General features: G+C 39.5%; 5 protein-coding genes and 1 non-coding gene across 8 annotated transcripts; 3 read left to right on the top strand and 3 right to left on the bottom strand.

Moving 5' to 3' along the window:
* The first annotated feature begins 38,063 nt into the window (after nucleotides 1–38,063).
* Nucleotides 38,064–82,207, top strand: APPL2 (adaptor protein, phosphotyrosine interacting with PH domain and leucine zipper 2). Its single transcript, XM_065653587.1, has 21 exons — nucleotides 38,064–38,182; nucleotides 43,022–43,120; nucleotides 55,585–55,644; nucleotides 56,135–56,206; nucleotides 58,873–58,960; nucleotides 61,079–61,120; nucleotides 61,240–61,298; nucleotides 62,267–62,413; nucleotides 65,107–65,189; nucleotides 70,859–71,017; nucleotides 72,286–72,474; nucleotides 72,786–72,828; nucleotides 72,906–72,962; nucleotides 73,077–73,165; nucleotides 76,501–76,653; nucleotides 76,778–76,830; nucleotides 77,692–77,866; nucleotides 78,539–78,575; nucleotides 78,705–78,845; nucleotides 79,541–79,588; nucleotides 80,596–82,207. The coding sequence occupies exons 1-21, from the start codon at nucleotides 38,129–38,131 to the stop codon at nucleotides 80,722–80,724; spliced, it is 1,977 nt and encodes a 658-aa protein (XP_065509659.1). The 5' UTR covers nucleotides 38,064–38,128; the 3' UTR covers nucleotides 80,725–82,207.
* On the bottom strand, nucleotides 58,616–58,697 carry TRNAL-AAG (transfer RNA leucine (anticodon AAG)). Its single transcript has one exon. It is a non-coding gene; the product is annotated as a tRNA-Leu (tRNA).
* WASHC4 (WASH complex subunit 4) lies at nucleotides 82,147–125,151 on the bottom strand. 3 transcript variants are annotated; one of them, XM_065653466.1, is made up of 34 exons: nucleotides 125,037–125,151; nucleotides 120,924–121,063; nucleotides 119,819–119,872; nucleotides 119,643–119,708; nucleotides 119,431–119,476; nucleotides 117,028–117,089; nucleotides 113,243–113,325; nucleotides 112,131–112,173; nucleotides 111,565–111,668; nucleotides 110,818–110,938; nucleotides 109,210–109,333; nucleotides 108,983–109,110; nucleotides 107,890–108,050; nucleotides 105,955–106,081; nucleotides 104,495–104,620; nucleotides 103,197–103,304; nucleotides 101,185–101,331; nucleotides 101,007–101,086; nucleotides 100,007–100,112; nucleotides 99,059–99,175; nucleotides 97,901–98,069; nucleotides 97,609–97,763; nucleotides 96,035–96,109; nucleotides 95,147–95,251; nucleotides 93,493–93,627; nucleotides 92,674–92,782; nucleotides 91,898–91,964; nucleotides 91,098–91,184; nucleotides 90,417–90,564; nucleotides 89,098–89,194; nucleotides 88,483–88,679; nucleotides 87,334–87,433; nucleotides 85,368–85,443; nucleotides 82,147–84,623 (listed from the first exon to the last, which is right to left on the bottom strand). In XM_065653466.1, exons 1-33 carry the CDS (start codon nucleotides 125,095–125,097, stop codon nucleotides 85,376–85,378), a joined length of 3,516 nt encoding a protein of 1,171 aa, XP_065509538.1. In that variant the 5' UTR covers nucleotides 125,098–125,151; the 3' UTR covers nucleotides 82,147–84,623; nucleotides 85,368–85,375. The 3 variants fall into 3 exon arrangements, with proteins under 3 accessions (XP_065509538.1, XP_065509468.1, XP_065509396.1); XM_065653396.1 differs by having other exon boundaries at nucleotides 117,028–117,095; XM_065653324.1 differs by having other exon boundaries at nucleotides 117,028–117,137.
* A 9,209-nt stretch (nucleotides 125,152–134,360) lies between these two features.
* ALDH1L2 (aldehyde dehydrogenase 1 family member L2) lies at nucleotides 134,361–170,297 on the top strand. Its single transcript, XM_065629250.1, is given in 24 exon segments — nucleotides 134,361–134,459; nucleotides 134,462–134,545; nucleotides 140,391–140,532; nucleotides 142,662–142,896; nucleotides 146,475–146,640; nucleotides 147,484–147,585; nucleotides 149,242–149,331; nucleotides 150,368–150,502; nucleotides 150,902–151,027; nucleotides 153,143–153,234; nucleotides 154,108–154,255; nucleotides 155,006–155,125; nucleotides 156,566–156,693; nucleotides 160,508–160,658; nucleotides 161,373–161,443; nucleotides 161,541–161,646; nucleotides 162,026–162,113; nucleotides 162,880–162,973; nucleotides 163,224–163,320; nucleotides 164,820–164,918; nucleotides 165,664–165,829; nucleotides 167,090–167,195; nucleotides 168,362–168,561; nucleotides 169,574–170,297. Coding segments are annotated over 24 exon segments (2,901 nt in total). The 3' UTR covers nucleotides 169,630–170,297.
* A 1,168-nt stretch (nucleotides 170,298–171,465) lies between these two features.
* On the bottom strand, nucleotides 171,466–177,881 carry NOPCHAP1 (NOP protein chaperone 1). The gene is made up of 4 exons (XM_065651806.1): nucleotides 177,752–177,881; nucleotides 176,066–176,152; nucleotides 174,289–174,425; nucleotides 171,466–172,127 (listed from the first exon to the last, which is right to left on the bottom strand). The coding sequence occupies exons 1-4, from the start codon at nucleotides 177,819–177,821 to the stop codon at nucleotides 171,945–171,947; spliced, it is 477 nt and encodes a 158-aa protein (XP_065507878.1). The 5' UTR covers nucleotides 177,822–177,881; the 3' UTR covers nucleotides 171,466–171,944.
* Nucleotides 177,882–180,396: 2,515 nt separating this feature from the next.
* On the top strand, nucleotides 180,397–237,645 carry SLC41A2 (solute carrier family 41 member 2). Its single transcript, XM_065637416.1, has 11 exons — nucleotides 180,397–180,495; nucleotides 188,340–189,080; nucleotides 191,318–191,425; nucleotides 197,565–197,636; nucleotides 198,499–198,643; nucleotides 200,505–200,651; nucleotides 209,864–210,011; nucleotides 210,807–210,886; nucleotides 224,561–224,692; nucleotides 225,473–225,621; nucleotides 235,656–237,645. Exons 2-11 carry the CDS (start codon nucleotides 188,529–188,531, stop codon nucleotides 235,839–235,841), a joined length of 1,719 nt encoding a protein of 572 aa, XP_065493488.1. The 5' UTR covers nucleotides 180,397–180,495; nucleotides 188,340–188,528; the 3' UTR covers nucleotides 235,842–237,645.
* The last annotated feature ends 6,009 nt before the right edge of the window (nucleotides 237,646–243,654 follow it).

Genomic DNA, 243,654 nt, shown 5'->3' on the forward strand with positions numbered 1-243,654 from the left:
ATTGTAAAGCCTGAATCCACTGTCTTTGCTAAACAATTTTCACTGGCTCCTCAGTTCTGGCTGGAGAAAAAGTGACAACTGCAAGGGAAATGGTATCACAGCCCCAACATTCAAATATTTCTTCTTTAAAAATGGTAATTCAAGCTGTTTTGACAAAACGAAAGTATATTCCTTAATAATAACTCTGCCATTCAATGGCTCCTTGTGTTCGGTTCTCAGTTCTCACATTGAACCATCATTTGAGTGCCTAAACATCCTCCAAGAATGCCATTAAATGCACAGCTGGCAGCTGGCATATAGGGTTTCTTTTGTGTTCCTCCTCCTAAAAGAAATATCCATAGATTGTAAGTTTTGAAAGAGCAGATATACTCATTTCTCCATGAAATATAATGTGCTTTTATTAACAAAGGCTTAAGAAGTGCTACTCACCATAGAGGAATTTTGATGAGCAGAAAAATCAGTTCCCTAGGTGGAATTTGGCCAAGAGTATGCTGTCTTGTCACACAGTTTCTAGACCTGTGGGTCCTTGGGAAAACAACAGACAGGAGTCTGCAAATCTAAGACAAGGGCATGGCCTTAGCTCTTTGGTTTGATGGGTACAGGCCCACACGGCATAAATGAACGTTTATCTATTGCAGCGGCTCCAGTCCATAATACCAAAACATTTCTCAGTTGTTCAGTAAGCTTTTGAGATGAAAAGATGCAGAGGAACAAAAATATTAAGAAACCACCATACCTCCCACACATTCAGAGGATGAATCATTAAGAGGCCAATTCTGCAAAGTGCTCCACACTTCTCTGCAGCTCTGTACAGGAACAATTAAGTAATGACATAAAACAAGAAAAAGTACCCTTTGCAACTGTCCCACCACCAACTGCTAGTACCTATTCGTTACAGATCACCTCTTTCTTTCCTCAGCCCACACACGGGTGTTCTAACTGCATGAAGAAAACCCATTTTCAGTCAAACCAGCACAAGATGTCAGTAGCAGAACAAACGATATTCAAATTTAGCACTATTTACCTTTTTGATGATTCTTCCCAGCAACTGAAGGATAGAAGTGGACAAGTAACTGGCATCTGCCATTGGCTTTTTGAGCACTAGCTGAACTAGAATGTATCCCAGGACGACTGGTGGGTTTTTTTGCTTCAGGAAACGCAATCGTGATCAGGTCAGACATGGGCCTACTTGCTTTGTGCTAAATAAACTCATGCTGTGCAAACCATTTAGACCATTTATGGAACATGTGATGTGGAAACTCTACTCTTACGCTATGGTAAGCGGGTGGGAAGCAAGCCTGCATGTTTATTACCCAGTGCTATTTGAGTTCTCATCAGCTTGCCTTTCAAGAACAAGACTCTGCAGATGTGATCTACAGACATTCATTCACACCGAGATTTTTTAACACCACCTCTTCATCTTCAAGCTTATTTCATTTCGATTCAAGGTTGAAGGGGTCAAGAATGGGATGCATATTTGTCTTCAGGAGCTGGGAGCCTGAAATTGTTGATAACTCAAGTAGCAGATTTCTAGAGGACAGCAGTAGATAAAGTCACATTATACTTTAAAGGGGACAAACAATGAATATTTTTAAATACTTATTTTTACAGGCCTCACACCAAACAAACTACCACTTATTTTAAAGCCAGAGCTGCAAGTTACTGGAAATCATAGTCCATGGTTGTCCATTGGTCTTGATACCAGTGAAATAGGCAGTAATTTCATGGTTCACAGCATTTCACTTCATGTCCAAATTTTCTGTTCTGCTTTTTTCTTTTAATTTTAAAAGTGGTCATTAATCTACGGTAATACATTAATGTGGTGTGGGTTGGGTTCTTTTGTTTATTTGTTTGTTTAAAGTGTACAGTATATCATGTCCTATTAAAAAAGTTTGACTTAAGAACTATGCAAAAGGCTTTAATAATTTAAATACTTGTTCAGCCATATGGAAACGTACGATCTGTTTTATGCTTTGTGGGAAACCTACAGTTGCTATAAACTTAATGAATTTTAAAACCTCCCATCCATTATTTAATACAACAATTTGCTAAAGTATAACAACTTGCATTCTGTTGCAATTTGCCATACTGGAGATGCTCAGAGATGCATCAGGGATACAAAACTCTAATAGTGATCAAAAATCCTCTACAGTTCAAGAGGATGTAGCACTGAAGTTTAGTCCTGCTAGCTCTGAAAATACTGTAACTTCATCCTTATGCAAGGAAATGTCATTATAATATTACACAGAATGGAAGACATCACATAATAGTTTGGTTCATTAGTATTTTTTCCATGTAATGCTTTATAAAAGAGATAAAGCTGAAGAAAATAAAAACAGACACATAAATATTACTATGAAGTACATTGTTCTTATTCAAATAAATTTCCTTGAGCAATATCTTCTTAAAAGGTCAAAATTAAACACTGATATTTGTCTCACTATATAAAAGTAACAGAATTAATTATAAAGAACCCGATGGTCTTATGATTATTTCATCCCGTTCTTTAGTTTTCACAGCAAAAATATTAAAATTTGCAACATTACCAAAAAGATGAAAACCTGTCAAATATATTACTCTGAAGTAAATTAACAATTAATTTACAGGAACCTACCACAGGAACTATTAAGTGGAGAGTAGTAATGTTTTCCTATACAAAAAATCTATCAAAAATTGTTGGAGAAAATATACGAAGCGTAGCTGATAGCTGATGAAATCTGCTGTATGGCCACAGAGAAATAAGTTGCAGATCATCAAAGTTAGCTCTTGTGCAGAAACATCCACCTTTGAGTTCATTAGTTTTATTTTCACTGGAGAACGGCAGGAGGTTTCCATAATCTAACCATCATAGGAAACTGATTCAACGCTGTACTTTAAGCTTTACCCGTAGTTGGAACTTGCAACAGTTTAGATTTTTTGGTGCTCTGATCTCTCTTGCTCTCCGGAAGGCTACGTAAATATAAAAATCTTCAGCACAAAGACGGCTCTTCTCTAAAGCACTGACAACTGGTCTTAGTAGAAGACTGTTCAAAAAAAGAAAGGAACAAACAGATTTAGCTGGATTGGTAAAGCAATATTGGTAAAGCAATACTCTAAACTAACAAATTAAGTTGACATTAGAAGCTGAGAGATTTGTAGCCTCTGTCGTCCAGACACACATGTCCATAAACTCGTGGAGCTGGACCCTTTGAGGATTTTAAAGGTGCCCATCTGTATAAATCTCTTTCAGCCTGAGACAGCAGCCAAGCTTTGGTTTTGCAACAGTGAAGACAAAGTTCATTTTCAACTATTCTGAACAGCAAAAAACCCACCCCAAAACATTAAGTGATTGATTTGACCCAACCAAATTTAACTAAAGAACTTAGACAAAGACCTAATTAACTCAGGCTCTGTTCACCAACAACAGATGGAAAACTGCAACCTCAAAAAGGTGCTTCAGTCTTGCCGTGGTCAAGGGTGACCATGTTCCCAGCTTAGACATCTCAGCCAGGTTACTGAAATCAGGTGTGATGACCAGTCGAAGGTCTCCCTGTATAGAAGTGCTCTTAGCAAAGTCTGTGGAGCTTTAGCCATTCACATGATTAAAGATAATCAGTATACATGTGTTCTGCTTCACTTGGCCTGCGTCAAGCACCAGGATCACAGGATCAGCCAAGACTGTTTCTGGCTCTTCACCTTAATTAGGAAAGCATTCTGCTTCCTATGGAAAATACTGGCAACTTTATGATTTCCCCCGCCCCACTGGCTAGACACCACAATAGTTCCCTTTCAAAATTTGTCAACTTTTATTTAGTTCAAATTAAGTTTCCATTCAAAATTCGTTTTATTTTTCCTTCAGACATGAACTCATAAAGGACTTTTTTTTTAGTTAGTTAGCTGAAATTCTTAAGTCAGGAATAGAGCCTACAAGTTTTCACTGTCCTATTCTGGCCAATGGAGAGCAAAGCCCCAGAGACTCTTCCATAGCAAGAGAAAAGCTCTAGTGAGTTACTTAGTGGGTGCCTCACTTTGGCCCTCAAGGCCCTTCCCAAAACAGAGAAAATGTTTTCTAACCACAAACTACTCATTCCTGGGAAAAGCTTTGTCTCTACAGATACTGTTCTACACACCGCTGATGCACCTCAACTCGCATGGGAGGTCCTAGCACTGCTCCAGGATTAGCTGTGGCGTGCTTGAAAGTGTACAAAAGGACACTTGATTTTTATTCATTCCCAAACAGCGTAATATGGAATTTCCTTGCTTTTCAACAAGAAGGTGACTTTACCTACTTTTTAATTTACATCTGCACCACTCAGAACTGGTCCCTGGTTCAGCCTTTAGAAGAGTTATGCTGCAGCTGGAGAATTAACTGGGCGATTCCCAGATCATTCACAAGCCCCACAGAGAGCACTGCCATCGTGTTGCTGTTCAACGAATGCATGCCAAGCACGTAACATTAATTAAGATATACTGTACCTCCAGCTGCTTGGAACTTGATGTGTTTATTTCCTTCTAATCTAAATTAGAAAACAAAAGGTAAACATGGTTAAAACATTGTAACATATCGCTAATTTAGAACACCGTTTAAAAGAAACATGCAAAAGGTACTACTCTTCCAAAAGCAGCTATTATTATTGCGGTTAATATTTTCCTTCATTTTTTTGTTTCGCGGCAAATTCTGGAAGCACTAGTCAGTGACTCAACTCTGTGGTGTACGTATGTGACAGCAGCATTTTCTTGTATTAAATCTAAACAATTATTACATGATTTCATAAATAGATGTTTATGACTTGCCTATTAAGTACCTATAAACCTAATGCTTTTTCCCACTGCTGGAAAACATCACATGGAAAACAAACAGTTTGCACTGGGTTTCATATAAGAACAGAAATAAACCTGAAAGCAAGCACTAACTGTTATTACTGGAATTCACCACAATGCAAGTAAACACCTTCAAAACTAAAAATAGCGGTGAGGCTCTGCAAGTGCATCTATCACAGCCTCTTAGTCCTAACAGGGTTTTGTTTTCTTTGAATTCACAGAGCACTCAGAGCATGGAAAAGCTGTTCAGAAGACAATGTACCACATTGTCAGGATCTGCTCTAGGATCTTTCTGCAAAAGTAAGTGTGTTAAAATTCAAATAAATGGGAGCGATCACTTTAACGATTATAAATAGCGCCACTGCCTTAAAAGGCTCCAAGGCTAGCCAGTCTGTCTGAAATAATAATTGATTTTTAAAGGAAATACATCCTACTAGATGAAATTAAACTGAGAAAGCAGGAGAAATACAATATGCAACCTTCTGATACCTTTCGGTGCAGCTTTCGTCTGACTGGAAACCATGGCAGTCGCGTCTGACGGCAGGCCAATGTACACGCCGCCATAGTTCCTGATTTAAAGAAACGATTAAGGAGACAGAGTTTAATTGAAACACTTCTCCCTATAACATTGACATCACACAGCAGCATTACAGAGACCATGGATGACCACAGAGGAGGGCACCTCTGCACAAGCATCCACAGAGGAGCCCTCCTTTCCCACGGCTATGAGAAAAGCGCAAATTAAGTGCCATGTACTTGTTAATGTGGTGCCAAGCAAAAAAACCAACCAAACAAACAAAATCCCAGCTGTGTTGTGACAATAAACCGCACCTGCCCATCTTCCTCTAGACACTGAATTGATCCAACTGAGGACAGAGCCAATCTGACAGCAATGTTCAACACTGGGACCACCAAAGCACCTTACTTCAAACAATGCACACCAATTAAGCAGCATTTTGACCTCTCCTTGTTATTAAATAGGACCTGCATCACCCTGCTTAGGGCCGCACTTGAAGAAAACTGCTAGCAGGAAGGAGCACGAGAGTGTTAGGTACTTTCATAGTGAAACCCTCTCCCCTTTATGGCCTTGTACAGTGTATTCTCTGGCTCCAAGGCCCATATGAAAATCAGGGGGGTGATGCAAAGAGGTGGAAAAAGCTGGGTCCTTCAAAGCTTCTGCCATGCCTAGAGCTACTTGCAGAGACTCCCACTACACTGCTCTGCCCCATCAGGTGCCAAATAAATCCCACTTCCTCCAGCACCCAAAGCTCTGAGTTGATTTCTGATTTTTTTGATGATAGGGTCACACTTCCTCCCATTTCCAGCTCAGCAGAGCTGTCCCAGAAGCACTAACACCACCTTCTGTGGTGGGGCTGGTGTGAAGGCAGAGGTCACTGGCCCTTATTGAGCACATCACCTACAGCTGTGAGATAACGTGCTCTTCTTGCCCCTGAGTTCACCCCTCCCCAGCTCACTAACAGGGTGTGGGACCTCATCAATACTGGGCTCTGTGAGAGATTTCTGACTCTCTTTTGTTGGTTTGGTTTTTTGGTTTTTGGGTTTTTTTTTGGGGGGGGGTTGTTTGTTGTTTGTTTGGTTTGTTTTGTTGTTTTGGGGGGGAGGTTGGTTGGCTGGTTGGGGGGGGTGTTTGGGTTTTTTTCTGGTTTTTGTTTTTTGTTGTTGTGTTTTGGGGGGTTTTTTGTCTGCTTTGGTGGTGGGAGTTAAGAGGAGGAAAGGAAGGACGTACAGCTGGTGGAAGAACTCACTGCAGCCTATTGCAAATAAAGCCAGTCCTAGTAGAGCACCTACCTCCTTTTGTCATCATCCGATACAGATTCTTCTGCTCTGTAACATCAAAAGGTATAAAGCACATTAGCAGATTGTTTCTTTCAGATACTCTATCACCATCTGGGTAGATTCAGGAGCAAGGGAAGAAGGGGGTTATTACTGATCCCAGTTTAATTCTGGTCAACCACAATTCAATAAAGTATTCACTCAGGTGCAAAAAGAGTGACAATTCTCCAATCTAGTGTACAGAAGAAATAAAAGGATTGAGAATAGCTGCAGCTTAGTTTTCATGACCCTCACCAGTGATGCCCAAAAGTAGGTTTGGAAGCTGGAACAGGTAAATTAACACTTATCCTGAGTGATGCCCCACACTGCTTCACACATAACAGGAACGTAAAAGTTCTGCATGTAAAAGAAATGAGTCTGGGCTGCTATTCCACCAAAAAAGGACTGGAAGGGACTGCGTGTCCATGCTAGCATGGGAATGAGGATGAAGAAAACTAGACTTTCACAGCAGCTGTGCCAAAAGATGTTTCAGAGCCTCTCTGTAAAAGTAAGTACTGCAATTCCTAAAGTCAGAGTTATTTGCAAACCAAATAACTGTTACTAATCCTTTACAAACGGGCAATTGCTTCTCTTTTACCTTCAGGGTAAAATCATAGGTCAGTCTGTAGGTTGATAGTGAGTCACTGAGGTTTGACTGAAATACTGTCCAGTGTAGCAGCGAGGTAATCGTCATCAACGTGAAGGCAAATGTAGTACGGAAGAGATAAAAAAATTATTAATATCTCTGAGGATATAGTGCCTGTGCTGCAGCTTCAGTCTGTCCCCCAGCATCAGTCTTCACACAAATCACTCACCCACCTTTGATTAAATTTTTGGACTTTGAGCTCTGCTTGCATGACTGGGTATGGATCGAGGCAGCAGCTGCACTTTAGCTTGGTCTGCAACCTACCAACCTAGCAACAAAAATAGAGGCAAGATAGCTTGAGTGCTGTTAAATCCAGACATCCTTCCCTCCTTCCCTGGGGGGGAACTGTGACAAGTACCTGCGAAGGGATCCGGCGCCGTAGCTGCTGAGTGACCATGAGATACAGCCACAGCTGTGCCCAGGGAAGGCTGCAAACAGCAAAGGGGGCTTCACGACACAAGGAGGGCTCCACTGTGGAAATGTCCGTGCACAGGCTGTTCACCCAGATATCCTCACCTGAACATTCCCATTGAAGGACCGATTGCCTGGCTTATGGGGGCAGTGCAAGGATACTCCCCATGATGAGCTGATCCATGAATTTCTGATCTGCTCCCTAGGCGATGAAACTGAGAGCTGGCCTTTACCCAGTGTCAGGGCTAAATCCATTCTGTAGCCTTGAAAGGCATTTCTGAACTATGATATTTAGCAATAATATATGACATTTCTCATTGTAATTTATTTATGCTAAGAGGTAGATGCGCCTACTGTTTAATCATCAAGGCTGTGTGCTGTTATTGACCCCTGAAGTCAATGGCATTTTGGCCAAAAGTGCAGAGATCTTGTAGCAAGATGCAGCCTTAAATGCAAAAGAACGCCCCTTAAACCTAAGTCAACACTCTCCTGGGAGGGTAGAAAATGCCTTAAAAATATTGCTACAAGGTAGAAATTGCCTTATACATATCTTCTTTCTAAGTGGCAGAACATTACAAGCTGTCCTTTCTGCATCACCACGGTGAGTAAGGGTACACAGGTCCTTTTAATGGTAGAGGTTTGGGGTAAATTTAAGCATGCTGCAGTTTACCTAAATTATACCCACACGGAGCACAGCACTGAGTGGGGTGAGACTCCTCATCTCCTGCCTACATCTTACCACTCCTTCCTGGAGGAGCTGGAGCCATTTCAGAAGGCATCTCCCATTTCTTCTGACCCCGTGCAGCCTAAGCCACCTTGCAGCCCTCAGAAAAACGCAGAGACAGCTTTTCTTGAGAACTGTGAAGCTGCTCTGCCCTAGGCCAATTCCAGCTGAAGAAGGTGGAAAGCCTGTGTATATCAATGAGTAGAAACGAGCCCTGTATTTCTATGAAAAAAAAAAAAAAAAGACAATACTTTAAGAAAGAGACTTTGGGTGCCAAAAGATCGCACACAATCATTTCTGTTGAACCAACTGAATGTGTCACAGGATTGATTTTCTCAAACAACAGAAAACATTTTCTATAATCCAGATTAACTATTATCCAGAGAAAAGAATCCTTTAAAAGCACTGGCAACTTCATGAGCAGCTCAAAGCCTCTAAAATGGAGTTGTAAGAATAATAATCATTATTGTCCAACAGGAAATTAATGTCTTTTTTTTTTTTAAAGCCTTTACTAGGCAACAGGGTTATTTTATTCTGTTCTAGAGATGTTTTGTAACAGGGCATCACTGGACCATTACTGTCATTCTCTCACCAAAACAAATTATCCAGCTCTATGATTAAGCAGTCTAGTTCTTAAACATTTTGCTTTCTTCCTTTCCTCTCAATAGCTACAAATCAAAGTCTAATTTTGCAATACCTTTTCCCTTAAATGCACAACAGCAAATATAATCTGGGACTGCACAGGCCACAGCACTTGGGCTGAATGATGACTGGGTGCAATCTGTTGTAGTCCTGCTAGGAAAGAGGAGGCGAGCAGAGACAGGAGGAACGTGGAAGCATGAGAGGGAAAGAAAATGAAAAAAAAAAAAAAGGAGGAAAAAAAAAGTCTGGTGACAGCACTGAAGAGGCCATTTTCCACCCCTTTCTGGGGACTCCTTTCTAAGCAGCATGGGAAGAAGTGCTGCTCCGGTTTGTGCATTTTGCACATTCACGCACCTCTTGCCTTCACGCACTGTAACTCAAGGCCCCATTTTGAAAGGTGCCCACTAATTTCACATGTTCAAACTTCCAGCTGAGCCGCGGCGGCAGCTGCGGCTCCTGCGCCCAGGCTGGGTGAACACGGGTGGCTGTGGAGAGCAGGGCTGCGACGGCAACACGTGACCACGTTGAAGCGAGAACGGTTAAAACTTCCTTTGGTTTTGGCAATGCTCCCATGGCCACATCTCCCAGACTCACAGAGGGGGTGTGGGCATACAGGAGTCCAGCACATCATTTCTCTCTCCCTCTCTACCGCCAATGCGCCTTTGGCTTCTTCTTGTGTCACGAATAAAGGAAGAACCTAGCATAAAAAACATCTCCCCTCAGAGGTTGTTGACATTTACTGCAGAGGAACCGAGAGCACATTTTTCAACAGGTAGCATAAATGGAATCCTGTAGCCACTAGGTGGATTTAACAGCAAATCCACATAACAGCATTCTATTTCCAGCTAGAATAAATGTTTCTTTTGGTAAGGATTTGTCTGTCCCAAGAGAATTCCTGTCACCCTTCTAAGCCTGAAAAATATACTTGGATCGGTTTTTACAACCATCAGTCCTATGTCCACCTGATGGTAAAAGCAGCTGCCATTTTTCACGTAATATTTTAAATCTGAAATGACAGGCATTCACATTAATTCATTCCATCTACATTTTTCTTACCTCAACTTTTATGACTCTGTGCTGAGCATTATAGAGACTCCTTCTACCTGTGCTCAGTAGTCCCACCAGAAATTATTTACTAAACTTTGCACAAGTGACAGGCTACTTCTCAGTTTCTCAGCTTTTCTTGGGAACAAGGGTCCGTCATTTGTATTTGACGGATTTCTTCCCAATATTTTGAAACAGGCTTGAACTGCTGTGCCCTTTCCTCTTTACTGTTATTAATCTTCCTCTGAATGCAGCCACATTCTGAATATCACAGGCATTGCATTATTTTCTAGCATATACTTTACTCCTCCTATATCTAAGCTTTTCCAGTTAGCATGGATGTACTTCTCTCTATTAACAGGGCAAGAGCATTGGTTGAAGGTGGCTGACAGATTCATCGTTGACTTGAGGGCTGGAGTACACAGGGAGAGATCCCATTCCCAAACCATACGTCCTCATCACCATGCAGTCCTCAGTCCCACAGCACTTTGCATAGGAAGATCATACCATCATCCTTATCTTACTGGTGGAGCAACTCAAGGCCCAGAGGGCAAAGCAGCTTCTCCACGGTCACTCAGGAGGGCTCAGAGCAGGACCCAGCCCTCCCTCCCTCTGGCTGCTCACTCCAGGAAATGCTGGTGCCTTGGCAATGAATCGCAGTCAAGAAATGAGAAATCTCTTGTGTTAACCAGATTCTGTATCAAAAAGTATGCTGTGAGTAAGGGTACACTTAAATGTTTTCTGGACCAGAATCAATATGACTGAAATTTGACAGAAAAAAAAGTGCAGTTTTTTAACGAGAATTTTTTAATCTTCAGCTGAAAAAAGTGGAAAAGTGTAAAATGAAAGCTTGTGTGCATCTACAATGTTAGTTAATATAAATCTACTTTGTTCATTTCTATGAAACTGAAATAGTTTTTCTGGTATTTAATTTTCTTTGTAAAAATCTACTGTTAAATATTAGGATAATTGATTTAGGAGTTTGAGTCACCACTCCCATTCCTCATTAACAAATTTGTATTTCTAATGTCTGATGAGAAGGCTCAGCTACGCAATTACTCACACAGGTTGTTCAGCTGGCTCCACTACACTTACCTGAATACGTAATGGTTCCAGGATTGACTCTTTCACTTCATTGAAGTCTGTACTAGTAATTAGCTTTCCTAAGCTATCCTGATACTTTGAAACATGACAGATGATCTAACACTAGGAAGTCGGCTGTTCTCAGTTTAACTCCTAAAGCCTTGCCCTAAAAATACTTACAGACACATAAAAGCAGTTCTACATACACCCATACCTTTAAGCACAGAGACATGCTTACTAAATTCAGAATTTAACAGTGCTTGCAATTTTGAAATTTAAAACTACTGAAGAGCAAAGAGAGAGATGCAGTACCAAGCCGGCCACTTAAGTTATCTAAATCAAACGAAGGCCCTAATATAAATTTAAAACAGTGTGTTTGTATATATAGAAGTGCTGAGGGCATGGGTCCTTCCTACAGGCTCTATCAAGAAGAGGTTCCTCATAAGCTTGCCTTCTGTAATTTATTTATTGTCTGACGCAACCGACCCAGAAAACAGACTGCACAGGTAACACAGATCTCAAGAGTATCTGTGACAACAGTGTTCATCTGCCAAGTGAGACCTGTCGTTAGTTCTCAGCCGTGCTCTGTAAGAGCAAGGACAAGCCTGTTGTTAAGGTCTTCTCTCCACTTGTTTATCTGACTTGACAGCCCTCATTTCTACACCAGGATTCCTCTGTCTAATTAGAGTAGTTATTCTAAATGAAGTAAATAAAACTGAAGAATAGTCCTATTGCATAACACGAAAATCTTTCCCAAGCCCCTCAGTCTCAAACTCTAGTGGCAAATACCAATTATATGAAATAGAAGGCAAGACCTCAGGAGGACTTCTTTAATATCTCCTCTGGTAGGAAAATAAATTTATAGCTGAATAAAGCTATTCCTGCACAATTCTGCATCAGCAAATGAAAAATGGGCTGAGAAAGGCTCATCTTTTGCTGCTGCTTTTCTGAAAACCAGAAGTTGGCAAGAGGCAACAGGACAGAGGTTCAGACCTTCCACATTTAGAGAAAAACAGGATGGGCAGGGCTGCCCTCTGCTACTCAGTATCAAAGATAAGGGAGAGAAAGAGGAGCCGACAGATACTATCTTCAATAGGAGAACATCTAGAGAAGGTGGGTACTTCAAAAAGGAAGTCTGGATGGGTTACCAGGTCTCCTGCAAAGTAGGGAAATTGGCCTCAGTGTCTCTTTAAATCTCTCACAGGGCTTGGTGGAAATTTATGTGGTTGCTTCATACAATGACATGGCTCTTGGAAAAAGGTGCACTGGTACGTGGCAGGGAAGAGTAGTCTGAAGTAACATCACCACCTGTGGGAGACAATTCTCTCCACAGAAGCAGAGAAAAGACATTTCTGATAGAGAAATAACAAGGGATGGAATCTGTAGAGAAGTAAACAAGACATGAAGTTATTTTGTGGAGATGGAAGCTGTCACCAAAGACAATAAACATCTGGTGGTGTTGATTATATGTTAGGAGCCAGATGAATCACGTATGACTAAATCTACTATAAGGCTAGTAGGACTGAAGGTAAGTCCAGAATTACATATTTGAAAGAGTAGAGTAAGTACTTACACATCTTTAGTAGTCCCTGTGGTACCTAGAATGAAAAAAAAAAAAAGGTGCATATTTACAAGATAATGGCATAATCCTCTAAACCAGCTGATAGTACAGTAAGCATTTTTCTGCCTTTCTGTCCTAAACAGCACAGAAATAGCAACAGGAATTTTCTATTGTTAGAGAACAGGTTTCTCACAATTGTCTAGTTTATCCTTAATAATTATCTATATTATCCCTTAAGTCTATCATGCTTAGATCTGGGCCAGATTCTCAGCAGGGGAAAATGATGCTGCTGTGGACCAGTGTTCAGGTGCAGTCACTCAGGATGAGAGCAACAGAAGATATAATTCGTCTTTCTAATTGTATATGCCTCACTTTGCCCAGTCTTCTGGTGGTTTTGTTTGCTACAAAGTCACCACAAATAACCAAGCAGTTACTCCTGAATGCCTGTTTATTTTAATGTTTGACTCAACTGTAGACTTGGCACTACACGTGTAAAATGTTGCTCCATTCTTCCTGCCAGATAAACAAAGTTTTATAAAATAACCAGACAGAACTAATATAAACATTGGGACTCAATTCATCCAAAACTCCAGACATCTGAAGAGATCAACCACCCCTTCATTCATCTTGCTATTTAACAAAAACAGCAAAAAGACAAAATCTACCACCTGGCTGCCTGATCTTCCTGATTGATTTTTTTTTTTTTTTTTTTTTTTGGTGACTCAGATGCTTCTTGCTGTGAGAGGCACATTCACTCAAATACAAACTCTTTCCTGTTCCTCTCAAGTTATTAATGCCATGTTGCTATTGCTGGTGTATCATTCAGCTGAGTAACTAGCAAATTATCCCTTCTATTAATTACACAAGCTAGGGTAGACATTAAAAAACCTTTTACTTCTCCTTTTCCTCTCAGTACTTAGCTGGTAAAGGCTATCCAAGCTCACTCTGAAGAAGCTATAGCTGTCAATCCAAAAGGTTTTATGGGTTTGGAGGTAGGTTGGGCTTTCAGCCATGGCACTTCATTTCTTGAAAAAACTTTTTTTTTCTGTAAAAAATATCCATAAACAGAAAATGTCTTTTGTCTCACTCCAATGTTTAAGAATATGCCTTCTGCATCCTTATTTTAAAGGCAGAGAGGAAGAAACAGTCCTGCGAGGCTTTCCAGCACTGTCTGCCTGAATGGATGGCTGGAAACATCTCCCTTTAGAGCTAACTCTTCAACATAATATCACTCACGATTCCTATGACTTGACTATCTCTCCTTTTCTCAGCAACAACGTAGACTAGACTTGTATAACACCGTACACATTTATTTTGCTAGTATTGCTTCCAGAGTCAGCAAAATCTCAGTACAGCTACATGTATCAGAAGAAACTCTTAATTAAGCTGGAGGGAGTACCTCTATGCACAAGAAGCTGAGGTCCTCACTTTAAAACCTCATTCTACTAAGCAGCCTTCTGAGACTTTTTGGCTCTATAGACATGTGTACATAGTACTACATATAAACCCTCCAAATTAATTGTGTTCAGGTGGAAGGTTGGCATTGCAGCCCTGCACGCAAGCTTAATCTCAGCTGATGTAGAGGGACATCTTCTGCTACCGAGGCTAGTCCATCCAGAGTCAGCTCAGCGATGTACCTTCAGGCACCACCAGCACATCTGGACACAGCCTAGACATCAGCAACACCTCAGACAACCTAGGTTTTGAAAAGCCGAGCTCCATTGTGGTAGCTAGTAATTTTTTTATTCCCCTCCGCCCCAAAGAAACTATTCCTGTGCTGTGCCTGTTTGGCATCAGAACTACAACTTTCTCATTTTTTCAGCCTAAGCTCACTGCAAACAAACTCAGTTTCTCCAAAAAGGTTCACAGTCCTTTGTGAAGCCGTTGCCAGCCCTCAGTGCTTTGGATCCTCATTTGAAAAACTAATGCCTTCCTTGTGGGAAGTATACTAAAAGTGAAAACTGTTTAACACACAAACTGAAACCTTAGCTGAGTGAAAAGAACTGTGTGCTTACAGTACCACTACATTTCTGTCATGATTTAACCCGAGCCAGCAATATAACCAGGATAGCTGCTCGCTCACTTACACCCCCTTCCCCCTCGCCCTGCCCCGAATAGGGGACAGAATCAAAAGGGAAGGGAGAAACCTGTGGATTGAGATAAACAATTTAACAAAATAACACTAATATACTACTACTATTTATATATATATATAAAGACAATGGAAATAGAATATAAAATAAAAAGATAGCCAGTGCAGTTCCTCAAACTCTGTCTGCACCGAGCATCCAGTCCCAGGAAGCTGCACCTGGTCCCAACAGCCAATCCCAGGGAAAGAAAAGAAAAAAAGGCAGAAAGGCCCAGAGGCCTCTGCAAAACAGCAGGATGGCAAAAGGCCGAACTAAAGAAAGTCCTGAACAGAACTCCCTTGAACAGGTCTCTGTCTCGGCTCCGAGAGAACTAGTCAGAAGATCTCGGCTCTCCTTAAATCTGAACCATGACGCTAATGGGATGGAATACTCTTATTGATCAGTCTGAATGTCAGTCAAGCTCTGCTCCCTCTCTGCCCCCCTTCCTCGATGCCTCATACCTGTAGACAGAACTCAGAGACCTTGGCTCTCAGACCAGAGCAATTAAAAACTTTAGCTCTGTGCTGGGGTGTTACCTTCTTGTTCTCAAGCTGAATCCAAACAACAGCCATGCTAGCTACGAAAAAGAAAGGTTTCTAACTGCATGAAGAAAATTAACTCATTTTCAGTCAAACCAGCACAGTTTCTCAGTGGAGATACTCAAGTTGCAGTCAATCACCAGGCACACTTCAATGCCACATTCATGTTCAATGCCACACCTGTCTTCAATGCATTATGGTACACATACATTAGCACTCTGGGGACAGGAGCTGTCCTTCAGGCCCATCAGCTTGGGCTTTGTGTAGAGCTATACAGCTATGAACCTGTGTTTGAGAATGGAGATGTGCCACCAGCATTCACACCTGGCAGCACTTGTTTCCTTTGACTATTAGAGAGGGTACCACTGCCGAAAAAAAAAAAAAATTAAAATTAAAAAAAAAAAAAATCACTGCAGCATTTTGAAATGCACCTCAAAGAAAAAAAATTGAGAACTAAGTATGATAAAAACAAATTCCCTAAGAGATCATGTTTACTATTTGTAATAAATACATATAATAAACAAACAGTTTGTTTTCTGTTATTTTTACACACACAAAGAACCAGGTTATCCTCACTTCTATGGACAGGATTCAATTGATTTCAGTGGTGTTATTTCTCATTTTCACTAGCAAAGTGAAACAAAAGCTTGGTCCAAATTCACCTGAGTACCACTAGAGTGCCTGAATAGAGATCTGAAAGTATTTCCAGTTCACAAAGCTGATTTCTTCCTGGAAGAGTCCTGAGCTTACAAATGAACATCACTTAGTTAGATGGCCCATAACTATGTAAAAACTCATAAGGTCGTCTTCATTAGGGAGCCTGAACACTCCTTATACATAGATTTTATTTCACAAGGAAACAAATAACATCTCAGTTTGCACAGACATGTTTGTTTCCAAAGTCCAATCTGTTCACCCTCACCCGTTACTTCACTGACATATTTATCTAACTCTTCCATGTTCAGTGAACGACACATTATTTCATAGCTACTCCAGTTTCTTCTGCCAGAAGTTCAGCCAAAGAATCTTGTTTACTACTGATTAACAAACAGTGCATAGCTGTTCCACAGCAGCAACGCTTAGTGCTCTTGCATGATGATGTTTTAGATATATGACTTGAGAAAAGCCTCACATATTTGAAAGCTTGTCCATTTTTTCCCCACTATATCAGCTCGGCCTAAAAAAAGGCAGCACTTTACACTACAAAGCTTGTCTTTATAGGCTCATGTTGGTTTGGTTTTCCAAAACCTGCCCAAACTCAGCAACAGACTGAGAGGTAGCCAGGAAGATGCATCCACAAAAAACAGGCACTACTGAGCTGTCCTGAATGGCCTCTCTGCTCACACCATCCACACAGTAGCACCATGAGTGCATTTTGACATTTTGGAGCTGCAGGAGGAAGAAGGACAAGTACAGCCTGCAGAATAAATGAGGCCCATTCAGCCAACATCGCTCTGAGCCTAGTGATTACAGAAGAAAAACATTTTGTCTAGAGTAGTGGAGCTCTGGGAAAAAAAAAATAAAAATAAAAAAACAAAACAAACAAAAAACCACCATAGCGTTTAAACAGTCACAAATAAAGGACAAAAATGTATCCCAAAGCATCTTCCTTTCAGTGAGAGGGGGCTTCGCACTTTCAAAACAGCAGCAGCTTGTTACTGGCAACCCTGCAGGATTTCAGTAATTGCAGGACGAATGCAAGAGATGGTTGAAAGATGTTCATAACAGAGGCTACTCCTCTGTGCTGAAAAATGCATCATGATGGAAGACAAAAACTGCAAAAAAAAACCATAAAAAGTGTGAGAGGCAACCACTTACATGAATAAAAACAGGGATACAAAAAATGCCACTATCAGACTTCAGAGCAGATTATGAAATGCTTTTCCATTAATTTTTAATGAACAGTTTCCTACAATATTTTCTTGCAAATACTTAAAATTGTTACCAAAAGCAAATTAAAAAATGAAAATTACACATACACGCATCCAACAGTTTAGATATGAATGAGTTTCCTATTGTAGGCTCCCTTCTGGTTTGCTCCACAAGACAGCAATATGGAACCAAATCCTAACATCAATGAGTTTATTCTATTTATAACTCAGTGTAACTGAGGACAGAATTATATCAATTTGCTTCAAATTGATTACTTCTTCAACTCATCAGGTGGCAGTTCTGTACATAGACTTGATCTGATCAAACATTAATTTTAAGAATTATTTGGATTTTAGATAGAATGGCAGAATGTTTTCCTGGCATTCCACCAAACTTGAATGTAATAAATCTGTTTAAACTTGGTGTGAAAGTTCTCCTGCATCATAATTTAGCTGTATTTGAAGCTCTCCACAGACTAACAGCTTCTCTGTGTATTTAAATCAAGGTTAGACTGCCAGCCTCCACTGAGTACCATAATTTAAGGTTCTGTCATTGCTACCACAATTGATGCGGAAAGGAGGAGGCAGTCAAAAATTGTTACTGAAGCAACATTAGAATTAAGGGAAATACCTTAACCCAGAAAAAAAGTAAATGATTGTTTAAGGGCATATTTTTAAAAGACAAAAAAAAGAAGGGCTATTTTAGAGCTTCTAAACCAAGGAAATAACATGAAAGAAGTTCATGTTATAAAGTTCATAAAGCAAGATAACAAAACATCAGGAAAATAGCAATTTGGTAATAAAACTTGATATGGATAATGGGAAATTTAAAAAAATAAATACAATCTATAGTTCACACATTAAATAGTTAGATGATTTAAGAAGGATGCATATACATCAGTTTACTCAGACAACAGAAGTTGCCATTTCTCAATTGAAGAGACTTCTGCCAGTGCCTGATGCTCTGGAAGGAAAATTTAAACTCTGTGAGTTACATTGGTGTTCTGGAGTACTGCACCAGAGACAGAAATGTTATTCTAGATCATGTCTATTAGTTTAGATCGCACAGACCATACGGCTGATAGCTCCTCTGATGTCATTCTAGCCGTGCAACGGAAGATAACATCATTAGCTGAACTACCATTATATATGCATCTGCTTAGGAAAAATCAAGTTATGCTAAAAAAGAAATTTTACCAGAGTAAGAAAACGGGGATTAACATAACACGTTTAATGTATTCTGAGAAGTATGCTACAATATTATCCTTAGTCATATAATATGACAGAGAGTGTTACAGGTTAATTATATGTTATGTACCTCCAGCTTTGACATTACTGACTGTAGAATAGTCATAACTTCAGCACTAAAGATGTTGTCATGCTGTGCAAGCCACAAAATTAATTTGTATTTACACGGTGTTCACATCTTTTGGTAAAATATTGAGCTGCACTTTCCTTAAAAGCTCTAGGATTCTGATTTAAAATGGTACATATTCTCCTTCCCCTACATAAAATCATTTTATTTTGGTTAAACACACTTTGTAAGGAACGCTAAATGGAAAAAAATAAATAGCAGACATCAGACTTCTTACTTTTATTACCAGTTGTTGTTTTTTATAACACCATAGACTGCATGGAATTATTCCTGACTGACAGTGGTGAAAGTGAGAAGAGAACTGGACCTTTCAGAACTGTATTTGCTTTGGAAAGGTCTATCAGGACAACAGTAATATTTCCATTATACTAATCATGTGTTTTACACAGCTTTGTTTTTTACCTGCACTAAGCCATTGGAGATCTCTAGACTATTTCTAAGAGTATGCAAAAGGCTGCCACAATATGCAAGCTCAAATGTGTTATGAATAACAGAACAGGTAAGTTAAACTACCAAAGGGGCCATACCTTCAGTAAAAATCACTTATGAATCTACAAGCCAAAACCTGTTGAAAATAGCTGCCTTTAATGCAACAGTGGACACATTTATTTAAACAAACAAACTTTTAGTTCAACATAGTTCACTGAATACCACTGCTGTCAGAGTTAGTCTATTTGACGTTTACCCATGTGTGTCCTGGTCCAAGTTCTGCAGGATGGCCAGATCAACACTAATCGAGAAGCTACCATGAAGGGACTAACAATCAACTCGGAATTTTCCTCTGAACTTCTCTGATACTCACTCTGGTGCTTTTACCCAGCAAACAGAAATGGGACGTGAACAAGCATCTCCCCAGCAGTACAAAGCTACATTTGTCATATACTGGAAAAACTTCCAGTCACAACAATGCAGGAATCAACTAATGGGACAGAATTAATGTGTGCAAACAGGACAGCTCTAATAAGAGTGCTGGAAGTTCAAGCAAATTCATACAGTGCATTCTTTATGGATGAGAGGGGCCTCTGATAGATACAGGATACCTAAAACCTAATTTATAATCATTTCACAGAAATCAAGTAAGCAACAATGGCAGAAAAGCCTCCCCTTCCCCTGTGAGTATGAAGCGTGGTGTTTAGTGGGCAAACCAGCAACACACCACACCAACAGACATACATACATACAACTTGGAGAAGGCATCACCATTGACACTCAAAGATGTGCTCAGTTCTTCAAACTGGGACTAGTACCGCCCGAGGCATCACTGAAGCTCTGGACAAAGTTAAGTCAAAATGGGAAGAGGTGGAGACACAGTAGTTCTAACTGGTTCAGTCAGTACTTTGCTGTGGATTTTCAAGAGGCTGTGAAGCTTACAAGCACATCTGAGAGACTTAATACAAGTGCTGAAACAGGTGGCAATGTTTACCAAGTGCAGTTACGACGAAAAATGATTAAGAAATGCTCATATTTGTAATTATACAGTGAAGGTCCACTTACCAATTTCCATATACTTTCCTTATTTGCAGGGGCTGGAGGGAGGAAGAGCACAACAGCACCATCCTCCCAGATCTTATCTCTTTTGAAAACAACAGTGAACAAATAAGGGAGCCGGCTGGACACACCAGCCAGCCGTACACATTAACATGCAAGAAACCTCAATCTTGGAATATCCTCCAACTTCTCCAACAAGCAGAGGAGAAGAAGTGGCACAAATTCATTTCAGAAGTGGCCTTATAGGGAAGCAAAGAGGATGGAGCTTATACCCCCAGAAGGATCCTTACGTCCAGCTCCTGCGCTCGCCGTGCCTAGGACAGCTACTGTTGGAGGCAGCGACCCTAACGCCAACCCGGACACCAGGGGGTGACCCCGGGGGCCACATCATCCTCTCTCCCCTGGGCAAGCCTCAAGAAAGGAAGATGCTCTTGCAGGAGCGCGGGCAGCGCTGCTCGAACGGGCATCCCCCAAACTGGGGGAGGGATGCAGCCCCACCGGGAGGGCAGGCGGGGTGGTGCCCGCTGCCGCAGACCCCCGGCAGGGCTGCCCGCGGGGATGCGGGCACCGCCGCGCACCCGGCCCCCCGCCGCCCGCCCGCGCAGCTCCGCCGCCGCCGCCGCCGCCCTACCTCGCCCTCCCGCGCCGCTGGCCGTGGAGTTCCCGCAGCCCATGGGCGCTGCCCTGCCCGGCGCTGCGCTGCGCCCGGCCGTGCGGAGCCGACCGATGCGGAGCGGCGACGGGAGGCAGGCGGCGGCGGGAGGAGCCGGGTGGGAGATAAAGCCGCGGGGCCCCCTCCTCCTCCTCTTCCTCCTCCTCCTCCTTCTCTCCACACCCATCGCCCGGGAAACCGCCGGCCCCGAGCGCCGCCGCCCGGCCCCTCGCTGCACCCCCCGCCCCGGCCCTCCCCGGGGAAACACACCCCCTGCCTTGCCGGGCTTCACCATAGTCCCCACGGCTGGAGCTGTTAAGCCGGAGATAAGGCTCAACACAGGCATAAGCCTGCAGGACCCCCAACGATCGTCACACGGCAGGGAGGACGCCCCTTGTCTCATGCGTTTCATGGCGGCTTTGGGACACCGCGGGGCAAACGTGTGTAACCTCAGGTCCGGGCTGCAAACCCTGCATCTGCTGTCAATAACATCCAGTTCGCTATTGTAAGCAAAAATTTATTGGTTGCTTTCACTATTTCTCTTCTTAAGAGAATCATAGAACCGTTTTGGTTGGAAGAGACCCTTAAGAGAAACATCAAGTTCACACTGAAGATCCACTGAGTTGATAAGAGCTACAGATTTGCTTTTTTATTTGTATCAACAGCACTGAGAATTGTGCAAGATGAGTTTACAAAGTCTGCAAGCAATCTTTTTTTTAATTCAAAATTTGTATCGTTCCCCAAACAGAATGTGACTTACTTTCTGCTAACCTGAACCTTTCTTCCACACAGACATGTAAAATACTTCCAAACCTTCATGGTTTACTCTTGCTCAGTCCTCTCAGATGACCAGGGAGCTGAAACCCAATGGATGCAACTGGATGCAACCTCAAATTCTCTAGCTAAATAGATATTACTGCTACAACAAGTCTGTTTCAGGGCTCAGAAAGACATTTTAGGGGTGTCATGTAAACACCAGTATGAGCATCATGTATGCATATGACTGATAACTGTTTTTACTACAAAAGGACCAGATATAAAATGATGCTGCCTGATCTTTCAATCTGTTCGGAGAAGGGAAAGACAGACATCACAGTTCTCCTACAGACATACACAAAAACCACATATTAAAAACCAGCAGCTCCATAAGCAGCAGAGTCAATAATGCCTGGTATCCTATGGATTTATGACCTGGGGAGGCACACCTGCATGGGCTCACGGATGTCTAACCAGCAGCGAGCACACCTCAGAGCAGGGTGGGCATTTGTAGGATCTCCCACTTCTGTCTGTCTGCCTATTTTCATGACATTTGTAGAAAGTCAATATTTTCAGGGTATTTGTCTATAACTTCCTGATAAATTGCCTGAACCTGAACAATCAGGTAAAAATTTAATAAGGCAGGGCTGACGGGCACACATGCATGCCCACACACCTCCTTCACCACCACCAGCCCCCCCACACACAGGCAGCGCGACTGCATGCATTTTGCTTCAGAAGAAAAGTCTCACGAAGGTTCACAGCCACATCTTTTTGATAGCAAAGTTTCTGAAAATCGCAGATAGAAAAATAAATCCTCAGGCTGAGCTTTCAAGTGCCAAGCATCAGCCCAAAGTGAATTTTTAACAGCAGAGTTAAGAAGGAAGAAAGGGTGCTAGGAAAGCAATGTGGAAATACAAGATGCTTAAGATCATATACGGTTTTCTAATACAAAACCAAATGAAAAATTCCAGCAACGCACACTGATCATAGACTTGCCACAGTGTGGAATAATCTATGAACATGGTTTTAATATATAATTTACCTGGGAGGAAGCAGTTGTGGTAAGCACAGAAACTGAGCCATCTCCTCACATATTAGAAGAGGCAGCTGGGAGGCAAAAAACCTCTGGAGATGCCTTCACATGGAGCCGTGACCCTGGCCACAAGGAGAAGAACTTGTTGAGGAACCTGCAGTAGCGGCACGGATAACAGAAGGATGCTGTCACTTCCTTCTAAGCACTGTCACTCATCTTACAAAGTTCAGTGTATCATACACGAGCTGAGCGCCCTGTGTGCACCAACTAAGGGCTGCACTGAGTTCCATAAGGCAAGAAATGTCCAGCACACCCATCCAAAGCTGCAGCTAGTAGCGGTTCCAGGGGACTTAGGACAAAGGAAATGTGATATATTCCACTATATACTGTCTGGGATTGTAGTGAGTCAGCCCCTCTGAACCTTCTAAAAGAAGGGCCCCAAGGCAAACTTTCTCTTTTGAAAGCTGTATTGCAGGTGCCTCCTATTTCAAATGAGAAGACCTGCTTTAGTTTCAACTTCACCTGTGTTCTACACAAACTGAGCATTTCACTTTATTACTGAACATCACTGACAGCAAAATTCAGTTTCATAAGCAAGTTAATTAAACAAATGCTTTGCATTAAAGGAATGGAGCCCTCAAAGCAGTATGTTCCCTTCATCAATGAGCTCTTGGTGTCTGCTGTCATGCACCCTGCGTACTCCATCTCCTCTAAGGAAGATTGAGAGATGTATGGATGTGAGATTCTGTAAGTATTTCAGAAGGTGTAGTGAGAGAGGACTTTGTTATTTTTTCGCTAAATCAACTACCTAAAATTCACCCAGCTGGGAAAACAGGTTAGTAAACTGGATTATCCAAATCTGGAATTCCAGTGATTTTCTTCTTTGGGGCATTTTTGCTAGTCTGAGTGTCTGAAATCCAAACAATCTGTCTGTCAAGCTCGTACGCAGGTCTATGGAGAAGTATATTTAAATCCCATAGTTATTTCTGAGTATTAGGAAACAGCCCTTACTTGTACAAGAATGTGTACTTTCCCAAATTCTTTTTACCTAAGCATCCATATAGAAACCTTATTCACACTTGATTTTTTCAAATCAAACAAAATGCTTGCTTCCAAAGGTTTGTATCTCACCTCATGCAAGCACAGAAAAAATACAGTGATAATTACCATCTTTCTTTTGAAGAATTCTTTCGGGTATGGATGTTCTCAAAACCACAAGTGTCCTGAAAATAAAATGTCAGTTCTTCATCAGTAGTTAGCATCCTGAGATTATTTTTTTCCTAATCAAATTTACAACACGATGCAATTTAGATGAAACTTTCCCACTGTAAGAGTTGCACTACAAATCAGTTATCAGACTTCAATAACACAACTACCTTGCTCATGGTACGTTCTCAATTCCAGTGTTAAAATTCCAGGCTTTGCAGGCTACCATGTATTATATTTTTCCCTGGATAGTTTCACAGTCTTGCTACAGTGCTGTGGTTTTATAGCTAGCAACCAGGGTTAGCAGTTTTCACTGACTTGTTGAAATATTACGGTACTGCGTAGATGGTGGTTGTGATAATTTAGCCACCAAAGGTCAGCCAGTTTCATCCCAGCTTCCCTGTAAGCCTGCAAGGATTATTCTGCTTGAAAAATTCAGTAATCCAAGCGCCAGTCTACCATGGACAAAAACATTCTTGGGTCAATTGGGGGTTGTTTACTTTTCCATGTCAGTAAACAAAGCCCAGTGTATCAAAATTTTAAATTCTTTTCCTGAAAATAAAGAGAGGGGGAAAAAACAGACCAAAAACTACCGTGATTCTACAACCACCTAAGGTGCCCACTACATGGCAGTGGGAAATGCTTCAGAATTTTACACACAAAGAAGATCTCTTCATTGATTTAAACATTTTCTGAAAAGCCATTGCATTCTTAACAAAAAGTGTTAACAAATTTGTTTTGGGGAACAGAAGCCAAATGACAATTCTAACGAAAGCCATAGGCCACCAAAAAGAAAACAAAACCAAAAAAACCCCACAAACAAACAAAACTACAATACTATAGTATTTCTTAGTAATGCTTGTATTATGACATCACTCGATGATCACACCAGTCTGGCCCCAACTGTGCAAAGTATCATCTGAACATGTAATGAATTTTCCATCTTTGCTGGCAGACAGAAAAACAAGAAATAGCTGATGGGTGAGATAACAGACAAGCCAATGTAGAAAGCAGTGGGACAGGATTACTATTAAAAAAAAAAAAAAAAAAAGAACCAAAAAACCCTGTATCAGGTCAAAGCAAAGACGCACCTTTCTCAGGATCCTGTCTGATAGAAGCTGAAAGAACAGAGGAAACCCATATGATATGTTCCCCCCCAAAGTCTCCCATCTTCCAGCATTTGCAGTTAAGAGTCTTCCTTTGACAGACACGGTTGCTCTGTATTTAGCAACCTTTAATGCATTTCTCTTCTGTGACCTATCCTACCCACCCTTGAACCCGCGTAAGCCCCTGGCATCCAAACCATCCTGTGTTCCACTTCTTAGCCACGTGTGATTTGAAGAACCCCCTTTTGTTTGCTTTGAGCCTGGCTCCTGCCTGCTTCAGCCATTCATGGTTTTTCCCTTGTACCAGGATAAACGCTGAAGAACCAATTCCCCACTCCACGCCATTCATGATTTTTGTTCTTCAGAGTAGAATAAACAGCAAGGAATCAATATGCCACATCCCCTATACTAATATTTAGTTAGCAGCAGTGATGGTAAGCTGTCGCTTTCTGGCAGCTGTATGAACAGGTAGTTAAAATACTTTCAAAGAGATTCTCTCTGAAAGGATTTTAAAAACCCATTCTACAGACCAAATTCTGTTGGTAATATCGAGCTTGTACAGGAAGCAGTGCAGGGACCCTGTGCACAGAGAGCAGCCAAACTGCTCTGCCCATCCCAAACTTGTTGTAACCCATGCAACGTGTCCCCCCACCCCGCACTCCTCATTAGCAAAGAGAAAATGTGGATAAAGAGCTTTCTACACAATCTCCACCTTTTCCTTTTTCTGCCAGCCTGGGAGCCCCTCGCTCGCTGTAGGAGCTTCTTGGCACCAACCCCACACTTGTCTGAACCCTGAGCTGCTGTTCTTGCCTCACCCTGAGCCCACCGCCGCAGCGAGCAGCCCACAGATGGGCCAGATACCAACTACCAGCCAGCCTTAAATTCTCCACGTGACATTATTTATCGCGGCAACACAGTGAAGAATAGAATCAAACTGCAAGAACTTAAGAGGAAAAACATTCTTTCTCCTTGCGGTGACAGTGGAAAATTTGACTTGAGTGTTTCTTTTAAATCAAAATGATGAGTCCTGCCATTTAAAAAAAAAAAGAGTAGAACATGTCGGTTCATAATGGTCCATGGAAGCTGACTTTAAAAAATATCATTTAAACTCGCTTTAAAGAAAAAAGCGTATTTGCCAAGACCAAGGTTTTTTTTCTTCCTAAGGCAAGAAGATTTTCATTCATCTATCTGTTCCCACACTCATGGAAGTCACAAATAAAATTCTCATTATTGGGCCAAATCAGACACGGATTGGGACAAAATCAGTGACAACCATGAAACGGCAGCATCCCCTAAAACACTTGGCAAGAAATGGACAAGGAACCCATTACTCAGCTAGGGAGAAACGCAAGCACGTCGCTAAGTAAAGGCCCAATAAGCACCAGTGAAATGCGAATATTCTGCTGGTGGATATGCCAGCTTTACAAAAAATCCCGCCCCCAAATCTCTGACAGAACAAATAGTAATTAATTTTGCAATAATTCTTTTTGAACGTAATTATTGTGCACAGTCATTAAATTCCCTTTGTTTTTAAAAGCTACCTGTCCAGGGCATATGATTCTTAGCTGATTCACAAGGTAGAAGTAGAGTTCAGGAGTAAAACTTTCAAAGGTAAGTTCACGGGGAAGAAATAAGTCATAATTCAACATTAGTATGTTCACATCAGTGTCATGTCTGTTCCTAAAAACATCTAGATTTTAGCACACAGACCTTCTGAAGAATTTGCTCTGGAGCTCAGCTAATTCTCCCTCCCCTGCAAGATTTTTCTTTCAGAACCATTAAGGATGGTTCAGTTTTGGGCCATGCAACCAGGCATTCTCTGAGCTCACGGGATGCTTATCTGAGTGAGGGTCACTGTATCAACCTCAAAGCTGATTTAGAGGGTAGATTTTATCAGTCTCCTTAAACAGATGCATTCATATCAGTGGCAGTGAAATATAGCTCCAACATCTGCAGCACGTTTAGGCCAAGGTGAGTGAATTAGCAGCTTTCAAGAAATGGTTACATCTGAGACATCGGAGTCCTCCCTGGGAAAGGCAGAGGAAAACAAGAAATCCCCCCTGGAGATCTTTACCTGAATGCAAATTCTAACCTTCCAAGCCTTATTTCTTCAGAATCAGGAAACTACCTCACTTTTTTCCATTTCCAGATACAAACATAGGATCCCAGAGACTTTTAATTAATAAAATTCTAAATTTGTGGGCACATTTTCTTTAATTCTCTTCCCTTCCATTTGAAAAAGATGCTTGTCTTAGTGTTTTGTGCATTTGCTGCTACAATCCAAGGTACGTGTCCTTGAAAGTAACAAATGGACAAATGCTTACATTGTATATTCAGAAACAGTTTGGAATCCTTTCTGTGCCCAAAAGGTTGATATATACACTGTATTATATCCTTTTATTAGAGGTCTTATAAAATAAATGATACGAAACAGTGCTTCCTACCTCTGAGGTCACTCATCCTTCATTTTACTGTTGCTGACAACAGTCTCCCAAAGCTCTATTCCAGAGGAGAAAAGCATCTTACTCTCTTCTTTTAATATGCTATGCAAACAGAGTAATGTCTTTCCCCTGTCTCTCACTACATAAATTAGTATGTAAGACACAGCTAAATCAGCTTTTACAAACAAAGAAGGGCTCACAAAAATGAAAATACAAAAAAGTGGCAAAACGTTAGAGAAACGACCTTTATACTGAGACGCCACTGAGATGCCGGTGCAGCCGTGCATCTCTTTGAAACAAAGCATGTGCTTGACTTCAGGCATATGCTTAATCCCCACTCATTTGTATTTAACACACACTTGCACCATCTGGTAAGCCTAAACTAGTACTCAAGCAGTGTAAGATAACCTTACCTACAGCCCTGAAAGAAAACCCTCCTTGCCTCAAAACTGCGTATGAGAAAAGGCAGGTGTCTCAGGAGATGGTCCTCTGCACCAGGTACTGGTCCGTCTTATGGAGCCCAACACTTTCATTTCAAGAGAGGCCATTCTGCACACAAGGCTCTTATTTGCTCAGTATCATGGGAAGATGGTGTCCCTGCTTTAATTTCTTTTAACTTTCATGCACTTTTTCAGATGTAAATTCTTCCTCTGTTGTTGATGGAGATTTCCATTACAGCTTCCCACACATAGTAATGCTTTTGCCTTATATTGGTAACAAAGCCAAACAGCAGTCGCTGCCTCATTTTTGTATGCAGTGTGCCTGCACATTGCAGAAATAGGAGATACATCCTCATGATGAAAAATGTCCTTATCAAATCTGCTTATTTATCTACCTCTGCTCAATTAACATCTTATCTTTTGAAAACCTAGGCTGACTAAAATTTGCCAGTACTTTTACAGTGGTAATATATAATTCACACTGGGTGAGACTTTCATAACTTGCACATACCATTTCACTGAAAAATTGGAATTCTGCTTCAGCAAATACTAGCCAGGTAAAAAAGGGAAAACTCTCTGCCCATCAAAACAGCACCTCTTTAAATATGCATTTTAAAACAGGATGCTAACCATTTTGATTAATTGAAACTTTTGTCATATTAGGCACCTGGTAAACAGAAGTTGTTCATACAATTAGCAACAGGGAAGCAGTGTGTGTTAGCTTATTCAAAAAAGACACCCACGTATGCCAATTATATTATTTTGCATTGACTGACAAAGAGCAAAAGTGTGTTTTTAACACTGAATTTTAATCAGAATGTGATCTTTGACAGATAAAATACTAGTAATTTTTAAGCACTTGGAGAAGGCTTTTGTATACATAATTTGAAAGATTTGTAAGAGCAGAGTATTTGTACACATGAAATAAAACAAACGGTAAGCAATCAGTATGTGTAGTTACACGATGTTCTCATAGGAGACATCCTTTTAGCACCTACATTAAGGTGACAATCTCCTCTCATATTAATAAAGATGAAGCAATTTGCCCTTGTTCTAACATGGAGTCAGCTTCTGGATCCACAAGAAGAGGCAAATGATAAAGACAAAGGATGGATGGAGCTCGGGAATCTCTGCATTAAACACTTTATGTAGTTTCATTCATTCCACGTTTGACAACATAATGGAGGCAATGCACCAAAAGCCAAGACCAGCTGTTCCTCAATACAAAACACTAGTATTTTGTTTACTAGTATTTGCATCTGCAAACATGTCCAAAAATCATGACTTGGGGCTCTTAAAATGCATGGGATTGCATAAAAATTATGAACTTAGCTTAAAATAACTGCTGTGAAGATTTACTACTTGGATTTCTGATTAGTGAGTGTTTAGGTTTTGAGGACTTGTACTTGCCCTTTCCTCCACGATGATAAGGACTAGTCCTTTTCCAGCAAACCCCAAATCTCTCTCATCTCGTAACAAGAAGTACATGTCACTCAGGGAAGTGCTGACGGGGAGATCACAGAACCAGTAGCCCCTCACAGCAAACTTGTGACATGATGAAACCAGGCATGCCAGCAGCACGGATCCAAATGTACAACAGTGTAAAAAAGAAGAGATCTGGACTCAGACGTAACAATACTAACAGTACTGAACATTGCTCCACTTGGCAACGCCAGGACGCAGCGTAATTCAAATGTAACAAGAGCTCTGAAGTACTGTACGCACAAGCAGTTCTGTTCAGGCAAGGGCTGAAAAACCCTGCAGACTTGTCATAGATTTCTTTCAAAGCAAATAAGTTAGTTTAAATGCTGACGAGAACATTTTCCATTTCATTATTACTCATGTTCTCCCAGCCACGGGTATGCATTGCTGCTCTGCTTGGGGCTTTTTTCTTTTTGCTATTTCACACAGGTTTGATTGGAGAGGGTGAAAAACTAATTAGGAACCACTGGTCTTGTCTAAGAAAAAACAATGTATATTATTAGGCTCTATCGACTCAGTCTGCTGTATATGTTGTCTGCATGCTTCACGGTTTTCACAAAGACAGATGCTTGCTGACTTAGGATCTTGTCAGCACTTATGTTTACAGAGTATTTAAAGATAACGGCTGTATGTGACCCTCGAACTAAATGTTCTGAATTTTAAAAGTGAAAGAAAAACAAAGATAAGCAATGTGTTACCATAAATGAACTTGAAAGAACTGGAAAACTATTTACTGATCCAGCCAACATTTATATGCCTGATTAATATCCAGGAATTTGACAGGCTAAACACAGGTTTCTATGTTTGCAGGACTGAAGTCGGGTAGTCAAGTGCACAGGTAACATACAGCATTGTCACTGGTGTCACAAAACACCTGCCTGCATCGCAAACCTCACAGTAGAAAGCAAAAGGGCAGGGCAGCTTCTCCACTGCAAGGCAAACTCTGGAGACATTGATGTGAGGTGCTCAAACACTCACATAAGGTGGGCAGTTTGTAGCCAGCCAGCTGCCTGCAGCCTGGTGAGATAATTCATCTGGCTTGTACCTTGCTCACAGTGGCCTTTAGCCTGGGAAAAAAAAAAAAACGAGAGAGGTTTGCCAACTGGAAGAATTATTTTGCTAGCTGCAGCAGCCTGGCCCTGCTGCCAGCTCTCCTGGGGCCACGCTCCGCAGCCTTCCCAGGGGCTGCGCTCTTACCCCTGCTGGAAAACCGGCACATCTCTGACAAGACAGTCTAAAAGCTACAATGCTACAAACCAAGATGTGGCTCGCAACCTCCACTACAATCATTTAGCTCTGCTCCCCTGCTACACCTGACCGGTCCCCACGAAAGCAAGACACCAGCACGCCAGGGTGACGATCCTGCCACCAGCAGCGGTGCTGGGTGGAGCGGCTCAGGGCACATGCTGCGCAATCCTGGCTTTCTGGCAAGCCCTGCATTCACAACAGTAGGTCCAGTCATATGACAGCAAAGAGTTTCCAGCATTTGGCTTTCTCCAGACAGAACTCCTAAGTGGCTGTCACAGGAAGAAAAACTGGAAACGGCTGATCTCACGAAGCTGGAAGCATCCGAGCACCGTGGAGGAACATACACAGAGCTTGGTGAGAGGGTTCCTGCTGAGGTAGACTGGGGGTGCCCAAACCCTCTGCCCAGGCAGCACTGCAGCAGCGTATTTTCCTGGTACGCCGACCCTTGTGTGTGTACACACGTACGTGAGGCTGCCGTGGCAGCCTGCCCGAAGGAGTCACTCCCCTTCAGGAAACACACAGATTGTGAGATCAGTGCCCACGCCGGCACTGCCTAGAGTTTCCTTATTGCTTTCTGCCTCATCCTCTGTTTTTTCTGCTGTTTCTCTAAAAACACAAAAGGACATTCTGTTGAACCAGCACGTCCTGCTCTGATTTTGCCTTGGGCAGCGCAAGTGGGCTCTGCTCAAGGGGGAATCAGCCAGGAGAGCTCTTCGAGGCCTCTGATGGTCTTCAGCAGCCTCAGTGATGGACCAGGACCAGGACCAGGACCCCCTCGTGCCACACAGAACAAAAAGAGCCTGTTTGGCAAGCAGGAAAGCCTAAAGGGACAGAATAACGCTAGCAGACTTTTGTAGACTTCTAATAGACCTTGGGATATGTTCTGCTATATATGTTATGACTTTATCATTCAGCTTTTTTAGCCTAAGCAACCACAGAAAGATGCCAAGGGAAGGTAAATCAAAGGGAGTTATCAGAGTTAAGACAACATGAACTTTTCAATTCTGTTCTTCAGAAGGAAACACAGAGTGCAGGGCCTGGCTCGTTCAGCTGATCTCACGATAAAAAAATTAAGCTAAAAGCTGGCTTTAGACACAGTGACAACACTAAGTGGATTTGCTTCTGATATTTGTATTAATGTTGTATTTTAAAGACTAAAAGAAGGGCTCTGAGTCAGCGTTTCCTCTGACACTGAATTGACAGTCCTACCTTGAGATCCAACTTGAATTTGCAACAGAGTGTTCTGACTTTTGGTAACCTTTATACCTAACAGGTTACTTATTAGCATTTCATAAAATAATTACCTGCCAGGTATTAAATGTCTCTTATTTTAATCTACAGAATCATACCACATGCACATTTATTTGACGAAGCACTTGTATTATTCTTTCTGTTACTTGCATTTCACAGCAAGGTTTTTCCCTATACCTCAGACACCATAGAATCATTTTATTTGGAAGAGACCCTCAGGATCATCGAGTTCAACCATAACCTAACTCTAGCACTAAACCATGTCCCTAAGAACCTCGTCTAAACAACTTTCAAACACCTCCAGGGATGGTGACTCCACCACTGCCCTGGGCAGCCTGTTCCAATGCCTGACAACCCTTTCTGTGAGGAATTTTTTTCCTAATATCCAACTTGAGGCCATTTCTTCTCATCCTGTCACTTGCTACTTGGGAGAAGAGACCAACCTCCTCCATGCTACAACCTCCTTTCAGGCAGTTGCAGACAGCGATAAGGTCTCCCCCCAGCCTCCTTTTCTCCAGGCTGAACAGCCCCAGTTCCCTGAGCTGCTCCTCATCAGACTTGTGCTACCCCTGAACTCCATTGGACCATCACCTGAAATAGGAGAAGTATCTGGCAGGTTAGGGAGCAACACATGTTACAAACTGCACAGCTGAAAGGAGAAAGGAGCCTGTTTCTGAGCATTTGCCCAAGCATTGCAGAAACTGTGGACAAAAGGTAATAATACTAGCTTAAAATATTTCAGTACTTCTCCCTACCAATGATTGTGTGCCTTGCCAAGCAAATGCAAACTGTTAAACCAGGTGCCCTTCATCGGGCAGGCTCCCAAACCCAGAATCGTGCCACCATCCCCCCCAGAGGCCACTCACCGCAGGGCAGAGGCAGGCACGGGGGACGCAGTGGCAATTGTCATCAGAGACGCCAGCTCTTGAAACCACGTTTTTATTCTGGATCTAGATGGAGGCTGCTGCTGTACTTGGTTACATGAGGGAACTTAATTGTCCTTAAATTACATGAAATTAAAGACAGCAGTTACACCCTTCACCTTCAAAGAGATTTTAATTCAATCCATCCCACTAGCAAGTACATCTGTACATATCCATTCTGGCAGATAACTAATGTGTTTAATGGAAATAAACAAAGCCATGTGTTTTACATTAAAACAAAAAGCATGAGATCTTGGTTACACGGCAATTAATAATTTCAATGGAATTTTAGTTCAGCCTGGTATTATCTTGTGGGTAACACACAAAATCACAAGATACTCCTTCTCTATGTGTTCGAGAGTTCTCCTGTACATTAGACACCTTATTATTAATTTAACCAGTAATTTATTCAGATACTATTAAAAAATTGTTGTAGGATGCTTCTGGTAGTGAGATCTTTTTCAAATCTTTCACTTGTAAAGAATTAATTTGAAGTGATTTCATTGCTACTATCATTTAATATACCCTCTTATTTTTACGCAGGACAGCTGCACAACTTGGGGTAAATTATTACACCTCTAAAAGTCATTTGTAGTTCAAAGATTTCTTTGTTACTGAGCACAAAGAAGAATAAGCATATTAGACAGTGTTAAACACATAAATAGACTCAGCTGACTTAGCAAACATGTGACCAGCACACTACTGCTCAGAAATTTCTTGTAAAGTATAAGTTATGAAGCCAAAAAGGAAGTATAACGCAATATGTTCTTTAAAGTTACAATGGAACATATGAGAAAGAAAACACAATGCAACATGACTTACTCTGTAACTAGTCTAACCAGAAAAAATAATTATAGACAGCTCTCCATTAATTCTGGGTGGATTATCAAATTTGGAAATAAATTATGCTGAGGATGCATGCACAGCAGCTGCCTTGTTTCCAAACAGGCCAATTAAAGCTGGCAATGCTTATTAACTCACACACAGCACCGTGCAGGTTCGGTGCTCCTGCCTCCAGATCTGAGCTGGAACTGGGCAGGGAGGTGGTGAAGCACTTGGGCAAATAAGCCCTCCTGGGGACGGCAAACCTGGAAACATGGTGCTGAGATGGTCCCGCAGAAGGCAGAGCCCCAGCTGCCATCTCATGCTGTGGTCCCTTCCGTCACACGAGCAGCGGCAGTCTGAGGAGGACCATACTTGACTGGCTGGTGACTGAGGGATATCCCCGACCAGCCTCAAACAGCAACAAGGCAATCACACGTAAAACCCCAAATTCAAGTTTGAAGATGCACTAATTTCTGCAAAACTGCAGTAGTACTGGAAGATTTTATATCACTTTGCCAAGAGATTTATATAGCAGAGAAATCTTGACCTTATAGATCAATCCAAACATTCTTCTTTCCTTTAATATTGTTCATTCTCTCAACTATGAGATTTTTAGGCTACGTTCAGGCTTTTGCTGGAAGGAAGTACCATCTTTTCTTAGAAGCAGTACAATTAGTTCATGTAATTAATTAGTTCATACTCAATGCTCAATTATTTATTGATTTTATTTGATATTATAAATTCTTATTAGTTTTATAAGCAATATGTATCAATTTCATTTTGGCCATTCCGGGGTTTTTACCTTTTCACCTTTGACTGCTTACTGGAAGTGTTCTCAGCTCAGTGCACACCACCGTGACAGGTTTTTTGAATATTCAGGTCATTGATTCTAGGGACTGCGTCTGCTGTTTACCTATTCTCTTTCCATACATACAATGTTCCCTTTAAAACTGACTTTGAAGAATAGCTACGAGCGCTTTTCACTAGCAACACTTCTTGTAGTAACTGAGTATTGCATTCAATACCCAGATTTAGACGAGAGGAGCTGCAGTGTTGTTTGTTCCCTGCTGGCACTGCCCAGTGCAGCGAGCAGCTCCTGGACCGCACGCCAAGATAAATGCCGTGCCGCTTCTCTTCCAGAGGGGCGTAAAATACGGTGTGATGCGAAGCTACCGAGATGGCTCTGGAGAAGCTCCCTCAGGTCCCAAACGCAGCACAGGTACCACAGGTAATCTTCAGGTGGAGCTGGACTTGCCAGGCTGCCCAGTGCTGGTGCCCTGCACAGAAACCAGTGACAACCCAGGGACAGCCTCTGCTCCTGTCAAAGGCTTAGATACCCCCTACCCAAAGGTCTGCCTATACACAAAGGTACCCAATTTTTTAAATAATATCACTACTGTCGTATAAGTAAACAGTTTAAATGTTTGGGAGTAGTACTATAGGTTACACAGCTGTAAGGAATGATGCAAAAAAGAATGACAGATAGTAAAAGTGTCACCCTTCAGTAGTTAACTGAAGTGCTCTTTGTTTTATTTAAACAAAACTAGTAGAACCTGTTCTGGAAACAGCTGACCTCAATTTTGGAATGACAACAGGCTTCTACACTTGAACCTTAGATTAAACAAAGCCATCAAGAACAAGATAAGACCTTAAAGGTTATAGCTCTTGGGAGGGAAGACAATGTGAAATAAAAATACAAAGCATGTTGATGTTTTCTTCGTGAAGAAAATACTTCAACCCAGTGGGGAAGAGCTGTTGCTGAACTATTTCAAGACTAGAGGGGAAAAGGAAAGGGCAGCGTTGTAACAGAATTATTTGGGAAATATTCAAAAATGCCCTGAAGCTACTTTAAGATGCACAAAATCTGATAAAGTATGCTCTTATCTTCCTCAGTGAATTTCTGGTAATGTTTTCAAAATCTCTGAAGAAAGAAAAATAAGACTTTAACATAGGCTGACAAAACTGGCTCAGAAGCAGTCATGGATTCTTAAGCCTAATAATGCCTAACTAGTGCCTTGCTTCATATTCTGTAGGCGAAAAAAAAAATCTCTGACCTCTTTCCACTGTTCTAAAATTATCTGAAACAACATTATTCTCACAAAGCCATATCTATTTTTGTTTTTTCATTATGTAAATGTATACTGTCATATTTGATATTTTTGGTATTAGCTAGTGGTTTTTATTATGGCTCAGTGTCTTTATTCAGGCAGCAAAATTGGACTGAACGTGAGAACTCTGTTCTTACTCAAGGGCCTGGAACAGGGTGTCCAGCTTCAGGACCGGTGGAGCAGAGTCACACCAAGGCAGGCTTGGCACTTGGGGTTAGAGGTCCTCTCACAAGCTTCAGAAGCAATACCAATCAATGTCAGACGCATAGAAATATCGTAGCCAAAATTACAAGGTTCAATGATCATTTCTCTTACATAATTAAAAGCAAACAATCATCCAGCTGATCTGCAAAGCTCTCCTAAGGCCACATGCTTCTGTACATTCTTTTAATCTGAAGAAAAAAAAAAATTATCAGTATTAGCAATCACGTTTCTTGCCATATAAAACATTCACTATTGTTTAAGAATGACAGAAGAGGAAAAATCCACTAGGTGCAAAGAGCAGGCACTTACCATAATTGCGAAACAGGCCAATGCTAACGTTTGGAGTTCTTTTACAACTCAAGCTGCATTTAAAAAAAACCTATGTTTTTCTTCTTTTAAAACAGGGCAACAACATGAGTTATTTGAAGACTGTGAAACTTCTGGGACGATAACATCTTACCATTTTACGAAAAATATTTTTGTTTGCATATTCTGTTTAATTGGCAGGATTCTTCCCAAACTCTTCGGAAATGTTTTTTTCTTAAATGGGCTTCTGGTTTTGTGTATCTCAATTTTTGCCTCAAGCTGCACTGGAACAAGAGCTACAGTTGACAAACATGGAGCAACTGATCTGCAGATCAATTACTGTGGACTTTTAGAGAAACTGAGGCATCTGAAAACAGTGGCAACCCTTCAAAAATGTTAACATAATACAGATTGAGCAAGACTCTGCGTACTTTGAAAACATTAGCTTTATTCAACTAAGCATCTGAATCAATGTCTAAAATGCTGAACTTCTCCAACACAATTAAGACATCAGTGAGCCAATAATAAAAACATGGGTTTGTAAATGGAGGACCAGTAACTTAAAATGCATCCCCTCTAACACCTCAAGTGTAGGGATGTGGCTGAGTGGGGATTGACCTGCCAGGAATACTCTGCAGTCCCATGGTTTGACTTGGAAAGTTGTCCATACACAAAAACGAATGCAGATCATAGAATCACAGAATAGTTTGGGTTGGAAGGGACCTTCAAAGCTCATCTAGTCCAACCCCCTGCCATGAGCAGGGACATCTTCAACTAGATCAGGTTGCTCAGAGCCCTGTCCAGCCTGGCCTGGAATGTCTCCAGGGATGGGGCATCGACCACCTCTCTGGGCAACCTGGGCCAGTGTTTCACCACCCTCACTGTAAAAAATTCCTTCCTCATGTCTGGCCTGAATCTCCCCTCTTTTAAACCATTACCCCTTGTACTGTCGCAACAGGCCCTACCAAAAAGTCTGTCCCCATCTTTCTTATAGGCACCTTTTAAGCACTGAAAGGCCACAATTGGTCTCCCTGGAGCCTCCTTGTCTCCAGGCTGAACAACCCCAGCTCTCTCAGCCTGTCCTCACAGCAGAGCTGTTCCAGCCCTCTGACCATTTCTGTGGCTCCTCTGGCCCCTCTCCAACAGGTCCATGTCTTTCCTGTGCTGAGGGCTCCAGAGCCGGATACAGGACTCCAGGTGGGGTCTCACCAGAGCGGAGATGCTGCAAATGAGGGCCACTCATAAGCAGGTCCATCTTCACCAGCAGCTGTGCCGGTCCTAGAAAGTGGCTGAGGCCCCGGGGCGCTTCTCTGAGCCACCCAGTAGCCCGGCTGACCCTGCCAGCAGCCCCCAGCCCCGCCATGCCTCCGAGGAGAGCTGGGGCACCCCGAGGGCTGTAGGAGAGGGCTCCCCCACAGCTGGAGGTCCTCCAGCCCCACAAGCTGAGGAGGAAGAATGCAACCTTCTCCTCATTTCCATCAAACACGCACCCTCACAGCCAGGGAGATCTCCCTCAGCTGAGGGGGAATCCCACTGCCCCTGCTGCATCCCCCTTCCCTGCCGTCCAGGGGACAGAGCCAAGAGCGGGGCTGCGGGAAGCCATCCCAGCCCCTAGCTTCCCGCAGACGGGGAGGAGATGAACAGGCGGACACCACCCGGAGCCCCCATCCTCACAGGGGAGGCAGCCCCTGCGCCGGCCAAGCCCGACGAGTTAATGGCGGCAGGAAGCCACCCCCCGCCCGCCGCGCTCCCTCCTGCCCTCCCCGTGACTCGCTTCCTCCGCTGGACGGGAACTGGGAGGAGTGAGCGGCCGCGGGCTGCCGCCCCCACCCCGCCAGCAGAGCCAGGCAGCCGCTGTGCCCCGCCGCCCGCCGACAGCCGCGGCCGCCCCCGCGGGGAGGAGGGACGCGGCCGAGCCCCGCCGCCGGGGCGTGTCCGCGGGCGTCGGCCGCCGCCGCGCACCCAGCTCCCCGCGCCCAGCCGCGCCGCAGCGCCAACATGCCCGCCGTCGACAAACTTCTCCTGGAAGAGGCTTTGCAGGACAGCCCGCAGGTAGCGGCCCGCTGCCAGGGGCGAAGCCGGGGTGACGCACCTGAGCCGGCGCTGCGGGGCGGGGGGGGTTGACACCTCCGGAGGGCCCGTCCCGCGGCGGGGAGAGCGGGGTCAGCGGGCGGGGCGGGGCGGCCGGGGAGCGGAGAAGTGGGTCAGGGTGACTTCTCCTGGTGGTACCCTCGGGGGAGCGGGGATGCTGTGAAGCAGGTAAAGGGCACCTGTGTGGTGTCGGGGGAAGGTTTTTGCCTCCTATGGGGCACCTGTCAGGGAAAAACTGGCGGTGTGTGCTCCTGGGGGCCCCTGGAGAAGAGGGCTGCACCCCGGCACAGGGGCAGGGTGTGAGGAAGCCGGGGCACGGAGCCCTTTCTCCTCACCTGCCTCACAGAAACCCCTCTGGCGTTTTCCTCACACTGTCCCATCTGGGTGTGCGCTGGCTGGGTGTAAGGGTTGCCCTGAAGAGGTGAGGTGTGTTGGGGAAGGATGGACGGGCATGGCGTGGCTTCCTCTGAGCTCCCTGAGGGACAGGGAGGCTTCTGCACCGTGAGTCACCTGGCTCCGGTGACAAAAGTGGGCCGAAGGAATGTCACTACCAGCACATCTGCTCCTCCCCGCTCAAGGATGCTGGTTCAGGTGCAGAGGCTTCCCGTGAAGGACAGCTGAGGTGAGGTGGATCCCACTGAAGATAACCTCCTTCCGAAGGAGTCTGAGAAACAAGGACAGGCGTTTACCCTTTCCATCCCAACCTCTGTAGGCAGGGGAGAGCTTTTCTCCCCTGTGCCCCAGTGCTGGGAGCCATGATGTGACACAGCTGCACAAGTGGCCTCTGAGGACCGTAGAAACCCCACGGTGAAGAACATGCCAGGTCGTGGTGCTTTCAGCGGGGAGAGAGGTGTGAGGCCTCGAGAGCTGGAGAAGGAGGATGGAAGGAGGGACATTCGGGTGGGAGGGAGAAGTAAGGGCAAGGGGAAAGAGTGGAAATTTCACAGAGGGCTGGGGAAGATGCACTCGAGGACAAAGTTTGGTACAGACAGATACAAAAGTAATCGGTGAAGCAGCAAAAGGGGAAGGGAGGGCAGGGTGGATCAGCATGGATCCTGTTGCCAGGTAGCCCTGCGTTGTAATCCTAACTCATCTGCTGATGGATCAGGGGAGGAATAAATAGATAAGCTGTGGAGCAGATTGCTGAAAGGTGTTACGGAGTCTGTCATGAGACATTTTGAAGGAAAGGTTGAACATGCACCTGTCAGGACTTAATGAGTCTTGAGGCTCATCTTGATCACCTCTTATCCTGTTTTTATGTGATTCCATGAAATCTCATCCTAGTAAGAATGATTTTCGTCATCTCTTCAGTATGGTGTATGTGGAATCTCCATCCTTGGAGATTTTTCAAAACTTGACTGGAAAAAGTGTTGAGTAACCTGATGTAATGTCAAAGTCGGCCCTGCTTTGAGCTGGGGTTTGGACAAGGTGACCTGCATTGTTCCTTGACAGCCTGAATTGTTCTGTGTGCCACACTTTACCGAAATGTGCTAGATTTATTAGGAGCAGTTATTAACATTTTTAGTGTTAATCTCCACAGTGCATTCTAGAGCTGAAGAACTTGACACGCAGGATAAGTGAACTCATTTACCTCTTCAGTCAACACTTCCTTCAATGATTAAAAATGTAGGACTGACTGAAAGCAGCTGAACAATGCACTGAGTTGGATTTGGAGGTCTTCATCTTTCTCCTGATCTGAAATAAGGGTTGTTAACATCTCCTTTGCAATTACTGGAAATACCAGGCTGTGCATAAATCTGAGTGTTTGCAGGATGTTTTGGCTAGATTTGGTCATTACTTTTGTTCAAGTCCTATAACTTTGAGAGGGAGGGGCATTGTTTAATTTTTTATAACAGCCCAGTGTTGCTAACATCTATTTTTTTCATGCAAGGAAACAGATTTTTTTTTCCAGTCTTTTATATTTTTTTAACTTTTTTCTTGGAGAGAGCTTCAGATTTACAGCACAACCGGGCAGCTCTGTGAGCTGAGTGCTACAAATAGAGCCAAAAGGCAGTCTCTGTTGCACAGAGCTTACAGCATGGCAGCTTATGTGGTCATTTACTTCTGTGTAAAGTGACCTGATTCTCCTCTGCCCTGTGCAGTCACTTACAGCAATGCAGAGAGATGGTAAAATGAGGATATAACCTCACTTCGTATAAACTGTATGAATTATGTAAATTACAGGCAAGACAGAAGAGAATTAGGCCAAAGTAATTTCTTCATCAGTTTTCTGAAACTTGATTTCTCTCTCTGCAACAATATAGTACTTTTGGCTTGATTTGTCTCCAAGCACTGGCTGAAAAAGGCTGTAAGAAGTGTCTTAATTTTGAAGCGTTTGGCCACCAAATGAGAGAAATTTACGCAAGCAGTCATGCTAGAACTGAGGGAAATACATGAAAATAGCATTTTTTCCCTGTGTTTCTAGAAGTCAGGATAATGGTGTTATAAATTGAGGCCTCTTAAATGTTAGCTTAATATTTGGATTACTGGTTTATTTCAGCAGCATTAGCTGCTATGCCAGAATTTGTCAAAAAAGCAACAACAAAGTTCTACACATTCTGGTATTTTGTTGCAGTGATTTTAAATGGTGTTCTTAAATATGAACTTTTCCAAGAATAACTTCCAAACCGCTTGAATCATTTATTGTTTTTATTATTTTTGAACAATGTGCTAATAACTGAGGCCAAGACTTTCAGAATTTATTTCCCAGAGCTGTTCTACCTCAACCCATATATAGACATCTGAAAAACTGAACCTGCAAAAATTCAGCAAGATTTAGGAATCTGGCTGACATTCCTGTGTTTAGAAACCTTTTCCAGGATGCAGAAACATGTGATTCGCAACCTACTTCGGACAATTTCTTTTTAATTTTTAGCTCTTGGCTTGAGATTTGTCTTGATAAACATTGTGTCAAGTTTTATGAGTTTTTACCTTCCCTAGATTTATTTTTTAACCATCTTCATACCCTGTGCATTTCATGTGCTGTTGTAACACAAAACAAACAAGACGAGCACTGTATAGATAGAAGGTAGTTTGTTGGCATTAGTTTTGCTTGTTTTAATGCATCATTGCAGATAATACATTTTAAACCAGATATTTTTGAAAAGCAATGTGCTTTCAATTACTGAAATAATAGCTTAGTGTGGAAAACTCTCAAACCATGCCACCATCCTTGTAGGAAAGTTCTGCACAAAGGTCCTTTATAAGTTAGGGTTCTTGGTATCCGTTTCATTGACTTGGCCTTTACTCCATTCTTTGGTTTTTATGTTCTTTCTGTTTGAAAACAGTACTTTGTATTATATATCTTCTTACATGCTAAACTGCTAACTCTCAAACGAGTTTCCCAAATGCATTGACTGCCAGTTTCTCTAAGGTAGGAAGTACTGTAGCAGCTTAGCATGTTAGAAGACTGAAATGTTGAGCTTTAGAGTTCCTTACGGTGTGGAAATGCTCCCCTGCAATGCCTAGAACAGAACCCAAGGACTGACCCAAGGACTGACTCCGAAGTCATGTGCTTTAACTGCTGAGCAACACCAATTTCTGGCTCAGATGCTTCTCAGCAGAGATGAAATGATAGTTAATCTTAGGCCAGGGCTCTTGAAGGGTGCTGATTTTGAGTTTTTCAGGACAACCATAGAGTCAGGGCAGAGAGCTTTGCAGAGGAGAATAAATGCCTGGGGGAAGTACATGTGCCTCCTGTTAAAATAGTGGAGCAGCTTAGAACTTTCTTAAGACTCTGAAATACATTTCTCAGATTCAAACCTGGATACTTCAGGTATATTAGAGATTCCTGTGCTGGGAGGACAGGTAAAGCACTTGCTCTGTTACAGGACTGACATGATTATTAAAGTGCTGGAGTTTATGCATGCCCCTCATGTAAGCAGATGAAACTAATTAATGTCACATAAATTAGCTGTACAGATGGAAAGACATTGCCAGTTAGCATCAAATAGATTGGATTTAGCAAAGTTAAGACTAAGCATGGATCATGACTTTGTTAAAGGGACAGCCTTCCCTCTTTCATTATTGTCTTGATCTAGCAAATTCTGGAGCTTGGCAGTATTCTGAGATATCTTTGTTTCACATCTCAGGAGCTGTGTCAGTAATGTAATTCTTTGTTCCTGATGTTTCCACCAAAACAAACCAAGGGAATTCATGTCTTTAAGATAACACAATTCATTTTTTTTCCCTGTTTGGTGGCAAGGATGAGCTAGCACATGGAGAAAGTATGGGGTGTCTCTGAGTGGGTGTATACTTCTGTGCCTGTTGTTGTAGATGAACACGCAGTTGTTTGGTCCAATTACGTCAGCTAGCTTTGGCAGTGGCCCTTTAAGAGTTGCTCAAGACAGATGAGAGTGAATAATACTCTGTAAATTATCTCATGGAAAGAGGTGCTTCTAACGCAGTCTGACATTAGAGAAGTAAAGTGAGCAACCAGTGGTGTTTGACCCAGAGTCCTTAACGTGGTTTGGATTACTGTATTCAGCAGGCAGACATTCAGGATTTTTTACATTCCTCATTATGTCATAAGGAATGTCTATTAGTTGGAGTGAGAGAGTAGGAGTCAGGATACAGCCATAGCATTTTATCACTTTGCTTCCTCAGTTTACCCATCCATAATAGGAGGACTAATTTCTACATATTTTGAAAATCTGAATAAACAGAATCATGCACAGTTGAAGGCTTATTATTTCTGATTGATCTGTATTTTTTACTACCATTTACTTAATAGTCACTTATGATTAGTTTTAACATTTTCACTTGGGACTAAAACAGTTTGCTTTTTTTCTTTTATCGAAGACTCGGTCTTTGCTCAGTGTGTTTGAAGAAGATGCAGGAACTCTTACTGAATATACAAACCAGTTGCTTCAGGCAATGCAACGAGTCTACGGTGCTCAGGTAATTTTCCATTTGTGTTGCTTTTGTTCCATATACAGTAGGAGATAAATTGGTATTGTGATGCTGTTATTTACATGAAAGTTGCCATGTACCTGCATCTCTTGTGGTTTAAAAGTTGTGGGTGTTTTCCATCTGATATCTCAGCCCCTTCACGCCTTGATGTTCAAAAGTCATATGCATGAAAAAATCTTATCTGCTTTGTCTGTCTCCAGACAATTAATAAAAGAAAAATTGTGGTATGTCCTTACCTTATGATATGTGGGAAGCCCAGCCTTGACAGAATTGCTTGCCTCAGTGTTGACACAGTACATGGATAGGTATTCGAATGGACTGTAGGCATCCAACTTGGATGCTGTGATTCACCATTTGGAGGGAACTATGTGCATTGATTACAGAGAGAATGTACACTTTAGGTCATACTCGAGTACCTAAAGTAGTCAGTGTGAAAAATATGGGAGCAGGAAAAAATAACACTTTCTAAGGCACTGACATGACCTAGATGACTAAATCCCTTTGAAAGTAAAATTTGTAAGGTAAATCAGATCCAGTGCTTTGGAAAATATTATACATCTGAGTGATTTTCAGTGAAGCTTGGACTCCCATGTATATAAAACTAGATATTTCAAAATCTGTGTCTTTAGAGACATGCACAGTATCTCATGGAACTTTTCCAAGTATTTATGTAGGTTAGATAGCTGAGTTCCTTAGAAACAACAGCATTTCTATTCTTAAACCAGTAAATCAAAGGACACGGATGGGGAGAACGGGGTGTTTTGAATTTACTGGAAGACAGAGTGTCTGATTCTTATGTTATCAGGAATCAGGTCAGCTGTAAAACTACTGCAAACGTATGTCCATTTGGTGGGATCGCTCTTTTGGGTGACTGATAGTATGGTTTGGATGAAAGAGTTGTCTGCCCGGGATCTAGCTACCTACACCTGGAAGATCCACCTTTGGAGAGCTTCCAAGTCTCTATGTCCTGGATCCTGTGCAAATGCAGAGCAACCAGAGGCTGACAGCACAGCTCAGATACTCAGAAAACAATACAGCTCATAGCCAGGGGCTGGAGAGGTGACATGAAATCAGCACTGAAAGTGAGTGATGGGCATTTTGGTAGAGTCACTGAGCTTTAAGAGTAGCAAGAGTGTGAGCACGTCGGATGGTAGATATCTGAGACTAAAGAGCAGGTAGGATTGAAATAGGTGGAAGAAGGAAATCAAAGGATAAATATGGCTTGGTAGTGTCCAACTTGTGGACTACACATCCCTTTGCCGGCCTGATGCCTTCTTAGGATGGCATTTTAGGAAGCAGTTACTCTGCCCTGTGATTAATAAAAAAATGCTTTGTCTGCTTTTATTTGTCTCTTCCTTTCCATCTTGGTTTTCACCCTTCTCCATTTCTGTTGCCCCACAGTTATGACATTTCCTCTTTCTTCTCACTGTCTCAGCGCATTTACCCATCTGTACTTCACAGTACTACTGAATCTTCTTCATTTTGCCAGCACTTCTTGGCCACTTTCTTCCTTCACACTTCCTGTTTGAGTTTGATATAACTATTCAGTCATTTCTGAATATTGGATGTTTAATGCCATTTGGAGGTGGGAGGTGCACAGCAGTTGTTCAAAGTCACGCTTTGTAAGGATGTGGAGGAGGGCACCCTACACTACCACTGACTTAGGAAAATTCAGGTTTAGTGGCCAGTATTAGGGACTTTACCACAGACATTGGCTCAACATTTAGTGCTCTTGGTGTTGCTGCTCTGCCATTTAATTCTTGAAGAATCGCTCTGTGTTGTGACTTCAGTTTGGGTTTGTGTTCTCAGGATCCTGTAGTGGCAAAAAAATGGCATTGCAGTAACAAGAAAGAATAAGTAGATCGAAGTCATTATGTAAGTGGAAAACGGAAACTATTTGTGTTTGGTTTTGTTTCGGTTTTGTGGTTTGTTGTTTGTTTGTTTTTTCTAGATACACTTTAAAAAGTCTTGATATTTTCGTATGAGACCTAAAAGAGTACGTTAAAATTGGGGCAAAATTCTGGTTTTTAAATAAAACTTAAAGGGAATATTAATTCAGCTATATATGGTGGTTAATTTCCAATAGATTGTTAGTGTTTTATAGGCTAACAGTGATTTCTGACTAATATATTGAGCTTTGCAAATATCAATATATCCTTTTAAGGAGCTGTTTCTGAATATTTCAAGGGAAAACTCCTGACTGAACTCACCCTCAATTTTTGAGAGTCACACACCTTATTACAAAACTTTACGATTGCAGTTGCCATAGAAAGAGAAGTGTAGTGCTGAAGTGCCCACTAAACATGAATGGACAGTTAAAAAATCATATGTGTATTATTTCTTTGCTGCCTAATAAAACTTGAGAGAAAATCAGCTTTTGCTGATATGTTGTTAGGAGACACATTAGGAAGTGCTACCAACCCTTTTCATTTTGAGCGGGATCAAGATTTAGTAGAGAGAGTGTAAAAGTTGAGAGTAGTGTGAAGCCATGTTCTGAATTTGCCTTTTTATTTTCCTGACTTTTTTGTCTTGGCAAAGTCATTGTCGTCCTCTGCTCTGATTTCCTTATCTGTAAAATAGAAATTGCAGTTACTGACTTACTTTGAAGCAATGACAAAAGTTCTGTTTGCACAGCCGTAAAAATGGCTGAAATCACCCTAGTCATGGCAGTCAGGCAAAACAGCAGCGGGTCGTGCCAGTCCACAGTATTGAAAAATCAGGATTTATGCCCCCTCAAAACATTTGTGATGGTTTAAAAAACATTAATCTTGTTTTCTTCCTAAGTACATTCTGAACTTTAAAATTTCGCAGGTCTTTTAACTGTATTTTCAAGATTTTCTGGAGTAGTTTATTAGAAGTTTGGTGTTTTATGTGATGAAGGCTCTATTTTTCATGTAATTCAAACCATCGTAGTATGTGATCAACTAACAATAGTTGATGGTTCTGAATGCGGTGCTAAGTCTCAGGGGAGTAGCAATTAGTACCAACTGCAATCTGTTAATTATCTGTGTGGATATATGCATATATTTTGTCCCAAAACACTGCTTTGTGTGCAGAGCAGCAGTAAGTTTGTAAATTGACAGCTCAAGCTGCTCTAAACACTTGGATCAGTGTCTTTGAAAGGAATGTGAGAAAGAGAAATATTTGCCCAGAACTTTTAAAAACACTTAGGAAAATAGGAATCTTTTCAAGCATTCCTTTTATTTTTTCCCCCTCTTTTTTAAGCTACAGATTTCTGCTAGGTGCTGGGGATCTAACTTTTCAGACTTAAATGTATTCAAACAAGACTTCATTTTGCATGCCTTTAACTTTTCTAACAACAGTAGGGCAGTTTTGGGATGGGTGCATTCATTGAGATGGGCTTCAGCAGACAGTGTAGACAGACCTTTGAAGTGACTTGAAGCTGGTTTTGTCCTAGGAGGGCGAGGAGGGATCTGCAGTGTCCTGTTACAGGGTGTAGCAGTGGAAACACTTCCTGGGCACCTGGAGCCACTTGGTGTAGAAGGGCCGACAGCGCTAGGCTGCAGCTGGGTGGTGTATCATCTAATGTCCTGAGTTGGAAGGGACCCACAAGGATCATCGAGTCCAACTCCTGTCCCTGCATGTGACAACCCCACAGTTCACACCCTGTGTGTGAGGGTATGTGTCCAGTCTCTTCTTGAACACTGTCAGGCTTGGGGCCGTGACACCTCCCTGGGGAGCCTGTTCCAGTTCTCCAGCACCCTCTGCGTGAAGAATCTTTTCCTAATGTCCAACCTTAACTTCCCCTGGTACATCTTCCTGCCATTTCCTTGGTATTGCTACCAGGTTGCTTTTGGGTGCAAGGCCCTCAGTGTGTGACAAGCCCCTGGTTGCTGTGCAGGATCAAGACAGTGCTTTCACCTCTTAGGGCACCCACACCTGGTGTGGTGGGATGGTGACTCTATTTTGCACATGGAGCTCTTTAGTGAAAAAGAGACTGCAAGGCAGATGCATCGTATGATACTGTGATTAAGAAGTCTCAGGAATCAAATCTATGAGTTGTGCCTGAGGCTGTTGTTATAAGGCTGTTGTTAGAGGATGTAGAGAGGTAGCTAGGAAAGCTAAGGCCTCCTTAGAGTTAAACCTGGCAAGAGGGGTCAAGGACAACAGGAAGAGCTTCTTCAAATACATGGCAGATAAAACTAACACCAGAGGCAATGTAGGCCCACTGATGAATGGGGTGGGTGCCCTGGTGACAGAAGATACAGAGAAGGCAGAATTACTGAATGCCTTCTTTGTCTCTGTCTACTCTGCCGGAGGCTATCCTGAGGAGCCCCGTACCCCTGAGGCCCCAGAGGAAGGCAGGGCAATGGAGGAGTTTGCCTCAGTTGGTGAGGACTGGGTTAGGGACCAGTTAAGCAATCTGGACATCCATAAATCCATGGGTCCAGATGGGATGCACCCGCGGGTGCTGAGGGAGCTGGCTGAAGTCATTGCTGGACCGCTCTCCATCATCTTTGCCAAGTCTTGGGAAACGGGAGAGGTGCCTGAGGACTGGAGGAAAGCAAATGTCACTCCGGTCTTCAAAAAGGGCAAGAAGGAGGACCCGGGCAACTATAGACCGGTCAGCCTCACCTCCATCCCTGGGAAAGTGATGGAACACCTTATCCTTGGTGCCATCTTAAGACATATCAAGGATAAGAGGGTCATCAGGGACAGTCAACATGGCTTCACCAAGGGGAAGTCATGTTTGACCAACCTCATAGCCTTTTATGAAGACGTAACAAGGTGGATTGACGATGGCAGAGCAGTGGATGTGGTCTACCTTGACTTCAGCAAAGCATTTGACACCATCTCCCACAGCATCCTCATGGCAAAACTGAGGAAGTGTGGACTGGATGATCGGGTAGTGAGGTGGACTGCAAACTGGCTGAAGGAGAGAAGCCAGAGAGTCGTGATCAATGGGGCAGAGTCTGGTTGGAGGCCTGTATCTAGTGGAGTGCCTCAAGGGTCAGTTCTGGGACCAATACTGTTCAATATATTCATCAACGACATGGATGAGGGAATTGAGTGTACTATCAGCAAGTTTGCTGATGACACCAAGCTGGGAGGAGTGGCTGACACGCCAGAGGGCTGTGCTGCCATCCAGCGAGATCTGAACAGGCTAGAGAGTTGGGCGGGGAAAAATTTAATGAAATATAACAAGGGAAAATGTAGAGTCTTGCATCTGGGCAGGAACAACCCCAGGTTCCAGTATAGGTTGGGGAATGACCTATTAGAGAGCAGTGTAGGGGAAAGGGACCTGGGGGTCCTGGTGGACAGCAGGATGACCATGAGCCAGCACTGTGCCCTTGTGGCCAAGAAGGCCAATGGCATCCTGGGGTGTATTAGAAGGGGGGTGGTTAGTAGGTTGAGAGAGGTTCTCCTTCCCCTCTACTCTGCCCTGGTGAGACCGCATCTGGAATATTGTGTCCAGTTCTGGGCCCCTCAGTTCAAGAAGGACAGGGAACTGCTGGAGAGAGTCCAGCGCAGGGCCACAAAGATGATTAAGGGAGTGGAGTGTCTCCCTTATGAGGAAAGGCTGAGGGAGCTGGGTCTCTTTAGCTTGGAGAAGAGGAGACTGAGGGGTGACCTAATCAATGTTTATAAATATATAAAGGGTGAGTGTCACGAGGATGGAGCCAGGCTCTTCTCGGTGACAACCAACAGTAAGACAAGGGGTAATGGGTTCAAGCTGGAATACAAGAGGTTCCACTTAAATTTGAGAAGAAACTTCTTCTCAGTGAGGGTGACGGAACACTGGAACAGGCTGCCCAGGGAGGTTGTGGATTCTCCTTCTCTGGAGACATTCAAAACCCGCCTGGACGCCTTCCTGTGTAACCTCACCTAGGTGTTCCTGCTCCGGCAGGGGGATTGGACTAGATGATCTTTCGAGGTCCCTTCCAATCCCTAACATTCTGTGATTCTGTGATTCTGTGTGATTCTGAGGAGTGAGGTTTGGTTAATCTGCCAAGCCCATGTGTGTAAATACAGTGAAGCATTTTTATATTTCTTCATCAAATAAACTACATCCGTGTGAGTACATATTGTATTTCCTGCTGTAGTTCTCCCATCTGTGCTGTAGTACCCTGGAGTAGTTACCACCTTAGTTGTCTTATAAAGGAACTCTCTCTTAATAGATCTTGTTCTTGTAGTTCTTCCTCCTTGTGAGCAAGCCCTGATGCTGCATCTGGCATTACTGCTCTCTGATTTCTGTGAATGTTGTGTTCATCATTCTGGACATGGTATTACCTGAGCAATAAGTAATGCAGCAAGCAGAGACTGTTAGAAAACTTCACTTATTGAAGTTGCATGCTGAGACTCTTGCAATGGTGTATGAGCAAAATGTGCCCAGTTCACATTCCTGACTTCCCACTGCCATAGCAAATTATTTTCAGGGCTTTACTGTCATCTCCAGCTCTTCATCCTGCTATTAGAAATGGCTCATCTGGGATCTTCACTTGAAACAAAATGCTATTTAGAAACTCAGGAGACTGTTGTGTCTCTACTGACCATTAGAAAGGATAAACAGTTAAGTAGGTTAGAGGAAAGTAAGATGCAGTATTTTGTCATTGGAAAGAGGTTTCATCTCATTGTTGCTGACAAATCTGTCTAGATACGAAGAGCAGTGATGGCAGAAGAGGAATAAAAATAAACCCATGTTGCCTTTATCGATATATCCAGAGAGAGAACAGCATGGGAATTGTGAAGTGTAATTCTGTTCAGCATCTGTGTCTCTGTGAGCATTTGTCTCGTGATTCCAGAGTCACACAGACAAAGCAGCAACAATCTCTGAGGCTCACTGCCTTTTTATGTCCAGACTCCTAAGGAAACTCTCGACAGCTATGGAATAGTCTTGGGTTAGATGCACAGCATTACATGGATATCAGGACAGCCTGGATCTGTCCAGGGCTATTTTAGGTAGTGCTTTATACCAGTGTTATTTCTCTTCCCAAATTCACAACACCTCACGTCTGCATTTTTCAGCAGTGCTGCTTGTTTCATCTTCCTATGTATTGACTTTACCAGACTGTAAATCAGTAGATAGGTGTCAGGCTCTCTAGGGCATGCATGGTTTTTCATATTTATTATGTTGCATAGCTAACCCCAGGTGTTCAGAATTCTTAAATTAGTTCTTGCCAAATTAACAAGTAAGCACCGATACAGATTTTCTTTTAATTGCTTTTTTTTCATGGCTGAGGGAACAATTGTATTGCCTTTTGAAATTATAAAACTTTTTTTTTTCCCCCAAACATTTTGAAACAATGAAGTTTAAGTTAGCATTTTGTAAACTTTCACTTCCACATGGAGAAGCTTCAATAGAGTATTAGATAGGACAAACACTTGCAAGAAATTACAGTTGTCAGTACTGAATGCTGTGAAATACCATGTATATTATTGTTCCATATTCATTGTAAGTTTGCACTTGCTGAGGCGTTTTCACCATGTGTTGCTAACAGAGGCAAGCAGAGCATCATCACATGAGAACTAATATATTTACAAAGCCATGGGAGTTGTTTTTAATACTGCCTATGAAGTTGGAGTTGTCACTGTGCCCAGAACCAGGTTCAGTACTACAAGAAGACATCAATGTATGGATGCCCTGCTGACAGTAATTGTTTTGCAAGAAACCGAAGAGATTCTTTCCCTACTGACCGAGCCATCCTATTTCAGCTGCTTTTGCTGTTTTACTGCAGAGTTTTGACTAGTGAATTCTATTTCTTGAAGCTGTGAGATGATTCTTTGCTGAAGTGCTCACGTTTGTGAGGACCGAATGCCATGCTGTGAATCAACAGCAGGACAAGCCGCATGTGAGCCTGATCTCGTGAAGTGCTGGGCGGCCTGAGCACCCTGGTGAGACTTAGCTTCTCTCACCCTTGGGTTCATGTTTCCAAACTATTTAATATGCAAACCTAAGCCTGTAGGACTGTCACATTTACTACGTTGCTGGAGAACTCTATTTTGCAAGAAGATGACATGCACACATAGACAGAGCTGCATAAAAGTGTTGTTTCAATACCCAGTTCTTTCTGTGCTGTGCCTGGTTTTGAAGGTAAATACGTCCCCTAGTTCTCAAAAGATGAGAACGCTGCAATTGCCTCATGGATCTCCTCCTTCAACCACCTACCTGTTTTTTTTTTTCTCTCATTTATGAGGCATTAAGCTTTCCCAAATGTAAGCCAAATTTTATTATGTGTCATTCTGCACATACAGGGTGTGTTAGTAAATACCTTTACCAGGATCTTGCTTGTTTACATGAAGAAGCCTTTGGCAGTTCTGTGTACTGGTTACTTGCAGAGTTTTAAAAATGCCAGCTTTAGCTGGAGTGGGAAAGTAGCTTTGCAGAAAGCTTCGTTATACTGGGCTTGGAATTGAACATGCCGGAATAGCTCTCTGTCTTTAGAAGTTAATTTATAGGTCAACTTAATCCTTTACATGCCCTCAAATCTGGAGTCTGTTAGACAACTGTCTGTAGAAGTGTCTTCTGATTTCAATGTATTAGCCCTCAGAGTTTATTTTGGAAAAATACATAAAGAGACCTAAAAAGGGATGAGGTCCCTTGCTGATAAATGGTTAACAGCATGGAAAATTTATTACAAACAGGTTACAGTAAAATCATATTCTGTTATGATATGAACAGGTTGGTGAACAAAGGTGATAATGAAGAAGATGGAATGAACCCAGAAAAATCACATGCCTTTACTCTGGCACTAGATCAGAAAATAACAGTTGGACATTTTCTTGCTGACGTATTTGAAGGCAGGGTGAGGCACTGAAATAACTCGAGAATTAAACAATGGTTTTTAATCTGTTGGGTTTTTTTATTTCTGGTAGACACCACTTCCATTTACCTTATCTGTGTGAACTGGTGTTAGTGAATTTATAAAAATCTATTCCTGAGGCTGTCATGCCCTAGCATGCCAGCTAAGGTTAAAAAGGAAGAAGTCAGGACATCTCTGATCATAACTGATTGCTTGATACCTATTTGCATACAGTCTTTTCTTCTTTCCTTCTAGTATACTTTACATTAATGCTGCAATGGTGTTTTCCCTGTTAAATAAAATCATCTGATGAAAATGAATGTATTAGTATTTGCGAGACCCAGCACTGGTTAATTCTGTTTTCAGTTAGAATACTTGGATTTCTGTTGAGGATTTTATTTGGTTTCTGCCTGATATATCATCTCATCAATAGTTCTCCCACTCTAGAAATACTTGGTGAATTCTGAAACATCCAAGTAATGTGGAAGAGATGTGGAACAGGCAGTCAGGATTGTATAGTAGTTTTTCTTTTGCTGTGGTATACTGAATTTCAGTCACTTTGAGATAAAAGAAGTGAATGTTTCTGTATTCCATGGGAAAATGTCTTGGAAATAGATTAAAAACTGTTAAAATAATTTCCCTGGATTTAGTGGATTTGTCAGTTGAAGCAATGCAAATAACTTGTAAGTCTTGAGACCGATTAGGATCAGGGGAGAAGGGGGAGAAGGCTGATTAGGAAGAAATGGGAGGAGGATTAAACCAAACTTTCTCAGGTTAGTGTGCTTAGCAATGCAGTATTACCACTAGGTCAGCAGAGCACTTTGCCTGCTTCCTATTATGCAATGTGACTGTGTTTCAATTTGTTAGCTTAATTTGATTTGTTTACATCTGGTCGTGGGGGGGGCGAGTGTGTTTGCTGGTTGGTTTTTTTATTCCTAGTGGTACAATGACTGATTTTGTACCTCTAAGGGGAATGAAGTCTGGCAGAGGTTGGGAGAGAGGATGAAGGACCCAGGATCAACTCTTCCACATGGGCAGAGATTGAGTAACAAGTTTGTTTGTGGTGTTCTGACACAAAGAACCAATCCTAGAGATGACAAATGTGACCCGCTGGCATCAGCGGGATATCAGTGATGTATGGAACTGTTGTCCCCAAATCAACCCAAAATCCCAAAGTAAATTTTATGTCAGGCCCTTTCATCCATTTGTTCTGTACCTGGAGGAGCGTGCCATGAATGTCTGCTTTGGCTCTATATGTGAGTGTTGCCACCTGATCATATACTTGATATGATGTTGTTAACTTACACCCCTTTGAGACCCTCAGGGTTGATGTATTCCCTGATTATTCTGTCACACACTGGAGACCGCTTCCGGGGAGTGGTGATCACTGGAAGATGTTTCTTCCATATGCCTCTTTGCATGGCCCATCCTCAAACTGTCCCACACAGATGAGTAATGACGCTCTTTGTCACTCTTTGGATATTGGGGTGGGGGAAAACTTGAGGATCTGCTAGTCTAAAAACCAAACTCCTAGAAGCTTTGAGGGTGGCTGACACAAAGGAATAGGATGCCTTTGGTCTCAGCCCATTATTCTGAAGTTTCTCTTAGTGTTAACAGGTTTAAGCCACGAGCATTTATTTTCCAAATTCAAAACAGACCATACAGTTGCAGACTTTGCAGGAATAAGTGGACTGGAACAAAAAGGGGGAAAAAAAGAGGCATATTTCTAACACGCAGTTTATTTCAAAAGATTTCTCTCACCCTGACCCAGCTGTACAACTGACAGATGGCGTCACACTTGCTGTGGGAGGACTTGATCTTCTTGCAGTTCTTACTTGTCTCTGTCTTTGAGGCTGCGTTTATGAAAAAGATCCCAGGCCTAAGAACCTCTGCTTCTTTTTTGTAATCTTAAATTAATCCTTGGGCTCCATTCACATGCGTACAAACAAACCCTTTTAATGTCATCAGTCCACATGCAAGGAGTCTCATCCTTCTTGTCCTCAAGTCATTGCTTGTCAGCTCCCACTTTGAAGGTGGCAAAGGCTCTCCAGTGTTCTTACAGCCTGGGGACAGATAGTTAAGCCTCATTCCTATCCTTCTGTGAGCACTTAACAAGGTTTGTTAATTTATTATGAGGTATGACATTCTTTTCTGTCCACTAGCTTGGGAAATACTTAAATGCTAAGTGTTTGTGTAAAGCTTTTTCATATTAAAAGCTACACAATCTGCATAACCAACCTGCAAGTCTTACATGAATCCTTGGCATTATTATAGTATGAAAGATTAATGCTCATTAGTAATCGGTCTGAGACAAGAAACAAGAGTAATCCATCACTGTGAGGTGAAAATAGTCGTGGGGTGCACATGATCCAAGTTTGTACCCAGATTAACTCAGTTCTCAGCCCTTGTTTGTACCTTGGAAGGCCTCTGAGATCACACCTCCAGCCACCTGCGAGTATTATCATCATAGTGTTTTCAGTTGGTCAGAATTAGCTCAGCCATCTTTTTCTGCCATATGTTTACATACAGCTGCTGTTGCCTGGGCCGTGGCTACGTCTCTTTGTTCTTTCTGAGCACTTGGGCACACTTAAGGCTCTGTCTAAATGTTTGGGCCGTGGTGTCCTGGCATGCCAGGGTGGTGCAGAAGCAGCAGGCTGTAACGCAGCGTGTCAGAAGTGGCATCAGGCCAAAGTAAAGGGTGTTTCAGAATCTCTGGCCCAGATAGTTAACTGTGCCGTGCTCAGGGTGACATGGCAGAACAAGAGAGCACGCAAACTGTCCCAGTTTTATTGGTTTTCTGTACCAGCCCCAGCATAAAGGGTGCTGTTAAAGCAGTTCAGAGGTTGCTCGGAACTCTCTATGGCCTTATATATTTATAGAGATGAATAGATTATGTTAAAGTTTAAAATGAAATTAAATGAAAAGTGATTAGTTTTCTGCATTACTCAGGAAGAGAAAGATCTAACGGGTTAATAGAGATCTCAGTCCTTGTTTTATTTCAGTTTTAAGTCATTGTTAACAAATCAGGGACAGAGGAGTTGATTTACTATTGTTGGGAATACATTGAGTAAAGATTGACATATCCAAATGCTTGTCTGTTTGGGTTTTTTTCCAGCTGTCAAGCAAAATTATACAACCTCCCTACAAGTCTTGCTTTGCATAAGCACGTCTTGAGGATGGGTGTACTTTCGTTGGCCAGTTTAGCCATGAGAATACAGAACTATGTGTTGTTTTGTACTCCTGTATCAACTTAAAGCACTGTAATTGCATCACTACGTTCTCTGAGAGCGAATGCATTATATGAAGTCACATCTGCTGGTTCTTTCTCTTACTGTAGGTTTTGGGGAAAGATGATTAACCAATATGAAACATTCTTATGCTGATACAACAGCTTACATGTTTGAGGTTGTTCTGATTTTGTTATTGGGCATAGGGGGTGGAACCCAACCCAAAAATAAACCCTAAATCCTACCCTTGATTCAAAGTAGTTAAACAAACTGTATGTTGATTAGGTCTGAAGTGTACCTGTTATTACTGCTTGTCTATGCAGGTATTTTGTACTGATTGTTCACATACAACTGAATGTTTGTGTAGGTAGTTGCAGATTCAGTCAAGAAGCTGGTAACAATGTAGTAACAGCAGAGCTAAAGACCTTTATTATTTCTATTAACGTGTCACTTTTGTTTGTAGAATGAAATGTGTCTTGCCACACAACAGCTTTCGAAGCAGCTCCTTGCCTATGAAAAGCAGGTATGTTCAACATATGCCTTTGATTTCTTTTCAGCCTCAGCACTTGCAAAGAAGTCTGTGTAAATAGTGTGGTTTCCAGAAGTGCTTAGGGCATTGGCTTTACTTGGTTTCATGTGAAGGCTGTTGTAAAATTCCCCAGATGTTCAAGGGAGTTAGGTAACTTCTGAGAATCTTTTTTTTTTAAAAAAAAAAAAAAAGTGCAAAATGTGAGTTAAAAAATTTCTTAAGATGCAAACCAGTTTGTTCCTATCATATGACCATGACTTTAAAATGAGTATAATAAGCATTAATTATATGTTTCCCAAAATCTATTCATTTAAAACAAGAGGAGCAGGGTAAAAGAGTATCTATTAGTGAGTTGCTGGTTTTCCATTTAGTTTTGTCATTTATTGCATTTTGTAGGAGCATTCATTACCTTTGTAGTAAAACACATTGTATTTTATATTCACCTGTATTGATATATGGAACAAATGTGTGTTTCTATTTTCAGCATTTCGCCTTAGGTAAAGGAGATGAAGAAGTGATATCCACCCTTCATTACTTTTCAAAAGTTGTGGATGAGGTAACTTGAATTTCCAATATTCTGTTTTTACAATATAGAATACTGGTGGTTTTTCTTTTGGTATTCATCCTTTTCATTCTGAGCCTTTCTATTGAAAGCTAGTTTGTGCCTGGGTTTTATAGAATCATTTAATTGGAGGAAAAGGAAGTATAATATCACCCTTTTGTAATGGTTAGAACTGTTTCTGTGGCTTTGCTCCACATGGTGTCCTCAGAGCAAAGCCGAAATTCCTAAATGGGGGAATTAGAAAAGAGACTGAAACAGGGCGTTTCATCTAGGCTGAGGCCATTTCTAATTCAATTCCATTTAATAATGATGTTTGCAGTTTTGAGCTTTAAACGCTAAATTTGAGCCAAAACCTGCCAGGGATGGATGCAGGGCAGCTGTGAATGAGTAAAGCTGCAGTTCAGTTGCCGTGAGATCGCGCGGAACCCAGGGGTGTCTGGGAGAGGCTGCAGAAACGCCTCCGGATGGCAGGTCGGGCACTACAGCTGCGGGCTCTGAATGCTTCGGCGCTCTGGAGGTTGCTGCTGAGTACCAGGAGTCTTTCTAAATGCTTTTGTTAGACCTGCCCATATAACATTTCAGTATAATCTTAGTATCTAGGACCTTATTGCTTAAGTATAATTTGTCGCATGACTGTGTTGTGAGCGGTGCTGTGCCATCAGAAAAGTGTTGTTCTTCTTGTTAGTCTACTTTCAGCTTTCGTTAAGAAGGCAGAAGGCTGTACAAAGGTCTGCTGTTTGGGAGAGGAGATAGGAGGGTTGTCTGGCAAAAAAGAATTTAAAAATTTTAGAACCCATGGGTAACTCCAACAATATAGTAAGAGGAATCCTAAAGGTTACCTTTTTCCTTAGACTTCTCGTGCTGCACGTGTGCTCTCAGGGGGTACTTGAAAGGGGAATTTGTTATCACAAGTCTTGTGCTTGTCTGTGTGAACTACGAATAAATCAAAGCAAGAACTTTCTCCTTCCCAGGCACAAGAGAACCATCTCATTTGGGAGCAGAAAGCCGAAAGCCTCTCTAGTCAGTTCTGTCAGTCATATTTTCCCTCACATGAACCTGCTCCGTTCCTCAGCCTCCTTTTCTGTGTGTTAGCCACCCCCTATACCCATTTCTCAGTTGTCTGTTCTACAGGCATTGGATTGTTCTGGCTTAGTTTTGTATCGTCTAGTGGGAAATAACTGACTTCATCCTCACCTGCAACACCCTGCCCAGAGGCCTCCAGTGGGCAGAATATCACGTCCTGGTCTAGCAGTGTGATTGACAGTTGTCCTACCTGAACCCATCTGACATTCTTAGCATGCCACTGCTGACATGATGGCCCTGCCTTCATCCTACACAGCGTCACACCGGTGCTTTAAAATATGTCTCTGTGCTGAATTTTCAAGAAGCACTTATAAAAACAGGAATGGGAAACTGCTCTGAAAGTAAAATATTTGAATGGGACCTTTCATTGTAGTTGTCCCTTGTGTTTGTGTACCGAGTAACGCTCATGAATGGAAAGGGATTCTAGTCTTGGTGGTGGGACTGTAACTCTGTGGTGTAGAGACTAACAAAAACTGGTTAATAAAGGCTGATTACAGATTCAATCCTGTTGGGTTAAGCATTAGAATTAATGATCCAGTGAAATGCCCTAATACAGTATGTGGGAACTGAGAACTTCTTGGATCCTTCTGTCTCACTTATACAAAAATCATCGAATGTCCTGAGTTGCAAGGGACCCACAAGGATCACCGAGTCCAGCTCCTGTCCCTGCACAGGACAACCCCACAGTTCACACCATGTGTCTGAGAGTGTTGTCCAGTCTCTTCTTGAACCCTGTCAGGCTTGTGGCTGTGACACCTCCCTGGGGAGCCTGTTCCAGTGCTCCAGCACCCTCTGGGGGAAGAACCTTTTCCTAATGTCCAACCTAAACCTCCCCGGCACATCCTCCTGACATTCCCTTGGTTTCTGTCATTGGTTGCCAGAGAGACGAGATCAGCGCCTGCCTCTCCTCCTCCCCTTGTGAGGAAGCTGTAGCCCCATGAGGTCTCCCCTCAGTCTCCTCTTCTCCAGGCTCAACAAACCAAGTGACTTTAGCTGCTCCTCATACGTCTTCCCCTCCAAACCTTTCACCAACACTGTAGCCCTCTTCTGGAGGCTCTCTAGTAGCCTAAATCTTTTTTATCCTGTGACGCCCAGCACTGCACACAGTGCTCCAGGTGAGGCCACACCAGTGCAGAGCAGAGCGGGACAATCACCAGCCTGGCCCAGCTGGCAATGCGTGCCAACATTGGTGCACCCTAGGCTGCCAGGGCACACTGTTGGCTCATGTTCAACTTGCCATTGGACCAGAACCCTCAGATCCCTCTCCACAGAGCTGCTTTCCAGCATCTGGAGTTAGTTTCTGCAGCTTAAAAACGTTTCTGGCAGCGGTGGGATTCGAACCCACGCCCCCGAAGAGACTGGAGCCTTAATCCAGCGCCTTAGACCGCTCGGCCACACTACCCTGCTGGAAAGAAAAAAAAAAAAAAAGTCTTGAGGAATGTGTTGTAAGCACTGAAGTACATTGAAGTACATTATACTTTTGTTTTGTCTGCTGGGCACAAACAGCAGGCTGCAGAGTGCTATTACCTTTTTTATTCATGCTGTGTCTTAGAGCATTCCTGTATTCTCTGTTTCAGCTGAATATTCTTCATTCCGAACTGGCAAAACAGCTTGCGGATACAATGGTTCTCCCAATAATACAATTTCGGGAAAAGGATCTCACAGGTAAATTTCTTTTAAAGCTTTAACTTTCTGCATGTGTTCCTTCTTGTTTATTTCATAATAAACTGAGATATAATGCCATGTAATAATTTGTTCTTTGATGATTCACGGAAAAGTTTTTTGTGGTGTTTTTTTTCTGCTACAGAATTGCATTGACAGGTGCATGCTTTTACTCAAACATAAGCAGTGCAAGCTCACCACGTAACATTTTATGCACCATATGGTGTGAATTTAAAAATACACAGCTTTGTTCTTTGCTGGGTCACTGTGCTTTTACACTACTGTAATTTCACTGAAGTCATTGATATTGTAATTGTCTAAAGAAAAATTTAGCAGTGAATCTGGCTTGCAGACAGTATTTATCCCAATTCAGAAGTTTGGGTTCATTTGAAAAGCACAAGCAAGAATGGCTTTTTAACTTCAGAGTACAGTATATTCCCTCCCTTTTAAGGAATCAGTCCTCTTTAAATCCTTGCCATCCAAGGGTAGTTCCAAGTAACCTGATTGCACAAACTTGGAAACTCCATACTTAAAACAGCAAAGCAATAATGCAAACAGTTGGTGCCATTTCAAAAAAAACCAAGTTGATATTCAAGGTCAAGGACACTCTGACCTACTCACGCAACAGAAACAGGAGTTTTTAATGCAGAGTTTTCTTTTTTAATTTATTATTTTTTAAAAAGCCCACTTCTCACTCATCTCAGTCCTGTTCATGTACTTATTGAAGACATCATTTTGATGGGAGTCAAAACTGCAGCAAAATAACGACTGGTTTAGGTTCCTTAGTGCATCTCATTTGAAACTGTGATGACATCAAGGTGTCTATATTAATAGACATCTTGTTTATAATGTAATGTCAAACATAAAGCAGTATTTTGATGGTAAGATCTTGGTCTTATAAACACTTTCCCACCTCTTTAATATCACTTCACTGATACTGCTCCCATCTTTATGAATTCTGCCCCCTGGCTCATAAAAGAAGACATAGAAAATGCAAGTGAAGCCTGCAGCCAAAGCCTCAGCTGCTTCGTGATAAAAAATGGAAGTTTCTTCAGCTTCCCTGGATGTAAAAATCTTTATTGTTCAGCCATCCATCACCACCTCCATTTTTCTCTAGAACAGCATTTTTAGCAGAGGCCTGGCCATAATGACATTTCATCATAGGATTAAACAAGGAAGCAAGGAAGATGAACTGTGTTCTTGTTTTTGCTTTTGATCTTTTTATGTCTATGTATTGAATACTGCAGAAACCTCTAGGTGCAAGTTAGTCACACCTGGGAAGAATTACTGTCTGTCTGCATCAGAGTCCTGAGAAAGTGTTCTGGGGAGAAAAAGGTGGCGTGAAGCTGATTACTGAGTAGGTTGTTACAAACAATCAGAGACCATGATGGCATCCTGCAATTTCTCCTTATTCTTTTCGCAGTTGCATAATGTCTGTTCTTGTGAATGTGCCTTCTCTGTAACTTTTTGAGAGGGGTTTTTCCAGTTGCAGCACACTTTGGTATGGACGCTGAGAGCAGGTTGTGCCCAACACTTGTGAAAGTTGAGTGACCTGTTTAGTTTCTCTTCCTTCTCTCTGCATCCGAAACTCATGGCCAGTGTTTGTTATGCGAGCATCATAGCCGGTGGTCAGATATGTTAGATACATATTGATTTGTGCAGCGAAACATAGCAAAAAATGTTCCACATTGGTGAAGATTCTCGTACACGAAAGGGGCTGAGTTCATATGTCTCTGGGACTTAGATTTCTCGGTATCACATAAGCATGATCAGGAAATTGTTCAGAACTGCCGATCTTTTATGGTAGTGGTGGGCCTTTTGTGATAACAAGCATACTGAGATGGTGCTGCTTTGGGTAAATTACACTGGCAGATAAGGAATCTTTTTCATAGTGATAACTTGCTCAATCAAGTAAACCTGTTGGACTCTTAACTTACTGTCTGCCTAATTCGTTTCTTTAGCAGCTGATCTGGTTTATCGTTTTTAAGACAGGCACAACTCATGTATCTCTGCTTTGAAATTATTGGAGTGACATAGGCATTAAATCTACTATAAATGGCCTCAATTGAACAAAGTGTTTACAGCTGTTTTCACTTTGAATCTTTGATTTCTCTTTTCCAGAAGTAAGCACATTAAAGGATCTTTTTGGCCTTGCTAGCAATGGTATGTTTCCCTGTTTTGTTTGTTTCTAATGGTGTGCACCTGTTATATCACAGAAGACATTTTTAATCTATACATACGTGCATCACTTTTCTAAAAAAAATAATATTCCTTGTCTACAGAACACGATGTGTCCATGGCAAATTATAGCAGGTTACCGAAAAGGAAAGAAAATGAAAAGGTAACGAATGTGAAAGGGAAAAGGAAAAGTTTTCATCAGCTGTTCTGTCTGTATCATTGTTCACTTACGAACTTTGGAGAGTTCATCAGTTAAATTTACAGTAGCTCAAGAGTACTTGTGATTTTGTTTCCAAGCAGACACAAAGCTTTTAAACATAAATTCAGCAAAGTTATACCTGTTTTCTCCAAGTTAGGCAAGTGATCAAGTATTGTGTTTAGCTAGAGCCCTTCAGATCCAGGGGAGCTCTTTAGGCAGAGGCAATCCAAATGGCTATAAATACATTTGTATAGGCCCACTGTTGTGCAGCTGATGTGGTGATGCTGTGTCACTAGGTACAATCCATTTTGAATTGTTCTGAAGCCTTGTGTCTGCTCTTTATAAAGCATTCTGTTTTTTCAGATCTACCTTCCTGCTAAATTTCTCTGTATGATTGTCATTCCACTTACAGTACACGTAATTCTGTTGGTGACATTGTTTCGCATTTCTTCTTCTTTGCCCACTGGACTACTATTCCAAAATATATCCCTGTATGCCAAAAAGTGTGTGATTGGCCCTGTCCTAAGAGCGCATCAATTCTACAGGGTGATCCTTTAAAGGAAATGCATTACGGAACAGATGTGGTGTAGCATACTGTGAATTATTCGGCTCTGAATTCTGCACTTGCAGGCTTGTGTTGTGATCTCAGCTGCAAATAGATTTCTTGCACTGAGATCAGATCCAGAACGTTAGTTGTGGTGGTTACTTAGTTTATAGTCATGGGAGCTCCCCAAATGCTTATGTATCTTGCCAGAGAAGGGCTTGAAGTACTTGCTTTGGGTTTTGGATTTGCTTTCTTAGTTTCTCGTCCTTCATTTTAATATGGAGAAGTTCTATAATGAAAGTTGTTTAAAGATAACTTGAAAATAATCAGTAAATATATCCATGTGCACAGTAACACTTTGTCAACCTTTTTATCAATTCCTATTCAGCTTAAGGCAGAAGTGGCAAAAGAAGTGGCAAATGCAAGGAGAAAGCAGCATCTTTCATCTCTGCAATATTACTGTGCCCTGAATGCTCTGCAGTACAGGAAGAGAGTGGCAATGATGGAACCTATGCTAGGATATACACGAGGGCAGGTATGAACAGTAAAGCAACTATATCACTTAGACATGTCTCTGGGAAAGGTAAAACATTGTAGCTCTGGATTTTTCTTTTTTTTTTTGAGAACTGACAAATGGTAATGGGGTCAGGGTGAAACAACTGATTTTGTTTGTAGCAGAAAGTTGAATGTTTAGATATTCAGGAAAGACACAAATGAAAAAATATCCAATACACTTATATGCAAAATCAGCCTGGGGTTAATTTTTTTCATGGCTGAGCTATGAGTGCAGCAGCATTTACTTCCACTGTTTACTATGTGTGCACAAACTCTCCTATATAGCAACTCCCTTCCTGGCACATAATGTTCAGCATACTGATGAGGAGTGTACATGACGGGGAACAGAGCATGTACTGGAGAACTGGAAAGGCAGAACAGTAGAGCAGATTGAGCATAAGGCTGGCAAATCCTCTTTCTAATCTTTATTCTGCCAGCAATTTGATGTAGTGGCTGAACACTCATTTCTCAAGTCTGTAAAATGTGGTAGTAATGCTGATAATCTAACTCTCTAGGATGTCAGGAGGATCAACAAACTAGTATTTTCACAGCACTTGGTTCTCATTACTACCCATTTTAAAGGACTGTTGTGCTTCGCTATTGACGAAAGCAAAGTGTGGGAAAATGAGAATTGGGCTGTGAGAACAGAAAAAATGGATGTAGCGCTATGTTTGAGATTGTAGTGTAGATCATCATTTCCATTGTCCTGTGTCTTTTGCAGATCATGTGTGCCGTATAAAATGGGTAATAAATGAGAATTCTGTCACTTTCCCCACCATGGGAGTTCACACTGATTTTTTGCTGTAATTATACTAAGTGAAAGAACTGCATTGGTTTATTGTACTGGAAGCCAAACAGAACTTTTTTTCCCCTGTATTTTGTCTGGTAAAACTGCCATATCTTAGTGCCTTATATAGGAAAGCCTTAGGTCGTTATGGGAATGACAGAGTAGCCCGAATCAAGTTGATATTGATGCTTCAATACTGTGAACTGCCCTTCAGCCCAAGTATATATTTTCTTTATAAATTACTCAAAACATGTGTCTTATATCTCACATTTCCAGTGAATGAGCAGGCCATAAGGCATTTTTGGAAGAACCAATGGCTAATACAGGGTTTATTTGACCGAAAACTGACATCAACAACTAAGCTAGGTGTGTCAGTCTCTCATTGTCATCAGTGGAATTCTTCCCTCCTGAAGTAGCCTTCTGAAATAGAACAGGTGAATCATTGTTCAAGAAAGCGTACTTTTTCTTCTTTGTGTGTAAAGGGTGTCTGTGGCCAATAACATGGTTGCAGAAATCTGAGTTATAGGTAAGAAGGACATTGAAGTACTAGAGAGAGTGCAGAGGAGGGTGATGAAGCTGGTGAGGGGTCTGGAGCACAAGTCTGATGAGGAGCAGCTGAGGGAACTGGGGCTGTTCAGCCTGGAGAAAAGGAGGCTGAGGGGAGACCTTATCGCACTCTGCAACCACCTGAAAGGAGGTTGTAGCATGGGGGTGTTGTCTCTTCTCTCAAGTAGGAAGTGATAGGACAAGAGGAAATGGACTCAAATTGCACCAGAGGAGGTTTAGATTGGATATTAGGAAAAAATTCTTCATGGAAAGGGTTGTGAGGCATTGGAACAGGCTGCCCAGGGAAGTGGTGGAGTCACTGTCCCTGAAGGTGTTTAAAAGGCGTTTAGACTAGGTTCTTAGGGACATGGTTTAGTGCTAGAGTTAGGTTACGGTTGGGCTTGATCATCCTGAAGGTCTCTTCCAACCAAAACGATTCTGTGATTCTAAGAGGAATCACTTGTCCCAAGGTTAAAGAAAAGGAGTAGAATCATAAGTAAAATTGGATGAAATAGCTAGTAACTTGCTTAACAGCCGAGAATTTGATTTTACATCTCTTTCTTGAGTAGTTCACTGGTATTACATTTGCACAGACGCTTTAGCCATGTCCATGTTTCACACAGTTGCCAATAGGTCCTAATGATGACTGTGTGCCTCACAAGAGGTAATCCAAGGTCAAGTCTACACTGAGTGCTTTGCTGCTGTTGCACATCTGAGCCATACCAGCAAGGTGAACTCATCTTCCGTCACAAAATGTGCACTTCGGCATTAGCAGCTTTATTTAGCTGCTTCCAGTAGAACAACATCTATGGTAAATCTGTAGTTGGCATAGCTGATTGCCCTGGAGGCTTCTGCTAGCACAGCTACACTTCGTCACTTTCCTGACTGACTTTGCTATAGCAGTTTAAAACATTTCCAGGTTGGAGCTGGTAGTCCAGGTTCGACTACTAAATCTAATGGATCATTTGTGCCTGTTCCTTTTGATATTGTGACATTGCATACAGTGGATCATAACACCGCTAGACTAAGTTCTGTACAGTGCTAGTATGGGAGGAGGCCACGTGTTCCCTTGTTTCAGTCCTTTCGCAAGTTCATTGGAAACATACCTGTCAGCACCCAGTAGCTTATGTGCCTGTCAAAGGGGGTGTGAAAGGGAGGAAAGCTGCAAAAGTGAGAAATACAAAGAAAGGCAACGCAGCTGTTTTGACCATGTGTTTGATCACCAGCCCGAAGTATCAGTCATAATGGAATAGCTGTTAACACAGTCCCCACAACCTCTTATTTGTATGCCACAACCAAGATAACTTCCAGTGTCTGTTTTTTTTTTTTCATTTTTTCAGATCAACTTTTTTAAGAAAGGAGCAGAGATGTTTTCCAAAAGAATGGACAGCTTTTTGTCGTCTGTTTCAGACATGGTTCAAAGGTAACACAAAACTCGTGGCTTGTTGGAATTCTGAGCGATAGCACTGTAACCTTCAGTACATAACAGAGACCGCCTCTGATTCTTTCTCAAGAGAGTCCTTCCATGCTTGCGTTGCATTGTTGGGCATATTTTCTTAAAGCAGCCTGTGGAAATGAGGTATGTTTGTACATGTAAAGGAAAATGCTGTCAGTGCACTGCAGAGAGTATTTTTACATTATAGCCAGGAAGTACATACTGCGAAGTGTTCACGTGCTTTCTTACATCCTTTTGTCTCTTCATGGACACAAAGCATGGAATCTGGGCTTGAAATGGGTTAACAGAATTAATATAATAGAGCTAAAGTGCATTCTGAATTAGAGGTATTTATACTTGCTGGGTCTTCTGTAACAATACTGTAACAATAACCCATTGACCTCTCAAATAAGAATTTAACGCCTATAGTGTCTGATGTCGTAGCTACACAAGGCAAACAAAACTCTTCACCTTAGAGAACATACTCTTTGCATCCAGTGTAGGCTGTATCAGTCCACTGAGTTCGACCTGCTTTGGCTAAGTCCATATTTCGACAAACTGCCTCTACTTTTCTACTTCTAATTTTGTGATTATTTTTTCTCCCCTGCCATCTCATAATGAAAATTGACATTTTCTTTATAATTAAGTCCCTGTAAATGTAAACTTTACATTTTAAATGTAATCATATTAGAGAGAGCATTAATTTATTTTAAATCAGCTGGAACACTAAACCGAGTCCTTCAGTTTATTGCTTCACACCTTTCATGTTGGACTGTATCCAAATCATTACTTATTCTGACTCTGATGGCATTTTAAATAACACATACTTGTTTACTTGAGAAGAGTGTTATAAGAAATCTCCCTGTATAGTAGATTCTTTCGCTAAATGATTCTTTACTCCCTGTACCTCTATACTTATTTATATATCTTTTCACACTCTTCTGAAATAAATCCCTTTGCAATCTACATAGCATTGGTACAGACTGGAAGAGATTTTAAACTCCCTTGAAATAGTGCCTGTTAGTTAGTAAGGCTAGAGCACCTTGCTTGTGTTGTACAGGTACCTTGACAGTCCTGCCATTGGATCCCCACCGTAGAATAAGCCCTTGTTTTCCAAAGTCCGATGGATTTGAATTCTGGACAGTACACAGTAGGAAATGGAAGCAAAGACAGGCTGCTCAGTTGTTCTGCTGAGTCTGGGTTTTTTTGTGTTTTAAGTCTGCCACACAAAAATTCTTGAAAGTACCGCTCAAATGTAAGTAGTACAGGAGTGTGACGTCTTTGGAAAAACCAAAAGAGAAGCTTGCAAAATTCTGAATGACAACGTGCAGCTTAGCAGTTACTGACACCTGACATGGTTTCATGACTTAAGATTACAGAGACACTGGAAACCATGCTGCCCACTGCTTGCTTTCTTTAGTGCGGGGGATCACAAGGCCTCAGTGAGTCAGATCTGCTTGCTCGTCAAGCTAAAAGCTTTTTATTTGCCAGATTTGTTTTCTTGGAACAACAAGCCAGTGAGACAGATTGTGCAGTTACAGAATTTCAGCAGTGATGTAGTCTTGCATCTGGTTAAGCTGATTGTGAAACTGAGTCTTTGTATTTAAAAGTGTCTTCATTGATACAGTGAATATTGCTAACAGTGTAAAACACATAGGAGAGGAGAGATAATTAAAATATTCTAAGTAACCGATGGGTGTAGTTGCCACAAGTGCATATAGTTTCAGAATTGTCAGCTTCTCTCTCCTTTCTACCTTGGAGAAAAGCGAAACATGCCTTGGGAAGAGGAATCCAGCCTTGGGAACCATGAAGATGCCAGGACAGTTTTGTCGGAAGCAATTTGTGGTGCAACAAAAGGACTGATTAAAAGATTCACTGAAGTAACACTTATGTAAAAACCGACAGCACTGTCCAATTTTGTTTCTAAATTGAATTTAAATAATTCTTATTCTGACATTTATTGATAATGTTGAAAGGCGCTAGCGTGCAAAATACAGTCTAATTTAATTCAGATCTGATGATATTACTCAGCCTTTATAACTCAGCCTCTCATGTGACTTGGCTAAGTGGTAAGATGCACACAGCTGGTCTCATTTTGAGGGTGATGTGGGAGCTCAGGAAGTCTCAAGCTTTCTAAAGACGTGAAAAAGCTGGAAATAAGCTCACATGAAACAGACTAACACCATGATGCAAGAATGACTCTTCATCTGGCCAGTCAGATACTGCTTAGCACTGACTTAAATGCAGCACTCTCTCTCTAGGTCACTCCAACAGCTACAGGTTATCACCAGCTTCTACAAAAGACTGGAGAGGAGAACAGGAGAAGAATCATATGTACTTGCCTTGTGCTTTTCCACAGGTGTTTGCCACTGTCAGAGAACAGAACAGTGGAGTACACGGATCTCTAGTCCTGCTGTGTGCACATTCTCCAAAAGGTTTAACCACTTGGGCAGGAAGTAGGGAGAAAGTTGTTTATTGCGTAGGTGCAGGTATTAATGACTTTCTATGCAATGACAAGTATTCTTATGTTCCCACCCTGCGAGTTTTCCTAGTAGCCTGGATACAGTTAATAACTCCTGAAGTTTGGAAAAGTTAATGTAGAAATCAAGTATTTGCTAGTATTGTTTCTCTGAAAGTCAAAGAACAGCTGCTGCAGTATGGACCTGGAGAGGTCATCTAGTCTGCTCTCCTGCTGACAGCAGGATCAGTTAAAGCATAGGGCTCAGCACTGTGGCCAGTTAAATTTTGAGAATCTCTGTCTCAGATGTGGCACACACAGTACCTTGTTACAGCTTGTGTCCATTGTCTCTCATCCTGCCACTGTGCACCTCCGAGAAGCGTCTAGCTCCATCTGCTGTGTACCTTCCCATCAAGTAGTTAAGGTAGCCGTACATTTCCCCCCTAGCTTTTGTTTCATGGGGCTGAAAAACAATTCTTGCAGCTTCTTCTCATGTCCTGTGTTCTGGCCTCCAAGCCATCTAGGTGGCTCTTCACATGACTTTGTTTCTGTCTTTCATGTGCTGGGTCACGAAAACTAGACACGGTGCTCCTGTTGGACTCTCCCAAGTGCTGAACAGATAGGAATAATTACTTCCTTTGACCCACTGGCTATACTCCTGCTCATGTAGCCCAGGATGTGACTGTCCTTTTTTTGCCACAAGGATGTGGAGCTGGCTCGCGTTCAGCTTGTCCCCTAGGACACCCAGGTCCTTTGCTGAAAGTTGCTTCCTATCCAGGTGTCTCTCGTCCTTTACAGTTGCATGGGGTTATTGCACCCCAGGCAGGACTTTGCCTTTGCTGAACTTCATGAGGTTCCTGTCTGCCCATTTCTGCAGCATGTCAATGTCCCTCTGAACAGCCCTCCACTCTACCACAGCTGTCAATCAGTCTTCCCAGTTTGGTGTCCTCCGCTCCTATGGGTTGTCCAGCTTATGTTAAAGACTCTAAACCTGTAAGCTTCAGTGTCAACCCAGTGTTGACCATGAGGAACATCACTCAGGTACCAATTGGGCTTTGTCTCACAGATTGCAACCCTTCGAGCTCAGTGGTCCAGCCAGGTTTTCTACCCTTCTTGTAATCAGCTTCTCCAGCTTGTATTTCACCAGTTTGGCTGTAAGGATACTATGGGAGACCATGCGAAGGGTCTTGCTGAAGCCAAGTGAAACAGCATCCACTGCTCTTCTCCCACCCACCGAGCTAGTCATCGCATCACAGAAGGCAATCAGGATGCTCAGGCAGGATTTTTCCTTGGTAAATCTGTGCTGGCTGTTCCCAGTTGCCTTCTTGTCCTCCATATGTTTGGAAATGGCTGGAGAATTTGCTCCTCAACTTTCCCAGGGACTGAGGTATAGCTGACTGGCTTGTAGTTCCGCAGGTTGTTTTTCTTGCCTGTCTCAAAGGCAGGTGTGACACTCGCCTTTTTTTCAGCCATTAGGAACCTTCCCTGACTGCAGTGAGCTTTTGAGGGTGATGGAGACCAGCCTGGCAGGGACATTGGCCACCTCCTCAGGACCTCAGTTCACAGACACGTAACCAGACCTCAAATTCGCAGAAGGGCACTGCAAACAGATGGTCTCAAACCAGCTACTTCCTTATCTGCAGATGCTCCAAATAGTGCTTGCAGCTGACATGGAGATCTAAGCCCTTTTATGTATAGTTTATCTAATAGTTATTTTTTAATTATTGTATTAATTATGTCACATTTTGAAAATGGCAGGCCCGTAGTTGCTTTCTGATTATGCCCATTGCATAGTTGTGGACTGATGAGAAGAGTCTGCAAGTGAAATACAGACTAAGGTTGATGGAAACAAGGCAGGTTTATTGGTGTGGTGGGACTGTCAAGTGGTCTCTGGGAACCTCTGAAAATCAAGTGGCTCCCAATGATTGCCTGACAGTAGATGTGGAAAAATTTAAAAAAAAAAAAAAAAAAATCAGGATATTTCACTGGCATATGATGATTCTGACCTCTGTTTGCTTGCTTGTTCCAGTAAAATGGCTGCTCTGCTTCCCCCTTAATGCCAAATATGTCTTTTAGTAATACTGTGAAAACATAAATGTTCAGCACTGCAGTATATATCCATATGATGCTTCTGCAATGAATTATCACTTAGTTTCTGAGTGAAATATTGCACTCAGATACCCTTTCACAGTTATCTCTTTCAGAAAACTGGATTTTTACAGATATGTTCAACAAGAGCTCAGTTTTGCCAGCCTGCACCAAGGATATTTTCTGGATCACACCGAAGTGCAAGACAGGATTATAAACAAAAATTACAGCTAAACTGAGGCTTCAACTACAGATTTTGTTGTTATATTGTTCCGAATTCAGGAAAAAGTTACTGTTGAAAACTTGTGGCCAGTTAATAGCTGGTCTTATGGCAGGAATTCCTGCATGTTACACAGTTGCAGGAATAAGACAAAGTAAAGAGATACTGTAGTGAAGCCTGTTTTGAACTGTACTGCTGTACTAGAGCAACATCCATATATGTTCAGCAATGTAAATTCATACAAACATGGATTTAAAAGCCATGTCTCTTGAAAAAATAGAACTTAACTCTTTACTCCCAACATTTAAATGTTTCTGATATCTGCTCGTTTCAGGTGTATAGAACAATCTCATAATTGTAATCATTATCTCTCTGTACTCCTTGAGGAAAGAAGATAACTACGTTTAGTACAAATTGCAAAAAAGAAAGCATAGCTAGTGTATGAGATGTATTGAGACTAACATCTTCAAGCTGGGCTTTCAAAATAAAGAGCAAGGGGAAATCCTGGCTGCGCTTTTGCTGCCAGCCTGCCTAAGATAGCCGTGTTTTCCTTAAACTATTGTCAGTACCTCCAGAGCATACACATCTTATCTCTTTAGGCTCAGATGAGATTATCTGGGAGCAGTTCCCCATTGTACGCCTCTTTCTTCCATCCTTTCCTAACTGCACTGATTTATTTAGTGCTTAGAGAAAGCCTTGGACATCTAGTCTTGCATTCTATTTCCTATAAAGTCTATTCTAAAAGTAAACTTTATCTTTGCACTACTCTCTGATATAATCTCAGGTGGTATTTGTGTTCACTTTGTATTACAGATGTTAGCTGTATCCTGGTATAAATTGACTAATGATGGATTTGGGCTTGTTGTTGTTTGTTTGTTTGTTTTTCCCCAGTATACAGGGAGAGTTGGATGCTGAAGCTGAAAAAATGAGGGTATCCCAGCAGGACTTAATTGCAGTTAATGAATCTGTTTACACTCCAGATTCTGACGTAACTTCACCTGCTATCAATAGAAATCTCATCCAGAAGGCTGGCTACCTTAATCTTAGAAAGTAAGACAGCTGTTGCTACCTGTTAGTTTGTTTAATTGTTGACTAGTTGCTACTTTTTTTGGGGGGAGGTGGGGAGATGGGATCCTAAAGACTTCTCAGGTAATTATGTTTGATGCTCCTGAATCACTGTGGTAGCTGTAGTTTTCAGCTCCTAAGTATCAATGTCATCTTTGAAAATGTGCTTTTGAAGCTCAAACCAAGTTAGAGGCACTGGAGACTCTTTTCCTGAAAACAGAATCACAGAATAGTTTGGGTTGGGAGGGACCTTCAAAGGTCATCTAGTCAAACCCCTCTGCAATGAGCAGGGACATCTTCAACTAGATGAGGTTGCTCAGAGCCCCGTCCAGCCCAGCCTTGAATGTCTCCAGGGATGGGGCATCGACCACCTCTCTGGGCAACCTGGGCCAGTGTTTCACCACCCTCAGTGTAAAAAACTTCTTCCTCATGTCTGGCCTGAAGTTTACTTCTCTTTGCATTCTCCTACAGGGATGATTTCCTGTACTCAAGTGGCTGATAGGGCTACGTTTAGATTTTTCCCAGTTCTTAGGACTAATGAAAACTTAGTGTTTACAAAAATAAACAGCTGTATTTTGTAGTTAATACACATTTTCATAAATTATCTCTGTTACATAAATAAAAGCTTTTTGGACAGTCTAACTGCATAATTTGAATGTATACCATACATAATTACCTTTGCAGATTTTCCAAAAATCTTCCATCAGCTTCCACAGGAGCTATGTATTATTGGTGGCATATAGTAACCCTGTTTATGTAATTGATTAAATATCAGTTTATTTCTGTTTGACTAGTAATTTTTATTAAGTTCTCATAGCATTGTAAGAGGTGGATTACAATATAATAGGACTTTATAGCTAGGGGGCAGATGGACTCTGAGATATCACTTGCAGAAGATACTTTTTTAATGAGGATTCTTTGTGCTGAAATTGCTGATGCTGCTCCTCAGCTTAATAGTATTTCATGTCAGTTATTCAACACCAATAATTCTTTTATTCCTTAACTAGCTGATACTGCGGAGAGTTTTTTTACTTGGGATGTTTGGAATTGGTTTAATTCTTCAGCTTTCATTAAAGATTAGTCTCTGCTAGGAATAGGTGCTGCTTTTACCTTGACAGAGACTTGCCACAAAAAAAAAATTCAAGGGATGAACACGAAGTTCAGATTAGCATCAGGAAATGTTTGCAGTTTCATATATGTTTGGAGTAATTTCTAAATAGTAACGAATCTTTATCACTGCATCTTCTCTTTAGTAAAACCGGTCTGGTGACTACAACTTGGGAAAGACTCTATTTCTTCACTCAAGGCGGTAACTTGATGTGTCAGCCAAGGGGAGCAGTAGCTGGAGGATTGATTCAGGACCTGGACAACTGCTCAGTTATGGCCGTGGACTGCGAAGACAGGAGATACTGCTTTCAGATCACTACTCCGACAGGCAAAGCGTATGAGACAGGTTTTATTTGAGGACAGCCAGTCACACCTACCCATTCAGATGCTATTTCATGTAAAACATGCTTGCTATAGTAGTAAGCATTTCTGGGTTTCCAGAAGGGTGTTTCCAAATTAAAAGCATGTTCCTTCCCATCCTCCCCCACAGCTGCCTGCACAGCACATCCTTCAGCTGCAGCTTATTCGTGAGATTTGTTCCTTTGATGGGTAATAGATACAAAGCTTGGTGATGTTATTGTAAGACCTGGAGTCAAACAGTCCTGGTGTCCACTGCTAGCACTGATACACTATGTTTATATTTTAGGGGTATAACCCTTCAAGCAGAAAGCAAGAAAGAATATGAGGAGGTAAAAATATTTTCTTAATATTGTTTTTCTTGTATACAAGTGAGCTTGTGGAGTTCAACTTCATTTTTCCCTTCCAGTGGATTTGTGCCATCAACAACATCTCCAGACAGATCTATCTCACTGACAATCCAGAGGTGGGAGCTTGTTTCCATCTTTCAGTCTGTTCCTTCTAACTTGCTTTTGCGTTGTTCTTTACATGGCAATGTAAAGTCTGCGTGTAAAAGAGCTGCTTGGTCTTGTTTTCTTAGGCAGCTGCAATCAAGTTAAACCAGACAGCCCTACAAGCAGTGACTCCCATTACCAGCTTTGGGAAAAAACATGAAGTTCACCACCCCAGGTAACATTCTCACTTGCACAGACCAGAGACTCTGTGCACAGTCGTGCTCTTTTTACAGGGCAGAAGTCACCTGGCAGAAAGCCCTGTCTAGGCCCTGGCTTTACAAAGCCTCTGTGTTCCATTAAACTTCTCTACTTGTGATGTTTCCTACTGAAAGCCGTAAGAGATGCCAAGTGTTATGGAATCGCAGACTGTTAGGCATTGGAAGGGACCTCGAAAGATCATCTAGTCCAATCTCCCTGCTGGAGCAGGAACACCTAGGTGAGGTTACACAGGAAGGCGTCCAGGCGGGTTTTGAATGTCTCCAGAGAAGAAGACTCCACAACCTCCCCGGGCAGCCTGTTCCAGTGTTCTGTCACCCTCACTGTGAAGAAGTTTCTTCTCAAATTTAAACAGAAACTCCTGTGTTCCATTTTGTACCCATTGCCCCTTGTCTTATCATTGGTTGTCACCGAGAAGAGCTTGGCTCCATCCTTGTGACACTCACCCTTTACATATTTATAAACATTAATGAGGTCACCCCTCAGTCTCCTCCAAGCTAAAGAGACCCAGCTCCCTCAGCCTTTCCTCATCAGGGAGATGCTCCACTCTCTTCACATCTTGGTGGCTCTGTGCTGGACTCTCTCCAGCAGTTCCCTGTCCTTCTTGAACTGAGGGGCCCAGAACTGGACACAATATTCCAGATGAGGTCTCACCAGGGCAGAGTAGAGGGGAAGGAGAACCTCTCTGGACCTACTAACCACAGCCCGTCTAATACACCCCAGGATGCCCAGCAGGGAAGGTGGCAGGGCAAGTGAGCAATGCCATGCAAAATGAAAGCTATCTTGATCCAGAATGTTAGAGTATAATTGAAAGCAGCTGCACTTTTAAATGGAATGCCCATCCTAGATCCCCAATGCAAGTAGTAGCTCCATTTGCAATAGAATAAAGCCTTAAAGCAGTTCCTATGTAAGAGTGCGATGTCAGCTCTCATGACAGACTTGGTGTTCTGCTGGCTTGTGAAGAAAGGTACCAGGGCCAGTGAGCAAGTGCCCAGCTAAGTCATATCCCAACATTTCTAAGAAAGTCCAGGACTCTAAAGCTCAACACTAACAGTAGCCAGAAAAAGCTGTCTGAAAATGTTCTGAATGAGTGAATGTTAAAAGTTAGCTCAGGACAGTGTCAGTGAGATAGAGGTGTAGACAAAACAAGTACCTTAAAAATTGAAGTTAAATGAAATAAAATTCCAAATCCAAGAAGAGGCTGCAGTAAAACACATACTCCCCTCCACTGTCACAAAGTGTCAGAAACCCATTCACTGAAAAAAACCCCTGTGTCCTCTAAAGCAAGGCAACATGCTGGACATGGCACACTGTGCCAGTGAAGACACTGCATCCATATGAAAGGTCCTTTCCTGGCTCTGAGTGGTATGTGGGTGGGCCCAGCGTCTGAATCCATTCCAGAGGCTGGTTTGGGGGGTGGGTTGGTTGGTTGTAGAGCCGGAGTGGTGGTGGTGCAGTCGTTGTTAGAGCAGGGATGAATTCTGGAGCTGTTTGGTTTGGTGGGAGTGGTCGCGTGTCTAGCTATGGTTCTAGCTCACCTGAGGGTTCTAGAGCGTGTTCTATATTAGGTTCTAGATCAGTTGGCAGGATAAACTTGTGTTCTAGAGCATGTTCTGGCTCAGGTTCTAGATTTGTGTTCTAGACTGTGTTCCAGATCAGTTTGCCGGTTCCAGAGTGTGTTCTGTAGTGCTTGCGTGGCCCAGATCAGATTTTAGCTCAATTGACAGTCCACTCTGATGGTTACTTGACAGTGTGTGTCCAGCTCACTTGATGGTTCTTGAGTGCGTCATGGCTCACTTTTGATTGTTCCAGATCAGGTTCTAGAGCTAAAGTGTTCTGGAGTGTGTTTCTAGACAAAAGGTCTAGATCACGTTCTAGGTGCTGGGTTCTAGATCACTTGCCAGTTCTGGATTGGGTTCCAGAGCCGACATATGTTTCTGAATAGGGATTGTGTACTGAGAGGGGGTGGTCCTAGAATCTAGTAATGGGCAAAAAAATGAGCTCCATTGATATCAATTGCCAGACTTCCACTGCCTGCTTAGTGGGGTTGATAGGATAAAAGTCATTCAAAGTATTAAATGAATCAACACCTTTTTCTGTAATGAACTGCCAAGGGAATGGAACTGACACTCAGTTGTATGAGGTGACAGATCTGTGGCAGGTGGAAATTTGTTGATTTTTTTTTTTCATGTTTTTCTGATGGATCTGGGACATTTTGAACTTTGTTTCATTGGAAACTATATGAAACAAATTGGCTGGATAACTGTCCTTCTAGACACTTCTCTCACTTCCCATTGGCTTCCTTTTAAAGGAGAGCCTTGACATCTTACATTTAGAACAGTGGGGTTTTATTCACTGGTAGGATTCTATACTTTGCACTAAAAAATTTTAGTTCCTTTATGTATACAGGACACATAAAATACAGAAGTGAAAAAAAGATACCTGGATTAGACATCTGAAGGCCCAAAGCACAGGGCTAAAAGATTAGTTAACTAAGATTTTTCCCCTGCAGTATCTCTTGCTGTTCCACAAAATTCTGCAGACAACTGTGTTTTCTTCATCAGGAAGAAATCACTGTTCTACCTAAGGAATAACTTACAGGTTTTGCCAACCGTTAACTCACCACGCTATCTGCTAGCAAGGACTTGAGAGCATCCTCAAGAACAGATGCCATGTGATGGAAGAGAACTCAGCAAATAGTGCAAAGCAAGCTAGTTTGGCAAGTTTAAGTGTTATCTGTGGAAGGAGGAGATGTGCAGAAACAGTGTGGGTCCAGGTTGGGCCAGTAGCCTGGGCTCAGAAAAACCCATCTGGGCTTCCTGTTTTGACCAAAGCAAAGTGATGCAACTTTCTAATGGAAGCTTTTGCAGCTTCCATAAATTCTTGCAAGTATAAAACTGAATTAACTTCATATTCCCCTTAAAAATAAGCCACAAAATATGTGAGATAGCTTCAAGTGTTGTGGGTAATGCTCAGGCCTCCGCTGTTTGAACTCTAAGTGTGGGCACTGGAGAGCAGGGAGGCAAACAGCAGCCTGTTGCTGAAGGTCTGCCCAGGCTGAGTGTTGATCTGCATTCAGGTTTCATGTACCAGCATTTACTTTTTTCCTAAATAATTTTAGGTACACAAAAATAAAATGGAGATTTTATTAAGACTCCTCAGTAACAGGTAAATAAGAAAATACTCGTTTATCTTTAGGTATACTGGTTCAGTCCCCCTCTGGACTCTTTAATAATCTTGTCTGGCTTCCAAAGCAAAGATTGATTGAAATTTTTTTTTCCATTTCCACTTCAGCCAGAATGTCAAGAATATGGAAAATGATAAAATAATTCCCAATGAATCAGCTGGCATTCAAGACTCCACACAGCTCATTGCTCCTGGAACACCAATTCAATTTGATATCGTACTGCCTGCCACAGAATTCCTGGACCAGAACAGAGGTGGCAGGTATGGCCAGAGACAGCAATCGATCACTTTAACAGAGTGATTTCAGGGGAGAAAATCAGGTATTACAGCATGTGCATGTGGTGACCCGAATCTGTATTTAAGAGTTTCTATTCTTCTTTCGTAGGCGTGCAAACCCATTTGGGGAATCTGAAGACAGCAGCAAAGATGAGGAGGAAGGTAAGTGTTTCATATTTTTCCAGATAAAATTAGTCATGATTTTAGGCCTAATTCAGCTGTCAGCTACCCAGTGTCTCTTAATGAAAGCACCTGACACCGTGGAGCGGCAGTAACAGACCCATAGCACAGTTAGAGGTCATCACCTTTCAGAAGCCAGTCTTCTAAACATCACCACCTGTGAAAACAAACACCTTTTTCCTTGACAATCCAAGCCAAATTCCAGATTAGGTTTATTTCAAATGCTTAAAGGCAAAAACGTTTGGGGTTGAGTTTTTTGGTCTTTCATTCCTTTTTTCCTTTTTTTTTTAAGTTGCTCTCGACTTGTTTAAAAATGGGACTGTAGTATGATTCTGCTCAAGTTTGAGGCTGCTTAGTAGCAGTTTCTCACCAATGTGTACTCTGCAATCCACAATCTATCTCACAGAGGCCCAGGATATGGAAACCAGCTGCATGGAAGGTTAGAAGGAAACAGAAGTAAGGAATGTACAAAGTTTAAAGACAAGAGTTAATTTTATGGAAGACAAGGCTTGTGCACAATCATAAATTTAGCACAGTTTATGTGCACCTGACAACAAGATAGGCAAGTAAATTTTACTGTGTAATCAAATAAGGCGTAAAGGACCAGTTACACTTTTAAAGCTTCCAAGCAACTGTGATTTTTTTTTTTTTTGGTTCCTACTTGCTGCCAGTTTGAGCACTGTTGAAAACTGGGTCAGAGCACTGCCTGGCTCATAGCAGGAAGTCACCACCCACAGCTTCACTGTTTCATTTCCAAAGTGAAAAAAACAACCTCATTGATACCTTCAGCTACTGGAAAACTGAAGTAGCACAGGGAAGGAAGTCACGCCTTTTATATTCCAGATTCACTCTTGCAGCAGATGTTCATCGTCCGGTTTTTGGGATCTATGGCTGTTCAGTCAGATGAGACAAGTGAGGTGATTTATGAAGCTATGAGACAAGTGTTGGCTGCTCGTGCCATTCACAACATATTCCGGATGACTGAATCCCATCTCATGGTCACCAGCAGGAACTTGAGGTACTGTCAGATCTTTAACCTGTCAACATTCTGTTCTCTTCATACGTGTGATTAGTAAAGTATTTTTGGTGCTGTTTTTCTAATAAATGCACCCTTTGAGGGAGCAAGATCCTGCGATTCACTTCACTGAGTAAAAATGTCTCTTTTCTTACTCTGTAGTATCTAGAAATCATCCACCTAAGTTATGAGAACATCCTACCAAAATTTAGAGGATGCAGTGGGGCTCTAAGGTCCCACAGAGGTACAGAAAAATATGCAAAAAAAACCCCCCCATTGGAAGATTCTCTTATGTTCCATGTAGGAACAGCAGGAAAGCCATCGCTGTTCTGTTGTCGTCACTGGAGAGTATGTTGAAACAAGACATTCACTTTAGCCAGGGTGCGTTTATGTCCATGTGTATTAGTGTATCAGCCCATATGCGCTGGGTGCTCCCCAAATTAGTGACTCAGAGATACCATGACCTGTACATGTTGGGCAGCTGAGAGTAGGGGTCTGGAGTTGGACCTTAGTATTGGATGACTTGAAATCACAGATAAAGCATTTGATTCTGTGTGTATGTTTCCTCATCTGTAAAACTGCTATAGTGATTGCCTTACTATTATAAAGCACCTTGACATGACTTAGAATCACTTTAAAATAATTTCTTTTTTTTTCCCCCACACATAATTGCAGGTTGATAGATCCTCAAACCCAAGTTACACGAACAAGTGTAAGTAACTTTTGTTTTGAATTTGGTTTTAAACCACATCATTGAATACTCGGTCACATGAACTTGAGCTCTTGACCAAGCTAACCATATGCTGGTTAAAAAAAAATATTCTTTTTTATACTTTTCCAGTTTGATCTCTCCACTGTGACACAGTTTGCTGCTCATCAGGATAACAGGCGCCTGATTGGCTTCGTGGTCCACCTCAGAGAGACTCCAGGAGAAGAATCCATGAGTGCGTATGTTTTTGAGAGCAACACAGAAGGGGAAAAGGTTTGTATAACCTTCAATAAAATATTTTATTTAGGAAACAGCTTTTAGGCTGGGAAATAGTGCTACAGAAGCAAGAGCAGCTCAATTCCTTGCAAGGAAACCTGCCTTAAGACACAAGCCTGTGATGGCTCATGTTTAAGGACAAAATTTATAGATAACGCGACAGCATGTACAACAAGGCGGAAAGGATGTGGTCACTAATACCAGCCTTAAGAGACAGAGGAAAGTGTGTGTGTCTAGCACCAGCACTAACAAACGTCAGTGATGTTGAGACACGTACATCTGTGAAGGTTTCAAAGATAAGACAGCTGGACTGTGCTTAAACCGCTGGGTGCTGGCTGTGTATGGTAGTAACAGACTATTAAAAATAAGAAACGTGCTGGAGAATTTTTGTCTTAAAAAACAGTAACTCTCTTACATGCACTGGAGAAGATCCCCCAGGTTTGGAATTAAAGCTTGGTGAACAAACCAACCAAGTTGAATACAAAGACTTAGCAGCCTAAGTGAGCTTTGGAGGAGAACCTAAGATAATTTTATTTTTAGGTAGTTAGCATGGTGAATTGGTGTTCTACCTCTGCTTTTTAGAGCTGTATTTAATACTAACTTTGCATTGACACTTCTGTGTTTTAATGGCAGTTAAAGAACAAAAAAACAAAGCAAAACAAAACGCAACTTTACATATATTTCTGTTTTAGATTTGCTATGCCATTAGCTTGGGAAAAGAGATCATTGAGGCACAGAAGGTAAGTTTGTTTCATTCCCCATGTCTGTGTTGTGATGCATCATATTCTGCTTTCATTTGCACCGTCCAGGTACCTCTGGTGCACGTGAGAAAAAGGAACAGCCAAAGTTCTGCAGACATTTAATGCAGCCCAGGGTAGTTCGTACAAAAATAAACCCAGTTTGTCTGTAGAGTAGCTTCATTTGAGATAAAATTTGTCACCCTAAATCAAATTCAGAACTGTACAAATCCAGTTGTTCATGTTTGAAAGGAAGCTGTGAGCAGGTCTGAAAAATAAACCGAACTCCTTTGGATGAAGTATAAATTGCACCCATTGCTGTTTCACTTTTAGAAACTCATATTCCTTCTTCCCCTAGGGGAGAAAAACACACAATGTTTTTCCACTTAAAGTGAGTGGCAAAGTTCCCTGGCTCATTGTAGATAAATTTATCCATATAAAGATGTGACACTAATGCATTAATATTTGTTGTATACTCTTGCTGCTACCATTTCAGCACAAGTTGGGAGAACGAGCTTTTAGTCACAGGCGGTAAGCATAATAAATTTATTTAGATAGTTATTTTTCTCCTTGTTTTTCAGTAATTGTACCAAGGCCAGATAAGAACAGCAAAATAACAGCTCAAAATGATTTTTTTTTCCTTATATACCCAAGGTGTGGTTTTACTGAGCCAAAAGGGATTAGTATTTGTTTCCAAACAAATGTTTGCATTCAAACCTTTAGACCAGGGGTGTTAAACTCATTTTCACAGGGGCCACGTCAGCCTCACGGTTGCCTTTAAACGGCCAAATGTCATTTTAGGACTGTATAAATGTAACTACTCCTACACTTACACAGTCCTGCAATGGAGGCTGACGTGGCCCCCATGAAAATAAGTTTAACACCCCTGCTGTAGACTAAAGGTCGTAATAAAAAAAAAAGTTGCAAAACCTTAATGAGAAGTACTGGGAGAACTGTGTGCTCCTCTGAAAGATTGCTGCAGCCCACTGAACTCTTTTGTTGTTCTTCAGGACCCAGAAGCATTAGCTCAGCTAATGAAGTCTGTGCCATTAACGAATGACGGCAAGTTCATGCTTCTGAATGACCAGTCAGAAGAGGACGGAGCCCTGCATGAAGAAGGGGAGGAATCAGAAGCATAAAAAACTCTTGGTTTCCTGCAGCCTGCATGGGAGCAGGAACAGCAGGGAGTCCTTCTGCAAGAATCTCCAGCTTTCAGTCACCTGTGCACACACAGGGCCAGCATCTGCCTTCCTGCTGGAGCCAGCGTGGCCTCTGGATTAACAGCAGAACACCAGCAAGACTTGGCCTTTGAGGTTTTTTGCCTTTGTGGACGTGCGGTCTGTAGGCATGGCTGGGAAGCTGATGGTCTTGGAGGAGGGTTCAGCGTTAGCCCCTTGCTGCTGGTAGCCGGGACAGCACAGCTGTCAGCCACAAAGGGCTAATGTCACTTCTTCAGATTTACATGGTGAGCAGCCTGTCAGTCTGCTGAAGTTAGCGCAACCTGTCAGCTCCTTTAACAAAGATCAGGCCTCAGATTTCCTACCATAGTCTGTTTTCATAGTTTGCATGATTATGTGCATCTGAATGAAGGTTAAAAATGCACTATTTACTTTAATTTCAGATGAAGTTATTTTTAGTCTAGTCTAAGTGTAAGACGATTTATCTTTTGTGCTAGCCTATTTACAAAAAAATTTGTTAAACACTAAATTTTTTTCCTATTAATATAATCTATTTTTATATTGTATCTAGAATAAGCTTACAAAGCAAATCTAAGTGCCTACTCTTACCTTCCTGGGGACCGCACTCACACATTCTGTAATTAAATAATGGACATAATGTACCTCCTTGATTTCTTATTTTAAATACCACTGACATGCAAACATTAGAAGTAGTCAGCAACTGTGGCGTGTTAGTTGTGTGCAGTTTTTCTATGGTTAGGTTTCTTAAAAGTTGCCAGAGATGATAATTGTAGGACAAGTGAGTACTTCCATAATAAGAATTCATTGTATTTTTAACATTATGGTGACATACAACAGCTGAGTCTACCAGCAATCTTTGGTTTTAAGAAACTGAGCAATAAAATGCTAGATTATAAGTCTACAATATATTGACTAGTCTCATAGTACCTTCCTGAAATTAGACACGAGATAGATTTGGCTAGTAAGTTTAGATTTTTTTTCCTTTCCCATTTAACCTGAAAAGTGTACTTTGCAAGAATAAACAAAAATAAACAATAATTATGGGGTGGGAGGCGTAATCTGTGGCATAGTTTATATTACTCAAGATAACTGGAACAAATGGCTCTTCTCAAGTACTTATTAGGAAACTAAATTTTCTGCGAGCAGAATCTGTGCTACAGCATCTGAAAGATCCCAGTTTGCAAGTGTTTGACACAGCATAAATTGAATTTAGCTGGTTGTTGATTGTTTAAAGGAACCAGGGAAGAGAACTGTTAGTAACTGACACAAAGACTTTTTCATAAATAAAAGTTGAAGCCGTCTTATTAAAAAAATTAAAACCTTCTGAGCTGATGCCACTGAAGACACTAAGAATGAGGTTCTCAAAATTACATTTATTAACACAGTTTTATGTACATAATGTTCTCTACTCACAAACCAAAGAGACTGACATAACAAAACACCCTTTTGTACAATGAGTTAGGAAACATTAAGTGTTATATTTGGTCCTTTGTACCTGAGAAGCTGAAAACAGCTGTTGTTGATGGACACCAGATGAAAACTTAAATGTACTTCTGATGACAGACCACATTAGGACCTCCAGAATCTACCCTGTGGCAGCAGCAGCAGCTCAACTTCCCAGTGAAGCCAACACCCGCTGGGTGCTGCTAGGGCCATCACTAATCGCTGGTCACTGACGCCAATAATCATGGGGCAGAAAGAGAGTTTGGAGTTTGCCTTGGGCCATGCTCTGCTCCTGAAGCTGTGGTGCTGCCAGGGGGAAGGGCCAGGCAGCACCAGGCACAGAACCACATCAGGAAGAGGCTGCGAGGCCTCTGAAGAGCGGCTGCTGTCACTGGCACATGTCACAGCCGAGGGCAGTGGTGGCACCGGTCTTCTCAGGGAGAGAGACCGCCCTTCAGCCTCTGCTGCCCCTGGCATGAAGGAAAATAAACCTGGAGATCCTGGTTCACAGCCCTGCAGCAAACTCATCATCCTCACTGGCCTTTTATCACCTCTGGGAATTCTGAGTGAGCAAGTTCAGTTTAGTGTGGGGGCTCTTTTTTTGTTTTAGCTCCATCATCTTATCTCCAGCCCACCAATTAAGGATTTATTTTGTTCCTATAATCAGGAGGGCAAAAGCAGTGAAAGTAGTAGTAGCACCACAGCAAGAATTTTGCACCCCTTTCAGATCCTTATGGGGGAAGAAAAGGATTTAATGTGACCCTCGCTGACATCCAAATCCAGGACCCACCTTGTATTTCAGATGAGAAAAGCTTTCTGCATATATATGCTGCTACATGACAAAAAACAAAAAAAAAACCAAACAAAAAAAGGAAATATAAACTACAATTCTGTGTTAGAAAGAATAGCTGTATTATCACTGTACATATTTCTGTTTATGTATATATTTTTGCCACCTATAGTATACATTCAGGTCTCCCAGATTAAACAGGGTTCTATAAAAATAGGCTTATGTCTTTCCTGTAGAACTTCCATCACCAGAACCACATGAATTTGGTAACCACCATACATTAAGAAAATGTGCAGTTCAATTCATGTTCAACTGCAAAGTATTACCTACCCAAGATAGTGTCTTTCTAAAATAAATGAGAGGAGGGAAGATACAAGTGCAGATTATATTAGAGCACGGGCAATGCCCTGACTGCACACAGCTACCTCGCAACTCCAGCCTGGGGGAAACAAACACCATCTGGACATGATTCTGCAGCTGCTGCGGAAGAAGGAAACGTAGCACTTGGCCACTCTAAGCCAAGAACTTACATGACGTGAGATGAGACAGGAATATGGAAATACATAGGCTGCAATTGCAACAGCATGGGAATTGGCAGCAGCAGCAAGGATGCTGATCTCAGCAGCGCTACCGAGTGGTCAGTGCGGGCACAATTTGGTCAAAAGAGAAAGTGTACACAAATTATGAATAAAATACCTGTATCAAAATTAAAAAAGCAAAAATATAAATCAAGCAATGCAGCATTTTTAGGGCAGTTTCTGCAGTTATGATGAATTAAAAATAAAAATCTTTAATGAGCCCAGCTGATTTAAACTGTCCATGAAGCTTCTGTGTCATGTTTTCAGAACTAACAAAAAGGACTTTCGTATTGGCCTGGTCTTTTCAGTAGGAAAAAACATATTTGTCTCAGTTTTCTGAATGTTGAAGTGACTGGCAGGAAAGGGCAACTCTCAGTCTGTCAGGAATTGTCTTAACCACTGACCCAAGGGTGGGTGGAACAATTAAAACTTTACCTTTTTTGTAATTAGAAGATATGAAAGAAGCTGGCAAGTATGGTCTAAAAATAGAGTTAAGAGTGGGGGAAAACAAACAAACAAACAAAAAAGGTAATTCTCAGTTGGGCTGAGTAGAGTAGTTTATTCTAGTTAGTAAGATCTAGAAGTGTTCTATGTTCTGGGAGATCAAAACACAACTATATCTTTCAATGAAAGTGGTATTTACTGTTAAGCTAAGTCTGGCTACTTAAGTTAGGAATCTGAGTAACTCTTGCACAATCTAGAAGCTCTACTTGCAGGCATTAACAGATGTTATATTGATACAGAGTTCTCACAGTGTTCAGCAGCTTCTGAAGCCTGCAGTGCAATTATTGTTAATAATTAGGCATGTAAGACTGTATGAATGACACAGACAGTACAACAGACCCGCAAAGGCTAGGAAATACAGAATTGAGGCTGAAACTTGCAATTAGGCACAACATATTAATGAAGTGTAAGATCACTTAATAGTTACAGACACCCATCACACAGTGCCTGGTCATAAAAGGAAGAGCTGATTGTGGTTCTGTCTTGGCTCTGGATTTCCTTACTTCTGTGGATGCGAATCAGACCTTCGGTATGAAATGAGAAGTAATTTATTACATTAACTTTCCTGGTTTTCCCATTCTCTGATAAGGGGGAAAAAACAGCAGGGGAAAATAAATGCCTGAAAGGATCCTAAGTTCCCACAGTGCAAGTACTATCTATAGTAATAATTAGGGTTTGTGGAATAAAACATTAATAAGGACTTCCATCTTCTGTAATAGCTTTAACATACATTCACAACATACACTGTCACACCTACAGTGTATTCTGTGACTGCATTAAATACAACAGGACTGCATAAAAACATGTCTGAATTATTTTTTGGACAAGCACAATATTTTTTGGATACGCGCAATATCTTGATTCAATTTTTTTTTGGTTGAAGAGATGCACCAGTTCAAATCTTAGACCAATGGTTGACGAGTCTTTTTTGAAATGCTATCTTAGAGATGCAATAATGCATCTAAAAAGTAGTAAGATTTTTTTCTAATCTGTACTTAAAAATAACCACCTCCAAGGTCAATATTTTATATCATTATTTTCAATCTAAGGAAGTGCTGTAAATAACGTAAACTCCTGAAAAATAGAAGTTTCTACAGGAAATATAGACAAACACAGACCTAGCCTCACTGGATGCTAGTATACTACTGTACATTTCATCTTGGATTTAACAGAGCAAGTAAAATCAAGTCTAGAGCTTTTATCCCTACAGGGTGTTACTGATAATGATAAGAACATGAATTATTCGAGTAAGTAATCATCACCCATACCAGCCACATCACTTCACAACAGGATCTGCAGGCGTAGAGTTGGGAAGATCTCCATTGCTTGTTTTAACAGATTCTTCTACAAAAATAAAAATTGAAGACATGGATCATGTTCAACATTTTATTCAAGGCAGTAAAACCAAAGTCTTACGATGTATATTATGGTGATGTCATAACACACTTGATACAGCAATACCATGGTCAGCATACGCAAACTGACCCTGCAGCATGAAGGGTCCTGGCCCTATGAAGAAATCTGTATTTGGGGTGAAAAGTTCGTTCAATCAGTAGAACTTGTGTGAAGATTACATAGACACACCTTTTTTCAGGGTCCAAGCCCGAATATTACAGCAAAGACCATGGTCAAAGATTTTCAGCCTTGTCTGCATTTCAAGCTTTTCTCACCACAAACCACACTTTTCAGAGAACTAAACATGAAGCACCACAGTCAATATTTCACCTGAGATATAACTAACTGCTGTTCTACAGAATGCTCTCCTAACTAAGCCAGTGTACTATGTCTGTTCTTACTCACAGTGCTTGTAGTTGCTGGTTTTTTTGAGTTAAGCAATTATTTGAGCAACTTCATTGAATATGATCAAATACAAATTCAGGCTTAAAGTCTTCTTTCTTTGCCAATTGTTTTCCTAGTGCAAGAGAAAACTGACCTTTGGCTCAGTGACTGTAATCTCACAGGTCACTTGTGCCTTTGTCAGACTTACAGTGGAAAATTATTTACCAATTACATTTTTCATATACTGTTACCAGAGTTTCTAAGTAACTTGGGACCGAACTACACTTCTATATCTTAATCCTTAGAAGCATTTTCATTTATTTGAAAATAATTTTCCCCTATTGAAGAGAATCTTCCAGAATCCATGAGGGAGACTATATAAGCATAATATCAAACACAAAATACCCATGTTACCTCATCAAGAGACAACACCACAAATTAAGATCTTATTCAATGGCAGACCAAAACATACCATAAACATCTGAAAGTCACATATAGTGTCTGTATCATCTGCCTTCACAAGCTGAAAACCAGCTGCCGAGCAACAGGTGAAAAACACCAGTTTACTTCACACCAGCTACGGTTGTGCAGAAAAGGTGCCACTGGGAAAACTGGTAATTGAGAGCGTAAGTGTCATGCTGAAGTAACTGAATTAAATATTACTGCCAGCAAGGAATTCTCCTGGTCCCAGAATTTTTTGGGTTGGTTGGGTTTTTTGCGGTATCAGAGTTTTGTTGGTTGATTGGTTGTTGTTGAGGGGTTTTTGTTTGGTTTTTTGTTTGGGCTTTTTGGTGGGTTTTTGTTGGGTTTTTGTGGTGGTGGTGGTGGTTTGGGGTTTTTTTTTGTAGTTGTTTCAGCTATTTTTTGTTGTTGTTGCTATTATTGTTTTGGGGGTTTTTTGGTGGTTGTTTTTTTGGTTGGTGGTTTTTTGTGTGTGGTTTTTGTTTTGGTTTGGGGTTTTTTTTGGTGTGTTTTTTGTGGGTTTTTTGTTTGTTTGGGTTGGGGTTGGTTTGGTTTGGTTTTCTGGTTTTTGTGGGGTTTTGTTGGTTTTGTTTGTTTGCAGTTTTGGGGAGAGAGTGGTTTTTGTCAGTCTGGGGTTGTTTTTTTGTTTGTTTTGCTTTATTTTGGTTTTCTTTGGGGGTTTTTGTGGTGGTGGGTTTGTTGGTTTTTGTTGTTGTTTGTGGGTGTGCGGGGGTTTTTTTGTCGTGTTTTGTTTTGTTTTGTTTTTTCCTCTTCCCAGAAGCCCAGCTTGAAATCCACCCATTCCAAAGAAGGCCTCTGTGAGTTGTTCTTGACTCCTCAATCACCCTCGACTCCATAAAACTCTTTCTGGAATACTGAATCAACCCACTAGCAAAAAAGCACTTACGGAAAAAAAAGAAAAAAGGCACTTTCCCTACTAAGGTACACTGTCTTCACATAAGCCAAAGTGTTCTACGCAGAGCATTCACTCACCTTCTTTTTCTTTCTTTTCCTGGTTTTCTTCTGCTGCAGTTTTATCTGCTCTGAAGAAAATTCTTGCACTACTCAGTGAGAAATAAAGGAGTTCAAATTCCTAAGGGAAAAGATACAGAAGACGAGTGTCAGTGTATCACAAGAATGAATTGTAGGCAGACATAAGCAGGATTCTTCAGAAACCTTTTTCTAAGGCAACTAGATTTCAATATATAAACCTCTTAAGTGCTTTTGAAAAACTCTTCCTCCATTCATGTTCACATGCATTTTACAAAGCAAATGTCAGCCACAAACTTTAAAGGGCAATTTAAGCAAAGAAGCATCAGTGCAATAAATCTGTCACTAATCCAGTGTGGCTGAAAATGAGGTTTGTAGCAGCAATGAGATTTTGGAGCAACTTGCCCATGGAAAATCATGCAAGCCAGTAATTTAAATGGCCACAAGCTTGATCAGTTTCTGAACAAGGTTCAGTGATGTGGGTTTTTTAACAGAGGACCAAACATAGCACAGACTCATGGGAGTCATGAGGACATAGAAGGCTTTATCTATTTCAACAACAGCCATGCTTTTACAGAATCTAATCACGGGCTTTTACAAACAGCCAAGTCCAGATCTGTCCCACAGCCTCCTCAAATCAAAAGGCCTAGGCAGGGGAGTGGTGGTAAGAGAAAACACCACGGGAGCAAGAGAGCACACATTTACACCACAGATGAAACCTGAACTGCTATGCTTCAAAACTCAAACGCATCCTTCCTCTCTTTGACAGCTGGTGCATCATTCAACTCAGCAACTCAGAATTAACACCCAAGCAACTCTGAGGTTCACGGTATCATGTAAAGTCTTTGTTATAAGAAATTTAGCCAAAAAGTTCTTCTATTTAAACATTTAGGTTTTAGTTGCATTTAATTTCAAACTCCATGGGACAAAGACTTCAATTAACCTGGTCAAGCTCCTGACTTACTCAAAAATTACAAACACAATACTCCCTTCAGATTATACACCTCACGTCTTTATACTCCTTTTGCATTGTTGCTGTAGACAATGCTCTGTGTTTTTTGCTCTTGATAAGCTCCAGCAGCAAACATACCTGAATTGTCATGGTTAAGTGCAGAACTCAACACAGAACAGGCAATCAGACCCACTCTATACCTGTAAACAAACTTCCAGTCGCTTGTGGGTAAGGTTCATAGTTTGTAGTAGTTTTTCATCTTGATTATTGGACTGCACATTCTGTTGCTTTGCTACTGCTCTTATTTCCTTCACATACTTCTCTCTAACAGACTGGAACCAGTGCAGAGAATCAAACTCCTGGTACTGATCCAAAAGCTTCAGAATGTAAGCCACACCTATAGTCATTAAAAAACTACATTACTGAAGTCAACATGTAATTCGTAAAGTGTTTTATGAAGGTCTTTAATGGATCTGCCTAAGTCAATAATTCCTACACAATTAAAATTTAAATTGCAATTAATTTACAATTAAATCTATCAGGAAAAATAATAATAAGAAAAAGCTTCAATTTTTTAAAGCCTCATAACTTACCCAAGGGCTTGTGTACCTTCGCATTTGCTGAGAGCCACTCTGTGCTTAGGAGATTCTGAACAAAAAAATAGCCCTCAAATCCATGGTACTGAAGCCAAGACCACCCGAATTTAAATTACAGAATTTTTAGTTATTGGAACACACAAAATATAAACAAAACTTTTACTGCAAATATCCATTATGTTGGTTTACCCAAAGGCCAGGCAGCATGCTGGAACTTACCCATGGCAAACCCATCATCTGTGAAAGCTGCTCCACTTTTGTTTTTCTTGTTCAGTTTCTCCTTGCAACTGATTGAATGCTCTACAAAATTGAGAGTCTGAAAGAGTGAAAAGTTGTCTTGGAATCATCAAGAGAGAGATCAACAAATTTTAAAAGGTATTCACATGCATGGTCTTAGCTACGAATACAATTCCATGCCCAAAACTACGCTAATTGTGTCTCCCATCATCAGGCATTTTTGTATGAAAACTTGTCCTTTTTCTAATCTCTGGGGAAGAAAGTAAGTTAAGCTTTGGAAAACATTTGCATGTGCATAAGGGAAAAAAAAAAAAAATCAAAAAGCACATCCTTCATCTTTGCAGTTCTTGTCAGACTATTACTTTGCATTCTCTTGGTGATTACTAGAGGCAAATATGTAAACAAGTAAAGTATAACTAAAATTGCCTAGGTTGCTGAGAAGCTTAAAAATATTAGTGTTTTAAAACTACAGACATGGAAATGTGTGTACATTTACAACTTCTTGAAAACCTATGACATACTTTCAAATTTAAGTGCACTGAAATGCCTTTTAAAAACTAAAATGGATGGTATATTCCCGAAACTCTATTTATCCGATAAAAAACTCCCCAAATGAGAAGGATAAAGAACAGAAGTATTTGTCAAAAGCCTTTACCCTCCCTCACTTCTGTCACCATGACATACCTGCCCTCTCACAGTCTTAAGTTTATGGCTCATTGGCACTTCAAAATTAATTTCTAAACTGAGTTACACATAAATCTGTTTAGATCACAGAGACCTTCAAACAGAACTGTTTCCAAATGCCCACAAAGCTGCACTCAAGTGCGCATCACCTCAGTGCAGTTGGACTCTTTCTGAACAAAACCCATTAGGAAAAGCAAGTCCAATTGGAACACAGAGGGCCCCAATTTTACTGCATTGGAACATGACATTAAAAGAGCCTAAAAATATCTAATGTGAAGCGGAAAAAACACACACATCAGAGAAGGGAAGAACATAGTTTTAAACTCCCTTCATCCTTGCTGTTCCAATTCCTCCCTTTTCATCTTGGCTCCTCCAAATTTGATTCAAATAGAAGTTTTGACATTTAGCTTTGACTGCTAGTACACAACTTATGTAAATAAAGACTAACATGGCTTTGGACAACTACCAACAAAGCCACATTCAAAACAATCCCACTCATAATCAGGAAAGAAAGTAGAATACTGTAGTCAACAGCCTAATACAAAATATTTAAACACAAACCTGATCTGATACATTTGGTTAAAGTAAGAGCTGGTGCACACAAGGCAAATACTAACCAGTGGGGGAACGATTATATAGAAGTTCCGCAAATGCATATTCTTTGGACTGCGGAATTCGGGAGCAAATACATCCACAAGCATTTTGAAGTACTCTGTTCCTTCTGCAAAGTTACGTGTGAGGTCACCGAGGACAGAGTCCAACTGCCTGCAAAGGATAAACAATGTGTTACCTGATTTCTGCTACAAGTTGCTTTGCTTACTCACCCTTTGGGGTAACAACCCTCTCTTCACCCCTTGGCTACATCTACAATCCAGTATTTGGACCAAAGATTATACTCTACCTCTACAGCCACCTTGAATCCTCTGTCTTGGTTTAGTTTTCTCAAAAAATGTCTACGAATATAATACTTGCATCTTTTATTCCTAAGGCCCGGATCATTCTAAAAGTAGATGTCGGACACGTAGCGAAGAAAACTTGTTAGCCCTTAAATCACAAGGATTTTACCGAGAAACCAGGTTCTAACAGTCTATTAGTATAAATGCCACTTCAAATTTTTGAAACAACTCCTCCTATTTTCTACGCTTTTAAGAAGAGCTAATATTTTTACATAAAGTCAGTTGAACTTTTAACACATACACACACATAAAACACCACTAACAGCTGCATTTGTAACTTTAAAATTACAATTTTCTCATCCCATCCCTGCCCCAGACCTCGAAAGCATGAAGTCAGGGTACCTTGCTGCTTTTTGTGTTTCTTCTGAGAGTCCTTCTTCTTTCACCAGCTCTTCAAAGTTAACGATATCTTCCAGATCAGGAACAAACCTGAAAACTTACTGTTCATTAGGATTATGCTCAACTGTCTACATACACTGAAGTTTCTACCATAATTTATAATTTAGTTAATCTAGTCTTCTGGGCGCAAACTACTTGAAGTTCTATCCTACCTGCCATGCCATTCTTATCCAAGCACTATCAAATTCACTTCTAAACACACACATTATTTGTACTTCTGCTTTTACCGGGCTACTATCTCCTTTCTCTAGCACTTGCTGCCCTTGATAAGTGTAAGCTCACTATTACTTGCAAGAAAACCAACTACTTCTTTGTATGTAAAAGTCACTGTGTTTTAATGATGTTATATAAATACAGATAATCATCTATACAGCAAGAAGCATCAAAGAAATGTTTTTTCCAAGTTCCTCAAGGCTTGTAGTATTTTTCCTCAACGCGCCCTCAAAGTGATTAACATCAGGAATTACTGACTTAATTAAGCACTAATGACTTACACGTACATTCTATTAACACTTTCACAGCATTTTTTCATAGAATTTGTTTGATTTTTAGTGGTTTATGACAATGATTGTACAGTTCTGAATTCCAGCACTGTTTTTGATAATTCCACTTCCCGGAAGGCATAAAAATGGACCTTTCAAAAATTTATGGGCGATGGGTAAGAACCTAGGGAATATCAGCATGAATAGGGAGCAAAAGAATGAGAAGGAGCAAACAGAAAAATGAAATATTTGTGGAAGTACCTAATTGCACTACTACAGCAGTGAAGTCCACCAGATCTTATCATTCGTACATAACCCATAGCGTTGCCTTTAAAAACAAGAAAACACAAGGAAGTAATTTATAATTACTTAAATACACACACTCTTCATAACTCCTATAAGCTCTGAAATGTAAATTAAAGTTGCCATATTTCTCTGGCAAAGAAACTCTTCTAAAAGCCAAGTTTAAAAAGTTATATTGAACACCAGTATAAGAAGTCTATGTAGAGAAATAAACTACAAATACATCAACTGGCAAGGTTGTGTTCACTTTCATGATAGCATAAGGGCCAAATAGTACAAACTCTTTCCACTGGGCACATTAAATGCAAGTTTAGATTCATCCTGCACACCTACAGCATCAACAGCTGAAAATACCACTGTAATGCCATGCGTCACTCAAAGTTACTTCAGCTGGATATATGGCCATTTTCTGAAATAAATGAACTTAAAAGTACTATTTTTTTACTGGGAAATATACATAGTCTGGATAAAAGTCAGTTCCATAGCATAAAGAACTTAAAAGGGAACAGACATTTATGCAAGCTGTAGCTATATTTTAAATTAAGACATGCAAGGGCCATTTCTGTGTAATTAGATGAGAGTATTTATTTCACATTGGGTGCAGGTGAAGTACTTTCCATCTGACTGGAGTTAAATCCAGTTTTAGCCTGACCTAAAAGTTCACAGTTATAAGACTATAAAGACCTTTTCCATTTAATAACATTTAGAATATTGTCTTAGATAGCATTTCATACCAATTTGACTTATGAGTTGTCTGAACTGGTCAAGATAGCTCTGGCCATCCGGGGTTATTCCAAGCTTTCTGATGCCACGGTTGAATTTATCTGCTCTTTCAAAGGGATACTAGAAAAATATTTTAGAATAATTTGTAAGAATAATTACCCACCCTTAATCTTTTTTCCCATCACGTCAACACAATTCTATTTGCAGTGTATTCCTATCTCACATCTGCAGCTTCATTTTTTTATAGATTGTACATCTGCCTGTCTATATTAGTTCACAAAAGTCATCTGGCTAAGTCACTTCTGCAAGCTGAGAAGTGAAATAGAATTGTTACTGTCAACCAAAAAGTATTCTTAAAAGAAATAAGCACTTGACATACAAAGAAGCTGGCAGTCTATCTTACTAAATATATTGTGTCTCACATTCTTGAGAAATCAATTTTCCAGCATGAAAAAAATCAGACCCTAGTCCCCAAATTACATGTTTACATCATTCTGGATTCAATTTGAATAATCTTATTATTCAAAACTGATAACAACTCTCAAGCATGATTTAGAACCTTCAACAGACTACGACTGAATCGAATCATCATTTTCAGGTCATTGACACAATTTTAGCCAACTCCGTATTTACAGAACAGCCAGAATAAAACAAAGGCATCCTGAAAACAGCCATTTGTCACACTGCATTTTGTTAGAACAGAAGCTGTCACTTCATCTGCAGAGACACATTTAAATAATAAGAATGCTGTGGTTTGGTGCACCTTCAGTCACATGGAAATAGTACTACTTTTAGACAAGTTACTCTCAATCTCTCAAAAATTACTCTACCTTGTGATCATTTTGATCCTTGACTTCCCTGAAGAATCTGATGTCTTTGATAAGTCTGGATTTGATATGTTCATCATACATGAATTGGCTAAAAATATAAAACTTTTTCCTCAAAAACTGGTAAGTGAAGTTTACCTAGAAAAATGTCAAATCAAGAGAGTTAAAGTAAAAAGCACATCTAGCAACCTGTATTCAGTAGATTCCTCAGTAACTTGTATTTATATGGAACTTTCTACTCAGTTTACTTCAATTTCTTATTCTCAGCTTATCTTTTTAATTTCATTGGTCTAAAAGAATAAAGAAAACCCTTCTCCTGGAAGGCCTACTCTCTTCCAGAAAGGAAACAGGGACCAAGGGACAAGTTAGCTATTTCAGTTGGATGACCTGCCCTACGCAGCCATTAGTTAATGTCTGGAACATCCTGTAACTGTCCTTTTGATGCAATACAACTATTTCAAGTTGAAAAGGGCAGACAAGCTCAACTTCCTCAGTCAAGGTGTGGAATCTGCATAACCTCCTCACATACTTTTTCACTTCCTCAAAGTTTTCTAAACCTCCCATGAGGCAGAAGCACACGTCCTGCACATCTCAATTACTTCTCATATCTGCAAAAACAGCTTTATTCACAATTAGAAGTGAAAAAAAAAATGTACATCACCAGGAAATAACATGAGTAACAACATTTTTTTGAGTGACTGAAGCTCCCATTCTCAGAAGAATAGTGCATGGGAAATTATTTCCAATAGTGCAAGAAATCATGAAAACCTTATTTTTCTAATAATTTCCACTTTTAAAGTAATGACTTGAGAGTGGGTTCATATTTCAGCAAGTTTGTGTGGGGTTTTTTGTGTTTTGTTTGTTTTGGTTTTGTTGTTGTTGTTGTTGACAGGGCCAGGAGAACAGGAAAAAGAAAGTAGCAAATAATTAGAAAAAAAACCTGAGCAGCAGATTGGAAAGCACCAACCCGAAAGTACCTTTGGCACCATATCCAAACCCAAGAACCACAATGACAAATTCCTGCTGCAGTAGGCAAACCACATGTAGTGCCCTTATTTACCTTGCAAAGAGATAAATGCATTTGACTGGTTAAAAGTGACCACCTATACTACAGACATTACTAGAAGTGTTGCAGTACTAAATCAGTCTTCCAATAAATTATCAGAGATCTGTAGCTTTTATTTTGCAAACTGAAAAGCTGATTCTTCTTAAGTTTAACAATTATAAGATCGACTTAAAACGTTTACACTGCATTACTTCAGGATTTGCTTTATTAGACAGATACTTTTGCTGCAGTTAAGTGCCAATAAGCAAAAACCTAGAGCATGTTAATTTATGCAGGCAACTTAAAAATTAAAATATTCTGCTGCACTACTTCGATAAGTATTATTTATCTTTATTGAAATTCAGAGTCGCAGCAGAACATCTGTATCTTGTTTGATGTGGGTTTAGATCTCTTAATTAACTTCTATGTAACAACTGGAAGTGGTATAAGTCCCAAGCGATTTTCTGATATGGATCTCTCTTAGAACAAAGAACATTATTATTGCATTATTAAAACTGCAAAACCAAATAAACCATTAGGAGATGGAAGAGTTTGGAGGCTCTGGTGCACTATTAAAAAAATACCCAACATCAGTGCAAAAAAAATACTCACTGTTGTGTTCATGATTCCTGTTCCATGAGTTCGAATCGAATTAGCAATGTGTCGGATATTGATGGTGTTCAAGTGCTTGTTATTACTTGTTCTTTCAATGAAGATCTGGGAGGCAGGGTGGGAGAAAAAAAGTTATTTACCCCAAACTGACTCCGTGATAAGTTATCAATCTAGGTAGCCCATACCCTATTTCTGAGAGCAGCTAATAACTGGTGGTTAGGGAAAGAATTAGGGAAATAGGGTCTGCATACAATAAACTTCATCTGTTAGGTTCTTCCAGTTTCCGCAAAACAGAGACTAAACAAATCCAAGGTGGATGTTGCACCAAAACACTCATATTTATTGAGGCTATATCCTACATTAATTGGACTAAACTCTTTCAGCACCTGTTTGTACTTTTGGCCCCACTACATACCATGGCAATGAGTTCCACCACTGAATTATGTGCTATGAGAAAAAGTACTTCCTATTCTTTAAGGAAGCTACTCATTTTCATAGTGGGCTCCTTGCTCCCACATTGTGAGAAACCACAAAGGGTTGCTCCCTGTGCATGTTCTCCATGTCATTCACTGCTCCATCTCTCTAATAACCCATTTTCAGATACCCTTTTTTCAAGTTGAAAAATCATGTACTCAGTACGTTCTTATATAACAGCCAATTATCCTTGCCGCCTTCTAGCTATGGTGGAATATTTGACATTGAGTGATCCTGCTGGCACACCGTACTCAAAATATGCTTAGAGAACGCTCTCCAAGACCTGTCTATAGCATCCCCAAAGACATTTTTCTAGAGTTCAGTGTGGGTTTTTCTTACACATAGACTACTCTGCACTTGTCAATCCCTTCAAATCAGAGCCAAATCCAGGAAAGAGCACAGAATATACCTTACCTGATTATTCAGATTGTAGAGGTAGCGGGATACAAACACATGAATATTTCTCATGATTTCCAAAACATCCAGACCCTGAAACAATATTATCTACTGAGAATTACAAATTAAAAAAAAAAAAATCTCGAAGAACTACTGGCATGCCTAACCACTAAGGTGCACAAATACTATTGCTGTAGATACTTGAAAGCATTTTGGAAAGCAATGTTTTCACTTTGCAAAATGAACAATTCTTGTTCAGTGTCTGTAAGATAACGCTCAGAGGAAAAAAAAGAAGCTCAGCTCACATTTTAAAACTTACACTTCTGCCTGTTTTTTTCCAACTTCCCCTGAAAGTAAGGAACCCTCCAGTCCCTTCCACAAGCCTGAATTAAAAATTTGTCTGTTCTCTGATTCTATAAAATGGAATCTTGCCTTAGAAATTTCTATAGACACACAGATTTCTACAGGGACACAAGCAACTAGTTGCTTTTTGCCCAACCTGACTGGAAGACTGAAGTTTTATACTTCTAAGTTTTACAATTGTTTTGCTTGAAGGGGTCCCTTTAGTATCATTGTGCATAGAGAGGATGCTATTTAAATATACACTCAGTTGTGCCAAGGAGTTCATCAGGGCTGGGGGAGAAGGGAGTGTGGAGTATCTTTGTTTTGAAGTAGAGCTAATACCAGAATGGATGTTATGAAACCAACATGGTTAAATGGTTTAATTCTTTATAACAATGTGATGGCCAAACACTGCAATACAAAGCCACGGCCAGAAACAGAAACTAATCCACAGCACTTCTGTACCAAGAAGCAGCTAGAGTTCTTAGCTCTATGCCCTCTTTCAACTCAGGAAGACAAAGCCACCATGAACAACAGAAAAAAAGAGGCTGTATTTCTAAGGGCTTTCACCAATGTGCTAACCTAAAAGAGGGAAGGAAGCTAACTGCCAAAAATATCCAAGATACTAAAACTCCTGAAATGAAGTCTTCAGAAACATGCAAGTTGCATTTCTTTTGCACCAACCATGCAACAGTGAATGCCTTCACCATTAACTTGATGAAACTACAGCTTTATGTGTAACTTTATGTTTAGTGCTTTCTAGGAGGCTCTCAGTCACTCTTCTATTAAGCTAAGTACAAATGTCCCAAAGTCCTCCATGTCCAGCCTGTGAAACTGTGATGATGACTAAGCAGATCCTACCGAGAAGCAAGCAATACACCAGAGAAGAGACCTACCATTCAAAGGTCGTTCCAGACTTGTGACAGTTGTATTCCAGATGTATTGCTTGCCAAATTGCTGACATTGGATTTCTGAGAAAGCATTCCCCGACTTTGTATCTCTGATTTTATTAATTCTTATGTTAAAAAAATGAATGATACCACACAAGTCCAACATGAAATTAACTGATATCAGTGTTATCTCCATAGGTAGGTAAATATCCTGTCTCAGAAGTCAACAAGAAGTTAAAGGCAACTTTTTCCAAACAGTTGCCTACTCTTGGGTACTTTCAACAACTCAGTCCTTTGAATAACTAGCTAATATGACAGTGTAATGGAACAAATTATATTTGTATCCTGCAGGCACTGTACCTGTTCCAGAGTCTGGCTGGGAAGATGTGCTTCAGTCATACTTAAACCATAGCGCTGAGTTGCTAGGTTTCTCATTTCACTGTAGGTGGCCCAGTCATGAAGAGCTACAGTCGTTAAGTTGTAGAAGGTCTTGTCCAAATAGTGGGTTACATAAGCTGTAAACACATAAAAGGATGAACTAAAGTGATGCTACCCATTTAGTTAGGGAAGCGCGGAAAAAAGTTAAGATTTACTAAGCCAAAATGTAACAGAGGTGCAAGAAATGGAATCAAGAAAACGTATAACTCCTCACCTTTTATGTCAATAAATCGATTGAAAAAACGTATTGGGTTCAGAAAGAAGAAGTGAGCTAGATCCTTCATACCAACTCTGAAGGGGTTTCTGTCATCCAGCTTTAGGTGTGTATGAACTGATAAGCGCAGGTCCTTTTCTATTTCTTTACATAATTTGTCCAGCAAGTGCTATCCAGGGAAGTTTTAAAAAAAAAAAAAAAAAGAGTCACGTTCAGTGTCCAGTTACAATGCTCTGTTAGTAGAACTAACATCTCTCTTCAGAGATACATGAAAGACTGATTAAACTAGTGAAGACAGGCTTATTTTGGCAGGGTCACACAAGTCAAAGCAAATCAATACTTGGGAACCAGAAGGATACTTAATGCCTGTGTTCTTGCTCTAGTACATGACAGCAAGAAAAAGCTCCACAGCTCAGAAAAGGTATAGGGGTTTAGCCACCTAATGCCATTCTGCACGATTAAAACTTCCACATGGGAGTTTAACACAATTTAAACTTAAACATTCTCACTTCTCATCTTAAGGGGAACCAGGCTTAGGGCTATCTACCTAGATAACAATAAAACCTAACTCAGTAAGGAAGAGTCTGGCAATAAGCAATTTGGCCTAATTTTCTGCAGAATACATAATGTTTGGTTTTGAACTAGTCAAACAAAGCATGCTTCAAAGGTTAAAATGTAGAACTTGGGAAATCTGAATTCACATTTTCTCTCTGTCAAGCATCCTTCATAATTCTAGATAATAATTCACTAAAGAGGCCACCTACATTTACGGAGCCTTCACTACTAAGCACTATGCATACATACTAAGAGCAGCAGTACTTATTTTAGGCATTCATACAAGCAGAAGCTAATCTGACAAAAAGCACTCCTCTGTCTGCATAGTCAAATCTGTAACTGAGGTGTTGCCAATTTAAGTAATTTGGAGTGCATTGTTTTCATGTTCCAAGCCAACACAGATACTATTAACAGGTCTCAAATGACCCAAATCCTCAGGGAACACTTTCTTATTTATTAAAATACTGCACACCAATCTCAAAGGTCTCTCTCTCTCTGTTATATAGGTCTCTTTTATAGATCATATCAGGTTTGGTACAATTGATACTGTCCTATAAGACATTCCATGCATAGCCTTGCCTCTAATTTCCATTCACAAACTACCTCATTGAGCACTTCCATGATTTCTTTGTCATAGCATTCCAGAAGCACCTCGTAAGACTCCAAGTGTCTTGCATGCATCATAGCAGGTACACAGTCCCGTAGTGCATTAAACATATACTGAAAGAAGAAACTATTATGCTTACCAAACAGATTGACAGACATGTCAACAGCATCTCAAAGAGTGTTCAAAGCTAACAAACAAATCAAAATCACTAGTCTTCCCACTTCTATTAAAAATAGACTTCATAAACCCTACTGAAGTTTCCTGTCCTTAACATGTTCATCTAAAGTATTTAGTTGCTACTAGTCAGTTTGCTGAAAGGTCATAATTATGAGCTATTTCATCTGAAATTATCTGCGCTATAATCATTTTAGTACTGTAATTGACTATGGCATGCACAATACTGGAACAGATGATTGACTTTTATGAGGATCAGCATGCCAAAGCATAATTCACTTCTGCAGCAAATAACTTGATACTTCAAAGAGGGGAGGAGAGATGAGGAGTAGAAAAAGCTACAGGACAACTATCCCACACGACATCACTGAACACAGTGATATGTGCTCTAGAAATACGTAACCACGATGTGGAATGAAACCTTTTAGTGTTCAAGTCTAGCTGAAGGTGTTCGTTTCAAATTAGAATGAATGGAGGAACAAAGACACAGACAAACACACAGAGATCCAGAGTCAACAACAGTAACATGAGATTTTTAGAGCAATCTAACAGATATACTTTAATTAGATTTAGAACACAGATTGCTTTTATATCCTCTAGACTGAGAAGAAATTTCTAACTCTGTAGTAATTCTTGCCTGGGTTCTACTTGCCCCTCCACACCCCCAGCCTTTTTCCTTAATAGTTTCAGTCTAAGCTTTACCATCTACCCTTCTGTATCCCTCCCACTACAGCAGCTTGTTAAACTAAGTTACTAACATTATTACTTACATGTAGTCTAGCAGAATCAACTGCGTTTTCATACACATCATCTAAATAGATTGGAAAGACTGCTCGATGCCAGTATAAGAAACAGCAGTCACATTGTGCTCGAACTCTAGAATACAAGGTTACTTATTAGACGCAGAATTGGAAGAAGCCATTCTTCTAACAGTGATAGTTAGTGTGTTTCAACTAAAACCAACTGCTTTTAAAGCTTAAGTTTTACATTTTTAATGTAATGTTCCAGGTGTATTCTCCTTCAAAAGAAAGTTCTTTAATAAAGAACATTATTTCTTGTATGTGTAAATAAAAGGTACGTTTTAGAAAAAAAGGTATACTCAATCTTGGTAAGAATTACACCGTAGATTACAGCAAAATCTTAAATATTTTCTAATTGCATGCAATTAGTAGCCTAGAGGACAAACATATACTCTAAATTTCTCCTATAAGTCAAAAAAAGAGAAACAGACCTTTCCTGATATAAACTGTGTACTTTTATCCCAAGAATTTATCTCATGAGTCATGCACTGAAGGTGTTTGTCTCTCTCCATAAAGTATGTGTGGAACCCAGATATGCACCCGGCTCTCAGGCGGCCAACATGATGTAACCTGAGCGTCCACTGAAAATCCAGCAGCAGTAAAGCATGGCGTCACGTGTGAACTAACAACCTCATCTCCCAAACAGACTGGTATTAACTCATAACTTTGGGGTTTGGGTTAAGAGGAAGACTTCAACTTAACACAAAGCCAAGTCATCCAAGAAATTGACAGAATTTCTAAACCAGTGAAATGGATTACCTAATTGGCAACAGCCAGGTAAAAATATGACTTGCCTGAAGACCTGCAAGCTTCAGGCTTAGCTCTGGAATTCTTTCTGTCCACCCCCAGTCTACAATACATGCAAAAACCACCACGAGCATGCAGCTACCAGATATTGCAATTTGCACAGTGAAGAATCCAGCTCTCCCAGTGACACACAGCCTTCTATATAACACGTGCCACTACTTACCGCTCTATAAGTTCACTGATCAAGTCCAGTTTTTTCAGAACTAACTGAAGGGGAATGAGTTCTTCGTCTTTAAAAGTTTTCTGTGCAAATGAAGAAAAAAAAAAAAGGAAAGAGATTGTATTTATTTATAAGATATTACACCAAACAAGTAAAGGTCTGGAACAATCATGACACTTACCATCTGTGTTCCCACGCTCAGTGCAAGGGAAACAATCAGTCGCCTCTGTTTTGTACTTGGCCCATTGAGGGTGTTCTCGGCCAACACCAAAGCAGAGAGGACATCCAGGCGTTGCTCACTGTACTTTTTATCAGAAATTACTCTTTTCTTGATGACAGAAAGACACAGAAATTCAGAGAAGTGTTACTTAAGTCCAAAAGCAACAGCTTACCTCTTCTTCCTAAAGCTTATGAACTTGCCATAAATTGAGTATTTCTGCAAACAAATTATGTTTTGTGAACAGCACTAACTGAATCCAGATTGGCTTTGTCAATTCAGTGGTATTAACCTATCTATGCACTTGGAATATGTGCAGTTCAGCATGAACATGGCTCAGAACACACAGTATACAAATACTGTGCAAGCTGCATATGACTGCATGCCAATTTTAGTTCTAAGGTACCCATAATTTATTTTTTTAATTATTTTTAATCAGTGACTCCCTGTTGTTGGTAACAAAATCCAGTTTACAGCTGAACAGCCAGCAGATGTATAAACATGGTAGACAATAACTTGCAATTTTCTATAAATTTGAATTTATCAGAAAGATTAAGTGCAAAAATATTTGCATGAACAAATGAAGGGAACCAAGTCTTCTGGCTTAGAAGCTGAATTCACAAATGTATTTGTAAGTAGCAGCATAGCTTGGAAGAGGTACAGTTTCCTGAAAGACTTGAAGAAAACCACTTCTGATTCTAAGAAAGTATGTTCCTTGTAAAGCTCCAAACCTTACATGCTAAAGCTGTGTTAGGTATATGCCTTAGACCTTACACCGCTTGGAAACAAAGTGGAGCAGATAAAAAAAGATTAGTACTAATGTATCTACCAGCATTTGTGTTTTATATGTTTTCTGAGCAGTAAAGCATCAAGAATTGTTCACAGATGTGTTCTTTTATATCCATTCATTACACAAGTCTCAGCAAATTTCTATGCATTTAGAAATAATTTGTAATGTAACTACACATATCATTTGAGAAAGTTATGAAAGTTATCTACATATACGTGAAGCATTTTTTTGAAGACTTCTTCAGTTCATGCTACTCCTGATACACACACACACACACATATATATGTATAGAGAGAGAGATTTATATGTATCAGGAGTGTATATCTATGTATCAGCTTTTTAGAAGTACGACTTTCTTTTCCTTATGCTGGAATATATGGAGATGTCAGATACACAATTTCAGATTACGGGCAAATATCAAATACATCAAACGGGCTTCCAAAATACAAAAGTTTACTGTTAAAATTGTAAGCCATTTATGTGAGTATGATCAAAACAAAAAAAATAATAGCTGCACTTGTATCAATAGCATACCTGCTTTGTAATTCTGCTACTGAATGTGATAAAAGAAAAAAACAAATCACTAATACATCAGAGCAGGTATACCAAAATCTCATTTTCCCATTTGCCCTGAATTCAGAAATTTAAGATTTGGTAAACAAAATGTTTAATAAACTGATCTTGTTTATAGAAAGACATAATACGTAGCTGTTACAGTGTCTTGCCATCAGAAGCCATTTTACCCTGCAGCAAAATAGTGAATTTATGCCCATATTAGATTCCCATAAGCCATCATGTATTAACCCCTGTTATTTTGCTAAGCAGATAAAGATTTTTTAAAGTTATAGCCTGTTTGCTTAGATCTATAACAGATTGCTTTAAGAATGTGCTTCAGAAAAGACATAAGGTCAGTTCAGGAAAATCACTAGAAATAAAATCTAAAAAGAACAAGAGAGGAATAGACAAGAGATGCAGTAGTTTAGAGGAAGAAAAGACCTGTCCTTGATCAAAAATAGACATCTATGCTGTACAGTTTCTAGGGCAAAGCTCTGACCTACTGGAAAGCTTATATATCTGTCGATTATGATAGAGCAACACTACAGATTTTGCAAAAGTAAGAAATATAAATTTTTTTTTTTAAAACACTTAGCTGGGAAGATTAATTACTAGAACTTGGATTACATACCTTGGCTATTGAAATAGAGTGAAGAGCTTGATATTGCAGATGTTGAGCGATGTGCGTCACAGAATCTGCCACAACCATACTTCTTCGGTAAAACATGTGTTCTATTGCCTGAAGTCAATGCCAAAACACAATAGTTCATGTAGTTACCAAAACTGTTGCCATTAGAATTTGGCTTTATGCTGGTGAACTCATTCACACTGCAAATACAGACTCTTTCCACTTTGTACTGTGCTGTTAGTAGCAGTTGCAATCAACCCTCAGAAACTGAGAAAAATCAAATCATTCAGGAGTCTATATATACTGGGAGCCATCCAGCTGGAAAGCAGCTTGGCAGAAAAGGACCTGAGGGTCCTGGTGGACACCAAGTTGGACATAAGTCAGCAGCTTGCTGCTTTAGACACAGTGTTGCCGGCAGGTCAACGGAAGTGACTCTTCCCCTCTACTCGGCACTGGTGAGGCCACACCTGGAGTATTAAGTCCAATTCTGGGCTCCTCAGTACAAGAGAGACATGAACATATTGAAGAGAGTCCAGACAAGGGCCACAAAGATGATAAAGGGACTGGAGCACCTCACACATGAGCAATGGCTGAGAGAACTGGGACTGTTCAGCCTGGAGAAGAGAAGGCCTGGTGAGGGGAAATCTTATCAATATATATAAAAATACCTGAAGGAAGGGTGCAAAAAAGACAGAGCCAGGCTCTTTTCAGAGGTACCCAGTGACAGGAGTAAAAGCCGTGGGCACAAAAGTGAAGCACAGGAGGTTCCCCCTGAACATCAGGAAACACTTTCTTACTATGAGGGTGACCAAGCAGTGGCACAGGCCGATTGCCCAGGGAGGTCATGGAGTCTCCATCCTTGAAGATTCAAAAGTCTTGTGGACACAGTCCTGGACAACTGGCTCTAGGTGGCCCTGTTTGAGCAGGGGGAAGTTGGACCAGATGACCTCCAGAGGCTCCTTCCAACCTCAATCATTCTGTGACAGCAACTAAGGAGTCAGTTAGAAGTTAAGTAAACCAGTTCTAGTCTCCTAAATCTCCTGCTCTCTAACCAAATCCAGTTGTGAACAACAAGCCATGCAAAAACATGCCCCCACTCAGTTGAGGTTTATGTTTGTTGTTTTATTTGGCTGGTTGGGTTTTTTTTGTGTTGTCCTTTTTTTGTTTTGGTTTTGTAGTGGTGGTGGTTTTTTGTTGTTGTTTGTTTTGGTTTGGGTTGTGTGTGTTTGTTTTTCCTTTCTTTGGGGTGGGGGGGAAGGGAGGTTAATATTGAAATTAAAAGTTTTCATTCAGTGACTTACCTTCAGAAGTTCTACAAGTCTGCACAGAGCTTTCACCGAGGTTTTGGTCATAGGTTTTTGCATTGACATGTAGAGATTCATCGTAGTTTTAATGATGGTGCTAAGACTATATGCATAAAGAAAACCCTAAAAATAAAATGAGTAAAGGGGAAAAAAAATATTCACAACATAGCAGTCAAATAAGTCCTCTGTTTTGTTTCATATATGACAGATCTAACTTTTGCCTCTTCACAGAGAACCTACCACTCCATCTAATAAGCTAGCCTAAAATCCCAAAGCTGAATGTGGCCCTTTTATTGGGCAGACATTATGAAACTGCCTCCGAGTCATTAGATCACCTAATCATTAACCTCTTCCAGAGCCATTCAAATTAAGCATAGGTCAGTGCATTAATCACACAGCCTCAAAGGTCTAATAATTTCAGACCTACAGTAAAACAACCCACTAAACAACTCACATCCCCCAAAACCAGCTTATCAGAAAAACAAACTAAAAATTCCAGATTCTGTGAAATAAATACACTGACAGTACTTACACAGTTCTACACTGTCTAAATAGACCTGTCCATCCCACAATAAAAAAGCAATCATTTCCAAATCAACATATGCTAAGTTTTAAAATACAATGTTGATTACATACAGCATCACAAAAATGTTATTCAACTTGTTTCAAAGGAAAAGTAGTAACAGTAAAAAAGAGACTAGGAAAAGACACCAAGCGGTCTAGGAAACTCTGTTTGTTCCAGAGCAAAATTTACTTAAATCCACTGCAAATAACTGCAATATAAAAACTACAGATCCTTGTACATGTATGTCTTTAATATGGAAGATTCAGGATCATGCTTCTAGCTCACACATATTCTCATCAGTTTTCTTTCAGCCAGATAGATACATATCAAAACTAGCAAAAAATAAATTCAGAAATAAGATGCATCTTACATTAAGGCTACGTGCTGCTAGTAGGCCAAAAGAAAATCAGCTGCCTCAGAACATAGCTAAGATTCTTGCAAAGTGCCATCACTAGGCAAAGCACAATGAAACAACACAAAACCTTCACTTGAATTATGTATTGTGCTAAATAAAACTAAATTAAGACACTGGTTCAGTCCAACTTATGTACCTCAGGACTGACTCAAAAGGAAAAAAAAAGAAAAAACAAAACCTTTTCTACAGGAAAATAAGCTTTCTTGATTTCCTAAGTCAAGAGAAAAATTCAACATTTTAGCCACTGAACAGTTAGGCAGATTTGCTTTCCCAACATGCCTTATAGAAGTACCTTTTACAGATTTACTTAAAAGAGTATCTGCTGGGTATTTGAAGTTTTAGAAGAAATCCCACATTGTAAAATAGCACACTGATGATCACAAAACCTCTGTGATTTGTTTTTATATTCAATAATTTGCATCAAAACATCAGTTTGCTGCATCATTTGCTGTATCACCACGTTAAAAGATTGCACACCTGGATGAAGACATTGCAGCGGTTTGAAAGATCTTCTGCAAACTTATCCGTGCGCTGCTCCTTTGACAAGAGAGATTCCATTTTTGTCATCCACGAGCTCACAAAAACGTAGTATGACTGCATGTCTCTGGAGAGGAAACAATGTTGCTCACTTCAAATAAGAACAGTATGAGGATTTTCTTTTCTCTTTCCAAAGCTTAAATTCTTCCAAGGGAAATATGTTAAACTTTCAGTCCCCAATGTAATAACTCTACATTCCCAAAAGTATCAGAGCCTCGTACTCACTTACATTTTAATTCTGTACTGGTAAGGATTAGTCTGCCAATTATATCTGTACAAACATACCCCAAAAAGTCAAAATGATCTATCTTTTCAGAGAACAAATGGCCCTCGTGGTATATATACTACACTTCTTTAAATTAAAGCAGTAAATAAAACTGCTAGAAAATGCCTTCAAACACTAACCAAAATGTCTGACACTTACATTAATTTTTTTCCTACAAGTTTGAATTTTTGAGTTTATATATACTTACATATATAAATATATATATAATGTATATATGTGTGTGTGTGTGTATACATGGATATAAGTGTATATATATACTTATATACAAAACTTGTCATTACATCAATGCCAAACTGGACTGCTCTTAAACAACATAATTCTCCAGAAGTTAATATGTTTGGATTACACTAGTTGTAGTTAAATGTTTCAAAAGAGTTCACTTTTAAGACTGCCATTCATTCCATGCTACAGAATTGTGACTCTGCAATACTACATATTGTAGCAATTATAGCAGGAATCCATGTGGGTCATTGATCACGACAAAAAAAATTACACTTTAAAGAGTACTCATATTTAAGGCCAATTATCAAAGGCAATACAAGAACTTGTAAAAAAGGAAGAAAAAGTTACTGGCAGAATTCAAATCAGCAGATGCAAAATCTGCATTCTATTACAATATCGTCAAAAATGTCCACGAATACCCAGATCTTTTTCAACCTTTTCTTAATCTTAAGACCCAGAAGACATGACTTGTACCACTGCCCAAAACCAAAAGCAAAGCAGCAGGGCAATGAGGATCCATCCAGGAATTAATGCCCAGGAAAGAACCGAGTCAGAGCTCTTGACTTCGTGGATGTAGGACATGACCAGCAAGAGATGGATTGAAATAAAATAGGGCAGCAGTGAAAATAATCTGCCAGAAGATCATGCAGACATGGAGCTGCTTTCACCCCCTCCCATCTCCTCTCCAACCTAGTTCTGCCAGTTTGCATACAGGACTGGAAGACAACCTGCAAAATGCAAGTTTTTACTTCTATTCCACAGACCTCATTTTCCACCTTCTGGTTTTGGTCTGCAACACAAACAGAAATCTCAGCCCTGTTATCTCCCTACACAGTGCAGCACACTTGTTCATAAGACCGACAACTAAAAAAGAATTCCAATTCATCTTTAAATATATTTTAGAAAGAACTTAGAGAAGAAAGTGACTTGCAAACTACATGCACAGCAGAAAAGAAGCCTTTTCAAATACAGATAATTTCAAAGATGATTAAATCAGCAATTAAAACAGTCATGAAGAAATAAATGCTTGCAAAGAATGTATCATCACCAAGCAGAGAAAAATTCCTCTATAACCCTGCTAGTGAATTACCTCCATAAACACAGCTGAAAGTATGGAAATAGAAGTAACTGAAACAATCAAATATTTAGAATGGCCAGGAACATTGTTATTTTGGTGACATAACATATTTTTCTGAAAGCTTAGTTTTGACTAACACTTTTTCAGCAACACTAAAACACGCATATTGCTGCGGTGAAATGGAAAAGTTGATTAACACCAGTACATGCCAGTACACTGAATGAAGAAACCCCTGTGTTTATAAACTATTTGGCAAACAGCTGCATGAAGCAATATTTAGGAAGCATACTTGGTAAGTGACTGTGCCTTCTGCTGTAGAAAGTTCTCCCTTTGCATTTTAATTGTATGAATACTTTTCTTGTCCAGAAGTTTGGCAGCAGCTGGTATCTTCTGAATCAGGAAGTTGTCAGCAAACCAGATAATGTTAGCAGTTAATGTGATGGCTGGTACCTGGGGGTGGGGAGAAAGGAAAAAAAAAAGGAAGGGAATACTACAAAGTACCAATAAATGTAAGTAATTACATCAAATACTATGCCACCATGCATGTTCCTTTTGCCTCTTTTGAAGCATAACATGCAACTCCATTTACTTCTGCATAACTAGTTTCTACAGATTTATTAGGTCCATGTTAAAAAAGGTTTCTCCCCTATAACCCATTATGGACACCACACACAAAGTTATTACCACTCTCAGTGATTCTAAATGGTATTAGAGAATTTGTAATTCCACCTGATATGAAAATGCCCCAATCACTTTTGTACTTACAGGTCTTTCAAAATAGGCATTTACAGCCAAGGTCGAAACACAAAGCATTTATTCAGTCCCACAATACTAATACTCTGTTTCCCTCAAAATAAGACATACCCCAAAAATAAGCCCTAGCATGATTTTTCGGGGCTTTTGAGGATGCTCGAAATATAAGCCCTGCTCCAAAAATAAGCCCTAGTTGCAGGTCATTAAAAAAGTCAATTTAAATAGTGTCCAGGCAGCTACACATGTAAAAAAGTAATAAGTTTTGTATCAAAAATTAATATAAGAACCTGTCTTATTTTCAGGGAAACAGGGTAGCTCAAAACATTTTTTGTCCTCACTGCTTCATTAATCTTGAGAGAAAACATTTTAATGGTGATTTCAAGTTATTTTACCTTGCTGCTAAGTAAGCGCACAGGTTTTAGACCATCTTTAAAAGAAAATGGGGCAGTAGGGGAGGAAGTTATAAAAAAGCAGAAAAATCTTAATTCTGCTTTCTGACTTGTTTTGGTACATTTTGCGTTCTTTCTTGTCCCAAGCCTGTGCTGTGCCATACAACTACGAAAATTACCTACTTCATTACTGAAGATTTTTTCCCCTCTTAATTATTGACAAAATACTAAAGCATTCACCTTTTTACAGACATCCAACAATGACTTGTAAAATTTCTTGTCTATGGTCCGAAAAATCTGAAAGTGCAGTACAAAGAGGCCACAGATGCCCACATATTTATCCCTCTGGTCGATTTCTGAAGGTTCACCTGCAGAAATACACCATTTTTGAAGTCTACTTCCACATAAACAATACAAACAATTTTAGAAATAGTGAAACTGGCAGGAGAAGCATGAGCTTGCATTACCAAGTTTGGCTTCAACATTTGCGAAAGCTGTGCGAAGTGTATGAGCAAATTCTTCAGCAAACGTGCTGTTCTTCGACACCGACACTCCACCATTTACTGAATCAAATTGTTGCTCTATAGCAGCCTAAGCAAAAAGGAAAAAAAAAAGCATAACGATAATGCCATGAATTTTGGACTTTAAAAGAATACTGATTTTGCAAGAGAAGAATACTCCAAGAGGGCATTGATTTAAGAATAACCTGAAGTTAGTCTTAGACTCCACAACATATAGATTTTTAACTATGTGTAAATGATCTACTATAATAACAGAAAACAAAAAAAAACCTCTTATACCCAACGTTCAAAAAAACCCACATTTTATTTACTTTATATTTCTCTTAAGGGGCATTTTTAAAGAAACCACTTGATGTGCTAGTGATACAAAACTAGATGCGTATTTGCATTATTACATTAGAATACATTACAAGCTATTCATTAACTAGACAAGATTATCACGCAGGCCACTTGCAAGATGTGATTCATGAACTTGTAGCACAAAATCCCACACCACTGGTGGTGGTTTAAAAAAAAAAAAAAAAACACCAAAGCCCACAAAACAGCCAAAAAAATAGAAACACATTTCAGATTTTCGAAAGATATTAGAAAAATCTTTAATGGAACTGTATTTAAGAATATCTTTAATGTATTTTGGTTAGGAAGGGGCATTTGCAGGACAGAGGGGAAACTTCCTGAATGAATATCAGACAAATCCTACTGATATCTCAAAGATATAATGAAGTCTTTGTACTAATGCAACGTTAGAGAAATACAAGATGAAAAATGGATAGCTGCTAGCCATGTCCTCTGAAAGAATAAGCCAAATTATGCTTAATTATTTATCTACAGTTTCCCTTTTAGAGGCTTTTACAGAACAAAACCTTCTTTCCTATGTCATTTAGGATGTAAAAATAAGAACTGAGCAATAGGACTGTTCAACCGACTCTGCTGTGACCAGATTCAGCAATGCTGTCCTCTGCCCACTATACCACAACATCCGATTTCAGTGTCTCAAATACACACTCTTCTAAAAAAGATAGCTTCTTGGATGAAGACATTTAAGCTGTTTTGAAAAAGTAATAACACTTCTCATCCACCTGTACACCTGCATGTTTCAGATATAACAAGAGGTCACACTTAACATATTTTAAAGACTACTGTGGCAGCTAAAATAAAGTGGATCTATGCTATGCAAGCCTGACCACTATTTAAATTTCTGGTGAAAGAGAGACTCCCTGCTAATAAAGTCCTAATGCCAAATTGTCTGTGTTTCTTTAATTCTGCAAAACAGTAAGCATCAACCGCTACCATTCAAAGCCTGGCACAGTTCTAGCATGTGAGAAACGCAAGGAAGGATCTTACAATAGAGCATGCGGGGTTTGCTTTGTTGTTGTTGTTGTGGTTTTGTTTGGTTTTTTGTTTTCCCCAATCCACAGATGAGAGCACTAAATCCACACATCACTGTATCCGGAACAAAACAAAATTAAAAAAACCCCAAACAAACAAACCATTCTAAAAGAGTGTCACTTTAATAGTTTCTCCTATCATACCAGGGAACATTAATTTTACTACCTGAAATATCATTCCATCGAGCAGCTGGCATTCCAGTTTTAACAGCAGCTTTTCAAATGGCTTCAGTTTATCTTCTTTAATCCCAAACTTAGAAGGGTTGTGATGGACAGATTTTAGCAGCCTGCAAGGAGTAGGTGTGGAACACATACATAGAACACAATTAAAACACCAAAGTTTTATCTTATCCTGTACTATTTTGATAACAGATTTTAATTGCCCACATCTGTGTCCAGCAGCAACTCCAAAGTTAAAAAAAAAAAAAAACCCACACACACTACATCTGTATAAGCCATTTGCATTTGAATAACTGCCATTTATTCAGGTTTTCAATGAAACAGGGTAGTTATTCCACTAATATAACTATCTTTATAATTGTTGACTCTTCAGCTTTTACTTAAGATAGTGTCCTTAAATCTGTATGCCCCTCCCCATGATTGATATGGACAGGGATAGTCTTAGATCAGTTCTGTGCAAAATTAGATTTCTTATTGAATATTATTTTATATATCTGTCTGTCAAGATGCTTATCACATACTGTAAATGTAGCATTCAGCACTTTAAAGACTTACTGGTGCTGTTAGAGTGACAAAGTGGGAGTTTAGCCCTGACCTTCACCAAAATCTCTGGAAAACTCTTGGCACTACCAAAAATCCATGTTCCCAGACTGCCTTTCTTGGAACCAAAAGACACACACATGCTTTTATCTTTTATGTTGTGGGAGTATCTTTCACACCTTAAGAGACACACCTCTTATACATGGTCCAGTGATCTTTTAGAGTGGCATGATTGTCAATTATTTCATCAAGAGTGATCAAGACTGTGAGCAACTCTCCCAGATGCTCGTACATTGCCTGTTTAGAACAGAAAGAAAAGGACTGTAGTTACTGAAAAGTTTATTACAGTCATGCCTGGCAAATAAAATTTCAGGTATCAGCCAACAAGACATCAGCTAGAGAGTTAAATTGGAGATTTCTTGATCTGATAGCTTAAAGATTTAGTATTCCTTATAGTGACACAAAAAACATTAGTTTGTGTGCAGGAACGGCCTAAAGTTCACTGATCTAATTTGACACTGAAGGTAGGATTTTCAAAATTGTCTACATGCAAAAGCACATATTGCATGCAATAAAGGAGCGTGCAAACACTTTTCAGCTAAGAACGCTACACTATGACAAACATGGAGATACCAGGCCTTTCCACATAAAGGCCAGAAAAAGTTGATTAACAAAATAAAATCTTTAGAGATTGAAAGCCGTACATGACATTTAATTTCTAACTGTTTTTCTCAGGATTAATGATCAAGACATTCTCACCTGAAAATGAACTCCAGACGTCTCTATAATTTTAGGTGCATTCCTGTAAACAAAATAAATATTTTAATGCCTTTTAAATCCTTAGAACAGAGCATATTTATCAATTCTGTATCACAGTGTGTTCTTTGTTTTTTTGTGTACATTCTTCTTGATTAACATAGTAACTTCAAAAAACAAATCCTCAAAATCTGATTTAAAATATATGCTATGTGAAATCTGTGTACTGTGATCAAATTTAATACTGCATTTTTAAATGTACAGCATGTGACTGCTTTAAACTACTGATTGCATTCAGTACACCTGTATATCGTTAATTCCCAATTCAGCTGTCCTAACAGCAAGCAGCCTTGATACATACGGCCTTGTGGCCCAAAAGTACAAAATCACTTCACGCATTTAATCAAGCCATGTCCAAGCTACATATCCAGCCTTACTCATTCAGCACCACACAGAAAGTCTACTTTGTGCTGCAGAAAGCAACAAACAAAACTGAAAAGAATTCTGCTACCCTATCTGGAATGGGGGGAAGAGGGAAGGAATCAAGAGACCTGTAGTTATATTCAGAGCTAAACCAAACAATTATATTCGGAGCTAAACTCTCTTCAGAGTTTTCACAGGAGCTAAACCAAACAGCTCTTACTAAGCTCAACATCAGCTGGTAACACCATGGTTGTTCTGTGAGGAATATAGACCAAGATTTACATATCTAAAACATTAGACTGTGAAAGTGATCTGATTTTTAAGCTTCTGAAGCTAACAGTATCCATTGTATCAGTCAATAGAAGGAACCTCTCTCTCTCCAACAGAGCAAGGCTGGAAGAATAATAATACAATATATTAATCATAAAGACTAAGTGCTTCTGAAGCATCAGTTCTATCAAAAATGGTAAAAAATAAAATTCTTGTATCTCATTATATAAAAGCACCGCTTTTAATGAAAACAAAACAAATCCAGTTTCATAATGGCTTCTGAAGTCCAAGCTTGCACAGCAAAGCACTCTCCATGTGCCTAGACAACGTTCCAAAAATATTCACGCCTTAGGTAGAACATTCATATTTTATTAATTTGTTTAACTACATAAAAACAATATAGCATTTCAGGGAATAATTACTTGTTGCTGGTATAAAGAACAGCCAACTGATGTACTACATTCACCACCACTTCATAACATCGGGTAACAAAGCAAGACAGCTCCTGAAATACAAGAAAATAAAATGCATATATATGTATAGACCCTCCTCATACACAAATTGTCGTTACTTTCAAAACATAAACCACCAAACTTGCAGCCCAAGCTCCAACCACATTCCTAATCTAAGTCAAGTGAACAAACCTGCAGCAGGATAGAAAACATCTTGTTAACTAACAGCTCCAAAAAAGGAACTGGGACCAAGCTGAGAATTTATTGAACACAAGCTCCCAGTACAAATTTTACTACTAAGGGACCAATATGCACCGTGGACACCAAGAAAAGCATAAGGGAAACAGAAATGGTTTCACATTTGCATATGGCTTTCACAGAATTGCTACACAGGGCCACATTTTAATGTGGATATTGATTCTTTAAAGAAGGTATAGAAAAAGAGTAACCACAGCAGGTGACAGACATATCTTGCTGTAAAAGTTTTCAAGAGTTCAATTTATTAAGGACAGTAAGAAGTGATTTGACAACTGCACCCAAGTACCTTCAGAGCGAATATTCCCAACAGCAAAGGCTGTGCACTTTCCCACTAGATTCAAGAGTCACACCCTGGAAGCCAGTGATAGCTGAATTCAAATTAGAAATTAACAGAGAAGCCTGTACCTACTGCAAGAGTGATTAGCTACAGAAAACTGCTTTGAAAAAAAAAACCAAAACCAAAGTCTTTGAGAAGTATGTTTGACTAAAGTAGAACTTAAGCTCAGTTATATAGTACAAAATGAGTAAGAACAGGTCAATTCCAATCACATTAAGGACTACCTTAATTTTTATAATGGATTTTAACAAGGCATTCCTTGAAGAATAGGATTAGTGGGTCTGAGTCTCCCTGAAGTGCAATTATATTTGCTCATTAATGCACTGTATAATCCCATCAGGGAAAAGTCAGCACGTGATGAGTCTAGTCAGTCAGCACACAGATGGCTTTATAGCAGTCAGCCCACACTGGCTAGTGAGCCAGCCTGCTGTTCCTGCCAGGAGACTGGCTAACAGCTGAATTGTCTTCCTCTCCATCAAAAATAGACCTTATTTGGGCTTCTGCCTCCTATTAGTCACCAGTTTTCACAAAACATAAAAGTATCATTACTCATACTTTTTGGACTCTATCAAATGCAGCTGAAACAAGCCAACAGATTCTAGAGGAAGATTAGTAGACAACCAAGATCATGTGTCCTGGGGAAGGGGGACCAGCTGCCACTTCAAAACATCCAGGAAACCGTCCAATTTAACAGTACATGCAAATTAGCAGCTACATAATATAGATGAGATTATCATTTTATCAGAGTTCTTCATATACACTGTCTTCTGCACGATCAAGAGTACCTAACTAGTGTTTCACAACACTATTTTGATAGGGTTTTTTTAAAATATTTTGACAGCAAATTTGAGGCTATTGCAACTAGTTAATCAAGAGATCCTGAACTCAGAAGAGCCAATAAACACTAATAAGCATTTCCCAGTCTACAAATATAGCCTACTACTGAGTGGATTTAGGGGAACACAATAGTTGAAAAAGAACAAACCCTATACGGAAAAAGGTTTCCTCATAGCTTTACCCAAAGCAATACACACCTGTTAGCATAGTAACCTTCTCTTTGGGGCAACTTCCTCCATCTGCTGTCTTTCCCAAGTTGCTCAACTTTCAGTAAGCCATTGTAGCACACATACAAAGTGGGCTCACAAGCAATACTGGTGTATTTTTGTGTAGTGTTTACCCTATAAATATACACATGAGCATATATTCCCTAAATAAACATAAACTTGATCTACAGACTGGGTTTGCAATGTACATAGATATCCAGACATCCAATCACCGTGCTCTCAACTTCTACCCAAACAGACCACCCTCATGGGGCAGGAGGTGGGCACAGAAAAGAAGTCTGGAAAACCACAAGTGTACAGTAGCCCTGTTTCAGAACCACTAAAAGGCCACAGAATCATTGAATCACTTTGGTTGGAAGAGACCCTCAAGATCATTGAATCCAACCTTAACCTAACTCTGGCACTAAACCACATCCCTAAGAACTTCACCTATATGTCTTTTAAACACCATTAAACATGTGTGACCATGCTTATGCACTCTCTCTTCAGCCATAGTTTCACCTTTCATAGCAATATTCATCTGAGAAGGCAAAATTTTCCAGACCACAGAACTGTGAGCCATCAAGTCTATATTTACCCGGAGTCCCAGAACTTAATGTACTATAAAACGCATCTAAATCCATTAACTATATACCTTGGCCTGAAGCACACCAGACGTAGGGACCACATTTGGGAGACAATTAACAAAGCTAATACTTTCACACTGAGTTTAAATTGTAATGAGTGGACATGTGGTTTATTTTTTGTTTGATGAAACAAACAAAAATAATAATAATGAAAATTTGTCATCTATAAATGCAGGATTGAAATAATAAACCAATTCAGATGAATGAATGAATTCTGCGCAGCTCCAGTGGGACTGCTCCAAACTGGTATCTGCACAAGGTTACAAAAGGTTGCCCTTGCAAGGAGAAGACTGGTTAGAAAAAGCTGCAAATGAAGGGCAAAAAGATTTGAGAGACTGGGAAAAATATACTGCATAGCCTTCCTCATTTAGAAATGAAACATTAAACAATCCCTCTAGAATAGTCTGTTGCTGTACCATGCAATGAAGACTCTGGCCTGCTGACTCTGCTCTAGGTCTCAAACACCTGCTCAGTAAGAGAGGATGAAAGAAAAAACTGACAAAGTTGATAGGACAAAAAGCTTGGAAAAAAATGGGGAAAACAAAAAAACAAACAACAAAAAACCAACACCAAGATATCCTTACAACTAACTGCACTTGGGCATGCTAAAAGAGGTTTTTAAAAGACTTCCTATAGCATTCAACCTGTTATGACTTAGTAAATTACTACTGCCATGCTAGTATACAGAAAGAGCAGGAACTTTAACTTTTGCTAAACCAGTATTTGTTTAAACATTCTGGAAGTTTCCTGTGTATTCTCTGCTTCAACACAGATATTTTATTACAAGCAATATTGCATAAAAATAGAAACACTTTTGGGAACAGGACAGTCACTTAAGTTATACTAAAGACAAAACCAATTCCACAGTAGACTGAAACCCAAAAGCACAGGAAATCCTCAGAAGAAACACAGATCCTGTTTTCATGCAAAGGACCCTGATAACAACCAAACTGCATAAGAAATGAGTGTTACTCCCTGAAAGTTTGAGTGAGAGACAAGCGATTTTTTTCAGCTACATGTATTAATTTTGCTTTCTTCTACTAGCTAAAATAAAATGTATAAACAATTAATCCATTTCCAGTGTTCAAAGAAAACTAAAACTTGCTAATCAAAACCATAAAAATAGATATCTTTAATTTTACCATCATATAAAACAACCTCAATTTATCTTCTCTTACTGAAATGTTCATAAGTAAATTCTAATTTCTTTGAACAATGATTACACACCCTGTAATATCTTCTTTCATTAGACTGCCAGAGTTTCAGACAAGTATTAAAAAACCCAAAACAATGTGAGAAGCATCAGCTGGTTTGTTTTGTTTTGTCTGTAGACAAAACATAGTAATGTATCAAATGATTGCAATGCCTTTCAGCAAGATGCAAGCAGGGTACTGCAGACCGTTAAATACACGTTGCAAGTAAAATTAAGATTATAATTGCTGTAAAAAAAAAAATCATAACGTACTCTACCTGCAAGAAAGAAACAAATCTTCCCATCTGTATTTGGCAATCTCCCTCCACCATGCTGGAATCTGTGGCTTGAAAAACAAACGTGTCACTTTCAAAAGCCTGGTTTAGACCTGTTGAATCAACACTGAAGTGTGCCCTCCAAGACATTGGTTCATCATACAAGTGAGCACATTATTATAAGCATACTGATGGAGCCTTAAAAACCTCTTAATTTTGTTTTCCTAAGCTAGACTTATTTTAGAAGGTTCTTCCTCATTAAAATTTACATTGTTAGACACAAAGCAAGAAAAAAAGGCTGCATCATCTGAAAGAAAATAAAGAATACAAAATGTAATTCGTTAAAGGCATACATATATTACAAGGAACATCCACTGGTAGTTATGTACTGAAAGAATATACTACATAATTAACCAGAAGAAAAAGCTGTGTGGCACACAATTGCCTCAAGAAATTGACTTGCTTTCTCCTACATATCCTGTACGAAAGAACCAGCTCATTGCCATAGCTTCAAAGTATTATCTGTATGAGAAAGGACATTACAAAATAAAGTCATTACATCACCAATGCCAAATAGTTTCAGTCAGCTGGAGCGATTTTAACTCTACCTGACAAAATACAGTCTTTTTAATGGGATAACAGATTCATGCTCTAGACTTCACATTTTTCTATTGGGCCACTCTGAGCAAAAAAGGCTTACAACTGCAAGTTTACCTGCGTAAAAAATGCAGGTCTTGTCGCTTCTTAAAATATGTTGTTTTACAACAGTCACCAGAGACTACTATAGTCTCCATACTTCTGTAAGATGGAGCTCTGGGACAAGATTCTAAATATTGTATGCTTCCCCTTTAAACATTTTGTGGAACCTTTACTCTGTTCAGTGCATGTCCCAAAAAAGCCCTATACAACTAATTAAAGACTCTTGTCCTTGGAGTGGCTGGGGCTAGTCAAGATGGGGAAAAAAAAAAAAAAGTTTCTTTATACAGAAGGAAAAGGCCAACACAGTATTTGTTTAAATTTCAACTATCCTTGAGCCAGTAACTTTGTCAGGTGTTCTAACTGAACAAGCTTTCTGTTATCAAAGCAGTTACTACAAGGAGGGATATGGAAGTGGAGAACATAATTTCTGCATCCCTACCTAACCCACAGAAGGCTGACCCCAGTTCATGCAATTTTCTCAAGCATCTCAAGCATTTCCTGCAGAGCATCTATCAAGAACAAACTGCTGATGTTAATCTGCAACAGTCTGACTTTTTTGTGCTAGAGATACGGAAGAAGTTTTGAGGGATCCTCTAATATCCATTTGGGCAGCATAGCACTTTATTTTAAGATATTTAAAACCATGTCTGATAGGAAGTGAGAATCTGCTAAGAAAAAAAAAAGGACAACAGAAAACACATTTTCATGTTCCTTAACTGAACCACAACAGTCATCTTATATAGCACTATCTCAAAGATTTCACAGTCCCCAATACTTCTGTCACAGGCAAGGCTCCTGAAAAGCTGTAAAAAAGCCCTTTTACAAGACTACTATGAGAGGGCCTTCCTTTTCTCTCAAATTTCTGAAGTAGAAAACAAAGTTAGGTGACATGTCTCTAAATCAACTCCTTAATATATTCAGTCCTCAGGAGCAAGATCTGTGTTTATTCCCAGACTATCATCTGTTAACACAGAAGCTTAAGAGCAACCCTTCGGAGGAGCTACTAGTTTAATTCCAAGACAAAAAGCAGCTTTCACCTAAAGCAGGGTCTCATGATTTGTCAACTGAATTGACTCACAAGCACTTGTGCCCCTGTGTTATAAACAGTAGTATGAGTATTACTACCTGCACTTGAAGGGCAGATGACATTAACACACTGCAGCTTCTCTTGGAACAACTATGATTGCATCACTGAACTAGGCAGGACTTGGTCCAAGTTATTTATTAATGGTTTCATTGTTTTCTTACAATCAAATTACAGATTCATTGTTTCACTACAACCCATGTAAAATCTAGTCCCAGTTGGAAATAAGTTGGTTTAGGGTGTGTTTATCTGTGAAAAACAAGTTTTCAGTGCTATACTTTGAAAAACAGCTGCTGCAATATAAGCTCAGGTTTTTAACATGTTATACATTAAACACAACTTCAGCAGCCCATACTCCCCACTTTTCATGTTAATAAGGCTGCAACAAAACTTCCTGTTGATGTAACAGATAAATCTTATTGTTATCTTAAGCTAACTCAAGACAGTTACAAGATGCTAACATATATCCCTATAACCTCAAAGTCCATTATTTGGTGTTTGTCAGTCAAAGATACAGAGAAAGCATGTACCCATATTACAAAATTACACTTACTGTAGCATTTAACATAACCTGAAGCAATAACGTAAAACTACGAACTTTTACAATAAAGAGAGCTACTTACCTCCTTCTCCATAAAACAAGAGGCCATTATAAAATTTAGTTTCCGCCTAACAACAAAAGCAGAAATTTGTTTTTTAATAAATAGGATATATGTAATCATGCTATAAAAATTTAGACATATCTTGTTTCTTTACTGCTAAAGAATAATTTATATATCAGCTTGACAATCTGCAAGCATTTTTATACACAGTAATAAAAGGCAGATTAATTTACCTCATATTTTAATTTCTTTATTTCACAGCAAAGGGCAGCATACACAGTTATTACTTTATTTAGAACCTAGACTCAAAGGAGAAAAAACAGACATTACAAAAAGATTCACGTTTAGAGAGCTTAGTTTTAGCTAGAATAACTTTTTTTTTTTTTTCTTTTAAGCATAAAGCATTTACCTTGTTTTCTGTTTTTATGAGCTCCAGTAGGGAGGACTGTTCATATGGCAAAAGCTAAAATTAAAAATAAACAAACAAAAACCACAAAAAGAATGAACAAACAACTTTAGAAAATACTGGTCAAAAATACATTTATTCAACTAGGTAAGTAATTTTTTTTCAGTTTAATCTCAAACAAGGTCAGTAATAAGAGAGCAATAATTGCACATTATTGGCAACCTACCCTGCAGGAAACCTTCGCTTTTCACTCTTACATGCAATTAACTTTCCTTTCACTCTATGCTGAAAGGCAAGTAACTAGCTATACTGTATAGCATTTACCAGAATTTACTTACAAAACTTGGAAAGCAAAAGCATGGTCATTCTGGTGTATGTCGAAAAAAAACGCTTGGGAAACCTAGAACATGGATTAAGAATCCCAAATGCAGGAAACAGGATGTGTAGTGTATATCTGTATGCAAGCACTGACATTTGGTACTGAAGTCAGCCATGATATTCACTAGTTCATACACATCCAGCACTGTGCAGGCCCTATACATAATTTATTCAAATTATTCAGACAGATGATTACTTGAGAGTGCATCCTCAGCACAGACGAGTTTGCAAATTCAGAGAAGAGAAAAAAAATTTAATGCTCCAGAGAGGATAGAGAACTTACGGCCAAAGCAATAACCACCTCAGGAAAAGATACTGTACGAAGGCCATTAAGTCAAAACACAACTGTAAGTACACACACAGTTTACTCTGCAGTTATACAACTATTAGCAAAATCCTCTGGAACCCCAACAGCCAGATAAAAAACATCAACACGCACAGGAAAGAAGTTTGCTGGAATTAGCCTCCCCAACACATGAAGAACTATAAATTCATTTAACTTTCACTAGTATCCAAAACACTAGAAAATAATAATATGAAAACATATTCTCTTATAATATACACCAATTTATTAATTATTTGATAATTAAATTAGTATGGGATAGGTTTCTCAAACACAGAAGTCAATATTTTAAGAGCACAAATGCAGCAAGCTTTTACTTCTCAGGTTTTGAAGGGAAGGAGGAAATAGGAAAATAACAGTTGCAATTCATATTAAATATATGAAGACCTTTAATGCAATGGGATCAAGACTGAAGTCCCAAACATCTCCAACAGAGTCATCCAAAGCATCTTCAATTCTCTTCAGCTGAGACGTATATTCCTCAAGAAATTTTCCATAATTCTTCAACTGCACTTCAGCATGAATTTCTGAGAATTGATAACATTTGTAGAGTTATATAGACTGTTTGGTAAACTGTAATATCAAAAATTTTATAAACAATATTTTATCTGTTGCTATTTAGCCTGTAGTACTGTAGATCTCATTTTGCTGCAGCATTTTTTGTTAGTACAACCACATCTTTAATACTCAGTCACTTTAAAAGAAATCCAAATGCTACTTGAAGAATATCAAACACCTAAGAAGTTTGCAGAAAATTCTATTTTAAAATGACATATATTTTCAAACTAACATCTTAACAAATCTAACAATCACATCAAGATGCTAAGCAAAGAAATGACTGTAGAAATCATAACATGGCAGATGATTCTACCCATCAGCTGAAACAGTACATTTGCAATTATATTAGAAATTTGAGGCAATGGGTCTAATAATTTCAGCCTGAGTTGCAGTTGTATTAATAGCTATCCTCCTTCTACTCTCTCCCTGCTACCTCTCAGTAAGTTATTTGGGAATTACACAGTAAGTTTATGGCTTTTAATCATTCCCCCCACTTATAAATTCACCATCTTCAAGCAGAACTTTTCTTCTGCTTAGCACCTGGACACTGAATTGCACAGCTGTCCTGTTACTGCTAGGTACGACTAGGTTATTATGTTCAAAAGTAACACTGAGCTGGTCAAATATCAAGAACAGTGGCACTCATTAGCAAAGTAAGCCTAAAGACAATTGGCCCACAAAAGTGTCATTCACTCTACCCTGATCTTTTTTTCTTCCCACATGGAGACACTTTCCCCGCTCCCTCAATTACATGCAATTACTGACTTAGTTGCATGATCTGAACTATGGAGTGTATGACTACAGCTCAAGGCTTCTATGCTCAGTAAGGAAGCAAAATTCTTCTTCATGGCAGACTAAAGTGTCTTCCCCATAATCAGATAACAAATCTAACAGCTTGTGATCTTCTGCTATTTGTTGAAAAGAGGATTATCTAAACAAGTTAGAGAATGTAAGCAGCTGAACGATTGAACTTTTCCTAAACAAGAAGGCAACCTTTATGTGTCTTTGTATGTGCTCTTTGCACATTTCAGCAAGTAGGCTGCTCTAGAAAGTTAAAACACATTTTTTTATTCTACATGTTTAACCTCTTACTCATGTTGCCAATAACTGAGCCAAATGGTAGTTGATGGCTACTTCAGTGGAAGAGCAGCGCTGAATCCATTAGCACTTACACATTTTTTGGAGAAAGAAAACATTTGACTGAGACACTGCACTAGGCATAAGGGGAGGAATAAATAAGAACAAATTAATAAGGAAAAGATGAGGAGGACTATGCACAGGGAAGTTGAGACTGAGATGGAGAAATGACAACAGTGAAGTCCTGAACTAATTCTAAGCTACTACTTTGAAGCCAGCAGCAATGCCAACCATAAGGGCATATGGAGTGCATAGCCTACCCAAGGAGCACGGCAAAACCTCCCATGGTAAGTTCTGCATTAGTGCCATTGGCTTCTACATGTACGTGCAGCCTACACAGTGCACAGGCACTGTCAAAATAAGGAGACCCAATTTTATGTAAATGGATAAGAAGCAAGGGAACAAAAAAAACCTCTCCATCAGCAGTATGCACTCCAGACATTGATGTGCCACCCTTGAGTTGTATCATCAGATTATTCTATTGCATCAAATTCATCTCATCTTTCAGGTTCCTTCCAGTGCATCTTTTGGAAACTCTGCTGCAGAAAACCAGTGAAATACTGATGGATGCAGAATGGAGTTGAACCAGCCATCGTGTCAGCTTCAGTACTTTGCTGCGAGAAAGTCTGGAGTATGAGACATTATTATAGAGGCATGCTGCGGTATTCCTCCAAGCCCGCCTTCTCCCTTGAACAAAAGACAAACTAAGAGCAGAGACACTGACAGAGATATTGAGGCTCTATAGGAAGAACAGAAAAAGCTTCCAAGTCATACAAGAGTAGGAAACTGGCACTGCTGTTCAAATCAATTCCCTATGAAATAGGCAGCATTTCTCAAACAAAATCTCACAACAGCGCTTTGACAGAGAGACACAAAGTGTCACTTTTCCAGCAGCCAAAAGATGGATTTGAACAATGCTGCAGCTTAACCTAATGGATATTAAATCTCTCCAAATACCTAAGTATTGATAGCTATCAATTTGCCACCTTGTACTGACGGTATATAAAATAAGATACATTTTAGAGAGACAAGAGAGTGAAAGCTATCAGCTAGCTTTCAGCTAGATACACAAGGCTGAACTGATAAAAAATGACATGGGGATGGGGTGAACTTTCTAAGATGCAGAAAACTTTTCCAGCATAAACTGGCTTACAAGGAGAAAAAGAAATCACAGAGAGCAGATTTCTTCTTCTTCTAAGCAGTAGATATACTTCATAAGGTATAATTTGTTTACAATAAAGTTTGATTTAGTTTCTCCTCAGATGATAAAATGAAAGCATTACAATTGGAACATTGCAACACATCTACTCAGCAGTATAGATCCTCTATCTTCATCTTATCCTCTTCCATAAAACCAGCAATATCAATATTCAGCAGACTTATTGCCACAGCAGGATTTGCAACTGCTATGTCTGTAAATATCTAAGATAGACATGAAACAAACTGGACTGACTTAGTATCTTGTCTCCTCAGTTGAGAACGTTATAAATGCTAAAGGCTAGCAACATAGGTATAAAGTGAAAGTAGACAACAACAACAACAAGAATTCTTCAAGTCACAGGATTTTTCTTTAGCATTCCCTAGAAGAACATTGCATGCTGTTCTCAAAGGAAGATCAGCCTCTTTGCTCACCATCAAGATGGTGGTAATAGAGCATATTATGTCACATAAAGTTCTCGTAGCTGCACTTGATGTCACGGTCAAACTAGTGGAGATGTGACATTTTGAGTAAAAGCTGCCTTTTCCATTCCACAGCTAGAGAACTAGTGAAAACCTCAGCTGAGGACAGCTTCAGTTTCCACTGAAATCTAGACTAAATCGATATGGCACAAACAGTATCATCCCTTGGGATAACATGATACGTAAAACAGTTGGTCCATGACTGACATATTTTCACAGCAACACCTGGTGTAATTAATTTGGCACAGTTCGATTTCCAGTGTTTATTACAGTGTGACAACCACGTATGTTCCCTGCTTAGAAAGTAGGTCACCTCCACAGGCTGAGGAAAAACGTGGATTTTGATAACCACGCAAAGCCACTATCAAAGACTTAAGCATCACAAGGTCCTTTTTTTTTTTTTTTTTTTTTAAAAGGTGAAACTGCAAGTGGCCGCCTAACTCCATGCCAGAAAGCCTTCACCAACGGAAGCTGCATACAACTAACTTACATCGATATGACTTCCCTGGCGAACCGACGAAGTAACTGCCAAAAAACTGTGAGCCACAAGAAACGATCGGGAAGGACAGAAACACCATCCCCGCGGCAGGCATCGCTTCCTGCTGCCCAGTCCGTGCGAGAACACAAAGTCCCGCAAGCCGGCCGGTGCCCTCCCTGCCACGCCGGGGCACTGGGGATGATTCCCTGAGGGGGAGTAAAGGCTGAAGGGCTGGAATAGCCACTGTCCCAACCCAGACAACCTCCGGTAACTACGGAGAAGGTGGTGGGAGGAAAAAAGGTCACCGCGACAGGCCGCCCCGCAGGCCTGACCGGCGAAGGGGCGCGGCGAGCGCCCGGCTCCCCTCACAGGGCAGGGGCTGTCAGGGAAGCTGGGGAGGGCGACCTGGCTCAGCTCCCACGACCGCTTCCTCCTCTCCACCTTCCTCCCTGCCGCTCCCAGCCGGGGTGCAGCGCCGAGCGGGGCCACGAAGGCTCCGGGTCCGGGAGGGGTCCGGGAGGGGTCCGGGAGGGGTCCGGGGTTCCCTCAGCCCGCGCCGCCCCCCACCCTGTGGCGGTTACCGCCGCGGCCCCGCTGGCCTCGCGCTGGCCCCTCCCGCCCCGCCCCGCCCTCCAGCGCGCGCTCACTCTGCGAGCCGTCGTCCAGGCGGCCGAACTCCCAGTCCGGGGAGAGGGTCTCCAGCGCCATGGCCCGCGCCCGGCAGCGCCGCCCCCGCCGCCCCTGACTCAGGCGCACGAGACTTCCTGCCCCGCTCCCCGCGCCGCACTCTGGGAAATGGAGGCGGCGGGGGGCGCTTGGACGCCGGGAGCGGGCGGGGCGGGGCGGGGCGGGGCGGGGCGGGGCGGGCGGCAGCGCCCCCGCGAGGACGGCGCTTGCACACCACTGCCCCCCTACACCTTCCCGCCGCAGGGGCCCCCGAGGCCATGCCGGACGCCCCGCCCCCTGCCCTGCGCGGGCCCCGGCCGTTGGCTCCCTCACGGCTTGGCGGGCCGGTGCTCGGGGGTCGGTGCCGCCGAGCGCCTGCCCCACGGCGAAGGCCACGGGGAGTGAAGCAGAGGGAGAGCGGGGGGCGAGGCAGGCAGTGTGCTTCGGCCCCAGGGTGCAGGAGGAGAGCCCGGCGGCACCGCCCGCTGCCGGGGTTAGAATCATAGAATAGTTTGAGTTGGAAGGGACCTTCAAAGCTCATCTAGTCCAACCCCCTGCAATGAGCAGGGACATCTTCAACCACATCAGGTTGCCCAGAGTCCCGTCCAGCCCAGCCTGGGATGTCTCCAGGGATGGGGCATCGACCACCTCTCTGGGCAACCTGGGCCAGTGTTTCACCACCCTCAGCATAAAAAATTTCTTCCCATGTCTAGCCTGAATCTCCCCTCCTTCAGTTTAAAATCATTACCCCTTGTCCTGTCACAAGATGTTGCTACTTCCAACTGCTACCTCCGGAATGTCAAAGGTTGCCTTTGGTCTTAGCTTAGCTAGCAAATATCTTTGCCCTTGCTGCATAAGAAGAGGTGTAGCATCCATCAAAGAATAATAGATACGAATTTCGTGTTTTGCTGTGAAATGGTGATGGATTAAGGCACTAGATATCAACTGAGATAACCAAGGCAGAAAAGAGATTGAGGTATCCTTGCGGTGTCAAGCTTATCTAAAACTTCAGCTGCTTTGTTTTCTGCCATGTCTGAGGCAGTTCCAGCTATTGCAGAGCAGGCAGCAGCATCTCAGAGGTGCGGTGAGGCAGGGGAGTCCTCTCTCCCCCCTTTTCTCTGCCTCCCCTGCATCTGTGAGCTGCCGGTCTGACCCCTGAGGTACAGGGGCTTTGGGAGCTTCTCTGCTTTTCCCCTGGTGTACAGGGCCCCAGCTGGAGTCTCTCTCACACCAATCCCACACCTCTGTCACATTGCTGAGAAGAGGGAAAACTCTGCTGGGTAAATTCAATAGTGTGATATTAATACGTCCCATCGTGTTTCCCTCCTCAGCTTTTCCCTTTGCTGATGCTGGAGGAAGGAAGCAGTGGAACTATTCCAGCTCTGAGGGAGGGTCTGGAGCTCAGAGGCAGCTGCACAGGGTGTGAGACGGATGTGTGACTGCTGCAATAGTGCCATCTAATCATCTCACTGTCACTTGTCACACAGAGCCATGAGGTGCTTACCTGCATGTTGTCAGTCACTTTTTTTTTTTCCAGGGCTCTGGTGGGTGTAATATCAGAGAATAAAAATAGAAGTACTTTGGATAGCATGAGAAATAACCGTTCAGGATCTTTAACAGTGACCACAGCAATTACATTACCTTAGCAGAATCCGTAGCATCAGCAGAAAAGGAAGTGGCTTCCAAAGCAGTGTCACCAGGATCATCAGCAATTTCAGTGGGGAAAGAGCAACAAAAATAGCAGCTCCAATGAGAGATGTATCAGTAAGTGCAGGATCATCCGTAAAAGCTAACTCTGTAACGCCACAGGTCTGAAAATAGCACCTACTATAATTGTTTTCTGATTAAAAGGAATCCATCCTTTGGAAGATACTGATTTTTAAAGTTCCTAGGGATGAAAGATATGGCTGGCAGGTTTATCATTGATGAGTTTTTACCTATTCAGAGAGCACTCAAAGAGGCTAACCTGGGTCTGGGAAAGAAGAGGTCAAATTTAGTTTTGTATTAAATTGCATAAACAATGTTTGGAATAACTTTTTTTTTTCTTCTTCCTTTTTTTTTTTTTTTTTTTTTTTTTAAGAGAGAGAACTCTGCTTTGGTAAATGTTAAAATAACCATAATGTAAATACACCATGCAGAATGTAAAAACACCACTCAGTGGTGTTGTGCTTTAGGCCCAGCCAGCAACTAATTATCACACAGCTGCTTGCTCACTCCTCTCTCTCCCCCCATGGTGGGTTGGGGAGGAGAATCAGCAAAAAAACCCAGTAAAACTCATGGGTTGGGATAAAACAGTTTAACAAGACAACAAAGGAAGAGATACACAATGCAATCACTTGCCACCTGAAAACCAGTGCCCAACATGCTCCCAAGCAGCAACACCACCCTCCTCCCAGCCAGCTCCTCCAGTTCATGTACTGAACATGACTGTCATATGGTATGGAATATCCCTTTGGTTGGTTTGGGTCAGCTGTACTGGCTATGTCCCCTCACAGCTTCCCGTGAAAATTAACTCTACCCCAGCTGAACCCAGGACAACAGGCTTGTTTGAAACTTAAGATGTTTATATTGGGGGGTTTAAGTCCCTGGAAGTTTAATTGTGCAGGAAGTTGAGAGCTGGTAGTGAGCAGAAGTATCTCTAGGGAGTGTATAAATATCACACAAAATGAAACCACAATTTGTGGTGGAATTTAAGGATCGCATTCTGTCTACAGCCATGCAGATGCAGCTTTCATTGAACTCAATAGAGTTGCTATACATATATTCAAAGCCAAGGTATGTCTTCCAGTTTTGAAAAACAAAACAATAGAAAACTTTTCTCTACAAACCACAAATGCTTTCTTTGAAATAAATATAGTTTCTTTCGGCTATGGAAAACTGCACATAAACAGAAGCTTTCAGATGGCTTAAAAAGTAGTCACTGGGCTTTTTGTTATCTGTCTCACAAACACGTGTCCTTGAATTCTGCAGGATAGTATAAAAGAGAAACTTGAAGAACTGGCACTCGGTAGGGCCCTTCCTTCCCCACATCTGAACTGAATTTGTAAAGAGTAAAATACTTTCAGGTTGGTATTGCAAGGTTCTGAGATCATCAAAACTGAGTGCAAGGTAACCCAACCAGTTGGTCTATGCAGTGGCCACACCAAAGAGTGCACTGTGATCCCCACACCATAAGCTGATGCAACCTTTATTTTGAATATGGAATAAGAAAAATATTTTTTTAAAATGTATTGAAATGGTGCGGGTTTTTTTTTTTTAAAAAAAAAAAAAAGGAGCAGGAGGCTCTGTAGCTGAAAAAATCACGATTAGGCAAGTAATTACAACAGTTACATTTTATGCTGCCGTTCATGGTTAAATTAAATGACTTACTACTGGGTTTTCCTTTGGCTCACTAGGTGGCAGTGCTTTGCTGCTTACACTCAAGTTATTTAGGTCAATTCTAGATGCTGCTAGAATTTGTTTCCCCTGAAACTCTGATTTAGACTTTTATCTTGAAGATGACTGTTTCAGTGACAGCAAGTCTAGCTCAGCTTTGATTGGTAAGTTCATTGTCAGTTAATGGCTTGATGATGTTTGCTCATATGAAATTATTGACATTTTATAAGCATAATTTCTGAAAGTCAGGTGACACTCATGTCTTCCATTTGTACCAGGAAGCTTTTATTTGGTACAAGCTCGTAGGAAGTTACTAAGACGGCTCAAATATCTGTTAGTATCTTCAGATAATACAGTAGTCAGAAAAGTCTTTAGACTTTGCTTAATGCAGCGATTTTTGGTAAACTGAGTATTACTCAACACAGGCATAGTTGAGAAAACAAGAATTTATTTTGACCAGACCAAAATGATAATCGAAGTAAAATTTCTTATTGGACTTCCACATGAACTGAACAAAATGTGAAATAAATATGTTCCAGCTGAAATGGCCTGTTACACTTGAGTACTAAAAAGGGTAGGTGAGAGAATGAAGTCCAAAATGCAGTAGAATTAATATGGTACTATGACTGCTTCATTTATGAAGTGGCTAGGTATCTATGGGTTCATAAATCAGCAGGGGTTTGATTCCATGAGTTATTAAAGATCTTTTTTCCTTTGAATTATCCCACTTGGAAATATCATTCAACATTGGACAATACAGTTACCTGCTATTTTTAAACAGTATTTGTATGATGTTTGAAATCTTAGTGAAAACTTTAACGTAACATTCAAACAGGAACTATTTTATAGAAAAAAATGGTGGATAGCATCTAGCGCAAAAATAGCATCTTGTGTACACAGGCAAAGCTCCACCAAGATTGAAAGAATTATAATTACTTATGGGAGAAAGAATTTGGCTTGCTGGATCTGCAGAAGGCCAACTGTGCTATAAATTCCTTGTCTGTGGAACATTTAATGCTCAGCTCTCTGAGTATTTTAAATAAAATAAAGTTCTTGTTCAAAGATTTTGTGGCAGGATTCCCAGAAAGGATTTACTATCTGAGATTTCCTCTTTGCAACTCTGTTCCACAAAGATAATGCCAACTTTTGCAGATGTAGTTTCTGTTCTATTGTATGGAATTTGAGAGACTTCCATTTATGCACATGAGTAAAGCATCTACATATGATAATTCTTTCTACTGGTCAAACTGGTAAAGTAATTCCCTTTCCTCGTCAAACATATGCCTCCTTTTGGTTCCTCTGGAAAAAAGAAATGTCAAACATAAGGTTTTAAATGGTTGTCTAGATGGCAGAAAATCCAGTTCAGTAGGTTGTGAAAGCCTTACTATCATGTGTGTATCTGGTCTGAAATGAAGAGTCAGCGAAAAAAAAATAAGAAAAGCAAGTCTGAAATATAAATGTTACAGAGAGAAAATGAGAAATAACTTTCCCATTAAATCTTACTTCATCAAGTGGAAAAACATTAAAAGTTTCTGTTGTATAAAATTTGAGTTGAAACTTGTCATGCAATTAGTATAGTTAGAGAATAACAAGTACAAAGACTTTTTTTTTTTTTTTTTAATTACTCAATCTTTAAAACTGGGTGAACTCTAAAGTACTCCTGGGGAATTTGAGCCTGAACTATGAACAAATCTTAATTCATCATGAAAAGCCCCATCAAGGCTGATTTTCGATGAAAAAATTTAGTTGATTAGTGAATCCCAGGGCATGATTTTCAAAAGAAAGCAAATCCTGGAAGATTCCGAGCAGTTTCCCAAGCACGTCAGTGTGTGCACGTACTCGGCATGCTGTGGAACACAGCCTTCCCTAATCATCTTACCAAGCCTGGGTGATATCTTCAAGACACCGTGTGACTTCTGCTTTACAGAAATCAACAAGGATTCATAATGTTAAACTAGATTAGATTTTACATTTGTTCTGGACATTTCTGCACATACAGACACATTTTGCTTTGTGAGCATGCTATCGAACAAGCATGTTTAGCTTCTGAGTGGTTTTTGTATTATATGCCTATGCCCCTATCTGTTTTTGCAACTTGCTGACATACATCTCTGGAAAATTAGGGAACAGAAAGGGGGAAGCCCATGCTGGAAAGCTTACTGTCGAGAGCTGCAGGGGTTTTTTTAAATCTAAACTTTGGCTTTAAGAAACAAGGAGCAGACCTGGAAATAAGAATCAAGAGAGAAAACTTAGTGTATAAAATGTGCTCCAAACTGGTTGCATAAATTTACACTGATACCACTGGAGAAAGGATTTCTCCCCAGATAACCAGGACACTGATAATTTGCAATGTATTTTTCTGACCAGGATGCAGAAATCAGTGGGGAATGCTTTGCGTCACTTTTTCCAAACAACATAAAGGCCAGGGGAGTGTATTGTAACCATTACAATATTTAACACTGATGTTGGAGTTTACTATCTCACATAAAACCCATTTGCTCATTGTCAGACAGGTCAACGTAATCATTTTCTGGATGACAGAAAACATATGGTTTGAATTGACTGTAAATGTTGACACTGATCCTTGAAATTCTAAATAGCCAATTTGTTAAGTGGTTCTTAAAACCCATGCATATGAGTTCATCACTCTGATCATAAGGAAGATGCTGACAGTATGCAGATACCATCCTTGCGTGTGATTTAGCACACGCTTGTCCTAGTTCATCTCACTACCCCTCTCATTACTATGAAACCTAAAGTAAAGCCCACATCTTACTCCCCAGCTCTTCTTTATACTGTGATTCTGTTGACAACAGACACCTTCTCTTGTGACTTTTCCCTTTTGTCACCTGACATTTTAGTAGTCTGTGAAGTAAATGGAGATATATTATTGTCTCAATAGGTTTGGATTTCTTTGGAAATGCCTTGGTGCTTTACACATGCATTGTTGTGTTGTCTGTCTTGTGTATGTATAATGAATAGAGCCAGAAATCATTACAAATTGCTTATCCAGGGAAAAAAGTACTTTGCCCTAAGCTTGTGTGCCAACGGTTAAATGCCAAGTATGTGGTGTTCTATTTGGAGAGCATTTTGGATCATGAATAAGGATTTGGTTTGATGAATTTCAGCAATGCTTGAATCTAGCTCCAAACTTTGCAGTATAGGACCATTTCGATGCCAGTTTTTACAGTAATAGTTGTTTGCACTCTATTGTATGGAATTTGCGCAACTTCCATCAAGTCATAGGAAGGCTACAAATAACACTAATTCATCCTGCTGCCTGAGGTAGTGAAATAGTTCCCTTAGTAAGGGCTAGGTCTCTATTTGAGCACGCAGTGGTTTTGATCGGTTGTGTGACTTGTGCATGTGTGTGTATAGTCCCTGTATTGCTACAACATGACCTATCGAACTGTGCAGTTATTAACCTTTCTTAAAGAAACTGCTAATTCAAGAAGATTAACGACAGGTATTTCAGACCAACAGTGCCTGTAGTAGTTAAACGATGCATTTTAGTCTAACAAGATTATGAGTTTGAATGTTTTTAATGTACAGTTTAAAGAGAGAGTATTTTAAAGAAACACTTCTAACAATGAAATTGTGTAGATTTTATGTGAGATAGTTAGAAGATACAAGGTGACATACCCATAGAAGTAGTCAGTAAAAAAGAATATATACTCTTTTAAAAATAAGTCTTTTAGCTTGGTTAGTGAAAATTTGGTATTACTGCACACCATTCTCTTTAGACCCGCAGTACCAGAGACAGTAGAGAAAGAACCACTTGTATAAACATGTTTTCCCTCCTTGTTAATGGGACTTTTTGATGAATTCTACTAGTTTAGTTTTTAATGTCTCAGAGCAAATAAATGCACTAATTCATTCAGTTGACTATTCCATAGTCTGTTAAACCAATACATACTCCAAACAAAGGCATCGTAAGAAGAATCTTCACTGAAGTGGGCCAAGTACTCCCCTAGGTTTTTCACCCCATAGAGAGGAAATTATAGGAACTGACTAGTGCTTTTCTTTTTTGAATTTTCATTGCAAAAGGGAAGTTCAGTGTTTTATTTTAGTTAAAAAGTTTTTATTATCATTTCTGTTAATTCTGCTTGGTGCCACCTACACTTATGGGACTGCCAAGAGCCTCAAATAAAAGACAGGATATAGTTTTGCTACACAGGAGTAAATCGATGAATTAATTATGTTACGAGAGTCATAATGCAAACCCTTGTGTACCTTTACTCTCTGGGGGGACTGTGTTGTGCCAGCCTGACTTATTATTATTTTGGGAATGGCACAACTTGGTCCTTGCAGTGCCTTTCCTTCCCCTGTCCCCTGAGCCCGGAGTAAGCAGCAGTTCTGCAGCAGTGCTCTTCTTTCAGGTACAGTTGAGCATTTGAAGTGCCTTGAAGAAGAGTGGGGGGGGGCCTTGAAATTAAACCCTGGGGATTACTGTTGGGCTTCTTTTGCAGGAAAGCATCCAAAAATCAGTGAGACATGGATGGTTGCAAGTGCAAGGAAAGAATTTGTCTATTTTCTACTGTAGTGAGATCCCTGCAGATCATAAATTTCACTTGTGTTGCTTCTGTCTTCTCTGATGTGGTTGATGATGACCAGCTTCTCCATTTTTTTCCTTCCTTGTTTTCTTGACAGGAACAGTGCATTTCAGCCTTGTACCCACCCTTGTTCTTTAAGACTGAGTATTGCTTTAAACATGACCCAGTTTGCAATGATGCTTACACTACTCCTATACTATCTGCATTTGTGTTCGCTATTCATACCCTTTTGGCATAATTTTCCTTCTGATTTTTTTAGCACTTTGAATTTGTATTTTCAAGATCCTTCTCCATGCCTCTGACAAGAAGATTTTGTTGTGACTTTAGAAAAATAGTGAAGTTGAAACTTTTATGTTTATAGGCAACCTCAAATGCTAGAAGAATTTTAAAAAAATATTATTAATAAGTAAAATGAGCTGCTTCAAAAATACCTGGTGATGTTGATGATATGGACTTCCAAAATGTCATTACACAGAATCACAGACTGTTAGGGATTGGAAGGGACCTCGAAAGATCATCTAGTCCAATCCCCCCACTGGAGCAGGAACACCTAGGTGAGGTTACACAGGAAGGCGTCCAGGTGGGTTTTGAATGTCTCCAGAGAAGAAGACTCCACAACCTCCCCGGGCAGCCTGTTCCAGTGTTCTGTCACCCTCACTGTGAAGAAGTTTCTTCTCAAATTTAAACAGAAACTCCTGTGTTCCATTTTGTACCCATTGCCCCTCGTCCTATCATCAGTTGTCACCGAGAAAAGCCTGGTTCCATCCTTGTGACACTCACCCTTTACATATTTATAAACATTAATGAGTTCACCCCTCAATCTCCTCTTCTCCAGGCTAAAGAGACCCAGCTCCTTCAGCCTTTCCTCATAAAGGAGATGTTCCACTCCCTCATTAGTGGTTTTTAACCTAACTATTGGCATTTTTGGTATGCAATAAACTAAAAATGAATGTCGATAGCATACGTGATCCTTTGATTGTCCCAGCAGATTGACATGACTGTGAGGCAGCCTGACGGAGGGAATAAAGCTGGCGGTGAGGGGCTCAGCTGCCTCCGAGGCGGTGGTGGACAGGGGGTGTCGTGGCCCCTGCTGGGAGATGTGCTGAGGGTCCCGCATGCGCCTCGCCCCGCAAAGTGCTGCCCGAGTGGCCGTGACTCGTGTCGCGGGGCCGGGAGCCCCTCACTCCACCGCGCCAGTCCCAGGCCCTGTGACCCCCGCCCTTCCCCCGGCGCCGGTCCCGCCGTGCAGCAGCCGAGGGGGCCGGGACGGGGGGAGGCGGCGGGAGCGGCAGGTGCGGGGTTTCGGCCCGCCCCCCACCCCGACCCGCCTGGCCGGTCCCCGCGGGCCCGTGCGGGGGCGCGCCGACGCGGCCGCGGATGCAGGCGCTGGAGCGGCGCCAGCACCATCGACGCGGGTTGCATCAGACGAGGCGCTCCGCCGCCGCCGCCGTGTCGGGTCGGTCTTTCGCCGGGCGGCCGAGGGAACCGTGGGCCCGGCGGCGCTCCGCAAGATGCTGCGGACAGGCCCCCGGCTGCTGCGGACCATCTGCACGACGGCCGCGGTGAGTGGTGCGGGCCGGGCAGCAGGGGACGTGAGCCCCCCCACCCCGTGCCGGGCTATGCCGTACCTTGCCCGGGAGAGAACGGCGGGGGCTGCTCCTCGGCGTGCCGGGCAACCAGGGGCCGAGCGAGGAGGAGTGGCGGGAAGGGTCATTTTTCAGGATTTGATGCGTGTTATCTGTGCCGGGGTTTTAGTAAAGCCCGTACAGGCACGGGAAGGTCAGCGGGGCTCCGGAGGGGGCTCGGTTTGTGTGCAGAAGCAGCATCTTGCCCGGCTGCTCTGCCAGCGGGATCGCAACCATCATCGGGGCGCTGCGTCTTGCAGGGATGCGGCTGGAAGCTGCAGGGAGCGGGCACCAGCGATGCCGCGATGCGCCCCGGTAACGGCGTGTCGAGAACAATGTGAGCGTGGCTGTTCGCTACCTCACGCTGGATTTGCCCTGTGAGAAGCTGAAGGGTGCCTCCTCAGTTAGGAAGGACCATGCCTGTTCCCAGTGCTGGAGAGGAGCCCCAGGCTTTGGCCTAGGAGGAGTGTTTATTTTGTGACCTTCTTATCAGCGGCGCCTAGCTCTGGGATGGTGGGTTGCTCGGAGTTGACGTTGACGGCCTAAATTCCTTTGCGACCCATGGTTTAGTTTTTTACAGCTCTGCGCATTTGTTCCAAGCTATTCTTTATGTCCTGTTAAATATATAGACTGCAGAACTCCTGCTCCCTGAGAGCTGTGCCCAGTCCAAATTATCCAGATGTGTAGGTCTGGCAAGCTGAATGGAGCTCAGAGATTTTTGCTTTCCTGAAGACTGTTCTTCGTTTCATGTTTGACTGCTTGTTTTAGAGTGAGGACAGCAGCCCTGCTAAGGTGTCTACGTGGAAGGGGTTAGAATAAAGAGAATTAACATAAGCGTTTTGGAAATGCAATCAGCACTGCCAAAAAATGTGAACGAATGGCTGATGAGAACACATTGCCTGTAGATGTGTAGATGGGAGGGGAGGCTCTACAACAGGTTTCTGTTTGGAGGCACTGGAATTTAGCACATGTAGGGGCATCCTCAATAGATATAAAGGTGCAGTACTGCTTTTCCAGAGAGATGTAATTTGACATTCATTTTTTAAAAAGTGTAACATATTAAAATACTAGCTTCACTAAATTCTTATACATAATAAATAAAATATTGTAATGTTTTGGATAGTAAGCTTTGTAACCAGAGTAGGAGTTACTAAATGTTAGCCTTCAAGAAATTTGATTAGAAAAATGATAATGAACTGAATGTTAGATACACATACAAAAGAAGCAGTAACAGAAAATTATTCAAAAGAAGCAGTAACAGAAAATTATTTTTATCTATGAAATATTCTCCTATGGATAGGTTTTGTAACGTTAGACTCTCCTGAGAAAATAAAATGTAGTTCTTGGACTTGTCTTCCATTTTTAGGAACTAGAACTTGACAGGATAGTTACCGGCATGTTAGGGTGCTTTTCTGTGCAGTGCTTAATTCTATTTATTAGTTTTATTTTTGGTTAGGTGTTTTGGAGGAAAAAAAGAATGGAAAGCAAGCATGGAAGCAAGCATTAAAATACTGTATATCTTTTTATGAACAATTGTAAAATAAATTCCAGTACTGTATCAACAGATGATATGGCCAGAATTTGTAAATAGGGAAGTTAAACTTAAATATATGTTTTCATATTGAGGCAGTGAAAAAATAATGGACTTTCAGATGAGTTAGGTATTTAAGATAAGATTGCTTGTACAAGTAGTTCTCAGGCATTACACTCATTACCTTTATCTTATTTTCTTCATCCAAATTGGGAGCACTTGAGTCAGGGAAAGAGAATTAATATTGATCTGTGTTACAATATGAGCAAAACAGATGTTTAAAGAAGAAATTAAAAATTCAGACAATGAAAACAACGGAATTACAGTAGAGTGAGCACCAGCTTCTAAATTCTTACCTTTTGGTACCACTGTCATAATAACTACATTGTCCTATGATTACTAAAGTAATAAAAGAAAGGCCAGATCTCTCTAAGCCACTGGAACTGCATTGTTTGCCATAACTCAGAAGCAAAAAATCTGCTCTGATACTGCAGGACCATTAACCTTACCATGTATCTGTTAATGGATGTTTCATGTCCATAGTCAGCCAGGCAACTGCAAAAGAAACCTAATATAGCCTCTTAAGAGAACTAATAAAAAGTCTAATGTTTGCATATGTTAGTGATAATGAGCCAGTATCCATCTGGCACATTAATCAACAGCAAGGTTGTTTTACTGTTCTTTAATGAGCTTCCTTTCTACAGCTTCTTGCTGAACTCTAGTGATGGTATGCTGGCCAAAGTGTGCCATTTCTGTAAGAAAGAGAACACCAAACTGCTTTTTCATTTCCTTGCAATCTTATAGAACTTTCTGTTTTAATTGTGTCTTAGGTCTATATTAAAGTCTTCTAAAAAGATTTCCCGTTTTCACAGGTCTAACTCATCTTATGTAACGATGCTTGAGGAGAATTTTCAAAATAAGATACAAGGTGGCTATAAGATCTCATGCAGTTGCTCAACTGTTATTTTTCTAATAAGACAAAAAATGAAGGATTGCATTTGTGGTCTGATGGTACAAGCCCTTCCACATATGGAATTTCTTTGTTGTGTTTTTACTCAGTAGAAATCCTGTGCATGGCTGATTTGTGGGTTTGGCGCCTGCTTTTACTGGTGACAGCGTATGTGTTAATGCACTACAAGCAAATTTCCACATCTAAGCCAGATGTTAATAGAAATCACGTAATGCACATGTGCCATTCATTGGAGAAGCGACTCAAGAACCACTGGTCATAGCACAATTAGCAGGTCCATCTTGCAATTGAAATCAGCCCACGTTTGAGTAGCTTTCTATAAGTGTGAGACAGCAGTGCTGATTTACTGCCAAGCTAATCTTTTGTGCATTGAAGAAATGGGACTTAGCCAGTCTGTAATATTCTCAATTTTGCCAGGTTTGGGGGGTTTTTTTTGGTTCCTTTGGGGACAGTTCTCTCTTTGCTTCTCACCATTTATTGACTCAGCTCCACGACTAGCACAAATTAAGCATGCGTAGCTTTACTGAAGCTCTGTTAATTTACAGCAAATCATTATTTGGAACTGGCATGCAGATACATGTAATATGAGAATATGATTTATTCACAGGGAAACATGAACTAAAAGTTAAGTTTAGGAACAAAGGATGCATATGTTATTAACACTTTGTGAATAAGTGGAGAAAAAGTAGCTCTTAAAGTGGTGAGAAATTTGAACTGAAAATTACAAGATTGGCCAAGTATCAGCAAAACAGAGTACAGCAGTATTTTTAAAGTATTTTTAAATGGAGGTTGGATACATTTATAAAAGCAATAGTATGACGTGATTGCTTGTGATCGCAGGGAAGTAGATTTGTTAGCTAAGGAGAACCTTTCCAGTCTTGTGTTTTTACTGAGAGATGTTAACAAAAGGACAAAAATAGAATAAGCAACTCTCATCTGGACTATCTTTAATGTTTCTTCCACATACTAGTTGGGCTGTCACTGTAAATTAGCACTGTATAGAAATCAATTGATTTCATTACATGCCAAACATGTTCAGTGATCCAGCACGTTAATTTTTCTCCAACTTGCCTGCTAGACTTAAATAATCAGGAAAACCTGGTGATTATTTTTTATAACGCAGCAGCATTTCTCCTGTAAAATCAAAAATCTCAGTCATAAAGCATTGGTCATGAGATCTACCTGCATCCATTGGGCCTCACAAGATAAGTATTGCAAGAGTAAGTTTTACTCTTTATAATTCAGAACACAGTCTTCTCTTTATTAAGGACAAAATAGTGGACATATTTTAGGCATCCCTGTCAGCAATGCAGCGTTTGTTAGGTATATTATTATCACCAGTCTCATAGACATTTTTTACCAGCCAACTATAACAATCCGATTTTGCAAGAGCCTGAGTTATGAGTGCCTTTGCATCTTACTACTTCTTATTAATACCACTGCAGTTGCAGAGGTGCTGACTAATGCTGTAATAGAGTTTTACTAAGCAGTTTCATTCTGAGGGAAAATATCCTCTCTGGACAAATAGTTACTACCTGTTTGTTTATATAGAAAATAAAATGCATGCTTCAATATTCCTATAATGGAACCTACCAATTCATAACTCCCTTTTCTAAGCCCAACTGCACAATTAAAATGTAACTTGAAACCAGCAAAATATATCCATAATATTTCAGCTGGAAAATGAATTGTCATGAAATGGACTGTGTTTTTGAGAAACCTGTTTTTCAGGACATTTCTTTTTGTCATAGAATTTGTCGTATGATCTGATGGACAGTCCAGACCATCTGATATCCAGTCAATAACCCACCTAGTCAAGGTATTGTCATGTCCTAGCCACTGAAAGAAAGGGAAAACAGGAGGGACGAGAAAAACATACAAGTGCCAACATACAGAACAAATGCCAGATATTCAAACAGTGCTTCGATTCCTCTTTATCATCCTGAGCTGTGGCATCTAATGGGTCATTCAGAAAAAATGGCAGTCAAAGTCCAGTTGGGAAAGGTGAAGTTAAGAATAAAGGTGGGGAGTATGTGGATTTATTTTCTACCTTTCATTCAGGCCTCTTAAGAGAAGGGATCTTTAATGGTTTGAGTCTAGGAATAGTTTGTACCAGATGCAGCTTTGGGGAAGGTAAGTTTGCTGTTTATTCTGTGTGGACATTTCCTTCATAACCAGGTCTGCAGGTCCATTTGTTTTTTGAAGGTTTCCGATTTTCAGATTCCAGAAGCTGCTGAAAAATGTAAAGACAGCTGCTGTTAGGGACAGTTTTACCCTTCTGCCAGCACCTGTGTGCTCATTCCTGCTCCCCTGCTAAACCTGCATTAGGACCTGTGGCAGTGCAATGAACCAGATTAGTGCATAGATCCAGTGAAGAATAAACTACATTTTATCAGGTCCATGCCTAACCCAGTTCTTGCAGCTACAGGAGCACCACTTCTGGCATGAAGGAGGTGTTAAAGGCAAGGGACTGGAGGTAGGGTGGGAGAGGAGCACAAGTGTCCCCTAAATCTAAAGAGACTCTGAAGGTATTAGTAGTTTTCTCAGGGTGCAAGCACTTGAATAACATAGCAATACGTGACATCCTGATATCATAGTAGTGTGGTGATTCTAACTATCCTAAAAATAAAGAGTTGGGGCAGCTAGTGGCACCTATTCAGTCTGAAGGAGCTTAAAAGCAAGCGCCCAGTGCATTGGGATGCAAAGGCAGAAGGCAGTGGAAGTCTAACAAAGGAACCTTGCAGTGTTGCCTTGTAGGAAGATCAAATGGGTGGTCATTACCTTTAACTTGCAGGAACAGCGCAAGTGCGTCTTGTTTAACCTATACATAGTAACCGAAAATAACATGCCAGCATTTAATTATAAGGATTTAGAGGGTGTGTTTCAGGCACCTAAGTTATGCTTAGAAAAACAGTTTTATATATCTGTTTTAAAAATATATTTTAGTGTCTTATCGTATTAATTCTGACTATGAATAAGGTCATGCAGCCTGTTATGCCTCTTTTAACAAGCAGTGGGTCTGTCTAATGGAAATACTGGGAAAGCAATATAAACATCGATGACAGTATCAGATGATACTTTTATGTTGCATTCTCTCTGAATTGTACATTTTTTGTCATTAATCTCAAAAAATAGATTCGTATTCCTTCAAAGGTGATTGGGGTAGAAAGATGTTCATCGAAATGAGCATGGATCAAGAAGGAGCAAGAGAAGAACATAAGCCACAACGGTTTTGTTTTGTTGCATCCTAGAACATGGCTTCTTTTAATTCTTTTCCCCAGGCTTACCAACATAAGCTAAAGCTAGCCCTTATAGGTCAAAGTATTTTTGGACAAGAAGTTTATAACAAGCTGAGAAAAGAGGGCCATAAAGTTGTGGGAGTATTCACAGTGCCTGACAAGAATGGACAAGCTGATCCTTTGGGTAAGTGTAACCTTAATCTAAATGTTAAAATTACAGGCATACATAACAAACTTACCTTTTCGTGAGAATGTGATATTTATATGGGAATGGGTTGCATATATTGCCTTTATTACACTGGATTCAGCACAAGAACTATGCTTTAACAAACAAAAGCCTAAGAACTGGTTTAACCTTGCTAGTTAGTCAGTATTAAAAGTTGTTTCTAACCATACAGGGCCATACATGATGAAATTAAAAAAAAAAAAAAATTACCTGATTACTTTATTTGAATGTACATCCTAGAGGTAATCATCCTGAACTAGATCTGTATCTTAAAGCAAATTGCTGCTGAGCCTGTGCTCAAGCACACACATCTGCCACCAGTTTCACTGTGCTGTCTGGGACAGTCCAGGCACAGAGCCAGGACTATTTATCCCTGGATTTCTGCCCTTTCTGACGAGCTTGCCTGCGGCTGTGTACCTGCAGAGCTTATTTCTCTTCCACCTGGACTATAAGAGACCCATTGAAAAGGGTAAAGGAGGCTTTGCTCTCCCTTTTACCATTGCCAAGATGCATTAGGATTTTCCAGACTTCCTAAAGAAAGAGTTGCTTGCTTGACAGATATTCAGAATTGTACTTACACAGCAGAACCCAGTGTGACAAAGAAGCTACTTTGGAATCATCTGAATTGTAACTGCTTTTTTTTTTCCGTGGCACAAAAATAGTGAGCTAATATGATTAGCAAATAGAAGTGCCAGAATGGTATATACCTTTAGTCCAGACATGTTTTTACAGGACTCTTGTGAGGGAATTAAAAAAAGTAAATTTTGCTCACCTGGGCTATGGCACTCCCAAACTAGCATATAGTTCTCTACTTTATTACATTCTGTAACTCCACCTCATTAAAAGATTTAATCACACTTTGGAAAAATCAGAGGACGCAACTATTAGTTTAGAAAAGGACAATTCAACCATCCAGCTCTGGAAGCAAACCATAATACTTGGTGACATTATATAAGGTATTGTTGTGCACTTATTACACTAGCAGATGTAAATAAGCAAATCTTCCACTGATTTCAATGATGTATTTATTTTAACTAAACCCTAGAATTAGTTTGTTGCTCTCCTAATCGGAAAATAACACTACTAAATACTTTGTTGCCTTTTACTTCCAGATGACTCACACACCTTAAGTCTCAAGTGAAATTTGCTAATGTTTCTATATCCTCAGACAGCGATGATTTTTATTTCTAAAAACAATTGCAGTACACAGTAATTTTCATGGAATAGTATTTAAGTAAGTATTTACTTAAAACCTAAGTTAATAGGCTAAAGATGCTTCAGGTCAAAGTCAAGAACCAATTTCAGAAGTAAAAAAGAAAAAGGAAAGTAATAAAATGTGTTTAGAAATATTAAATTAGATTAGTTTTCAAATATCTTATTTTCCCTTTTCTTCCTGTTATACATACAACTCAACAGATGTAGAGTTTGACTCCACTCTCCTGCTCCGTGATGAGTTATTAAGCAGTTGCGCAATGAAATTTATCAAATACCTGAAAAGTCTCTCTGTACAGGGTTTTTTTGTCACTTTTGAGCCTAATTTTAGGTGTAGCTGTGTGTCTCACAGATAAATGAAAGCATATCCAGAAGACGTCAGTAAACAGAATTTTGGAGAAATGCCTGAAGGCCTCTAGCATCTGTATTATTCGCATGACATGGCAAAATGACGCTGACATGAGTGAATCTTAGTTGTACATAGTCATATTCACATACAAATTGCTGAAGTGGACAATTAAGTTCTGCTAAACCAAAGCAGTCACAGACAAATGTGATGACCAGACAGGAAATGAAATGTCACTTTTAAGTGGTCAATAACATTCATCATTCTTTTCTGCTTTCCTTGGTATTTATTAGCCAAGTCATAAAAGTTAACTTAGAGACTGACATACGCTGTAGGAAGGAGAATCAAAGACAGAATCAATAAAATATATCCAAGCTCAAAGGTTTTTAAATAGCATACAAAACAGTACAAAGGGCACTCTGTAATCATACACTTGATCTGCTTGAGTTGTCATGCAATACCTCTCTGGTTTCAGTTTGAATTTTTAACATAAAATTTAAATCTAAAAAAAATTGCTCTTGCCCCTCAGCACTGGCAGCGGAGAAGGACGGCACTCCTGTTTTCAAGTTCCCCAGATGGAGAGCGAAGGGCAAGCCTATCAAGGAAGTAGTTGCAGCCTACAAATCAGTTGGAGCAGAGCTAAATGTCCTTCCATTCTGTACACAGTTCATCCCCATGGATGTTATTGACTGCCCAAAACATGGCTCAATTATTTACCATCCATCTATCCTACCACGCCACCGTGGAGCTTCTGCAATCAACTGGTGAGTTTTGTGCAACAAAACTCCACGTGTGTCACATTAGGATGTTGGTCTGTACCCATTACTCGTGTGAATGCTGGCACTGTCCTGTTGACTTGCAACTGCTCTGAAGGAACTTCGCTGAAGCAGCTGAGTATTTGGTTCATGAACTACCCTTCATACTTAAGATTCATTCTGATTTCCAACACAAGTGCAGCTGTTATTCTGGGAAGATCAGTGATGTGATTTGTACATTCATATATTTTATTGACATGGGTAAATTGACAATCTGGAGTTTTCATAGGCAGGACACTGCTGTTCTGGCTCATCCCCCACAAACACAAGGTAACTATCACAACAGGACTTGATGCAGAGCCCAAGATTTCACAGAAGAGAAGGGAGATGGGAGATGGGGGAAGAGAATCCACAAGAATAAAACCTTATCTTGCTGTCCTCCTGAGTAATGCACAAGAGTAGATTCAAAACATTACTGTGGAAGAACTACACTGCAATAATTATCTCAGTAGTCTCAGATCTAACATTCTTGTGACAACAGAAATGCCATTGTCACAGTGTTTAAAGTCAATAAGAAATTGTCTAAATATGAAGAAACAATTTTAATAGACTCTTATAGGCAGCATTATTATTATCTAATGACACAAATGTTGTAGATTCAAAGTAAAGACATATTTTGGTGTGGATTTTTTTGTTGTTGGTTTTGCTAAACTGAAGTACTTAAGGAGGAGTAACTTAAGGAGTAAAGGAGACTATTAGAGACATAAGAAAATCCTTCAGAAAGTGGCAGTTGTGTCCGAGTGAGTAAAATTAAAACGTGCATAAACTCCGGCAAATTAGGTGTAAAATGAGAGTAAGGCAGCCCAGAAAAGAAATAAAGAACCAGCTTTTAAAGGCATACAATTGAATAATAACAACTTTCTCAATGCATTCAAGGTGGGAGGTATGTAGGTTGATATACACGTTTCATATAAAAAAAGTTGCTTATCAAAGAGAACACCATAGTAGGAAATCTGTATTGGTATTCAGGATGGAGGAGCTTAAGATGCCACTACCATACAGCCCTTTTTTATGTAGAATAAGTCAGAACTATTCTATTGAGCTGAACTGTGAGTAGAAGAGATTTTAGATAAACTGATGAATGAATAAGAATCTCTTCTCAGGACCAGGGGACTTTCAAGCAAAGGTTCCACAGGTTTCTCTTCCTTCAGATTGTGTTGCTGCGGGAGACTGGAAAACAGCAAGAGCAACAGCAGTTTTAAACAGGCTCAGAGGAAAAGCCAGGAAACTATAGACTAGTCAATCTGTTTTCAATCTGCAATAAAAAATACCATTTCTACACAAATGGGTAAATGTGATAATGTGAAAGTCAGATCAAGAAAATGGGTGGTCAAATTTAAAGTTTAGAAATATGAACTAAGGTACATAAGGGGAGAAAAACTAACCATATGTAAGCGCAATTAAATTTAAGTTCATTGTTACTGCTCAGAAAAGGGACCATGGAAGGATCTTAAGTACTGTCTGCATCTCAGTTGGAGCATGAAGGAGTTACAGAAATGCTCCAGAAAAGGCTGAAAAAGATGGTCAATGCTATAGAACAGGTTCCACATGATGAGAGAGAAAACTAGGAGTCTTCAGACTGGAAAAGAGATCATTGGGAAGGAAATACGCTAGCAGTGTATTAAGACATGAAAGACATGGGAAGGTGAATAAGGAACAATTGCTCATTCTTAACCAAAAGTTAGAGCAGTCAGCTAAGAGATCAGGTTGTAGGATATGACTAAATGAGGAGGTACTTTTACTCCATACGGCCTGTTATTAAACTGTGGAACTGCACATCCAGAGAGCTCTAGAAGGATGTTTTCATGGAGGAAAAGTTCATCAAGATCTATTTCACAGGAAGATGTAGATGCAAACTCTCTTTCAGGAAGTTTCTGAGGTGAAGGTTTCCAGAAACAGGAATGTATCCCAATGGTGAAACAGGAATGTGTCCCAATGGTATATCACTGAGTCTTCCCCTGTTTTGCATATTCCTTCTGTAAGCACCTGCTCCCGCTCTTCTCAGGTAAAGGCTGTTGTCCTAAGACCTTTAAACCAAGCTAGATGTTGGCATTGATTTGGCCTTGGTTGACCATTCCTGTGTTTCACCCTCGCACCTTTCGCTCTCATCACAACTTCTTTCATGTGTTGTGGCTGCAGCCCTGGTGCTCATCAGACCCTTTCCCCCCGCAATACGACTGAGAAAGCCTGTGGGAATTAGGCATGACTAAAGGGGCACCAGGCACAAACAAGGGTCCTGGGCCTCTGAGGGTTTCTCGTTCCATCCTGTACAAGCCTCTTCCAGCTGCTGCCACTTTGTTATCAGCAGCTGTCTGTGGAGGGAGCTGGTGGCCAGAGGAGGGGGGCACACATTAGTTCTCATCCTGTCACCTATTCAGCATCAGGGACATATGCCCTTGGTACCTTCTTCTCCTCCAGCCATGCAGAGGACATGCACTTCTCACCAGGGTGCTCTTTTGGCATTTGTACATAATATAAAACAGAAGAGATGCTGCTTAAATGTGTGAAAGGTCTGATATGGGCTAGCCAAACTTCTGTAAGCTTCCATTTTTGTGAACCTGCAAACTTCTCCAGTTGTCTTTAGTTTGTCCCTCATTCTGCACAAATGTGTGCTCTACTCCTTTTAATAATTTAGTTTTCAGTGATTACAATTAATAGTGGTTTTTCATGTGTGTAAGGCAGATCTCAGATTATCCTATCACAACGTGGACTGCCAAGGGAATACTTACATTAGCTATGTCTTACAGAAAATGGCATTGGTCTTTGCATGCAGACAAATGGTTAAAAGTGTGTAGGAAAGATACATATCTCTCTGACTGCTCCCTTAAACACACTTCTGTTTGATTATATGTCATTCTGAGGCACATGCAGCTCCAAAGGAGAACTGGAAATTTTAAGTGGCTGAAGTTCCCTTCAGATTCAGAGGCAGATCCTGAGCTGATGCAAATTGGCATAGGTCTATTGTAAGCGGTGCTATGTTCCTTCACAGCAGCTGAGAATCTGGCTGGATATAAATTCCCTTAATAACTTTCCCTTAAACAGTTGCATATCCGTCATTTTCCACTCTGAGTTTAGCTCTTTTTCAGCTGTGGGACAATTGTACTTTCCTTGCTGACCTACAGACGAGTTGTGAGCATTAGCTAATTATATTAAACTATGAATTATTCAGATAATATGCTGTGTACATGCTTCCATCTTTCAAATTATGTCATAACTATTGCACACCTTTTGCTTTGTGTATCTTACCACTCATAACACTTTAAAAATAATTGTCACAATGAACTGTTGGATAGACTCCCTGAATTCAGTTGCAGCATTTCTTATGTCACTTTGTGGAAACTATGCATCAACAGTACCAAAACTGTGGGTTCTTGGCTATGAAATGGGCAATGAAACTAGTATTAAAGATAGTTAGGATTTTCTTTTCTATCTACACAACACAAATGAATGTGTAAAAGATGGGTTGATATCCCCGACTACTTTCATACTGTTTGTATTTACTATAAGGCTTTTTTTCTAATGTCCAGGACTTTAATTCAAGGAGATAAGAAAGCAGGATTTACTATTTTTTGGGCTGATGATGGCTTGGACACTGGACCAATACTTCTGCAGCGAGAATGTGATGTTGGACAAAATGACACTGTGGATGACCTGTACAACCGGTTCCTTTTCCCAGAAGGAGTAAAGGCGATGGTATGTCTAGCTGTACTAAATGTATCTACATTTTAGGAGGAAAAGAAAACCATCTGCTGGTGTTTGAAAATAAAGGAAATATAGACAAGATGCTTGTATTTGGAAAGACAGGGGCTGTGGTGCTCAGCTGACTCCTGGGCTTCAGTGGAGCTCTGCTGCTTCACAACAGCTGGGGAGGTGGCTTCAATTCGTTCCTGGCAGCAGTCAGAGCATATCCTGTTTCCACAGCAGGCAAGAAGTTGGATTTGTCTGGAATGTAGCTCTTTCCACAGATTTCTTGAACATTTTTACAAGATGAAGTTTTTTACCAGCTCAGAGAGAACAGAAAGTTTGGGATGAGGTTGAAAAAAAAAGGAGGAGATGGTGTTTTAAGTTCAGAGCCCTGGTGGATTTGCTTTGGATTTTGTATGCTTGTCCTTTCATTTCATTTTGTTTTGTTTTAAAATGAAGAAAAGAAATTGCGTAAAATACTCAGTGTGGATCATTAGAAGAATTTTTTCTCCATTTAAATGCAGAGAAATAACTTTTTGCAGAAGGAAAAAGGAAATAGTTGAATGCAAACATATAGAGCCTTGTTCTGCTCCTGCAGACTTCAGGCAGTTGCTATATGTTTGGTGACTAGCTACTCCCACCAAATTTATCAGACTATTTCTTTGTCAAATAAGTTTAAGCATATATGTATGTTAATCAGTGCAGCATTGGTCCCCTAAATTTTGGAAATTCTAGGCTTTAAAAATAAGCCAGTTCCCCTTGTGACAGAAAGTCTTTTTCTGTCATTTACAAGTATGACTGTGGAAAAAAGGCAGACCAAGCTAACATTATCTCTGTTACTTTTTCACTTAGGTGGAAGCTGTACATCTAATTGCTGATGGTAAGGCTCCTCGTATACCTCAGCCCAAAGAAGGGGCAACATATGAAGGGATCCAGAAAAAGGAAAACGCAGAGGTAGTGTTAAATAACACAGTGTTTTGCGCATATAATTAGAAAAGTTATTAACTAAGATAGTAGTGATATCAAGTTAACATGAATTGTAATTCAGCTGTTTCCCCAACTCTTATTCCTGGGATAACTCCAAGGATGTGTGTAATGGACCCCCAGGTTGGGCTCCTTTTGGTTCCCTTTGGGTTCTCTTTCAGCAGTTACATATATTTAGGAACTTGGTGTCCTACTTTGGATCATCTACACACAGCCAGATGGCAGCTGCACCTTCAGTGGATTCTTACTGTGCTACCATACTTTTAAATACAGCATTGAATGAAGATAGTTCGCTTTGTTTACCAACAGTCCATACTAAATTCTCTACCAGAAATAGGTTCGATGCTAGGAAAAGCAGGTGTTGGCATCTTTCCTGTTGGTACCAGGAAAAAAAAATGGGTCGTGTAAACAAACAACAGATTAAAAAATTATCTAAACACCCACGTAAGAATTGTGTTATATAAGCGCCCCCACTGCATTAGGTGGATCTCCTTGGTGGTTGGGAAGTCCACCATAAAATGATAGTGAATGCTGCCTGTAATACCTTCTTTTCCTCTTCTAGACCAGTGCAAGAGTTAAAAAAAAAAAAAAATTCCAACCATTTCAGTCTCTTGTCCATGTGAATGTAGTCCTTTCCACCTGAAAAATTGTAGGTGATGCTCTTATGATATTTCAATTTCTGATTTAACTTAGAAAAAAATAGCTTTGCATAAGGATACTTTTATTCATCCCTTTGATGTAATATATAAGGAGCTTCCTTAGAGTGAACTAGCTTGATCTCCCTGCTGTAAACCCGTTCTCATTGGCTTATAACTTGCTTCTTAATATTCTTTGTGCTTAAACTGGGAAGGATACTGAGTATTTGAGTTTTGTTATTTAACAGTTCTTCTGCTACTTTCTTTAATTCATTTTGTACTTTGGCTCACAGTACTGCAAAGAAAAAGGAATACATTTTCACTGGTGTTACATATGAAATACACATCACATTTTTAAAACATTATTTCCTTTTTCGTCCAAGAGTTGAAGGAATTGCAAGTTGTAGTAGGGATTCGATTTATGAAACAATTTATAAAGGATTAGTAAATGATTGGAAAGTATTTTGGTAAAAGTTTGTTGATTTATCGAAGAACTTAGCATCCAAGCAATTAATAGATAATTTTCAGCAGTTGATACTCCAGACACACACATTTCTATTTCTATTTCTATTTCTATTTCTATTTCTATTTCTATTTATATTTATATTTATATTTATATTTATATTTATATTTATATTTATATTTCTACTGTGCTTATTAAATCTGTTAATCATAATATTTATCAATGAATACCTAGTAGCAAGAGTATTTTTTCATTATATTAGTGTGAGAAGGAGAATCTATGAAAATATATAGACTGCACAGAACACAGAAGTGCTAAGAGCATCCTATTTGTTAGGTCTTTGATGATTCGCCATCTGGAGATCACTCATCTTCCTTTATTATTAATAGACTAGACCCTTTCTATGTTCTTAAATAAATGAATGGTTGAAAGAGAAGGAGGGAGAATTTGTAATTCTGTAGGGAAACATTACTAAGTTGATTTATACCTAAACAGAGAAGAATTTACTGGCATGTCTTGATTTCCTAGATCTCCTGGGACCAACCTGCAGTAGCTTTGCACAATTGGGTTCGAGGGCATGATAAAGTGCCTGGAGCATGGGCAACAATAGATGGCCAGGTATGCTCTGAAAACCAGAAGAATGTTCTTCTTTTATATACCCTCTTTTTGACCTTTTTTGTTAAAAAATTAAAAGTGTCTGCATATAGGTGAATACAAATGAGAGTTACACTGGAGCAGCTAGAACAGGCACCTAAAGAAACGTACAGAACACAGTAGTTAAGATTTTTTTTAATGACAGATCCATTTAATTCAAAGAAAGAGAAGAGCAATATCTGAAAAAAAATGGACATGGTACAAAGCAATAAGTAAGAAGGGTAGAACTGGACTGTGCCAGTCATTTTAGAAAGTAAGCTTGTATTACAGTATAATGCAACCCATTCTGTACAGTGGGCAACATCACAGTATAAACAGCAAAATTAAACACTATGAGCTACTGAAATAACAAGGAAGCTTTGATTTTAGGGAGATCTGAGTCTAGATCATTTGCAGAAATAAATATATCTCATTTAATCCAAAATCAACTGCTTTCTTCCAATGTATTGAAACTATTATACATTTGATTCACATAGTACTTACAGAAAATATTAAAAAAAACACATTATCTTTCCTAGCTGTGATGTTCAGGTTTTGTTACGTAACTATTAGCCACCTGCTGGTTGGCTGCTCCAAAAGTCTGATTCTGCCCTAGCGTCCAGAAACTGGTACTGATTTGAGAGCCCAGAGAGAACAGAGGAGCCCAAGAGGGAGGTAATGTTCAGCATTGCCAGCCTGGGAGCAGAGGACATCACTGGTCACATTTGGGCTTTGGCCAGTCTCTCACTTCGGGCGTGCACCGGCAGAGCTGCTTCCCTTTCCGCACTGATTCCAGCATGCTCGTTATTACAGCTAAGCAGCTTTGGAGGTTTAGGCAGCTTGCAAAGTTTTCCATGTCCTGGGTTGTAAAGACGTAGAAATAATTTTGTAACATGTTTTCTGTGTGTAGGTACTCATATTTTATTTGTATTATATCAAAGCTTCAAAACAGTATAATTTCAATATTAGAATTTTACAGCATGTTTAGAATCTGTGCACTTTTAATTACATTTGCTTGTAGATGGTTACTTTTTATGGGTCATCGTTACTTGATGCTTCAGTGCCTGCCGGACAAGAGCTGGAAATCAAAGGTGCTTCAAGACCTGGACTTGTAACCAAGAATGGTCTAGTCATTTTTGGTAACGATGGGAAGATGGTAAGTGCTGACCCAGGCAAACATGAGCATGGATGGAATAACTTTAGCAAGAAGTGCAAGTAGTGTGGAATTGTCAGACTTGACAAATCCAGCTGGTGCTGACAGACAGCTCATTTGCTTGGAGTTTATCAATCCTCTACCATCTTATAGAGAAGACATTCATGATTTTCTTCTCACTCAGTCCATATTAATTTCCAATATAGATGGAAATGTACTAATACTAGGGGAGAATCTGTAAGACAGGTAGGAGTGGCCTGTGCTAAGTTACCTGCATCATAGCAGTTTTCCTGCAAGCAGTTTATTTTACTACTTCAATAACCATATTAATGCCTAAAAACTTTTCACACAAGGCTGTATTGCCTCCAAGATAATTTAAAATCACATCCTCTAATTTTTCAGGTACTAGTGAGAAATCTGCAGTTCGAGGATGGAAAAATGATCCCTGCATCTAAATACTTCTCTGCGGATGAAACAACTGCCCTGGAACTTACAGAAGAGGAGAAAAAGATGGCAGAAGATATTAGGGTAATGCAATAAACTGCTTTAGTAGGATATTCAGACAAAAACATCACATACTTCTCATTAGAGGCAAGGCTTATCTTTTATTTAGCCATGCAGATTATTTTCGATAAAATGTACTGAAAGAGTATTGGGTTGAATCTTTAGCTATTGACATTAATTCAGATGGAACTGGGAATTCGCTAGAGTGCTTATACATCAGTTTAGAAAGTTTTCTTTCAGATACAAGTGATACAAAGACAGTGATTGCAGGGTCAGCTATGGTAAATATCTATAAAGGATGAAGGTGGGAGTGAGGAAAAACAAATGTACCTTCACCTCACAGCAGTGGTTTTCCACACTGACAGACTTGGACAGTTCTGAAATCCTTTCCTCACTGTGGTGTTACTCACTAGGATGTGCTCAGAGTGGTCCTGCTGGATGAGCTCCAGGGAACAGCAGTCTGAAAGGAAAATGCAGCAGTTTTCCCCCTGTACCTGTGTGCTCTGTCTCTCCTCTGCCACAACCTCAGAAGGGGCTGCAGCGATGGGGCAGCGGGAGCTGAAAACTCTCATTAGCCAGAGAGGCACTTTGCTGCCCTCTCACGTAATCCATTCCTCTGTTATGAGTGTCAGGGGCTTAGCCGAAAGCCACATCTGTCATTAAAATTTTGTGCCAGAGCAAGCAAATCACAGATGTCTTCCCTTCTGCTTAACTCTGCTGCAGGGTCAGTAACTTTTGGTACAGGTTGGGCAGCTTGATGCACTAATATTTTAAACTGCCGCTTCAAGATTATCTTGAACCTCTTTGCCAGAAACATGAATGTTGCCTGAAGCTATTGACTACCTGAGACAATAGCAAAAAGAAATATGAACTCTTCAGTTCATGACACTATCTGCCAACTCTGAAACCTAATTATAATTAATTGAAATATTACATTACCAGCTATTTCACTATTCATATTAGAGGAAATCTCCATCTCATGCATGCAGCTTAAACTGCTTCTGAGCTCTGCCCAGCTGTCAGAAATGTCACCTGTCCTGGTTTTGTTAAAAACAAGACCAGCTCTCTTTTAGTGAATTTTCCTTTCAGCTAAGTTCTTCTAAATACCTTCTAAGTAACTGCGCTTTTCTGAATTTAGCTACATGTTTTTTCAGACACTGTGCCCCAAAGCTTATAAGATGACCAATGGAATGCAGAAGAAGCTCATGTTTAGATTTATTACTGTGGTAACCAAGGTTAACTGGTAACGGGACATATTTGCAAGGAGGGGCGGACAGAACAGGTGACTAAAGCTGACCAACTGAGTATTCCATTCCATCCATGTCATACACCGTATAATAGGGGGAGATCACGAGGGTCTTTCTCCCTTCGACTATGGCCGGCATCTGAAGAGGACCCTACCAGTCGTGCCTGCAAATCTGAGGCCTACCTCCAGGCCCTGCACCCCTGAATCCAGTTTCTGGTTTGCTGTGAGGCATGCCAGCTCCGCATGGGGGATGAGGGCGGGGGGGTGCAAAGCTACGCTGCTACCCTGGGATACTCAAAATTGGGTTTGTATATTTTGTATCATTTTCTCTATTTATTAGTAGCATTAGTAAAGCCTTTAAAACCTTTCTAACTCTAGTCTCTAGTCTCTCTCCCTTTTTCCTTCTTATCACTTTTTCCTATCTAAGCAAAGGGTTGTGGGGGGCATTAACAGAGAGCATCTGCCACGGTTTATTGTCACCTTGCATTAAACCTTGACACCATCAATCCAGTCACAAAGTCCTCCAGGCTGTCCTTGCCTCTGCTGATGATATATTCCATAATGCAATGGAAAATTATTATTTGGAGGATAAAGATCTTAAAAAAATGGTTCTGAAAATTATTAGCATTGTACCATTCAGGTTTCTTGCCTGATTAGGTGAAATTATGATAGACAAAATAGCATATTTTTATAAGCTAATTATGCTGAAGAATTCATTGGCTAACATCAGGTCTCTAGACAGTTCTAGACTCTCTTAAAATAATTTTCTGTTAGAATCCTTTAAAATAATACATAATGTAGGCACAGATACCATAGAAAATACAGTTTGGTAAATACTCCTTGCAATTAGAGGACTATTCATTATTCTCTCCTTTGGTTTTATGTATCATTAGGCTATTTGGAAAGGAATTTTGAGCAATGTTGCTGTAATTGAGGATTCCACAGACTTCTTCAAATCTGGAGCATCTTCTATGCATGTTGTCAGGTAAAAAATATTCAAAATAACAAAATTCTGAAGCCAAAGTTAATGAAAACAAAGTTGTCATGGTGCTTTTAAATCAAGGTTGATCAAGTAGCGTTAAAAAAAAATCTCCCTGTATTTTCCAATACTCTATTAACTTTACTACCTTTGAAAATGTGGTACAATTCTGCTCCCAAAAAAAGGAGGTATTGATGTAATCCTGCTCTTTCTATTCAAGGAAAATTCACCTTAACTTCAGGAACATCAGCGACATGGTGATGCTCAAACTTGTCTACATGCAGTGACAGGTGTCTCAGGACCAGGGGCCTGACTGGGAAGCTGAGCAAAGAACTTCCCAGAGGGAAAGAGGAGCCTTTCATGGAAAGAATTGAAATAATTGAGCCTGTGCTTACAAGTGCACTGAGTTCATCCTGTGTTGAGTCACCTCAGTTACCTTATTTTTGCAACTCAGATATTTCTGGCTATAATATAAACCCAGCATTTCAGGTTTTTTTAAATGAACTGATTATTGTAGTTACTTACCAGTCTCATAGAGCTCTGAGTGTCCTACATATATTGTTTAGAGTAGTCCATATACTATTTTATCAATCTATTCTATTTGTTATTTATTTCCAAAAGTTTGCCTAAGAGTATTCCAGAACTGACATTTTCTTTTCCATAACACCCACAATTAAACTGACATATTACAGTAAAATGCACAAATTCTGTGCCATTGTCATCAGAGAAACATAGTGAAATGCACAGAAAATTATTTTTCATTTCATTTTTCATTTCATTATTTTTTCAGTTTTGATCCCTTTTGACCTTCTAATGATTCACTTATCTTAAGAATTCTTTCATTTGTAATTAAACTTATTTGTTCTTCAACATCTTTAGGATGCTAGAAGAAATCAAACAGAAATACAGTGGTCTTCAACTACAGAATGAAGATGTGTATATGGCCACTAAGTTTGCAGACTTTATTCAAATGTCTGTCAGAAAATTCAGAGGAGAAGACAAAGAAGAAGAGTTAGTCATTGATTATGTAAGACCTTTTGTTTTGCCTTTATTGCTTAGTCTTTCTTGGTTTTGTGGGCAGGGTAGATGATGTATTTTGCTAGACAGCTTGATGTGGTAGAAAAAGCAAACAAATATTTAGTCATAGAAACTGTTCTTTATGACTTTTTTTTTTTTCAACATTTATATATTTGCAATTTGGACTGGAAATGTGGGTGTAATGTCACTTACAGTGTTCCAGAAACCAGGAGATCAGGAACATGCAGTAGAGTAGCTCACACACAGGCAGATATTCCTGCCTCTCCTGCACTGTCCTGCCAGGATGCTCCAGTCAGATGGTTCTAGACCTTCTGCTTTCCTGCAGCAAACAGTGCTAGATATTTCTTCTAAGAATCTGTTTAAAAAATTTGTGTGAAAGGAGGATTCTTTGGGTTTTTTTGAGTTACTGAGCAAGTCAGGATTTCTTAAATTTGGGAATTATGCATTTGACTGAAGTCCACTAAGATCAGCCTTAACCAGGGCTTAGTATTGGTTTGAACACAGGGATCCAATGATAAAAAAATACAGAAATCTGCTTAACTATCTCTGAGTATGGTCATTTGCATTCAAGGAGAATATGATTTCCAGTTCATTTTACTCTTTTGTCTGCTCCTAGCAGCCATATATACATCCTAAAATGCATCTGGATGTGGGCTGCAGATATCAAAAGCTTGTTAAGCTACATTAAAATCTTAGTTACTAAAATTTTAAATTAAATTGTTGCTTATTTCACTCTCAGGTTTCAAAAAATGTGAATAACATGACTGTGAATATGCCATACCAGTGTTTCATAAATGGGCAATTTATAAATGCTGATGATGGAAAAACATACGACACTATAAATCCAGCAGATGGATCAGTAAGTAATTTCTAAATATGATCATTACCAGTTTATTTCAATTTATTTGCCTATTAAAAGATCTTAAACACTAACTGAATATTGCTAATTTCAAAACTGCACAGTACACATTAAAAACCCCCTACAAATAATTTGAAGTTTCGATTTACTTCTCAGTTTGTGTATTTTACAGTTTTTCCATTTCAGTCAAGCTGCACAGCAAAAATGACTTACTTCCACTTCAACTATTATGTCAATATCCATACCCAGACGTATGTTTTACCTTAATTTCATTCTTGTTTAGTTTTGCAAACAAAAATCGCTGAAGTTTAGTTGCTAAAGAAGTATTAGTTTTAGGATATTGTATGTATTTCCTGTCATTCATCAACTTCAGTTTGTTTTTTTTTTTTTTTTACAAATCTGATGTCTTAGGCCAAGTGTGACTTTCAAACATCCCTTTAAATTCCCAGTAAGAAAAATTACTTTTCAATAGGAAAATACATACAGTTGCACTTCAGTCGTGAACTACTGAATCTTGGTTGGGCAACTCATAACTATGAATTATAAATAAGAGAAGTGATTCTGATGTCCATGTATTTGCCATTTAATTCTGGCATAAATAAATTCTGCTGAAGTCTATGCCACAGATTTCACTATCATCAGAAGTCAGACTCCAGTACTTTTCCTGAAACTCATTACAGAATAGAATAGATGTCATAACAATTCTGTATTAGGATTTACAATGTGTGTTACTTATAGAACACAAACATCATAAACTACTGTGTATGTATGGCAGTTTATGGTAACAGAAACTCCATTCCTAAGAAAAGCTCCTTTCCTAAGAAAAGTGATGGGTACAAACTGGAACACAGGAGGTTCCACTTAAATATGAGAAGAAACTTCTTCACAATGAGTGTGACAGAGCCTGGAACAGGCTGCCCAGGGAGGTTGTGGAGTCTCCTTCTCTGGAGACATTCAAAACCCGCCTGGACGCCTTCCTGTGTAACCTCATCTGGGTGTTCCTGCTCCGGCAGGGGGATTGGACTAGATGATCTTTTGAGGTCCCTTCCAATCCCTGACATTCTGTGATTCTGTGAAATGGAACATGCAGGAATCATTTTAGCATGTTTAGATATTAGATCATATTACCACATATAAAGACTTCCAATTTTTGTAATATCACATTGATTTTACTTATGGAAATAGCAGGTGAAGTCCAGTAGGACAAAACGCTTCGCTGTGAAGAAGAAAGATGTAGGAATCTGTGTCCCTGTGATGGCCTCTAAATTCTGCCACCTTGGTTGTGTCTGAACATTTTGCAGCCTGACTCACCCATGACAACTGCTGGGGTTGAGGATATTAAGTATTTGCTTATTCCCAGTTGAGAAGTTTAGGAGGAAGGAGTAACACTCTGCGTCCCAGCCTTTCAGTTTGAACTAACACAACGCTGCCTTTGGACAGATCATAGCCAGCGTGTCTTCTGCTTCACTGGCTGATGTTGACAAGGCAGTGGCAGCAGCAAAGGAGGCATTTGAAAATGGTGAATGGGGAAGGATGAATGCAAGGGAAAGAGGCCGACTCATGTACAGGTATGTAAAATGCAGCTTGTGTTTGCTTCATTTTCTCAAATCTTACTGTTTTGTTCCTCGAATTGTTGCATACATTTTTGTAATATGGTGGATATTTATAACCCCACTGTGAGAGGTACCAGACTAGCCATCTTTTCATGCCTTATTTACTTCAGTGTACTGCCCTCGGGTCTTAGCTGGATAACCTTCATTGGGTCAGAGAAGAATCTTCTGATCTCTCACTGCCACATTTTTTTTAATTATTATTTATTAATGGAAACAAAGAATTTGAGGAAAACATATTTTAAATACTTGATGGCTTCATTAATCTATATGGGGTTTGCTGTAAGGATTGAAAATTCCCTCATAAAGTCCAGACCTTTCTGTATAAATAAGGCTAAGTTTTAAAGGCAGTCTATCTAGGTTAGGCAGAGAGTTTTGACCTTGCTAAGCCTTCCTGTACTCCATACAGTAAACATACAGCTACATTGCCACTCATTTTGAAATAGACTGTAACTGATGCTAGATTTTCCAGGATCATATCCCAGCATACTTCTCACCTGGCTGAAGACCCACTTTAAGACATGTGTTATGGTCTCTTGTGGAGGAATTGTCCCATGTAGAAACACTCTAAGCTGAATCCCACATATATCTGAGTCACTTTCAGCTCTCATTTGTATTTGTTTCACTGTGTCAACCCTGGATAAATGCCCAGTTCTCAATTTGGCTGTGTTATTGTTTCAGCAGATAAACAGAGGTTTTGCTGAGTGAATGGTATTTTAATGGTGGGGTTTGATCCTTGAAGGACAAGAGATGATCTTGAGAAGACAATCATGCCGGTTAGGTATTTCAAGAGCAATACTGAAGGCAGCTCATAAAAGCCCAATTACTATGGATTGTCCATATGCAGTATGATGCTTCTGGTGCCTGACGGCAAGCACAGAGAGAACACCGTCTTGCAAACTTGGGATGACTAGAAGCTCCAGAGCTTACCTATAAAGAAAGCCTCTTTAGTGGAGCCATATGAAGAGCTTTCACTGCTTTTTCAGTTCTAGGACATGCACATGAATAAGCAGAGATGAGTAAAGAAGATTGCTACTCCTGCATGCCCCAGGTTCACATTTAGCTAACGCAATCATGGAAAATCAGTTGACAGCACAGAGGAGATGTAGTAGGCAAGTTCTGTTCCTATTCAGTAGGTGGAAAGCTACTAGTTACTGTACTTAACGTCGCAGTTGGCTTTAAGGAACTTAGGATCTTGAATCAACCTGAAACTTCCTGCCCTAAGGACCTCATGAAGTAGTAGATCTTGTGTATCGAACACCTTCCTTCTGCAGGGTGTAGTCCGCAGGCTCTTCAGCATTCCTATTGGGTGTCCCGGCCAAGTCAGTTTTGCTGAGGAGACTGCATATTTATCTATAGGGAACAGAAGGAATTTTTTTCACCTTCAAAAAATACAGTCTCCAGTAGTGTGCCCATACCCACTGCTATATTAAGCCTTCATCATGCTGTGCCAGGAGGCTGGCCCTGGACCTCCGAATACACAGCAGAAAAAGGATCAGTTACACGGTGGGCAGCTGCAGGAGGGTTGCAGGTGGTGCTTTGGGATGGCAAGGCAAAATATAAAACAGTCTGACAGTTTGGTTGGGTGCAGGGGTGGGTCACCACTCTCTGCACAACATCTGTGGGGATTTGGAAACGGAAGATCAATCGGATTCAGAGGTTTGGAATATGCAACTAGAAGGCCTTGTCCTCATGAGAGTTTAGCCTAGCAAGACAGTAAGGACTAGGGAATCCATTGCACAAAGAGGAGTGAGGGGAAATTAGATGCTGCACTTGGGATATGTGGGCCTGTGTCCTGCTGCAGTGTATGCAGCAGATCAGTTGTTATGACATCAATAGAGCTGTAAGACTTTTTACTTTGTTGAATGCTTTGGATTTAAATTCCCCTCCTCTCTTTTACCATACCCCTGTACACCAAGTAGATGTAATTATAAATAAAAAACTATTTTGAAATGCCACGTTCTACAAGATATTGCAGGCATCTTAGCAAAAGAGAATAAAAGCAAAACTGAAAAACCTGCTTGCTTCATAAATTACATGACCAGGCCTTGGAAAAAGGCCTGCAGGACTGTAAAAATGCTGAGTAGTCATCACAGCAGAAAATGGGCAAGTCAGAACTAATTAAAATTAAGCACAGTCAATCACTTAAATTTTTCACCAGTGTGCACGGATTCAAAGCATGTACAAACCTGGGTTTAATTTGTAATAAGAATGTAGAGTGTTTGGGAGCCCAAGTGAACTCTGCCCTGAAGATAAACTTTTAAGGTCTTAGAACTACTGCTCTTGTGTTTTACATTTGCAAGTTTTGCAAGCATAACTATGTTAGACATACGGAAAATGTAACTCCCTTACACCGCTTAGATTGTTCCTGGATTAAATTATTCTCTGCTTAGGTGACTGGCTCTCTAGGATAGCCATAACAGAGTGTTTATGTGTGGACCATTCTCAGTATGAATGAAGGCTCTCTCTGGTCTACCTTAATTCAAACAAGGCTCCCTTTACTCTGGCCTCTGTTCAAGCTAGAGATTTTGAGTGCTGAACCAAAGAGAAGGTTTGTACCATTAGAGCCCCTAGCTCTGCTACTTTGTCTTAAGGAATCATTAATATAATATATTAGACATGCCCTAAATGGAACCTTCTCCTTTGTCCCTGACATGCCATATCTGTTCTTTTGCACACTACTGCTGATGCCCTGACCTGTAGCTGGGTCTTCAAGATATAGTTAAAACAGGTATTAAAGAGCATTTTTCTACATTTCTGCAGATGCTTAAAATGGGCAGAATTTCCATAACGGAAAATAGGTTTCACACCCAGTTTTGAATACTCTTTACAGGATCTAAAATGTACTTGGTTAAGCTCTTGAAATGACATGGGAGCATTGATTATCTGAGTACCAAAACACAGACAGAAGCTTAAGAAAACATTGATGCATCTCTTCCACTGCCATGTGAGAGATCCAAGACCGAATGTAAAAATACATTCATGCAAACAGACCTCTCTCCCTGAGCAGGGGACCGCTAAAATTACAAGAGTTCATCATAAGTGTTAGGTATCAGTCTGTGCAGATGCATTTTTGAGACACTCTGATAGCTGCTGTTACTCAATAATATTTACCCCAGTCTTTCTTACACCCCACTGTGTTGCTTCACGGATCTAACAGATGGAGAACTTGAGGCCCAAGGAGACCATGGGTCAGATTTTCAAATGTACCAAGGCATATAAGATTAAACTTGCATTACAGCTTAGGAGATCTGTCTTTGGACATCCGGATGTTTTTGAAGCATCTAAGTAATTTAGTCCAAGTTCAGACAATACAAAACAGCATTATGAAACTAGGTTTCTCACATCTTAAGCTAGGATCCTGAGTATTCCTTCTTGGTACTTTTGATTACTTGACATTTCTTACGTTATTGTGTATTTGCTTTCTGATTTACTGGTCTGCTTTTCTATAATTGGCTCCTTGTAGCACAACAGAAAAAGAGTAATTATTATTTTTTCTACAAAACCGTAATTGAACGATCAGGTAAGATTTCACAGTTCATGTCTTCATCCATTGTCTACTACAGCCACTGTGAAGACATTTGCAGACTTTAACAGGCAATTGTTCAAGCTCTTATTGATATTAATGAGCAGTGGCTCCAGTGCTCCACCTACAAATTCAGTGGGAATGCTATTTTAATTACGGTTCTTTGCGATGCCAAATATCACTTTAGGCTGTCAGTGGTCAGATCTCACTTCTCTTTGATGTGGACTTGTAACGTTTTTATTAAAGACTTGCAGACCTGATGGAGGAACATCAAGAAGAGTTAGCAACAATAGAGTCTATTGACTCAGGAGCTGTCTACACTTTAGCTTTGAAGACCCACGTTGGAATGTCTGTGCAAACATTCAGATACTTTGCTGGATGGTGTGACAAAATTCAGGCAAGTGAACATGTAAAGGAAATAATCAATGACAGTGCTTCTCTACTTTTTTTTTTTTTTTTTTTTTAACACAGTGCCTAAAAAAAGTGTTAGCAAAAGTAATCAAGGAATCAAAAAATAAAGCAAAATTAGAATTTTACCTAAAATAGGTCTCACTGTCAATGCAAAAGGCTGGTCTGCTTCCAACTGGACAATATGGATTTAGAATGCAACTCCAAATACCTAAGAAATGGGTCAAGGTGTCACAGTGGATATGCATGCTTAGTCAGCTCTTGATTATTCACAGAACAGAATGTTGTGGTCATCCTGCTGGTAAGTGCAGAGACTCATGTGCTATGTTACATTCTGACCAAGGCTGCTGAATTTGCTTGATGCCACAGCACATGGCACAAGTTCAACAGCATTTCCTCAAGTATCTTCAAGATCCAGAGTCAGGAATGTCATTCAGCTTATTTTGTCCATCAGACCCTCACTTTATGTTCTTCCAAACTTTTGTTATCTATGCTTTTATTTCATCCAACTGAAAATCAGAAGTTGACTACAGTATCCGTAGTAGGAAATCATACAGTAGAAGCATCCCTGCCTCTTTCTCTGATGCAAAAATTCTTCTGGTTTTGACACCTACTTTGTGCCTTTCTAAAACTTATATGGCAAATATATTTGTAATAGAAATGATTAAACAGTACCAAGATTTGTCCCTCCGCTGTCTTTTAGGGTGCTACAATTCCAATTAATCAGGCCCGGCCAAACCATAATCTAACATTCACCAAGAAAGAGCCAATAGGGTAAGTATAACTTTTTTTCTTCTTAGTGACAGCCTTGACATACAGAAAAGCCATTCAATAAAAAATGTAATCTTTCCCTGTTTTTCCTTACCTAAAGTGTCTGTGCAATTGTTATCCCCTGGAATTACCCGCTGATGATGCTTGCATGGAAGAGCGCAGCTTGCTTGGCTGCAGGCAACACACTCGTACTCAAGCCAGCTCAGGTGAAAACAAAAAGGAATGTACAGATGGCTCAGGTCCTCTACTATTTGTTCAGGCAAAATAATCCAGGCAATCTAGTAGATTTCACACATAGGCTTATTTGTCGTATGGACCCATAGGTTGACTTCGTCATATGTTTTAAAGTGCATGTATAATAATACAAATTGCCATGATGACACAAGGTACTGATTGTCTTCAATTCTGCTCTGATACTACTCTTGTTTTCAAGAATGAATTCTTTTCTGTAAGAAGACATCACTTCTAATTCGTCAATACTGTAAGAAGATTAATATCATGTCAAAATTAAGATGTATTGAATGTAAAAGATTTGATCATGCATTTTATTAAAATAGGAGACCTAATCTAAATGTTTCTACTTAGGTCACACCTCTGACTTCCTTGAAGTTTGCAGAACTGTCAGCTAAAGCTGGATTTCCTAAGGGTGTTATAAACATTCTGCCTGGTTCAGGTAAGACTTCAACTGATCATTTTTCTGGGAAGAGTAGGTCCTGCTAAAACTGGTGGACTAGCACTTCACCTTTTTGAAGACCTACTGCGTGAGTGCATGTATCTTCATAGGTAGTAGGCTTTCATCTATGTCAAACAGCCATTTTACATATTTCCAGAACAGAATTGGAAAAGCCTGTATGTCACCCGTCTCTAGCTACTGGTAAGAGCTGTCAGCCTAGACCCTTCACAAGTCCACGCAAATAGCACGAGCATGCTGAAAAAGAATGTGTTATAGAGAAACATGTTGCACTTGATTGTGAAACTTCTTTGTTTCACCTAAGCTTATAATCACTTGGAAGTATTTAAATGTGACTGTGAGACCTAGAGCAAGCTGCTAAGATGTGTATTGCTCACTACAAGTAAGTCAAGGTCCACACCACCTTACTTGTTGTCACCATTTTCCTCTTTCTCCTAAGGAAGAAAAGTGACAAAGTAACTGTATGGGTGAGGCTCTGTTACAAATTAGATTATTCCACCTACAGTGGAATACTAGGAAGTTTTTTTAGTCCAGACAGATGGGGGAAATTGGAGGCACTAATGTGATCCAAGTTAAACAAGATGAGATTTTTTCATAGTCAAATGAATAATGCTGTAAATATAAATAAGGACGTGATATTGTACTTGAATGACATATTGTTAGCTCTTTCTGTGTTACAGTGCTGCTGCTGGAATAGTAAAAATTGCCGATGTACTGTTCAGTTAAGCTGTTTTCCTCACCCCGATAGGTGGATTAGTGGGACAGCACCTGTCTGAGCATCCAGATGTTCGCAAAGTCGGATTCACAGGTTCAACACCAACTGGTAAACAGATCATGAAGAGGTACTCTCAGCAAAACTTTCTTAAATAAACACTGCTTAGTCTAGTTCTGAAGTATCTTATTAGCTATATTATGCATGTGGCAGCAATAGAAAAGCATAACTACCTGTGGTTGTTTACATTTATGTAGAATTCTACTGAGTCACTATTGGAAAATAGAGGTTTTTACATATTCACTAGATATGTTTCAAATGAAATAATGAAATAAGCTATTTAACAGTTGTTTTTATACGATTATTTTTATTTTTTACAGTGCAGCCACTAATCTGAAGAAAGTTTCTCTTGAACTTGGTGGTAAATCACCATTGATCATATTCAGTGACTGTGAACTTGACAGAGCTGTAAAAATGGTAATGCTACTTTAAAGTAAATTATATTCAAAGCTTTAGTGATACATCCTCACAGTATTGTGATATTCTCCTTGACTTGCCAAAAACTGCAGTAGGGATCCCTTGCATGAAAAATCATGCAATCTGTACAAAACAGACTTTTTCAACTGGATGTTTCTTTATTCCATCACAATTAACCTGTTCGTGCTGCACCAAAAAGGCAGAGATCAGTACTACAAGAAATATACATTGGAAAATATAACAGAACAAAGAAATACAGGTGGAAAGTATTTTCACTAGCCAAGTTAACGTATTAAAATTGATTTGCCAAAATCTGATACTCAAAAAAAAAAAAAAAGGCCCTTAAAAAATAAAAGCCTGATAGTGACTTAAAATATACATTGAGCTCCCTATTGCCATACGGTTCTTCTTAATTCACCATCAATCACCATAATCCACCTTCCCAAGTAGCCGTAACATGTTTAAAGTTCATAAAGAAGATGTGCAAATGAGAAATTCAGGGGATTTAGGGAGCTTATTTCCTGCTCAGGTAATCTGATTCATCAAAATGACAGCAGATGCAGTTTGCTCACTAAAAAGCAAACAAAGGTTTTCCATTCCGTACTTACCCAGAGTGCTAATTCTGTCAGTTCTCTAAACCAGCATAAGCACGTACGGCTACCAGGAAGAAACTATTATACACTTTCCCCATTTTTGAAGTTTCTTTTGGCAGGACAACAGTCTGAGCAACTGCAGAGTAAAGTATATGTGGAAAATAACAAAAGCCGAAACATTGCAGTCAGTGGACTGCCTGGCCCCTCCACTGTTCTCAGCTGTACAAGTGAGAGGGTGACACAGAGGCTGGCCTGAGCTACACCTGGCATTGATGGCCTTAAATGATAGTGAAGCAATGCTTTTTTGCCACACACTTGACACTAGCACTCATATGTACTAATGCCAGGACCCAAGGCCTTTGCAGCTGCCAGAAAAGCATTTCTTGGGAATTTTATTTGTCCTGCTCCTCCTTCCGTCTCCCTGGAAAAACAATGGCAGACATCAATTCTTACTAAACAAAAAGGAACAAAGTATATGTATTCTGAACTCACACTCTTGAAGCAGGAGGTCCTCTGCGGACTAGAGCTTGGTAACATTAACCCAGTTACACATGGCTATTGACTCAAGCAGCACTGCTCAGGGCATTAGCAGAGTTTTATATTCCCTGGTCGTGCTGCCAGCCCTCTTCTCTGCACTGCTGCAGCAGGTGTTTCTGTGGAACACTGATGGAAATGGAAAGAGAAGCGCTAATGGGTTCACCCTGAGCCATTTGTCTCCACTGAAGTGTGTTTGCCAGCTATAAGATTAGACTGCTTGTCGCATTGATGGTGTCCCCTTACATAAAACGTAATGTGTTGATGGTCATAAACACAGAATGCAACCCAAGGGAAGAGAATGAAGGGAAACTGAACAAAAGCATACATATAATTTTTTTTTCTTTCTTTTTTTTTTTTTCCCCTGATCAGGGTATGGGAGCAGTATATTTCAACAAAGGAGAAAACTGCATTGCAGCTGGCAGGCTGTTTGTGGAAGAATCAATCCATGATGAATTCGTTAGTAAAGTGGTAAGACATTCAAGGACTAAAGTTTAAGCAGATACTTTACTATGGCACAAAGAGCCACTAGTTTGATAGATAATTGCATTTCTTCTAATGCTCAGTTGTTTAAATTCTCATTGTTCCTTATGATAGGCAATGTTGCTTCTCAGGAACCTCTTTACAGGGTTAAAAGGAAGGCACTGAATGAAAGGAGGTATTTCTATCAGTAATACACAGATAAGTGATATTGAAGTAGGTACTGTACTTTAAGTAATATTTCATATTCAACTAGGAAAGTAAGATTTTTAAAATTATGGAAGTTAGATCAATGTGAGTGAAGACTGCAGTGAAGTTTATTTAAAAAAAGGACACGTTGGAAATGTAGCTGCAATAGTAGAAATGCTATTATTAAAAATCCAATAGTCACCACAATGTACCCCTGGAATATTCAGTTATCTAGCTCAAGACAGGAAATTGCCGTGGTAACCCATTTACCACTCTAAAAGCTAACATTTTATTCTCTTGTCTTAATAGCAGAGGAGAATGAATACATGAAAACAGCATCAAAAGCTTTCAGAAGTAAACAGAAATTATCAAACATAAGACACCATAAAAAGGCTCATTTGAGAAAGGAGCATTCTACCTTCTAAGAATTCAGCCCTTTCTTAGAGCCAAACTTCATAGTACAAACAAAGAAGCATCCCAAATCATTGGTCACTTCAAAAACTATCTTCTGTCTTATGTAACTTCATTTTAATTGGGTAACCCATAGGTGGAAGAAATAAAAAAGATGAAAATTGGTGACCCTCTTGATAGATCCACAGATCATGGTCCACAAAATCACAAGGCTCATTTGGAAAAGCTGCTGCAATACTGTGAAACTGGAGTAAAAGAAGGAGCCACTCTTGTGTATGGAGGAAGACAAGTACGTAGACCAGGTAAAACACTGTTCAAAGGTGTTTGGAAATTTTACGCTTCAAATAAAAACCACCATGGTTGTCTCTCCTGCATTGCGTGAAGTAGCAATGTCATGGAAACAGTACTGGGTAAGCCAATGATAACACTTGAGTACAGGGCTTTCAAGTCTCATATTAAGAGAAGCTGTGCAACTGAAACACAACATATGAAATTGAATCAGAATCTAGTCTATACAGGAATCTTTTTCTCTTTTATTCCTGTTGTTTGTGAGGCATTGAGGTCTTTTGTGCAACATCCTTGAACTTCCAAGAGCCATAAGTATAATTATATCCATTTAGATCAACAACGCACTAAAGATGACTGAGGAAACTGCTCGCAGAGTCTGCATAATGCATTGCGATTAGACGCCTTTTTTGCTATCTAAAGAATGTGTATATTAAGTTTAATGGGAAGGCATGAAAGCAACATTTTCTCATGTACATCTGTGCGTTATCAATAATGAAGGAGAAATATTTGCATCAGAGTTTCAAAACGTAATGATTGCATCTCCAAATAAAATGCAAGTGTAGGTTTGTAACTACGTGAAACCAGTGTAACAAAGCTAAATAGGAAATCTTATGGAAAGGGGAGGCATTTATAGAAAAATCTCAGATTTTACCCACTTACACTGAAATACACTCACTCACCAAACTGTAGGTGACCAGGATCACTGGTGTATAATACCAGGGCAGTTCTTGACTGGCAATGATGAACTACTTTGTGGACAGGTTTTTACACCCTTTAGGAATGAACGGTTGTTACAAAGAAGTCCTTTGCCTCAGGATTTTCTTTACTTCAGCTTCTGCGAATCTTAGGCAAAGTTGCTGCCCATCACACGTTTTTCCTTGTTTGCAATATACAGATCTTTACGGCCACAGTCTATCTTCTTGTTGGGTAACAGGAAAACCAGTGGCGTCTGCGAGATGCTGTCACCTTGTCCCCCTGCCCTCAGAGTGCAGGGTCTTCCCCTGAGGAGTCCCCTGGGCTGTGGCATGCAGACTGTCTGGCCTGGTGGTGTTGCTCTGATCAATACATGCCACTCTTTTAACCCTTTTTCTGCTGTTTTTCTGGTGCTTGCACACACACATTTCCATTCACACTTCATTCATATCAATCTTAGTATTTTCTGTTTCAAGTCTCAATGTCTCTCTGACCTCAAAGTATGAAAAAGAGGTGGCCCAGACAATACAAATGATGAAGCATTATCCCCATACTGAAATGATGCTCTGTCCTCTGTTTAGGTTTTTTCATGGAACCCACTGTATTCACAGATGTTGAAGACCATATGTATATTGCCCAGGAGGAGTCCTTTGGTCCTGTGATGGTGATTTCTAAGTTCAAAAATGGGTACATTCTCCTCCAGTTACTATTAGAAATTTTATTTTCTCAGTTTCTCTCTAAGTGTAGAAATGATAGCATACATAGTATGAGTTTCTTAAATCTTCTAAGATCAGTCTGAATCCCCAGATCCCCTTCCAGCTAAATTCTGAGAAAATACCCTTTTTAGTAAGGGGTGTCCTACTCTGTGTCAATACAGAACTAATGTTATTAGCAGTGCGAAAGGGCAGAATGCAACTCTGAGTGCCAATTCTTAAATAAGTCTTAGTATTCAGGGAAGAATTTTAACTGAAGTTGATGTGGTAATTGCAACATCTTGATCAAATTACAAAAACTGTATTTTTTCCAATGGAATTGTTTATGTTCCTCTATGTCACAAAAGACCACATAGCATTGTTGTGTATTGTGTAACATTGGCACATTACCGTTGCAAATGAAAATCCCTCTGTATATTTTATAGACTGCCAGTTTTAATAGCTTTTATTCCAAATCATAGGAATTATTTTACACACAGATGAGATTAAAACTCCATATAGAAACTTCATGTAACTATTTCCACCAGGTTTCATTTTCTGCAGTTTGATAATGCAGTTAAGAACCAGCTGGACAGATAGCCCTTCACATCTATAAATTCTATATGGTGTTAAGGACCTGAGGGGTTTTTTTAAGTTTTAAATTACTGTGGACTTTTGAAGCTATGTGGAGATGAGATGCAAATAGAAAATAGCGCTCTGGACGTAGCCTGAAAAGTTGCATCTCAAAGGAAATCTGAGTTTCAACACTTATTCTCCATTAACTTGTAAAGCAGAGCCAAAATTTTAGCAAAGTGATGCGTAATCTGCAGCCAAGCTCTGCTTTACAATTACTTTTTGTATTGCTCTAATCCCCAAGTTGTGCTGTGGCTGAGCAAAGTTGGTATGCGTAGTGCAACTTTGACATTTCATAGCATAGATCTTAACCACTGAAGTGTAAGGTTACAAGCTTTACAAGTTTCAAGCAAGGGTATGAATTGCCATAGATCTGTCAGATTGACACACAATTAATAAATTGTCTTTAAAAGAGCTGGCTGGAGAAGAAAGAACATGGGAAAAAGGTGCTTCAATGACATCGAAGGGGGAAGGATGCTAACCTTTATTTTACCTAGTCACAATTAAAACATTTTTTCCCCACCATAGGGATGTCGATGGAGTGCTGCAACGGGCAAATACCACAGAATATGGTTTAGCTTCAGGAGTTTTCACAAAAGACATAAGCAAAGCTCTCTACATCAGTGAAAAGCTAGAAGCTGGAACAGTGTTTATTAACACATATAACAAAACTGACGTGGCAGCACCATTTGGTGGATTTAAGCAGTCTGGCTTTGGGAAAGATTTAGGTAAGTTGTTCTCTCCCTCCCTCATTTATCTGACAGTCCAAATCAATGAAAAAACTTTACCTGTGTAGAGTGTATCTAGTAAAATGTGAGCAATGGATGCATCTCCTGCATTCCTCCAATTACAGTAACCCAGTTCCTCTCCCCTCCCTAAAAAACTCCAGCCTCAGTAACTCCAGTTGAGCCCTTCCCATACATTTGCTGAATAATGCTCCATCATGTAGAATCTTCCTCCCCAACTCCTCTCTGAGCAGCCAAATTACAGCTTGTCCAGAGCCACGTACAGGCTACAAAATGCTGTCAGGCAACAAAGGTATTGGCCAAAATCTTGTTTCCTTTCCATCAGAGAGAATGCTAATTTAGGTTTCTCCTCTAAACATGTAAGAACACGAGAAATTTTTTTATGCCTTAAGATGTCATCTGAATTTGCTGACAGCCACAAAGAAGGATACATATTTTTTTTTTTAAATTTTCAAAACCAGTTTTTAAAAAAGGTCTAGTCTGTCAAAGAAACTTTACAATTTTGAACAGATCAAACCTCGTGGCAAAGAAAAAATGAAATAAAACAATTTTTCAGTGATACAAAAGATTTTTGCCTTTGGAATCTGTAGCGAGTATGAGACATTTCCTGAAATCAAAATGAGTAATAGTATTAGGGGAGAAAAAAAAAAATTTACCCATTCATAAGTTTAGCATAGGCAAAACAAATCCATAAATTCAACTATGAGCAGCAATCATCTAGAGACTGATGCTGCTGCAGTCCCACCCAGGTGGCTGCTTGTTAAATCCCAGTTCCTTTTTCTTTCCACATCTGTTTCGTTTGGCTGCTTCTTGTCAAATCAGTTCTGTAAATTTTTGTGGGAGGAAGGGTAAGTTAAATTAGTTCCCATTGTTCCTTAAGGACTCAAATATTGGCTAAAACTTTTGGATTTTTTCTTAATAATGTAGTTACAGTCTCTGACAATGGTGTCTCATTCAGCTGCTCTTCTAACTGGTGAATATTGTTCTTGTACAGGTGAAGAAGCTCTTCATGAATATCTTAGAACCAAGGCTATCACTGTGGAATATTAAAGTAACAGCCTCACTTGGAAAGTAAACTTTCAGCAGAGTTTGAATCTTCATCACTCATGAGGCACTTAATACCATGCCCAGGATATGCTATCTGCAGTGTTACAACTAAAAAAAACCCCAAACCAAACAAAAAACAACAAAAAAACCACAAAAACAAACAAAACAAACAAAAAACCAACCAATCAACCAAAACCAAAACACACATTCCATGGATAAGTTGCTATAAATCAGGTTCAAATTTTAGTCTCACTGAAGATAGAAGCATTTGGAAATTAAACTGAAGTTATTTAAATTATGCAGTAGTAGTGAGCACAATACCCCTAAAATAAACCAAGAACTTAATTGGCTTAATTTTTAAACACACTTGGCTTAATTTTTTAAACACAACTGAAGAATGAGTTCCCACATGCCTACTTCTTTGCGTGAACATGATATTTAATGATCATTTTAAATCCTTAGTCATTAGGCTTCTCTTAAAGTTGAACTAAAATATACTTACGCCATTTTCGCTATAAACCAGTTCAAGTTTTACAGTAGCAATTAAACATTCTGCTCTGGCAATTCTTCTCCTTTGTGCCAGAAGAAGTAAATCAATGCAAGAAAGTGCACTTACTATGATCTTTGTATAGAACATACAGAGTTCAACATCGGTGTTAAACTATGCATATCAAGCTAAAGTTACTGAAAATATTTTCTATCTTTTTGTTGATATGGAAAGTGTGATCTGCCTGCAATTTAAAAGGTGATTACATTAACAGATTAAAATCACTTTTTGCATCTGTGCACATGGACTGTTATCACTCTTTTATACAGCTTATTTCTGGGGTTTGTTTGTTTGTTTTTTTAATCGACGGAAAATCTCATGTAAAATGGCTGAGTTAAGATGTTGGCTTTCAAACTTTCTTCAGATTGAAGGAAATTTTTCATAGACTGAAACCTTATCTAACAAACTAAGACCACTTGCTCTTCTTAGAGTACAACTCCACCCAAAGCTTAATCTAATCTGATTCCCAGCCTTCCCATTCCCCAAAATATTTTGTGGTTCAATCAGTTAATCTCAGTAGATCGTGCCCCCTTCTATTTTAAGGAAGATGCCTTGCAAAAGAAAGACCAGAATCCTTGTTATTTCTTATCACAAATATTATAGAAACAGACCTTAAAAGAAAACTGTAGATTTAAGTATGGGATTCAAAATAAATTCTGTAAATAATTGCAGATTTCAAGTAATGACATTTAGTATTTGACCAAATACAATACAAAATTACACTTTAATGGTGTAGAAAATACAAAGTTCCTTTAAGAAACAAACTATGATACCCAGGAGCACGAGATACTTCTGAAATGCATGAAGGAAATACAACAGCCCAAGTCATTGTATTTGATCAATCTGAGGTAAGTATGAATGAGACATTCTTTCACCGATTTCAGTTTCGCAATTGTTTCAAGCTAGCATAAGTGCAGGCCAACTAAAAAGTCAACTTTTTATTCTTCTGGCAGTGGCAGTTGCTAAACAAAAACGGAGAGGACAGAAACGTGGCAGGGAAAGCTGGAGATGAAAAGTGTAGCTTAAAGCAACTGTAACGGCAGAAAGGCAGAGTTGAGTGTTTAGGCGCTAAGAGTATCTGCACTACAGCCATGAACATTCCAGATACGAGCAAGTAACCTACCTGTAGTGAGGCAAAGCTCAGGGCAGACAGGCGTAGAGGGTAAATCATCCTTTGCAGAACTCTCTCCTGAGTCATAGCTGTGCTTACCCATCTGACATCATCTTGAAATGACCTCAACTGCTGCTTTAGTGCTCAATAGTTATTATCATGAATGCAAGGCAGACGTACCTCTAATGTACTTGAAGATAATGTTTAATATGGAAGACATTGTACATAACACTTCATAGGACATGGAATATAATAAACAAAGCTTTTTTCCTAGTTAACTCTTTCCTGCCCTTGAAGCAAACACCTCTAGCACACTCCAAAAATCTTTCTTCAGTAAAGCAACAGAACAAGAACTTTAACTAATTCAAGTGCCCCAAATTCTAGTTGCTTCCTTAGTCTAACCCACGATGAAGTTCATTTCCATGTTGTCTGACAAATAAAACCGTACTTAATTCCTCAGAAATCCAGCTTGCGTCAGTCACAAGTTGATCCTGAATTCTCCACCATGTAAACTATAGCATTTCACATGATCCTGAGGGACGCTACATTGGGAAACAAGGTAGTTTAAGGGCCAAGTCTTCAAAGCAGGACAACGTGATTTGGGTTTGGGCCTTTTTTTGTGTGTCTTTTTTTTTTTTTTTAAAGAAAAATAAAATGGATTTACTCATTCACTTTGCTGTCCAAAATTTCTATTTTGCCCTTTTCTCCCTTTTGTTTAGGAAACTTGATGTTGTCTATTGTCACTTCACCAGTTACACAGTCATCTTCAGATTCCGACTCATCTTCTGAAGTTAGTATCTCTTCATCTGTATCAGAGTCGCTCAGTTCAACTACAGCCACACTCTGGAAAAAAACGACCTTAGTTAACACGTTATATAATTCTATACTACTTGCATCATTTGAGTAAAACATATAGCAAACACATGAAACAGCCTACTACCTTAAGAAAACCGCAACCACAATTAACAACCACTTGGATTCTCCTAGGATTAAGACAAATGTCATGTACAGATTCCTAAATATTTAAATTGTAATTTATATTGCCCTATAGCAAATATAAGGCCATTTTTATATCATTATCAAAAAGAGAGAAATTAGTAGATAGCTGAACTCAGTCTAAAGGATTTCAACTGGTGAGCAGGAGGCATCAGAACTAATTTTCAGCAAAGAATTCAAAGGAATCCATTTAGTGTATGCAGGGTCATGATATATATACAAACATGTACACATATGTTTATTAATATAGTTCATATCTTATAACTTAGTGGTGTTCATGGCACTACAACTACCACAGAACAGCAAGCAGTTTAAACAACCAGGATATTTTTTGAAGCAAAAGTGATGATATATTTCCATATCTAAGGTCTGCTTTTCTCTCTGAACACATCTGTCTTAAACTGGTAATTCTCACCTCAAAAACTTCCTGTATGCTGCAAAGCAAAATACAGGAATTTGAGATGCAAATAAATTTCTTCAGTGACTTGCAAATAGCATTAAATGTTAATCCTGATGTCTCCTGGTTTATTTATTATAAAGCAAAGACACTTCTCCGACATTGTCACATGAAAAATCTTTTAAAAATTCTGTCCAAGTTACCCATTCCACTTCAGCACATTAAAACACACAATCTTCATGATCCATTTCATTTTCTCACTATTTATTTGGAATTTTTCAGCACACAACCAGCACCAGACAACCTACTGCATGTAGGCTGCATACAATCTACAAGAACTCTGAATCCAACCAGTGGCCAATAAATGGTTCCGACAGCTCACACACTAAACCCCAGGCTGCCTTATTTCTGCCTTTTACCTTGTGGGTCTGCAGGCCAGAAGGCACTTTTCTAAGACATGCACATATCACATCGCTTTCGCATTGAAATTTTCTCACATGAGCATGTGGCCACAGCACTGCTGCAGCATTTCAGTTAAAAACAGAAAATACTGATACGAATGTAAATACACAGACAAATACCAGCCCTAAAGGATCAGAACAACACTAACAACTTTTCCTAACCCAAAACCTATAGCCAGTCCTAACAATACCTACAAAGCACAGCTGAAAACCAGTTATTGCTCTTATAGTCAAGTCTTCTGTTATAGAATCATAGCACAGTTTGGGTAGGATGGGACCTTCAAAGGTCACCTAGTCCAAGCCCCTGCAATGAGCAGGGACATCTTCAACTAGATCAGGTTGCTCAGAGCCCCATCCAGCCTGGCCTGGAATGTCTCCAGGGATGGGGCATCGACCACCTCTCTGGGCAACCTGGGCCAGTGTTCCACCACCCTCAGTGTAAAAAATTTCTTCCTCATGTCTAGCCTGAGTCTCCCCTCTTTTACTTTAAAACCGTTACTCCTTGTTCTGTCGCAATAGGCCCTGCCAAAAAGTTGTCCCCATCTTTCTTACAGGCCTCTTTCAAGTACTGAAAGGCCACAATAAGGTCTCCCCAGAGCCTTCTCTTCTCCAGGCTGAACAACCCCAACTCTATCAGCCTGTCCTCGCAGCAGAGCTGTTCCAGCCCTCTGATCATTTCTGTGGCCTCCTCTGGCCCCTCTCCAACAGGTCCATGTCTTTCCTGTGCTGAGGGCTCCAGAGCTGGACACAGGACTCCAGGTGGGGTCTCACCAGAGCAGAGCACAGGGGCAGAATCACCTCCCTATGCTTTAATAAGCCTTACATTGCCCGCTTTCTAAAGCAAATTACTCATGAGACACTTAAAATACAATTTATGGCTTACTTTTGATTCAGAGTTGCTGATTCAAAAGTATATCTTATTCTGGTCTTAAACTGCTTCATTCCTAGTCATTAAATTCTGCAAGTATGAAACCCGAATAGTAAATTTTAACCAAATAAGAATTTTTATTACATCTATGTTTTGAATTTGCAGATTGCAGACTAAATGGTAAAGACTTAGTCTCATCTATCAAATTATCTCATTCCAGCAGAGAATTGTTTTCATCACATCTGAATTTGCATTATAAAATAAAAAATATGAAGTATTCACCATTTCTATAATTTTATCTGTTGCACTGTCTAGATTTTCAATATCAAACTGATGAGCTGGTGCTGTTACCATTTTTCTTCTTAGCTCATCATTTGCATGCGCCATCTGTGGTAAAAAGCTCTGTACTCGGTCCAAAACTGAAAAAGAAATAATGATCATAAAAAAAACAGATGCACATTAATTTATACATTTATAGCTCAGAAATCTGAGCATTTAAACATATCCCATTTCAATTGTAATTTCCAGCTGTCTACCATATTTAGGATGTTTTAACAGGAGCATTTATTATAGTATTCAATTTCCCAAGACATAAAGAGCAAAAAGGTATCAAATCTATTGGTCAGCATGTGGTGCAGGATGAAATCACTTCAGCAATTCCATTCAGATTCTCAAAACAAAATAGGACTAGCTGACAGAAAACTTGCTTGTAAATTCCATGGTTTTCAACACATACCAAGTGTCATCTTAATAAACTTCCACATCAGCTTTATCTCCAATGGAAATATAATTATGTCCTCTTTCTTTCTTGTTAAAGTATAGACTGAAGGTCCCAAAGAAGGTGGAAAACTAGCTGTAGCACTGATGCCAAAGGTGTCAAGCTACACACAAGAAAGGTCAACATAATTATTAAAAGGGGTTCTGAAATTATGATGGTGGGAGACAGATGTTCTAGGCTGAAGCATAAAGCACATATCCTCTACAGAAATAGCGCTCCAAGCTCAGTGGAACATCCCAACAATTTTAAGATTATCAGTGCCGTTAGAACAATCACATCCATTTCCCTTCCATAGTGTTTCTTCAAATAATCTCTGCTCCACACACGCAGATGAGCCCGTCAGTACTCTTCGTTCTCCACGAAATAAGAGGTACTACTCTCATTGAGTACCACGGAAGTCTAATACATATAACCTACCTTTGAAACACTGTCATCTTCATAAAGATTTTTATCCAAGACAGAACTCGATATTACAAGTTGTTTTTTCTATTACTTATTAAATTTCAGCTCAAACACAAAATAAAAATACAATAATTTGACAGGAGTCCATTTTAAATTAAATGCTTTTATACACCAAATATTTTATACTGAGAAATTACTTCTGAAAAGAGATAAGAAGTCCATATCAACAAAAAAAACAAGTCTAATTATACTAGAAAATAATAATCTGAGACTAAAGAACTTTGGCAGATTTTCAAGAAGGGAAAAACTCTTAAAATACTCTATTTTCAAAGAACAACAATTTTTACACTATGTCCTCTTATGCACAGAGCTACACTGAAGAGAATGTTAGCAATCTATATGTAGCTTTGACTAAGAAAGAAGGAACACAGCTCAATTCAATAAAGAAGTCTTCTTAATGCATTCAAATTAATCCATGATGAATGAATGGTTATATGGTCTGGCTTAATACTTTTGACAGCACGTTCATTAAAAATAAAGTTCTGAAAGTGATCTGTGTAACTTGCATCAATTTGAACGTAGCTGACTAAATGAAGACCAAAGGTATAACCTGGTGAGTTCACTATATGTGGACAGCATGAGTATTTCTGCAAGGAGAACAAAGCCCTTAGAACTTAACAGCTGTAACAGTCAGCATCGCAAAATCTAGTTATATGATTAACTTGTGGGACGTGCAACTGCAATGGAGGATATAACACCAGAAGAAACAGAACACAAGAGTTTCTTCCTTTACTAATACAAGAAAAGCACTGAGGCAAAAGTTATTTCACAGATGTTACCTACTACTTGATGCTGTTCCGATAGCAAAATCCTACTTACCATTACTCCTTGGCATCCTAACTGTCTGTAAAGTTGTGGCCTTCTTGCTGTTACATTTTGAACTAATCAATAAAGTTTCTTCCAGCCCTGGAAACAAACAAGTATCTGGATGTTTACCTGTGTCAACAGCAACGGTCACATTTTAACTATGAGGCTCTCTTCTTCCTGCTACTTTTCCACCTTTCTCCAACAAGCATGAACAGATGAGGATTCAACTCTCTCTGACTGCAGGAATTCCAGTCTGCTTTCCAGCAAATACTGTTTAGATGTCTGTTTGAGGTCGGCCATCTCAGTATTTCTGTATGCGACAGCAAATGTCTAGACCTTGCTACCACGAGGGGCTGCGAAAGCAGATGGATCAGCAGGTTCAACACGGAATTAGACAAATTCAGGGCAGCAGAGTCATAATCTTATACTAAAAAGGACTGAGCACGTATGTAATCCCTAGCACCCCTACCTCTACAATTGCAGATACCATGCAATTGCAAGAATCAGGAGCACATGGTGCTTAAAACTAACAAGTTCTCTGTAATTATCATCTGTTATTGCAGTTAATGGAACACAGAATACTGGGCTATACGGACCACCAGTCTGACCCAGCAGGTCATTTCTTACAGGCTTGTCAAGGATTTATTTAGCGACGTACATCAACACACAGAGAAACTACCTGCAATAACCCACAGTAAAGCAGGCTGAGGTAGCAGCTAACGCGTGCTGGTGATGCTGATGTAGATCCCTTCCCTCCTGCGTGTGGCTGTGGTGCCAGCCAACGAGAGCAGGCCACAAACTGAAGTGCTAATGACCTAATTTAAGTATTTTCAAGCATCGTAAAATCCAAATTATGTGGGGAAACTGAATTAATTACACAACTTTTTTCTTACGACAGCCAACACAGCCATCAGCTCTTTACCATTAACTGAAGTGAAGCTTTATTTAACATCTTTTTACCCTCACAGAAAGGTCGTTACAGCTTCCGACACTAATTTAACGTGGGTGTCCCCCTCTGTGTTTACTTCCTATCACCACAGCAGTGCTTGGGAAAACGGCAGTGCTGCAAAACAGGCAAGATGTAATAAAAAATACAGTACTAGCAGCCAGAAGGCCTTAAAAGGCCCCTCACAGAGTCACAGACTGTTAGGGAGTACAAGGGACCTCGAAAGATCATCTAGTCCAATCCCCCCGGCTGGAGCAGGAACACCTAGGTGAGGTTACACAGGAAGGTGTCCAGGCGGGTTTTGAATGTCTCCAGAGAAGTAGACTCCACAACCTCCCCGGGCAGCCTGTTCCAGTGTCCTGTCACCCTCACTGAGAAGTTTTTTCTCAAATTTAAATGGAACCTCCTGTGCTCCAGTTTGTACCCATTACCCCTCGTCCTGTCATTGGTTGTCACCGAGAAGAGCCTGGCTCCATCCTCGTGACACCCACCCTTTACATATTTATAAACATTAATGAGGTCACCCCTCAGTCTCCTCTTCTCCAAGCTAAAGACACCCAGCTCCCTCAGCCTTTCCCCGAGGCCGGGGAGTCCCCACACGCCAAGCTGACCCCCCCGCTCCTCGGCCCGTCCCTCTCCAACCTCCCGGCCCGGGGGGCGGCCGGGCTGAGCCTCGCAGCACCGCTCCCGGTGCCGGGCCGAAAGGCGGGTGAGAGCGCGTCGGTAGGGTTTCCCCAGCGGGGGCCGCTCACCTCCTCGGCACCCCACGGCCAGCAGCTCCCGAGAGGCGGCCGGACCCGCCGCTCCGCCGTCCCCCGCCATGTGCCGACGGAGCCGGAAGCGTCTCCAGGCCGGGCGCTCGTCCCGCCGCCGCGCGGCGCAGCGCCCCCTGGAGGGCGGGAGGGGCTTCCCCGGGCGCTCCACGTCGGCTCCCCTCGCTGTGCAGGTAACTGTCGCCAACACCTGCCCCCGTCTAAATCAGGGGTTAGCAACGCAGAAAGGAAAATAATTCACGTTAAAAAGCGGAATAAAAGAATATTTTAAAATCTTTATAAAAGGATTTGGCATGAAAAGTCCATCTCACCGCTTGGAGGAGAGAGTACGAAATTAAGCTGCTTGATCACCTGCCAGCAGCTGCTCTTTGAAAACTTGCCCGTTTTCATTGTCAGAATTTGACAAATGCACCTAAAATTAGATTTCAGACCCTGAGGGAATTTTAATTGCCTTTTGGAAAAGAAACTTTACACAACCGTGAAGTTCAGTCAACATTGGTCAATCTCTCATTCAAGATTTGTTCTACAGTTTCTATCCCTATCTGTTTATAATCTAAACAATGTGAAAACTGTAAAAAGAGAACTGAATGGTTCACTGGAGACGAGATGGGAAGTCTGAGCCAAAACCAAGAAAAAGTAGTAATCAGGTGAGAGGGGTTTATATGACCTCATTGCAAAGAACAATAACCAGATACCAGTATCTGAGAATTAGCAAATGCAAAGGAGCGAGAAGCAAACCTTCTTGCGAGGCCTCCAGCAAGAGACGGCGCTGCTGTTTTCCTGACAGACTGGCCCAAGCAAGTGTCCTCTGCCACTTTCCCAGGCTGCCTGCAGCACCAGGTGCATTCCACCGAATCTGCTGCCTAATTGGCACCGCTCCACACAAACGTGCTCCCGGGTTTTGCTTTCCCAGAATAATTCTAGTGCTGGCTTTGATAACTGAATAATCTTGAGGACTGAGGTTTTTTTGCCTTGGGCCATAAAAAAAATATGAGTCTTTCTACAATTTCCAGACAGCCCAAAATATCACTGTGTGAACCTCAAATAACACATTTCATTCACGGGTATTATGTGATATCAGTGGCGGGAGGGGCGTAACACTGTCAAGGAACCTGTAATAGGGAGTGATGAAATGATTGCCCAAGATCACCAGACAAGCAATTAGAAAAGCCAGAAATAGCACCCTCAGGTGCTATTCCCAAACCTCAGGTTTATATTCTAACCTGTTGGCAGCAGAGGCAGATGTGATCTTTATCTGATTTGCAAGGCAGCCCAACTGTTTATCCACACTGCGTAATACGTAAGCACACACAGGGCATGGATATATATGGTTGTTACTAGGGTAGGGAGACAAGAGCACCCGTAGCCCAAATTCCCAATAAATTCAGGTTTGAGACAGCATTCACCACTGAATTAATAGCTCTGAGCTTTGAGCTGCTTCATTCATTTAATGCAGCAGTGACCTGGAGATCAAGCTGATGCTGTATATTTCACTATTGTACTACAGATTTTTTTTTTGACCCTGGTCCTGCATATACATCCTCCTGTGCTTAAGTTTCTGCTTTTCCACACATACCCACAGCAGCTAGCTCCAGTTTATGGCAGACACTTGGTGACTTGCCCATGCTGCCCTGTGTTCTGTCTACAGAAAAGACATGCTGTAGACTCAGCTGCTGTCACCATCATTTAATTCCCGTTCTCTTTTCTTCCTCTTTCCTCCCTTTCACCTTCCACTTAAGGCATCCTCACTGCTTCGAAGTGCTGAGCAACAACTGAGGAATAACACTAGTAATGAGAATAACTGCATACATTTAGCTGGGTTGACTATTTTAATGTATTAATATAAAGTGTGTCTCGAAACAAGAGTTTTGAGGAGTGGTTAGCAGGGCCCAGCAAGGCCTTGACTCTGTATTATGTCTAACACAGGCAGCTGATTTCAAGGGATTTACTTGCAGACTTACATGTCAGCGCTCGGTGTATTCAGCGTATACGGAGTGACTGGGCAAGATCAAGCATATTCCAACTGACCCAAGCACTTAACAGAAATGGATTTCCGAGGAAGCTATTTTTAGCCAAGCTGCAGGAAAGAACAGAAATGTCCTCATAGCTGACAAAACGCTGACTCCTGGGCTACGCTGCCAAGAAAGCCTCTGCAAGTGGAAGCGAAGGCATCGCCGCCGCCTGCCAGGGGGGCGCCCCCGCGGCTTGCCCCGCTCCCCAGCCTTTAGTTCGCCCCAGCCTGCGGGGCCGAGCTGCGCCCGGCGGGGCAGCGACAAGGCGCCGCGGGAAGGGGAAGCCCGCGGGTCCCCTCAGCGTAGGCGGCGGCGGCAGGGGGGAGTGACAGGCGGCCGGAGCTCGCCCGGGGGTATCGGGCCGGGCTGTGAGGGATGGCGGGCCCGGCCCCTCCCGCCGCCCCCCGTCCCGTCCCGTCTCCTCCTCTCCCCTCAGCGGTGCGGGGCGACGGTTGGCGGCGGCTCGCGCCCCCGGCCCCTCCCCCGCCCGCCGCCGGGTCAGAGCGGCCGGTAGCGGCGGCGGCTGCTGCGCACCACGGGCCACATCATCGCGGGGGCTGCCGGCCCTCCCTCCCGCCGCTTCCGCGCCTGCTCAGTGGCGGCGGCGCTCACCTAGCCCCGGAGCTGTCAGCGCCGCCGGGCTGGTCCCTCTCCGCCCGCCGCAGCGATGGAGAAGGACCCCGGGCCGCTGCCGGCGTCGCCCTCGCCCAGGTGAGGGGAAGGCGCGGCCCGAGGGAGCGGTGGGGGCGGAGGGCGAGGGGCGCTGGCCAGGGGAGAGGGGCCGGGGCGGGCTGGCGACCTGCCGCCCCCGGGCGAGGGAGGCGGCGGGCGGGAAAGTTTCCTCAGGAGCGGCGGAGCTGCCGGGCGCCGCGCTCCCCGGCCGCGACGCGCCTGCCCCACCCCAGATGCCAGGGGGTGCCCGGGACGGCCCGTTCTCCTCCCACGCCCGGTGCCCACCCCCGTGTGCGGTGGGGCTCGTCCCCTCCCGTCCCCCGCGCTCCGGGTCCTGAGACCCCCCGCCCGCCCCGCAGGCTCCCTCCGCGCCCTCCTCGCACCCGCCCCCGGTGCCGGGGCAGGCTCCGCTCGTTCCCGGCCTGCCCGGCTGTCCTGCGCCCGGCCCGCGGATGCCGAAGGACGTGAGGCCGCCCTTGCCCCGGTGCCCTGCGCTCATCAGACCCCGGCAGCTCTTCTCCATCATGAGCACGTAATTATGCTCTGCTCCAGGTAGCCTGGACAATGAGCCTTTTCTTTGGTTTCTCTATGAGTGCTTAAGATCCCCCCAACATTTCCAGTGGCCCTTATTCCCTGGCACTCTGTACAACCCTATGTGCTTGCATGTCTGTTACCACCTTTGCACCTGTAAAAATATGCCAGAATCTGCAGATGCAGTTACTAGACAAGCATGGAACCTGTACCCGAACAGCATGCGTACAGACTTCAAGGATCATCTTTGTCGTTTAAAAGCGTTGAAATTGAAATGTGATGGTACATTTATGCTCTTTCCATACTCTTCTGCCAAAATATGGAAGCTTTTACTTTACTTACTCTGCTTTCCACTCTGTCATTAATTTTCAGTTGAAATTCTAGCTGTGTCTCTTTGTTTAATTTCAGTGAATATTATAATTCCCCTCCCAGCCCTGCTGTCTGGGATGCAGTTTTGTGTCATCTTCACTCGTATTTCATCCTACATTATAGACCACACTATACTAGCCAGGCTCTGATAAATGAACCATATAAAATTAAATAATTTGTTAGTCTTAGTGTCAGGAGCAAAACATAAATACCTGAAAAAAGTCTGCTTGTATATCTTTTTTAAGTAGAGTCCTAGCAGGCTTTAGTAGACATCCTAAGTTATCCTCACTTTACCAGTTCAGTAATGTTGGTAAAAACAGAGCAGGTGGTAAGACCTGTTCTGGCAGCATTCCCTACACATACTACCTTAAAGAGATTGTGAAACTGGAACCATGAATACTGTAGTATGACCGGTAGACACTTCAGAAGGAAAATATAATTTTATTTTCAAATACCTTAGGATATTAGCCACAAAAAACAATGGGAAGTCTGTATCCTAGTGCCTGAGTTAATAAGCAATTCATCCTTCCTGGCTGATGACAGTAGAAACCTGTAATCAGGATCTCAAATAATACAGTTAGCACTCATCCTGGTAAGCACCTATTGGTTACTTAATCTATAGGCCTGCATTATCCCTTATATTTCAAACTTTCCCACCTGCTTTTGATGGGCTGGAAGTGATTTTCCTGGTATTTTTTGTGTTGGTATTCCATTTGGGTGATTTTACCCTGACCACATTTCACAGTCTTGCTACCTGGTTTCTCTCTCTGTTTCGGTCTCTTCTAATTGAGTTGCCTTAAAAGTGCAGAGGCAAACCAAATCTTTTTCTGACACCTGCTTTTCTCTTCCTTGGGGCCAAAATCGAAAGCTGCCACGTTGAGGAAGTGGAATGGGGCAGCCTCAAACTTGTCTGAAAACAGCCTGAGGCTGGCAGCTCTTTCAGTGTCTTATATTCAAGAAGGCATCTGGAGGTTCTTTAATATGTTTTTTCTTATCGTTATTTTTTGTATTGTTTCTTTTGCTGTTGATTTAACCTACAACTGCCACACAATAAACACCATGTTAACCAGTTTACTGCATAATATTTAAGAAATAGTATGTAATGCCCATGTATCTGCTTTGCATGCAACATTTGTTAATTTTCAGCTTGTTTTCCAGTCTTTAATACCAAACATTAAGTATCTGGTATAAAGACTCTTAGCCCAGCACACCGCCTTGGGTTCTGGATTCTACAAAATGGTTAATGATAACAGAGGCTATTTGTTTACTCTCTCTATATACTGAGGTGATATGATGTAGCTTTCACTTTCTGCTGATATATTCCTAGGATACAACAAGGTAAATGAGTAGCCACAGCTGTGATAAGGATGTCAGTGCGACACTGGGGACCTCTACATATGCAGGACACAATAGTGGAGAAGAGGCCATGCAAATCCCTGTATCACTTGTATAAATATTATTCTGAACTTCAGAAAGTCTGCCAAAACCTCATATTTCAAACTTCACAGAATCTCAGAATTGTTGAGGTCGAGAGGGATCTCTGGAACTGGTCTAGTCAACTGCCTCTGCTCAGTGTAGGGTCAAGTAGAGCAGGTTGCTTAGGGCCATGTCCAGATGGGTTTCAAATATCACCAAGGATAGACAATCCATAACCTGTTTGGACCAGTGTTCAACCACCCTCACAGTGAAGTAAAGCTTTTTTATGTTTAAATTGAATTTCCTATGTTTCAATTTGTGCCAACTACCTCTCATCCTTTCACTGAAAACAGGCTGGCTTTGTCTTTGAAGCTGGAAAAGAATCCACCTTCATCTTTGCTTATTATGGCAAAATATTAAAGCTCAGTATTTCATTAATGTTTCATTTCCTTTCCTGAATATCCATTTCCAAGGCTTGTTCTTATATCAAGAGGTGTTTCTCAGGCAGGCATGTTTAAGCTATTGTGTTTCATTTTAGACTACTTAGAAGTGCAATGTGGAGGTTATTCTTACTTTAAAAGATTACCTGTAAAAAATGTTTGCAGCTTCTAGGAAAAATGGGGTTTGACTACGGCGTGATTAGATTTAGATCTTGTGAAAGCCCTCAGTATTCTTTAGATAAGTGTTATCTTTTGCTTTTGTTAACTAAACCCTGAAAGAAATTAATTTTCCTAGACTTAGACTTTTATAAATATTTGTTTTAACCTGTCATAATGTTGACACTACAAAAGTTTCATACTCAATGATTCACCACTCTTCCTCCTTCCCGTTTTTTTGAAGGCACTTTAAAAGAGCACAGTGCTTTAATTACTAATTGTTTTCATGCTTTCAATAAATTATCAGCAGTCTAATCACTAAATTATCAAATTTAGCTGTAGAATCCAGTCCCTTAATCTTGCCTGTGCTGGATGTTCTTTAAACCTTAGATAAGTATGGAAGAAGCATCTCCTGCCCATGCTCTTGAGAACTGAATCATGAGTGTGTCTGAAGCAATGTTGGCAATTCATTTTCATAATGAAGAGTGTTTGTGCTGCCTCTTCCTGAACAGTTACATTTTCCTTGTCATCTTCATCTTCCTCAGATGAATCAAGGCCAATCAAGTCAATCAAAGGTGAAGGATGGAAAAATGTGATAGTGATCAGGTGTTCAGTTTCATAGCTGAAGTATTGGCAACTTTTTAAAAGCAGTTATCCATTTCCTAAAGTCAGCATCTCTTCCAGTTCATGGCTGTCTATTTTCCACATGATCTGCTTCTGCTTGTCCATTTTCCACATTGTATATACTGTCTCTGCATGTATTTTTAAAATTGCTGTATGTATCAATTGTATTAATTATTGATGGGGAAAGTTGTGTTGTTATCCGTTGGATTGCTAACTGTCTCACTCTTCAGGAACAGATCTTCAGCAAACAGCAGGGTATGGCTGTATTTCCTGTTCGTGTATGCTTGCAGGACTATTTGTTTATGCTTGTATATGTTTGCAGAACAGAGAAAGAGCGGTGAACAATACACAGTAATTGTTATCTGTTATAAAATATATGAAGGAAGAGAAGAAACTATTAAAAGTAGGTACTTAGGAAGCAATAAAGATGTGGAAATTATTATGTCCATAGTCTGGCCAAAGCTCATTATTTTGCTTATAGAGACAAAGACAAGGTGTCCTTTCATTTCATACATAACACGCCAGGTAGGATAAATTCGAGGCTGCTTTTTGTCTTCTCAAAGGATCTTTGTCTCTCTCTTTTCCGTTTTTCAGTACTTCATCTTTCTCTGTAACCTTCTGATTATATGGTGAGAAACCGTATTAATTTATCTCCTCTTCCTACAGAAACGGAAAGGGATTTTTGAGATTTTTTTACCTCCTTTTCCTCACATGAGTTACTTGAGTAGAGCTTGCTTCTTCAGCTGACTATATTTTTTCTAGACAATACAATAAAATTGGCATTGTTCTTGTCAATGATAAAGCTTCTTAGGGGCGATTGTCCCTAAGATCATACTGTTCCTTAGACGGTTTGCTGCATTTTATAGATACAAAAAGCACCTAATTTACTGCAATATTAGCATCGCATAACTTGGGATAAAATTATTGCATCTGATGACATTTGGAAAATTACCTTTGTTGGAACAGGCTTTTAGAAATGAATAGTTAACAGCCAGAAGGCTTAATAGTTATCTCCTCTCTGTATTCTCTCAGGAAGTAATTACTCTTCACTGTATAGTATATTTTTCAGTTTGTCTTCTTAAATCCTCCTTTGTCAGCATTTATCATTAGCTCACTTTTTGTCATTCCAAATCTTTTTGGTAGGAAAAGCATAAATGACTGTCATCCAAACTGTTTTGTACTATTTCAGCTGTTAGCTGTCCGTGCTAACCTCTTCCTCCCTTCGTAATTTGCTAGTTGACCAAATCAATTTTCTGTTCCTCTTTTTTTTTAAGTGCCACTTCTATCTGTTAACACTTTCTCGTATTAAATGAAACAACAATATTCCCAAAAGATTTGTTTCTTACAAAAGAAGATTGTAAAAACTTAAAAGGAAAAAATTCCATATGTTAGAAAAATATGGATAATTAAACCAAATATTCTTGGCAAGAGTTCCAGACCAATGAATAATTTCCATGAGTCACTGGTCTAGCACTCTGGTGATGTGACTGGAGGACATATTGGAGAAACCATAATGAGAGCCAGACTCTGCCTTATTAAAGCTATTGGGAAATTTTCTCAAGGTATTTCCCTGTGAGTGAAATAAAATCCTTCATTTGTTACTCTTCCACCTCTCCTCAAAAAAAAGCCCCCACCACCCCCCCAAAAACCCACTGAGGTTATGGTAGGTCTAAGTACGTGTCTTTCATCACAGATGCTTTTACATCTTAATTCTACATCCCATTCTTGAATTCTGTCATAAAGTTTCTTTAATCTAGAAGTTTCTTCTGACCGAACAAAACTCAGCTGGCTAGTGATCCAAAGCTTTTCCCTCTGTCAGCTTTCTAAATAGTGTGCCACTTCCCATTGTCACAGAGCACCTGGAAACCTTCAGCACCCAAGACTGTATGCTTCCTGAAATTTTAATTTTCTTCAACTTCCATTAACTTCTCTTGTGTTCCTCTCAATCCTTCTATAAAGCTCTTTGCCGATGTCATAGAAGTTGATAATAGTTAGGTTGCCAGTTTAATGATACATCTTTTTCTTTTTTTTTTTTTTTGTAAATGCAGAATTTCTTTTCTTTTACTTGAGTAATGCCACCTTTGGGCCAGGAAGAAACAAAATTACCTCTTCTTGTTCTGTTTTTCTGTAGCACTTAACAGAGCACCATTTTGGCCTGTGGTTAGAGCTCCTCTGGGATAGCAGCAAAAGTTGTTTTTTTACTCCTAATTAAAGCATGTGGAAACCAGAATTGAGGCCTGGGTTTTACACTAGAAGGTTCAATGTACCACAATGCACTACAGACCAGCAAAAAATATTGCAGGAATCTTGGTTACTTAAATTCCTCTATTGGTCTTGCGGAAAAAAAGATTCCTTTTTCTTGCAAAATTTCTTTCTAAATCAAGTGATAAATTCCATTGTCATTTTTTAAGTTTCTTGGTCAGAGTGCCCTTGGATAAAGCCATTCATAGAGGGAAAATTTCCGTGTTGCATCTGAATCATCTCTCCACTCACAAAAACAAAATAACGAATTCTGTGACCAGCAGGACTTTTGATGCAGACTCACTGTGGCCATATAGGAGTGAATTATCCTGCCTAATGTTTGAAGATGCCTTACAAGAGATCCAAATCTGTGCCCTTGCTGTAAGGTCGCTAGTTACTAAAAGCTTTGACATCTCTGCTTTCGGTCAAACCTATCTGAAATTGCTCCAGAAATACTGGATGACATAAAAACATTGAAATGGAGGGAAGTATGAGGATCATAACAAAAATTATATGATCTTAGGAGCCTGGTTTTCTTGGGAAAAGTAGATGAAAAATCCTTTTAACCCTAAACCCTAACCTCTAAACCTCTCACTCTAAACCTTATTTCCTGCAGTCTGTAAAAATATGTTTTCCCAACTTTGCATAGTTATGGTGCCCTGAGGTTGTGGAATTGTGGTATCCCACATCATGCTGGCATGGTCTGCCTGAACTTTGTTTCTTTGTTTATGCCAATCATTTACCTGTATTCATGAAGTCTAGTAATAAATACCAAAGTCAACAAAGCTTCAAGTCAAATTAAAACTGTTGGTCTTTTAGTAAATTACCATAACTATTATCACAACATGAAAACTGAAGAAGAGGAAGGTAAAGTGGCTTCTGATGGAGGAAATGTCAAATGACTTGAAGCTGCCAATATATAATTATTAGATTTTCTATCATAATGGGAATTTAAAAGTAGAAATAAATGCACTTTAAATCACATTAAACAAAAAAGATACGTTGCATTTGCATGATTTGCAGAAAGCAAAACAAATTGACTACTTCAAGTGTTAATATTGATCACATAATTACATTTAGTGGTTACTAGTCATCAGAATAACCTGTCTTTCAGGAAATATCTCCAACCTACACCTCATGCAAAATTAAAATAAGATTTTTATTATCTTTATTTTAATTATCCTAATTCCTAACATTTTTTCTGATTTTAATTAAATTTTAATATGACGTATTTATGAATATTGTACTGCAAGTTTCTTTTAAAATCAGATGAATTTAAACTATTTTAGACTAATTGGTCTGAATTTAGTTACTATCTCCTTTCCTTGATATTGTATTATTTCATGAAAAAATGTCCAGTTTTCTTATGTACCTAGTAACTCTTTATATTCAACATAATTTGTGTACTTGCTTCAGAAAAAAAATCAGTTGCTATGATTTTAAATTAGCATGCTTTTGAGTTGTACAAATTAATATCAGTTTGACACTTTTTATGCGGATAGAGGGCAGGTACTGTCAAAACATAGGGCCTTTGCCATCCAGAATATTGCTTTGGGTTTGATATTGTTTTGAATGTTAAGGTTTTCTTTCCTTATTTTGGCTGTGTTCCTTGCTATTAGCATGGAGTGGGAGGCACAACAGTGGCCCATCATGTGGGTTCCATTTATCCCTACCCTTGCACCTTGCAGAAATACGTTTCTCTGGGCACCTACTGCTTTCAAGGCTGCTAGAAGTTTAGGGCTGCACACAGTATCTGCCTGAAGCCTTAGACTTACTGGGCTTCCAAAATCTGAAGATTTTTGGCTTCCTGGGCTTTAAAAAGGCAAAAGCTGGGCCCACATTAGTTCACTTACAGTCCACATTGCTGTCTCTTTCTTTCACTGGGGAGTACAACGGTTTGTGCAACGTCCTCGCCGACCAGCTTTCCCTTTTTACCTTCTTATGCCTTTCAACTTAGGCAGTTGAATGTTGGAGGAGATTGGCATTTCTACAGATACTTGCTTTGGAAAGATACTGGGTGATCTGAACATTTGAAACAGTATCTTGTGACTTCTGTAGAGTTAAAATATTTTAAAGCTTGAATACATACTTTTTACTTCTTTGCAGATCCAGTCGTGCTTATGGAGTTGTTGAAGATCTGAGATCAATGAAAAAACATTTTTGCATGCAAAAAAGGATCATTTTGGTTGATCTGTTTTAAAATTATCAAGTGTGGCACTTGATGACTCATCTACAAGATTTCATCACTGACGTCTGAAGAATAAAGTGCTTTTCCAGCTGTACTTCTGCAGCACTATGACTAACTGTAAAGGCAGATCTACCATCTCCAAAGCAAATAGCAAAGTTCATGACAGAGAAGGTTTTGTAAACTGGACCATAAATCTTAATACAATTCAGTCTGATAAATTTTTGAGACTGCTTTTGAGTATGGTTCCTGTTGTTTACCAAATAAACCAGGATGAACGACACAAAAAAGTGAATGGTGTCTGGCAAGATGGATTACAACCAGGACACAATTTCAATGTTAGGTCTGAACAGCACACAGAGTACCATCACTTCTCAGAACCAAGTTTTCACGGTAGCAATGGACACAGCCCATCTAGCTGTAGCCCTAAATATGATGATTTTACCAGTTATAATTACTGTGATGGAATGGACACGTCAGAAACAGATGCCATGTTGCAGCAAGACAACCTGTCTAGCAACAGTAATGAAGATGTCATTGTGGAAGGAAGTAGAAAACAACCCAAAGAATCTAGTAGTATTATGGCATTGCAGATACTCGTACCTTTTTTGCTAGCAGGATTTGGAACTGTTTCTGCTGGCATGGTTTTGGATATTGTACAGGTTGGTATTTGCTTTGAAAGTTTTTTTTTAGCAGGTAGTCAGAATTACAATCAGGGATGTGAACAGGGCTGTAAAGTCACTTCCACCTTGAAATAGAACTGTAGTAGGTTCAGAGAAGTCAGATTAACATGGTTTGTGGTAGCAGATTTAACTGATGTTAATTATTCAGGACTAAGATAAAACAGAACTTTCTCTGAATGTTAAGACTTAAGTTTAATAATATTTTTAAAAACCATTTTAGAGTATTATATTACTAGGAACCTACCAATGCAGAACATTTTTAGGACTGGTTTCTAGCTTAACACGGTTGTAGATGTGAGCAATATTTCAGTGGAGTTAAAAGTAACAGTTGCCTATGAAATACTTCTTTGTGTAGTGATATTTGAATAAAATTCTGGGGAAAGTAACAGTTAAGAAAGGCTACCGGACTAGCTTATTTTCTTGCCTTCTCTTTGCATTTTGCAGGCTATATTTACATTTATTTCCTACCTAATGTATGGGGGGTTTTGTTGTGGTTGTTTGTTTGTTGATTTTAGTAGTGGTTTTTTTCTTTTTTAAAGAAAATTCTTCTAAGTACAAAACTCTTGGATTTGTTCTTCTTGTATGAGTAGATTCACAAAAAAATATTCAAAAATATGAAATAACCACAATATTCAAACTGAAAGACAGTTGAGAAATTAATCTGGTTGGGTTTGGTTTGGGGTTTTGTTGTTGTTTTGTTTTTGTTTTGTTTCATTCAGCTTTAGGGTTTTCTTTAGGTACACTTAAGGGTTTACAAAGTTAATTTAAAGAGGAGTAAGAGCTGACTATCTTTGTCACTCAAAATCTTGGGAGTGTAAAGGAAGTTTGGACTTCAATCAATTGCAACAAAAAGACACTTTTATAAAGATAAAGGAAAATAAGAATTGACATGCAAACTTTACTGCTTCCTTGCACTGTTTTACACCAATCTTGTGCTTTGTTCGTTTGCATCTTTCTAATTTATTCTTCATACAGGTGCTTTGTTTATACTCTGTTAATATATTATTTACTTCATGATACAGCATAATGATCAACCAAAAGACACAGTTGTGCCTCCTGCCACTACTGGCTTCCAGCCAAATGTTTCACTTTGCCTTCCTTTCCTAAAGGGAATGTGTTTTTACAGCTGGATTTTGGGCTGGACTGAGATATATCTTGATTTTTCCTTCTATATTACTTTTAATCCTGATTGGTTTCTCGGTCTATCTCACCATGAATGAGATAGATGTGACACAAAGGCAAAAAAAACCAGCTAGTGCCAGTAATACCTTTTTTCACCTTAAACTAAGCATTAAACTGTGATATCAATAAAGCAGGATTTTGAAATGTGACAGAACATATTTTGAAAATGAAAATTTGAAGACAACAAAGCATTCTAAGTTTGTTTTTTACAAACCAGTTCATGGCTATTCTTTCCCGGTCATATATACATATGTAACTTCACATGTAGGAAATCCTCAGATCTTGTTTACTTTTGAGAATTGAATCTTTTTATTTTAATTAAAATAATAATTTAAATGATTACAAATCCATGAATGCAAACACAATTTACAGTTTTGTTAGTTTATTTAAAGTTGGTAAATGATTACAAATTAAATACATGGATTGACAAACATATAAACTAGCACAGAATTTCTGTGCTGAGAACTCAGCACACAAAAAATTAAAGGAGAGTTTTTCTTTGTTAGCTTTATAAAATTTAGGGTTTGGAAAACTACATTTTTAAAATTCACACTTAGAAGAATAAAGAGAAGCTTTTTTTCACTTACAGGCGCTGGTCATTTCACAACTAGTTCTTTGCTGTTTTTACATGGGGTTTCTACACAGCTTGAAAGGAAAAGATGAAAATATTATTATAAATTAAGAGCAGAATTCAAGAGCAGTCATAGGACCTGGTACTATCTTAAAGTAATGAAAAAAAAGACTTCCAATTAATGACATCTCTTTTTAACTAGGTTTGTTTTAAGGCCAAGTTTTGTATCTCTTCAGGTAGTCTCGTCTTTGAAGTAGTAACATGCCATCATAAATCTATTTTATCTAGATAGATATCAGTTCTGGTTTTAGACTTTTAGGTCTAGTACAAAAAGACTGGGATTTTTTTTTTAGAGGCTTAAGTTATGAGTTACAGATTTTTTTTTTTTTTTTTTAGATATATTTTGTGGATGGTCTAAAGATAATTTTTCAACTGAATGTTTCCCACTGTATCCTTTATATAGCACTGGGATGTGTTCAAGAATGTTACTGAAGTTTTTATCTTGGTTCCTGCACTTCTTGGTCTCAAAGGAAATTTGGAAATGACCTTGGCATCCCGTCTGTCAACTGCTGTAAGTAACTTTCTCTTCCCCTTTGCTCATCAGATATATGTTGTAAATATTTCAGAAGGAAAACAAATCTTTGGAACACAAGTGTTTTATGTTTATGGCTTAATGTGACTGTTACGGGGGCTCTTTAAATCCGTTATTAAATTGCTGAAGTTAAAAATATGACCGTCTTCTAATCTCTACACATCAAAATTTAACTTCTTTGGTCTCCTAAATCATCATTCGGAACAAATAAAGTAGATTTTTCAGATTACATGTGTATTCTGTAAGGTTAACAGATCCCTTTGGCCTTGATGCGGTTTGAATAGGCTAACAAAATGTATACATTTTGAACATGTTTTTTTGAAGACCACTTGCGCGGCACAAAAACAAAGCATTGCTAACATTGCTATTCCACACCTTTGTTGATCAAACTGTTAGAAACTCTTTTGTAGCTTTCTGGCTAAATAATTTTATTCCTTTTTTGTTGTGGTGTTTTTTCGGGAGTCTGCTTATTTTTTTGTATGTATCAACACTGTTACATGGCATAACTTTTTTTTTCTATGTCTTCTTTCTTACATATTTGTCATAGCTCTTTTCTGCATCTCAGGGGATGTTCCATTCCTTCCTTTTTCTAGCCAGAGCAAGCCAGATTGCCTTGCCATATAGCTTTTTTTGTGTGTATATGTGAATAACTATAGTGAACAGAATGTTCTAATAATGTGGCCAAACTATTTCTGGTACCTGAACTGGGTATCTCTGTAAGACACTGCCTAATGCAGTGTTTCTCCTTTGTAAGATAATTTTTCCATTTTCCAGCAAGGCCCCCACTCTCTACCTGTTCCTACTGGAATGAATCTTCCTAGAAAATATTTGGTCAAAGGTGCATATAACTCCAGATGAGACCTTACTATGGCTTTGTAGAATAGCACTTCCCTATTTCTCTGAAAAATTGATCTTGAAACTTTCTGGGTTTATATGTACTTATTTTCCTAGCAGTGTCGGATTTAGACCTCACAGTCGCTTTGTGATCAATGACTCTGCCCTAATATTTCTCCTTTTGTGTTATTTTCAGCTGTCACTCTCATCTTCTGGCAGAAATATTATTAGTCCATAAGTGCATGACCATGCATTTCTATTGTTGATTTTCACCTGTTTTCATTACTGTAGTCGTCAGGGTCATCCAGTTTTTGTATGATAGTACAATGCCTTTTATCGACAAGGTCTCCCAGTTTTCTGTCATTAATAAATTCCATTGCCACTTTATATTGAGTTTTTGACCCAATGCACACTGTGCTGGACATAGCCTTAGCCATCCTATGAAGATTTGCTTGTGTCATGCCCATTATAGAAATCGATTACTTTTGCCCCATATCCATTCTTTCATACATGAGAATTGACATGTTTTGTTTTCTCTTTATCAGTGGCAGCCTTAGCTATTCAGTCTGGTTTTCTGCTTGATTTTAATGCTCTTACTTTTCTGAGTATTCTTACTGTTTCTTAACACTATTTTGTGTTTAAACCTTACTGCCTTTACTGTCAGGCATGAATAATTTTGTCTTTTACCTTACTTTTTTTTGTGTTGTCCTGTTGCTTAATTTGTTCCTGACTGGTACAGTTCATGGCCTGAGGACTGAACGAGCTTATATTGCATAGTGAAAAATACACCAGGTCCAAGTTCTACCAGTGCCTTACTGAAGGCTTAAAAAAAGTGTCAGAATCAGCTCCACCACTTCTACTTCAGTTAGTGGGATCTTCAATTCTTTGTCTCAATTGAACTTATGATCTTTATGAGATCATGAGTCCAGAACTTCTTCTCTGGGCCAATCAATGGCTGATTTCCCCATCCTCACCAATGCTATCTCATTTATCAACCTTGCAGCTCTCAGGGGACATTTGGAGAAGGGTCATTCAGACCCTTTTTCTGCTCTGGGAATCTTGACTTCGGTTCATATTTTCCATCAGTTGTCACCAAAAGTCAAAGAGTTGATGTCTCTCTCACACACACAGAAGAAGGGTGCTGGAATTTCCATAACACTAAAGTTAGCATCATGAGATTCAGGCTACTTCCCCTCAGCCCAAAATGGCATCCTTAAAAGTAACCCATTGACTATGTGACAACATGATCTGCAGATACCTTGAATGGGATTTTTCAGGGCAAATTTGTCCATTTGAAGCCCAGGCTCCTATCAAGACTCAAACAACAGCCCATTCTGAGAGGGCTTAGTTTGAGGAGTGTTGCCAGTGCCGCTTACCACTGTCATTAAGTCTCACTAAGACATAATCAGCTGATGCTTCCAAGGTTTTTCTCAGGCACTCCATCTAGGCTTCCAGTACCAGAAATTGTCGCCTGTTTTGGCCAAATTGTGTTAGCTGGCTCTGTTCATGTCCTTCCACCATGAAGTTCAATTAATTGGCTGCAAAGAGGTCAGTGAAGTGTATGTTTCGTCAGCCAATGCTATGTGGTGTGTAGGAGCTCCAGTTTCTTTGGTGTTGCCTGAAGTCACGGCCACAGCACCACTGGCACCAAGCTGCTTCCCAGCTTTGCATTGACAGACTTGTGGGGTTTTTTTGCTTATTTCTAATGCCTCTAATTTCCTTGTATAACCTGTTTTTTTCAAGAACCATGACAGACCCTCGACTAAGTTACAGATGATTGAAATACTTTCTGAGAATTCTTAGTCATATTGTAAGTTCATTGGACAGGCTTCCCAGGGAGGAGGTGGAGGCTTGTCACAGTTGGGTGAACATTATCTCTTCTGCCAGTGGTGGCTCTAATTTATTCTAGCTGATGAAGAGCTCATCAGTAAATGTCGTAAAGTGTGTGTGTGCACGTGTGCACATGTGCACAACACAGTGGAGATTTAACAGAACAATATTTTACAAAAGAACAGTAAAAATCATTATCAAGATAATGCTAGTGAGATTATATTTAGTTTCTATATATGAAAAACAAACAAAGCCAAACCAAAACAAACAAAAAACCAAAACAACAGAAAAAGAAAAGGCTTTTATCTTGCAAAGAACCTTCCAGCTTTCTCTTATGTATCTTTTTCACTCTCAACACCAGCTGCAATGTGCACAGCTCTGTGAGCTGGTGGATAGCCAGCCACATGCCCGAGTGCTACTGCAAAGGCAAATAAATACACAAGAACTCAGCAATGTTCCTAATCCTTAGTTAAAAAACCAAACCAACCAACCAAACACAACCCCCCCCCAAAAAAAATACAAAAGAGCTATACACACACAAAAAAACCCCTCAAAAACCTCACCCCCCCAGCCCACCCAAAAAAGAAAAACGACAACAAAAAACCCCAAACAAACAAATGAAAAGCCAAAGCACAAACTATATAAACCTGTTACATATTTCTTAGAGAAGAAAACTTGGGCTAGTTGCCAGATATGAATGTAAGCTCCAGGACAGTTGCCTCCATTGCTCAGCTTTCCCCAGGTTTTAAACGCAGGTGCTGTGTGACATTGTATCATTCCTAACTGGAGAGTTTAATCAAAAATCGTGCTACCGGACCTGCAATTTATGTGCCAGTTCTCTCAGACCTTTATAAAAGAGGTGATTCTGACCTTTGCACTCTTCACATTGATTTAATTCACCCCTACTCTCTTGAGCCATCCAATCTTTGGTCCTGTCATCCTCATCTGAAGTGAAAACTGAAGGGCATATCTAAACTGTTATTTGGGTTCAGTTGTGTGATTAATCTTCCTTTCTCTGGGCTAAATTTTCAGCAGCTGGCTCCCTACCAGATACTGTCTTTACAGTAAATGCAGGACTGTGTCATGTGAATAGCTTTACCTTTGCAGGGGAAATTTCTAACATGAGTACAGCATTAGAGTTAATTCATACTCCTCTTGCTTTGTGAGCTTAAAATTGCATCTGAATTTGTAGACATCTGTGGTCTTGGGGCTGTAAAATAATCGTCTTTAATCCATTGTAATTATGTATACAGCCAAAAAGCAATGTTAGCAAGTTTCAGTTATCTGCAATATATCTGGTTTCAAGTTTTGCATGATCACCTTCATTTATCTTGTTGCCCACATTCCTATTTTGGCTGCTTGTTTCTGGTCACTCACAATATCCCACCCACTTCAGAACCAGTCATTTCACTAAACCTGTCTTAAGACTGTGTTTTTAATCTACCTCATGGCATAGCTTGTACTTCTCTTTGGTTAGTGTTACTGGAAACCCTTCTCCCTCCTCCCACTGCTGTGCTGCGGGAACTGTGTCAGGTGTACTTAGGTCAGCTGCCTATTCAATGCCAATATTTATATTGTGTGATTTGTATTCTCCAGCTTTTTCTGTTGTTTGAGTCACTCTCATTGTCTCAGTTTACACTGTTGCCTTTTCACCCTCTTATTTTTTTTTTTAAGAGGAAGTAAAAGAGAAAGAAACAAACCAAAACAACAAAAAACCCCACAACACCAAAAAAATACTCATCCAGTCATCCTTGTAAACTTATGCAGACTCTTGTTTTTACTGTGTTATCAGGGTTAGGCATTAGTAACATGATTCTACAAACTTTTTATTTAGGCCCATCTATTCCACAGTATTACAATAAACTTCATCTTACTTTATGGAAATCTGCAGCTGAAAGGAGTCATGCTGCTCTTTTTCTCCCTTCCAAAGCCTAAGAGCATTTGTGCCTGGTTACATGGTTGCATGTGATGAATCAGATCATTTTGTAGAAGACAACCCCTTTTTGCTATCTGAAAAAAAGCATTTTCCATCAAACCAGCAAGTAAATTTATGTTACCATGAAATCACTCAAGTTGGTAGATCTGAAGAAAGAAAATGTGAACATGTAGCTGATAGTAAGGAAGAGAAGGACTATGCCATTTGGCAGCAGCTCACTTTTAGGCTGAATCAAGCATTTTTCAAGATTACTGATTAAACAGGGATTTTTTGGATACTTTTCAAAAACTTCTCAAAGGAAAAAAAGAGTGAAGCTCTCCATAGCCTGCCATTTTGTTCATTTAGCATATATATTTAAGAAGGATGCAAAGGAGATTCATATTTGCCCTTCCTTAAATATCGTTGTAATATTTAAACTTAATGCATGTATTTGCGGAGCTTTGACTGCACTTTGAACACTGTAAAATATTTATAGTGTAGATTGAGATGAAGTGTCTTATTGTATTTTGAAGTTTTGAAGTTAGCATTTCTTTTAATAGTTTGTTCCTTGAAAATCACCGCTATCACAAAATGAAAGAAGTGGATAAGAAACGGAAGTAAAACCAATTGGAAACAAATTATCAAAAGAGGAAAAAATGCATTAAGACTTTATCTGTTTTGAGAAGCACGTTATCTTAGAAATTAGTACTCTATGGGAAAAAATACACTAAAATTCGTGCTCAACATGTTAGAAGTTGTTCAGTTAGCTCAAAAGGGAAATTATTTTAAATGTAGTCATCCTGCAGTGGTATGTACTGTTACTCGGATCTTGTCTGCTAACTCAAAAAAAGAAGTAGGAAATACATTCTAGAAGAATATGCATGTACTTTTTAATTTCTTAGAATAATTTATTAGCTGTCTTGCCAGCTACTGCCTTAGGACTGGACTTAGATCATTTGCAGCATCATAAGTCTCTAGCTGTATTGTAGAAATGAGAAGTTAGACTACTAAACAGTATTAGATCTGGTTTCTGATCTTCTTTAAGCGCTTGGGGTTTCTCTATGCAAATAGTGTCATTGCAATCAATTAACACACTTGCAGGAGAGTGTGTGTGTCCATGTACACTTCCATCTACACATTTTTCTATTGGCTTATAGAATTTAAGGCCCACAGATACAAGTTCAGTCTAAAGTGACTGAACACTGAGAAATTTCCCTTCCAGTCACTGATCTAATCACTGCTAAAGCTTGGACATACCTGGAATGGAAGGTGGCTCGTATATCTTGCACAGTAAACTGTACTACATAAAACCGCATCAAGTTTAGCTACTTTGGGATAGATGCTGTAAGTACAATTTAAAATCAACAGCAATGCTTGACTTGAAAAGAAGTATAGTTTGGTTTTAACTTGCTTTCAAAATGTCTCTTTTATGTATGAGTTGAATTATTTGTGAGTTTCTGCCTTGTTAGTGTGTTTTCAAGTAATACGATTTTAATTACAAAATATCAAATGCCTGAAATTATTTTGTAACTTTGACAGGTAAACATTGGAAAAATGGATTCTCCCATTGAGAAATGGAATCTAATAATTGGCAATTTGGCCTTAAAACAGGTAAATATAACGGGCTTATTTGATTTACTCTTGGAAGCGAGTGAAGTTATTGAGAAAGTGCACCAGAAGCATTGGTAGGTATGGAGATGGACAGTGTTATTGGGGAAACTAGTTCTACTACACTGGCTTATGCTTGACGTAAAATGTTTGCATGACTGATTTTTTTTTTTTTGAACAGTGTAGTTCTTCTCTAAACCAATATGAGCTTATATTTATCAGAAAAAGAGGTAAAGTACTATTTGTGACTGTACCAAGGATATTTGCGTTTTAATTTTTCTGAGGGAGGATCTGAGGATGATTAGCAAAAAATTTCAGATTTGGCAAAACCTTTTACATTTGATCTCTCAAGTATTTTCAGTACTGTATTTGCATTGGATTCAATGTTTAAAGGAAATATGTGATAGAGCTTTTGGATAATAATCAATATTTTAAATAGCTGGGTTGTTTGAGGAAAGGGGTGTTTGTTCTCCAGTGCAACTCTTTCTTATGATTCAGAACTATTTCATAATACAACATGCTCAAATAATAGGGGAAATGTTTATGCTGTGACTTCGCTCTTTTAAGTGGCTTAGGAGCCTCTTTAGGTATTTCAGCTTTGGCTCCTGGTAAATCCTCATCTCTTTTCACTGATTTTTACATCTATTATTCTTGAGTCTCTGAAATGCTGGTAAAGCCTTTTCTGCTGGCATAAGATTTTTCTTGATCATCCAAGATTATCATCATCTCTACAAAATGGGTGAGCATGCTCCCTTTACACCTTGCAAATAAATGTAGATAGGAGGAAGGAATAACAGAAAATGATTTTGTAGTCCTCCTAAGTCTATCTGGTTTAAGAATTGTTCACCTTCTCTTTCTTTTCCAGGTTCAGGCAACAGTAGTTGGTTTTCTGGCAGCAGTGGCAGCAGTTATATTGGGCTGGATTCCAGAGGGCAAATACAGCTTTGACCATTCAATCCTTCTGTGCTCTAGCAGTGTAGCAACTGCCTTCATAGCTTCCCTTTTACAAGGTAAAAGGAGTATATATGTTACTTTTTACAGTCATTTAGTTTTCTGTGAATGCTGAATGTATATTGTGTTGCTATTCCTTAAAAATTTAAATCCAGCAAGGTATAGTACACCTGAAACATAGCTGAGGATAGGATGCCCTTTGGCAGTTTCCATGTAGGCCTGCATATTGCATTCCTCTCCTGTCATATTCTTTGAAAAGGTTTGATTTGCATGACCCTCCTGAGCATATCTAAAACAAAAGGTATGGGGTTTTTTAGGTTTTACCTAATATGATGGAGAACTTTTCTCTGCTGCTTTCTATATTCATGAATGTACAAAATATATTCTTCATACTAAACAGGTAGAACTTATTTGTAATTAAGCTCAAGTGAGCCCGGACATTAGCTCAGCTGAATCCCACTTCGTGGTTGCCCATACTGCTTATTTGTTAGTTTGTGCTGTGCTTTGTATCTGAAGTGAACTAATTGGTTTGTTATGTGAAGGGTTTGGGCCAGGTTCAAGTCCCCCTCTACAAACAGTGCCAGTGTCTGTCTGGAGCCATATGGCATGATGAATTTAATCTTCTCTTCCCAATTGTCAAGAAACATTTAACCATAAAAGGTGGTACTTAATTAACATGAGGGGGAAAAAAGGGGCCTGTAATTGTGACTTAATAAAAATACATAGTAGGTAGTCTTAATAATAGTAAGTCAGGTAAAAGGTTTAACTTTTTTTTTTTTTTTACTAATTTGATGTGCTTATGTGAAAATTACAAAATTGTTAAAAGTTTTGCATGGAATTAAGAGCACACTTTTTTTAGTGACTACAGAGCCATTGAGTTTGATCATTCTTATAATAAAGAGCAGCAAGAGAACTGGGGAACATGAATGCATTTTTTCTGCTTCTCAAGTATAATTTGGACATGAAGAGAAACTTCTGTTGTTATCTGGTGATGGGCCAGCACAGGAAATTACTTTCTAAGCTTTATCCTCCTACACATGAAACAGGTGCTTATGAAATACTGTGATCCTACAGGATCATTTCATTTCTTTCTTTTGAGAATTTAGTGCAGCGTAACTCTTTAGGCAGTTTCTCTGAAAGTGAACTCCTAATGCAGCCTAAAATACATGAAAATTATAATAACCAATTTTTCAAAAATTCTTTAAAATAACATAAAGGATGGTATACACAGTTGAAACTCTTACGTGTATTATATGATGAGAGGGAAATTACTTCAGTTATGCCAAATAAGGTTGTTAATAACATTGTGTATTTTAATTTCAGTAGCTACTTATATTCTGCAGGGAAATGCCTCTTCAAAAGTTAGTGTTGCTGTTTATAGGAGAAAAAAAAGTGGAAACCAATATCCTGAATGTAAAATGTTTTAATGTATAGCAAGTAACATTTCTATATGTTGATGTAGCGTCTTGAGTTTTGGTGGTAAGTCCATGACTGGAAATCTTGCACAATATCAGATGTTGAAGTATTTAATCTCATGTCGTTTTCAGCCTAGTGTAATTTAAATTTCAGTCAGCTAAACTTAATAGTGTGTAGAAATAATACACTGCATATTTTTTTTCTTCAGGAAATGGCTCATTTACAATTTCATTAGTGCTAATTCTAATCAGAGACAAAATAGTTCATTGTACAGATGTTTCTTGACTTTGTGTGTGCGTGTGCTTTATTTTTATTAATATATAACCTAGTTTTAAAAAACGGCTAAAACTTAAAAATACAGAAATCAGTCAGGTGGAAATAAGAATCATCCTGAGGCAAAAGCACTTCCTTCTTATTTACCAAGTCTGAAAATGTCATTAGCTTGGAATTTTCTGTGGAGTTACAACATAGATATGGTTACTGTACTGTCTTTATTGATTCTAGGAATAATAATGGTTGGAGTTATTGTTGGATCAAAGAAGACTGGTATTAATCCTGACAATGTCGCCACTCCTATAGCAGCAAGTTTTGGAGATCTTATCACTCTTGCTATACTAGCATGGATAAGTCAGGGTCTTTATGCTTGCCTTGGTAAGTATGTTTCTTAGTGTATACGTCTCCCTAGAAATCTCTTTTGGGTTAAGAGGGTGGGGAGAAGGCAGGAAGGGAGAGGTTTAGAAAACGTTTTAGTCTGACTGACTTTTTTGTCAACATTTATACCGTTGAATGATGAATCTTAGGTTGCAACATTAGGCCGTGATCTTTTTTAAGATGATAGAAGTCACTAACCATAATCTTGGCACAATCTACTAATATCTGAAAGACCCTCACAGTATCACAGTCAGTCTACATGTGAATTAGAAACTGCAGTTGCTGAATTTACTCTGCCTTCTGGGACGGGAGGGAAGCTGTCTCCATCCAAGTTTTGAATGCCCACTCTAAATCAAATATTTGCTTCCCAGAGCCCTTTTGAATTGTTCTCCCCTTGCACTAAGGGGAAGGAGTTAAATTTGCTATCTTCATCAGCTACTCAGAGAGGAGTTCTGCTTTGAGAATTTTTTTGGTCAGGGTGTGGTTTTAGGCAACATTCAAATATATATCTTGAGCTACAGCCATGCCCAGAAATCAAAATAACAGTAATTTAAGTACTTAAACTAACAAAAGCAAGTGTACAACATGTATTCAAAGAAGTGAAGCCTAATTTTAGATTATTTGTGCTTTGTGATTGCTATGACTTAAATGATTTATGCAAAGACTATTGTGAGCTTCCTTCTGATTCCTTCCAAGTGCATTCCAGCTCCCATTGCAATACCTTGTTTCCTCATCTTCGCTACTCCATCTTCCAGGGCCAGTTTCCTCAGCTCTTTTCTATCTTTTCTTTCCCTCACAGTATGACAATTCCATGTCTACTTGCTGTTCCCTGTGCCTGTGCTTGATTTTACCAGCATTTCCTTCTGCTTTTTAGTAAATGAAATAACCATTTCCAGCTTCTCCAAATAATTGCCCTACTCTCTTCTGTTGCCTTTCTTTTGTTTTGTCTTATAAATATGGTGACTGTATTTCAAACATAAATCTGCTAATTTAGCTGTAGCTTTCTTCAGAACAGCACTTTCTGCCACAAAAGATGAAAAAAGTTATAACCACTCTGAATAGCTGAACAGCAAAAGAGAGGCCTTCTGACTACTACAGAGGCCAAAGATCTAATCCTACTTCATCTGTGAATTCCGTCTGGCTTCTTGAGGACAGTTTTTTGCTGTTTTTTGCTATTTTCCCACTAATAGCTATGAAGAGGCGAATTACACATAAACAGCTCCAAACTAATTTTCTTATGAATGACTATTTTTCAGTCTCCAGTTCATCTCTTCTACTAGTTATTTGCATGTTTCTATTGTCCCTTTGAAACTGTTTTTCTGACTTCTAGGACCTGTGCTGTCTAAATCCTATTCTCTTAAAGGAGCAGACCACTGAACAAGGTTCATCATCACGATGTCTGCTAAAAATGAATATGCCTATGGTTATTATTACTGGAAGCATGCTTAGATAGTAGCTGATGCAATGAAATGCTTGATTGTCACAAAGGCAATGTGAGCTTGGACAATGAGAACGAGGAACTCAAAAATCAATCTTTTTCTTCCTGTTTCTCCATCTCTCTCATGAAGAAACAAGAAGCGTGAAAACATTTTATCACAGGAGGGAAAGAATGTTCAGAACAATATTTAAAATTAAATTATTGGTGCAACTGACACCTTCCAAAGAAACTGTTCAAAGTATGTTATGTTTTAAAAGACACAACTGTAGACAATTACAGTGCAGTATACCACAGGCCAAATTTCATATTGTCCATAATCGTATTACCAAACATGTAGATATCACCACATATATTCTTTACATCTGCACTCATTGTTCAAGCCTTTTTATGTAAAAATTTGAGCTATTCTGTGTAAGTATTATGATATCAGTCAGAAAAGGCTTCTAATAAGACTCAAGCTACCTTGGTGTCACTTGCTACTTTGTTTCTTAGTTTTCAACTGATGATTTTATAATTTCAGTATTTGATTTTTCATATTAAGGAAGTTCTGACGTGATGTCAGCTTAAGTGTGGCAGTATGCAAAACAGACTTTTAAAATATTTTCTATATTTTTGTTAAAACTTAAATGGTATTGCTTATTTCATAACTATAATTAAATACTTTATATTATATTTTAATAACTTATTTCTCAACACATTCTTTAGATACTTCTTTAAAGGAAGTTTATAGACTTACAGTGAAAAAGACATTAGTGAAGTTTTTTTTTAACTTCTTTCTTTTCTCCTGATGAGAAGAACAGAGAGGAAGTGTCTGTTCTCATAGAATTTGGTGTCTCTAGCTAATGCTAGGACCGGGATAATAATTAGAGTTTAGCTCATTAGAGACTGTTTATCTAGATTTATTACTATGCCCAGAAATCTTACTAGACTGGAACATTGGGTTATTCTACTTAAAATAGATTTCAGGTCCCAACAATTGATATGTTTGATTGGAATTCATTTCAAAATTAGGGTTTATGCTAGTCTGGGTAGGTGTGCAGCTGGAAGAGGTTGCCCAATTTGGGTTAACACTGAGCTGGGGTTATGATTAAAATTTATTCTAGTCAGGACTGTGTCTGATTTAAAATAATTAATGCTAGACTTCAGGCTTTAAATGTTAACTAGCCATCAGTATTTTAAATAGCGTTTCTAAGGAATTTATGCCCTATAGTTCAAACTTCATTTTGGTTTTTAAAATTTTGCTTCGTAAACTACATTGTAATGAATATGCCAGGGTTTTTTTTCCGTTTGTTTCCTAAAGCTCTTCCCTACAAATATTAGTTTCTTATGTATTTGCATTGTAATGTTCTCTATAGAATTGCCTATGTTGAACCCATATGACTCAAAGACAGTAAATCATTAATACTGAGTCTGACTGTTTTTCAACAGCTTCCTCTACTTCTTTTCATTTTTTTTAAGTCGTGGTCATGGGCAAAACTTACTTACATGTGCTGGTATTTTAATAGTAGCTGGATTTTAATAGTAGCTACATTTGTCATTAGTAAATAAAGAATATATATTATTTTGTGAATATTTCTAGTGCTGCTTCCTATGCTGTATATAAATTACAGATAATTTGTTTCTTTTTTTAAAGGAGTAACTAATTACTGCTAATACTTCAGTTTTATACTCAAACATGCCTTTTTTTGGTTTGTTTTTACTTTTTGAAAATTCATCTAAACCAAACCAAAACAATCAAAACCCACTCAACCCCAAAAAGAAGACAGGGAGGGAAACCTGGGCTTATATCTTCCTTTCACACATTTCCAGAAATTTGCACCTCTAGTTACAAGTGGCCTAATGTATCTCAGAGGAATAAAAAAAATGAAGTGGGGCAGGTTTGAACTGATCCTTTGTGACTTTTACAGCTGTCACGGCCACTCACATTTTACTCAGCCATTGCAGTTGAAAAGGAGATCTGCGCATGTGTAGGGGGAGGGATTAGTGCGCTCGAGTTCGTTTCTAAGAGTTACTTCCAGTTTTCTTTCTACGTGGTCTTCTGGAAATACTTATCATTTCGTGATATAATGGCTGCTTCTGCCTTTTATATTTTTTCAATGTCTTTGTATTTCTTTCTCTTAGGAAACAGAGAGTCTTTCCAAAGTAAGAACATACCACAAAGCCCTTGGAAATATGTGGTTTCCAAGATGCACGTATTTGAACTATGAAATTGTAAAAAGGAATAAAAGTATGGAGTAGCTTCAGCTCAGGAGAGGTGTACAAAACTGTGAATGGCAGAGAAGAGGCATTCAGAGAATGATGAGGCAACAGGTTATAAAAATAGTTAAAGAAACCTTTTTATGCAATATGTTACTGGGATGTGGAACTTCCTGCCATAATGTATTAAGAGGACCAAAGTGATTTTAGAAAATATTTCGATAAATTAATCAGAGAAGAATCCATTAAGGAGTATTGAACAGACAGATGCAGACAGAAATTTGAGTGATGAAATCCCTGAGGCAAACAGCAGCAGAAGCTGGCAGAGCACACTGAAAGCAGCATCGCTCTAAACTCGTCATTTTCTTTTCTTCTTTCCACAAGCCTGAACTGTTAACCACAGTCAGACACAGGATACTGGACTTGGCGAGACCCCTGGCTTCACTCAGCACAGATGTCCTTATGTTCTTTCTGTCCTTTCCCTGCTTTCTCAATGCTAGAATAACAAACACAATGGGAATGTTGCAAAGAAACCCACAGTTTATGGGCTAGTAATGAAGCAGGTGGGATTCACCTCTGAACTGTATTCTGAATTAAGTGTTTCCCCCTATGATTTATTAGCCTAACTACTCAAATGTACTCAAACAAAAGCGTAAGTTTCTGGCTGCTCTCTGTGTGGGAAGAGTTTTTTTCAGATAACAAGACTGTAAGTGGGGAAATGATTTATGTACAAGCTTTATGCTTGTCTGTAACAGAGCTGTACAGCTGTGCTCAGCCTCTGGTTTGATACGGTGCTTTGTGGCACACCCAGAAGAGGCATGGAAAAAGGACTGTAGCATTTTTACCTAGGCTAAGGCCAAATGAAACACCTTGTTTTGCCACCATTATATATGTAATTTCTTAAAAGTTCATCTGAGTGTTTTAAAAATAATGGCAAAGCCATCAAACACGGGGATTTGAATAGCAAAAGGTTAACAGTTCTTTCTGCCTTAACAACTTTAAAAGAACCATTTAACAACTTTAAAAGAACCGTCTCTGTGGATGGTTGTTACACAGTTGAGGAAAGCACTAGAGGGCTCCCGGGGACCGTTGCTGGGACTCTGCTGCGGTTCCTCCATCAGAAAACGGGGAATAATCGGGAATAGAAAGACCCAGTGTATTAAGTGTGGGGGTCCGTGTTGCTTGTCATTTGTCAGTAATGACCCAAAGACTTCCTTTAAAGCTTTCTTTTTTTTTTTTTCCTCATAGAATATGGCTTGAAATATATAAATTTGTCTCCTGTGCATGTTAGATCTGGGTTGATAAGACAAATTGTGTGATTCACATTATTATTTTCAGGTTCCTATCAGTTGCTTTGAAGTAGTAAATTTTCAATTTACCTCTAATTCCTACTGGAGCTTGCATTGTTTTCAGTGGGACTGCACTGAACAGTATGTCACAGTAGATAACCCTGCACAAGGAGTAAAACATTAAGCAGCTGAGTTCTCTGAACTAGAAGATTAATTTATATCACTGTTTACTAAAAGGGACAAGGGCTTAAACTATAATAAATGAAGATCAGTAAGGACTCAGTTGAGATCCTTGTCTCTTTCCTCTTCCCTCCTTTTTTTTAATTTAAGGTCACAGTCAGAAGTTCATTGAAGAGTTGATTGCTCTTAGGAGTTGATCTTCTGCTGTGGGATGGTACAAATTCTGTAATAGAGCCAGGTTGAGAGAGATTCCTTTCACCATGTAAGCTACCTGCTATAAATCTATCAAAAATGGAGTGAAGTGAGCCCTGAAAGACAAGTCATTTATTCCCTCTTCCCATTCTCCAGCTATTGCAGTATACATTTTCTTCTTCTGTGATTTAAATATGAAAAGGAAGATGGCCCACCCTTCCTTAAAAGATGCATCTCAAGTTTAACATCTTTTTAGATTCTTATAATCAGGTGTTCTGTAAGTAGAGTCACCCATAGCTAAAAAAACAGTCCTGCACTCTGTTGCCAAGAGTTAGACTGGAGCTGAGTAGTTTCACTGGTCCTGTAGGTAACTGGAATCTATCATTACTCACTTGTGACAGATTCTTTAATGTAATTCTAAACTATTAATTGCTGCTATAGTTCTGGGTTTAATTAAACTTAATTGACAGGCGGTAGAATTTGAAGCTCTGGTAGGGAGCAGCTGCCTTGCCTTAATTTTTACATAATTTTTGCCTTAAAAAACCTGGACAGGATTAATTTCAGTTGTCTGGTCTAAAATTTGTAAACAGATTAATACATATACCTGATTTCCTCCTCCTTTAGCAGTACAGGAATGATTGGTAGCCTATTTATTTATAATTTCCTCTAGCACTTTAGAACAGAGAATCTCGATTAAGTGCTAGTATATTATCATAGGAGAAATTTAAAAAAAAAAATCTAAGCTCTAGCAGTGTCCTGTCCTTGGAGATTCCCCACTCCTAAGAGCCACTCCTGGCTTTTGTTCTTTTCAAGAAGAAACTTATGACAATATTGCAACAATGAAGTAGCTTTTATAATCCAGTTTATGACCAACTCCATTTAAAGAACTTGGGTATGAAATGTATTTTGTAAATTTTCTCTGTACTCTTCTCCATGGTGAAATTAAAACATTTATACATAATAAAGTGTTGAACAATAAGGCCAAAAAAATTAACTTGTCTCAGTCTCTGTTGACTCAAAGGAACAAAGCTCAGCTATTGCTGACTAGTCTTGGAAGTCCTATCTTAGTGTATAAAAAAAACCAAAACAAACCGAAACAAACAAACAAAACACAAAAACCCACCACACCGGTTGCATTTTGTTTCATGTCATTGTCTTTTATATCACTATTCACTTTGCTTTTATTGCTATAAAACACATTTACCTTCTGGAAAGTTCGTCTAACTTTTGCTTTGTTTGTTGAAAAAATGACAGCTTACATCATTTTACAGATGCATATTTGCTTTTTTCCTGTAGCTGCTGTTAACCAACTTAAAATATGTTGAATTCAAGTAGTGAAAGGTTTGATAATCAGCCACAGGTTAGTCATGTCTTCTAAGATTTGTAAAGCTACCCTTGCTTCTGGCTGGCTGCCGACCTCTCAAATGGTCCTGTTGCACTGCAAATGTAAATTACATTTATTTTTGTTACAATTCATGGATCATTCTACACTAGCAAGATGTCTTCTCATTTTTTTTCATTGTTTTTAAACTTACAAAGCATTTCTGTGGCAGGATGACATGTGTATGTATATTTTATATTTTACATAGTTATAATTTATTTAGAAGTTACCTATTAAATAATTCTTGGTTAGTATTCATTGTTCATTTGCTGGACTGATTTTGGTTTTATCTATGTGTACTTTTTTGTGTGTGTGTCCTTTGTAATTCTTGGACTACATTCCTGGACTAGGTCTCCAAGCTTGGAGGTTGGTGCAGATAGTTAAATACTCTCCCGGTTTTGGTCAACACATTCTAACAAGTTCTTTGAGTTGTTAGTGGGATTAAAAAAGAAAACATTGCAAAAGGCATACTATTTTGAACTTTCCTATGTTGGTAGAAGTCCTGTAATAAGTAGTACAGTGGGCTAATTGTTGATGTACAAGTGAAAGAATTTCAAAAATTAGTGATTAAGTAGGATAATGCTCACCATTGCATCTGTATTTTGATGTTCAATGTCAATTTCACAACAGAGGATCTTCGCTGACCAGCAGACTTTATATTTTAATAAAATTGGCAACCTCTCCAAAAATGTGGCAAAGACTTGGAACTTATTTTGTGACCTTTTATCTGTTACTAAATATGCTACATTAGAGCTCTTCTCTCATTCTGACCTTTAAATCAGTTATTTGGCATCTGGTACATGCTAATGCCTCACCTTGTTTCCATATGAGAACAAGAGACAGAGAAGGAGAAAAAAAAAGTAGCAGGGATACAGTATGATTTATGTCTTGGGGAAAAAAAAAAAGAGGAGAAAAGGAGGGAAGTTTCAAAATTTTAAATAACTAGATGTAGAATGAATGATGCCTCTTCATGTGACCAATTTTAGTGCATACAGGGATCTTTCTTCATTGCAAGTTGAGGGAAGGATGTCTTTACCCAGGCAGTAAGTAGTTCAAGAACTTTATATCAGTACATTTTTGTCTTTTTTATTGAGTTTGATAAAACAAAGCTATAATTATCAAACAAAGGAATCATGTATTTTATGTAGTCTTTTGAGTAAGAACTCCTTACATTAGGCCCACCTTAGTTCACAGAAAGAGAAGGGAGGAAAAAAGGCACCAAAGAGGAAGAAGGAGATAATATACTGTAGAACAGTTAAAAAAGAAGGGAAGAAATTACTTTTCTTTTGGGCTTTGTCTCATTCTCATTCTAATAGCTTTCTACTTTAAGCTTACACAGGGAAAGTTATCTTACAATCTTTTCTGCTGGCTCTGCTGCAGAGGTTGTTATCAGTCAATGCAGAAGGATGGTAACTTCTAAAAACTCTGCAGCAATTCTTCCAGGAATAATTTTAGCTCCACCAAGATAACATCAAAGTAGTTATTGCTTGAATTTGCAGCCTTTGTAGTAAGCCATAATACAGGGGTGATAATACTTTTTTAATATACTAAATATTAGTCTTTGGTAAAGTGTTCGTGTGTTCTACATTAACTTCTTCAACCTGTTAATTTAAAATATATTTTGCATTAAGACTTGTCCTGATTTTGAAAGTTTAGGAAAAAAAAAGTATTTAACATTAAATACATAATCACATTTCTCATAAAACTAAATATCTATAAAACTGGAATGTTTGCATAGTTTATATACATATATTTGCTATCAGGATAAATTTTCTGTTGTTTACCTCACTATTGAATTAGGCAGTCTTGGATCGCTGTAATAGCTTCTGTGTGGATGGGATTATAAAACCAAGTAATCAAAAAAAAGTAGTATTCTTTCTGTGGAGGCAGCCATTTGCCTCAGTAGCTCAGCTTTATGATGGTACTCACTGCTGTTGGCAGTTGTGTTCCCATGAAACATGATGCAGCTCTGATGGGTAGGTGCAAACAGCGGAATTGCGACTGTGAATTTTCAGACTCAGGCTGGTTATAAAACAACTGAGCTAGTGGTATAAATGCCTCAATATTACATATTGTGCTCACGTCACTTTAGATGTGCTATTTCTGGGAAGATTACCATATTATGTGTGCTTCGGAAAGAAGGGGGTGTACATATGCTGTGAATTTGTATATAAACAAAATGCATTTTCAACATATTGTTTCTTTTTTTTGGTAAATATGTTGCAAAATAATGTTTTATATTCCACATACTTACTGCATTTTTATCATAAAGCATAATACAAGAGTCCTCTTCAAAATTCCTACTTTGCACAGATAGTTCTGTCCTTGAGAAGATGGGAGACTGATCACAGATGGCAGAAGTTAACCATGTTGTTTAGTGACGTAGTTGAAACTTTAGGTACAGTAGTGATAAAGCCTTTAAATTCCTCAGTTGCATGATGTTGATTATAATTTAGAGTTCTAAATTAGGAAAAACTTATAGGAATGTCTTGAAAGTAAAACAGTTTTGTTTTGTTTTTCTATATTATTATTTTAGAGACATATTACTATGTATCTCCTTTGGTTGGTGCCTTTTTTTTGGCTCTGACTCCGATGGGGATTGTCATAGCTGCCAAACACCCAGCTACCAGAACTGTTCTCCATTCAGGATGGGAGCCTGTTATAACTGCCATGGTTATAAGCAGGTGAGTCTATTTGTCTTGCTTCATTGTGATAGTCACCCTATGCCTCTATATAATCTTATTTAACACCTGATTGTACTTAAAAGAAACATTTAAGGAGCCTCTAGAATGTAGAGCATGAATCAACTTTAATCTTCTCAAAACGAGGCAGCTACAAAGTTAAGTCCCAGGTGGGAATGAGGCAAGGAGGCAGCAGTAGCCTGTGGCAAGGACTGAGCAGAATCCTGCTGGATCAAATGAAAGAAATGCTGAGCTGTTCATCTCCTGCAGTTTCCAGTCAAGATTGCACACAGATCTAAGAGATTATTTAGTCAAATGAAAACCATGAATCTTAAAAGTGGAGTGATTGCCTGAAATTCTATGGTCTTTGTTACCCTGTTTCCCCAAAAATAAGACAGAGTCTTATCTTAATTTTTGCTTTTCAACGTATTACTTTTTTACATGCATAGCTACCTGGACACTATTTAAATTGACTTTTTAATTAACTGTAACTAGGGCTTATTTTCAGAGTAGGGCTTATATTTTGAGCATCCTCAAAAATAATGAAAAATCATGCTAGGGCTTGTTTTCGGAGTAGGTCTTATTTTCAGGGAAACAGGATATACCATAAGTCATTTTTAATATATAAATAACTATAGCAATGTTAGTCTGTAGCTGAGAACAAGGTAATCCTGGCGGGGAAGATGAATTGAGAAGAAAACTGTGGCTCGAAGGTGTTCTAAGACAGATTGCTAAAAAGGTTTTGAAATACTAATTAATGTAACTGCCTTATTCTAAATATTGTGCTTTGTTTTTCAGTATTGGTGGCCTTATTCTGGACACAACTGTATCTGATCCTAACTTAGTTGGAATTGTTGTTTATACCCCAGTAATTAATGGTAAGACTGACAGGATTATGTGTTACTACATATCAATTGATACACCTTAGTTCGAGAAAAGTCTATTCCAGTAATTTTCTGTTATGCTAATTAGTATCTGGTTTATTAATTTCAAGTTTTGATTTTGATGTCAACCATTGCTTATTTGAACACCTAAGGAGTGCTTTCTGATCTTATTTATTACAACCATTAAAACATGAGAGGGAATGTGAGCAGGAACCTGAAGTATGCATTAAGAAACTGAAAGTGTAAATATTGAAGTAGTATATCAAAATATTAAATGATCAAATATTACATTGAAATTATTATCGCTGAGGAAAATGTAGATAAAATTTTATTTCAAAGGATTTTCATATGAGCATCCAAAACCAGATTTTCAAAACTGTCATTTACTATTTACATGTAATGTACATAGATATAAGAACTAACGGGTGCTACAGGCAAGTAAGTAGTTTTCTCAAGAACAATGCATGTTGTTTTCCATGACTGGTATGCACTTTCCAGGTGTGTAAGAATGTATTCATGATAATTTGGTCCTTAAGTGTTCCATCTTCTAATGATAGCAAGGCAAATTTTATAACAGTTAATATCTAATTAGACTGTTGCAGTTTGAAAATGCATTTTTTTCCCTATGATATCACAGAGTTGATACATATTTAGTTTACAATAATTATAACCAGCAGATCTGTTTCCACTGTACTGCTGCCTAGCTTTTCTTTTCCCCTTTTGTATTTTTCCTTTTGATTTCTTACATTATTTTGCACTTTTATGCATTGTTGATTTTTAAACCATTTCTCCAGTTACCAAGATGATTCTGACTTATAATTTTTGGCTTACAAAGTGCTTGGCCTTTGCAAATTCCATATGGGCATATTCTGTTCTGTTTTCTAAGCTGTCAGTTAGATGAATCGTGACCACTTGTTTTCTGCCTTGATAATAAAATGTTAATATGGACACTGAGTTTTCGTTTTGAACCATGTCACCCTGATGTAATTGATTTTTCCAGAGGTTGCTAATGGAAACGTAGCATGGCATATCACCAGAACATTTTGATAAGCTTTACTACAGTTGTGAGTTAGTATATCTATTGCTGTGACCATTAGGCAAGCTGTTCAGTTAGAGGAGGAAATAATTTTGTTTCGCCAGAAGTATGTTCTTGGCAAATTCATGTTAGCTCTTGTTTTACAGCTTTCATATCTTCTAGATGCTTATAAATTGACTTTTTAAAAGTTTGTTCTAGCACATACGTAGGAATATAAATTTCACTGATACATAGACTCTCTGGGTCATCCTTTATGGCCCTTTTTAAAGATGTATTTTCTGATTTCCCCATTACAGCCCTATGGTATTCTCTAACCTCCAAGATAATCAGTTTGCAAAAATGATCACTGATAATTCATGGATTGTTCATCTAGCTCTCTAAGGATGCACTAAATTTAACTTACCCTCAGGCCCTACAGACTTAATACATATCAGTTTGTGATCAGATATCACCGTTTTTATGAAGGCAGTAGACAAAAGGAACTCAGTATTTTAATCGTCCATAGAGCATGGTGTTTGTTCTCTTTTCCCACTAAGGTCCTACATTTCCTTTCTTCTTTTAACATGAAGCATTTCTGTGTTATCACTTGTGTTCCTTGCTAACTGTAATTTTTACACTTCAGCATTTATGCTTCTTTGCCTGTGCCTTGCCTTTATATCAATTTGAAATTGCAAGTACTTGCAACTACCTTTTGTGTGTTTCCATTTTGATTTCCAGACACCTGAAGAGAAGGGCAAACATGTTGATCATCAACTTTTTTCTGCTTTACATCTGTAACTTTGCTTGTAATAGTCCTTTTTGCTAACCCCCTAGACTTGCTGTCTAAGAAAAGAGGATTTTTTTTTTTCTTTTTAGGCAGGTGTACTCAAACCACTACTCTTACCAGTGATCCTGCTTTCCTAGATGATATCCCTTGATGACAAAAACCAACAGCTGTCTGGTGACTGTTTCTTACTGTTTCCCCGTAGGCTTCTATTTCCACTCCAGTACAGTACCAAAATACTTCTGGATTTTCTCTATAGACTCACTTATTCTCTATCGACTCACTTCTTCTAGACTTGCTACCTACAATGGATACAGGTCTCATGGATACACACCTTTCTCAAGGCCTCTTGCTCCTTCCAGATGTTGCAATTATGACGGTCTTTTACCCTGTAGCAGTTATGGACTGCTCTTGTAAGTGGAACTGTGCATCCTATTCAAGGTCATTTTCTTTCACAGTAATTGGCTGTGAAACCTGGATTGCCTGCGTGTTGACATTTTACCATTTTAACATTTTTACCTAATGATTTGACTTAAGTAAATAATTTTAATTGCTAAGAAGGACATCTTACTGTAAACATGCCTCTAGAGAAAAGGGTAAATATGCCCCTTTGTTTTTTATTTTCTTTTTTCATAAGTTTATCAGCAGAATTAAAGGAATGTGCATACATTCTTTTGAACTATCTTTAGAGAAAAAGAACTAGCCAAAAATTATACATAGCCCTGGATGATTAGCTGGTAGGTTAAAAGCTCCTTGAAGAATTAGGCAGGTGGAAGAGAGGGAAAGCTGGGGCTATTGGAGCAGGCAGGGAAAGAGTCCTTCAAGAAAGCAAGTTCAGCAGGAGGCACGCTTGTCACTGTGACAGTCCCACAGTAGTCCTGTGGTGATGACTCCTGTAATGATCCTACCATTTGCATTCAAAATGTTGCTTTTTCATAAGAAGTTCGCTATTTCTAGACTGTTCTTAGCCTTCATCATCTGCCCCCTGGACTACTATTATTTTCCAAGCCACAGCAGGTCCTTACTCCATTGTTCATCTGGATTTTTCCTGCTGAGCTCCTTCTTTTCTTTTATGTGTAAAGCACTTTTCTCCTAGCTCTCAAAGTTTAAACTTTTCCAGAGACTAGTAGTGGACCATCAGCAAGTTGTTTATAGTCCTGTGTCTGTATTTTCAAGACTTTTGCTGTTATCCCGAACTCGAACTCTACATTGTGAGAAACTTCACACCAAGCTCCATTTTGGAGTCAACATCAAGCTTACAACAAGCCTAATAAGCCAAGACTAGAGTCTTGCAACATAAGGTGAAGTTGGCCTAAGGCCCGTGGCCTGTCACTAGCAACAGCAATGCTGCTTTTGTGCCACCACTGGGCCACAACAGAAGCACTAAGGAATTCTGGTTTTCCCTCATCCACGAAAGAGCAGAGTAATGTGTAAGTGCTGTATGGGTGTGTGCTAAACCCCCCCTCAGCCCTCACAATTCTAAGAACAGAGGCATTTCTATTGGAAAATATAAAGAAAATATGTTCTGGGTAGAGGATGCAGAGTGTGCTTGGTTTATGGTACACCTCCTGAAAAAGGAAATTGTAGGCAGGTGATTTTTTTGTTTGCTGTTAGATTAGCCTCTCCTGAGTTCCATAATTCTGCTGGCACCTTTTGATATTGCCTAGTCAGTGTAGTGTAGTAAACTGGAGTTTAGGAAATCTTTCAGTTAAAAAAGTATGTCTGTTGACATTCATTTACTAACATAAAAGGTGTGCTAGACCACTTAACAGATGGCTTTTTAAATATTACTGTTGCAGAAAGCTTTCTCTTCAAGTGCTTTCCTGGCCTTGGGATACTCAGTGTAAGCCGAAGTAGAGAAAGGAGTTGAGGGTTTTCCTCTCAAAACAATTTTCAGATGCTTTTTCCTTTCACGTACCTTAAAGTTTGTTGGTCCTATGACCCAGGAAACGTGAAAGAAACCGGTGAAACATGAAAGAAATATTGTAACCTATTGGGATTGCATTCAGCCAAAATTTGAGGAGTGTAAATTTGTCCAGGATTTCAAGCCATCACTGTTTTTCTTCAGTGCCAGTTGCCATATCTTGAAATACTGAACGGTATGCGCTGCAATGTTGTCAGGTATCAGGCTTCTTGCATGCACCACAAAGTAGCTTTCAACCTGGTCCTGTCGACATGGTTTGCATGTTCTTAGATATGAGACAAGTTACTTGCATCATATACGTTACAGTGTGGAGCTGTAAATCTTTTGGTTTAAGAAACATTGGTCTGGAATTTAAGCAGCCTCAAAGGTTCCTACCCCTATTAACAATAACTGCAAATATTTGCCAAGAAAATTAAAACAGTTCTTAAGCAGACAGGCATATAGTCAGCTTTACTGCTGGTAGCCAGAAGTCTTTCACAACTGCTTTTCCATTTTTCCCCTGTTAAATACATCTCTTCAGATGAATAATTATTTTTAATTCTATGGTTGGTTTGGTTAAATTGTAACTATGATTTTAAAAATAAACAAATAATTTTGTGGTTTCAGCCATTGTGGTATTTACGAACTACTTGAGATTTAGATGTCTGTGTTTGATGTACTGAAGTTCTGAATAAAATAACTAGGCCTAAGCATGGCTGTGCTTCAGCCTAGGTAAACAAGTTGATCTTTATGTTTTCTAATGGATGAGATGGTTAAAATTTGCAAATCTTCTTACAGCATCGCAGCGTGTTGAATTTGGCTCAGAAAATGCAATTTGCAAGTAACTGAGTTCCTTTTGTGCAGAAAAAAGATAATGCCTGAAACAATTACATGCTTCTGAATGTGCAGCTTAAATGAACTAAGGTGCAGTTACCAGATAGAGCCATTTTCCTTTACTTTTTTGATGTATGCTTAAACAAAATATCGTGAGATATCTTCTAAGTATTTGCATTTCGGCAATTACTGCATAATAACAAACGCGTTGGTAGACCTTTCCCCATTTTTATGCATTTTGTAGAACGGAGGTTCTGCAAATCAATTCTGAAAACATCCGAAAATCAGAAACGCTTTGCAGGCTTTATGTAGAAAAATTTGCCTTTACACATGGTTTGAAGCAATACTCTTTAAGGGTAACATAAAACTGTTGTAGTATTTTTTTACTCTTTGGCTGTACATATTGTGAGATTATTTGAGATCTGGAGAGAATAAATGTAGATCAAGGAATATGAGAAACCCATATGAGAAAACCGAACACAAAACTTACTGAATGTCTGTTGTCTGGGAGGCAAAAGTTAAACTTACCTAGTATGTTCCCCAAACCATACCTTTTTTATCTATTAGTAGGATAAATTGAATGACAAACTTTCAGGTTTTTCAGAGAACTTTTGTTGTAAATTGTGTGCTTTGGAGAATATGGAAAGAAAATACCCAGAAACCATTCCGCCTCAAAAAAGAAAATGCGTTTTTAAATAACTTCCTACATTTTAATCTTTTATAGCATAGTTGTATTCTCAGCTTTCACACAACAGAGAAGTGCAGGGTTGGAAGACAACCATTGTCTCAGACAGCTGAGCATCTGAAATTTGCCTCTGTAAATTACAAAGGAAAGCATTAATGTACCTGTGTGGTGGTAGAGCAATTTGGCTGGGTAGTAAATTAATTTTTCTACATCCTGAATTGGAAAGAATGTGAGTCTCAGAAGGCACCTATACTGTATGAGAACTTTAAAATCGAGTCTTTATTTTGACATGAAAAAGGAGGAGGGTTTTGATTCTGGGTATTTAATTCTGATGCATTGTTGGGTGATAGTTTTACTACTTTTTAGTTGCTAGCCTGTACATGTAAATCTGCATATTCTATGCTATTAGAAACATGTGTTCTTTCTTTTATGTCCTACTTGTAAGTTTTTTTACAAGATTTCACTAATTATTAGTTTTCATGTCAAAATGATATTCAGAATATTTTCATTTATTGACAATAACGGAACAATTTTTAATTAGGCATAAGAAAGAAATCGTTTATAAGCCAAATGAAACATAAATTACTCCATTTTAAAATGTAATAGTTTGCATATATAATATTGTCTCAAAGATTTCTCTCACAAGACATTCCTAGAAGAAAAGCTAATAATTTCCAGCTGTTTCCCTCCACATATTTTTAAGTATTAGAAGAAATGCTACAAAGTGCAAAGCGAGATAGAAGAAATGTGGATTAAAAAAACAACATTTAAAAGTACCTATAAGCTAGGCTTCTATTCAGAGTATTTCACTTGCATAAAACCTGGTTTTTTGAAGTTAATGATAGAGAGATCAGGGCAAAAATTGATCCTGAATTTTCTGAAAGATAATCTGATTATTCAAAACTTTAGTTTGGTCACTATTGTAACCAGGATTCCTTTCCTTCCTTTTCATTTCATTTTTGTAATACAAATTACATCAAAGAACGAGTTGTTGTTCAGCTCCAGAAAGACTAATTGACACAACTGACTATTTCGAACTATGGATTGCATGCAGGAGTGCACAAAAGTGAAAATGTTCTTGCCTTCCTGCTCTTGACAGATTTACAAGAAAAATCAGTCTGGGAATTTTGTTGGCCTGATTCTCCTCTTATGTGGGTATTAACTGATTTTCGTCCCATTGCACAAGTTATATTATAGATGCTTGGGAACACCATGGCATTCTGTTGCTGGTTAATCTCTCTTCATAGAACTGGATTGCTGAAAATCTTTAATCTCAATGAATTCATATGCATATAGTTTGCCATTTCTACACAATTATTTGTGTGCCCCATCATGCAACTGTTCTTTATTAGTCTTATCAACCATTATGGCTCTAGTCATTAAAGCTGCGTATGTAGGCTTTATCTTGTCCCAGTGTTTTCACAGTAGGTGGTTTTCTTCAGGAACCTTTCTTCATTTATATATATATATAAGAAAAAGGAAGAATGAGATGAGAACCTTCAGGAGACGAAGGGACTTTATAAATAAGGTAGCTGAATAGTACTTTGGAAGATTGCTCTTACCTGTCCTCCTGTTCTCCCCTGGTGCTAAACAAGTACCTTAAGTCAGATTTTTTATTAATTAGTAATAACTTAATTTTTTTTTCTGGAATCCATGATTAGAAATTCCAGAACTGACCCATAGAAATACTAAATATTTATTGGTACAAATGAAATAATCGAAAGTCTGCTTTAAATACTAAAACATTTTGGAAAAAAATGAAGGACTTAAATATTTTACATTAGACATCCAAAACTGAAAATGCTCTTTGCAGAGAGTACAAAAATATCACTTCACAGGTATGTTTTTAAAATAAATGCAATAATGTTTGTAAAGGACTCAGATTTATAGTGACAAGCACCACTGAAAAGCAGAAAGGAAACTAGTAAGTGTCTTCAGTTCAAGCTTTGAATAGTACATATTAAACAAGACTATCAGGTATTCATTATATGCTAAGGATAAAGCAAATTATCAAAGTGATATTTAGTTAGGCAATACTTAGTGGTGTTAAACTGGAGGTCTGAGAGGAAGAATAATATTTGTATTATTTGATTGCATCATAATTTATACCAATTCTATCCATGGAGCATTTACACATAGATTAGAGGGCTGCATCTGCAATCAACTTTGGCTCTGGAACACTTCGATTCTGGGGGCCTGGCCTTCTGCAGATAAAAAAAACCCCTGAGCAAGGGTCTTCCGATGTTTTCTGAAAGGCAATGAGCTACCTTGGACAAATCACAGGAAGACATTTACCTTGTCTACTCAAGACTCAAAATTTGGAGTCCTTTTCTAAGGTTAGGTTGATACATCTGTTCTTCAAAAGCAGTAAGTAGTGCTTGCCCTGCTTATTTGAAATGTAACTGAAATAGAGTTGGGAGGAAAAGGTGGCTGTATTTATTTTTTTATAAAATCACAGAATCATTTAGGTTGGAAGAAACCTTTTGAGATCTAGTCCAACCCCTTGCTCAAGCAGCGTCCACTAGAGCAGATTATCCAGTACTGTGTCCAGTAGAGTTTTGAGTATCTCCATAGATGGAGACTTCGCAATCTCTTTGGGCAACCTGTTCCAGTGTTTTACCACCCTCACTGTAAAAAAGAGTGATTTTTTTTTTTTTGCATATTCAGATGGAATGTCTTGTGTATCAACTTTTTTCTCTTTGCCTCTTGTCCTGTCAGTGGCTACTAATGAGAAGAGCCTGACTCCCTTGTCTTCATCCCTCCCCTCAGGTATTTGTATAACGTGATAAGATCTCCCTGAGCCTTCTCTTCTCCAGGCTGAACAGTCTCGGCACTCAGCCTCTCCTCATATAGAAGATGCTACAGTCTCTGTGGCTCTGTGTTGGACTTGCTCCAGGAAGTCCATTTCTTGTACTGGGGAGCTCAGAAATGGACATGCGACTCCAGATGTGGCCTCACCAGTGCAGAGTACAGAGGAAGCATGACCTCTCTTAGCTTGCTGGTGATGTTTTCCTAATGTAGCCCAGGATGCTGTTGGCCTTCTTTGCCGTGAAGGTGGATTGCAGGGTCACGGTCAACTTGTGTCCTCCAGGACTTCCAGGTCCTTCTCTGCAGAGCTGCTTTCCAGATGGTGACCTCTCAGCCTGTACTGGTGCATGAGGCTGTTCCCACTCAGGTGCAGGACTTTGAGTTTCCTCTTGTTGAACTTCAGGAGATTCCTATCGACCCAATTCTCCAGCCTAACCGGTACCCTCTGAACCGTAGTACAGTGGTTTATCAGCCACTCCTCCCAGTTTTCCCAGGAAAATGTTACCCTGTTTATCAAAACATGCAGTATAAGATCTGAGGGGAAAAAAAACAGCCCAGTGTGTTACCCAGAGCACTGGATGGTCTCTGACTAGTCTGCGTCAGCAACACCCATCCAGCTTCCCTTAACTTCTGTTTTTATACCTGTAATGAGGGTTGAGACACGGATTTGCTTTGAAATATTCTTTATGATGCATTGATGTGAAGTACTTTTAATGTGATTTTCAGAATAGCGTGATTACTTCTATTATTAGAAAAAGTCCTTTTTCCAGATAATGATTAATAGAATCACGCCCGTAGGCCTATTTGCAAATACGTGACATGGTTTTGGCTCTACTTTGGTTTTCTGCACTTATTAGGCAAAAAAGAACTGTGATAACAATTTTCAGAAGTATTTATTCTTTCTTAGCCCTTAGCTGGCTTGATTAAATGATGAGGTTTTAAATTTTCTTTTCATGTTGTAAGTCAGCATGACATCTGTCACAGTTCAGCAGACAATGTCTCTCCTGCTTATTGACAAAGTAGCACTCTCATACTGAAGTTAAACACATCTGCTGTTCTGAGAGGAATGCAGTAACAGTTGCAGGATTTTACTTTTGAAAGAAATAATTTCCCTTTGTGTTGTAGTTCTCGTGAGAATGAAAAGAAGCTAACAAAGTTAATCTTTATTATAAAATATTTGCTATGATACTGCAATACTATTTTCCGGGAAAAAAAATTCTGACTTAAATGTTCATGGAAATAGTCCTTCATACCTGTCTATAGAGATTTTCATAATATGAGCAGCTACGGAGCACATGACCATTTTATGCTGCTGAGAAGCTATCAATTTTGTGTATTGACATCTTGTCAACCTACGCAGTTTTATCTGTTTTCTGCTTCTTGCTGGGATCTGATTAATCTGATACTGCTGAGATAATGTCACAGGGACAGCAACTGCTGTTACCAAACAAACAGAATATCTCTGTACATATTGAAGTGATTCATTCAATGCAAGCACAGCTTTATACAAGTCATTCTATGACCAGCAGAACAATGAAACCTGATTCCGTGCTGATTTGTTTTCAGAGCAGTAGGTAGCCCTTTCAACCCCCAGTGTTCCCTGTGGCCTCATGTCCCTGCAACACCTGCTGCTCGCAACATCCTCTCCCTTCTCCCTCTGCTTTCCACATCATCGTTCCTCTTCTGTGTCACCGAACTACTGGCTGAGCAAGCAGCATCATGCCTAGCTCTAAGCTAGGTGCTGACTGGCCGGATGGCGTGCTTATGGTGCTACCTACTCAGCTCATATTACTGCTTTTATCTCACTGAGGGCATGGGTTTGAATCTTTATTTCCCCAGCTACTGTTTCCTTTACGTTAGCTTGGTTAATCATGCTTGGAGGTAGTAGCTCTATCCTTGTATCGGATGTGGTTGAAATTGGCCTAGACGTTCAAAAATAAATAGAAGGAAGACCTGATAGATGAATGGACAGAACTAAAAGTGTGACTGCTGCTGTCCATCACCACACATTGTCAGCTGGCCAAGCCTGAGTAGGATGTATGGATTCTAGAAGCTTTTTACACTTCTGTACACCTGCTTATCTTCTATGAGTTAAAAATATGTCACTGATATTAGATTATTGAGACTCAGACCAAATGAAATTTAAAATAATTTTGCTTAACATATGAATATTGCGTTTCCAGTTAGCTAAAACAGATTGTGTGTGTTCAACTTAGCTGTGATTAAAATAGAAAAGAGAATATTACATCTCTTGAAATCATGCTCCACACTGGTTGTTTCGGTTGGCACGTCAGCTTCCTTTGCAGACTAGGTATCACCTCCTTTTACCAGTGTCCCATGGTTGCCCAGTTTGTTTTAGAATCACTTTTAATACTTTTCAATAATTTTTCTTGTTATCTACACACACAACAGGGCTTGGGACATAGTTTCTCTAAACAATGGTTATAAAAGTTTAAAAAAAAAAAGTGATTAATAGCTACCCATCAAAGGACTGACAACCAATCTCATACCTTCTTTCAGAGACTTGTCCATGTCTCTGTTGTCCAGACGGGTTTTTTAATTGCCATTTCAAACAGGCTAATTTCTATTTTCCTTAATTGTTTTCTCGCACTCAGTTTCCCTTGTTATTAATTAGAGAAAGAGATCCAGATCGTCTATCATATTTCTGATTGCCTGAATTTGTTGAAGCAGATAATTATCAGTCACAAGAGGAAATTGCATGCATCCTAGGAAATACTTGAAATCTGTGCTTTTTTTGTGCCAACATGGTTTGTGGTTGCAGTCCTACAAACCTCAAAGCATACCTTGAAAAATAGCCCTATTTACTTCTATCTTTTATTTCTTATCATAGTGCTATAATAGACATGGATGGTGAGAGAAGAGTTTACTGATTTTATTCTTTTAATATTGTTTTGAATATATCAGTTACTGCCATGTTAGCCTGCTTGTAATTACCCGGGTTGCTTTTATCCCCTCTTTTTAAGCAGAAACTGTTTCATATTTTCTAGTCATATGGCACCATCACCAGCTTTGTAGCTTTATTAAGAAGCATTTTTACATAACAGCTTTTTCATAATTCAGTCACAGAAATTATCTGATCCCCATCCAAATATAGTGCATTCATCCTTAGTTTTATCTCTGCCTCCCTTTCCATACCTTATTCTCATCTTTCAGAAGTATCAAAATTATTGTTCTCAATCAAAAGACAGACATTGGACCATACTTAGATTGGTTTTAATCTTTTAAAGCCCTTTTGTAGGTTATATAAATACGTTCTTATATATCTGATTCTGTGGTTTGTCTGAAAAAGCTACTGTTACTTTAATTTTCTTTCCAAAGAGTGACTCAACCTTTTGGTAGTTCATATTTTGTCCCTATATCTCCTGACAGGGAAGATGCAGATAAGGTTCATAAACAGTCCTTTCTGCCAACTCCATGATTTTTTCTACCTTATTTCATGATTTATATTTGAAGCCTTTTGCTTAAAAGTCCTATTCCTTTCTTAGGCTCTGCCATTAATTGTCTAGGAAGTGGTGAGACAAGAAAACTTCAAGTTCTCCATACTAGATGTTTGTCCTAACCACCTCATAGTCCTCAAAAGAATTTGGCAAATAGTGTGTTCTAGTGACTGCAGACATTTGTTCTGCAGCCAAACAAGGCCCTAAGCATCAGATAAACAAATCAGTTCAACTACAATAAACAAGGGCTTTCTCCTTCTGAAGTGGGGGCAAGATCTGTGCTACTTCTGCCTTCTCAGAGCAGCCTATTGATATGTAAAACATCTGGGGAAAAAAAAGCATATGCTTGATATGCAAGTAGACAACTCTAGAGTATAAAAGCAGTAGGAGAATTTTATGCTAGTGCCACTGCATTGTGTAATGTAGATATAACAAATGATTTTGTTTTCTATTCACTGGAGTAAAAATTCATAGAACAGCCCAGGTTGGAATGGACCTCGAAAGACCATCTGGTCCAACCTTTCATGGGAAAGGGAGACTAGATGAGATTATCTAGCACCCTGTCCAGTCGCGTCTTGAAAACCTCCAGTGGTGGGAACTCCATCCACCATGTCCTTGAGGAGGTTGTTCCACTGAATGATTGTTCTCACTGTAAAAAAATTTGTTTCTTATATTAAGATGAAACCTCTTCTGGTGCAACTTGTACCCATTTCCCCTTGTCCTCTCCATGTGTCTCCTTGTGAAGACAGAACTTCGGTCCTCTTTGTAGCCACCCTTGAAGTACTGGAAAACTGTGATGAGATCTCCTATGAGCCTTAATTTCTCCAGGGAGAAAAGACCTTACTCCTTCAGTCTTTCCTTATAGGGCACATTCTCCAGCCCTTTCATCATCTTCATGGCCCTCCTTTTGACCTTCTCCAATCTGTCCACATCCTTCTTGAATTGTGAGGACCAAGACTAGATACAGTACACCAGGTGTGGCCTGACAAGCACTGAGCAGAGTCAGATGATCATGTCCCTGTCTTTGCAAGTAGAGATAGATGCAGCCCAGGACCTGATTTACCTTCAGTGCTGCATGGCTGACTCATGTTCATCTCGTCCACCAGGAGCACCACGTGCCTTTCAGCAAGGCTGCTCCCCAGCCAGTGTGGAGCCCAATATCAATCCCTGGGGGACCCCACCTGGGCTGCCAGCCCAAGTAAAAACCGTTGATCGCCATCCTCTGATAGTGACCTATTAGCCTATTTCCTACTCATCTCACAAACTACCCACCCGGTCTGTAACTTACCGGTTTGTCTAGGAGGAAGCTGTGGGAAACTGTCAAATGCTTTGCTGAAGATGGGTGTGATACTTGCCTTCCTCCAGTCATCAGGGATATCCCCTGACCTCCACAACTTTTCAAAGATTACAGACAGTGGCCTTGTAACAATACCAGCTGTTTTTCTTCACATCCTAGGGTATTTTTTTCATAGAAATCTTTTTTCTAATAGGAATTATATCAGCAGTTGTCCCAGAGAAGTTAGAATCTCCATCATTATCATTATTTTAAAAATCAGTTATTCAGACATTCATCTTGTCCCTTCAACCTGAATTATGAATGGCAGATTATACTTAATCCTGCTCTGTAGCAAAGGGGAATGGATAGATTAGCTCTTGAAATCTTTTCCAGTATGATTCTGGGTGTGAAATCTGCATTTATGCTTGTGGTAGTGAGGGCATCTACTTTGCAATATTTATACTTGCCAGCAATACTGACCTAGCAAGGTAATCCAGCAGTGGCTATTACAACTACGTAGTACTTCTATTGTTCCAAGAGTGATTTCCAAAGAAGAGGGAGCAATAAAAGGAGCTTCCCCTATGAGAAAGCATCTGGTTGAACCTTTTGAAGGAATCTTTTGCACTTATGAATTAAAATTGCTCTCCAAATATCCAGATTTCCTATTTGGATATTGCAAATATCCAGTGATACACCAAATTGTAGCCCAGCTTTTTTGACTGATTTCAGTGCTTGGTGTTAGCCTGCCTATAACTAATATACATTCTAAAGATGCTTCTCTTTTTGACTTTTGTGTATAAGGGACTGTGGTAAACATAGAGGAGGTTGGTAAATTTACAAAAATATTGCCTACTAGAGGAAAAAAATAGGTGAAAATTTACCACTCGTTCCCTTTTATATTTCAGGTATTGGTGGTAATCTAGTAGCTATTCAAGCTAGCAGAATTTCTACCTACCTCCACTTGCACAGCATTCCTGGAGAGCTGCCAGAAGAAGCCAAGGGTTGCTATTATCCGTGCAGAACCTATTATGGTACAGGTATGTATTAGTCTGGTTAATTATTAAAACCACTGTCTTACATCTCCTTGTTTTCCCCCTGTATGCCGGACTTTACCACCAGTGAGAAATGGCAGCAAATGGATCTTGTTGTGTGCAATTCAACCTTCATCTTTCCTTAGCTGGTTTACCTGCTCCTAACCTTTGACATTTAGAAGTTCAAACCAATCTCCTGTTAGGACCAAACTTGATATCTAACGTTATTACAATGCCAAGTCCCTGCTTTCCATTTCCCATTAGCCATTTTCTTTCTAGATTCTTGCTTCACAGTTTATTCCTCCTCTGTATTGCTCACTTTCCTAATAATGTAGAAACTGTGGTGAAATGTGATGTGTCAACAGCAGGTATTACACTTTCATATTTATGAAATGAATTGGAGCACGTGAGGAAACGGTAAACGTGATTACTTTTTGGAAAAATAAGGTACTTTTGAGGATGTCTTGGATATGGTGTCCGTAACATCCTTTTTCCTAGGAAGGCTTCAGGAGATCACTGCAGCTCCAAGAAAGCAGATGATTTAACATGAGTACAGAACAAAATAAGGCAGTTTGCACCGTCTTCTGGAGGGGCCCTGCTTAACTAGAGGTGGCTTTTTTCACTCTGTGAAAACCCTTATGGAGTCTTTTAGCAAAAAATAATGCCTGCTGTTCCAAACCAGTCAATGCTGTGGAACGTGAAAATTGCTTTTTATATTAAAATGAATAAAAATCTGTTATAGTAATTGAAAAGCTTAACTGATTTTTTAAAAATTTTTTATTGCAGGAGTAAATAACAAATCAGCCCAAGTTCTGCTTCTTTTGGTGATTCCCGGACACCTGATTTTCTTGTATACAATCCACTTAATGAAAAGTGGCCACACTTCCTTAACTCCTATCTTTATAGCAGTGTATTTGTTTGCAGCTCTGCTACAGGTGAGAACAAGTACAACTTGAAAATGTTTGTATAAAATCAAGTTCTTGAAGAAAATAATACTTTATTTAACTTCTGTAAACTCACAAATAGTACAAGAAGGTATGGGTTAACACAGGCTTTCAGCACAGTTTTCAAGTATGTAATTAGAGAAGGAAAAATAGCATTTATGAATAATGAATATGTCAAGGAAAACTCAAATCTCCTAAAGTGGTTCGCATTACTGTTCTAGTTAACATAGCAAAAACGCAGTAGATAAGAATGTTATGGCTTGCTTGATGCATTTTTAGTATTTATTAAAGTTGAAATTAGTCTGACAGTGATCACTGTCCAAGAAATTGTAATTGCATTAATTCTCAAACATTATAACATTAGTTCGGCTGGTCTTGCCTAGTGGCCTGTTCACATCCAGCAAGGGCAGTTACTGAAAGATGCCTTTTGAAATGTCAATGTCTTAAGGTGAAATAAATTTACTTAGAGAAGTCAGTAATACAAAATGAAAGGTTTTTCTTAAATATACAGCCAATTTTTAGCTAAAACTTGGCTGAATTAATTATAATGTTTTATTGTACCTTAAAAATAAAAACTGACTGTTCGTGTTATGTAATAAAAATACAGTTGAAATATCCATAAGTTAAATATACATACTACTTCCAAAAATGTGACCAATTTAGTTTTAAAATATAAACAACACCAACAGTCAATCCTTAATAAAAATTATAAATTCTAATGTTCTGAATTGTCTTTCCGTGTTTATCATATAGCTATTTCAATAAAGATAGGTTTTGAAAACAGCTACAATTCTAATTTCATATCAGAATTCTATACTTTTTTGGTAGAATATAACTGGTAATGTTCCAACCTTTGCAAGTGAGAATGTCATACTAAAAGTTATCAATTACTTTTCATTTTCCTCTTACATAATATTCCTAGTTTCCAGCCTTATCACTTGTTTTATACTGTGTTCTCCTGAGGAAATGATGCTGTTCTGGCTGGCTGACTGTCCTTTCTAGTAACTTTTGAATCCTTTCAGTTAAGTTTTTCCAAGTCTCTCTCAGTGATACTAAGTTCTTATGAGCTTAACAAAAACAGGTTGGGGAAAAAGGCCCTGTTAATGCCTCTGCTGAAGATAAGACACGGTGTGATTTCAGCCATTATTATACTTCAGAGATTTCACATGGGAATCAAGTTGAATTCATATGGTACTTCCGCTCACAGAACTGCAATCACAATATGTTTAAGGATACAAACCTTTTCTTCAGCAGCAAGCATAGGTTAAGATGTGAGAAATGCAGAATTTCAGCTGAAAACCAGGTTAAGGCATTAGGGCAGGCCTTTCAGATCACAGAGTAATTCAGACCCAAACCCAGCACATATACACGTGTAAAGTTGATTTTTATAAATTCAGGGTCTGATTATTCAGTTTCGCAGGCATGCATCTCCATCGTAGTCCGTAAGGCCATACCTGATTTTCTTGATTTTTCACCTATAAAGCAGACACATAGCTTTTTTTTTTCCCCACTCCCTTTTATAGATTATTTTTTCTCTTTACCTTGTCTTTAGCCATAACAGGCAGTTCGAGATGTATTTACTTTGAGTAACAGTATTGCACACTATAACTTCTTGTGGGTCTTGACAGATTTATCGTTTGGAACCCCATGTTTTTTAACACCTTCTGAAAATATTTAATGGATTCTTTTCCCCATTTTAATTATTCTGCCATTTTCCTAGTAGGGATTATTGTAGCCTCGTGCACCTCTAATTAGAGCAGAATTAAAATTTTCAGAGAGACGATTCTTGCTTTAACCCTTAAATCTTGAATATGATTCTGTGATATATTATTTACCTGTTGGTCTGAAGTATTTACCTACTGCAGTTGTGTGCTTTTAAGTTTCTCCTTGAGAAAGGAAAACAAATATTTGTACTCATTCCTCTTCCCTTTTTTCGGTGACATCATCCATGCACCTGGATATAGTAAAGAACAGTTTTCAAGCTGCCATTTCTTTTGGCATAAGCCAACATCTACTGATCTCATTCTTCCAGAATTCTTTTATATTTTTGTCCTCCCAATGAGAGCTTTTCCAGTTCCGCTGTAAAACTGAAAAACCTCACAGCTAATTATTGTCATTTCAATTATCAACAAAACAAATCCATCAACAGTCTTTTGAGCACCAAGAGAACTGCATTCTTGGCCTTTTTTGTAGCATATTGGACTTCGCATTAATTTTCACTTTGCATGGAAGGCATATGAAAATGGGTGTCAAAAATTACACGCCTGCTTGCAGGCTGGATCTTTTATGTTTGAGGTGGCAGATGACAATTTAATCGAACACAGTGATTCCCAAAGGTAGGAGTTAATTATGGTCAGTCCTGTGTTTGAGGAGGTTTGATATCACTACTATGCCCTTTCCAGTTCCTTGCTTATATTGAGTGGGGGGCGGAAAGAGTAGCTGGATAATGATTATGGCAATACACAACCTATTTACATTTTTTCTACTATTTTAAAAAAATAATGCTAAATTAAAAAACAACAGCAGCAACAAAGCAAATTTACTATCTTTAAAATCCAGGTGACTATTGTAAATTGCTAAATTGCTTAATGACATTTTACCGTGGCCTGAAATAGATTTTTAATTGACTTCCAGATCTGTTTATTATCTCTTCATTGTCCTGCTCTGTGTTTGTTTAAAATGGAGAGGAAGGGGTTCAGGAAATGACAAGAGTAGAACCGGAATGTTATAGTAAGCTGAAAAGAATCAAAGAAATGTTAACACAAAAACTTTAATTATTAATTTTATTTCTCTCTTCCTCTGTCAGTTAATGCTATTCCACATTATCTCTACAGGAAATTTGTAACATATATGTGAATTCTATTTGGCATTTTAACAAGGCTTTTTCAGATTGCCTGTAAACTTTAATATTCCTCCTCTCAAAGTGATAAAATGGAATTTATTTGCATTGCAAGCTCTAGGCAGTATTACTGAAGTTCCAATCAGGTATTTAATTTGATTTTCATCCAATTCTGATGCTTTCATTGTTTGATTTTTGGTTTTTCACCCCCCATGCCTACCAGCTCCTTCCTGTCTTCTCCCTATCTGTTCTTAGATACTCTCTCCCCAGCATGTCATTTAATTGAAATATTTATGGGGAAAAAAGTCATTAATATGACATGCTGTACATTAGCAATAGTATGATTTAGTTATTATTGACCAAAAACATACTATGTAGTGAAACAAAGTACGGTTTCACTATGTAGCTGTTTCTAAAAATCATTATATTAAGATATTTTAAATAATAAAAATAGCCAGTATTATGATCTGCATTCTCATTCTCTATGAACAAGACAGTTCTGGGTTTCTAGACTTAAGAAAACCCAGGAAGTGTTTTATTTTCTTTTATTTTAATTTCCCTACCTTTAATAGTACAATCGTTTCTGTTCTTTAAATAAATACATATTCTTGAAATGTTCTTCAATGAAATTTATCAATTAGTTCTATTGAAATCCAAGGCAATACTCCCTTTAACTTTGGAGGGGCTGGGACTTCACAATTATATTTTCATGAAGGTGGAGAAAACTGCACAAATATTTATATTAATCTGAATTCAACTAGAACTTTTAGGCTTGAGTTCAAAAGGTCTGAATTAGCTCTGTAGTGAAGAGTCTGTTCTGTGTTTATGAATGGCAGCATCAGAGGAAAATTAAAAATAAACATTATGCTTTGTAAGTATGTAGAATACTTCACATAATTCAGTGTACAGCATCTGGGCGAGCCAATGTGCAGTAAGGAAAAGCAGTATATTGCTTTTAAATGTGTTTTGGATTTGGTGAGTGGCCTCTATTTAAGAGGAAAATTTTACAAAAACAAGTCACACACGAGCCCATACCAGTGTGCTACATAGTTACAATCTGGCGTTTGACCAACAGAGAATATATTAATTGACAAAGAGTCCTCCTCTTACACCTCACAAAGGCGTGAGTATTTTTTAACCGTACGAGGCTGCACACTGAGCAAAGTTTCATCCTCTGTTTTGTCAACCTGCAGCAGAACGCGAGCAGCGCTGGAATTGCCAAACCATCGCTCCTGGCACAGGGCTCTCGGCATTCAAAGGCGGCCTCTGTTCTGCGTCTTCTCACTGAGCCAGTAAAATGCCCTCTGAGGAATTTTCACACCTCCTAACCAAATCTGAGCACACAGTTACGTTAAAGACTCGGGAAATAAACAAACAATAGGAGATTCCCAGAGCTGTTACCAAGCAAATAAGTAATTCCAAAATGCAGTCCTTCTTATCCGCTGAAGGTCAGATGGATACTGCTGCGAAGTAACTTTTTGCAGGGCTTCAGGGCTCTTTGGGGAAGTAGAAAACTAAGAATTCAGCAGTGCTCGTAATGACCTCCTGCTCACATCAAAAATGGCTCAGATTTCTCACTAGTGTGAGGATTCTAAGGATGATATGGGCCTCTTCGATGTGGAGTAATAACTCATGGGGTACACTGTGCATTATACAGAAATAAGGAAGGTTGTGCTAATAGAGAAAGTATCGATGCATTTTAAATACTGCTTTTCCTATTAGGAAAGGTTATTTCCAAAATGCAGGGTGTATAATTGTGAAAGACACTACACAATTCAAGGAAATATGGAAACCAAGGTCTAAACCTAGACAGTTCTGCCTGTTCAACGCTTTCTCACTGCAGCATGAGAAGCAGAGTTGCCAGATTCATTGGGATCTGAGGGTGGGCATCGCCCGCCCGCTCTTTCACCCCCAGGCATGGTGCTAATGTCGAGGCATTAGCAGGAACGGATCATTTTTGCCACCACAAGGCTGAGCTCAAAGTGCTTATGTGTAATATGTAGCGTGACACACTGAGCTGTGCTACAGCTAGTGCAGGTTGAGCATACCTGAAGACTGAAGGGTCTGGGTTGCATTCAGACATCTGACAAACAACCTGAAATTAGGGCTATCTTGGTCAAACCAGGGTGTCTGGCAAAACTGCAAAGAAATTAAGAAGGCAGTCTGAAGAATTTGGATTTAAACTGCGGAATAAAAAAAAAAAAAGTTCCTTCGCACAAGACTACATCAATATAATCAAATTGATTTAGAAACTACTTCAGTTAAAATGGTATCCTCCTTTTCACCTAGATGAAGTTTTAGTCTTACATAAATGTATGTAACGCTGTCTGGGTGCTTAGATACCATAGCATAGCTAATACCACTGAGCTACAATCCGAACAACAGCAGCCAGAAGGAACTTGCTGTTCAGTGGTTCCTTTGCAACCAGACATGGTGGAAATCTCTATAGGTTTGGAGGAAATAGTGACTTCTTTCCCCTGGACATGATTGATACACATCAGATATGCTAACTGAGAACACAGTGGAGAAAAATTTATTTTGAAAAACATATAGACCCTACTCTGAGAGTTCACTGACTACAGAATTCTGGCTGTGGACAATGGAAATTCAGCAAGTAAGTTCAGTGTAAACCTATTATGAGTGCTTTACAGTTACTACTTATTTTCACATGAAGACATTAAAAGCCATTTAAAATCTGAGAAATGTAATATATAATTTAAAGCTTAACTTAATGAAGACTCAAAACCACTAGAGGACCTAAACCATAAATCTGGTGAGAATGATGTCAAAGTCAGGACACAGTAGTTTTTGGAGAATTGGGGTTTTTCACTCATAATTAAAAAAAAAAACAAAACAAAACCAAAACCAAAACAAAACCACCCACAAAAAAACAAAACCAAAAAAACCCCAAACCAAACAACAACAAAAAACCCCACAAGAAACCTTACTTTTGAATTTTGTGGATTTATAGGAGTTCTTATGCAGTAGTTACCAGATCTTGTCATGGTTACATTATAAGTGAATTTTGATTCAGTATAAGTTTGAGAGTAAAGCAGAATTAAAATACTTTTGAAAGAGGTTACCACAGTTTACTTGTATCTGTGTTTCCTGTCTACAGTAACAGAATTAAACTATTTTATAACACACCTTTATATGGAAACTATTTAAGGTGAATCAGCAGTACTAGCAACATGCAGGATATCCTGTCCAATTAAGGCATGCTAAATAAACTGCTAAAAGGTCTTGGTTCTACATACTAAACTTATAGTAGAATTTTGGTAACACCTGTGTGAAAAAGCATTTAAAATATATAACCTAAACCTTCTCTTTCCAGTCCGGTGTTGGGATTCACTAATCACAGCAACTAATGTATAAACTAATATAAACATGAAATATCCAAACCTGTTTTACAAATAATACGCATTGGAATGTTCTACTTTTTATCACCGTAAATTTGGCATGCATTCACTGATGAAATATGCTCATCCCAAGTGAAGGAAACAATAAAAATATTACAGCATCCTGCAAGGTATCGATTAGGCTGTAGGAAGCTTAGACAGTATTAAGGATGTTTGGAGGGAGTTATATATTTTTATTTTAAGTAATAGAGTTTCATTCTTTTCCCTATTCAGAAGTCATGAGAAATTAATTACGTGAGAAAATGAAGGTAGCTTTTAGGGGTCCTTGCTACATGCAAAAGACCAAAAATAACTTTTCTTTAGCTAAACTTGTTATTTGTATCTAAAGACCTGCAAAGAAAGAATGCAAATTTTGTGCCCAATAAAAAAGGAAAAAAAACTGCTTTGTAGTGTATAATGTTCCCATTTTCGGGCTTGCAATCCTAACTTTTAAGCTTTAAATAGTGAGGCTCACTCTTATTTAAACATTCATATTCAATTTCAGTTTCAATCTGATATTCGTAATTCGAATCAGAAAGTTCAATATCAAGAATTACGCTCTATTTCTGTCCTTTGTTGTACAAAATGATATGTGTGCTTATAATCCTTATTTTCAGAATCTTCATTATTAGGGTTTGATAAAGACTTTGCTCTTTCCTTCCTTCCCTCTCTCTCTCCCTCTCATTCTTATTGCTGTATTCTGCTGCTTTTGTCTTCTGAGGACCTTTTGTGACAATGTGACTGATAGGTCTTTATAGAAATACAGTCTAAAACTGATGATGTCTTTAGTTTCATTTTCCTCAATTTTGATTGTATTTTTTTTTCCAGAAGACTAATAACTTAGCATAATCGTCCTTATAAAAAATCAAAACAACTGCAATTTTGTCTGTATTTTTCCAGTCCTTGCTCTGGGCTTTTTTTTTTTTTTTCCTTCTGATCAGTGACTACAGACTGTCTCCTTTTTCTTAGTACGTATCTAGATATTTAGGTTCTTTTTATCTTTCTCAAAACTTGGGGTTGTTTCATTCTCAGTCTGGGAGAATTCCTAGTGCTCTGTTTCATAATTCTACTACTACCCATCACTTTTTTTGCAAAAAGTTCCCTTCCTCTGTATCTTAAATAATTTAAAAATGCTACCTCACATCTTGAACAGTTCTGCATATATTTAGAAGCTTTTCTTATCACTTTTCTACAGCATTTCATGCTAAACAGATACTTTTTCTGCTGTCTTATTAGGCTTTTCTGGAATGTCGATCTCTTTATTTTTTCCCTCAAAACCAGCTGGTTTTCAATGTGAAGCAGGAAGGTTTTCTTCTTCATAGCATGAGTGCAGAGCAGAAGCAGAATTACACAGTATTTGTACTGCTATGCCATCTGCGTGATTTTACTGAAATAAATGTAGGTCACTGATAAATCCCAGAAAATGTGAAGTGTTGTGCCACTAAATTAACAAGTCTCGCAATGTCTTTTGTATTATTTTTCTCTTTTTTTTTTTCTTTTACATCTGTCGGATCTTTGTGAGTGACTTTTCTTATAACTTTAAATTCAAGGACTTTCTTACTTTCAAAAATTCAGCAAACTCATAGGTAGGGCTTTTTTTAAAAATAACCATTCATTGATGACTTCGATTGTCCCCTCTTAACATTGATAAGAAGAAAAGTCTCATTAAAGATTTAACTCACATTGATTGACTTCTGTCTCGCAACACCAACTACTGTGGCCGAATAAGCAACCATTTCCAAACACTGATCTGTATAAATCTCAAATGTGAATTTCTAGCCATCCAGATGCATGATGGTAGCATTATTCATCAAAACAAAGGCTGCTGAACTGCGGCCTCATAACTTATTCTGTAAGCACTGTGTCCCAACTGCTATCATATACTGTTCTTAGCGTCAGTTAATATAATATTCTATAACTTTTTTCCTATTACTTGCAGAAGCCAGGTTTGTTATAATTTGCATTACGTGTTATGCATCCTTAAGTTAATGTAGCAAATTATCTGGAAAGGTTCACAAAACTTCATTTCCAAGCAACCCATTTTTCACAGTAGTCCAAGTCAATTATTCTAGGGTGGATACTATATAGACAAATTAAAGGTTTTCGTGTCATGATTTTTAAGAGCCAAAAGTCTATACTGTCATTGAAATAGGACTCTCTTATATGTCTCATTGGTTGTGTTGTAGAAATGCATTATAAATTATTCTTGAAACGAATGTTCTTCTAACAGAACACGCAGAACTATTGTTGGTGTGGGGCGCTACCGAGTCTTCTGTGTACATCCTGTAGGAGATGTTAATGTACGGTATCTTTTATAAACAGGCCCCTTTTTGTCTCTGTCAGAAGAAGGAGCCGACTCAAAGAATCTGATAGTCTTCCAAAGAAAACATCTGTTTTAAATATATTTGTTTGGATTCCAGTCAGCACACCTAGGACTTGCATAATTAGCTTAGACTACAGAGTTCTCTTTTCAGAAGATATGTTTATATAAATAAGCCATGCTTTTTTCATTAAGCAAATACTCCTATCTTTTTTTTTTTTTAATTAGAAGTTCCAGCTTGTATTTTAACATATACTTTTGCAAAGCAAAGACGAATGGAGAAACTTTTTCAACATAATTTTTAATATGACATTAATTTTACTGTATTTTGTATTGTGGAGAGGTGTCTTACAATCATCTTATCAGTATTTCAGTAAATGATTGCATACATTTATAAACGTGCCTTTGATACCAGTAATTGATCATTTACTAAATAAAATGTGAATTTTGTACCTTTTACTCCTTTTGATACTGCATATTCCTTTAAATGTACATAGTAGACCTTTAAAAATGAATTATGGTAGGAACTGTCTTAAGTTTACCCTTCCTAATGATCTGATTAACTAGAAATACATAAAATGCAGTGTTTATTCCATCTTAAGCAGCTCCTTAGAAGAGACAAGAAGAAATGGAAGCTCAGTTAGTGGTCCTTTCTCCATTCATCTCTTGCCATCTCCACATGATTCCACTGAACCAGAATCTCTTATCATACAGCTCTGCAACATTAAAAGAATTCTTCTCTAAAATTGGATTAATGATTATGCATACCTTTGGTATGAAGATCAAACCTCTCAAATGTTCAGAGGTTCACAGTTGGGCATGAAATCTTTTACTGTGGGACAAATTCAGCCTGGAGTGACAATTTCATAATATATATTGCAGGCGTGCCTTGTTACAGCAGGACTCAAGTTGGCATTTCATGCATAAAAGTCGCTTCTAGGCCATTTTTTGCACGTCGTACAAACCAGATGAAACTTCTTAAGCTGACCTGGTGTTCTTTAAATCACGTCTGATTTCAGCTCAATTCTAGACCCATAAAAACAGGAGTCACGCCTGAGTCGAGTGTTTTCATCTGGGGCAACATCAGTCTGTTAATGATCTCGAAGCCCCACGTATGCTCTCGCTGTACAGAGTGATGTCTTGCGCGAGAAGCGCGGTCATGCGTTTGGTTGGAGTTTTTGCTTTTTCTTGCCATTTTCAGAAGTCCTCAAGCACAGACTGGGTGAAAAATGCTGCCAGTGATTCAATGTGTTCCTTCTATCTGTGTGTGTGATTGACTGAGTGAGGTTGGCTAAAGATAGGGACTATCTCTAATTGTGGGGAGTTTTAGTGTGAAATTAATTCATATTAATTACTTGTACTTTTCCAAAAGCTGTTTTTTACAGTAATGCAAAGTACTAAGGACTGTTGACTTCCTTTCAATATAATTTACGTGATAGTAATACCGATTTTGGTTGATGTTCTGTAGGTGTTTACTCTGCTATGGATTGCTGACTGGATGGTGCACCACTTCTGGAAAAAAGGAAAAGATCCTGATAGTTTTTCTATCCCTTATCTTACTGCGCTGGGAGACCTGCTTGGAACTGCCTTACTAGCTGTAGGTTTCCATTTTCTGTGGCTCATAGGTGACAGAGATGGCGATGTCGGAGACTAATTATTCCAATGGATGCAATGACTCTTCCTGGAACACTGACAAGACCGATCATTCCACTTGAAGGTCCTCAAAGTGATTGTTCCTTTTGGTATAAATAAATCAAGTTGACACGGATATAGAACAGCCTTAATGAGTTTTAGTTTGGTTTGATTTTTAAAAAATAGGATGGAACTAGGAGGATACTTGAGACCTTTACTCTGAAAACAGTTGGATTGCTGCTAGTTGAAAACATCTGAGTAGGCACAATGAAGGGCAGATCAGTGCTTTATCAAGTTATACATTTTTAAAAGATCTGGTCTTTTAAAAGAACAGTTCCTTACCTGTGTTGCAAACCAGAACAATCTCTAATTGCTCATTCGGTGATGATAAAGAAGAGGGTAAGGCCCAATCAGTGGCTTGCCTCGTCTTTTCCTCCCTAGAACAAAGTGGGTATATATTTTCATCTTGCCACAGAAGTGGTTAATAGACCTCAGATGAATTCAGTTTCAAAGACATTACCTGATTAGCTGATGATGTGTTCTTATCTTGCAATATCAGTGCTGTAGCTCTCTGACCGTTGCAGACTTGATATCAATAATAACTGTTACGGCGAGTTGAACCCTGATCCTCTAAACATTTTGCCACAAGCTTTATGTTCTTTATACTGATAGGACCATCAGCATTTCTAAAATTAGACACTTGAAAAGGGTCTGCAGGACCGAGCCCTTTTTCCTTGTGCTAAAAAGAGCAATCTAATTATTTTGCTGTTGTGATTTATTAGAACAAGAGCATAGCAAAGGCAAATAATATGACACTGACCTGATCAATAATAATGGATGAATGATTAAAACTCCTTGTGTTGGAAAGTGCATTTTTATTTAGCAATTGAAAAAATGTTTAACTAACTGATATTAATGGTGTTGTGATGGCCACTATCCTGATTTTAATGAAGTATTTAGAGGTGTTGATTAAAATGTAAATACTGATCCCTGATTAAAACTTGGAGTATAAAAGATTATGTTTTCTTTTTCAGGCACTTAGGAAGTTACGTAAACTTCTAAAATTCCAGAGTTATCTATGTCATCCATTTCTAAGCAGAAATCTCTGCTGACAGGATTTCTGCTTTCAAACTGTGGAGGTAATATGGTCAGTAAGGAAAATGACTGCTTCTGAATTATTTCTCTTATTTGTATACCTCAGTATTTCAAAAAAATACTTCAAATATTCAAATAATATTTCAAATCATTTCAAATAAATCAAATAATTGATCGTGAGGACTCTGGTTGCCACTTTGAAAAGATGTACTAATAGCTCTGTTTTAAAATCTAGTGAGGGTTCCTCACGGAATATGTTTTTAAAGACTATAGCGTACATTCTACATGCATAATTAAATAAACAACTCATATTTTAAATGTCGTGATTGAAAGTTTTAAATTTCGAGACTTACATTAGATAACTAAATCCATATATCAGCATATGTTGTAATCCTGTAAACATTAGTCACGTGATTTATGCATATAAATCCTCCTTTTCAGTTTGAAGGACCTACTCAGATGTATTAAATTAATTATGTGGATAAGTGTTAACGGGAATTCTATAGGTGTCAGTCACCTTACACTCTGTGGAAGTTGAAAGTGTTTGCAATTCTGAAAATTAAACCAGCTATGCAGTGCCTACAACATGGATTTAGATGCCTGACTTAGCTCCCTTGTTTAAACATTTTTATTTAAGCTTTTTCTTACAGTTATGATAATATAGTTGTTTGAATGAATCATATATATTATGTCTTTTATTATGTGAAAGATGAAATCTTTCTAACTTTAGGTTCACTGACTTTTCTTAGTTTGTATTAATGTTATTTAAAATAGTTTCTTGTATGTAGCATTGCAATAAATACTCCTATTAAATTGTTTAAAATGGACTAGATGTAGCTTTTTTTTTTTTTTTTTTACAATAATGGTTATTTATTTTTGGTACACATGTGGGTGCAATTTTTTTTATTCTGATAGAACTGCCATCTCAATCAAGCAAGATGCCATTTCAAGCACTTTTCTCATTAGAGTTCCTGGATTTAAAGGTTGTTTTTAAATGAATTGCAAGATTCTTCAAAATTAAAATTTGTTGAGATACTTGTGATCTGTGCTTATCTGATACGCGAGGGTGTCGCAGCATTTAGCTGTGCCAGTATCCTTAGTATATGTTAAAGATTTCTCCAGTAAATAAGCAACAACTGTGGTACAGTCTGCTGACAAATGGGTGTTTAGATTGCGGAATTGGAGAAGAAATGTTACATGGGACAAACGTGGGGAAATGTGTTGACAGACTGGAATAATCTGGGCATGGAAGCAATAAGTGACGGAGAATCGTAATGGGAAAATTTGGTACTTCAAGGGAAGGAAAGTTCAGTGCACGGTTGAGTGAGTGAAATCCATATTGTGGGAAGGAAAGAGGCGCAAATTTTCACACAGCATTCACTGTGAGAGGCAGGAGCAAACAGAAGGAAGTTATTTGGAGAAAAGAATAAAAAGGCACAGGCAAAGTTGTTTTTCAGGAAGGAAGGGAAAATGTAACTCATGTTGAAAAGAGCTGGAGGAGATGTGGAAAAAGAGACACTTTGGGGAATGGCAGATGTGAGAAAAAAAGAAATGCTCTCAGTAAGATGTGGTTGGAGTGGAGTTTGAGAGTGGGAAGAAGTACAACATGGTTAAAGCTGAGAACACCTTGACACCTGGAAGAGCAAGGAGTAAATAATCTATGATGTGGAAAGGGGTTTGATTCCTGTGCGGAAGGGGAATTTTAAAAACTTACAGGGTTTGCTAACTCGGCTATCCGTTGTTATGTAGAAGGTAAAAAGCTCTTACCACCAAGTTTTGGGGGAAATTTTATTCCACTACATGAGGATAATATGGGGGAAGGCATGAAAGGGACATCAGAGAATCCATCGTCTGCTCAAAAGCCGTACTCCCTAAACCAATTTTAACTCAAGTCAACCTCTCCGCAGTATTCCACCAACTTGATTTTTTTAAACATATCCCAGTAATAGCCAATTACTTCACTGTGTGTCTGTAAGAAATGTTAGAAAAAATTCTATTAGAGACCAATTGTGTGGGGTTTGTACTCCTCAAAGCACACAATTGAAAGGGACATCCTGAGACACTACTCTGTCTCTTGTTATCAAAGCAGCCACATTTTATAATCTCGCAGATAAAATGATCATTCCTCACTTTAAAACTGTTTTCCTCCCCTCCACCTGCTAGAAGATTCTTTCATACCTTCCTTTATAATTTCTAACCTAATTAGGGCTATGGCTGATCCACATCTATTTGCGTCAGCGTGCAGCGGGTTTTTTATGTGACTCTCGCTCATGTCGGCTCATTCACCTCATCTTAACGCTCCTCCTGCAACTTCTTGTACCGTTTTCATTCTGCTGATGAACGAGACCAGCCAGAAGCTCTGGTTGCTTTGCCTGTATGAGTTACTATCTGTTACCTGATGCTGAGCAACTCTTGCTGTGCTCTTGCTTGGCCATACTTACTGTCTACTCTTTTTTTTTTCCTCTACTACAGAAATGCCTCTAGGGTAAATATAAGTAGGGGCAGGCTCTTTGAAATGTGTCTCGTTTGCCGTTCTGAAGGATTTTGTGACCATCTCAATTATTCTACGAGCATGCATGAAAGGGGACAATTTCATTTCTTACACTATAACTAAATGCAGCTTTAAAATTTGGAGTCAGAAGCATTTCATGCCATAGGTGTTTTATTTTCTTTAGCTGTGTAATGTTTCGAAATGGTCTTTGCATTCTAGTGAGTTACTGAATGACTCCAGCTTATTTTTGTCGTGATTGTATAGCCAGGATAGTTCCGCAGCTTTATTATGCTGTTTGATATAGGGCAGTATTCTTTTAACGAATTTAGATCAGTATTTTGAGTTTTATAGCATCACTGTACATCTTGCCTTAATCCGTGATGTTTAAGTTTGCAATATCCTCTTCCGTGTTTAATATATTAATTTCATTGGGGCTCTTAGAATACTGATGAGAAACTGGTGAGCAGCGAATTAATTTCACTTCTTTTTACCATTTGCCAACTAAATTAGACTTTTCTTATACAAAGATTAAAACAGCATGAGGATTAAGGCTTTATAAATGCAGAATAGTTTGCAGAATCAGGACTTAAAATAAGACCTATCATCTTTTTAATGGATTTCCTATTTCACTTCTGTTCTGAGCGTCACGAAAAGCTCTCTTAAGTCCAAGAATAACCCAGAATACACACATGGGGAAACAGTAGTAAAAGCACTCTATGAAATGAAGTGTTTGAAATTCCTTATTATTATTATAATGGTAAAATTGCTACTGCAAAGGAGAAAGTCTCTTTAGAGGTGCAGAGAATGGCAATAAGATATGATAATTGAATTATAACCTGCTTTAAAAAGGCTAAGATGATGTTCGAAAACAGTACCGAAGGGACTGCAAGCAATGTGAAGTCTCTTGGTAGGATTTTTCTTTTCTTTTGACTAGGTTTTCTGTGATACAATACATTGTTTTAACTGTGTTCTCTAATCCATTCCTAATCAAGTCAGTCTGTTGTTCAGTTAAAAAACCAGCTTTCCGTATGTAACAGTGGGAAGGAAGAACTAGTGAAGAGGTGCGTTTTGTCATTAGAGCCTCATTCCGATAGGCATAAAGGAAAGTCTTTCTGTTAAATTCAATTAAAACTTGATCATCATGCATGCTGTGCATGGATACTCAAGGGAATCTGATATTAACAAAACATGAATAATTCACAATTAGAGCTAAGAACCAACATGTTTGGTAAATATACAAGCCTGCCTTATTCCAGAAGCAGCGTTGTACCCCTTAGTCATTCAGCACTGGCAGGGCTGGGTGGGCTTTGCCTTCTCTGCAGCTGAAAGAATTTGATTTCAAGTCCTGCTAGTTGTTTATTTAATATGCAGGATAGTTCATCCTGTGCTCTGTGTATATTTTTCTTTCTCTGTGCTCTATGTATATTTTTATTTCTCAGTTCAAACTATACTTGTAATTTGCTTCTTCCTTTACTTAGCATTCTTCAGCTTGCTCTTTTGGGAGATTGTTGCCTCTTCAAGAGTTGTTAGAAGTCTTGAGGGGTCAAGGAAACGCTTTCCTTGAATAATTTTAAATCTGCTTTTTGCGAGTGAAATAGGGTCCTGAATGAATTATATGGTAGACATCTTCGGGAACAATTGACTTCTGAATTGTTCCTCAAGATTTAGTATCTGTAAGTTCTCAGATTTACGTTCTAAGTTTTACTATGACCAGGATCTAAAAAGGATTTTGTCTGTTCACTATTTTTTTCTGTCATCTCCTGGTTTTCGTTAATGAAATTGTTGCTGTGCCCTGTCTACAGTAGAGCAGCATTTTAATAAAATTGGCATTCTAAATGGTTTTCTAAAAGGTAGGGGCAATAATACCTGTTTTATACTTGGAACACAGTCATCCATTAGACTACTTCCCTGTGAATCCTCATACTATGTTTAGCTGTAGATCGTCCCAAGCCCTTTTTTTCCCCGTTTGCTTTTGAAGCAGCCGTTTCCCCCTGTGCTGACACAACCAATTATTTTATTCTCTTATAGTATCCAAGATTCTGGAGTAATATTAGAACATGCATCATCTCAATTGTTTTGAAGACTGAACCAATTTTTACTCATTACCTAGGAAAATTTTGACATGTCTGATAAAATCCAGTTCTAGGGAGATGAATGGTAGCTTTCACTTACAATAGAAGAGTATCTCTGGAGCATTGTCACAAGAGAAGTTAGCTCGTTAAGTTTGGCCATGTTAGGTAACTGAGATCAGCTCGGGTACCAAGATCATCTGAATTTGTGGACGGATGTGGAGATGGTTTGAGATCTAAGCAACATCTGTATTTATCTAATACGTGAAGACTGGCTGATCACTCCTCTCTGTTTCATTCATTTCAACTTAATGCTTTGAGACTGCTGTTGCTGCTGCTTTAGAGCCAAACCATTTAGGGCACTAAATACTACGGTAGTGTGAGTCTGTCACGTATGTATGGAAACTGTGGCCCCCTCTGTAACAGCAGACATTAAGGCCTTTGAAAAAAGCCCTTAGAAAACCTGCATGACATTTGTGCAAAATGAAAGATCTGAAATGCTGCGAATTCAGATACAAAGAGACATGCTCATTCCTGGGTTTCGTTTCCCGCTGGCCTTGCCTCTGTTCCCACATTAGAAAACGGACTGATTTTTTTAAAGACTTTTTGAAACCACTGTAAGGTTACCATGCCAAAGAGCATGAAACCCAGCTCTGTTAGACACCACGTCTGGTGACGTGCTCTGTGCATGAGACCGACATGAGCTATGGCTACGTTCAGCCCTTGGAGAGAACTAAATCCCTTGCTGTGAGCACAGCCTGACTATATAGTCTTGGCATCAAAAAGAATATGGCACTATATAGGACTGGCCCTGTGCCTAATACGCAGTACTGGCCCTGCAGGGTTCTTCACCTCAGACAGCTCTACAGCTGGAACAGTTGGCACCGAGACACCCACGGGGTTGCTGGTAGATAGGAAGGCTTGGCTGAAAATCGGGAAAGAAAAACTGTTCGTGCAACAATTCCTCTAACCCATCCGAAGGTATTTACGGAGCTCCCCGCCCTGCTTTTTGGGCTTTCCCTCTGCCCTATGCAAGGTGTCTCAACCATATGCTTAGGTTCTCCTTGACCTCATTGACTTCATATGGGATGGGAGCTTATAGAAGATACCTCTGCAATCCATGTGTTCCTTATTTTCAAGTCTTACTAGAAACACAGGAAGATGCAGAAATGTCCATCAGTTCAAAGGGAGTCCAGTCCTGCTGTTTGCTACAAAAATTGCATTTTAAACATTTATTAAGATCTGTAAATATTTTAAAGTCCTTCCATCTTGAGATCATTGCATTACCTAAATGTTTAATAGATACAGAAGCTGCACTTAAAGCTCTGATTAATGCATACATACCTCTGGAATATGTAAAGCTTCTGGACTGGCACTAAGAGAAACAAACCTGAACAGTTTTAGTGCTCATTACAAGCAGCAGAAAAATGTCGTATTACCATAAGAAGCCTCTCACAACGTGTATTCATGAGACAAAACCAATAATGATTGTTGATTCTCATCCACCTCTAACAACGTTGCACCCAGTTTTCTGGCATATTATGGAAGTGAGGTGTTCAGCGTAAGCTCCTTTTTAGTTATGTGATTTTTTTTCAGAGCGCCAGCATACCTGCAGAGACCCTGCTACCTTGACCGTGTCGTGACTGTGTGTATCCCTCACATATATTCACAGTCAAGTGACCAAATCGTGTCAAGGACCAAATCGTGTAATCCAGTTAGTCTTATTCATACCTATGTAGAAATCTCCTGCCACACATAAGAGGAGGAGAGATATTTTTTTCCCATTTCTCCTGTTTTCAGAGGGGTCTGGCTTACAGCTCTGCGGACAAGGCGAGATCCGTGCATCCTCTGTGAGCTCTGTGGGCAGCTGTCTCCTGTTTGCAGGCAGCCTCTGAAAGCCCCTAGATCAGCGGTGTCAAACTCATTGTCACCGAGGGGCCACATCAGCCTCGCGGTTGCCATCAAAGGGCCGAATGTAATTTTAGGACTGTAGAAATGAGGAGTAGAGGAGCTGATGTGGGCCTCAGTAAAAGAGAGTTTGACACCCATGCCCTAGATGATCTGGAGTCCCTTTTCCAAGACGAGCCCTCAGGGTCAGGCGTAGGGAGGCTGCGGTGTCCAGTGCAGCCGTGCCAGGTCAGTAACCAGCCCTGTTTGTCTGTGAGATGAGGAGGGGTCCG

This window comes from Caloenas nicobarica, chromosome 1, assembly GCF_036013445.1.
Source record: "Caloenas nicobarica isolate bCalNic1 chromosome 1, bCalNic1.hap1, whole genome shotgun sequence".
Classification (NCBI taxonomy): Eukaryota; Metazoa; Chordata; class Aves; order Columbiformes; family Columbidae; genus Caloenas; species Caloenas nicobarica.

Coding starts and splice junctions, on each gene's coding strand:
- SLC41A2 (XM_065637416.1), top strand. CDS start 188,529: ATGACTAACTGTAAAGGCAGATCTACCATCTCCAAAGCAAATAGCAAA. Junction 191,426..197,564: donor CATCCCGTCTGTCAACTGCT/GTAAGTAACTTT, acceptor TAACTTTGACAG/GTAAACATTGGAAAAATGGA. Junction 210,012..210,806: donor ACTGCCATGGTTATAAGCAG/GTGAGTCTATTT, acceptor TTTGTTTTTCAG/TATTGGTGGCCTTATTCTGG.
- APPL2 (XM_065653587.1), top strand. CDS start 38,129: ATGCCCGCCGTCGACAAACTTCTCCTGGAAGAGGCTTTGCAGGACAGC. Junction 43,121..55,584: donor AACGAGTCTACGGTGCTCAG/GTAATTTTCCAT, acceptor TTTTGTTTGTAG/AATGAAATGTGTCTTGCCAC. Junction 55,645..56,134: donor TCCTTGCCTATGAAAAGCAG/GTATGTTCAACA, acceptor TTCTATTTTCAG/CATTTCGCCTTAGGTAAAGG.
- NOPCHAP1 (XM_065651806.1), bottom strand. CDS start 177,821: ATGGCGGGGGACGGCGGAGCGGCGGGTCCGGCCGCCTCTCGGGAGCTG. Junction 176,153..177,751: donor GGCCGTGGGGTGCCGAGGAG/GTGAGCGGCCCC, acceptor GTTTGTTTCCAG/GGCTGGAAGAAACTTTATTG. Junction 172,128..174,288: donor CAGATAAAATTATAGAAATG/GTGAATACTTCA, acceptor GTTTTTTTCCAG/AGTGTGGCTGTAGTTGAACT.
- WASHC4 (XM_065653324.1), bottom strand. CDS start 125,097: ATGGCGCTGGAGACCCTCTCCCCGGACTGGGAGTTCGGCCGCCTGGAC. Junction 93,628..95,146: donor CAGGAATCATGAACACAACA/GTGAGTATTTTT, acceptor ACATTTTTCTAG/GTAAACTTCACTTACCAGTT. Junction 87,434..88,482: donor GACTGGAAGTTTGTTTACAG/GTATAGAGTGGG, acceptor CTTTTCCCTTAG/GAATTTGAACTCCTTTATTT.